This window comes from Daphnia magna, linkage group LG7 (assembly GCF_020631705.1).
Source record: "Daphnia magna isolate NIES linkage group LG7, ASM2063170v1.1, whole genome shotgun sequence".
NCBI classification, from domain to species: Eukaryota; Metazoa; Arthropoda; class Branchiopoda; order Diplostraca; family Daphniidae; genus Daphnia; species Daphnia magna.
Window position 1 is genome coordinate 10,183,101 of NC_059188.1, and position 243,793 is coordinate 10,426,893.

General features: G+C 39.9%; 36 protein-coding genes and 10 long non-coding RNA genes across 121 annotated transcripts; 21 read left to right on the forward strand and 25 right to left on the reverse strand.

The window, feature by feature from the left end:
- The first annotated feature begins 1,080 nt into the window (after positions 1 to 1,080).
- Positions 1,081 to 4,584, forward strand: LOC116926210 (activating transcription factor 7-interacting protein 1). 3 transcript variants are annotated; one of them, XM_032933024.2, is made up of 9 exons: positions 1,081 to 2,022; positions 2,099 to 2,460; positions 2,547 to 2,687; positions 2,761 to 2,901; positions 2,966 to 3,121; positions 3,185 to 3,660; positions 3,729 to 3,988; positions 4,053 to 4,228; positions 4,294 to 4,584. In XM_032933024.2, the coding sequence occupies exons 1-9, from the start codon at positions 1,689 to 1,691 to the stop codon at positions 4,390 to 4,392; spliced, it is 2,145 nt and encodes a 714-aa protein (XP_032788915.1). In that variant the 5' UTR covers positions 1,081 to 1,688; the 3' UTR covers positions 4,393 to 4,584. The 3 variants fall into 3 exon arrangements, with proteins under 3 accessions (XP_032788915.1, XP_032788913.1, XP_032788914.1); XM_032933022.2 differs by having other exon boundaries at positions 1,083 to 2,022; positions 2,966 to 3,660; XM_032933023.2 differs by having other exon boundaries at positions 1,083 to 2,022; positions 2,102 to 2,460; positions 2,966 to 3,660.
- A 434-nt stretch (positions 4,585 to 5,018) lies between these two features.
- Positions 5,019 to 5,926, forward strand: LOC116926220 (probable signal peptidase complex subunit 2). Its single transcript, XM_032933050.2, has 3 exons — positions 5,019 to 5,173; positions 5,261 to 5,475; positions 5,542 to 5,926. The coding sequence occupies exons 1-3, from the start codon at positions 5,153 to 5,155 to the stop codon at positions 5,888 to 5,890; spliced, it is 585 nt and encodes a 194-aa protein (XP_032788941.1). The 5' UTR covers positions 5,019 to 5,152; the 3' UTR covers positions 5,891 to 5,926.
- A 538-nt stretch (positions 5,927 to 6,464) lies between these two features.
- Positions 6,465 to 9,627, reverse strand: LOC116926218 (glycogenin-1). Of its 2 annotated transcripts, XM_032933039.1 has the most exons (8): positions 9,452 to 9,627; positions 8,872 to 9,013; positions 8,626 to 8,800; positions 8,402 to 8,564; positions 8,206 to 8,332; positions 7,986 to 8,145; positions 7,458 to 7,862; positions 6,465 to 7,086 (listed from the first exon to the last, which is right to left on the reverse strand). In XM_032933039.1, coding segments are annotated over exons 1-8 (1,425 nt in total). In that variant the 5' UTR covers positions 9,453 to 9,627; the 3' UTR covers positions 6,465 to 6,834. The 2 variants fall into 2 exon arrangements, with proteins under 2 accessions (XP_032788930.1, XP_032788931.1); XM_032933040.1 differs by lacking the exon at positions 7,458 to 7,862.
- A 1,538-nt stretch (positions 9,628 to 11,165) lies between these two features.
- LOC116926219 (calmodulin-A) lies at positions 11,166 to 17,461 on the forward strand. Of its 7 annotated transcripts, XM_032933048.2 has the most exons (8): positions 11,265 to 11,385; positions 11,448 to 11,482; positions 12,684 to 12,861; positions 13,891 to 14,109; positions 14,607 to 14,742; positions 16,117 to 16,255; positions 16,446 to 16,594; positions 16,679 to 17,461. In XM_032933048.2, the coding sequence occupies exons 3-8, from the start codon at positions 12,775 to 12,777 to the stop codon at positions 16,702 to 16,704; spliced, it is 756 nt and encodes a 251-aa protein (XP_032788939.1). In that variant the 5' UTR covers positions 11,265 to 11,385; positions 11,448 to 11,482; positions 12,684 to 12,774; the 3' UTR covers positions 16,705 to 17,461. The 7 variants fall into 7 exon arrangements, with proteins under 7 accessions (XP_032788933.1, XP_032788937.1, XP_032788939.1 ...); XM_032933042.2 differs by lacking the exon at positions 11,448 to 11,482 and having other exon boundaries at positions 11,166 to 11,305; XM_032933046.2 differs by lacking the exon at positions 11,448 to 11,482 and having other exon boundaries at positions 11,234 to 11,385.
- Positions 17,462 to 20,138: 2,677 nt separating this feature from the next.
- LOC116928166 lies at positions 20,139 to 25,776 on the forward strand. 2 transcript variants are annotated; one of them, XM_032935274.2, is made up of 7 exons: positions 20,139 to 21,057; positions 21,649 to 21,830; positions 21,930 to 22,401; positions 22,538 to 22,594; positions 24,839 to 24,888; positions 25,150 to 25,247; positions 25,332 to 25,776. In XM_032935274.2, the coding sequence occupies exons 1-7, from the start codon at positions 20,490 to 20,492 to the stop codon at positions 25,453 to 25,455; spliced, it is 1,551 nt and encodes a 516-aa protein (XP_032791165.2). In that variant the 5' UTR covers positions 20,139 to 20,489; the 3' UTR covers positions 25,456 to 25,776. The 2 variants fall into 2 exon arrangements, with proteins under 2 accessions (XP_032791165.2, XP_045031834.1); XM_045175899.1 differs by lacking the exons at positions 24,839 to 24,888; positions 25,332 to 25,776.
- On the reverse strand, positions 25,662 to 28,145 carry LOC116928165 (F-box/LRR-repeat protein 5). The gene is made up of 5 exons (XM_032935273.2): positions 27,824 to 28,145; positions 27,545 to 27,742; positions 26,759 to 27,480; positions 26,512 to 26,679; positions 25,662 to 26,449 (listed from the first exon to the last, which is right to left on the reverse strand). Exons 1-5 carry the CDS (start codon positions 27,908 to 27,910, stop codon positions 25,909 to 25,911), a joined length of 1,716 nt encoding a protein of 571 aa, XP_032791164.1. The 5' UTR covers positions 27,911 to 28,145; the 3' UTR covers positions 25,662 to 25,908.
- Positions 28,146 to 30,694: 2,549 nt separating this feature from the next.
- On the reverse strand, positions 30,695 to 31,975 carry LOC123474432. The gene is made up of 2 exons (XR_006649309.1): positions 31,369 to 31,975; positions 30,695 to 31,291 (listed from the first exon to the last, which is right to left on the reverse strand). It is a non-coding gene; the product is annotated as an uncharacterized LOC123474432 (long non-coding RNA).
- A 1,323-nt stretch (positions 31,976 to 33,298) lies between these two features.
- Positions 33,299 to 58,258, forward strand: LOC116926892 (dendritic arbor reduction protein 1). The gene is made up of 4 exons (XM_045176623.1): positions 33,299 to 38,025; positions 54,679 to 54,729; positions 55,169 to 55,287; positions 55,356 to 58,258. The coding sequence occupies exons 1-4, from the start codon at positions 34,740 to 34,742 to the stop codon at positions 55,680 to 55,682; spliced, it is 3,783 nt and encodes a 1,260-aa protein (XP_045032558.1). The 5' UTR covers positions 33,299 to 34,739; the 3' UTR covers positions 55,683 to 58,258.
- On the reverse strand, positions 53,685 to 55,302 carry LOC123474431. The gene is made up of 3 exons (XR_006649308.1): positions 55,162 to 55,302; positions 54,260 to 55,078; positions 53,685 to 54,206 (listed from the first exon to the last, which is right to left on the reverse strand). It is a non-coding gene; the product is annotated as an uncharacterized LOC123474431 (long non-coding RNA).
- A 1,829-nt stretch (positions 58,259 to 60,087) lies between the features above and the next one.
- Positions 60,088 to 62,900, reverse strand: LOC116926893 (catalase). 2 transcript variants are annotated; one of them, XM_045176624.1, is made up of 10 exons: positions 62,828 to 62,900; positions 62,422 to 62,487; positions 62,205 to 62,309; positions 62,072 to 62,144; positions 61,612 to 61,904; positions 61,353 to 61,532; positions 61,097 to 61,288; positions 60,878 to 61,030; positions 60,435 to 60,803; positions 60,088 to 60,367 (listed from the first exon to the last, which is right to left on the reverse strand). In XM_045176624.1, the coding sequence occupies exons 2-10, from the start codon at positions 62,476 to 62,478 to the stop codon at positions 60,275 to 60,277; spliced, it is 1,515 nt and encodes a 504-aa protein (XP_045032559.1). In that variant the 5' UTR covers positions 62,479 to 62,487; positions 62,828 to 62,900; the 3' UTR covers positions 60,088 to 60,274. The 2 variants fall into 2 exon arrangements, with proteins under 2 accessions (XP_045032559.1, XP_032789701.2); XM_032933810.2 differs by lacking the exon at positions 62,828 to 62,900 and having other exon boundaries at positions 62,422 to 62,583.
- Positions 62,729 to 67,889, forward strand: LOC116926894. 21 transcript variants are annotated; one of them, XR_006649301.1, is made up of 9 exons: positions 62,729 to 63,429; positions 64,364 to 64,653; positions 64,744 to 65,205; positions 65,407 to 65,566; positions 65,766 to 65,858; positions 65,928 to 66,245; positions 66,315 to 67,491; positions 67,565 to 67,635; positions 67,704 to 67,889. It is a non-coding gene; the product is annotated as an uncharacterized LOC116926894 (long non-coding RNA). The 21 variants fall into 21 exon arrangements; XR_006649290.1 differs by having other exon boundaries at positions 64,744 to 65,027; positions 65,086 to 65,205; positions 65,928 to 67,491; positions 67,704 to 67,887; XR_006649291.1 differs by having other exon boundaries at positions 64,744 to 65,027; positions 65,098 to 65,205; positions 65,928 to 67,491; positions 67,704 to 67,887.
- A 147-nt stretch (positions 67,890 to 68,036) lies between these two features.
- Positions 68,037 to 70,476, forward strand: LOC123474430. Of its 5 annotated transcripts, none has more exons than XR_006649304.1 (7): positions 68,037 to 68,671; positions 68,798 to 68,927; positions 69,243 to 69,349; positions 69,447 to 69,720; positions 69,797 to 69,950; positions 70,022 to 70,119; positions 70,206 to 70,476. It is a non-coding gene; the product is annotated as an uncharacterized LOC123474430 (long non-coding RNA). The 5 variants fall into 5 exon arrangements; XR_006649307.1 differs by having other exon boundaries at positions 68,798 to 68,921; XR_006649306.1 differs by lacking the exon at positions 68,037 to 68,671 and having other exon boundaries at positions 68,678 to 68,927; positions 69,243 to 69,375.
- A 1,847-nt stretch (positions 70,477 to 72,323) lies between these two features.
- LOC116926895 lies at positions 72,324 to 72,823 on the forward strand. Its single transcript, XR_004396385.2, has 3 exons — positions 72,324 to 72,477; positions 72,541 to 72,646; positions 72,707 to 72,823. It is a non-coding gene; the product is annotated as an uncharacterized LOC116926895 (long non-coding RNA).
- Positions 72,824 to 73,119: 296 nt separating this feature from the next.
- LOC116926906 lies at positions 73,120 to 74,965 on the reverse strand. Of its 4 annotated transcripts, none has more exons than XR_004396390.2 (6): positions 74,682 to 74,947; positions 74,421 to 74,591; positions 74,217 to 74,341; positions 74,080 to 74,159; positions 73,765 to 73,980; positions 73,120 to 73,702 (listed from the first exon to the last, which is right to left on the reverse strand). XR_004396390.2 is itself a non-coding variant. In XM_032933830.2 (6 exons), exons 2-6 carry the CDS (start codon positions 74,463 to 74,465, stop codon positions 73,668 to 73,670), a joined length of 462 nt encoding a protein of 153 aa, XP_032789721.2. In that variant the 5' UTR covers positions 74,466 to 74,591; positions 74,663 to 74,965; the 3' UTR covers positions 73,120 to 73,667. The 4 variants fall into 4 exon arrangements, 3 of the variants coding, with proteins under 3 accessions (XP_032789721.2, XP_032789720.2, XP_032789722.2); XM_032933830.2 differs by having other exon boundaries at positions 74,080 to 74,151; positions 74,217 to 74,310; positions 74,663 to 74,965; XM_032933829.2 differs by having other exon boundaries at positions 74,080 to 74,151; positions 74,217 to 74,310; positions 74,682 to 74,964.
- Positions 74,966 to 75,448: 483 nt separating this feature from the next.
- Positions 75,449 to 81,125, reverse strand: LOC116926908. Of its 9 annotated transcripts, none has more exons than XR_006649313.1 (13): positions 80,908 to 81,125; positions 80,022 to 80,094; positions 79,657 to 79,806; positions 79,484 to 79,591; positions 79,240 to 79,412; positions 79,150 to 79,177; positions 78,828 to 79,057; positions 78,668 to 78,751; positions 77,935 to 78,347; positions 77,705 to 77,841; positions 77,305 to 77,627; positions 75,773 to 77,236; positions 75,449 to 75,628 (listed from the first exon to the last, which is right to left on the reverse strand). It is a non-coding gene; the product is annotated as an uncharacterized LOC116926908 (long non-coding RNA). The 9 variants fall into 9 exon arrangements; XR_006649311.1 differs by adding an exon at positions 80,722 to 80,839 and having other exon boundaries at positions 75,449 to 77,236; XR_006649317.1 differs by having other exon boundaries at positions 75,449 to 76,772; positions 76,837 to 77,236; positions 80,908 to 81,124.
- A 1,614-nt stretch (positions 81,126 to 82,739) lies between these two features.
- On the reverse strand, positions 82,740 to 90,522 carry LOC116926905 (ITG-like peptide). 2 transcript variants are annotated; one of them, XM_032933827.2, is made up of 6 exons: positions 90,497 to 90,522; positions 90,293 to 90,384; positions 86,479 to 86,647; positions 85,685 to 85,831; positions 85,525 to 85,613; positions 82,740 to 83,548 (listed from the first exon to the last, which is right to left on the reverse strand). In XM_032933827.2, exons 2-6 carry the CDS (start codon positions 90,353 to 90,355, stop codon positions 83,417 to 83,419), a joined length of 600 nt encoding a protein of 199 aa, XP_032789718.2. In that variant the 5' UTR covers positions 90,356 to 90,384; positions 90,497 to 90,522; the 3' UTR covers positions 82,740 to 83,416. The 2 variants fall into 2 exon arrangements, with proteins under 2 accessions (XP_032789718.2, XP_032789717.1); XM_032933826.2 differs by lacking the exons at positions 90,293 to 90,384; positions 90,497 to 90,522 and adding an exon at positions 89,076 to 89,402.
- Positions 90,523 to 91,089: 567 nt separating this feature from the next.
- Positions 91,090 to 93,589, forward strand: LOC116926903 (UDP-N-acetylglucosamine transporter). Of its 2 annotated transcripts, XM_032933824.2 has the most exons (8): positions 91,090 to 91,398; positions 91,453 to 91,749; positions 91,847 to 91,969; positions 92,045 to 92,225; positions 92,290 to 92,408; positions 92,473 to 92,515; positions 92,594 to 92,838; positions 93,407 to 93,589. In XM_032933824.2, the coding sequence occupies exons 1-8, from the start codon at positions 91,330 to 91,332 to the stop codon at positions 93,428 to 93,430; spliced, it is 1,101 nt and encodes a 366-aa protein (XP_032789715.2). In that variant the 5' UTR covers positions 91,090 to 91,329; the 3' UTR covers positions 93,431 to 93,589. The 2 variants fall into 2 exon arrangements, with proteins under 2 accessions (XP_032789715.2, XP_032789714.2); XM_032933823.2 differs by having other exon boundaries at positions 91,092 to 91,398; positions 92,594 to 93,589.
- A 339-nt stretch (positions 93,590 to 93,928) lies between these two features.
- LOC116926896 (rho guanine nucleotide exchange factor 3) lies at positions 93,929 to 96,310 on the reverse strand. The gene is given in 7 exon segments (XM_032933811.2): positions 93,929 to 94,912; positions 94,979 to 95,138; positions 95,203 to 95,439; positions 95,494 to 95,523; positions 95,525 to 95,629; positions 95,689 to 96,009; positions 96,081 to 96,310. Coding segments are annotated over 7 exon segments (1,791 nt in total). The 5' UTR covers positions 96,156 to 96,310; the 3' UTR covers positions 93,929 to 94,049.
- A 2,803-nt stretch (positions 96,311 to 99,113) lies between these two features.
- Positions 99,114 to 105,841, reverse strand: LOC116926899. The gene is made up of 7 exons (XM_032933813.2): positions 104,813 to 105,841; positions 103,154 to 103,335; positions 101,226 to 101,730; positions 101,049 to 101,105; positions 100,367 to 100,416; positions 100,024 to 100,121; positions 99,114 to 99,936 (listed from the first exon to the last, which is right to left on the reverse strand). The coding sequence occupies exons 1-7, from the start codon at positions 105,426 to 105,428 to the stop codon at positions 99,813 to 99,815; spliced, it is 1,632 nt and encodes a 543-aa protein (XP_032789704.2). The 5' UTR covers positions 105,429 to 105,841; the 3' UTR covers positions 99,114 to 99,812.
- Positions 105,842 to 109,116: 3,275 nt separating this feature from the next.
- Positions 109,117 to 112,845, reverse strand: LOC116927565. Its single transcript, XM_045176778.1, has 3 exons — positions 111,680 to 112,845; positions 110,318 to 110,372; positions 109,117 to 110,217 (listed from the first exon to the last, which is right to left on the reverse strand). Exons 1-3 carry the CDS (start codon positions 112,758 to 112,760, stop codon positions 109,188 to 109,190), a joined length of 2,166 nt encoding a protein of 721 aa, XP_045032713.1. The 5' UTR covers positions 112,761 to 112,845; the 3' UTR covers positions 109,117 to 109,187.
- Positions 112,846 to 115,343: 2,498 nt separating this feature from the next.
- Positions 115,344 to 118,318, reverse strand: LOC116926900. Of its 5 annotated transcripts, none has more exons than XM_045176630.1 (5): positions 117,493 to 118,318; positions 117,132 to 117,273; positions 116,861 to 117,069; positions 116,604 to 116,806; positions 115,344 to 116,533 (listed from the first exon to the last, which is right to left on the reverse strand). In XM_045176630.1, the coding sequence occupies exons 2-5, from the start codon at positions 117,152 to 117,154 to the stop codon at positions 115,445 to 115,447; spliced, it is 1,524 nt and encodes a 507-aa protein (XP_045032565.1). In that variant the 5' UTR covers positions 117,155 to 117,273; positions 117,493 to 118,318; the 3' UTR covers positions 115,344 to 115,444. The 5 variants fall into 5 exon arrangements, with proteins under 5 accessions (XP_045032565.1, XP_045032564.1, XP_045032567.1 ...); XM_045176629.1 differs by having other exon boundaries at positions 117,443 to 118,318; XM_045176632.1 differs by having other exon boundaries at positions 116,604 to 116,788; positions 117,357 to 118,318.
- A 136-nt stretch (positions 118,319 to 118,454) lies between these two features.
- Positions 118,455 to 120,917, reverse strand: LOC116926897. Its single transcript, XM_032933812.2, has 7 exons — positions 120,820 to 120,917; positions 120,518 to 120,585; positions 120,322 to 120,393; positions 120,016 to 120,263; positions 119,716 to 119,945; positions 118,543 to 119,642; positions 118,455 to 118,482 (listed from the first exon to the last, which is right to left on the reverse strand). Exons 2-7 carry the CDS (start codon positions 120,523 to 120,525, stop codon positions 118,464 to 118,466), a joined length of 1,677 nt encoding a protein of 558 aa, XP_032789703.2. The 5' UTR covers positions 120,526 to 120,585; positions 120,820 to 120,917; the 3' UTR covers positions 118,455 to 118,463.
- An 839-nt stretch (positions 120,918 to 121,756) lies between these two features.
- On the reverse strand, positions 121,757 to 123,888 carry LOC116926902. The gene is made up of 4 exons (XM_032933822.2): positions 123,671 to 123,888; positions 123,354 to 123,428; positions 122,947 to 123,295; positions 121,757 to 122,863 (listed from the first exon to the last, which is right to left on the reverse strand). The coding sequence occupies exons 1-4, from the start codon at positions 123,676 to 123,678 to the stop codon at positions 121,850 to 121,852; spliced, it is 1,446 nt and encodes a 481-aa protein (XP_032789713.2). The 5' UTR covers positions 123,679 to 123,888; the 3' UTR covers positions 121,757 to 121,849.
- Positions 123,889 to 124,216: 328 nt separating this feature from the next.
- Positions 124,217 to 125,904, reverse strand: LOC116926904. Its single transcript, XM_032933825.2, has 2 exons — positions 125,136 to 125,904; positions 124,217 to 125,071 (listed from the first exon to the last, which is right to left on the reverse strand). The coding sequence occupies exons 1-2, from the start codon at positions 125,479 to 125,481 to the stop codon at positions 124,320 to 124,322; spliced, it is 1,098 nt and encodes a 365-aa protein (XP_032789716.2). The 5' UTR covers positions 125,482 to 125,904; the 3' UTR covers positions 124,217 to 124,319.
- Positions 125,905 to 135,223: 9,319 nt separating this feature from the next.
- On the reverse strand, positions 135,224 to 151,414 carry LOC116926138 (prothoracicostatic peptides). 2 transcript variants are annotated; one of them, XM_045177031.1, is made up of 6 exons: positions 151,273 to 151,414; positions 138,075 to 138,265; positions 137,694 to 137,861; positions 137,113 to 137,481; positions 136,334 to 136,496; positions 135,224 to 136,215 (listed from the first exon to the last, which is right to left on the reverse strand). In XM_045177031.1, exons 2-6 carry the CDS (start codon positions 138,252 to 138,254, stop codon positions 136,154 to 136,156), a joined length of 942 nt encoding a protein of 313 aa, XP_045032966.1. In that variant the 5' UTR covers positions 138,255 to 138,265; positions 151,273 to 151,414; the 3' UTR covers positions 135,224 to 136,153. The 2 variants fall into 2 exon arrangements, with proteins under 2 accessions (XP_045032966.1, XP_032788834.1); XM_032932943.2 differs by lacking the exon at positions 151,273 to 151,414 and adding an exon at positions 138,876 to 139,098.
- Positions 145,662 to 148,624, forward strand: LOC116926787. The gene is given in 3 exon segments (XM_045176779.1): positions 145,662 to 146,197; positions 146,199 to 146,709; positions 147,194 to 148,624. Coding segments are annotated over 3 exon segments (1,761 nt in total). The 5' UTR covers positions 145,662 to 146,107; the 3' UTR covers positions 148,354 to 148,624.
- Positions 149,392 to 150,666, forward strand: LOC116920122 (speckle-type POZ protein). Its single transcript, XM_032926182.2, has one exon. The coding sequence runs from the start codon at positions 149,737 to 149,739 to the stop codon at positions 150,427 to 150,429; it is 693 nt and encodes a 230-aa protein (XP_032782073.2). The 5' UTR covers positions 149,392 to 149,736; the 3' UTR covers positions 150,430 to 150,666.
- A 4,360-nt stretch (positions 151,415 to 155,774) lies between the features above and the next one.
- LOC116927361 (neuronal membrane glycoprotein M6-a) lies at positions 155,775 to 157,311 on the forward strand. The gene is made up of 5 exons (XM_032934372.2): positions 155,775 to 156,085; positions 156,159 to 156,315; positions 156,389 to 156,548; positions 156,610 to 156,760; positions 156,834 to 157,311. Exons 1-5 carry the CDS (start codon positions 156,082 to 156,084, stop codon positions 157,088 to 157,090), a joined length of 729 nt encoding a protein of 242 aa, XP_032790263.2. The 5' UTR covers positions 155,775 to 156,081; the 3' UTR covers positions 157,091 to 157,311.
- A 119-nt stretch (positions 157,312 to 157,430) lies between these two features.
- Positions 157,431 to 158,868, reverse strand: LOC116927359 (GPI mannosyltransferase 1). The gene has a single exon (XM_032934370.2). The coding sequence runs from the start codon at positions 158,731 to 158,733 to the stop codon at positions 157,483 to 157,485; it is 1,251 nt and encodes a 416-aa protein (XP_032790261.2). The 5' UTR covers positions 158,734 to 158,868; the 3' UTR covers positions 157,431 to 157,482.
- A 94-nt stretch (positions 158,869 to 158,962) lies between these two features.
- On the reverse strand, positions 158,963 to 159,694 carry LOC116927362. Of its 3 annotated transcripts, none has more exons than XR_004396616.2 (3): positions 159,575 to 159,694; positions 159,258 to 159,473; positions 158,963 to 159,140 (listed from the first exon to the last, which is right to left on the reverse strand). It is a non-coding gene; the product is annotated as an uncharacterized LOC116927362 (long non-coding RNA). The 3 variants fall into 3 exon arrangements; XR_004396618.2 differs by having other exon boundaries at positions 159,258 to 159,404; positions 159,575 to 159,589; XR_004396617.2 differs by having other exon boundaries at positions 159,258 to 159,446; positions 159,575 to 159,589.
- Positions 159,695 to 159,926: 232 nt separating this feature from the next.
- LOC116927358 (cryptochrome-1) lies at positions 159,927 to 162,511 on the forward strand. Its single transcript, XM_045177037.1, has 8 exons — positions 159,927 to 160,230; positions 160,311 to 160,526; positions 160,608 to 160,726; positions 160,788 to 160,894; positions 160,985 to 161,224; positions 161,293 to 161,555; positions 161,639 to 161,980; positions 162,060 to 162,511. The coding sequence occupies exons 1-8, from the start codon at positions 160,113 to 160,115 to the stop codon at positions 162,230 to 162,232; spliced, it is 1,578 nt and encodes a 525-aa protein (XP_045032972.1). The 5' UTR covers positions 159,927 to 160,112; the 3' UTR covers positions 162,233 to 162,511.
- A 142-nt stretch (positions 162,512 to 162,653) lies between these two features.
- LOC123474659 (vegetative cell wall protein gp1-like) lies at positions 162,654 to 164,969 on the forward strand. 3 transcript variants are annotated; one of them, XM_045177034.1, is made up of 3 exons: positions 162,654 to 163,070; positions 163,144 to 163,364; positions 163,473 to 164,969. In XM_045177034.1, exon 3 carries the CDS (start codon positions 164,050 to 164,052, stop codon positions 164,875 to 164,877), a length of 828 nt encoding a protein of 275 aa, XP_045032969.1. In that variant the 5' UTR covers positions 162,654 to 163,070; positions 163,144 to 163,364; positions 163,473 to 164,049; the 3' UTR covers positions 164,878 to 164,969. The 3 variants fall into 3 exon arrangements, with proteins under 3 accessions (XP_045032969.1, XP_045032967.1, XP_045032968.1); XM_045177032.1 differs by having other exon boundaries at positions 163,147 to 163,364; XM_045177033.1 differs by having other exon boundaries at positions 163,147 to 163,364; positions 163,476 to 164,969.
- LOC116927566 (cell wall protein DAN4) lies at positions 163,540 to 164,040 on the forward strand. The gene has a single exon (XM_032934601.2). The coding sequence runs from the start codon at positions 163,540 to 163,542 to the stop codon at positions 164,038 to 164,040; it is 501 nt and encodes a 166-aa protein (XP_032790492.2).
- A 14-nt stretch (positions 164,970 to 164,983) lies between the features above and the next one.
- LOC123474660 lies at positions 164,984 to 167,008 on the reverse strand. Of its 2 annotated transcripts, XR_006649585.1 has the most exons (3): positions 166,986 to 167,008; positions 165,238 to 165,328; positions 164,984 to 165,168 (listed from the first exon to the last, which is right to left on the reverse strand). It is a non-coding gene; the product is annotated as an uncharacterized LOC123474660 (long non-coding RNA). The 2 variants fall into 2 exon arrangements; XR_006649586.1 differs by having other exon boundaries at positions 164,984 to 165,323; positions 166,986 to 167,007.
- Positions 165,772 to 166,941, forward strand: LOC116927360 (speckle-type POZ protein B). The gene has a single exon (XM_032934371.2). It carries the CDS (start codon positions 165,922 to 165,924, stop codon positions 166,588 to 166,590), a length of 669 nt encoding a protein of 222 aa, XP_032790262.2. The 5' UTR covers positions 165,772 to 165,921; the 3' UTR covers positions 166,591 to 166,941.
- A 151-nt stretch (positions 167,009 to 167,159) lies between the features above and the next one.
- Positions 167,160 to 170,008, forward strand: LOC116927357 (oxysterol-binding protein-related protein 11). Its single transcript, XM_045177035.1, has 10 exons — positions 167,160 to 167,281; positions 167,352 to 167,483; positions 167,542 to 167,751; positions 167,809 to 168,153; positions 168,246 to 168,340; positions 168,398 to 168,438; positions 168,527 to 168,809; positions 168,869 to 169,026; positions 169,105 to 169,745; positions 169,807 to 170,008. Exons 1-10 carry the CDS (start codon positions 167,267 to 167,269, stop codon positions 169,912 to 169,914), a joined length of 2,028 nt encoding a protein of 675 aa, XP_045032970.1. The 5' UTR covers positions 167,160 to 167,266; the 3' UTR covers positions 169,915 to 170,008.
- A 2,594-nt stretch (positions 170,009 to 172,602) lies between these two features.
- On the forward strand, positions 172,603 to 174,049 carry LOC116927364. The gene is made up of 6 exons (XR_004396620.2): positions 172,603 to 172,990; positions 173,049 to 173,140; positions 173,234 to 173,299; positions 173,419 to 173,549; positions 173,621 to 173,718; positions 173,793 to 174,049. It is a non-coding gene; the product is annotated as an uncharacterized LOC116927364 (long non-coding RNA).
- A 1,880-nt stretch (positions 174,050 to 175,929) lies between these two features.
- LOC116926102 lies at positions 175,930 to 176,466 on the forward strand. The gene is made up of 3 exons (XR_004395864.2): positions 175,930 to 176,089; positions 176,153 to 176,225; positions 176,352 to 176,466. It is a non-coding gene; the product is annotated as an uncharacterized LOC116926102 (long non-coding RNA).
- A 2,393-nt stretch (positions 176,467 to 178,859) lies between these two features.
- Positions 178,860 to 185,467, reverse strand: LOC116926103 (rho GTPase-activating protein 26). 2 transcript variants are annotated; one of them, XM_032932882.2, is made up of 19 exons: positions 184,967 to 185,467; positions 184,201 to 184,358; positions 184,047 to 184,118; positions 183,870 to 183,971; positions 183,664 to 183,774; positions 183,472 to 183,576; positions 183,323 to 183,385; positions 182,216 to 182,285; positions 181,962 to 182,059; positions 181,712 to 181,888; positions 181,458 to 181,560; positions 181,158 to 181,379; positions 180,937 to 181,042; positions 180,699 to 180,858; positions 180,234 to 180,640; positions 179,853 to 180,154; positions 179,677 to 179,767; positions 179,527 to 179,606; positions 178,860 to 179,463 (listed from the first exon to the last, which is right to left on the reverse strand). In XM_032932882.2, the coding sequence occupies exons 1-19, from the start codon at positions 185,118 to 185,120 to the stop codon at positions 179,372 to 179,374; spliced, it is 2,673 nt and encodes an 890-aa protein (XP_032788773.1). In that variant the 5' UTR covers positions 185,121 to 185,467; the 3' UTR covers positions 178,860 to 179,371. The 2 variants fall into 2 exon arrangements, with proteins under 2 accessions (XP_032788773.1, XP_032788774.1); XM_032932883.2 differs by having other exon boundaries at positions 181,673 to 181,888; positions 183,311 to 183,385; positions 184,967 to 185,136.
- An 84-nt stretch (positions 185,468 to 185,551) lies between these two features.
- Positions 185,552 to 186,921, forward strand: LOC116926111 (zinc finger protein 330 homolog). The gene is made up of 4 exons (XM_032932897.2): positions 185,552 to 185,827; positions 185,885 to 186,055; positions 186,125 to 186,521; positions 186,596 to 186,921. The coding sequence occupies exons 1-4, from the start codon at positions 185,708 to 185,710 to the stop codon at positions 186,871 to 186,873; spliced, it is 966 nt and encodes a 321-aa protein (XP_032788788.2). The 5' UTR covers positions 185,552 to 185,707; the 3' UTR covers positions 186,874 to 186,921.
- A 26-nt stretch (positions 186,922 to 186,947) lies between these two features.
- On the reverse strand, positions 186,948 to 225,363 carry LOC116926109 (synaptotagmin-7). Of its 10 annotated transcripts, XR_006649346.1 has the most exons (14): positions 225,065 to 225,363; positions 224,871 to 224,979; positions 224,521 to 224,772; positions 215,624 to 215,937; positions 205,004 to 205,015; positions 203,716 to 203,835; positions 202,293 to 202,533; positions 201,198 to 201,338; positions 197,709 to 197,856; positions 193,941 to 194,050; positions 193,682 to 193,850; positions 193,376 to 193,588; positions 188,019 to 188,186; positions 186,948 to 187,955 (listed from the first exon to the last, which is right to left on the reverse strand). XR_006649346.1 is itself a non-coding variant. In XM_045176789.1 (13 exons), exons 4-13 carry the CDS (start codon positions 215,911 to 215,913, stop codon positions 188,086 to 188,088), a joined length of 1,545 nt encoding a protein of 514 aa, XP_045032724.1. In that variant the 5' UTR covers positions 215,914 to 215,937; positions 224,521 to 224,772; positions 224,871 to 224,979; positions 225,065 to 225,362; the 3' UTR covers positions 186,948 to 188,085. The 10 variants fall into 10 exon arrangements, 9 of the variants coding, with proteins under 9 accessions (XP_045032724.1, XP_045032728.1, XP_045032727.1 ...); XM_045176789.1 differs by having other exon boundaries at positions 186,948 to 188,186; positions 225,065 to 225,362; XM_045176793.1 differs by lacking the exon at positions 203,716 to 203,835 and having other exon boundaries at positions 186,948 to 188,186; positions 225,065 to 225,357.
- A 663-nt stretch (positions 225,364 to 226,026) lies between these two features.
- On the reverse strand, positions 226,027 to 228,816 carry LOC116926107. Of its 4 annotated transcripts, none has more exons than XM_032932891.2 (3): positions 228,765 to 228,816; positions 228,644 to 228,704; positions 226,027 to 228,216 (listed from the first exon to the last, which is right to left on the reverse strand). In XM_032932891.2, exon 3 carries the CDS (start codon positions 228,205 to 228,207, stop codon positions 226,516 to 226,518), a length of 1,692 nt encoding a protein of 563 aa, XP_032788782.2. In that variant the 5' UTR covers positions 228,208 to 228,216; positions 228,644 to 228,704; positions 228,765 to 228,816; the 3' UTR covers positions 226,027 to 226,515. The 4 variants fall into 4 exon arrangements, with proteins under 4 accessions (XP_032788782.2, XP_045032734.1, XP_045032733.1 ...); XM_045176799.1 differs by having other exon boundaries at positions 226,027 to 226,431; positions 226,520 to 228,216; positions 228,644 to 228,798; XM_045176798.1 differs by having other exon boundaries at positions 228,644 to 228,797.
- A 96-nt stretch (positions 228,817 to 228,912) lies between these two features.
- LOC116926104 (serine/threonine-protein kinase DCLK1) lies at positions 228,913 to 234,419 on the reverse strand. 2 transcript variants are annotated; one of them, XM_032932885.2, is made up of 16 exons: positions 234,277 to 234,419; positions 233,829 to 234,055; positions 233,294 to 233,767; positions 232,857 to 233,225; positions 232,688 to 232,765; positions 232,321 to 232,417; positions 232,067 to 232,144; positions 231,831 to 232,006; positions 231,667 to 231,764; positions 231,543 to 231,594; positions 231,361 to 231,486; positions 231,156 to 231,302; positions 230,697 to 231,086; positions 230,503 to 230,631; positions 229,829 to 230,289; positions 229,586 to 229,696 (listed from the first exon to the last, which is right to left on the reverse strand). In XM_032932885.2, the coding sequence occupies exons 1-15, from the start codon at positions 234,359 to 234,361 to the stop codon at positions 230,248 to 230,250; spliced, it is 2,568 nt and encodes an 855-aa protein (XP_032788776.1). In that variant the 5' UTR covers positions 234,362 to 234,419; the 3' UTR covers positions 229,586 to 229,696; positions 229,829 to 230,247. The 2 variants fall into 2 exon arrangements, with proteins under 2 accessions (XP_032788775.1, XP_032788776.1); XM_032932884.2 differs by lacking the exon at positions 229,829 to 230,289 and having other exon boundaries at positions 228,913 to 229,696.
- A 767-nt stretch (positions 234,420 to 235,186) lies between these two features.
- On the reverse strand, positions 235,187 to 237,936 carry LOC116926106 (T-complex protein 1 subunit beta). The gene is made up of 9 exons (XM_032932888.2): positions 237,777 to 237,936; positions 237,359 to 237,532; positions 237,011 to 237,276; positions 236,624 to 236,927; positions 236,444 to 236,571; positions 236,101 to 236,275; positions 235,867 to 236,044; positions 235,596 to 235,799; positions 235,187 to 235,529 (listed from the first exon to the last, which is right to left on the reverse strand). Exons 1-9 carry the CDS (start codon positions 237,777 to 237,779, stop codon positions 235,357 to 235,359), a joined length of 1,605 nt encoding a protein of 534 aa, XP_032788779.2. The 5' UTR covers positions 237,780 to 237,936; the 3' UTR covers positions 235,187 to 235,356.
- An 8-nt stretch (positions 237,937 to 237,944) lies between these two features.
- On the forward strand, positions 237,945 to 239,438 carry LOC116926112 (CCR4-NOT transcription complex subunit 7). 4 transcript variants are annotated; one of them, XM_032932901.2, is made up of 5 exons: positions 237,945 to 237,979; positions 238,080 to 238,198; positions 238,270 to 238,579; positions 238,641 to 239,058; positions 239,129 to 239,438. In XM_032932901.2, exons 2-5 carry the CDS (start codon positions 238,183 to 238,185, stop codon positions 239,249 to 239,251), a joined length of 867 nt encoding a protein of 288 aa, XP_032788792.1. In that variant the 5' UTR covers positions 237,945 to 237,979; positions 238,080 to 238,182; the 3' UTR covers positions 239,252 to 239,438. The 4 variants fall into 4 exon arrangements, with proteins under 4 accessions (XP_032788792.1, XP_032788791.1, XP_032788790.1 ...); XM_032932899.2 differs by having other exon boundaries at positions 237,961 to 237,979; positions 238,080 to 238,207; XM_032932900.2 differs by having other exon boundaries at positions 237,960 to 238,198.
- LOC116926105 lies at positions 239,363 to 242,763 on the reverse strand. The gene is made up of 10 exons (XM_032932886.2): positions 242,541 to 242,763; positions 241,942 to 242,460; positions 241,294 to 241,849; positions 240,842 to 241,211; positions 240,600 to 240,774; positions 240,393 to 240,539; positions 240,194 to 240,328; positions 239,967 to 240,135; positions 239,743 to 239,900; positions 239,363 to 239,648 (listed from the first exon to the last, which is right to left on the reverse strand). Exons 1-10 carry the CDS (start codon positions 242,643 to 242,645, stop codon positions 239,484 to 239,486), a joined length of 2,499 nt encoding a protein of 832 aa, XP_032788777.2. The 5' UTR covers positions 242,646 to 242,763; the 3' UTR covers positions 239,363 to 239,483.
- Positions 242,764 to 243,793: the final 1,030 nt, after the last annotated feature.

Consider the following 243,793-nt stretch of genomic DNA (forward strand, 5'->3'; position numbering starts at 1 on the left):
CTTTTCCGCTTGTACAGTTTCGTCCCGCTATGCACACACACACTCACACAGACGTACACACTCACACAGCTTGGGGTTGGGGAGCCCGTATGGAATAAACTTTTGGAAAACAATGCTAAAAAAAAAAAACAAAATGGAAAAAAAAAAAAAAAATCTAAGATGACGAGGAAAAGGCTTCGTTAACGGATTTTCCGGTTTTCGTTCCGACAGCTGCTGAGATATTTTACCTTTTCTTGTAATTGAGGAAATACCATTGTGACATACTTATTTTACAATTCAAGAATCGACTGGATATTACGGTTCAGATCAATTGGCTCGTCAGCCATTTCGTGACGTCAATGCCCTGGGACACTTTAGGACCTGCGCATTTGGTTAACCCATTTTCGGTGTTCGCTGAATTGAGTTTGCCAGTACAACTGAGCATATTTTGTGCATACGTTTTTAGATTCGTCAAACTATTTTCTACTTCAGATTTGTGTTATGCAATCAGTATGAAAGAAAAGCTTTTTTTGTTTCAAAAAAGCTTCGAAATGCTATTACTAGGAGCACGAAGAAGCAGAAGGATTTACTGTTTTTCGGCTTAAAAATAAAGAATAGTTCTGTCTTTAGACGTTAGCGGCAGGCCAATCGGTCCCATTACGTAATCAGCTGATAACAAGCACACACATCTATGTACGAATGTACGATCAAACCAGACTTTCGATGACATCAAAACTATGTATCATCAACCATAGCTTTATTTTGTACTAGGTCATGGTGTAAGAATGATTCGTTGACCTCCATCTCACTCATTCACGTTTAAGTTTTTGGCTTCTTGATTCCAAATTCGCTCTGTCCTGCTATTCGACACCAATTGCTGAAATGTAAGAAATGTATCAACGACCCCGGTCTTTATAAAAGCGAGACGCAAAAGTTTTGTTTCGACAATCATGGCAAACGAAGATTACAACATACCTGGCGCGCGCAAACGATCGTCGCTCCTGAAACCTTGGATAGGGAATATGAGAGAGGGAGGAGAGGGAAGAGAGATAGATAGAGAGGGAGAGAGAGAGAGACAGTGAGTGAGCGCCCTGAGGGGTTTTTTGCTGGAGACGAGTTGTGTTATACTACCAACCGTTATACTGCTATTCACAGCCTGGCACCAAGGAACCCAAGACCCCCATTTCGAACCGCTCTGAACGCATTGTACCTCTGTTCTTTTTGTAGGCTTGTTCATTTTTCTTTCTGGGCCTAGTAATCGTAAAGCCAGACATTGACTATTCGGGTTAATTGGCGAAAGTCTTGCTTGCATTTCAATTCACTTTTCGTGGTTGATGCAAGTTTTTGCTAGGAGGCGTTGGTAAAAGATTTTTTTACCTTCGGGTTGGCAGGAGAGGTCGTCAGGATAGTGGGAGCGCCTGAGGGTGATCTTAGCTATCGATTTAAAACTAGAGAAATTTGGTATCGATTGCAAAAATAGGGAAAGAGCGCGCCCCTCCAGGTTGTTTGTTCCTCCGGCCAACTGTCTGAGTGGTAGAATTGTTGTATCGGTTGTACCAAGAGGATCGCTGGACGTAGCGCTCCTGCGTGTAGAGTCGTTCTAATCCTTTAGCTGGAGGTCTTGCACTAGTGATTGACGTCACTACCTTCACTAGTGATTGACAACAGGAATTGCCTCTTTACGTCTTGGCTTAGATTTTGTTTTCAACATGGTGGACGATGGAAGAAAAGTGGATCACGCGGATCAAGTGATTACCGAGACGACAACAACAGTCAACCCGAGTTTAAAGTTGAAGATAAATTTACGCGATCGTCAAACCATTTATGGCAAACGCCATCGCAGTTCTTCACCGGCCAACAGCAGCGATTCATCGTCTACTTATGGATCAACTCGATCATCAAGCCGCCATCATACAGTCAGTGCCGGTGGCATTCAGGCTTCCTCGCTCAAGCGAAACCGCAAAGAACTGAACCAGCGGCGTCGTGCGGATGAGGTTGACGAACCCTCACCTCAGACAGAGACTCCGCCCTCTTCCTCTAATGGTAAACATTCTTTCTGGCATTCCAACAAACAACGCTTTTAATTAATTAATTATGTAAACTCAATATGTTTTTCTAGTAGGATCTCCAACGAAGAGAAATGCAACGGAAACGGATAGTCGTCATATGGAAATGAGAAAAGTACGAATAGGTTCCGGGGGAGGATTATCGGAAGCATCAGTGACTACCAAGGAAAGAAAGACAAAATCACTCGGGTCACCTGATGGAGCCTTACTGAGTAGCAATATCCTGTTGGTTGACATGAATGGCGATGAAACGCCAAGCCCGATAATCGAGAGCCAAATTGTCGACCATTCTAGTTCTCCTCCCGCATCCCCGGTGGAAAAAGAAGCTAAATGCGAAATTGAAATGAAAAGTCCCGAACTCGAAGCTAAAGTTGGTGATGCTACTAGCAAACTGGTTAAACGACTGACTCGAGAAGTAAATATTATTATAATTTTTTTTTTTTTTCACTTTTTTTATAACGGGAACATCCAACAAAAAATTCAACTGTGATATTGGTGTAGGAATTGGAACGTTTGGTGATGGAGCAGATGTGCTTGGCCATCCGTGAACGTGGTATTACAGGTGAATTGGAGCGCAAACTGGATGTCGCTGATGCCCAGATCGAACGATATCGTCGTCGCTCCGAAGCTCTTCATAAGCAGGTATTGAAATATTTGCCTGATCAAGTGGTAATGACAATTCTTCATCACGTTTTTTTTCTTCTTTTTTGCATAGGTATCTGATTTAGAGCTTGTAGTTCGAAGATTCGTGCAGCAGTCTAAGAATCGCAACCAGACAATCACTCCTCCCATGAAAATGACGCGTTCCGTTGGGTTACAAATCAATCTAACTACTCATCCTAGTATTACACAACAAGTAAGATTTACATCTTTTGAAATTTCGTCATCTATCTTGCTGATGTTTTTTTATTTATGTTTAGATGGTGGTCCTTAAAAAGCCAGCTGAAGCTAAACCAGCCGTTTCAATTGTTCCTGCTGTTACCATCAGGCCTGCTAGTAATCCTACGCAATCAGTAGCCACGTCTGTTGCATCGTCAACGACATCACCAAATTCTTCCGCCAACAACTTGGCTCGAGTACCTATACCACCCAGCTTCACGATGCAATCACCTGATATTGCTTCTTATGTGCCACAACAGGCCGTGCCCCGCTACAGAACGATTCCTCAGAGACGGATAGATGAAGCTCCAAATTCAGCCAAAATTGCAACCTATGTCAACATTGGCGGTATCAAATCGATTCCTGGAGGTGCCAGTGTTGCAAACAAGTTACTAAAGAACTCGGTTAACATCACGCCTGTGATACCACTATCGGTGAAACAGCAATCTAATCAAAGCCAACCCAATCCTGGCACTGTGGCTGCCATGCTCGCTCGGGCTCGATCGGCAACTACGGGAGATCTGAGTTCTACTTCTGCCCAACAGTCCATGCCAGCATCTGTTCCGATGGCTCGCTGGTCCAAAGTGCCAGCCTCTCGTGCAACAACAGTTAACAAAGTGACGCTCCCTGGTAGACTGCCAAACGTTATTGACCTCACTGACGAAGATTTGGAAAAAGAAAGGGCAGCTGCGGCTGCTGGCCGACTTGTGCTTCCTAGACCAATGCTCAAATCCTCGTAAGCATGAAATAGTGCTATCTTTTCATTTGGATTGTCGTGTAATTATATTTTCTTTTAAATTGTAGGTCGACTAATGGTTTAAGCACAGCTCCTAATGCAACGTCCAATGGACTGCCCCGTGGAGTCGCATTAAAGTCTACTACGTTGAACGGTCGCTCCCCGTTGTCAGCGAATAAAGCCCCCAATTCGCCGTCTCCCAATACAAATACCAAACCCGCGTTGACACATCCTGCTCCTCTTCCGCCTGCGCCAGTTGGGCCTGTTAACCCATCGTGGAAGACTGTCGCTCCCCGGCCAACCCTAGACATTAAACGCGTTGCTAATGGTGATTAAAATTTTCTTTTTCAGCTCAAGTATGCCTGTTAAATTGACGTTTTTTCCTTTTTCAGGCATAGTTCTGTCATGGAATATGCATGGTAATTTGTCTAACCATGCAGACATTGCCTCGTATCAATTGTTCGCTTATCAAGAAGGTACGGATCCGCCAACAGTTAACGGTAGCGTTTGGAAAAGAGTGGGTGACGTCAAGGCCCTGCCTTTACCAATGGCCTGTACTCTAACGCAGGTAAATGTTAGGTGAAAGTTATCCGAAAGAATTTAATCTAATCAATTTAGTTTTCATTATTCTAGTTCCTCGAGGGTCATCGTTACCATTTTGCAGTACGGGCCATGGACGTTCACGGTCGTGCAGGGCCGTACAGCGAACCAGGAACCATTATTTTGTCTTGAATGAAATTGACTTGCATCAAGACAAAAAACTATACGCGTTTATCTCAATTTGTGGAGGATTTCCTAAGGCTGTTGACTTTTGTCTTTGTAAATCCGACAAATTACTACCTAACCTGCCCCTTTCAATTGTTGGTTTCTTATTCATGTGTTTCAATCGTATATTTGTTTAAAATAAATGAATTGACCAATTCACATCTCATGTGTCTTGCACATAGATTTATATTCATATTTTAAAAGTGAGAAGTAGAAAAAATTAATGTCGCGTTTTGAAAGTTTAATCTAGGCATGGTCAACGAAGGATGCGACTTCGTCAGAGGGATGAAATTCTCGTTTAACGCTCGATAAAACTAAGAATGTAGAAGAGAAAGGCAAATGGAATAAAATATGAAACTTCACACGGTTGGGCAGAGTCATAGATTACATGACTACACATTGTAATCTATGACTCTCGGTTGGGCTTGCTTGCAGCAGCAAACTACCTTTTTTTAAATCCCATTTTGTATCCATCACTTGATTTTAAATACGAAGCATACGCATCCAACCTACTTTTGTTGTTTTCACGCCAGAATTCCGGGCCACGAAATCCGGCATGATTCCAAATTCCAATAATCCAAAATTCCAAACCAGTGTCCAAACCAATTCCACTTTCAGCGAAATATTCTTAGCCATTACTGAAATGTGGCACCACTGGAATTCTGAAACGTCAGCCTAGACGTCAGCAGCAATTTTTACGGAGAAATAAGTACTGCCACAAACAGAAATGGCCGGTCAAAGCGAACAGGTTTGTACTTTCCCTACAAATTGTATATTGTACACTATCTTTAAATCTTAACGATCGGAAATTGAAATGTCGATAATTTTTTTTCAGAAAGAACCGGCGAAAGTACTTAAAGTGAACAAGTGGGATGGAGCTGCTGTTAAAAATGCACTCGATGATGCTGTCAAAGAAGTGTTGGTGGACAAGTTTAATTACACCGAAAATTTCGCTCTTGTCGATGGGCGACTAGCTATTTGCACTCTGGCTGTCGGTATTGCTGGCTTTGCCTTACTATGGGACTATCTACACCCATTTCCACAATCTAAGTAACAAGTGTAAAGATTATAGTTTGAGATTAATTTTCAACAATGAAATACCTTTTGTTTGTACAGGATTGTTTTACTAGTTTGTGTGCTTGGTTACTTTCTTTTAATGGGAGTCCTTACCCTGTACACAACACACAAGGAGAAGGGAATTTTTGTTTCGGCCTACCAAAAAGATTCTGCTGGAGGAGATGCAGTGAATTCTTGGGAAGCTAGCTCTTCTCTAAACAAGTATGATGATTTGTATGAACTAGTATTGTCATACAAGGATGGAAAAACCAAGAAAATCAGGGAGGCAAAATCAAAGAGATCTGTAGCACAGTATTTTGATGACAATGGTGTATTATTGATGGAACTTGTGGAACCTGAAGTGACAAAGCTTCACAACAGTTTGTTGTCTGGTCGTAAAAGTAAATAAATTTGACTTGGTAAAACCAAGTTTGATTTTCCATAATCATACTTTGGTATAATCATACCTGATTTGTGTATAAAGTGATTCAACTTTCTTTCCATATTATATAATTGATTATTTATATATTTAATATATTTATTAGAGAAAATGAATATATTGTTAAGAAATGAGGGGTAGGGAACAACTTAGATGGGTGTCTTTTGAGAACCGCTCGGTCTATTTCCTGACTTTAGCAGACACACACACAGGTTACTCACGCATTACCGCGTTTACACCGGTACCTGCCTTACCGCAGCGCACCAAGAACACACCGGTGCCTGCATTACCGCAGCGCACCACGAATGGTCGTATTACCACGACCGTCCGGACCTGGCAATGCTTGTTGGCATTCCAGCACCAGCAATTACACAACACGACACAATCGATCACACTTGGCCATGCTTATTGGCATTCCAGCACCAGCAAAGTAGACACAAATACTACGAAGATGGGGGAGAACAAATGGAGTAAAAAGTCGTCACGTCGACGAAGAGGGAAAGTCGGCCAAAGGGCGAAGACGCTCACATAACGTTACAATATATACATTATAAGGCTATATTTTATTTACCAACTAGTAACACATTTCCAGATAATAGTTTTTTTAACTACAGCCGACGGAAATTTGTTTTTACCATACTACATTATTTTCATTTAGTTTTCACAGTTTGAACATGTTAACATTTGATATTTATATTTGGAAAGAAATACCCATGTATATCATATAGAGTCTCCACCAGAAAAAATCAACAAATATTCCCCAGTTGACCCTACATTTAAGCTCAACAAACAAGATCAGACTGAGAAGAACTGCCAAAATACAAGTTAGTAAAAGCAATAAAAGTGTTGGCGGCAAGTATGGCTTTTCCAGCGTTCTTACAATAGATGAACTTCTGCATCAAGTATTGTTCGATTCAAGGTTTCTTGTTACTTTCGAGTGTCTTTTTGATTTTTTGCATGATGTTATCAAACGAATCCTTTCCAGTATAGTCAATAAACCCTTGTTCCCATGCCTCCCGGCTACTCGGACCGGAGTCCACTGACGCCGTGGCTTCTACCGTGACTTCCGGTGGGCTGCTGAACAACGGTTTCTCGTCTTGGTTATCAGTTATTGGCTCTGGTACTTCCTTGACAGCCAGTTGCGAAAACTGCGCAGCCACTCCAGTCTGTCAGATTTTGATACCAAGGGAGAAAAGAAAAAAGGTATAAGACAATGCGAAAACAATTAAAAGCGGAATGACAGGTAATTTCCACAAGTTTCCACAATGCATACTTACACTAGCTTCCCCTGATAATGTGGGCGAGCTTAACTTGGAAGAAAAAGCAGAAGCCAATTAAGTGTCATGTTAGTTCTAACACAAAGTTTTTAGTTATTTTAGCAAAGGGCAGTGAATTTACTGACTGTTAAGGTGACCAACGCTATGTCCAATGATTTCCAGTTCCTAGAACTACTGGCTAATGCTATATTCCCTTGGGGGTGACTAATCGAGGTGAAACCAAACTGAATCCGAAAAAAGCTCAGGTCCACGTGACTTACGTGTTCTGGTTGACCACTGTCGGTATCAGAAGCGAATGAGTCGGATTCGATAAAAGAAGGTCTAGGTACGGTAGTACTAGGTAAAGGAAGGTCTGATGTCAATTGAACTGGGGCGAATGAATAGTGGTTTAAAGTTGAAGTGGAGATGGAGACAAATTCTAGGTCTGAAGTTGATACTGAGGGAGATTCTAGGTTTGAAGTCAAAGTGTCCGACTGATTCAGGAGTGCAGCTTCAGTCACCCCCTCCTTCACGTCCACGGCGTTCCAAGGTTGCTCCAGGGCAACGTTAACAAGTGTCAAATTTTCAGTGTTAATACTGGTCGAACAAATATTTTCTTTAGAAGAGGGCGAGGGAGGAACGTTAAGCTGCTCAATCGATCGGTTATGAGGGCGTAGAATTGGGAACTATTTCAAAGATTCATTTGGCAAGTCGTAAAATAATCACGAAATTAAAGTTTTGAAATGATGGCAAAAATTTCGAGAAAGGCGTTAGAAAACACGGCAAACAGGAATAATTGAAGAACGTACCATATCAGAAGACAGGCGAGGCAAGACATTGCAGATGAAAATGCGCCACCAATGGGCGATATGATCTCCAGGAACTGGGTTTTGGAACGCCGACGCCTCTGACGCCTGCCATGGTTTGGGTGAACCAATAAAATGGACAATTCGCACATTCTTCCCAAACCTGTAAATGACGAAATAAAATGTTATGCAATGAGAACATCTCAGGTCCCGTATTGCTTACTGTTTATATGCCGGCCGGTAAGAATAGGACGCGGAAGCAGTCATATTATAAATGAAAGGCAATCGTCGACTTATATCCTTAGTAGCCCAGTCTGCGAAATAGGAATTGAGCAAACCCTGGTCTCCACCTGATGTACAAACATACATTTCAAATTACTGTACTAAAACCAGAATTTTCAATTAAACTTTTGAAGTACCGTCAAAGCTCCCTTCAGCGACAGCGAACTCTACTAGTTTGCCATATGTCTCCATCGAGGGTCTAAAAACGAAGACACCCGAGTTGAAGCAATCTGGCCAGCCAGCGTCAGCAGCCGCCGAAAATTCTTCTCTATCGAAAAGCTCGTCACAATTTTGGATAACCTAAAAATACACGTGCTATTCTTTTAAAAGAATCCTGACATGTTGATGCTTGTTCTTTTACCAGGGTATCTGCATCCAAAAACACACATTTGCTGAAGTCAGTCAATGTCCAGCAGTGTAACTTAGTGAAGGTGATTCCAAGCTCAGGTCTTGCAAGTAGAGCTAGATGGGCACTATCTTTGGAGTCCATGACATTTACTTCTTGAACACGACAAGAGATTTCACCAAGTCTATTCCTGTTAACAGGGAAAAATAAATAAAACATGAATAAGATCTTAAACTATCAGAATATGCCACAGAAAGTTACCTCATTGCAGAGCTGACTTGGTCAGTTATCATGACAACTAACGGCCTTGTAGAATTAACAGACTTCAAAGAATGTGCGAGCACCAAGGCTCCAACAGCATATGAGTCATTTGTTGCTAATGTAACCCATGCTTCAGCTGCCACTATAGTAAGACATGAAAACCATTTCCAGATAAGTATTTAAAAATTAATTAATATGATAACAAGGTCAATCAAATTTGGCTTGATAATCAGGACATCTATTTATAGCTGATTTCTTGGCACACTACATGGAAATTTCAAAGAAAAACAAATAGTGCATATCATAACTATGTAATGGTAATGCCTACTTATACTATACTATCAGCATTAGACATGATTCTTTTTACTTTTTAGAGACACACAATACCAGATACTACGATTCTACGGAGCGGCGTATACACGGCCATGGTTAAAATTAGACGGTCTGTCATTCAGGTTGCTCAAAACACATTCAAGCGCAACACGAAGGTCGCCAGTTCAAATTTCTACAACAACCTATATTACTTTATATATAATCTGGAAAAAAAGCATATAAAAACTAAATAAAATGCTATACTTACTTATTGTAATATGTGCGACTGCAAATGCTTGTGACACGAAACGAAGAACTAGACAAATAAGGAGCTGATTTGACGGCTCGGTTACTACGTCTGAAGAAAACTGGGAATTTGAGAACACTCGACTCCCGCTCGAGGAGTTTCCGCCGGTCTCAGCTGAGAAGGTGCTGCAGAACTGCCTAAAAAGTATTTTACGGGCGACGAGGTAAAACAAAAAAGAAGCATCTAGCGTTAGCAGATAGAACTGTATCTTAGAGATGGCTGTTGCCATTGGGCAAGGGATGGCACGTGTTAGCACAATTTTGAATAATGGTTACTAGGGGCTTGCAGGGCGCGTTTACCAGAAAAAAGGCTGGGTATGTCTCGTTGGCAATTCAAGGTTATTATCTATTCAACATAACAGTGTCTGGTTACGTGTACAGACAAGTATCAAACCAGTTTGCAGCGACGTTCAAAAGCCAGTAATAGAGTTCTCCTTATATAGTCTTGTCTATTATGTTTTCACAAATCGCAAAACCTTGAAAATGTGGCTGAACAAGAACTCAGCAACAAGGTCATGGAAAGATAAAATTTAATCTCGAAAAGTTATTCGACTGAGTATTACGTAATTACCGCCCCTTCCTCCTGCAAAAAAATGGCCAACATTTAAAGGAATGGGTCCAAATAAATCCCTGTTGATCTTCAATGGAAAAATAGCCACAAAATCGCCGTAGGCCGGTGTTTACAGTAGGACTGCATTTGTGAAAAGCAGCGTTGCCAACTACTTTTGGCCGTTTTCCCGGTTTTGTCGTTAAAAAAATCCCGGAACGATCCCGGTTTCTGATTTTTCTAAAAAATCCCGGAAATTGATGGAAAAAATCCCGGTTTTCAGTTTAAATGAATTTAAATGCTGTTTTTGCTGTTTTTTGAACGACGGAAACACTTGCTTGTTTATTGGAAGACAAATACTGCATTGAACGAACGAGATCTCTCTGGATTATATCACATTAAATGAATCGCAAAAAAATTGTTGCAATTAATTACTGAAATGACAAGGACAAAATTAAAAAACATTTTGATTAGAATGTGGGAATTGAAAATTATTCAATTGACATTGTGTCACAATGATTGTGTGAGGGATATGACTAGGATAAGGGATATGTTAAATTGTTAATAACATAGGTATGCAACCAACGACACCTATCGAGTATTGATAAGGTCTTCAAAAAACTATACGAAAAATGGGATTTAAAGTGTAAAAAAACATCGATTTTACGATTTATATAGTATCACACACAAAAAATATTTTATTAGGCAAAATTCCCGGAAAAAACCCGGGTTTGGTCAAATCCCGGCGTTTCTCCCGGGTGCCACTCCAAAATCCCGGAAACCGGGATAAATCCCGGCTAGTTGGCAACACTGGTGAAAAGTCAAATGGTTTCCTTGTCATTTTTTGTATCTAAGTGGGCAAATTCTTCACAGCAACTTTTTGTGTCCAAAACGTCATAATCTAAAATTTTTTTTATTGAAACCAGAGTCATAGTTTCATAGACTCATAGTTCCTCCACTATGGCTATTTTCCCTCTCAGAAAAGGGGTACCCTCTTGCGGGGATTACTATTTAAAAAAAAAACGAGGGTTTTGGGTCGGGGCATGGTCGGGGCGTATGGGCGTATGAGTGATTTTCCGCTCGGTGGGACTGCCATCTGTAGACGAATGCATTTTATAAGTGGAGAGAAACAACACACCCGCAAGAGGCGCTCGCTCCGGCCGGAAAATCACTCTTTCGCCCCGACCATCTGAGAGGGAAAATAGCCATAGTGGAGGAACCAGGGGTCTATGACTCTGTTGAAACATACAAATATATGACAAAAACGTGGTAGGTCGTGTTCAATGTCAATCACAGTAGCCATGTCGTGAACAACAAATCGTGCCTCTGCGTCCGTCACCCGCTACTAAGTATTTCACAACTTATATTGCATAAAACCACTAAATCGACTCATATAATCTATCCTCCACAGTAATATCATCATAGCTAGCACGATGCACTTTGACGGTGAATATTGGATGGAAATTCAATTTTTTTACTGTGTGGGAAAAACAAGTATGGAGTCGCCGATGTGTGCTTAACTTTTTGCCCGACACAGCACGTGTCGTTCCGTACAGATTCTATTGTCGTAAAATGATTGTATGGGATAGCATTGCGCATGTCACATCGGCAAAAGGGTACCACAAAAACTGCCATGATTACCGAATGAAGCTTCAGCCTCTGAGTTTCAAGCAAACAGACTTGGTGTCGTGTTTATCTCCTCTTGCTGTTTCAATTGAACTATATTACTTAGTGCCTTTGGACGTAAACAAACATTGACCTTCAGTGGTTCGATAAACAACCGACGTTAAAAGACTTTACTCACACCTTGGCCAACGGGTAAAGAGAAATTTTAGGGAAAGTTTTGGTGTTAACTAACATTGAACTCGAGGCGACTCTGTTGTGTTACGGTTGAAACTAGGTGACTTCATCGGTTACATGCATGCCACTGATAGTTGTTTTATAATTCATACATTTCCCATCATGCACAGTTAAGCAGTCGGTAACAGTCACGCTATTCCGGGCCGGGGCCAATAGGCCCCGGAACTACATAGTTAAATTATTTTTGGCCGTGGAAAGCTAGTGACATTACGAAATACTATCCCTCGGTGTCTGCCATGGTTGCTTCTCGTATTTTCACTGGAATTGTTTATTGAGACATGGATAGATTTTTCTTTTATGAAATATTTTAACTTATTTTGACTTCTTTTTACAAAATACGTTAGCTCGTGTTGAAAGATTTGTCTTTCTGGTTCACACGTTATGTGTGTGGTAACTCGATTTCAGGTCTGAAAATCGACTACCAAAATAGAACACATTTAAATCAGGAGCGTTTGCTTTCGATTCTGGGGTTTTGTTGAAAAATTTAATGATAAAATTTATTGATGTAGAGAAATTTTTGGATGATGTATTTCTTATTCATGTAACAATAACTAACAAAAAAAAATAATCTGACAAAATATTTGGCAAGCTGCTACAACGGGGCTGTCATTCAGTCGTTGTGCAAAAACCATTGTGCAAAAGAACCAACTTTTAGACAATAAATTCTCTGTCAACAATAGTTGTCATAGAAAGTCTTTATCTAACCGTTTTACAAAACCAAATAATGTGATATGCGTGTATGCCCTAAGGCTTTGAAATTCAATAACAACGTTACTTTCAATGGCAGGAAAAACATTGCAATCCTAGACGACGGCAGCTTCCCAAAGAAGATTTCCACAAAATACTTTACTTCAGGGAAATATTGCTCAGAGGACATCATGGCGTTCGCAGCAGCTCGTATGATTCTCAAAGACAAACGAAGAAAACCTTCACGCGAAGAATATTCGCCTAGAAACCGAAGCAAGGTATATTCAGTTCCCTTTTTTTTCTGTAAACGTTTATAAACATAGTTGTTTAGAGATGTGTTGATGGATATCATTTCGTCTAAATTATCAGAAAAAAAAAGCTATTAGTGAGGCTTACTTCCCCATCGCCCCTTAATCGTTATCTGGTGATTACGTATCATGCAGAATCTGAGTAGCGTGTAGGGAAGCAATTAATAACCTGGGCGTGAGGATGATACGTGATACGATGCTATAATCACAATCTTAATGGTTTCTCATGGCCAGTAATGAATCTTCCCAGGAATCGAGAAAGATAAACTATGATTATTACTTTCCGTACAAATGTGAATCGAACTCTGACGGATGTGTAGTATATATTTGAATATTCTGCCTTCAAGGGAACGGGTGTCACCTGATGGTCACTGGCTTGTAAGGCCAGTACGAACCGTTTATCGATCGAGCCATTGCCTTGCCTCTTATTTCGTGAGCTTTTACAGAATGAGAATGGCAGTGGAGAACGTACGCGCCCTTCCTCAGGGACTTAATGTTTTCATTGCTTACCCAAGTGCAATGCCTTCTAATGACTGTATACATACAAGAATGTCTACCACCACGAATGAGTGAATCGTCATCGCAATTCAATTTAGTAAACGGTAATCAGGTTTTCGCCAGCTTCGAGAAATCGTTTTGTTTTTTTGGTTTTTTTTGTTATTTATTCGTGTTTTTCTTAACAATATCGATCCTGCTTTTACGTTAGACGAGTATTACAGACAACAGTAAGGCGCCACTATCTGTACATTTTCCATCTCTGTGCCGTCACGGCCCTCGATCGCGTTGTTCTCCCTAAACAACGAACCCTACGCACAGGAAAAATGACAAACGCTATGGAATTCACGTGACTATATAAAGATATACGTTTATACAACACTACTAAGATAACAGTTATATAAAATCGTCTTTAATTATATTTGGGGGAAATGCTATTGTACATAAAATACGAGAACCAGTATTCGATGACGTTTATATGAATTATGATATCTTGGCATGTAGGCTCGGAGCAAACAGTCAGAGGGATCGATACACCTGTCAACAATTAACCAGCCCGTTGGATCCCCCAAACCTCCCGTTACAAAGAGCAATGATCCTGGCTCGAAGAGCAACTGTCAATCAGCAAAGCCCACAGGCAAGAACTCTGGCAATAACCGAAACAATCGAAAAGTCAAGAAAGCCTGCAACACTCAGCACGAATTAACAGTCACAATCGACCTGGTAAGTATTTAGTTTTTTTTTTTTCACGTATTTGTTTTATGTTAGCCATTGTCTGTTGGTGACGGGGAAGAAACTAACTGGCGTGTATCCTAATTCTGAGACCCCATAGGTATTTTTTTAAACATTTGCATATAACCACATTAGGATGTGTACGTCTACTGCGTAGGGTATTCTTGGGCTATATTAGATACATAACAGAATTTTCCAATTAACTGCCCGAATTCTTCTGAATGAAATAACCAAATTTAGATATATAGTTATTTTTTTCTTCTTTAATTTGCAACGTAGCTGAGTGTTTTCTAGTGTGCCGATATAGAGGCACGTGAGTGCTACTTTTAATAATTACAAATCCCTTTATTAACTCACATCTGTGTAGAAGCATGCACGTGGAAGTCACCCTATAAAGAAAGAAATTGTTTTTCCAGTGGAGTAGAAGCTTTTGTCTGTCTCTTGTTTATAGTGACAAAAGTTATTATAGCATCTCTTGTTCCCGGCAGTCGGAGCACGGACTAACAGAGGATCAGGTTGCCGATTTCAAAGAAGCCTTTATTGCAATAGATAAAGACGAAGATGGGCTAATCACCGTGACAGAGCTGGGCAAAGTAATGAAATCTCTTGGCCAACGATCGACAGGTAATATGGAGTCTGTATTCCCCATTGTGTTTAACTTTTTGGATTTTCAGACCTCATCCTTCGTGATTGGGTGTTTGTTTGACTGGCACACGTTTGCGAATCGCTGTCTTTTTCAATCAAGTTTTCCTCCGCCGGAAGACATAAAACTAAGCATGACCTATTTAACAAGAGAACATGATCAATCTTTCGCGTTATTGAGTGCAGAAGGAAGGTTTCAAAGAGGTTTTTTCCCTATCGATTAGAAAAGAGAACGAATGTATTGATCGTTTGGCTAGTTTTAACTATCGATCGTGTGTAAATAGTCGAAGATGATGTTAAACTTGGCCACGGATAGAACACAAAAATTATTATTTAGCTTGCTTATGAAGTTATCCTACAGACAAAGTTCATTCCCATTCAAAGTTTGAAGTCACATACACAGTAGTTTGCTCTTCGTTTTCTTATAGGTTGCATATATCGTAATCTAGTTGGCACTTTCTTGCAATAGATCTTAGCTTAGACAATCTCAGAAGAGGCCTGCATGTTTTTCTTTTTTCCCCCTTCCATCGCATGAAGTAGAGAATACAAATCGATACTATCTTGTCTGAATGAAAATCCGCACCAATAGGAAAATCTCAACATCCAACGCGCCACTATGTTACTTCAAAATAATCCTGACAAGAATCTGGAACTCGTTACAAGCGCGTAGTGAATTAAATACTTCATTTAGCGTGGGTTTACAACTTGGAGGCCTCGGCAAAGGAAAAATTAATATCCGAATGGTGGAGGATCTTGGCGTCATTGGCAGGCAGACTTTCCTTATTAAATTTACCTTCTCATTACACATTATAATTGGGTTCTCGTACGAACCTGTATAATTTGCTAGCTATTTGAACTAGCCTACTAAAGCTAATATTTAGATCCCCCCCCCCCACCCGACCTGTTTTAAGATTTGCACATTAAGCGTTTGGCAAAGCATTTTAATCAAAACTAAGCTAATGGGCTCTGAGACTGTCAAAATGGGCTTTGTTGGCGGATCTCGCTCGTACACGTTCTCAATCGGATGGCGTGGGACGTGAACCGAAAAGACACTATAGGGGATTCCGTGATTGCAAGTTTAAGTGAACAACAACTCCCCGTGTAGCCTACGTTCAGCCTTTTGGGGATTAAAAGCTTCAGCGTAGATGGGATGACAAAGAGCAAGAACAACTACAAAATTTCGCTTGTATACCCGGGCACGTGAATCGCATACCAAAGTACCGGATGAAAGAGTGTTTTGATTTCATACTTGCTGTGTTCTGTATATCTACTATAGGATGTCTATTTCGTAATTTAAGACAAAGGCGAAAGTACGAGGAACTAAAAAACGGGTAAAACCATTTGTTTACTAATAAGACAAAGAACTGAAGACGCTCGTGCGTGAAGTATCGAACAGCAACCTGCGCAACACGGTCGAGTTCAATGAATTTCTGCAATTAATGTCGAAGAAAATGAAGAACGATGGATGCGAAGAAGAACTACTGGAGGCATTCAGGTGAGATCTAACATTTTAATTCTTTAACGAAGCCATCTACTCAAAGAAACTTTTTCATTAATTGCTGTAGTATTTGGGCGTAAGACTATAACGATAAATCGTAAAGCCGTCTTTACTGGTCGTTTGTCTCATTCATTGCGATAGCATCGACTTTGTATCTATTTATTAGGAATGTTATTTTTTTCTACAGGGTGTTTGACAAACTAGGAGAGGGTTGGATCATGTCAGCAGATCTGCGTGACGTTATGCAACATTTGGGCGAACGATTGTCTGATCTTGAAGTGGACGATATGCTTAAGGAAGCTGATCGTGGTAATAACGGCCGCGTTTTCTATCAAGGTATTTATACACATTTTTAGTTCATCTGCCTATTTGAAGGGTAATTAGGAAAAAGTTCTAATTCCAATTTGATTTTCTTGACAGAGTTTGTCGAATTGTTGACAAAATAAATCGCCTGATAAATGAAATATCCACAGAAGTTACAGCAGTTATTTTTGAAGAAGAAGAGGCTAAAGTGGATGGCTACGGGTTGGGCTTTTAAAAAAAAAACATTTACCAAGAAATCATCAAAACTGAAGAAAAGCTGGTGAACATTGCGGCTGCTGACGGCTGTAAACTACACAGATTAGGATCGTGTTGAAAGTGCATCAACATTAGCTTTTGTGTTCTATAATGCTGTGCCAAATTGTGGGTAACGGTGTAACGTCCTTCGAATGGCAATATTAGATGTTTACATGTTTTGTTATTGCGGTTAAATGTCTGAATTCGATGTTAGTTTTGGCACAGGAGCTAGTCACTTCGTCGTGTTCCATCACACACACACACACACAAAAAGAATATTATCATGTTGCTGTCTTCGTTTTCGTGTTCATGTGTGCGTGTTTGTCTGATTGTGCGGGCTTGTAGGAAACGATAGAGAATGAGAGTTTCCTTAATTAGGTTGTTAAAGTTCATCAAGTCAATAGTTTTCTTTGGGAAGAAAGAAAATCCCATCTTAGCAATGGCTTCAGTTAGAACCCAAAGAACTATTTGTTGATTTTTCATTTGATATTTGGTTAGACTATATTGTTAACTGGAAAATGCTGGGTTATAGGCCCGCTATTGTTCAAATATTTGCCAAAGTTTAGTTTCTGATTGTCTTTGCATTTTATGTGGGAATCGTTGAGCGAGCTACTGGAACTTTCAAATAAACAATTTGAAAAAAGAGTTTTACGATTTCAATTTTCTGATCTAAGCTTTTGGTGTACTGCATCAGTATAGGATTGTCTCGTCGCAATTTATTTCGTTCAGAAATTTCCAAGAACAGAAAAGAATGTGTGAAATCCTCATCATTACCAAGAAGAGTCACGTTCATACGCAGTCGCCTGCAACTGCGACAAAGCTTTTGTTTCGTCATTCTCTAGTGGCTCAATGAAAACGCCTCGTCTCTTCCCACGCCAAAATAGAAGTAGCCTATATAGAAGCTTAAGTGCAAACTGAAAGCAGAGCAAAGCTGATAAAGCAAGTTAGCTGACTAGCAAAAAAAAGAATTACAGTAGCGTTACCGTAACCGTAAATATGGATTATAGTCCTGGAATTGCGATTTGTGACAATGTGACCCGTAATAGCAATTTTTATTTGTTTTTTAAATGCCCGCCTGTCATTAAAACTTCCAGCCAATTGTTTCTAAAGACTCGCCTTAAAGTTCTAAATCAAAAATGGTTGTCCGGTATTCTTTTACGCAGCGGTAGGTTTTCACGCACAGCGCTTTTCACGCAGGACGTGACTTGCGCGCTTAATTTGATGACATTTAAAGCTGTAGCCTGCGGCTTAATTATAAAGCTCTGAGAAGTGTAAGGCACTCGGTTTTAATTTTTAAAAAGAGAAGAGAAATACACGAAGAATTTTCTCTAAAGTGCTGTCAAACGGTGAAGAATACAACCACATGTTTAAAAATGGGACATGAAGTGCTTGTTTGTGGCATACGTAAAATCCTTCGTTCCTGAATGAATTCTCAAAATAGCTTTCAGAAAACGACAATAAAAAAACTATGGAGGTGCTAGCATGAGGCTAACGATCGTTGGCGTGTCGGTCTGCAAATAGAAAGCAAACGCTTAGTAAATATTTGATCCATATATCTTTTATAAGAAAGCTCCCATAAAAGCGGAAAAAGAATTCGTATCATTCCTTATTGATCCTGTGAACGAAAAGCATTCACTGCACAGGCGACATCTTTGCTTTCATCGTGTTTTATATACTACACTAAATCTGAAATGAATCACGTAGAAATGTACTTCTAATCAAGAAGAATGCAATTTACAAGTGACTCTTAGTTAGGCAATTTATTCTTCTAGCACATTAGTAGGCTAGCTTACGTATTGGTGCAAAAGTGTTAGCCTGTTTTTCATTTCGTGATGAAGCCGCCTCATACTTAGGTACTTCCTAGAAAATGTTCTTCAATAAGCCAATCAAATGTACGATCATTTCTGATTTTCCATCGAACGTATAAGCCGTATTAAATAAAGGAATACAAGAGTGTGCTGTGCCTATCCCTATATTAGATTTATCTTAACAGAGACGATAATGAGTTGCTGTATTTCGTAAATTATTGAGCCTATATAGATAGAGCATATCATATAGTAGGCTATAGAGAAAGGGAAATGGAGCCAACAGGAATTCATTATAGCCTGTGACGTTTTTACTTTAGGCAACCTACACCAGAGGCAGCTCAAATTGCGTTGAGTAAACCTAGACCCCATACCGCGCGGCAACTGTGGATTAATTATCTCGCGAAAACAGAGTCGACAGTTGGTAATTGCTGAGATGCATTCATTTCCGTTCAAACTTAACGTTTTCGTTACTAAATAAGGTTGGGCAGAAAATCATGCAAAATTTTGGGGTATTATTTGAAAAAGAAAAGAATGTCGGAAGAAACAGAAGAAGTGATGCTACCCAGAAAATACGTAAGGGATATTGAGAGGCTATCGTCTACAATTTTAGGAAATCGCTACAAAACGTGGATGAAATATAAAATCATAGTTCTTGGGAATACATTTACAATTCTAATAGATTACATGCAACCCATCGATCGCGAAAATGTAGACCATTTCTATACATTTCTATGCAGCGTAGTCTATTCCTCTTTCCCCCTATAGTACAAGTATAATAATCGTAGGCCATCGCAATGGCTACCCAAGGCAAACAGGAATAAAGTCCATAGTTACTTCCATGTTGGAGATTTTTTTTTTTATAGAAGAAACGATTCTTTACATGGTTGAGGTATACGAACACATTTCTTGCAGCAACATACCTGTTCGGTAGACTACTTTCTTTTTCCAAAGTAGATGTCATTGAACTGCTGCTTCAGGTGTTCTGTCTGGGTATACAGCGTAGCTATAGCCAGAGCAAATACGTTGCTGTATACAAAACGCTTTTTGCATTCGATTGAATTTAGTACGTACATCTTCTCTATATGTATAAAAACAAACCGAATTATCAATTTTACCAAATTTACTACTAGACATATGACCAACTGCAGCAATATAAGACAGTATAGAATCGGTTTTTTAATCCTAGCACAGCGTGACAACATTTTCTGAAGATGTTGGACATCACGGAGCAGCAGCTATAATATTTACTTTAACAAAACTATGATGCAAAGCACGCTGTATAGCATGAAAAGAACGAAGTTTGTGTCACGGCTGAAATATTATTATGTCCGTTTGGTCCGGTTCCGCTTGTAGACTCTTCGCTGACACTTCAAGAAGCAATTTGTCTACGTATATAGGATTTAATTATATCTTTTGGGTGACCACCTGTCCCACACGCCGCTTCGTTTGCCGCTGTTATACGAAAGCCGCAAAAAGATGAACAATTTCTAATACAAGTCAGTCGCAAGCTTAAACTCCTAGCAGCCGGAGTGGAAAACTTTTGAGTTTGTTCTAGCTATACAGCAACAGGCCTTTAGTGCTGGAATTGCTATAACACCTTTACCGACCAGAATTTGAGGAGTATCAATTTACCTGTGATTATTTCCATTAGACTATTTCATACGCCACTTGTGTCGAGTGTTGTAAGCGGTATAGCAAAGTGACTTCATTCAAATTGGGACTGAAAGCTTTCAAGTGACTTATTATTTTTTATCGCAACAACAATAACGTGTTATACTGTGGGGAAATCGTAAAAATGTTCGTTTAGTAATTTCTATGCAGTTTCGGAAACGATCGTGTAGAAAAATCCGCCTATTAAGACTGTGATGAAAAACTTTGCAGTCATGAGTATGACTGGACGTTGTATTCACAAAGGTGGCTGGAAAGGTTTTCTATACCTAATGATATTCATATTGATATCGGGAAACTTACTTGTCAGTCAAAATTTCTTGCTCATTTTGACTAGCGATGGTGGCCAGAACAGCATTTATTCCCGCCATTATGGAATGAAATTAGCTGCTGGGTCAAGTGCTTGGTCAAATAATTTTGTGGAACGTAGTGATAAACGTCAGGAAGATAAACCGCTCAATCTATCATATTCTTCATTCGTAATCTCTGAAAAGCACAAGATTTCAAAAAGTCAAAATCCGACAGGTTTTTTATTAAACGATCACACTGTTACAGTTGGACATGTTGTTAGAAATTATGACACTAGAAGAAAAGAAGAAGTAATTGAAAAGAGTCGAATAAAAGAAAATAATCGCAGATACCTCCTGCGGTCTGAGCACATCCGGAACGTTTGTAAAAGTAGAGTCGTTGTCTCTAACCCACCTGTCTTCACAATTAGCAAGAAGAGGCGTCTCGTTCATTCACCTTTAGCGGCCAATGCTCCAGGTATGTCATCATAAATTTAAATCACAATGTTTCATGTTAGCCGATACAAAAACACTTTGTTCAAGACAGCGTGCTGTGCAACGCGTTGTCATGATCTGCTAATTATTGAACGGAGTTTGAAAAAGTGAACCTCAAACTGCAACCATTCGTTCGTTTAAGGGTGCATGACTATACAAATACAGTAATATCGAGTTATGGACAATTGACTACGGAAAAATCTAAAGTCGATCATCGTTCGCCTCATAATTTATTTCAGACGTCAATACGTAAAGAGAAAATTACTCTAAACCAACAAAGCGTCAATAATACCACCTGTATGCAGCTTCGTACTAAATACCACAAAGTTTATAACCAACTTGTCATCAGCAGAGCGTGCAAGTTTGAAGAAACTTGGACCAAAACAAAAGTTGCCATTTGCGGCGTGAATTTGCTCTTAGTTTACCGTTATGACTTTCAGTAGCTGACGTGTTGAGAGGCCCAAAAAAACAGACTCTTTAAATGATAGATTTCTCAGTGTAACGACCTTGATTCACGCTCAACTTTGGTTCTTTTCGTTGACATGTTTTGTTTACGAGTTTTCATTTTCTTTAGTTCCGGTTCAAGTGGAGAACCCAGTCACATCCCATTTTTCATTAGCACCATCATTTCGTACAATGGGCTGCTTTCTCAACAAAGTAGCCTCATCATCTTTAGTTTCGGCCTTCCTTTTAGTACGTGGACTTGCTCCTTCCTTGTCCAGTCCACATCGCTTCTCAGGTCATCTTCTTCCCAAGGTAATCTATTTTCCTGCAACAAAAGAAAGCAAACGATAATATAAGAAAGAAAATGTAAAACATAAAGTTACTCTCACACGAATTTTGACATTTTGACAGTCTCTCGAGGAATTCAAGTTTGCCAACGAAACCTACTTTAAATTCATGTTCGTTCGCCATCCAATGGATAGAATGCTCTCCTGCTATCTTGATAAAATGATTAACAGCCAACATCACAGTCTCCCTGCTTTCCGCGCATTCGTTAAAAACAGGGCAAATGAAATCATAAGAAATCAGCATGGCAGAAACAATAAACCTCAGCGTCGAAGTCTTTTGTGGGCGTCAAAAGGCCCTTCTTTGATTTGGAACCAACTAAAATCCAAAGTTGTTTATCGATTCCAAGAAGAGACAGGATTTCTCGGGATAACTTCTGACGCGCAAGACACGGCAATAAATAAAAAGCAATTGCACCCAATCACCACATTCAGCCAACGTACGAAAACAAGTGCATCAATGAATATGATCAACACAACAGAAAGCAAACCTACGTTTGAAGAATTCCTTGAATTTGTTTTAGACACTGATTTACAAGGTAAGCACGCAGACTACAGGCAATGGTTTGTGGGTCTTGACAGTTACAGGTGAAATCTTGTCAGTATTGTATGTTTTAGAAGTACAGAATATTAGCTTACTGTCTGTGCTTGATATCTTGTCTGATTATTTGACAGGCATTGGATATGACTCGCATTGGGTCCCGTTCCATCGATATTGCAGCCCGTGCAGCGGTGAGTTTCTCAAGTTTTTAAACCTTAAATAACATGCTCAGATCTAAAACAATCGATAACGACATGATTGCGCTGTATTAAAAAACTATGCTATTAACAGGAAAATTACTTTAATGTCCGGAATCAGCGTTCAATTTGGATTAAAACTAGGTGATTTTCATCGAATTTCAAAACTTTAATCTCATACATTATAAAATCCAGATAAAAAGAAAGTTGATATTCGTCATCTTAGTTCAATTTCAAATGTAAATCATGCATAGTTTGACATATTTAGGCTAATAAAAGAAAAACAAAAACAAAAAAGTGGCAAAATTGGCCATGGGATTTCCCAGGGAATTCCCCCAAATTTTTGTTAAAAAACGTCAAATTTTGACATCTCTTAGAATTCAATAAAACCTAAACGGTTTCAACCCAAATTTAACGCAAATTAGGAATCAAATATTAGTTTTTTCATTAGTTAAACGGTTATTGAATGAAACGCAATAAAAAAGCATTGTTTAGTGCAAACTAAACTTTAATTGCCAGGTCAAAACCAAGTATATTTTCATGATCCTCGTTCAATTTTCAACCTAAATCATGCTTAGTTTTACTAATTATAAAATTTAGCCAAAAATGAAAAAGTGGGGAGGGCATAGCCTTCCATTAGCAGTTTTAGAAATAAATAAGATTAACCTATTGCTGGCACGCCAGCACTGCCGCTTCGTTTTCTACGTTTATTAAAAAAATTATAAGCCTAACGTTAAAAAGAATTTGCGTATCATGATTGTGGTTTACTTACCAATCGAAATCATGTATTTTTTACCAATTCTAAAATTTAGCCAAAAATGAAAAAGTGGGAAGGGTATAGCCTTCTCATTTTTGTCAAAATCTGCAAAAATCCAAATCTCTTAGAATTCAATAAAAACACACAAGTTATACTCAAAATTAAACGCTGATTCCGGCTGGAATATAAGTTTTGACTTCAAGTCAGTTGTTTTTTAATAAAATGGGACTAACGTGTTGCAGGCGCGCCAGCACTGCCGCTCAGTTTTCTACGTTTATTTTAAAAACTATAAACCTCACGTTAAAAAGAACTTAAGTATCGTAATTGTGGTTTCATTAGGAATCGAAATCATGTATTTTTTTACTAAATCTAAAATTTTGAAAAAAATGAAAAAGTGGGAAGGGTATAGCCTTCTCGATTTCGTCAAAATCTGCAAAAATCGACATCTCTTAGAATTCAATAAAAAAACACACGTTATACTCCAAATTAAACGCTGATTTCTGCTGAAAGATTATTTTTCTCTTTAATTACGCCATTTTTAAATAAAACGCAAGTGAAGTAGTTATAGCTCAAATTCCTTTTTAATTGTAATTACTCAAAAAGTAGAAGTCACACATGAAAACAAAGTGTATTTTTGTGATGCTAGCTAAGTTTGAGTCAAATCATATATAGTTTTGTATATTCTAGAGTATTTTAAAAGGAAATGAAAAAAGTCGGGCTTATTTTGTCGGGCCTAATTTTAAGTGTGGTGCGCCAGCACTGCCGCTTCGTTTTCTATGTTTATTTAAAAAATTATAAGCCTAACGTTAAAATGAACTTGCGTATCGTGATTGTGGTTTAATTACGAATCGAATTCATGTATTTTTCACCAATTCTCAAATTTAGTCAAAAATGAAAAAGTGGGAAGGGTATAGCCTTCTCATTTTCGTCAAAATCTGCAAAAATCGACATCTCTTAGAATTCAATAAAACCACACACGTTATACTCAAAATTAAACACTGATTTCGGCTGGAAGATTAGTTTTCTCGTTAATTACGCCATTTTTTTACAAAACGCAAGCGAAGTACCGGTAGTTATAGCTCAAATTCCTTTTTAATTGTAATTACTCAAAAATTAGCAGAAGTCGCACATGAAAACAAAGTGTATTTTTGTGATGCTAGCTGAATTTGAGTCTAATTATGTATAGTTTTGTACATTTTAGAGTATTTTAAAAGAAAATGAAAAAAGTCGTGCTCAATTTTAAAGTCTCAAAATTCTCCAAAAATTGACATCTTGGAATTCGCCAAAAATTGCAATTGCAATTTGCAATTTTCAAATATAGAAAACTATATCTGATTTGATTCAAAATTCCACTAGCATCTCAAAAATACACTTTGTTTTCATGTGTGACTTTTACTCTTACAGCGCAAATACAATTTTAATTGTAATTTCTCGAAAAGTAGAAGAAAGTGGATTTATTGTTTTATTTATTTATTTTCCAGTTTCCTATGACGTTATTGGTAAATTAGAAACGGCTTTCGACGATTTTCAGGTACAACATATTTAAAATTATTTAACGCAATTACTAGAACCCTTAATTTTTGTAAAGTATCGCAAATTCAGTCTTCAAAATATACAAAAAAATTCGAGTAATCTGTTAATTACATTATTTCATATTAAAACTATGCGCTTTTCCTTTGGTTCACAAGCTCTATCCTGAATAAACATGGTTACCTAGAGCCATTGAGTTATTCAATATTTTCTCAGTACGGCTCCATAAAGCAATTAGATTTTTTTGGTTTCTATTTTGTAGTATATCTGGGAGACGACTGGATTGGGGGCAAAAGTTCCTGTTCCATGGATAAATCGTAAGACCTTCCCGTCAAAGTCTAAGATTGCGCTGGAGAAAAAGTATATGTTTAATTATCCTACCACGCAAAGTATCAGCTAGTGATCACTAAAATATTCCTATTCGTTTGATAACAATTTCTCAAGATATTACGCATCGCTGCCAAGAAAACTAATTCTCCGTTTTTATGACGCCTTCCGAATGGATTTCGAGCTTTTTGATTACAGCATTAACGAAGTTCTCATCAAAGCCGGATATGAGACTGTGTAACAAAGAGTAAGAACTTTACGAGCCATCAGTGTTATTAAATTTTAAATTGTTTAAATTTTAATACCAACTATTTCGTTTTCTTTTTTCTGAGCTACCAATGTAGCTAATCTATTGATGTCCTTTGTTATCACACAGAAATCAGTGCATAAATAATTTGATAGATTACCTTTCGCCAAACAATTCTAAAATTCATCACAATTGAGACGTCCGATAAATTATTGTATTTCATCCACGTAGTAGATTGCGTGTTTACCCATGTTTGACCAGAGAAAGAATGGAAATCATAGAATCGTAACTTTCAATACAACAAGCATGCACATAGCCAATGCGCATTTTTAGAAACTTTAATCAAGAAAATGGAATTCCCCAACAAACGTATTTTAGGAATAGTATCCACAACCGAACAAAAGAAAATTAGGATGAACTTGCGGAAGCATTTCAAAATCCACCGATTTACTGATCAAAGCAGCAACAGCCTCTGAGTGGACATTCCAAATTTTGGCAGCCATTTGCTTCCTCTGGATATGGGCCTTCTTGAATTCTGTTGCAATAGTAAAGATCTTCCGGTTGTAGACGAGACGAATGTTTTGCAATAGTTTTAAGGCCACGTCCCGACAGCAATGAGCAGCCACTGAGGTCCAAGAAAAGTAGACTTTCTTTCTGTACTGTTACCTCCAACAAGGATCCTAACCCAAAATCAGTAACGGAGGTGCAACCTGATAAGCTCAGGTATACCAGACCAGGAGACGAAACGTCGTTTTCAAACAAACTGTCGTTGCTACCATAGCGAATATTGTCCATTGGCATTTGGTCAGTATACTTCGGGCAATTCTTACATGACTGACAACATGACCCGCATTTAGAACTGGGAAAACTACGAGCCAATGGCGATTTGAAACAGTTTCCGAGGCGTTCCAGACCAACGTCGGTGATGAAGCGACAACCAGTGAGGTCTAAATGTTCCAAATAGATGCAGGCTTTCTTCAAGGCCAATCTGACGACAAAAAAAGGTAGTGTTTAGATGATGTGTAAGGCAACATGGTTTCTGTCAATTACCCTTTAAAAGATAAGTCGGTAATGTTCGTGTAACTGGCATCCAGATGTTGGATATTAGGACACAGTACGAGCATGGAGTGCAAGATGGTGCTGCTTAAATGCAGACCACCCGCAACTACCAGACACTGTACACCTTCTCCAATACGAACTAATGCATTCAAAACGAACCTGGGCGAAGGCGAAAAAGGGCAACACTATTAGAATTCTGCGTTGCTGTTTTAAATTTATTTCCAAATTATTCTCTTACTTTTCGTAGCACTGTATTTCCTTTTCCGCCTGAGATGATAAAATCTCTTCAGCGGTAGATATATCATCATCGTCGTCGAGAAAAGATTTGGTTTTCCATTCGGATTCTACCAAGGTGTATGGATCACGGTACTGAAAATCGTAAAAGCCTTTGGCCCAGTTGGTGGGGTATATAGTCTTCCACAATTGGGGTGAGTATATCAGCATGTTCCAGTGCTTGTTTACTTGAGCGCAGCGCGTTCGATCAGCTAGGTTCAAATAGGAAAAGATGTGTAGAATCATTTCCTCAGGAAGGTCATCGAAACTAGCTTCTAGAATCGTTTCATGTACAATCTTATTCTTGGAAATATTTTCACAGGTCAATTCTACGAGGGTTTGCAGAGTCTCTTGGTAATCTTCGTCGTCACCGGAACGATAATCGGTGACTTCGAAAGCCACTGTGTTGAGAAGGGCAAGCATATTCTCGGCCGTTTCCTTTTGAACCAGAAGTTTTTCTTTCCAGAACTCATGCTGCTGGATGACTTGCTGCTTGAGTAACAGCAGCTCTTCATAGGCAAAGTACTTCATCAACATCGGTTGAAAAATTTCTTCTTCCTCCTCCATGTGTGGTATGAATTGTTTAGTGAATTCTGAGACAGCTTTTTGAAGCTGAGAGCCAAAATTGATTCTCTCAGAAATCGATTTACTGGTGCAGGTGTACCCATCACGCAATAAATTGAGTATCTAAAGCATGCAAATGAAACATCGTCAAGACAAACAACATTGGGGCATTCTGTCAAGAAAGCACCTCAACTAGTTGACTGTCCCCATGGCAGTTGCAAACAGACTGGCTGGTGACGTCGACCAGTTTAAGCCTTTGCTTTAGTCGTTCCATGATGTATTGGTTCTCAATGTGCTCATGGCTTTTGAATTCGGTAAAAGTATTCTCCAGAAGAGGAAGCAGATGCTCCAGAGCTCCATTACTACGAAAATCTGTAGTGGAAAGCTGAAAATAGGAAAAATGATTAAGAAAATATGAGGCAAAAAAAAAAAAAAAAAAAAAAAAACTTATGCAGAATATACACACCTGGTCCATGTAGGTTCCCACTAGATCCTTCATTCTGGAATGGGGTACTAAGAAGACATTAACTTCATCAGGGAATTTGGGAGCCATTTTGACGAATTTTTGCGGTTACTTTATGCGATAAAACTTAAAATCAGCAGTTCTATGACACAGTACGTACGCTGGCACTTTTTGCAGTGACAGGATAAATGGCGAGGTAAATAAAGCAGCATTGCAAGATATCCGCATACGTAAACAGCCCCATTTTCTTGTAATTCTCTTTCAAAATTGGAGTTTAAATTATTTTTAAATTTGTCTACATTCGCTAACAAGTCATCCTTCCGAAATATTTCCTCATGTTTCACAAGTTCGAGAGACAAAAGAGCGATTCTCATTTTTATTACTTTTGTTATCGTGTAGTCAATGGCAGTTTTGAGTTCTATGACGATAAGGTAATAACTAATAAGCCACAAAACGAACAGAAAGCCCATCTACTAGAGGGGGAACGCTAATGTGCGTAAAGTACAACAGTCAGTTTGATAGCAAAAACAAGTATAACGATGTCGGCGAGAGATCCTGGGAAAGCGAAACCTAATACGCGATAGCAAGCCCAGGAATGACGCAATGCATAGCAGACAATATTTCACAAATGGATGCGATGGGAGAGGTGGTCGGCTCGTAGATTACTATCCAGCAGGCACTCCACCCTGAAGCTATGCTTGATTGTTTATTTGACAGAAAGCATCAAAAGTGGCGTCTAGGTATACCGTACCAGACGTTTTTACGGCGTCCATTCACGGTGCTAGTCTTATATACAGTATAGTTCACGCTGCTCTATATGGCTATGCTGGCACTGCCGAAAACAAATCGATTTCAATATCAACGAAATTTCGTGACTCGAGCAAAACCCCATTATTTGGCATCTACGCTCTTCTATAGCCGTGCTCCAATCATCATTTGAAGGGCGGACGTCATATCGTAAACAACTCAAACAAATATGGACGAGCAAAACAGAAAACAAACACAACAAAACAAAAACAAAACTGGCAGAAAGACACGTAAAAAGTGATGTCGTGAAACTATAAGAGAGAAAGAATTAAGGACATACACAAATGATAAACAGACAACAGCAAACGTAGTCCCCATCATCAAGACGGAGTATAAGCCTATCGTGGTATAAAAGGCGCCATATAATTCATTTGATGTGTTCGATATATAGGGTCTTTTTTTTTTAGAGTGGTGGAGGCCAAATAGATGGATGGCTTTTTTGTTATTTTTGTGTTTTCTTTCACCCGAACCTACGGACACAGGGTCTTCTTCTATTGAAATGCGTTTACTTTATACTTGTTTTGTTGTTTCTATTCTTACCCCTTTTTTCTTCTTCTTCTTCTTCTTCTTTGTCTTTTGACAAGTCAAGAGACAGGGAGTGGGCAGACAAACGCGTAATATTTTCAAGAGGCGTGGTCGCCGTTGCTCATGGCAACCAGGTGTAATGGAAAACAACAGACACAGAACCGTTGGAACAACAACGCACACGCTCCGGGAGAAAGCTAGAATAAAGCAAACGGATGGGAAAAGAAAAGGAGAGAAAAACAAAACAAATAAAATAAAAAATGGGGTGTCCAGGGTCGAGCGGCCTCATCATTTATACGACGCAACTTCGTCATCGACGTCGTCTCCTACGCTTGGCGGGCCACACAAACACACAGCAGGGGACGACAGTTATATACCAACTATTTTTCTCCCCTTTCCCCTTTTTTTCTGTTCCTGCCTTTTTGCTCCTTGGCCTTTCACTTTAAAGGACCCCTCTTATTTTGCATATTATATAAAGCACCTATGCATATACATATACACTCGCATAATCTCATTCTGAATTTTATTCCCGAAAACCACAATGAACAGATGCCCGACTTGGAATGAGGATGGAAGCCACACATATAACTCCACTTTTCATGTGAATTCAAGTAAATAGTTAAGTCGGGTTAAAGTTTCATCATTTACCAATGACGTACGCACATAAATAAATATTTAAAAAATTTATATTAATCGAAACTATTTGAATCTCAACTTCATTTGTTTGGAAAGTTACAACAAAAAAACAACAAAATTCAATTGCAAAAAAGAATGAAATTCTATTTATGTATGTTTTGAAAATGTTGTTGAAAGATAAAGCTAGAAGATATACAGAAGGCGTTGTAAGGTCTCTGCAGTAAATTTAGGTCTATTTCCTGTTGGGGGGGTCCAAGTTGAGCTTCGTGGTCCGGAAGAGGAGACGAACGGGCGATGCGTGATTGCAGCTGCTACATGCACGTTGCGATTTGGACGCACTGTTTGAGAGACGTATATATACCGGACTGCGAGTGAACCTGTTCCCCTTATTCTATAAAGCGCAGCCCGTTCAACAGCAGGAAGGATTTGATTTTGGCGACACAAAATTATCTCTCTCTCTGTCTCTCTCTTTCCTTCTTCTCGAACATCCATTCTGACTCCCTCTTCTGTATAGCCAACGATGATTACCGTTCCATTTTCCCGCTCTTGATACACTTTTTTCGATGGTGTGCAGTTGAGTTCACCGGCTTGATGCTCCCGGCTTGCCCCACACGGTAGACAAGTCCGTTCCTGCATCACGTACGTGCATAGGGGAGAGAAAGAGAGAGAGAAGGAGCGAGTAGTATACTACACTCCGGATCGATATAGTGAACGCACGCGTCATCCTTTTGACTAGAGAATATTGTGCAAGCCAGAGAACGAACTTGTAATGGAAGGCGGTCGTAAAATAGGAAGAAATTAGGTAATATGTATAACGCTGATGGAGGGCGGCATTTTTGGCAGAATCGCATAGCGATAGTCGTTGTTTTATCAAGCTATAAGTTAATAGTCATCATTTTGAAGAAGTAAAAAAGAAATGTGCAATTTATTTAGAGCCAATGAAAATGGACATTCGCGATTTGAGGAGCTTTGAATGAATGAAAACAAAAAAAAGAGGGGCAAACTGGAGAGCCACACGTCGATATCGAACCGGATTGGAGATCGATGATGCTAAAAACAATCGACGTCGTTGTTGTGTACATAACAACAAGGACGGGCATTATATGGAGTCGACTTATTGTCTGTATATAAGAAGCGCATTAGAGCGTCTGTTATCCACTGGGCGTGTACAACTCACATTGAAAAACATGGCTGATAAAAGCGCCACGGTGTGTATGTTGTCGTGATCGATGATGAAATCGACGCGGCGTCACCTTGACCTTCGAAAAATAATCGAAACTCTGATGCTTCTCTTCGTATAAGTCTCTCGTGCGTAGACTCACTCATACAGCATAAGAGAACGAAGAGTATGTGTGTGTGAGAGAGAGAGCAGAGCATCGATCTCCCGACTATCGAACGGCTTTCCAAGTTCCCGCCATGCTCCGGCACGACGTCAACCACGTGCTTGCCTCCATCCTCATGTTCAGTTGATCAAATCAAAACACTACAGGCACGAACGCAAATCTATATATCGTATATATATACAAGACGCTCGTCATCATTGCAAATCTTTCGAAATCGTAACATATTTCGGTGATTACCTGCATTGCTTTTTCAGTTGTTGTCATGTCCAAAGAGTGGCCATTTCATTTGATGATTTGAGGTACAAACATTTTCAGAAGATGATTGGATAATGGCCCAGTTATTATCGATTGTTGAAGACTGTATACAATTGTTGATGCGAAAGCTCTTGCTTGCCTTGTTTATACACACCGCTATACATTGTGTGTGCAAGTGCGCTATTACACCAAAGTCGCAAGGCATTTGCATATTTCTCTAATCTACTGATACGCGAATTTGTGAGAATTTCGTTTCGTTAGGTATAGCCATCCAATGAGCGTCTAGTCCTCCTCTGCCGTTCTGAAACGCCACGAGATCCGTAGGGCGGGTATTACATGTAATTTGGGTGGAGTGTATGTACTGTGTGTCTACGTTGCACATGTTAAGCTTCCACTATACCTTTTTTTTTAATATAGTATATAGTAAAAGGTGCATGTAGACAGAAAATAAGGGAACATTAAAAAAAAAAAAAGGCGCAAACACACACGAAAAGAAACAAAAAAAAACTCGACAACGGTGCAGCAGCGGGCACCGGTCCGTTAAAATACACACAAGAGTTACGGTATACTGGTAACATACTGGCAAACTGGGGGGACGATGGGTGAGAGTGGGTGAGTTATAAAGGTGTGTCTATGTAAGGTATATGAAGCCTACACACACATACATATATATCCACCGGTATATACGTACAGAAGCAGACATTTTGTATTTCGTTTTTTTTTTTTTTAATACATTTTTTTTTTTTTTAGTTGTGCGTCTTTTATTCTTCTTCCTTCTTCCTTTCTTTCTCCCTTCTTCCTCGCTTCCCCCCTTTTTTTTATATTCACGGTTGAAGGGGGCAGGAGTGGGTGGAGAACTTGGGATCTTGATGCTCTAATATGAAACATTGCTGACGTTTTACATCAAAACGAGTTCCCTTAAAAAAAAACAAAAATGGCTGACAAAAAATCAAAAACTCAATTTTCAAAAAATAGATGAGCAAATATTCAAATCCACACTTGCTAGAAAGAAAGAAAAGAAAAAACGAACGATAATAAGAGAAGCCAGTGAGAGTCCGTCCAGGTTTGTTGTGCACACATTCACAAGACATTGTCGCTCCATTTTTTTCAAATTCGGATCCGAATTATGATATTCATACAAACATATCGTTATACAATGCATACACTTATCTTTGCTTGAAATGTGCAGTACAGCGTTGCACAGAAACGGGCGTACGGTTTTGTAGAATGTCGGCCCTGCTCTGTGTATGTACATTGGCAGGGCCGCTCATATCTGACTGTTCGCTCTTTTGATGGCAAGTTGAAATGCATTGAAGTGAACGCGTGTTATCGTGTCATGGGTTCAGCTGGGTTGTGCAGCGATGGATGGGGGGAGGGAGAGAGTAGAAATGGAAGGAGGAAAAGCACGGGAGGGGAGAGAAATGCGGATGAAAAACAGGGGGAAAGGAGTGGTGGGGGTTGGAATAAGAGAGAGAACAAGGAACACAATATAAAGCAAACGGGCGAAAGCGAGCAGGGGAGCCCGATTTCTTTTTTATTTCTTCTTCTCCCTCTGCTCCGCCATTGGCGTGTTTCATCCAGCCGGCGCGCCCGCCGACGCGCTTTGACTCTGTCGGCCATTTTGGAAAATGCACCGACAGCTGTGTGTGTATGTGCCGCCGCCGTCACCACCGACGGGTCGCCGCTCCGGGTGTGTGTGTGTGTGTGTGTTGTATACGCGAATGAGAAAAGAAAAGGAGATGTGAGAGAAAAGCAGGGAGAGAGAGAGGGAGAAAATGAGGAGCAGTGCGCGAGCAATGGGAGGCCCCTCTTTCGCCCCTCCTTATATAAATTCAGCTCTTCCCCTTGCTCTCCTTGCGACGCTCTTCGTGCGATTGTGGAAGAGAAAGAGAGGGGGTTGAGAGAGAGAGAAGGCCGTCAACAGCATCGGAGGGGGGAAAACGGAGTAGAAAGAGAGAGACAAGCAGTTTGTGTGTGTGTGCGTGTGCGCGCCGGACCGAGTTGCAATCAGCTGCAGGATTTTGGCCCCAGCAATCCGTGCCATTTCTATTCTTCTTCTTCTTCTTCTTCTTCTGGAAATTTATTAGCGAAAATTGTGAACGGTTACATCTGTGCTGGACTTTCTTCTTTCGTGCTCGTGTCATCGGCCAGTGCTCCAAAAACAACAGCCGGACACACACACACACACGTACATCGAAAGGAAAAGGGAGGAAATCAAAAAAATTCCCTTTTTCCATACAAGCCAAAGAAATAAAGAAGAAGAAGAAGAAGAAGTCTTTGGTGAAATAACAAAACGGAAACCGCGAGCTGTCTCTTCTTCTTCTTCTTTTTGTGTGTGTGTTTTTCGCGGGGGGCACGCGCGCGCGCACACCCAAAGAAGTTGCAGCTCACCAACAGGAGCGCCAGCAGTGGCAGGATCTTAGCTGGGCCCAAGTGTGTCGGCGGTATTAGAAACACGGAGAGAAGAAAAAAGATCGTCGTCGATGTATAGGCCCACGCATCTACATCGTCAACAACAACAAGAAGAATTCGGTCTTATTGTGTGTGTGTGTGCGTGTCGTGTATTGTGGACCCTTTCCATGGATTGATGGTCGCATTATTTGCATACGAGTGTAGACGTGTGTGTGTGTGTGTCTACGAAACTGGAAAGGCACAGTTGTGCGTATAACGTCTGTCCCACCTGTGTTGGTAAACGCAAGTGTCATCAAAGTTTGGTGCTGCCTCTTTGACAGTCGTGACAAGGACATCGTTTGAGTAACGAACGATCGGCGCAAAGTTGAACGTTGTTTTCATTGTTTTCCAGGGAAATTAAAGGGCTGGGGGGGGTGATGGGAAGGAGGCAAGTGCTAGCTGCAATTTGCGGATGCTTGTTGGTGAATTCTGAATATTTTGATAGTCTCGTACGATCAGTGCTGTGAGTGATGGCCATTCTAGAAGCTCTGGCCGGTAAGGTGGGTGCTGGTAGCGGTGGCGTCGTCAGCGGCTGCGCTCTGCGATGCGCCGTCGAAGGTGGCGGCACCAACGAATTTCGCCTTTGATAAACTGTGCTGAAATCCCCCTTCACAATTGAATGATTTGAAAACTGAAAGAAAACAAAACAAAGTGAGTGAAGGACTTTCCTATAGAGGACGACACGTAACATTCCATCAGGACATCCCAAAACGAAACATTCCAATTGATCTCTCTCTCTCTCTAGTCTTATACAATAAACACAATTGTCTAGTCATTCATTGCCAAAATTATAGGACGTTCAACGAGCGTATCTTCTAGTCCATTTGCCTTGTTCAAAAAAAAGAAGCAAAGCAAAGGTGGTAGAAGACGATCGAAACAATCAACGCCGATGATCGAGTGTCATGGAGCGAGACGTGTCCGACCGTGAACTGTTGGAGAACCGCAATCTAATAGGTCACCTATCGTTTTCGTGGCGCGAACTGCAGGCCGATGTGGCCGACTGCGTCGCCGACGATCAAGACGGCCCATCCAACGACATCCACCAGCACGTGCACAACAACCGGCGTCTGGTGTCACCTGCGTCTTTGCTGGCCGACGAACGAAGCGGCTCGGATCTTCGTTTGAATTCGAACGAACGGGGCACGTTGGTGCCGCACAACAGGGCGACCATCATGCGCTCGAGGCGACTCCGTCACGAGCTGGGCACGGAGCGGCCGAGCGGCGAAGCGACGACGCGAAGGAGGGACGACGACGAGATGGCAAACGTGGGAGACGAAGAAACGGCAACGTCGCCTGGACAGCAACCGACGACGCCGCAGGCAGCGCCAGCTTCACCACCGTCGCCTCCGGCGACGGCCTTTGGTTTGCGGGGCCGTTTACGCCGGCCCGTCATCCAACATTCGCCTGCGTCACCTGCGCATTTCTACGACGAAGACGACGTCGATGCGACGCTTCGAAGCGATCGCCAACGAGCCATCGACGACCAAGATGAGGAGGACGACATTGTTAGTTACCGAAACAGACACCAGGAGGCGTCGGGATTGGGCGGCGCTATGACGTCGCCAGCTCCTCCCGCCGCCTCGCCGACTGGCGGTAACAATCCGCAGCGCCACCCGTCGCACCACCCCCACCACCAGCCGCACCACCACCTTCAGCAGCAGGAGGTGCAGCAGCAGCAGCACCATCACCACCAGCAGCAGCACCATCATCCGTTGCTGGTCTCAGCTGTGGAGGCAGGTGCGCTGGCCGGCGCCAGTGTTTGTTCGGAGCTGGGCGACGACGGAGAGGCTCAGCTGATCGCTCGCCATCACCACCACCACCACCACCACCTCCACCATTCGCACTTGACTCATCATCTAAGTGCCGCCAGCGCCGCCAGCCAACTGCATTTGCATGCGTCGCAATTGCATCGGGCCCCGATTTTGCCCAGTTTCCATTCGCCCGCCAATCAAGTGCTGCACTCGCCTCCAGCGCCAGCCCCTCCCCAGACGGAGGAGGAGGATGACCAGGACGAGCGCTCCTCTTATTTGTTGTCTCACCGCCAACAGCAGCAACAACATCTTCAACAGCAGCACCTGCACGCCGGACTGGCCGACGGCGCCGAAGCCAACGGAGTTCACAGCAGCGAGTCGCCGTTCGATCCGGCCGAGGCCGTCCACGAGGACAACAACAGCGACCCGCAAGACTTGCGGCTGGTCGTCCGTCATCCGGCCAACTTGAGGGTGGGCCGGCCGTCGCTGGACAACGACGAAGAGGACGACATCGTCGACGAGGAGGAGAGTGAATTGATTCAGCATCGCGACAGTGACGGAGAGGACGACGTCCATCCGCACCACCATCGCGCCCATCATTTGCAACAACAACAACAACATCATCATCATCATCAGCAGCAGCAACAACATCACCATCACCACCACCACAACAACAACCAACAGCATCAGCATCAGCAGCACCAACAGCATCAGCAGCACCAACACTCGGCGGCCGGTGGCGGCGGAGTCGATTCGCCGCTCGGTTCGGCCGATTCGGGGCTGCTCAGCCCCGGCGAGTTGAGTCCGTCGCGCGGTTTGACGATGCTGGACGCGGCCGACTATCGGGCGCTGCACGCGTCGGCAGAGTCCAGCTACCAGACGTTGCAGTCGCTGGGCTCGAGCAACAACGGCGGGTCGACGTCGTCCAGGATGTCGCCGCATCCGTCGGCCTTCGTCGGCGGAGGGAACGGCCCCAATTCCGGCTCCTACGCCACGCTGACGCCGCTCCAACCGCTGCCGCCCATTTCGACCGTTTCGGACAAGTTCGTTTACAGCCACCATCCGCAGCAGCAGCAGCAGCAGAACATGCAACAACAACAACAGCAACAACAACAGATCAATCAGCACCACCACCACCAGCAGCAACAACAGCAACAGCAGCAGCAGCAACAACAACAACAACTTCAGATGCATCACCACCATCACCATTTGCAGCACCAGCAACAACAACATCAGCACCACCACCACGGAGGGGGCAACAACAACGTGTCCGGCTCGTTCACCGTCATGCAGAACAGCTCCGGATTCGTTGGTCAAATGGGCGGAATGGGAGCCGGACACGGGGCTGGTGGAGGATACACGGGCGGATACGCCGTTGATAAACTGCCGCCGATGGCCCTGTCCCCTCCGCCCGCTGTCCAGCACGGCCATTACGTCCAGCATCATTCGGTAGTGTCCGGCCTTCACCAGACGTCGCCCCTGTCGCCATCGTACGGCAGTGGCCATCAGAACAACGGGCTCCATTCGCCCAGCAAATCGCTGGACTCGCCGACCGGATTCGATTACACCATCCGCGGTGGAGGTGGAGGAAGTAGTAACGGATGTTTGGGTCAGGCTCAGCACAGCCCGGCCGGTGCGTTGAGTCCGCAGTCTCACAGTTCGCTGCATTCACCTCCGCACAGCGGATACAGCGTTTTGAGTCAGGTGGGCATGAACGGATTGGCCGGCCCGGGGCCGCTCAGTCCACCTCCGCCTCAGCAATTGTCACCCGGCGGCCAGCAGCAACACCAACAGCACGGCCAGATGAGTCCTACGCCGCCGCCCGGTTTGAGTCTGATGGAACGGATGGAGCGGATGGAACGGATGGAGCGGATGGAGCGGATGAGAGACGCCATGCCACAATCGCCTTCGCCTCCGCTGGGCGTCTCGTTGTCACGCGACGCCATGATCGGTTCAATGGGTGGAGGTGGCACCACCATCCACCTGGCCAGCTCCAGCCAAATCCACTTGACTGGCCATGGCCAGCAACAGCAACAATTCGGTCCGGGATCTGTCGGTGCGACGGGCTCCAAACATTCGCCGCCGTCGTCCGTCTCGACCAGCAGTCCCAGCAACGGTGGAGGCGGTGGAGGCGGCGGAGGGGGAGGGGTAGCCAGCGGAGCGGGCAGCAATAACAGCAGCAACAACGGCGCCGAACTGGAGGAAATTAACACCAAAGAACTGGCGGCCCGCATTTCGGCCGAACTGAAACGCTACAGCATTCCGCAGGCCATCTTTGCCCAGCGGGTCCTCTGCCGTTCTCAGGGCACTCTGTCCGACCTCCTGCGCAATCCGAAACCCTGGTCGAAGCTCAAGTCGGGCCGCGAGACCTTCCGTCGCATGTGGAAGTGGCTACAAGAACCGGAATTTCAACGGATGTCGGCGCTCCGCTTGGCCGGTAAGTTTTTTTTTTTATTTTTATTTTTTTTTGGGGGCCGTCCACTTTCATTATCGGGTCATTATACGTTGTACCTTTTGTTAGGGTGTGTGTGTGTGTGTGTGACAGTCTTTCCTTTTGTGTGTGTGTCCCTCTTCTTGATAAGAAAGACGGGTAGGGGCGTTTTACGTGCAAAACCTGAAACAAACTGGTTGCCATAGCAACGGCCGAGTTTCCCCTTCCTTGTCCCATCGTTTGTTTTTTTCTTCTTCTTTTACCTAGTGGACGGTTGTGTTAGCGTTCGCACACACAAAAAGTTGGACGAAATGCGTCCAGCCCAAGGTATCCATGTGAATTCTTCACACACACACACACACACACACACACACAGAATAAAAGAAGACGAAAACACGACAACAAAATGGGCAGGTATTCGTTGCGATGTTGTTTTCGAAACGAAAAAAAACAAAACAAAACAAAACACACACGCAGAAAAGTATGGACGTCTAGTGACAATTCTAGTAGACTACACACGCGGGCAAAGTCGGGCGTTCGCTTTCGCATGAATAGTAGATGATCCGATATACAAGAAGTGCATCTCTCTCTGTGTGTGTGTGCTTATGAAGTCTATATACAGAATTGACCAGCAAACTGTGTATAGCCATCGTATTATTGTTTTTGTTTGTTTTCTTTTAGATCTTATTCTTCTTCTTTTTGTGCGTGGCTCACGCAGTTGGACTTGTGTGAGACACTTGACAAGAGCCAACTACGGGGGTAGGGGAGGGGGGACGTGAAAAGAGACTTGCGTGATGTCTATAAGAAATTCCGCACCAAATGAATTGATAATCAAAAGAGCCAAACTGGAACGGCATTGAACGAAGCTGTGCTTAAATTATCTTTATATGCTAATTATCGAGTCTTGTACATTTTATTTGGTTTTTTTGGGGGGGAGTTTTGCGATCTGTATTTCTACTCTGTTTGGCGTTGTGATTTGACGATGGGCTTTTAAATGATTATACTGTTTTACTATCCAAATGTTAAGCCGGAGAAACATCAGCTTGACTTTGAATGATGATTCCCTTTCTTTTCTATTACGCCCTGGCCTTTTCATCGTTGAGGCATCACTCGATTTCTTTCTTTTTTTTCGCGATTCGACAACTCCCACCCCTCCAAAAAACCCCACCCTTGTCCTCTTCTAGAATTCCATCAATCCGCAAGAGGGGTGGATATATCTAAACGACAGTTCCCGGTGGTTTCATTTTTGTATTTGGTTTTTTGATCCGCTGTTACGGTGAATGTTTATAGTAAAAGAGGATAGATTTCGATACCGAAACTCACTAGGGTCGTCTTGTTGTTTTTTTATTAAAAGGTTCGTAGAAAATTACATCAAATGTGTGTGTACTGTATATCTATATATATACCTTTAAAAAAAGGGCTCGGGTTACGTAACTTACCTGTCTTCATCATTAGGCATCGTGGGGTTATTATATATAGACAGCCAGTACCCGTTGTTCATACAGCAACTGGAAGGACGCAAGATGGTCGACATAGCATCATTTGTTTCTGGGTCGGGGCGGGGATTCTTCCACTAAAAGTATAGATGTTTAATCAAATAATATGCCGATTATAAATGTTTCCTTTGTTGGCGGACATTGATGAACATCATTCGATCTACATCTACACGTAGATACATAAGCTATACTATAGATTAAAGGTGCAAGATTTAAGGTTGAAAATTACATTGTAGTTATATATAAACTAAATTGGGAGATCAACAAACTTACCCTTAGAAAAACAAAAATGGATGGATCGATATGCCATAGAATTTGTTTTGACACCGTCCATTTTGTTTTCTTCTTTTCTCCGTGTAGGCCTTTATGTAGAGCTATGGATGTGTGCTGGTATATAGCTAACCGATCGATATCCCACTATTTATCGGCACAAAGTGAGGGCGGTTACATAAATAACCATTGATAGTCAGTGTGTAACATATAGAGAGCAGAAACAAGCCATTTAAGATGGCCATTGATTTATAGATGCCAAACATGGGACCGTTAAACTGAGCAGCCCACAATAACCCATCGTTACACGAGGCTACTGCTGTGTATAGGCTCAATCGAATACAAATAACTAATACAAGATTTTGGAGCCATCTTTCTCCAGTTGGATTGTATATGTAAATCACAACTGTCTACAGCTGTGATGATGATCTGTACCCTCAATTCTTCTTTGTTTTTGTTTGGAATTCTATGCGTTTTGTCAGAGCCACATATCGTCCCTCTTGGTCTATTTCTTATTGTTTCACTCATTTTGTTTTTTGGTTTTAAGGCGGGTCTCTCAGTTTAGTAGTGTGTTGCGTATGTATCCAACAGCTGATGATGTGTGCAGAGAGAGAAAGGAACAAAAAAGAGAGAATGATTGCAAAAGTTGGCTTCCGTTTTTCTTCCGTGCTGATTTGAAAAGGGAGTCGCCTTTTGTTCTTTTTTTTCACTCGTCTGCTTGAAGCCTCTCGTGAATAGAGAAGAACCAAGGGTATATACATATACCACACGTATGATCGAAAAAAGATTCGGGGGGGCTGCGTTTCAATTTTTCTTTTGTTTGACTCTACAACACAAAACGACAAAGTCTTTCCTCTTTTTTTATTTTCAAATAATTATTTTTTTTATTTCTATCCCCTTCTTTTCTCTGAAGGGGTTCTATACGAGACTCTTGTACACGTATCATTTGGTCATGCCAAGCATTAGCATATGCACGCGGTACACGCATCAGCCTATATGCGTAGACCTTGTTCCCCCCCATTCATCGATTGACTTTGACGACCTTAAATTTGAGTTTTTTCTTACATCTCAACACTTCAACGGCTGTGTGTTGATTAATTTTTTGTTTCAATTGAATTCAAGGCTTGTATACTATAGCCTATGAAGGGATGGAATCAGTCCATCTTAATATTTTAGACTCTTTTCTTTTTTTTTGAAAATATAGAATTCAGGTGTGTACATGTTACTGTGTGTGTGTAGCCAGAGGATGGGCAGTGATGGCGTGCGTGTTTGCAGGCTATACATATAAGGGCTCTTTGCTGTGCCTCACTTGTAATGTCCTTTATTTATCGGTTGGCATGGCAACCGAGCGCGTAGCCACTACACACAAAACCATCACTATAAATATATACCGTCATCGCCGTTCCCTTTTTCTCTTCTCTTTTTTTTTATTTTTGTTTTCCTATTCTTTTCGATGTACACAGTGTCGTTCATGTCCGCCGTAGTGTCTTCCATATTTTGTCAGCCGCGCGCGGCTCGTTTTTCTTTTTTTCAGACAGAAAAAACGTTTCCGACGCTTTCAAATTATTACGAGGCGAAGAGAAGTCAAGTTCCTTCAACAAATTCACACACACACACACACACACACAAAAATGATGTTTCTGTTTGTTCTTTAGCCGATAGAATAATATAGCGAGTCGTGTTGAACAACTCCACCTTTCGTCTATTATGCAGAGGCCCACAAATGGGAGGTAGAAGACAGTGGCCATTTTTTTGTTGTTGTTAGCTTATAGTTATGTTTTCTCACTTAAAAAACAGTGGGTTAGGATAGGCGAGCGCAGGGTAAACTTTTTATCGATTCGTTTCATGATGCCCTGCGAGGGACAGACGTCCCCTCCCCATTGTCGTTGGTGGGACCCAGTTCCAACTGTGTGTATGTCCAAACAAAAACAAAAGTGACAATGAACAAATGTGAAATGGCTTCTTCTTTTATTTTTATTTTTTGCTAAAAACAATGGGCCAGCATTAAAAAAAAAGAAATAAGAACCCTTTCATTCAAATGTTGTTCTCACACATTTTAGATGAAGAGAGCTAAAGGTCGTCCGCGGTTAGAATATTGCGGTTGATATCAAAAAGTCCATCGACACCGAGGAGCCCTAACCCGTGCAACATAGACATGTGTGGTATATAATATATCCTGTGCAAACGTAAATATTGCCATCAACCGCAAACTAAACAGACGTCTCTATACACGCTTATATAAATACCCTCCGGCTATAAGTCTCTATATATGTATGTAGAGGAAACTTGACGATTCATCACAGCATGTCGTTATATACAGTATATATATATATATAGAGTCAAACCGATATAATATTACGTGTATTGAATTTCAGTTGGGTTGTGGTTTCATTTTTATTTCCTTTTCCCTTTTTTTGTTTTGCCTTCAATGTTTACCGGTAGGCTAAACTTCCGCGTATCATTGGCAAACGGAAGAAGTTCTACATACGTGTGTGTGTGTGTATACACATGCGGATGTCGCCTAAAATATTAGAAAAACCCTTGAAAAAAAAGCCAACGGTCGCATAATATCCCCCTGGTGTGCAGTATACGTAATTTTCTTTTTCCTCTTCCCTGGGCTGCGGTGTAACACGCTGCGCTTATGTGTCTATACGCACACACATGGATTAGCGTATTGCCAACAGCTTTTTTTAAAAAAAAAGGTCCAGTTTGTTGTTGTTGGCCCAGGGTCTATAACTACATAGACTTGCAAGACAGCAGCTTGTGCAGTGTCCATAAATATGTTGAGTTAATGGCGGGTTCCGGTGGTAAATGTGCTATATATGCGTTCGTATTATATATGATGCACATCTGTATAAATGCGTCCTATAAAACATTTAAATAATAAAATTTTAAAAGGTAGAAAAGGTTTTTTTTTTTTTTTTGTCCTTTGCTTTTCTTTTTATTGGCATATAGAAAGTAGAAAATGCGTTCGTGTTTTTTTTCACGTTCATAAAAAAAGGGAGAAGAAAGCCCTTGTGCGTATAAATATGCGTTGCTGATGTCATAAACTGGTTGCGGATGATGCAAAAATGGTTGCTGGACACGAGGGGGCTATTGTCATATTTCTTTTGAAAAAGCGGAATGAGCTGTGTGCGCATGGCCAAGCGACGTATCCGAGAGATGCGCATAATTAAATGAGTCTATAGATAAATATAGCGTACAAGCTGAGACGAGCGTGATAATGTACCGGACGACGCATGCTTGGAGAAATTCGTTTCGTTCTTATTTGATTTGCCAACTTGCACCTGAATTGCATTTTTATAAACTGCGAAATTGAACGGCTTCGATTTGAAACGGGGACGTCTGACCATTTTCTATACACCAACTTTCAAAATCCTAATTGGTAGGAAAGATGGCGTTCAAAAGCGGACCGCATTTCACGAAACACAACAGAGATTGAGAAATATGCAGAAAAATGGGGTGGCAAAAGAAATGTAGAGAACGTGCGAGACGACCTACGATGGATATCTTTTTTCTACCCCCCTTTTATTTCCCCCATCTTATTTAGAAGCCGATTTTCTATTATTTAAACAAGGCAGAGAAAGAGAAAGAAGAATAGCGTGTTGGCGGGATAAGAGTCGTGAAAAGAGACTATAGAAAAGAAAGGGGGGGGGGAGCAAAAGGGGGCTGGAGAAAGGATAGAAAAGAAAGTGTCAAGTGGCGTTGGAGATCCGGGGGAATACAAAAAAAAGGAAAAAAGCACGCGGGTTCTTTCTGAAAAGAACTCGACTGCCGTTGAAGCTGTGGCGCTTGGTCCTCCGGACGCTAACGGATGGCAAGAGAGAGTACATAACGCGCACATATGTGTGGTGGCAGTTTATAGGGAAGAACGGGAGGGAAACATAGTAGACAGATAGAGCGTCGAGTCAGCAACTACAGACTCAGCACTTTTCCTTTTTTTTTATATAAATATATATATATACATATCTCTCTGGTATAGACCCCATTGACGTCCTCTCGGAAACGCAACCCGTATATGTCTCATAAAGATATACGTCTATATATTTTTATTTTTACATTATGCAATTCTTTATTTTTTAAATGGCCGGGCCAGTTTTATTTCGTGTGTAAATGTTAAATGCATGTGTATACGTTTATTTAATATCATAAGATGTGGTTTTTCTGCGTTAGAGATAATCGAAAGAAATATATCGCAACATGATTTAAAGCAATTATTATTTTTTTTTAATTAAACAGTGTGGGAGTTCACCTGCGTTCTGATAAAATATGATTGTTCAAGGGGATTTTGGCTTTGCACGTTTCAATGGCAAACACAAATGATGGGTGTCCATTCGTCAAGCTGACACAAGCACAAAAACTGCTGCCTATTTGATTTTTTTTTTTTTTGTCCCTTGTATTTCTTCATCATCAGGATATCCCCCATCGTGCAACAAAGCGAGAGAAAGAAAACAGCGTACAAAATGAAAGGGGGGAAAAAGAGTATATATCATAGCACAGGGGGGGGTTTCTCAGTATTTTTATTAGTATGCATGAAAACAATAGAAAGACCTATTCCAGCAAATCATCAAAAATGGCGCCTCTCCTCCCCCTGTATGTGTTTTTTTGTATTCTTATAAATATACCCAAAAGAGAGTGAACACACATCGTCGAACTTTTTTTTCTTTTTCTGCTGATTATTATTCATCTTTGATTATCGCCCCTCTCACAGTCAGAGGCGATAGCGAACGCCAGCAGCGTCTATGTATGCGCAGCAGGGAGTCTGCATGGCGTTATCATCATTTCTGCGGGCAATCATTGTTGCTTGATTGTCGTGTTCTATACTCAGATAGCGCATATACAGCTCATTAAAAATATATATAGGGTAGCCTACATACACCAGGGACGGGCAAGAAAAATCATGAAACACGAATCTAACAATGGGGGTGATGAGAAATTGTGTTGTTGTTGTTCAAATGGCTAAAGAAGAAATTAAACCGAGTGAATTGAATTGCGATGAAAATTTCCAAAATGTATTCGCATCAAAGTCGTATCTAAATGAATATGGGAAAGAGCTGCTGTTGCGAGACGTATAACATTTTGAGTCACGCCATTTGCTATACTGGAAATGATTGCAACAAAAACAGGGCTAGACCCGTTGAATAATTAAAATCTAACGACTACAATATAATGCGGAGCCCCCGCTTTATTACCTTTTTCTATACAGACCAGCCGTGTATGTATTGCGTAATCCAACCAGCTGTTGTTGGATGCCTACCTTTAGCTCTTTTATTCTTTCTTTCTCTCACCTATATCTATTTAGAAAAAGATAAAGAGAGGCAGTGTATTCAACCTGGAGTTTAGCAACCCGATGGAGGGGGGAAAAAAACAAACGCAGCAGGAGGGTGTCGCCCGTGTGTTTCATTTGTTTTCGCTGTTCCGACGCGTCACGAAAACAAACATGTGACAATCGAAATCAAGGAGCACCTGCCTTCATAGTTGCACAAGGCCAGGTGCGATTCACTCGTTTCTCTTCGCCGGGATTTTGTCGATCACGTTTGGTCAATTCAAAAGATGAAACGCAACGATCGGATTATATAGTTAACAAACACCGCATTAGTCGACCTATATTGAGTGCGTTAGCTGTGCTGTGCAATATGTATATATCGCATCTTAATGCGACATAAATACGTTAGCGCCCTCGAGAAGTGGAAAGTACGTCAATATGTCCACCTTTTCTTACTAATTAATGTTTTAATTCACTGTGCATTGCAAGCCATCATTCACACTAAAGAGCCGTATAAAGTGTTTAACGTCCCGATCGCAAACGACAGTTGATTTGTTAATTATTCAGAGAGACCTTTACATTTTCTATAGTATATTATAGTGAGTAGACTATTCTCATTTACAAAAATTAAAAAATAACAAAACAAACACTATATTAAAATGGGCTGTAAAGCAATTGTGCTCATAGATGACGCTCATTGAACCATTTTTAGTAAGTGAAGCGTCTTAATAGCGTCATTATGAACCATTTCAAAAGCTAAATCTATATATACATGAGCTGTACACTGTATAGACCCTATATCAATTGTTGGATGAGTAAAACTGTGCTCATTAGCTGGTGGTGTATCAATAGATGTCTTTGAATCCAATGGAGTGCCCATTCTTTGTGCCCATCTTTACATTCAATGACACACAAAAAAGGTGCGCTTGAACAGCCACGTCAAGTTAAAATAGAGAAATATGCCATACAGAATCGAGCATCGAACAAATTTATTCAATCACGGATGAGATGCTCTCTTTTTTCTTTTTTTTTTTTAAATAATAATAATAGACGTATTGTATAATAGGGCAACATGGCCAGCACACACACACGCTCAATCAAGCATTCGTCGGCAATTTTTGATTTTTGCATTTTTATATTTTCTTACTTCTTATATGGGGGAGAAACGCAGAGGGGAGAGGTTCAACCCAATTTTCTTGGCGGTTCAATCGATTCGCGCTGGGGGCCAATTAGGTAAACGAGCGCTCGTACCTCTACATATACCCTCATCCTGTAACATCTGCCTTTTACTCCCTACCCCCTTCTATTTTGTTGCTGCTTTTGACTGCTGGAACTTGTTCAATCATTTTTTTTTCACTGCGCACGTCAACAATTCAAAACGAGATGACTACATACTATACATATACACGTATATATTTATAAAAGAAATATTGAAGAATAGACTTGCAGTGAAACTGATCACATCTGCTTGTGCATCACGTTATATCGGCGCATCATTTTGGATGCGTTCAATCTTACATTTCTCCAGAACTTACATCTATTTTTTTTTTTCAATTAGCTTGATTTATGTAAAGAAAGTAGTTTGTTCAGCGTCACAATCAAAATTTGAGAGGGGAATTTCAGGTATAGATTTCTTGTTTCTTTGTCAGCCAATCTATTATATATATAAGGTATACATGCCAATCTATAATGTGTGTATGTTTATATACCGTTGTAGAGTGTTTGAATGGTGTAAAAAAAAAAGTGAATAGGGACGAGATATCAGAATATTAAAAATAAAAATAATCATAAAAATAAAAATGTCAGGTGTGTAGCACGTTTTTGTGTGTGTCTATGTGAAAAGAAGACATTTCCAAATCGATGATTGGAAAATATCGGCAGAAAAATCCAAATGGTGGACGGGAAAACGCAGATAATATCGTGCTGATAAAGAAAGAAGTAAAGAAAAATGATGGGGGAGAGTGGATTGTGAAATGCACGATGTCAAATGAAGCGCGAAACTCTGCGAAAGAAGGTCTGATTATTAGCGGGGCTATACAGCAGCAGCATGTGTATACAGCTTCTCTCTCTATATAGTATATAGGCTCCACATATAGATATATTGGCTAACTCTTTTCTCTCTTTCTCTCTCGTTTCGTTCAGTTTCCATTGTGTCGTCCAAGAGAGATGAAAAGTGCTCTCTTCCTCTCATCTCATTGGAGGGAGGAGAAAAATAAAAAAATACCTCAAATGTCAGGGACGATGATGACAGTCGCTGACTCTCTCCTTCCATTTTTTATTATTATTTTTTTTTTTTACGATCGACAAGATGGCGCCCAATTAAGACTTATACACAGCCGGATTGTCAATTCAACAGCGTTTCACAGCAGTGACTGGCTGCTGCTGAGAAAAATGAAAGCAAATCTAGCCCATCAGAGTCCACTGTTGGGGGTACCTATTCAAACGCATGCAATCCTGCACAGAACTGAATGTCGACAATGGAACCCGGATAAAGAATTGAAAAGAGGATGAAATATAAGGGCGAAAAGAAAAGAAAAAAAATATAACAGAGATGGAATGAGGGATATGGTGGGGTCGTTCTCCTATTTATTTAAAACACGTTCGATGGCTTTTTTTTCTATATTCACAACAGGGGTAGAGATTGGACAGATGCTGTACCACATGCATACATTGTCAGTGTTAAATAGACGTATAGACACACATCTTTTCATTTTGAAAAGAAACAAGTCTAATCTCTTCATCAGAGACGTGAGAGTGGACCACTGGCCCAGTGCTAAATAGCTGCAGAAAATGAAAAAACACAAAACAAGGTTGGGGTCATGCAAATGAAGTGGTTTCATTGTAACACACAAGTGGTGACCGAAGAACGTGTCGCACGCAACGACTCGAGTCAGAAGCCGTAGCTGAATAAAGAGAAAGAGTAAACAAAAACTATGACCATTGGCGAGTGGACTGCGATAGCGCAATATGTATTTATATGTATACAGTATATATAAGAGCACATCTACACACACACAATACGAAAATGCCATATCAACCAATGATAACAGCCAAGAAGCCGTTACAAGGAAACAGACTTTTCGGCTTTTTGACTGTGTCCCTTTGCGTCTGAGTTGCTCTCCTTTGTAGCTACATCAGCTGTAGAAAAGGAAAAAGAAGAGGGGGAAAGCAGCCTTTCTGGAACGTAATACGAACAACAACATTTCCTTTATAGTTGTTTACTTGTGGGCGACTCCCCTGCGACAGCGCGGCCCACTCTGTTTGCCCCTCTTTTTTTCTTTTACCATAACGATTCACCGTTATACGAACACCTCCCTCCCCCAAAAGAAGGTATATACTGTATGTATCGATGTATGCACCTGTTCGATCGAACTGATATGCATTTGATTTGTTTAAACAAAAATGCAGGCTTTTTTGTTTTATTAGTCTGCCCTTTTATTTTGTGCATTTGCATAATGCGTAAAGAGATTAGACAGTCGCAAGGACATGTGTATAGTGTTTACAGACAAGTATAGCCTATATATAAAGTATTTGTACATGCACATATAACTATAACTGTTAACAATAATCTGCGCGTAACGCTATGTTTATACGTATAACAAGTTGTGATTGACGCACCGGTGCAATGCTGATGACTGTTATATTGCGCGGATGTCAAACGAAATGGCTGAGACGCCCCAACATGCGAAAGTCGCATCATCAGTTTCATCAGTCCCGCCGTCTATTGTCTTGTCAGCCTCGTTCATTTCAAAATCAAAGTTTCAACCCCCTTTTTTTTCTTTTCAATGGGGGGGTTCAAATTGAAATTATTTTTTTGAAACAGCAAAATGATTGTCTGTGGATATTAAAGTACACATACCCTAGATATACGTATTGATGTATAATTCCATCGTAAATGGATAAAGTCTTATAGAGTTCAAAATGAACGGAATGTTCTAAATTTTAATAGAAAGAAAAAGAACGAAATGGCTTTTTATATAGAGGACTCTATTCACTTTGCAGCATCAAGATGGCCGTACAGCCATTTCGTTTGTATTTCTTCTCTTAATAATATTATATAGCAGAGAAGGGTATAAAGGTACATTAGAACATGGGGAACAGATAAAAAGGGAGTGGATCTAACCCATATACGAAAGAGGAATGGGCCCGGCTTGTGATCGAAGGTATATTTGAAAAAGAAGTGATGCTCTCTTTCTTGACATATTCAGATACTTTGGTATGGTATGTATTATATAGAAAATTATACAAAAGCAATCAACACCCCGCTGTTTGAATATATCCACTTTTCATTTACATTAGACTGTGATAGTTGCGTTGGAAATATGATCCATTTCGCGTATATGATGGCAACTTTGAAATTTGACCTCATTTTCTAATCAAATGGCCCGCTGGCGTTCGTTCTGCACGATTTGATTGTCTTTATAGCAACGGCTGAAACACAAAACTACACACATTTCATCAAACACAGCTCTGTTACGCAATTACTGATAGGTAGCCTACAACAGTGACGTGGTAATGTCCGTTAACCTATACTGCCATATGAGTATACATCATTTAGTGTAATCAACTAATGTTTCTCTAGCACGAAAGTATCATTAACAAAGAAATGGTTTTCGTGATTCCCCGAAACTAATAATATCAGTGCGCATAGACATACAACTATAATACATACCGCCCAATTTGTTTTTGTTTTGTTTTTTTTTCTGCCCTTCTCACATGTTTAAACTTCACGTGAAACTAATGCTTTGAAATGGTTGGTCTAAATAAATGTATAGGTTAAAGCTCATTATGCACACGTATATACAGCGCGCACAGCTCTTTATAACACACATTTCTAGAGACAACAGGAGGTTGCCATTTCACCTGTACAAAGTGTGTGATTGCAACTAATGTGTTACTCAGTATATACGTATACGTAGTGAGAATCTCCCAACCAAACAGTTGAAATGAAATGAATGCCAGAGGGGATGAAGAGCAAAAGTTTGCGGCTGCCGAGAGTGGAGGGGGGAGACGGGATTGAAGGAGGACCAGCGTGCAGAATAATAAGCGAAGCGAACGCAACAACACGGTTTATTGTGTGCGCTTATACTATGTGTGTCTTGAGCTTTAGGTATATATATACTATAGCCAAGGGCTTAAGCAGACAGTGTGTCATGGACGTAAACGTTTATGTTTTTTTTGGGGGTGGTGAGCTAAAAAATGTTGGACCGTAAGGCTCTCTTTCTTTTAGAGCTCAAAAGAAATGGTCAGTCATGCAAAACCATATTTTCTTTTGGCGTTTCTTGTCCTACACGTTATGTTGAATGACACTTGAAAGCTATATATACGTAAGACAAATGGAAAGAAATATGGAGCAGAGTATACGGCCCCGACATAATACTTTTTTTTTCCAGCAGAGGTTTTTAAACACGCCACTGCACGGGATTCTTGTTTTCTTTCTTAGCTTGCGCCATTGCACGTTAAATTGACATCAGAGTTAAATCTATTTCATTATAGCCACGCTATGAACATGTACAAATAGATCAATCTTGATTCAAAATTGATGGTAGGGACGCAATAAATCATTCGTACACATCAGTATATACATTTTTTAAGGGTAAAATAGTTTGCGGCTAAAGATGCGTGCACGAAAAAAACAAACAAAATCGTACGGTCTTACGATAGCTTTATTCAAATTAGGAAAAAAAATTATTTTAAAGAAATCCGAAAAACATGTATAGATTTGCCTACAGCATTTATGGTGAATATTCTTTTGAAAAAAAAAACATGAAAAAAACATGTTTAGACTTGTCTATACTTGATGCGTAAAAAACATGTTTAGACTTGTCCATATGCGCAGTGAATATTATTTTCTGATTGTTCGGGCGACTCCATTTTTTTTTTGAACCGGCCACTCAAGTGGCTCAATAAAATTTTTCAAAAAAAATTCAAATCTTTTTATCCGAGATTTGCATAGAATTCCACTTGAATCCTTTTCTTCCAACAGACGAATGAGAGGGGGAGGACCAGTTTTTCGAATAGGACTGCACACACACACACACAGGTTCGCATACATCTGTATAGGAAAAGAAGAACTGGACATTTAGAACAGCGTCAGTGTGCCCAGTTCTTGCATTTTCTTTCGCCTGCTTGCATAACTAGATGCTAACGACCTAGTCGACCATCCACAGCCCCCCGGAAAAAAAATATATTTCCTACCCCCTGTTTCGTTTCTCTTTTTTTTTATTATTCACTAACCACACCCCATCTAGCTCTTCCATCTATATATATATGTAAGCGTCCGCATTCCCCCCTCACTCTCAACTCGTTGTTATAAAGAACCCAACTTCGGCGTATATAGCCCCCATTTGTAATGATTCTCAGCGCAACCCTATTACGTAGTGGGTGTGTAGGAACCAACTGAAGCAAAGCTTGAATTGCTGGCCTTATTTTGGCGTCCTCAATAGAAGAGACTCCCGCTGGTCCTAGTCCCGAAAAAAAAAAAAAATTAAAGCGTCGTAGTCGAAATAAATGACACCCCTCCACATACGAGGGGGACACACCCTTTGGCGTTTGCCTATAGTTTCACTGGAAAGAGCCAAACCGTTAGACTCATTCTATACGTATAAGTATATATATATTTTTTTTTGGGGGAAGGGGGATGTAATAGACTCGCTGTCCACTTGCTTGAAAATCTTATGCTGACACTTTCTGTATGGTGTTGAAGGTATATAACATGAGGGGGAAGAAGAGGGGGGGGAGTGGAAGCTATTTTTCTTTGGTTTTCTGAACATTTGGCACGGAGCGTCTACAGCTGGACGATTGCGGGAATAAATGGGCTAACCCAACGTCGATATGTTGGAAGAGATGGCAAAAGAATAAGGCACTAGATGGGGCTGTGTGTGTGTGTGTGTGAGAGTTTCTCCCTTCATAGTAGAAATGGCGTGCCGAATACTACTCTAATACATTGGACAAGGAACACGGCCTTCGCCGCTGTTACCACTTCTTCTTTCGACACGATGGTTCCATCGCAGGACGAAAAGAAATAAACAAGTTTTCCCCCTTTTTATTTTCGTGAGTTGGACTTTTTGACATTATCGATCGATTTTTGTTTTTTCAATCGACTCTTTGCAGAGACTCGATCATCACATTTTAAATAGATCCTAATGACGGTCGTTCGCCATATGAGATCTTTTAAAAGATGAAAGAACAAAAATTATGTAAAAATAAGTTTGGAATTCTGTTTTTTTCTTAACAAACAAAAAATGGTGCTAAAACGTGGGTCGCTGGATACGTGTCCAAGTGGCATAAACGCGTGGGCGTCAAGAGGGGCCTCTCGTTTGAAATTTTTTTCTGTCCTCCATTTTCTTTTATCACATTTTTTTTTAATCAAAAAGGTTTGGAAAGAAAAACTGGCATCAGTGGGACTCTTGAAATCCAGACTAGAGAAACGAAGTTTTTCTATTCTTTGATTTCTCCCCTTCTTTTTTCTCGCGCTAAACAGAGGGACACAGTCAAGGGTGTGGTGAGTGTAGAAGGTCCCCCCCCCCCTCCCCAAAAAAAAAGAAAAAAACATGGACACGCCCGGCAGCACGAACGAAATCGCGTTGCTTTTTAAACGAATGTCGTCAGTGGTGTACAATTTCTTTTCTCATGTATAGACTCTGTCGCACATCATCCCTTACGTTCGCTTTGCATTTTTTAGTTCTTCATTATCGTCAGAAGTTAATGACTTTAAGACCGTCCTCTTTGCCAACATCCCTCGTACAACAATCAAGGCCTTGCCCTCTTGCCTTCTTTTTCGCTAGAATACCTTGCGATCCGCTGAACAGCAGAATCATTTTCCGCAACACTTGACGTTGTAGTCAAACTTCGACAGACAGCAGTCCCACCGGAATGAGGACGAAATACAATCAGCGTATAATATATACTGGCCTCCCCACAACTTGCCTTGCTTCGTCAATAATCTCATTTCTTTTTCGGCTGATTGACTATACTCTCCATTTGCCTGCCACGTTTTGATTTTTCACGGAGATGATGTAAACGCGCTTGCTGCTCAAACCTCTCATCAGACTAATTTTTTCTGCAAAGTCTTTCTCTTTTTGTTGCTTTTTTTTTTAAAGGGCCACGGGCATGTTAGAAAATTATAAATGGGATATGCGAAAAAGGAACGAAACATTTTTAGTGGCGACTTTCCGATTCACTAATTATTCATTACAGCTCAAAGTTTAAAGGGCGCAGACGGTGACTAATCGACACGCTCATCATCCTAAATCAAATAAATCTACTATATAGATATATCCGACACACCCCTCTCGCTGCTTGTATCGCCTTGTTATAATGATGACCCTCCGACATTTTCCGGTAAGGTGAGGAAATGTGGCAAAGCGAAATTTAAAAAATAAAAAACACGTTGACTAATTAATGATCGTTAGCGAAATGAAAAAAGAAAAACACTTGGTCGTGTTGGGTTGGTCCCATCGTCTCAGCAGTTGGCGATGAACTTTATAAATAGATCTATGGGGTGGGTTGGGGTGGAATAGGCAAATGAAGAGTGTCTGGTATATAAGGGGTTTACCTGCCCGAGCAATTACCAAACAGCATAGATATGCATAATTTTTTTTGAATAACTGGAGAGCCCTCTAGACGGAACATTAAGCATATCCAATCATTACGTAACGACGGAAGATCAAGTAAGCGTACAGAATATAGTATTATACGGGTACGCATAAAAATAAACAATTGTTTTTTAGTTTGAAATAAAATGAAATGATATCCTCAATCATTTCTGGTCGTGTCAGCTTGGGGTGTTGTAACACACATGTTTTTCAATCGGAAATTGCACACAAACAACTGCCCGACTGCAGTTGACGTGACTGTTTTTATATTTTGTTCCGTTCGGCACAGATAATGCGCATATGTGTTTTAACATACGGAAAATTCCGATCGTAATCAAGTGAGAAACTATGCGACGAATATAAGTGAGAAATGATTTCTATGAGCGCCGTCTTTCGACTCGACACGCGTCAGTTGATTTATAATCTACATCTACTTGTGATTGACATCATAGTCGAGGTTTTCATTCCAAAACTTCGTGTTCTGCGGGGAAGTACATCTAATCAACACGTTCGTATATGCGCATTTCGGGGCCTTGGTAACGGCGAAACATCGAATACCTATGTATAGAAAGATGGGCTATATATGTATATACATGCGTGTATATATTTACCTTGAATTCGGCTGTATTACAATGTTCACTTGTTATACACACTTGCACTTCAGTTGTTGTAGCAGCTCCAAACAATGGCGCGAAATTCAATTTCGTCGCAGACAAATCCCCGGCACCGATTCGTCTTGCCGATTTTCTTTGTTAATATAAAACGTGCGATGGTAGAGGATTGCCCAACTAAGCCACTATCTCCACGATAGCCATCGATTTACGCTGGAAAGCACAAAAAAAAAAAAAAGAGGGTGGGGGGGAGAAATCTATCGATTTCGTTGACACCTTTCTGCTTATACCCACCGTCACTACGATGCTGTTGCAAGCGGTGCAAACGTTAAATTTCGCCAATCCTTTTTCTTGGAAGAGATTTTTATTAAAATCTAACCTTTTTATTTATTTATTTATTTTTTTCTTCGTTGATTCAGTTGGAGGCCACGCTCAGCAGCAGCACACACCGCCGTTTGGAGAGCCACCAAGTAAGTTTGTTGTTTTTGTTTTTTCTTTCTTTTCAGTTTCGTGACTTATTTGTTTCTGCGACGTTTCTCACGCATCAGACGAATCCCTGTTTAAAAATACGAAAGGGAAATAAATACATTTAAAAAGAAGGGAGCGTTGGTTTCTTGATAAGAGTCGAGTTTCCATGGCAGACAAAGGGATGGGGGTGCATGACTTGTGTTGGAACTGTCTATTCCCGTGACGTTTACTGTCGAATGTGTCGCTGAATATCGTCAATTATTTGAGCAGCCGCTGGTTGGATTTGCATCTCAGGGGAGATCAAGCGTTTCAGTTGAAAATTTCACGAAAAAAAAGAGCTGGCAGTGCCATCTAGCGGACACAAACAAAACAATACTCACCACAATATATTATATAACATATTAATTTTTTTTTTCAAATTTCTTTTCACCTACATCATAGTCGCAGTTGTTTGTAAGCGCAAAGAAGAGCAACCTCCGCCACCGGAACAACCGTCACCGAAGAAGCCTCGCTTAGTTTTTACCGATTTGCAACGACGTACACTCCAGGCCATTTTCAAGGTACAAATTCGAAATTCGTAATCATCCTGCCGATAAATGAACCTCAAAAACGAATGTTTCTGATTTAGGAAACGAAACGACCATCGAAAGAGATGCAAGTGACGATAGCCAAACAGCTGGGCCTGGAACCGACGACGGTCGGCAATTTCTTCATGAACGCTCGACGTCGTTCCATGGATAAATGGAAAGACGAAGACGGTGGCGCCAAATCACCCGGTACGAGTAGTATGGGAGATGTGGACGGATGTGACGTCGATGGCGCCGGCTCGGTCAGTATGTGCGGCAGTCCTTCACCGGTGTCGTCACCTACTGGCGCAGGTGGCGGCGATCCGCACGGCGGTCACGTCATCAGTCACGGATCCCTGCACCATTCACTGGCCACCGACGCCTTATGACAGCAACAGAACCATCACCTGATTGCATACGGCCAGTGATTGTTTTATGAACACATCAAACAGATCGACACCGACGGCTACCTCCGACGTTCAAATGATATATCCAAAATATTTATCGAGAATATGACGGACGAAAGCAAATGAACGAAAAACAAAAGGAATGACGAACAAGCAATTCAATCTAGTCCTTTTCGAAGTGCTAAACGTGGACGAACTAAAAAACGAAACGAACTCCGCCAAAAAAGAGGAAGTGTGCGGGAGAAAAACAAAACAATTGACATGTCAAATGATCTCTTCTTTTTTTTTTTTTTTTTTTGTTCAATTTGTGCTACGTATATCAACTGAGTGCTAGTCAATGATGATGCAATGAGTCACATTTTTGTGTGTGTGTATAAGTGTAACCCACATTCCGAATTTTTGCTATTTTGCATTCCAAACCGATGAAAATGTTGAGCTTATTTTATGTATAGTCAAATAGCTCCCCCCTCTACATAAAAGCAGGCAGGAAGAGAAATACGAGACATCAGGCAAAGGCAAACCAGTGATCTCAATGGTAACTCTCACACAGTCATTCCATAAAATGGCCGTTTGGGGAGGAGGGAGTTGTTTTTAATTGAAAATCGCGAGCGTGAATTGCGCCCCTCCATCCGATAAAGTCGCATGTTTCATTTCTTCCCACATTAAAAATTTGGTTTTTTAATGTTTGGTTCTATGTCACAATCGCTCAAGGATCGTGTGCGTTTACAAAAGTTGGAGGGGGCAGTATTCTAAGTTCGAAAAACAAGAAGAAAAGCGTTGCAATCGTTTGCGCATATTCAAAGTATCCCGGCAAAGGACATCTCAATTTACATTTCATATCTGATAGGAGGGGAGTGAGGCTATTTTAATAATTGAGCATCTACACAGAGGGATGAGGTTGTGAGCGACCAATTGAAACAAAAGAAAGGAAATTTTTTTAGTCTCTCTAGTCAAAAGTCCTTATAATTATTTTTTTGTTTTAATGATGCGCCCAGCTGAATGAATTCCCTCTTGTTGTGTTTGTAATAACACACACATCCGAGTAGGACTCTCTACTTTGTCGACACACACGTTTGTAACCGAGATTATTATCACCATTTCGCTCCTCTCCCTCCGCCCAAAGCAAACACCACCTTTATCCATATAAACATTTTAAAGTCACGTATAATCATCCACTCGTTTTCTACGTATCAAATTCAATTTCTACCCCGGCGTGTGTAATAATGGAGGATATAGTTTAAACGCTCTAGAGAGAACAAAAAAAACAAACAACAATAACAAAAACCTAAATATAAAAGGCCCCCTACAGTCAAATTTTCAGAATAATACGGATGTAGCCTTTCCTTTCAAATCAAACACGCTCTTCTTTTTTTTTTTTTTTCTTTCGCCATTTACACCCCGTTATACATAGCTTCGATGCCATTGGTGCGTGTCCGTGGCTATTTCTCGTTTCTCTGTTGCATTCCATGATGTACATTTTCTTTTACACAAAACAAAAACAGAAATTTAATAAAAAAAAAAAATCTATATAAAATAAAATAAAAAAAAAAAAAAAAAGAAAACGAGCAACCCCATCCCCAAAGAAAATAATTTGTCGATTGGTGTCTCACGAATATCTCGTTTGAAACAAATTATGTGCTATCTTCTCGATCGTTTTCGCGTCGAAATAACTGACATACTTAAAAAGAAAAGAAATGGGGAGAGCAAGAAATAATTTTTGCTTTCCGGTAGGAAACACGTGGCCATCGTCCTCTTCAAAGTACTTACTGATAGTCATGAATCTTTTTTTGTTTCTGTATTTCTTTTTTGTTTTTTTAATCTTATGGGTATTCGTTTTGAAACATTTAAATTTCACGACCTGATCACACAGTGAAACCCTCCTCCTTAAACACGAGTTTTTTTTCGTTTTAATGGAAAAAAACAAACAAATATTCCCGAATGGAAGTTTCACCAGATTAAAAGAAAATTAATAATAATTTTATAATAGTTTCGTGAAGTTCGTATGTGCAGCACGCCCGTTTTCCCTTTTTTTACCTAGTCGTGTTACATCGTTTTAAAATCTTTTCGATTTTTTTTGTTTTGTTCTAAATGATTGACGTACAGTTTGTGTGTGTGTGTGCGCGTGAGCATGCAAAAAAAAAAAAAATGTGCGCATTATCCGCGCATGAATCGAGGATTTCTTTGTTTTGTTTTCGGTTCGATGAAGTCATTTATGCAAAAGTTGTTTTGATATAACATATGCGCTGGTACTTACATAACTTCATTTTTCTTGTCCTGTACGTGTGTTTCCCACCTCTCATTATATACTTAAAACATCAACAAACCCAAAGCATCACGATATTGTACTTTGTATCTCTCTGCTCGTCTCTCCCTTCGTTCATTTGTTCTGATTCGCCCTCCTATAAATCCTGCCCCCCCCCCCATTTCCCTAACCCCTCTGTTGGATGATTTAACCTACTTAATAAAGCTCTCTCCACGCATTATCACATTTAATAATTCCCTCGCAGCTCACACTCTTCTCCGTATTTATATACATACACATACACGAAAGAAAAACATTCCCGTCCTCTCTCTCATTCAAATTTTAGCTCTCTCGTCCCGATACACTTCACGAAATGAATAAGCGAATGTGAAATATAAAAACCGGTTTCTTCGTCCTTTAATTTCTAAATATTCGAGGAGCGCGTAACTTTTAAATGGAGCAATAACTTAAATATAGCTCGTAAAACTTCGGTCTAACATTTAAGATGCGAGGCATTCAATACAGCAACTCCCTCTTCCATCAAGAAAAACGAGATGATTGACTCGCTTTCCCTAACTTTCATAATAGAAAGCTGGTGGGGGTTGGCCGCAGTATAGTTTTCTCTCGTTCCATTCCAGGTGATGGTGAACGAAACGGCCTCTTGCGGTGCAAACTCTTGCAGATGGCTGCAGCGTAGCCTAATGAGGTGTTAAACAATCACGCGTTTTCTTGATGACTTTATTATGACTCTATATCTTAGTTTTTCTAATCAAGTGCACCAGATCAAAATATTAAGGAGGGAGAAATGAATAAAACAATTCACGATTTGCGACGAATTGATTTTGAAACAATATTGTTAGGCGATACCAAATGGAAATAATGAAATAGTCGGTCAACGTTTACCAATGTCGTGAGGCAGATGACAGGAATATCAAATCTGAAATATGAAAAGTCACTTGCTATAACGAGGGCAAACTGACCTGTCGACTAAATATTGTTAAACTCGACACGAGATCCCCTAATTGATCTCTAACTTTCTTTTTCACAGTGGAAAACAAATAGAAGAAAAAACTAGTTAGAGCCTGTGCTAAAATGATTGAAGGCAATTTCCTGCCACGTGGAAATGCTTATTCATTCAAAAGACAAAGTTGCAAGTCATTCAGTTATTTGTATTTGATTTGGGAATGTTTTTCTATGTCACCGTTCACGAGTTTGAAAATGTCGTGGTCATGATCATTGGTCAACCAGCGACCACACAATACTGGCAATTGCGTAATAAAGAATGAAGACCGAAAGGCGGGAAAAGTGCCCACAAAAGCACGCGGTTATCGTGTTTCCGTTTGTTGTTTTCTAAAGTATAGTTCAAACCATTTTCAGAGTTTGCCTTTACCGCAAAACGTTGACGCTTTTTATGAACTATCCACCTTATGATAATTTTGATTCATTTACCTCCGGGATTCATAGAAAATGAAGTTGGCTTTCGTCATTGTGTTACCGGTCCCATTGAATTCATTTTTTTTTTCAGTTGCCAAGAAATGCATGTAACATAAGCCGAAATATCAATAACTTGTTGTTTGCAAAAGAGATGGATCGTAGAAAGGTGTGGCAGTTGGAATTGAAAGTTTTTCATTAGCAAAACAGAAAGTTTGTTTTCTCCGCTGCACAACAGAACAAAAAAATAATAATTGAAATCGTTCTAATCGAAATTAGAGGCTCTTTCCTCCCACGCAGTGACCGCAACGCTCGTGAACACCAGAGGTAAGCCTCTGCGGTATGATTTCACTATTTTGAAAAACATAAAAAATAGGCCCGAACGGATTCCAAATGTGTCCACAGCGTAGATAATAGTGTAAAATGCTCACGTAACGGCTCAGCTCCTCCGTTGGCCAATTCTTATGTTAAAAATAGTTTCATCGCGTCTGTTGTGATCAAAGTTAGAATTCATTTCCAATCGAATGGCATACGTGCACACCTTCTCGATTGGCTTAGGTTATCGTGCATATGTATCGATCTTATCGGTCAACCCTTGTTTTCATCTCTTACATTTAGAAAAACAAACAGTTTAGGTAAGCAATGACGCGTATAGATTATTTGTTCGTATACACTCTCATGAGTTACATTGTGTAAAAATAAAAAATCAGTAAATTTTCACCATAAAAGTATATCATGTATTGCACCAAATGTGTAATCCCCTATCTTTGTAACAATGGCTGGCATCATTGCGAATAGCTACCACTAGAAAATGTAATGCTGAATTTCTACGAATGCTAATATTCCAGCATGAAAATTTCAGAAGTCAGCCAATACCTTTTCATCTCACGCAAAAATCTCATTACAAACTGGAAGAAATGTGCTTGTCGAGAGCTGCACGTAGGCGTCGTCCAAAATCATTGTTGACTTGAGTAAAATTCTTCACTGCGCGATCCTACAGATTTCGAAATTTCGCAGCATTAGAAATATTTCACAAAAATCTTCTGGAAATCAGTCATTACTTGAATAAAAGGCTGTGCGTTCTTTAGATGGCCTGCGATGTTTTGAACCAGGCGAGTGCGAGCTCCCTCGTCAAGCACTTTAGTCCAATAAGTGTTGACTTGAGTGAAGTTATCGTCATCGGCAGTGTTGTAACGGGCAACATCGCCCGAAACCTCGAATTTCGATTCCATAGCTGCTGGAGCATTGTCCGGTCCGGAGAAGCTGTTCGGGAAGTAATTTGGATAACCGGCATAGTCCGTGTTGAACGTCATGGGTCCATCACGTTGGTAGTGTAAAGCTTTGGCACGGTATGGGCAGTTAACAGGTAAATGAAGGTAGTTTGTTCCAAGGCGATGGCGATGGGTATCGGTGTAGGAGAAAAGACGCCCCTAAAATAACAACAATTTTTTTTTATTTTTTAAAATAAGGAGGTGACATTCTGGGTAAAATAGGGTTCGTCTACCTGAAGCATTTTATCAGGGCTTGCCTCAATACCCGGAACCATATGCGCTGGGCTGAATGCAATCTGTTCGACTTCGGCGAAATAGTCTTTGGGGTTGCGATCCAGAACCATACGGCCAACTGGGATCAGTGGGAACTCACTTTGTGGCCAGATCTAGAAATTCCATTGAAATATTTGATCTCCTTTCAGTTGCTAGATGAAACTTGTCAATCAACTTACTTTGGTCAAGTCGAAAGGATTCCATTTGAACTTCTCGGCTTGTTCAAAAGTCATCACCTGAATTTTAAGGGACCACGATGGAAGTTCCTTCTTGGCAATGGCGTTATACAAATCGCGGGTTGCGTAATCAGGATCATCGGCAGTTAGTTGATGCGCTTTGTCAGCACTAAGGTTGCGTATTCCTTGGTCAGTCTAAATAAAAAATTAAATTAACTATCGTCAAAAGCATGGAGCAATTTTGCATAACGTGCCATACCTTGAAGTGGAATTTACAGTAGACAGGTTTGCCTTCAGAATTAACCAACTTAAAAGTGTGCGATCCGTAACCGTTCATGAAACGAAAACCATCTGGTGTTCCACGGTCGGAGAACAGAAAACACACCTGGTGCGTGGTCTCTGGGCGAAGAGAAATGAAATCCCAGAACATGTCAGGATCCTACCGTTCACGTTAAACACATAAAATAAATGTTAAGCTTTTTTTCCCCCCTTTAGCTGTCAACATCAAGCCGACATACTTTCAAGTGGGTGACCGGATTGCGTTTTTGGGTATGGATGAAGCTTGGAAAGAGGATGGGATCACGAATGAAGAAAATTGGTGTGTTGTTTCCAACGAGATCCCAGTTGCCTTCTTCAGTATAGAATTTGACAGCGAATCCGCGAGGATCACGCGCAGTGTCAGCTGAACCGCTTTCTCCGCCAACAGTAGAAAATCGGACGGCGACTGGAGTCTTTTTCCCGACTTGGGAGAAAATAGCCGCTTTGCAGTACTTGCTGATGTCGTGAGTAACCTCAAAGTATCCAAAGGCACCTAAAGTACATTTTGCACGTTTTTGTCATCCAAAAAAAGAAAAACAATGTTATAAAAAAAAAAAAAAAAGACTGGAATGAAAATGGGAATGCATCAAGTGCGTAAGTAACGAGGCATTCAATATCTTAAAGCATTTCAAGCTATTCAATTAAAACATCAAGTCAGACCTGAGCCTTTCGCGTGAACAACGCGTTCTGGAATTCGTTCTCGGTCGAAGTGAGCTGTTTCATCAATGTATACCTGATCATAACAGATATTCATGTGTATAAGGGATATCAGAGACTAATTGTGGAATTTTACATGATCCTGAAGAAGCATGGGTCCTCGAGGTCCAGCAGTAAGGCTAGCAGTTTTGAATCCAATTGGAGCTCCTGCACTAGTTGTTACACTAGCTTTAGCTTCATTCTTTTAGATTGATTTGAAAAGTAAAGATGATAAGAAATGATGACAATTATATAACACCTTGATAAGATCTGTTTGAACAAAAATATAAAACATGTTTGAATAAACATCTTACCTTCTTAGATTCCCCAAAATTCTTGAGCTGGTTGGTGGCAGCATCACGTTCAGCCATTTTAATCAACTATAAAGTAAATGAGAGTAATTCACTTGACAGAAGAAGGAGCGCGTATTTATACGTCTTTCTCGGTCTCCGACGCAAAAGAAAGTCTGGCAGCCCAAGGGCAAAGAGAGAGTATATAACTACGCTGCGTATTCTCCTTTGGACCCAAGTCTTGCTATCAATACAAACTTCTATCGGAAACCTTTACCCCGATAGTACATTAATTTTTCATTACGTTAGTCAAGTGTCATATAGTAGCCCAAAATAACATGTGAGGCGAGAAACCTTATATCTTATTTATTTTTTTACATTTCACAGTAATAACAGATTTTAAAGTAATGACAGAACTCAGTAAACATACCTGTTGTGTTGGTTTCCTGATTGGAATATTTGACAGTTACCTAAAATTTCTTCTGGTTAAAATTTTACTCGCTAGATGGCGAGAAGGATATTAGTTCTCTAGCTTTTGCTGGCGCGCCAGTGAGATTCGTTTTTTAATGTCAAGCGCGCCATCACTTGTACTGTAACTAATTTCAATCTTTTCCCCATTGCTAAAGTATAAGTAAATAAAGTAGTTGCCATCATTGCGTATTTCATTTCAGCAATTGTTTATTGTGTTTTACTTTTAACTTGTTTAATATGATGCCTTTTGTTTTTCTCAAATATTGTTTGTTTGTCTGATTTACTTTGTTCCACTAAGCAATGCATGTTTTCGCGTTGTGGTGCCTAATACTAGTCGCCAGATGTCTCTGCTATCACATACCCTTCTCGTTTATCTCTGGTTGGGCATTACAGTTTGTCTGCTACATGATCAAGGTCGAGTGGATGTGGACGTCGTGGACGTTAATGAAGAGTTTTGAAAGGAGAAAGTTTTTAATTTAAATTTTCTATTAGACAAGAAAACAAATCTTTCTTTTGAAAGTGCACATCTTCGTGAATTCTTTCAGTATTTTTGTCATGAAAGTAAGTATTCAAAATTTCCAATTGAACATGTTTTGTGAAAAATTCCACTTGATAGAGGAGTGATCGGACATTTACTGTTATATGTTTTTAGTTGGAAAATTCCAAGTAAGTTGCATCCAACTATTTTAAAGGTGAATTTACTTTCAGTGAACATTTTTGTAATTATTTGAATGTTGAGAGTACCTATAGTAGTGACTTACCTACCAACTTACAATTTCTAAAGGATTTTAGCCCAGTTGTTTAAATTCATTAATTCTTAAGATTTTTTAATTCAATATGTTTAACATATGTGCTGTTCATTTATTGAAAGTAATCTTTACCATGTGACAAAATGTGCTTTGGGATATGCAAATCCAAATTTTCTTACTGCTATATAGTCACAGCACTCTTCTACTTTTTTTAAAATTTTTTTTTATTTTAAAAAATTTTTTTTTTTTTTTTTTTTTTTTTTTTTTTTTTTTTTTTAAAAAATTAAAAATTTTATAAAAAATCCCCCTCTACTCACTGATAGAAGAACCCTTCACTTTGTTATTAGACTTGCATTTTCTTTTTCTAGTGACTGCAATGAAGGAACAAAACTAATTGACCAAGGAGGAATTAGCCTTCCCAATTTTATAAAAAATTTTATTTTTGGGTGTAGCTTAGCCATTATACTTCTTAATTGGGAATGTTTGCATTGTCTCTATTAAAGGGTTACCTGATCAGGCTCAGGTATAATATTTGGAAGTGTCAAGTTATTTTTAGATTTTTTAGATTATGTTGGTATAACTATTTTTCTACCATTAGACCATTTGGCATTTGCAAGTGGTAACCTTGCGCATGTAGTCGCCATTATATATTGTTCGTCATCATTTCGAATATAATTAGCTTTTCGCCTTATGGTATTTAGCCATCGTCATCCAGATCTTTGAACATTTTCTGTTCACACAAACAGGTAATCATGCAGCTTGTTTAACTGTGTTGCTGATTTCTCCGGTTAACCACGGTAAATGGCAATTTTTTTTCCCCTTCTTGAATGGTTAAACCAGTGAGATAATTGCCACTTATTAACCGGTTAACCTATGGTTACACGAACACCTCTGACCTCTGGTGGGTGTTTCGATTTCACCGATACGCAGAAGGCAGAACGGTTTGCACGCACGCTTTGTGGCAGTGACGATGTGGGGATGTGGCCGCTATGGCAGACATTTTGCATAAAACTTCTACCTAATTGCTGAAATCCAGGTAGATCTTAAACATCGTTTGTTGGATAATAGAATTTATGTTGTTAGACATGTTGAAAAAGTTTAAGCAACAGTTTACTTATATCATTAGGGTGAAATTTTGATACCTTACAGGTGCTGATAGCACTTTACACTTCTTGGTCAATGATAGTGATTTGACTTATCCTGTGGCCCGATTGAAGCTTAAAATGTAAAACACCTCTTTTAATGATCAGGTAAACTACATTTTTAATTCATTAAAAAATCTCATAAGTTGGTTGATACAGTGCTATCATGGATCGGTACAAATCCATTCTTGAGAAAGATTAGGTTACAACAATGCTGTTGAAGACAATTCTACCTTAGAAACTCTGATGAACTCACTGTGTGCACAAGGTACTTTTTAGATGATTCAGTGTGATGCTTTAAGAACAATATCATCCAGCTGCTATAGTGATATTGTCAGATGTTGGTGAAAGAGTTAAAAACAGTCGGAGCCCCATTTATCAAAATAGAGGAATTAGTTCATGGAATACTGGGTGTCACTGTCAATAGTTGGTGACTATATGCTGGGGTATCTGCTCTTTTTTTGTACTTTGAATGTTTTATTAATTGTTAACAACTTTTTCAAATTTGGGAAGGACTTGGGGATTACTCTGAAAAAGTTGTTGCAATTATGATTTTAGCTCTTATACTACAACTATTCTGAGGAATTTTTTCTTTGTCATCCTTATCTAGCCCTACTTTCAAGTTTTTTTTTTGTTTTTTGTTTCAGGTTGGCTTAAGTAGGTATAACATTTTTTAGTGGCCCATCTAACCTGCAATTTTTTTCTCTCCTCCATAAAGGACCTCCTATAACAACTTGAATACGCTTACAAGTTATAACAAATTTACGACTCCTTAGTGTATAGTCTGAAAGCAACTTTAAAAAAAGTGTAAGTATGTTGTGAGTAATACGTTATAGCTGTACCCTATATAAGTGTACCACAAACCGACAAAGTTCATGGGGCATAGCCCTAAAGTAAGAACTTTGGCGGGGGGGGGGGAGGACATTCAAGACATGGGAAATTGTAAACAGCAAAATTTTTTTTATTTATCTTTTTTTTTTTTTTTTTTTCAAAAATTGTTGTTCAGGAAAATGATTTGGTATTCGTCAACCCAATGCAAAAAAGTCCAAAGCAGCGGTGTGCGAAGAAAGTAGTATGGTGTGCGAAGTAAACATTAAAAGTATTTATAGTACACAATTGATTAATGTTACTAGAAAACAACCGTATATAACGTCATTGTTTACAATAGGTAAGAAATGGAGGATAGCTTGTGTCGTCAATCAGCATGACACGAAGTCATAAAATGGCAGGACAGGTGTCGGAATAGCCGCACGAGACCAAAACATGGAAGCAACAGCGTAGCATTTGCTATCAGTTTGAGTTTACATGTCCATCAGCTTACAGTTTTTGGTAACTATCAGTCTACTTCACAATTTGGTCTGTATGTTTTAATTTCAGTTGATTGCAAGTTTGTGCCGAACTAATTATTTTTTCTACAAACATGTTGAACTAGCCTCAATAGCTAGCTATTGAGTTATTAGTAGCGTGTTCTTGGTTGTTGGCAGCGGTAAAGAAATCGATCAAAATATTTATGATCTTGTATCTCCCTAACAACGGCGTAGCAATGCTGTTGTAGGCTGTTATCTCTTGGATGGCTGGAACGACCCCGAGTGTACCTATGGGCTCCTTTTCTTCCAAGTACAATATTACATTTGCGCCCTACTACACCATGATGTACATTGTTCCCGCATACTACTACACCAATGCGCCACAGTAGTACTCAACGAAAAGCACAAGTATAACGTGACCAAATCGATGGAGTATTACACAACCACGTGTGTAGCTCCAAAATACTACACCACAAGAATAGCGTTTACATTATGCTGAAGCTCTTGAGTACTATTTGGCCCAAATTACTATGTTTGCCTCTCAAAGCTACACTCGCCCAGGCATCGAGTACTATACAACTAAACCTGAGTATTGCATAACGACTTGTATTACATTGAAATATTATAGTACGAAGCTTCAAAGTACTATTCTGTTTCAAGATGCTACACCGTCGCTGTCCCATCTTACTAGGTCGTGCGTAACATAAGCGACAGCTTATGCCTCATCAACTTGCTAATCTAAAGCTCTGAAATGCCATTCAGTCACAAGATACAATATTGAGGCAATATTTTTTTAAATTATTATAGATTAATCCGAAGTCTTTAAAATAATTACATAATCAAAAAGTAATGTTAAATCATTAAACATGCTATCGTGTATGCCGCGCCTAGCTGAATACTGAAGCTCCGAAATACTACACAACATATTCTGCTGAATACTATACTACCCCTCCGCGGAGTGTGGAATACTGCATTACCATCAGACAACTACAACTTGAGGGCACGAGCTTCTATCAAATTTATTAAGATGTGGTTATTTGCACAAATTTTGATTCCCTACGGTTAGTTGCCATTTGGCTTTATGACTTACCCGCACGTCTAAAGCTCAAATAATTGTAGATGTCTCTCTCACCACAAAATATTAATTCGTTGTGGTGAACGGAAAAACTTACTGATCACTTCATTCTTCAATTGCATGATATCATGTCCTTATTTGAATCTAATATCGCTCGTATTTTTTTTTTTTTGTGTATCTTTTTTTGTTTCTATCTTGGAGTTCATACAGTTGTTATAGGTAACAGGTGCATTTAATGAGAAAGTTCTCGTGGCCGCCACATCCTTGAGAAATCTATAGACGTTACGAACTGTTAAAGCAATCCACGACAATAGCAGATGTTTCATTTTGCCAGCCGTCGACCGAACATGGTAGCTATAATGAAAGTTCCCCTTATTAAAATTTCTATGCCAATTTCGGGTAATTTAAGGTGTTATAATGTAGATTTTCCCTTTCCCGCTATGCCACTACAGATAAGTTTTCAATGTGAAGAAAATCAACGCAAAGCTCCTAAGGTATTATGTCAGAAGTTTCATATGAAAGAAGCATTATACAATAGTTTGTAAATTATGTTATGGAGAAGCGGTTAGCTTTTGCCAAAAAATCACGTTAATAAAATTGAATGCCGAATCCGAGAAAGTTATTCATTTTCTCCGTTTTGGAAAATAATAACGAATAGTTGTGCTATACCACGCTATCGCTGTAGCATGCTGGAACACAACTTTGTTAACATGTTTTTTACGTTTAATTTGAAAAATTCAAGTTCTACGTAAAAACTAAGTATATTATCGTGATTACCGTTTAATTCCAAGTCTAAATCGTGTTCTTTACGTTACATCTAGATTTTTGCGAAAAATGAGAAAGTGGAAAGGGACCCTTCTCATTTTTCTCAAAATCTACAAAAAACGAGATCTCTTGGAATTGTTTTAAAATCACACATTATACTCTAAATTGAATGCTGATTTCGATGTAGTGATTTGTTTTCTCGTCAAATAAGTTGTTCGGGAAATGTTTTGAAAAATTTTGTTGTATCACGCTAGAGCTGTAGCGTGCTTGCGTGGTAACTATGTAAACACTTTCTTGAGATTATTAAAAAAACTTTTTGATTGGGATTTGTTACTCGAGTGTAAACAATAATTAACAAAAAACGTTCTGATCACTTCTCTTTCATCAACTGGATGATGTATCTTAATTTAAATTCGGTATCGTCCGTATTCTGCGTATTTCATTTTTATATTTTGTACGTTTGAATTCCTACAGTTGCATACTTGCATTGCATGAAAAAACCATGAAGCATACCACGATTAGTCACGGGTGGTTCCCTTTGCACGGGAGAGTTTGAGTCGCGCGTGTGTTGCACTTAAGATGGCGTTGTTGCTGTCCTGTACTCAAACGCCAGTACATTCCGGTATTTAGCATGTTTTGGAGCGCCAGTGTGCTTAAACATATAGAGCATTCTGAGAGCCAGAGCTTCAACCTTCCAGTAAGGAAGGTTGATTGTCACTAGATGGCTGTGCAGGATCTGTTGTTGTCATTGTCACTGCTCACTATGTAAGTGTCAAATGGCGTTCCGTAACAATGAAGTGGATAATGAAAAGTTTTTTTCTAGAATTGAGATGATAATTAGATCTAGTGATGTCTTTTCAATTAATTTCATAATAATTGAATGCATTACAGATGTTTATTATTCAAGAAAAGTGATAAAATCCACTATCTGATGACATGGTGTGAATGGGACTGTCATCAGAAGTCGAACTACAAGCAGAATACAAGGAAGACCATCAATTCCGTAGATCAAGGGGTAAAGGTAGTTACAGATTCATTACTATGATGGTCATATTAGTTTTCCTTGATATCTTTGTATTAAAAATCTTTTCCCCTTGTCGTTTGCATTTTTCTTGAATGACAATCGTTTTGGAATGAGGGTTTGGAAAAATGTTCACCTTGATGACTCTGTATGACCATAGAAATAGAAAAAAATGATAGTTTTGATTGCACCAAAACTTACCACAACAGCAATCCCAATTATTTACATGATTATCTTTTAACAGCTCTTCCATTTAGCTAATAATATGTTCAGTAAACTACATTATTCTCATCATGTGTTGTCTTTGTATTTTAGGTCTAGTCTGAGGCGAAAAAAACCTGATCATGTACTTAAAAATGATCTGCTTTCACAGCTACTGTGTTTAGTTTTTTTCATTTGTCTGCAGTTCTGAATTGAGGCAGGTACATGTATTATGCTACATTGCAAAGTACTAGACAGAAGAAAATAACTCAAGTTGGGAGTGTTCAATTCTAATTCTCCTGATTTCTGTGTTGACAGGTTTTTATTTGCCTTTCAGTGTCTGATTCTAAGCAATGGTCTTTTGGGAAACTTAAAATTGTGTGGGCCTTATGGAAAATAAGGATTTATCTGGTACACAGCTTAACTTGTGTCAAGCTGTACAAATTTTACCTGTTTCAAATTTATTTTAAAACTGGTGTTACATGTATTGTATACCTATATCCATTCTTTTTTAGGAAAAGATTTTAGCCATGCAGATCCAGAAATAGCTCTATTGAACATGCAAAGTTCATTCAGGATCATCTATCTCATGGTATGTTTGGATACTATTTGATTAGACTAACTGTAACTTATTCCTCTTTTTTATGGGTTGTTCTTTTCTTTATCAGAAAATGCCGCAAAGATTCTTGATTTTAGATCCATGACTGCTATTCTGCCATAAGCGTCTTAATTTTTGAAAATCAGCAACTGATTGGTGAGGGCTATGCCTTTATAAACTAAAATGTCAATTATGGATGGAAGATTCCAGAAAACAAGACCATGGTTTGGTAGATGTTTTATTGATCGCAAAGTAGAAAATATTTTAAATTGTATATTATCTGTATCATTCTAAGGAAATGGAAATTTCGGTCCAGCCCTCTCCCATTATATTCAGAGGGAAATGTATAGATGGGTTCCTACTGGATATTAATACCAATTCTCCCATCTTACGGTATTTATTGTATTCAAAGAGAAGCGGGTTCGCATCTTTTTTGTTACCCCATTTCCCGTTGTTTTGAATTTTTCTTTTCATTCCAGGTCTCACGAGGAAGTTTTGCAGCTGACCGTTAAGATGTCTTGTCTTATATTTGACGGTGTCAGAAATAGAAGACGAAAAAAGATGCTGCACTTTCGAAGAAAGTTACCTGCACTTAACCGCTAGCCACTGATTCGAACCGAAGATAAAATATTATAATTTTTATAAATTGAAGTGCATATCTGGGCTCCCTTCTTTTCTGTGGCCCCGTTTCCCCTTGACTTGTGATAAGCCCGTAGGGGGTCATGCCCCTACTGTGATCAGCAGTAAAGGTTGTGAGTGCGCTGTCCGGAAAGGGGACGTGGGGGTCCTCAAGTTCTATGAGATCATTGGAGGGCGAAGAGGCTACCCACAAATCCGAATTAACGGTTAATCGCTCACGTAAAAACTTGTCCGAAACCTTCCATCCTTTTCCGGCTTCTCTTAGCCACTCCCCGGGTAATCTCCCCGGGGGTTCGGTTCAATTGACGTAGGGGTTTATCCCCTACCTTGTTTACTTTAAAAGTTGTATTTCAATACAAAATTGTTAAAATAAATTATTCAAAATTGTCTTTTTTCTGGAAAGATTGATAGTATTTCTTCTTGGGAGATATAATTGACGTATTTGAATTATTCTTCTTGATTCTTCCTTCGAGTAGTTGGATTTACAAGTTTACCCATACAGACCAGGTTATTTTACTTTAATTTCTCTAACGAGTTTCTGTTGCCTTGGTTTATTTATTAATACACTGTTTGAAAGTGCCATTTTAACATACGATATAGTATTAGAATAATTCTCATATATTTTTTCAAGACTCGGTAAGGAATCGAACCTTTACTTTCCAGCATGCCTGGCCGATGCTCAACCACAGAGCCATGAGTCACATTCATGAGCTTACTGTTTCGCTTTGTCATTTGAGGTATGTGTGCATTTAGGTGGAAATATACATAGGCTATATACACTTAAAATTATATTGTTAAATGGAAATTTACAAGGTAACTGGATGACATATTATTCCATTTGTAGACTGTTCAAGTGGCATATGTGAAGAGCTGCCATTTTACTTAACTAAACTACACATGAAAATGGTATATATCAACCAAAAGCAAGAATAAACAAAGGAATAAAATTTATCCAGTGCGATTCAACTACTAATCTAACTATTTTCAATTTATCACCCCTAATCTTAAATTCAAGGATACACTGGTTTGCTATGTGTTGTTTCATAATGCTTGTATTAATTTGCTTTTCACAGACTACAAATAAAACAAGCTGCAGTCAAACAAGGTAGTGCCGCCATTGGTAGCCACAAGACAACTTTGATATAACTACAAGTGCCTAATGAAGAATTTGCAAGGAAAAGGTTCGAAAAATTTTACGAGTGCAATCTCATTCAATTCCCTACAATTATTAATCTACCTCTGGGTAACATGTAGTAAGATTAAAAATAAACTATAATCAATTGCATAATAACACAATGTGTTTAGTATAGAAAAAAGTTTGTGTACAGTCAAGTCTCTCTCTTTCCATTTGAGAAAGGGATCTTGGATTCTCATAAAGCCACAACTAAGTTGTGTTTCACTACCAACATTGTTAGACATAAGACAATAAAAGCAAGGCCTTTAGAATTATGAATCAGAAGTTCAGAATGGTCAAACAGTCGACTTGTCCCTTGTCAAATCGATAGAAGAAACATTTTGCTTCCTTACTGCCCTAAACACCAATTTCCTTTTAATAATTCTCACTAACGTGCTCACGTCAACGCGACTTCTGGACCAGATTAACTATTTCCAAAGCAGACGAAATGCTCCGCACAATCTCGCCCATTGTTTAGAAAAAAGTACTGTCACTGGCTCGCCATCTAGTAGAAAATTCGGTGAGATAAAAAAAAATAAGCCCGACTTTTCCTTTTTTTTTCAATAACAGGCATGTTGCAGGTACCATAACAGGTATGTTCATCGAATTCCAAGTCAAAATTCTAGGCCCAACTCTTTTTAAATAAAAAAATCGGTCTTACTTCGATTATGGAGAGGTGGGTGGGTTTCAAATATGGTCTCAAAGTGGGTGGTGCCTTCATCACTACTGCATATTTTCAAGACATCTAGGGGAGAAATTACCAACTCCGAATCATTTTCTTGGCTATATCAGCTGTTCTGTCAGCTGTTCCATTTCGCGTGGCGTCGGACCTGAGGATGGTAGCTCGAAATTGACGTCTCCTTTTTTGAAATTCCACAACCAATTTCGTGTGCTTGGACATGGATTTTTTGAATAAAATCCATGTGAAGTTGTGAAAGGTATTATGTCAAAAATTCTTGTCAAAGAATCATTTTACCACACATATTCTTAATTATTTAAAGGAGAAGTATGGCTTGGTTTCACCAGCACGTTTTCATCTCCGTTAGGCAAATACACCCATTTTGGTAGCAAAGGTGCTACATAAAGAAAGTATTTAAATTCATGCAGGTGCCATTAGGTGATGTTGAAATTTATCATTGACTTTAAGTTTTGTAATTGTACTTTCAGGTCTTTCATCTCTGGGATGTACCTTTTATGCTGTGGTAGATGCAGAATCATTCTGTGATGAAAAGGAATGCCATCAATGCTCTGTTGTCAGTGTAATAAAAGATTATTAATATCATATTTGCATTGGTAAATTATTAGCTCACACGCAAGAAACCAAGAGTAGTCAAAGATGATTTTGATTAAGTCATTGTTCCTTACCAAGTAATTGATTTTGTCACATTGTAAAGGTCACTGAACAATCAAGATTTAAACAATTAAGACAAAAAAAGTAATGTCTGTTAGTTTCTGAAAAGGAAAGTTAACTTTCCTTCTTTTTCTATGGCTTAAAATTTAGAAAAATTTTGGTATAGTCATCAAAATTGTAAAATGAGAAAACACTTTATAATATAAAATGAAATACAAATCAAGAAAAATTATACAGGAATTTTTTTATTGTCCCTCCTCCACCCATCAATTCCACCACTATTTTACATAATACTTCACATACACAAAATTACATACACAAATAAACAAACATTTACACTAAGTTAACCCGTTGGCTGCCAGGCCACGCAACCCGTAGGTTGCTGTAACTACAGTTGCTACGCATCACGTCAGAAGGATCGCGAACAAGGTGGGACTTGTCCTAAGACAAGTCCGGGTTGGTACGATGATAGAAACCATTCCGGGAATGCACACCCCAGGAATCTTATCACCGCACCGACAAAGAGAGTCCCTACTGGTGCATTGCCTATGGCGCCTAAAGGCTCAGAGCCTTTAGGCGCGGCGACTGTTCCCCCCATGCATGGGGCAGAACAGCGCCCGGTCCCTATAAGCTACAAAAAAAATGGGACGCAAACGGGGTGGCAGCCAACGGGTTAACTTATACACTAAAATGCAAAACAAAACAATACCAGGGCGACGAACCACGGTGAACTTCCTCCATCACCGCGGGCTGTCTGCTGAACTGTCTGCTTTTTGGCTATCTTTTCTGTGTTGCTAATCCCTGGCGTTCTTCTAATAAAAAACAAAGATATTAGCATTTTAAATGTCATGAAGCAATACTGAATGGAACTTACTAATTGCTGGATCGAGGACGGCGGACGATACGAGGACGGTGGACGATACGAAGACAACGATGACGCAAAGGAGAAGGCGTAGACGAAGACAGCGATGACCCAAAGGCGAAAGCGTAGTGGAAGACAGCGATGAGGTGAAGGCGAAGGAAGAAGACAGCAAGGCCGTAGTTCTGATGGTGGATTTTGTACCGGTGTGAAGAGGAAAATAGGGTAGTTCTAAATGAATGAAATAAGGCGAAGGCGAAAAAAAGCCTTTTTAGATGAGGAGCGAAATGTATCTGATATAACCAAAGCTTAAAAAACAATTCAACTTACGCTTGTGATCCAATTGGGTTGAAACTGAATAATTTGTTGAGATGGCAATTTTGCAGAGAAGGAAGATGAGAGCTGTAGTTCTATCACAGAAAATCACATCACAATAGAGCACTACACAACAGAGAAACTTAAAATACCAAATGGGATAATGGTGTTAAAGCCAATGCATGCTAGCTTGCTTAGTGGGATGAGAGGCACAAGGTGATGATCAAACCAACAGAGATGAATATTCTGCACATGTCAGATAACACACATCACCATACTGTAACCCATGAACCAATAGATAGTAATATAATTAGGTGATGGCATTCTAGTCTACACAATTTGTGTTGTAGATCTACCTCTGTTGTCAGCATCTCCTGTGCTGTATAGTAAAAAAGAATCATGGTAATAGGACAGCGGTGGGTAGAATGTGAATTCTCTCAGTGTGCAATAGCATGATGGAAAGTGAAGCAAGAGGGTGGCTCACAATTATGTGGTTCAGTAGCTTGCTTAGCTGTTAACAGAACTAACTGTTACGAAAAAATCAAACAATCATTTTAGTAAGTGTTCCCCTTCCAACACACATATCACAATGGATTACCTAATGGTAAATAACCTACCATAAAATTATAGTTGAATTATCCTTTGGAACGCAAAAAAGTAATAGAAATGACATACACTGATCACGTTTTATACGGAATCACACACTTCTATGGTATCGCAATGATGGGTGACAAAAATATAGGGTAATTGAAAATTAGTCCACTAGATGTCTTTAGCCATTTTTTAAAGAACCTGCACTGCCATCTAGTAACAATTTACTTCAATCCTTGAGGCACCACCTAGGCACCTACTTAGAAGCTGAACTTGAATGCCTCCCTTTAAGCGAATTAAGCCCGACTTTTAAGAAATTGAAACTCAACGGCTCTCGGTGTTCGCAAACTCAACGTTCGCGTCACGGTAGTTACGACGTTTAGCCGATCATCTCACAAAATACGTAACGCGAAAGGGGAGGGGTCGTTGGTTTGTTACGCTTTGTTACAAGGGGAGAGGGGGTTTCATAAAATGTTACGTACCAGAACAATTATTTCGTGGAACTTTTAATTTCTGCAGAAAAAAAAAAAATGTTGTTTAGCTTTTTTTTGTTGTTTTCATGACAACTGTTGTCTGCTAAATTATTTTCTCCATTGCAGTCATTTTCTCTCAATTATTTGATTCTGGTTTTGGAGGGGGGGTTTGTAAACTTTGTTACGGACCGTTACAAGGGGGAAGGGGGGAGTCAAAAATTGACCAAAAATGCGTTACGTATTTTGTGAACGGCCCCTTAGTTAGCGGCGTAGTGGTTCAGTAGCTGACAAGGTGAAACCTTACCACACACACAAAAATATATATTTTAAGAATTTTATTTTCAATACATACCCAACGATAACAATACTGAACAACACTGTTAATATTTGAATAAAAATCCTTTGAAACACTAAACAGGGTAGAAACTTAACTAACACCGATTTAACTTGCCACTCGTAATACTTATCAAAACGCACATCAACGCCATCTAGTTTTCCTCCTGAAACCCAAAGAAAATAGATTTTACTTTGAAATCAGTACAATTCTTGCTTTTAAGTACTTGAATTTTACTAATTCCAAATAATAATAATTGATTGATTAAACTTCCAATAATTCAAATTTTAAACTTAAAAACCTAGAATACCAACTACTGGTTGCAAGACGAGGCGCTAAAACATTTGTAGATTAAAACTGTAGTTGCTCGAAGGGTCAGCCTGTACTGTTGATAGTGAAAAAACCACAGAATAAGAGCTGCACACCCTAACGCATGCAAAAAAAGTATTTGAAATTTTTAGAATAATACAGCTCATTTTTTACTTTTTACAGCTTGTCAGGAAAATTTTCCGGAAGTAGCCGGAAGTAACCAATATCTCCGGAAATAGTAATCCCATAACAAAACGAGTAGAATTTTCTTGATCCTTATCAAATTTGGGTTAAGACTTAATGACGTATTTTTAGCCAAAAGTCGGATTTGACCAAAATCGCGATTTTTCATGAACTTAACGTGAATGAAATTGCATGAAGTACGTCTTAGCATATTTTCTGGCTTGACGTAGTAGAAATAATTTTCAAGAACAAAAAATATATTATAAAATTTAATGAATAGTTCAGGAAAATTTGCGATTTTTGATGATTTTCGGATATTTTGATCTGATACACGGAGTCGACCCCAAATTTGACGAGGATCACAAAAATGTAATTTTTTTTTCTGAGAGACCAATAAATAAGGAGTTATTTGGCATTTTAAAACTGGAAGTAAAACCAGAAGTTGAAATTTATGAAATCTACAAAATGAGCTTTGTTCTCCTTTAAATGGTTAACAAGATTTTGATAGTTTTGAAGTAGTTTTGAGTGATTTTGAAAGTAAACCATTGTTAATAAAAGCTAGGCGGTGTTTTAAAAGATCTAAAATTACAATTTCAGTTCTAACACCTAAATAGAGTTGAATCGAAAAATCATACATTTAACACGATTAAACACATTACTTACTTCGTATTCAGTGAAAACCTGCAACCGAAATATGACAGTACTTAAATCGAAAATCATCCCCACTCCGTTGTCCCGGGTGGTTTTGCCGTCAGGTCATACAAGACCCTGGAAATTCCTGGAACAGTTAAGACGGCTTCAAACATCTTGTCTTCAACCTAATAAGCAGTATCAATGTTTACACCAAGATCAGTTTTTAAAATGTACCACTTTTTACGTAACTCTTGGGGCAGATGAGTATCAGGAATTGCAGGAGTTCCGAAAAATGACTCATCGCTGGTATGATGGAATGCGTTGACTCGAATCGTGATCAAAGGGAAGAGGGATCAAGACGATTGGCATCTGGGCTAGCTTCTTTTACTTTCTTCTTATTCCGAATCCCGTAATATTTTATTTGCCAAATAATCCGCTTCCCTCAAAGTCGCCAAAATGTTACTCATTAAGTAGGTAGGTGGAACGTCTGTCACCGATTCACGCACACCCTTTCCGAATATGTAGCAAACACGGTTGACATTATGGCACACACGTGGTACTAAGCAGGCCTAGGTAGCTAGATAATTCCAGTTTGATTGTCTTATCAGAATTCAGTACTACGCAATAGCTATAAGTTTTGGCAATCTCCCTGCAAGGAAGAGAACAATCTTTATAAAATTCCGCCAACAAAACGTCTAAATTTCGAATCTCTTGGACCTGAACACCGACAGGTTGAATAGGCAGTAGCGTGGCAACATACTGGTTGTGACTGGACAGTTCTTCCAGAAGAAGACGCTCTTCTTCCGACGTCGCGATTTCAATCCGATTGAGCAAGGCATTTTCCTTGGTTGCCATGTTGGCATAATCGACCATCAAACGAATCAGCACTTGCGTCTCACCGAAATCAGCTTCCATGAACGGTTCTTCGGCGCAAATGATTCAAATGGACAAACCAGGACCAGGAAACGGATGACGTTCCAGTAATTCTGCAAGCAGACCCAGCTCGAGACCTAAGGATCTTACTTCATCTTTATGGAAGTCTGTTAGGAAAAATTGCGAAAAGAGCAAAGATCTTACTGAAATACCATAACACAAGAAAACACCTCAATGCAATTACCTTTAAAAGGTTCTACTACACGACCGTGAGGGCGCAACTGACGAACCATTTCGGAATCGTTATGATGAGTCTTTTTTTTAATGATCAGCGCGAAAAGCCCTATGCGAAGCGGACAATTAAATCCGGTCTCAAAGTACCTGTAATATTTTCATATATGATGACATTGAATATCAGGCAATATAACACACGGGAAAAAAAAAAATAAAATAAAAAAACCAGAAGGTTGATACCTTGTCCGAGAAATAGATTATCCCAAGTGAGATTTAAATCGTTAGCCGTTCTATCTGTAACTTTGACAAACATATCGCCAAATAATTCGACGTTTTTCTCCCAGATTAACAGTCCGACACAACAACAAAGTTTGGCGACCATGCACGTTGGTGGAAGCATCGTAGAAAGTCAAACTTGCTTTAACAACCTAAAACAATTCGAAACATCAAATCTGATTACTGGAATGAAGATGAAATGAGAAGCCACTGTCTGTAAAAGAACTGGGTCATAGAACAGGAATTATAAACCATAGAATTTGAGATGTGACAGGATGACGAAAACTAGTATTTTTCTGGTTTAGTTGAAAGGCGAAAGAATTGAAAGGCAGCAGGTATGTGATGGTTGTTTTCCAAACAGTCACATCGTTGAGGCACTTTCAAAACAGGAAAATAAAAAAAAATTTAAAAAAAAAAAAAAATTTAATTTAAAACTTCTTTTTGGGGGGGTTTTTTTTTTAGGGGTGGGGGAAAAAGCGGTTTTTTTTTTTTTTTTTGTTTTAGTGGGTTAAAAATTTATATTTTATGGGGGGGAAAAAATGGTAAATTTACCATGCCATGTGATCGGCAAGCCAAATAAAAGCGGCGTACGGCACCGAAAGGGGTAGGCTGACCCATACCTGGATCTTAATAAGGTCTATACAGTAGGCAAGACAAAAAAATCAGAAATTGGGATAATAGCGTTGAGGTTAACTACCTGATTGAACCGCATTTTGGACGCCATGGTCGGAAAATTCCTTTCTCCTCCCCGCAACAGCACCGATGGCAGAAATGATTTTGCCTATTTGGGCAATTTAATAAACAAGCGTTAAGTACGGTACTCAACCAAATACAACGTGCTGTCCTCGATAGCAGACCGGTTTCAACACGATTCCTCGGCAGTATCCGATTCATAGTTCACGATTTTTCTGTCGTTGTCCTGGAGGTTCACGTACTGTAATTGATCAACCGGTAGTGAAAAACGTCCTCAAACGTCTAGCAATACGAGGAGGCGCGTACGTCGCTTTGTTGGAGCAAGTTTCGCCACTGATGTAAACGTAGAGGTGGTTGCGAGCCAGTTTAACATGTCGGGTCGGGCGCTGTTTATCTTTGACAAATGCAATAAACTTGATTTAAAACAAGAATACTATACGCCGGGAAAACTCGACGACGAATAAAATGCTAATGAAGACTGCTTACTTTTTTGTCTTTGTCAGTCCATATGTAACTAATTCTATGAAATTGAGTCACTTTAATCTTTACAATGTTTTTGTCGGCAATGGCTTCTACCTTTAAATTCAGGCGCTTGCACGGATCTTCAAACAGAAAGGAAATAATTGAGCTGACTAATTCCATGCAACGGCTGCCATATTAAAGGCAGTGGTCAACAAACATTTTCGGCTTTTTATGACTCGGCGATGAGCTAAGTTTACAGCTCTAGTTTCTAAACTACAACTGTTTGTCTATAAACAATGTAATATATGCTAGAACATAACACTTGTTTGAAAATAATAAGATATTATAAGAATAAAACCTTAATGGAAGTAGTGGGCATCTCTAGCATGTATATCATATTCTTCTAGCAGTGTTGTAATTGGATCTCCCAAAAAATCCATTTTGATGTAGTCAGCAGCACAAACATCTAATGAAAAGAATGAAAAATCTTTGAGTTGAAAGACATTTAATACTGTAAGAGTGTACAGATACCTTGAGGCATACTGCCAAGTTAAAATGGAAGTGCACACCACCATCATTATAAGAAATATCATTTTAGCACTATCACCAGTGCAAATCATATGGACTATTTCTTGGTCAGCCAAAATACCATAATTTTGAGCACAATGACAGAAAGACCTCCTAGAAGTGTTACAAGAAATATCATTAAATCTACACTTCAAAGAATGGCATGTGACACAGATTTGAGCTGCTTTGCAGCTTGGATTGACACACTTCCTTTTGTATCCTGCTTTAAAAACATATATATCTATGGCATTTAGGCCTTCAATTCATATCGCCTAATACCAGTTCAACTTTAAAAATCAACGGAGAAAAATTCATTAAAATTTATTTACCCTTTCAATCCACTAGCAATGAACGAAAATCTTTGCTGATACTCCGGGAAACTCCAGTCAAACATTTCCCATTCTGAAATATAATTAAATAAAAAAAAAACAATACAGTTCTTTAGAAATGGCTCCTTGTTAAAGCAAATTGTATGCAGCTCGAAAGCGAAAATCGTAATAAATCGCCAAACTAACACCTAGATATTTAAAGTTTGAACGTTGACACCCGTTAGGTATTTGACAGTTACAGGTCTGATTACTGTCACGATTTCCTACCCGATTCCCTACCCCAATAAATACCCGATATCCGTTGATAACCACTTTTCGGGGAGGTGCAGAAGGCTTCTTCACAGTTTCTGGGAAAAGGGACAAAGAATAACTGCCTTCTTCTTTTCATGTTACATGTTACCATGATAGCTTGCATTTTTGAAAACCTAAAAATGTGATCTTCACATATTTAGTTTCAATAACACAACCTAATGACAATATGGGTACAACTATTTGGAAGTCACTAGGCATCAACCCATGTTTAATTTTTACAGCAGTTTTAACAGTTTCAATGCATGTCACCAGTTTGCAATGCACACTATTATGCATGTCCCTGAAAGGTTCTAGACCATTATGCATGTCCCAATAAACCATCTGATTAACCATGAAGTAAGAAATCCAACCAGTGTAGGCTTAAAGCTAAACCAGGAAATTCATTTACCTTTTAGTAGGCTAAGAACATTCAATGTGCACTTCTGAAAAGCACATAACTCTGGGTATTCCAAATTAGATTGCAGATTTAATATATATATATATATCCCAGATTGCATTCTCAAAACCTACATTAGAATCTCAATCATATTTAAAAACTAATCTGTTGAAAATTGACCTGTTGATAAATATTTACCATTCTCGGATTTTCAATGGGATGCGTTTTGGGAAGGCTAAGTCGGTGAATAATGTCACAAACAACGTGACGAACCTGACATCACTTCTTAGTCGGATTTGACATCATCCAGAGATGAGTATACAGTTCATAAATACTTTAAGAAAAGACTTCACACGTTACCAGTAACAACGATACGTTGTTATGCATGACAGTGTCGATTTAGGTATATCTAAATGTAAAACAACTCAACATACGTATAAAACATCGATGAACTCCATCAAAATGAATTTCGATTCACGACCTGATCGCACGTAACTCCATCTGTTGACAAAAATATCACGATGACATATGTACCGGCGGCTGTCATATCAGTCATCTAGGCAGAATCTGGGGTGCGTCAAGTGGCAAATCAGACCATAGCCCACTGAATGTAATAGTTCAAGCCTGAAGGTTCCCTATCTCGCCCGTTCAATCGTTTTGACGCACTCCCCACCTCCTTTTTTTCAACTTGGAATGGACTTCAGCGCGTTCTACTGGTGTCGAAAAACAACATTTTTCAAAATATAAACATGCCGTTTTTTCAAATACTTTGCTAAATATATGACAATTGTCTTTTAAGTTTATTTTCAAATTTTTCTTTGTTGTATGAATACAAATGCCATGTAATTATTTTTAAAATTTTTTGTTTATTTAATGTAAATATTGTATAAAATGGTGCTATCACTGGAAAAAAAGGCAAGAATCAGATTGGGTCTGAACCTAATACCAATTCTCATTTAATGCACTTATCAGACGCCTTAACCACTCAGCTATGCTATACTTGAAATATATAATATAACTAATAAGATAACTATACTACTAATAAGAATAATAATTATTCTTTTTGGATTGAAATTTTTTTATTCTTGATAATACAGGGCCTTTTCGTAACTTGACGTTTAGCAATAATAAATACATGATAAAATTCATGCTTAAAAATTTTTGTTTACTTACATCCTTGTTATTCAATTAAACAGGAGAAGACTTGCAATGAAAAATATTCCAAACCCGTAACTTTAGTCGTCAATTTCAACACTTTCAAAATGTAAAAAGAACTCTTAACATCAAAACGCTAAAACGACAACTAACTGTTTTGTTTGTTTTTTGTTTTGTTAGCGATTACTCCAAGAAGTTCCAAGAATCTTTGGTGGTGGTGCTAGTGTCCATTCGAGAATAAGCTCCTCCCATCGCCGGAGGGGTGAGTCACTTTTACAGTTCTATGCTTCAGGCTTGAACTATTACATCCAGTGGGCTATGATCAGACGAATCCTGATTTTCCATAAGGCCCTGTACAAAGTGTAGTACAAGCTGATTACCGCCAGGAGGCTGCTGAGATCAGGTATATAGCGTTTCTAGTGTATTGTTGTTAATCAGACGAATCAGGATTCGTCTGATTTGCCACTTGACGCGCCCCTGTATTAGGAAATTTTTTTCTATAATACAATATCTAAGTTACTTGGAATCAGAGAATTATCTTGCTAATATATAATTATTTTCCAATTTGATTCAGTAGTTTACTAGGGAAAACTGTCACATTTTTCTATAATAAATGTGACAGTCTGATAGGCGTATTTAATGTACATGAAATACGACTATCAGCTATCACCTTACACGTAGGATTGCCATACACAAACAGACAACTTTATTCCAGTGACGACGCCGTTTCCCTCTGGTTCTCTACCCTGTCCTTCTAACCCACCCCTATAGGGCTACGGTTACATGCCAAGAGGATATGATTAATGATGAATGTTTGCCCAGTATTCACGCAAGTAACTCATATCATACTAGTAAAATTGAGGAAAGGTAACCTGAACAGTTATGTAGTATATATTTCCCAATCGTGACGTACACGTCCTGAAAACAATTAGTAAAGAAATACAATTTTAACAAAGAAATGACAATTAATTTACACTGAAAGCTGCTGATAAATATCGGTAACCTACGCTTGTAGTTTATGAAACACACTTAACACCATGGATATAGTATAGTGAGTGTAGCGTAGGAAAACCTTAGTACATTCACTGAGAGTGTCGGAAATCGCAAAAAAAAAAGAAAGAAAAAAAGAAAATGGTATTGCCATTAACAATGAAAACATGACCAATAGTCAAAGGACATGTTTTGATGTCGAATAAAACTGGAGATGAACAATTTTGAAAATTGTTGACACCTATTGTTCTTTTCTTATAGTTCTCTTTTTGATGGACGCTATGGTTGCAATTTGACAACTAGATGAAATAAATAAGTGATTCAAAAGTGTAGTGTTGAAAAGCACTACTAGAAGAAGAACGTCAAAAATACATAAGTTGACGTGGCCATTGAAAAAACAAATAAAATAAAATAAATATTTCAAAAAGTATTCCGTGGAAAAACATGCAAGTATTCGCAGACAGATCCCAATGATCAAAGGTCTGCGTTAAGTCTGTTACGTAGACGTTTTCAGTGTAAATGAATGAAATCCATTCTTCATTTTGATGATCCAATACGCAATCTACTTGCGGGAATAATTGGCGGCGCGGTCAGTTAAGCGTTTCTCATTCGCCGTGTGTTGAATTTGTTCCTTGACCGAATCAACGGAAACAGCTCCGATGCAAACTAGTGGATCACGAAAGTAACTGCATGCCTGAGAGTTTTTGAAAAGATAGTGCAAAACATTAAATATCAACAAATTAATTAGTAATACCGCATTACACTTTGTATATTCACTTTAACATCCAAGTTTAGGGTTTTACTTTTATTATGACTCTTCTATTGATAATTAAAAGCCCATCTCAGGACCTTTTAATGTATTTGCATGCAATAATCTAATTTAGGGATGTTTGTGGTAACGTGGAGTTTTGGGAACAGGTCCAGTGACGGTTGGCATTTCAACTTTTGTTTATAGCAGCTAAAAGTTCTTTCAGACAGTCTTAGTCAGACAAGTGGTGACATATTCTATCAACAGCTCTCTACCCCACCCCCAGGTGGATGTACGCACGAGTTCGGGAAATTTCAGAGATATAAGTTGAATTCATTGTTTAACAAAGCTACGGATCGTAAAATTCTCAGAAATGGTGGGTCACGGACCACTCGTCGAATAGTCGGGCCAATATTTAATCGCATAAAAACCAGGTAAGCAGATCAAAGAGAATTGTATGCTCCATTTGGGACGGAAGCTGGAGACTTGGAGTGCTTCTGCAATTACAAAACAGGCTTACTTGTGCGTTGGTATCATATAGACTGACGTCATGAAACCACTCTGCCAAAAAGCACAAATCGAAGGAAGACGTTCCAAATGATAATCATAACGTAGAAAATTGATATGCAAATTGGAATCCATCGCCTTTTGACGTCACGACGTGCAATTGGTTTTTGAAAGTGGAATTTAATTTGTACCCGCCTCCGTTTGAACTAACTAAAACCACCCGACGGAAGGAAGAGGCCTACATCTGGATGTCACCCTCGCCTTTACTACCCCCACGTAGGTTTAGTTTAGGTACTATACGCCCTTTTTCCCACAGGGGCAGGCTTTCCGTGAAATCCATTTTTTTGTTCCCCACTGATCTTCCCCTATCTAAGTTGCTATGGTAGCTGACCTTTCTCGCTCAACATCTCATACCCCGGATAGCCAAGCAAACTTGCAACTGCATCTGACTGCCAATTAAATTGCTAATGACTATACTTAGGAAAACCTTCGCGTCACACTTCAAAGGACTAGGGGATTCGGACGTGCAGTCGACTGTTGCCGAAAATTCCCTCCGTAACCCTGATCTTTGCTAAAAAGGATAACAATAGGCGATGTGTGGCATAAAAGGGACAAAGCCCCAGACTTCTGGGAAGATGAAAAATGCAAATGATACATAATAGAATAGTTGAGGAAACTGAGAATGGCAGAGGAGGTAGAAGACGTAAGTTGCATGATCGAATAGGGAGGTAATACCTCGATGTTAGATATGGCCTCGTATGAAAATAGTTCTAGATTGGTCGATAACCTTTACGTTTGTTGGTCACCTAGGCAACGGTTCTCGCACGGGCATTCGAGCGGTAATAACAAACACGTATAGTAAAGCCCACAGGGAGTCGAATAAACTAAGACTATCGTTGATTAGGTTATTACTCGAAAGAATTATAGTCTAAAAAAGCTGGCTTCTAAGCACTTGCATCTACCCAAATTAGCATCTCTCGTTCTTAATTCAGGCTATAATGACGACGTGTGTCGTTTTAGTAACAACAAACCAATGAAACACGTCTTCTTTTCTTTCTTTTTTTCCCCCTTTTGTAAACGCAATTTCTACGTGTAGCTTTTCCGGGCATGTTTACGCTTGGTTAGGCATAGCGTAACAACTCGGCAACCATCTCTTAGGTAGCCCCAAAGTACCGAAATAAAATCCAGAGCGCTTTTTCATTTTTGCTCGACACCTTTGCTTCAACACTTTTACAAACGTAAATAGAAAAGCCCAATTAGTTTAAAGAAAATTGTAATTTTTTTTTTTTTCGTTTTAACATCTGTCATCATTATCCGATGTAAAGTAGCTAGACCCAGGCACCGGAAAAAAAAGGAAACATCGTAGCCAAGTCTGTACATTCCGGATGTTGAAGAAACGTTTGATCAAAACTTACTTTACGTGGAGATTGCCGGTGGCGTCGAAGTAATTGGCAGCACAAACCTTTCGACACGTCACACTCGCTGCTTTGGGCACAATCTTCGTCTGCAAATTAGAATCAAGAGTTACGCCACCCTTTAAGAAAAAATGAAATCGTTGAAATGTTAACGGCTTACTATACTGTTTGACGTTTTCTGATGGTTGTTGGCAAGTTTTTCCAGCGCCTGACACGACACACAGCAACCCGAAATCGCAATCTGAGGTGTGATGGCATGTCGATCCCTCACGCCTACCGTGGTGTGGAAGGCAAGTGCCGACCGATGCTAAACATTCAAGTTTTTTTGTTTTTTATTTCATTTTATATCGATCCAATATTTCTTTAGAAGAAAAAAAAACGTGATAGCCAGTGGGTATATTTATTCAAGATCTACACATTTGTGACGGGTCATAGATGTTACTTTTCAAAAATAATCAAGTTTTGGTATAACGCGTCAGGGAAATCTGTCAGCGCCACAGTTTCCATCTACTCATAGGATGGTAACCTTTTCCTTTTTTTCCGGCATTACTTAGAATCGTGGGAAGCTCCATCTGTTCACATCCGTTTAAAAAAAACGACCTATTTACGAGCTCCTTTCCCCATGTTTTTCTGTAGGAGAATAACTCGTTGTAGGCTACAGCGCTCGGTATAGAGTAAATACACAATTTACTCTATACATTTTTTATTTTATGTCTGCTACGTAATTGAGAGCACGTCCAAATTGACGTCACGACAGCGACTTGGTTAAATAAAAGGACGGCCGAGCGGCATTTGCTGGTCAAGTACTACGCATGTCAAGAGTCAGCGTTCCAGTTGGCAATTGACGTCGATTGTAGCTACATAGCTTATTCAACAATGCACTTACACCTACATATATAGCTTACGTAAACATACAACTTGCTACATAGCGAAATGTATTTTTCTTAGACTTACGGCCATCCAGATCAACGCAAACGGTTCCTGGGCAGCAGTGTTCATTGGCGGAGCAGCGACGTCCGGAGCAGCTGGACACAGCTTTATTGCTGGCCTCTGTCATTTCTTCATCCTCTTCACTCTGCAGCATCGATTCCAAAAGATCCATTGAAGATGCCGGAAGAAAACGCTGCGTTGACAGAAAAAATACATTGGAATATTCGTAAATCGAATCATGTTTCTTTTTCATCAAAGGCTTCGCATTACAAGGGGAAAGAAAACACAATAGACGCTTGTCGTACAACACTGGCGACAACCCGTCCCATACAATTTCTTAAACCTTATGTTGATCACCAGAAATGGCGGACATAAAGTCTACGAAATTTCGTTTTACGCAGTTGGTGGCATTTCATTTGAGTCGCTAGAGACGTATTTGAATATTCCATTTAGAAACGCGTTTGGTCATTACAAATTTAGAACTAAAAGTGAGCCATCAAATTCTAATAGCTTTTTGAAAAAGAAAAACGGGCCAGCAGAAGAAACAATTTGTTTTTATTTGGAGCTTTTATTTCAGTCATTGTTCTTATAGAACGACATACGTATAGGCCCTATGTGCATTTATTGACGTTTATGAACATCGAGCGAAACTATGGTACACGATATCTATGTTGCTTTCGCCTTGTTATATAGGCAAAACGGGGGTGTTTCAACAAACCGCATAAATTATTTTGTGAGAAACATCTAGCCATATAGCCGGCAGTGCTCGGGTTTAATAGCAAATCGATAGTGGAGATCTGTTGAGGGCACGGCCGGAAGGCAACCAACGTTATAGCCACTTGCTGTACGTTTTCACTGCGCCACCGGTTTTCTTCTCCACACTATTGACCTGTGCCTTTGCACGGACCAAAGTTTCAGATCATCAGCTTGTTATTTATAGGATACATACTTTTTCCCTCTCTATCGATCAGTCGGCGATTTAGAAAGGGCGAGACCAAAGAGTGGCATTATGGACGCAGGCCTCCGCAAGCCTCAGTATTAAATGTGTTTACCAGACCGTATACAGGACTTATTCTGTATACATGTCGAGAAAATGTAATGAGATGGAATATATAAGCAAAGTTATTCTCTAACACAGCACATGTGCTGCAAATCTCAAGCTCCAGCCCGTATCATGCGGAACAGGTGCAATGGGTGTAGTAACTTCTTACTGACTTACTTTTCCCAAGAAGTTTTCAATGTGTATACAAACTTGCTGGTGAACTCCTAACAAGTCTACGGTTACCTTGAATTCACCCGCCCGTTCCGGAGGTAGGAGTGCGGATCAATAGAGTGCCGATATAACGGAAGGCTACGCGTTCTTCATGTTAGCTACTCTTTTTAGCGACGTCAATATTTACTCAATAAGAAATTACTAGCTAAAAATTAAGTTTTGCATCCATTTCAAGCGCAATAGTTACTTTCAAAAGATACCTTACGAGTATCGTTCAAATTTGGGCAAATGGTTGCATGCAACTGATCCGGGGGCAATTTCTAGGTAACTTCAAATTGGTTTGATGAAGGGTCGTATAGATAACAAGATTATAAAGCATCCGCTAACAGATTATGACTATACCTAATTAACCATCCGCCAATACTCCCTTGTAATACGGCCATACATGCAGGTGAATACCTGCATGTATGTCGGCTTAACTTAAGAGGCAAATTTTAGTTAACAGTTAAATTAAAGAACAAATTAGCAGATTGCACAACAATCTGTAAATACGACTAACGCGAATTAAATTTAATGTGTGTATGCTAAATGAGGTCGATCTTTCCATCTTACTTATGCTAGTCGTCTTTATCGCTTGCTCGGAGATGCGATCGAAATTGTATAGCAACGCAGCTAAATCAGTTCGGTTGTGTAGTCCCGCGTCGTGTGTTCAACAAAATGCCGTTATTGACGTCGCAACGTACATTTCTCTGATGTTTCATTCGGTTACCTCGCATTTGCAGACAACTAAGGAAAAAAAAGAAACTGCAGGTTTGGACGGCAGCACTCGGTTGTGCGTGCGTAGCGTACACAATCGTGAGTCTCTCCATCGATCTACTCGCTTTACGCTTCGTTACAACTCTTTGTTCTGAGGCCATGCCCTTTCCCCTTTTTCTAACACACTAAGGTTGTTGTTTTTTTCTATAGCTATACATTTAACTCGGCTACATCTAAAAAAAAAAACTACCTTTGTGTAAAGAACAAGACGCTTTATGACGATAAAAATAATAAAGGTTTTCCGGAGTAAACTACCGGAGTTAACCGCTCGAGGAAAAGGTGTCACGTAAGAAAGACATATAGTGTGATTTATTACACACTCCATATTTATTTATATCGTTATCATGCTCTCTATGAGATTAGTGTAGTATACAGTAATGTGTTTCACCGGCCGTCTAATGCGAACAAATGTTAGCGAATTAACTTAACCTTATAACCTTTTTCTTCATCCTGGAAATAAGCGATAAATACATCATTCTTAACGCGTTACCAAGCCGATAAAGACACAACAATGTGAGGAGCTCTATCAGCTGCCATTGGAACTTATTTGAATTAAAACCTACATTCCGAAAAGTATGGGGAAAAAAATTACCTGAGGGGCATGACGATTGTTTCCATAGCCACCGTAGCCCATGTTGGAAAGCATCTCCGGGCTGAAACGATTAAATCTTCCGCCCCATGAGTATGCCCGTCCGAAAAGAACGATGATTGCAAAGAAAAGTAAAGTGAGTTTCAGCATGATGAACGACGGAGTTGGCTGGATTACGGTGACTTGGCTAGAACAGAAGCGTACGGTTCCGCGTTCACTAGTTGAATGGCAAAGGCCCAGGTCGATGTAGTCGACATCATGGCTAACTGTTCTCGTCTTTCCCCGGCGTCCTAGTCCACCTTCTCCCCCCCACATTTGCGCAACCGATCGAATCTAAGTGCAAAAATCCAACCGCTTCGTGCTCAAAGCAATAATGTTGTCCGCATAGAATATACTATCTTTTTCGTTTTTGTTTTATTATTCGAGATTTACCGATACTGTTCGACAATGTCGCTTTTACGCAAACATTTTTCTGATCGCTTTATCCATGTCTATAGCAATATGTAAAGAAATAAAAAGACTGCACGCAAGAATATCAAAATATTAGTCCATTGTCTTTTATTGGATTTAACATGGGCTTTTGTATATAGCGACCGAATGGGTGTGACCCTTATGGAGTCGGGAACGACAGGGCAAGTTCATGAGCACTAGTCATAATGGTTGGGCACCATTAGCAAATGAACAAGCTTATTACACTTGTGTATCGTATTCGACTTATTACTAACACCACATGCGTTGTCTAGGCTACTAAGCTCGATATCCTGTTATCCTTCCTCGACAACGTTCCACTCACCAGTCGTTTAATCTAACAAGAAATCTGAATAGTTGTCGCACGTTTTTTTTAAATCGTTGTTGTCACTAAGGGCCAATTATGAAGAGAGAAAAAAACGTTCCAAGTGCCACCATAAGAACATTCCAAATTCATGCTGATTCAGCTCTTTTTGACTGCACGAAGAGCCAACAAAAAAAAACGAGTGTTTTTATACGACATCTCAATGCAAATTTCGGGATGCTCGTATTTGTAGCTTGAAACTTCCCTCCGTGTAAGACGAGTAGCTTGCCAAGTCAAATAAAATTACTTCGACATTCGTGGGTAAGTGGACATATGTCGCTATATCCGCAAGTATGGTCCTGTTATTAGTTTAGGACTGTTGCACACAACCTGTCTATTTGTGCTTTTGACGTTCAAGTAGGGAATATGAAAAGTATCAGTAGCCTACCTCAATTTCAAACGTTATTTTGGAATGAATATCGGCAGAAAATGTTACTTCTGTAAAGCGCATCTGGCGGTGTCTCTTACTACGTGGCAAACCTATGTGAAAATATGGAGAATTTAGAAGCCCACTACGACTGTCGGACACATATAATATTGTACGGCACAAAGATATTGAAAAAAATAAGAAAATCTAGCGTGCAGAGCTTACAGATGTTTGATGATTGGAACTAAAATTTACCAGCACTTGTCAATCACATTTTTGAACACATGTAATTTGTGTCGTCTGCACAATATTTAACGAAAATTTTTTTTTTTTTTTTTTTTTTTTTTTTTTTTTTTTTTTTTTTTTTTTTTTTTCCCCAAAAATTATCCGTCCGTAGTCTTGAGCAAAAGTTCACTTTATTTACTAATAGATGGCGTAAAATGTTGTGAGCGCTCGCTCAACGGGTCTCTTCTTAAGCTAACGCTCACGCTCACGTTTATCAAAATTGAGCGGCTTTCGTGAGCGCGCTCTCCCACCTTTGATTGTGCCTGCATATTCTTAGGAATTTAGGATTGAACTGCATGAAGGTGACTTTACAAATAGACTTTAAATAGTTTATCGTCCAATCACTGTAATAGTACATTTGTGTTTCGTTTGAAAAGGAGAAGGAATTTTTAATTCAAACGATAAATTCAAGTCACATAATTAAATTTTTCCCTATTTCCGCAAAGAAGAATAGTAAAAAAAATAGCTAAATCTTTTCCAAATTTCCGCAAAGTAGAATGATATTCCAATATCCATATCCCTTTTTTACTGACTGTGTCACCAGACATTTTGCTTCTGCTACTATTTGTGTTCGCTGTCAAACAGCGATGCAAAGCTTGCAACCGTGGTTTGAAAATAACGCTAGTACAGCTTACATATAAACTCACATAGTCACATTGTTTCTGTGATACATCCCCCAGGCTAGTAAACATTAAAGAAACAAAGAGCCTTCTCAGTGCAACTGCCAGCTCATCATATTTTACAAAATTATGTGAAGAGCATTCCATTGAGTCATGGAAAAACACACTATGTTGGGCCAAAACACCTTGAGATATTTTAGCTTATTCATCTTGACTTTACAGGTAAACTTTATTGATTCAATTTGGAAAATTAAATGCAATTTTCTCCCATTTCAGACAACTCTGACAGTTTTGGCAATGCGATATTCACGAAAACAAACAGAAGGAGGAAAAGATTTATATATTGCCACCACATTGGTTCTTGTTTCAGAACTCATCAAATTTATGTTCTGCCTGATTCTTCTGCTCATTCAGAAATCTGGCTCTATAGAACAGCTTTTAAAGGCTTTGGGATCTGAAGTTATTTTCAAGCCATCGGAGACTGCCAAACTTGCCATTCCCAGCTCATTATACACTATTCAGAATAACCTGATTCTATTAGCTCTGTCATCCCTGGATGCAGCAACTTTTCAAGTAGGCATTTCATTCAAACATTTGTTTATACTGTTGATCAGTTTTGTGCAATCTATAAACATTTTTAGTTAACTTATAAAATGGTTTGCCCATACAGGTCACTTATCAGTTGAAAATTTTGACAACAGCCTTCTTTTCGGTTTTACTTTTGAGGAAAGACATCAAGGCATTTCAGTGGTTAGCCCTAATTGTCTTGATGAGTGGTGTGATACTTGTCCAGGTCTGCATTTTTATGATGAAATTGCTGCAATTTATTTGTGTGTTCATGGTTCTTTAATTACTCTTTATACTTTAGTTTTCTTCAGATGGGAAGCAAAAAGAAGCTAACATAGTTCCAAGCAACCCACATAAACATTTAATTGGTATGTTAGCAGTAGTTGCTTCATCCTTATCAAGTGGGTTTGCTGGCGTGTACTATGAAAAACTCTTAAAGGAAAGTGCGCAACCGTCTGTAATCATTCGAAACATTCAGCTCGGTAAGGAAAGAAAAATAATTTAAATTCATCGAGTTTCTCCTAAAATTTTGTTTGCGCATTTTAGGTATTTTTTCAATAATATTTGGAACCGCTGGAGTCGTTATAAATGATTGGGACAAAGTGTCCCAACGTGGATTTTTCGACGGATATACTTCCGTTGTCTGGCTAGTTATAATGCTCCAAGTATTAACTAAATGCAAATCCATTGATTCCATTTTAAGCCTTATTTTCTTATAATACTTAACAGGCAATGGGAGGTCTAGTTGTAGCAGCTGTGATCAAATATGCTGGTAAGAAATTGCGCTTGTGGTCGATCAATTAACGTTTTATGCTGTGTTCTTAAAAACTTTTTCTTTCTTTTTTTTCAGACAATATTTTAAAGGGATTTGCAACATCAGTCTCCATAATTTTATCTTGCCTTTGTTCTTACGTTGTCCTCCATGACTTGAACTTGGATCTGACCTTCGTTCTTGGGACTGGACTAGTCATCTTGGCGACTTTTATGTATGGAATTCAGTCACACAACACACCGTTTATTGGCAGCAACAGTTCCAACAATTTAATAGTCGATAAAGACGAAAATGAAGATATTAGCCGTGCGTCTTACACAAAGGTAAATAATGATCGAACTTACCAAAAACTTTCCAGCACAATTTAAACCTTGTTCTACACCACTTGGTTGTCCATATATTGTTGTTGCTGAATAATTAAGTTATTGTATTTGTTATTTAATTGAAGTCCTTGTGACGTACAGCTCAAAATCAACGCTATGAAGATCTTATATACCCCCTTATTGTTTGTTATCTTATATCCTTTATGTTTAATTTAAGATTCCTTACCTGTAAAACCTTTTCCCTACAAAAAAAAGCGAATTTGCAAAGCAATTTTGTTTATCTCTAATTTGTCTTATTTTAGTAGCAAAATGAATTGCAATAAAGTACAGCAGTTTCTATTTGAAGCCGGCTAAAGGTAAAGTCCTCGTTTTCTATCCGGGTCCCAAAGAACAAGTTTTGTTAATACTTATCGCAGAATATCTGAAGGAATCTATTGAGGGCTAGCACATTGGTGTATAGTGTTTAACTGTCTGTTTTCAAAATGGGTGTCCCTTCTCGTTGTCTCCATTTATCATTATCGTTGCTATTTTTCTCCCCAGAAATCATTCTAGTATTATTTTTCACTAGGCTGAAAAACCCAAAATTCTATGACGATAAAAACAGAAGCGTCAACGCGATCCACGATCGAATGTTTTTTGCAACTGCCTCATCGCCAAATGTTTTTGCAGCAATCTTTCACTAGTTGTAAATCTTATTGACAACACCTAGAGTAACTGGAAATTTTAAACAATAAAATAATTAGACATTGAATTTTGAATTGTCTGATATTTACTTTATGGATGCGACGAAGAATGCTATAGAAACCAGCATTATCCGTCATCTCCACTAACACAAGAGCGTCCTTCTTTTCGCTAATGCCGTTCAAATACCAACGACGATAAGGATCCGATAGCGGAAATCCATTCCATTTCCGTGAGTTCTTAAGGAAGAAGAGAAGCAGGCCAGTTTCCGGTGCGGAGTTCATTTAACATCTCCATTTCTGAAAGAAAAAAGGCGTCTTTCGACGTATGGTCAATGATACATTACAAAGGACACAAGATAATGGACAGGTAGCTTAAAGGGACACAAACAATGCGGTGGAAGGACATGTTTGACTGACAGACAAAAGATGTATTCATTTCATTTGAAAATGAGAAAGTGTACAAAACGGATTCTTGTGATACACCGCTGTTGAAAAAGATTGTTGGGAGGCAAATGCAAAAAGAAAAATTTAAGATTGGGCTGAGTTTCTCAAACTGGTGCAAGAACGGGTGCAAATTCGATGTGTTTCTGGGCTTAAGGTTTGATTGAGACAGATAGAACCTTTGGATCGGAGGAAACGGACGGGTTGAGAAGGCATTGCTTGTCCTCCAGCAGGCTGACTGGGAAGGTGTGGTGCACTCACCACCTGTAACTTTCCGCGTGGCAATAGATTACGTCGATTTGCTCCGCGGATGTTTAAGCTGGCCTTAATTTTCGGAGCCTTACGAGGACTGTCAATATCGCTGGTCTCTTTGTTGTGTATGTGAGATGACTGCCATTCTTCAACGATTCTGTGAAGACCGAGCATCCATTGCTTCTTGTTATGCTCGTTGAACGTTACCAATGTGGCACTTTCAGACGATGTCTCCACTTTAAAGACGTGCTTCGTTCCAAGACCACTTCCTGATGAGCCGGGCAGGAACGAATTATTGCGGCCTACTTTCGTGCCCAAATCGACAACTTTGAACTGCCCTACTTCAAAGGGCGTCTTGTACAAACTCAGCCGATTGTTAGAGAGCGCTCTCGTCAGGACTAATCCACTGTCGAAAAGGAAACACTGCAACTTCAAACCTTGACTTGTTTTCAGGGGTCCATCGCAAATGAGCGTCGTAGCTCTTCTTAAAACAGAACACATTTCATCAGACAAATCAATTTGTCCAATGACATGTTTGCAACGTCCAAGTCCTGTTGATTTGTCAACCCGGTCTAATATGTTTGTAAGTATTCGAAGAACTTGTTCCAGCACTTTATGATCAACGTGGTTTTCAGGTGTGAATTTGAGAATCTGTTTGATCAGCAAAGGGTATTTCACTAGACGTGACCTTGGAACATCTAGAAATGAGAGAAATAGTTTGACATGAACAAACAGAACAACAGTTGAAACTAGAAGATTATCACCAAGGTAACTCCACACATCGAGACGACGTGAAAAGGGGGACTCCAAACAACGTGTGAGGAAATCCTCGACGCGAGCATCAGACGATCTTTTTTCATCTAAAACGCTTTTAGCTCGGATTTGGTTAGCACAGTGGATCACATAGATTTCTAGTTTTGGGACCTAGAGTGGAAAAAAAAATCATGGTTATGTTTAGGGAATACGAACGTGCAAGGACAGTGCATACCCATTTGAGGAGTATATTTCCTAAAGACTCAATAGAGCCATCTGGTCCTTTTGCTTTGGTCAGTTCGTCTCGAAGTTCAGAATGAATTGGCAACAGCGAACGAATCCCACCAAATATTTGTTCAGCTTCGCTTTCGGTAATGAGGCCCAGTCGCAAGAGTGAATCATGATAGTTGCGTTGCAGCATAGATATGTCCTCAATCAGATCACACTCTCCATGCCATAGTTCATACATTGTCTACAACACAAAAAGTTTACATGTGTGCCACCAGAGAAAAATAAATTACAATACCTCTTGTCTCTTTAATTCTTGATTGTTTAGGTGATAATGCTGTTGTTTTGCCCCAGGTTTCACTCCATAAGTGAATGATTCTGTGCTTGGTAGGTGTCAACGCTGGTGGGCGGTAAGGTGTGAGATTGGAGGAACCCTAGAATTCATATACATCTTTGTAAATCAATCCCTAAAATGAATAATAAAGTTCTATACTGATAGTCTGCTTAGAGAAGCAATGCTTCCCCTTGTTCTTAACAATGCTGGTGAAGAAGGAATGGAAATGACGGAAGGAGTAGGTGACTGTTGGCTTTCTTGGGGAGGCGCAGACTCTTTGGCAGAAGGATGGAGCATTCCACTAATTGATTTTTTGAGGGCTTGCTTTGCATTCTGCAGGGGTTTTCCAGAAGAAGTGAAAATGTTGGCCAATGAAGCTACTCTGCCTAGCCGCTTTTTCCGCTTGCTAGGACCTTCATCATCCCCCAAATTAAGAGAATGTGTGCTTGCGCTGTCTTCCTGATCTTTTTTTCGTTTTCTCTTTTGAAAGAAAAGGAGAAAGCAAAATATCAATAAAATTCATTTAGGTGTTGGAATGTGGATAGACTTACCAGGCTGAAACTTTTGTGTTGCTTTGGTGGTTCAACAAACAGGCTGTTGACAGACAAAGAATCTTCATCAGGCATTTCAACAAATTAATTAGAATAATGGTCACTACATATACTCAAACTTTTTAAATGTCAGATATTTTACTTTAATCTAATTTGAAAATGCTAGCAGCCGTTGGGATTCCTTTGATCCCCGCGCTAGCCATTATTCAGAATGATGAATGCTTTCAAATTGAGAGTTGCCATACTTACGAAATGACAACATACAGACGCACGAAAATGAAAGTCCTCCAAGGACCAAGTCCAACGCCGAGCGCCCTCCCTCAACGCCGAACAGCGAACACAATTTACTACTTCGCATTTCTTTTCATATCAATGAACAGTGTATAAATCGATTCAGTTTATTATCGCCTATTTGCTGTGTTGGGTCATAATAAAAGATTCCAGTTTCAGGTTTTACGCATGATGGAACATGGAAGTCTTTCCCTAATTATTAAACGCCAGGTTTCACACACATAAAAATAAAATCAGATACAATAAACAAACGACTTTACGATCAACTAATTGGAAAAGTAGTACTTCAAGAAGACTGGATTTGAAGCCATTGTTAAAATACAAATTAGTTTAGAATCCTGGGGTGAAAAACCAAAAGAGAAACCAGCAGGCTGGATTGTGCAAAAGTTGAAGTCCATCTTTACTGGAAAGTTGTTTCATCAGAAGCCCACCTGTGTTTGTATTGGTCACGAGTAAGCCTTTAATAGTCATTTTTCGCCAAAGGAATTAGAGAAAAAGTTTTGGTTTACGCGACAATGACTTTAGATATAAGATTCCCTCTTGACACTCTGCTTTGATTCAAGGTTTACGCCCTTCCGGCAGATTTCCGGAATGTTTCACGCAACGATTTCTCCCTATAATTTTTCTCAGAAATATATGACGGAGGTGAATTATATAAAAAAATGACTGAAAAGGAGAGATGTGTTAAGAAAATGTGCATCCGTGTTGTGTTGATCTTTGTGTCGAATCTTTCAAAAGAGGAATTGACATCGACTTCCCTCCACGACTAAGTTCATAAGATGGTGCTCCAAGTTTCTGGAATTGTGGATTCAACTGAATGATGAATTTCGTGGGATTAGTGCTTCTTTTCTATATATGTTTCTTTTTTTTTTCAATTCTATATCTTCTTAAGAGTAAGATAAACAGAAAAATGTTTCAAATGAAGGGCTAAAAAGCAGTTGTTGATAACGCAACACACAACGCGGGAATATGTATAAAAAACAAAAAAAAAAAAAAACATCTTCGGGAAGACATTGTCCCGTGAGCTAAATTTTATCAGCCCTGTGATAAGGGATTGACATTGTGGTGAATAACGTGCATGCACTTTAGTTTCATTTGCCGATGGCTAGCAATAATATTTCGATTCCATGCCGCCTTGAAATGATTTCATCTACTGCCAACAATAACAACGTAGACAAGGAATATAATAGCTGGAATTCGGGTCGTTCGTTATGCAATTCCATAGCTATACATCTAATACTTCTGGAAATTTGATAAAGGAAAAAGCACTTTTTGGCCATAATTTAGTCGGTCTTTTTCTGTCCCCAGCAATTCGAACGGGAACGTTGTACCGAAGTCATTCGTATAACAAAGGGCCCCGCAAAGAGCAACATCCGCTGCATATCCTGCTTATAGCAGTTACCTGCTATCTAATGTTTATGCAACTGTTTACATTTATTATTACTCCATCGTAAAGGCTGATATTTCTTTTCTCCATTTTTCGCTTGGATATAATATTGAATCGATATATTAGTCTATTCGGCTCTGGAGGCTGTAGATTGAGTATTCCAAGATGTTCTACTGCCAAGAAACTTCAGCACATAGGTCATGAAAATTGATAATGCAAAATAATTTACAATAAAAAACGTTGATCCCTTTGTGCTTCAGCCAGTCTCTGCTAATACATTATTCGCACATTACTGATTTCAAACTTTAAAGCGCCATTCCTTCCATATTCAAAGCGCCCTTAACACGTTAGAGAGGAAACGTTATAAGTCAACGACCGTTACCCGTTTACTTTTCAATTTCGAGTCAACACCGGATGACCAACAGTAATTTCTTAAATGTCGGTCACATGCAGTTGTCTAAACTACCGGAAATTCTACGTTTGCTCTGGCTGTTTATTTGTTAAGATCCGTGAACTAGTAATTTCTCCAGCCACAGGTTTTGAATTTTCCACTATGAGTTGGCAGGTTATACTTGTTAGCCTTATTAAGAAAGTTTAAAAAAAAATGAATAGTGATGACGTGAATACTTCAAAAAGTTTGGTGACAACGTCAAAACGAGCTCTTAGTCAACCTTTTAAGTATCGTGTTTTGATTCGTCATTCTTGCTGAATCCGGTACATTTTTTGAAATAAGAATGGAGATTCTTAGAAAGTTACATTAGAAGCAAAATGTGCAACGTTTTCTGTATATCTACACTCAAACGGATTCCATTCTAAATGTCTAATATTAGCACTGTATGTGTTTGTCGATAATTAAGTGGAAGGGCAGCTGGTAAATTGCACATCCTTGAAAGTGGAGTATGAAGCAATTCACAACAATGGATTCACGTTTAACATTCACTAATTTAAAAAAACGTACCTAGCTTAGTTGTATATTTAGCTGCACCGGATGTTTTCAGACACACATATAGATACAATCCCACTAATTCCTGTGCGTGTTGACAAACTGTACACAAAACCACTACAAAGATCCATACAGTCTAGCCGTCAGGGGGCGAACTTTCGTTAAGAGGTAAAGTAAGAAAAATGAAAAACCACCAAGGTCGGCGGGAAACCACCACGAAGAGAAAAAAAAACATAATTTCTGTATATTATTCATTAATTAAGGGAACGAGTGTCTATAGCTTTATATACCCTATGCAAAGAAAGGATCGAGGATAAGGATTTTTTAGGGAAATTCAAGGAAAGAGGCAAGGGAAGGAAATCCAAACCTAAAGATATACTTGATTGATTTAATTAAGTTTAAATACAATAAGTGCATATATAATTTGGTGTATTTCTATGGCAGCGCTGCAATAGTCCAAATGGCAACATTCATCTCACAATTACAGGTTATTGTTTCAATCGTCAAGGATATATAGACGTTGCTGGTCTCTTTGTTTTGGAAAGACAAAATAAACAAAACAAAAAATAAAACACACTTAAAGAAGGTCACTGGAACATGGAGACACGAACAATCGTTATTTTTGAATGGAAAGCTTTGGTGGGTTGGTATATGAAAGCACCAATGCGTTCAAGCAACTCTATCATTTCTACACGCTCCCTTTGAGTTTCATTTAACGGTTTGACGACGTTTCAGGAAGCGAAACTGTAACCTAAATAATTTCATTTCAATTCATTTTTTTTTTTAGGCGAAGAGCAAAGCGAAAACTTTCCTATTAGGCGTAGATACAGTATTGCTTGTTTGTTTTGTTTTTCTCTCTTGTTTATAAAGAAAGTTGACGTTTTACAGTACCGCAATTTACAAAGAAAGTGCCCAGCCATGCTATCAGCGGAAATGCTCATGATTTATGAGGTGAAACAACGTTATGTGCCAGCACGACCGAACGAAATAACTAGAATTTCATTTCACCTTTCACACTTTATGCCAAACAACCGGAATCCCTCAACCAAAAAAGGTTTAAAAATGCCACCTTCTATCACGTCAATGGCTCGTCGAGTTCTCGTTATTTCCATCATACAGTTTCGTATCCAGCTTTCAGAAGGATGTCGTTAATGCTGTAATCAAAGAGCTCGAAATCCATCCGAAAGGCATGGTAGAAACGCATGATTAATTCCCTGGGCAGCGATGAATAATGCCTGCAAACATATTGCACAAATACATTAGATGTATATATCAATGAATGGAAGACCACTTTGTGCCCTTAATTAGGAGAGAAGACATACTTTTTTTCCAGCGCAATCTTGGACTTTGACGGGGCCGTGTTACGGTTGATCCACGGAACTGGCACTTGAGTTCCCAATCCAGTCTTGTCCCAAATATACTGCCAAACAAAAATAAAGGGGGTTCATGAAATGTATGACAGTTATGTGAGGTCTGATGGCATGCTTCTTTTTATGGTTGAATTTTTTGTTAAAATGCACTCTGGTGGGCTTTAGACGTTTGTTAATAAAAGCGGAATTGAAGCGTGAAAAGAAGAAGACATTTAGATTGCGTAACCATGGAAACCGGGTACTACCATTGAGAAAAGCGGTTGGGGATGAAAGAGGCTGAGTCATTGAACTATACCTGGAAATCTTCGGCTCCCGTCTCCAGTTTACCTATAACATGATAGGGTACTGAAAAGGGGGAAAGAAAAACGAACAAAAATAAAGAAAACGGAATCACTGGGTTTTGCTCTGAATGGAATTCAGTTATTATTTAACACATAGTTTATAAATTCATTTTCCGGAGAAAGATTTGAATGAAAATTACGCAATGCATGATTCCAGGAGGTAAGCAAAAGGCAGCAAAAAAAAAAAAACGGGGCTCAAAAGAAAGAGATCGTGTCACGAATGCACGACCGCTCGCACGGCCAACTGGAGCATTAGATTTTCTCATTGAACCATTACGGAATTTTTCAAAAAAAATTGTCATTAGTAGAGCGTAAATTTATGCCTCTTCCGAAATTCGCACGAATGACTGTACTTTTTCAAACCGCGAAGAAAAAAAAGGGGCAGGTGTGATTTGCACATTTTTACATTGGAATCCCGTTATACCCTTTGCTTTAGAAACCCAACGTTCCATGAAACCCTAACAATTCATAGCTTCTGATAATATTTTTTTTTTTTGCGAAAGAACCGCGTAGAGAAATATGAAAAGTATTCCGCTTCAATGAACAATTTAGTCAAATGGTAACAACTTGGTTCAAAGCCATTTGCGTAAATTCTTTCAACTATTTCCGTAAATAATTCAAAAAAAGAAAACTCACCGCTGCACGGGCTGCAATAACGATTGAACGGGACCCAATGCGAATCGTATCCAATACCTAAAGAAAGCAAAAGAAAGCATCATCATTATATGTACTAAAAAGAAATCTATAAATTCTTTTGCATAAATTCGGATGTCGGATGGATGAGGCACGTTCCACATCCGCTTATATCTTTACCTTGCAAATCAGTATCCAGGACGAATTCGAGAAACTCTTCAAACGTTGGTTTAACTGCAGTTGTGTTTTTAGCCAACGGAGTGGCTGCTTTCGCAATTTGGTTGGATAGGTCGACGGGGTCGTGATGCCGACGTTGGCCGACATAACGGTGTAATTTCTGCGTTTCTGTTTCATCCGCTACGAATGTTGCCTTGTCATTTCCCACTTGATGGCCGTAAATTATTTGCGAATCGGGTCGATTCCAAGACAGAGCGCCATCGTGCACTGACAACAGCTTCCGAATTTGAGGCTTATTATCAAGGGACGTTTCATGCTGTTGAGCTCTGCGTCGTTTTTCCATGATGTGACGTGCTTTATGCTTGACGTAATTGCGGAACGCAGGTAGACTGTAATGCGGACTGTCCACCATTTTGTCCAGGTAGCAGGAGAGCATACGATCCATTGGATGGCGAACGAACATGAATTTGAAGTAAGTTTGATTGGCAAATTGGAAATCAGCAAGCGACTGCAAAGGATCAACGAACATTAGTCTCAGTTTAGTAATAAGTCGTGCATAATGACGTCATCCTCGTACGTTCTTGGCCTAAGGTTTTGGACAGTCAATCAAGCATTTTCGTCTTCCCACTCTTCGCCCATTGAATATGAACACATAACTTTGAATAAATAAGAAGTTCCGATAATCGGAAATATTAACAAAATGTTACAATTCTATAAAAATAGAATTAATCACGTACATATAGCCAAAGATTATGGTTCGTCACAGTTCGGAGAAATTTCCTGCTTCGCCAATAGAGGATTGCCGTTACATACATGACTCAGCCTAGTTGGTTTCGATTGTTTGATTTACGACTATCCTACTTGTCGGTTTTAGCATCTGCCTTTAGAAATTAATGCATGTGTTTATTTATTTTTAAAAAGTATATATTTACTCTGACAGCCGCAAAGCTCGACTCAATACCTGTTTACTAGTAACGTACCCTGCCCACCTTTTATTCACCGAACGTTCAACTGCAACCGCAGGATCTGTTCCAGGTACTTAAAAGGGTGTGTGACGTACACATGCCAATGTTAGACTACAGCTTTCTTAATGTAATAAACGCAGCAGTATATTTATCTGCGGTCAGAAGAAGGTGCTCCGTAAACTCTTTGACCATCTTTCGCAACGAAAATGGGAAAGTGCAAAGAATATTAAATTAGTATCTCATACGTTTTAACCTACAATTGTTACCAAAAATGATAAGAACCAATATTTTCCATGGATTTGGGTAATACTACAGGAAATGTGCAATGTAATAACTGTAACTAAATTGTTCATTAGTAATAGCTCTTAATGTCTTGCGCTTGCCTCTTGCAAATGTTCAACACCATTATAGCTATACACGCAATACTGTTGCAGTGCATTAGCAGACTTCGTTACATAGACGAAGGCGTGAATAAAGTATTCGATGGACTATATTATTAATACGTTCCGGTACGTTCAGACGGCCATGCAGAAGCAAAGAGGAATCAAAAAGTTAAAACATCTTGTCCGGCAAAGGAATCGTTACATTGTTAACAGCTAAGATTGGTTTAAATCGTAATCAGCAGTATGACCTCAATCTACACGGTAAATGGCAAAAGGTTGAACCTTCTACAGTTTTCTGTTTTAATTGCAAAAGTAAACATATTTTATCTTTATTTCATTTTTGTGAGTCTGTTTCAATTTGTTGATGTACTATTCATTTAATTGTCCGTTAATTTTCGAATCTCTGATCTGTTTGCTTACCATATTATAATCACCCCACTCTATAGTTTGGCACGATTACTCAATGATCTTTAAATAGCCTACCAGTGAAGCTATTCTCTTGAAACGAAGAATGACTAAAGTTATATAGCTTCTTCACTATGCTAGCTTATGTTTTAGTTGCGTATAAAATTGTATAAATTACCCTGGGAAGAAGGTGAGACGTCAAACTGTGTGGACTAGAAAATGTTGGTCCAAGTCCGTGCACTAAAAGGAAAGCCGAAACCAAAGATGAGGAGGCGACTTTGTTGAGAAAGCAGCCCATGGTTTGAAACGACGGTGCCATGGAGAAATGAGATGTGACGGGGTACTCCTCGTACATGGAAACTAAAGAAAGTTTTGAAAAATAAATAAAACCATATCGTAAAATTAAGCTCTTCAACACAATTAAGGTGAGGATTAGTTTTTGCGGCAAACCAAGATGTTTGAAAGAAACTCTGTTCGCATCATTCGTCAAACCAATTACTTAAACCACCACTTGTTTTGATTATTCATCTGTTTCTTTTTCTTTCTTTTGAAATGGACCAAACAGTTGAAATCCACTGCCCTTTTATTGCGCGCTTTCACTGAAATAGTTTGTGAATCAACGTTATGTTTGTTGTCCTACAACAGAAAGCGATGAAAAAAAAAAGTATATATTTCACAATCCTGACGAGATTACATAATAAATTAGTCGGTCACGCACTTCATCCGTAATATCAGATTTTTTTTTCAGTTACGGTTTCACCTCACGATTCAGCTTCTTGGCTTTTTTCTTTTTTAATATCGAAAAGTGTATAGCTGTGTAGTCATGAGACTAGGGTTGTTTATGGTCGTGCAAATCAATCACTGTGACAGATTCTTTTCTACACTTTCACCGAGGATTAAAATTATTTTGAAATCATGTCAGTTTTCATTCAACATGTTGTCAACGCATAGCTGAAATTTATTCTAATTTCTTTTTTTTTGTTTGAATAAATAATAGAGAGCGGAAATGACGAGTCATCTTCTTGAATGACCCAACCCAGAACACACGAGTTCAAATATGTGTTAAGGGAGCGAGTCGGTGTTAAGAGCAATTTGTGGTTAAAAGGCGGTACTGGTAAGGAAAAGTGGTTGTAATAATAGACCTGTCTTTCTATTGAAAAAGGCAAACATGTCGAACAAGATGAACTATAATAAATTGCACGAAAACGTGCATACGCTCAAGTAGCCTCACGCGCGGTATCTGCCGAACAATAAAAACTGGACTTTGCTAAACGTGAAGAACAATTCGAAGAGAAAGTTGTGTGCATTACGCAAATTGATGAATCTCATTCCTCTAAGACCTAGTTGCATCACAATCAAAAGGACCAAACGTGCAAAACAGGACAATTTTCCACGCTTTAAATTCAATGAGACTTTAAAATATGAATACAATTTTGTTTGAATTGTTCGATTCACGCGCTCACGTCAGTAGAAACATGATGTAGCCAAATATGCAAAACTCGCTATATAGATGCGGGTCTATATGACAAAGCAATAAACCTCCTGCGCATAAAGAAAAATAAAAATCAGCCGGTCTATTCACGATGTGTCTATCTACCACTATTATTTTTATCTGAATTGAACAACGACAGAAATTTATAGCATAAACATTTTTCAAAACAACACTAGCCCGTCTTCAGCAGTTATCTGTGTGAGTGGCAGCAGGCCATAACCGGTAAATGGATAAACACCAAATTATAAACCAACTGTTGACAAGTTAGTTTTTTTCTTTTCAAAATGCGCTTGCCAATTGTATGCTGAAGACGTAGATAGGAAATAGATTGCGTGAATTTCTTACTTGGCAGGTTTACAGAATTGGGTGAACGAACTGGCCGGGTCTCGTTTTTGCTCGTTGCGAAGACGGTTGGGTTAGAGACAACGCCTCTACTACGACAAACTCGTTTAATGCGTTCAGATCGCAGCCAGTATCTTTGCTCTCTTTCTGACTCCAGACTGGCATCGTTAACTTCTTCCTGTTTCGATTGATTAGTCTCATTATTTTCGTCATTAGTATTGATCTTCTTCGACGTGTCCGCCGCTGCGATCCCTGAATTTTCATTTTCTTCCAAGACTAGAAGCGGCGAAATATTGCTAATGTGCAACTGGTTGCTGATAAGATCTTCTTGACTTTTTGGGCCGTTCCCAGCCAGTGGACTACTCGACCAGGTGCTAGCGGTGACAGCCATTTTCAAGCCACGGTCACCGTGCTGCGTCTTTGGTGCAATGCTGTTTACATTACCGTCAATTATCGAATCTGTTTTGTCTAAAGTTGGAGTCAAGGTTATAGTGAACCCTTGACTGACGAAGAGACGACCCGAAACGAACACAAATATGGTCAGATAGAGCCATCCCTTCCAGCTATTCCAATGCATCCATCGTCCTCTCAGACTCACGGCTCTGAGAGAAATTCTCATTGCGATTGTAAAACGACAGTGTTTTTATATTCTGTTTGTTATTTGAAATAATTCTGTGGAGTGGATAGGAATCGTCTAGCGATGAAGTTCGATTGGCTTACTACACAACGATGGCACCTGTTTTTCTTATCCAATTAAAAAATGAAGACCATAAATGCATATGTACTGTCATCATCGCAAAGGACGAAGACAACAAGCGCAATCAGTTATAAGCAAAAAGAATGCAACACTTAATTTTTTTCCCCGACTGACACTATTTTTTATCCGGAACGCGCTGGAATTGGAAAAGCTGCGACTTTAAGCAGGTGAGCACTGCCAGAATCCCCGCTGGCAACTAACTGTACACTGTCGCAGAGAGCCACAGAAAATCCCGTCCGTCAGGTAGGAGCCTGGGCGCGTGACTGTGTTAGCGATTTCCCAAGTCGGCTTTTTATATTGTATTGAGATTTGGATCATCGTCGCCGGGGCTGTGTGTATACATGTAACAGAAGAGCTCGTACTAAGGCGGTTCTTTTTTTGAAAGAAATACAGGAGGCGGAGACGAGTAAACCAATTCTCTTGTCAAACAGGTATAGAAGAACAGGATTTGTTGGGTTTTTTTAAGACAGGGAAATAAAAACGGAAGTTAATGATTGTTTTTTTTGTAAATCCTGTGTGTAGATTAAAGTTTTTAATACGTTTCGGTTCTGTTACATTTTTAAATGGACGTAACGTAGTGATTAAAAATGTATTAGACAGCCATAGCTTTGTCGCGAGGCAGTGCCTTTCATTAGTAAAGTACTTAATGGGCGAACTATACGAAAATTGGAGGCTAGCTTTTTTAGGAGATGAACATTGAACAGAATAAGAAATTGACTTCTAACCTTCTCGTTCCAAATCACGTGTTTTATGAAGAATAAAAAAGTTTTGCTCTGGAGAGAATGTCATTGAATAACGTCTAGGACATTCTATTTCTCTTTAACTTGTAGTTAATTGTATTGATTGATGACATACCTTTTACACAGAAGAAATGATCAACAGAAGACGTTGACAGGCAGGTGGCAGAGAGTCGAAAGAGAGAGAGAATAACTCGTCACGTCATAAGAAAGGTTAAGAGGTTCAGACATCATTAAGGCTAAACAGTAAGGAAGGATTCAGGTAGTACTAAACAGTACTATCGATTTTGCCTGTTCCAACAAATGTGACTCAGTAAACAGAGTAATGTGAAAGTAGATTTGGTGCTTTGGACGAGGATGGTTCCAAAATAAACACTTTTATGTTTCTTTTCTTGAACAACGCTCTTCAATGATGTCAAGCAATCCAATTTGGTTGTTTACGGTTGACGAGAAAATGGCCCCTTATTTATCACAATGGCCCATTTTCAACCATTTTTTGGTCAGAGAGAGTACATAGCTATAAGTTGTAAGTATACCAGTTGTTTCAGTTTTCAGAGAAAGTGTATACATTTTCCGGTATTGCTGCAAACTGCAGACCTTTTTGGTTTTTGCTACAGAGCATTTCTATAGAAATAAAGAATGGATTGGCACGCCAGAACGTCACAATGTGTGCTACAGCTGTTTGACGCATGCTTGTCACTACTTTTCAAAAGCCTAACGCAATGACACCTGAAAGTTGTCATTTGCCTGGTTGTTGTGTTGGCTTATAGTCGTCAACGTACTTAGAAACACGTTCCGAACAGGTAAATGACAGTTCAGTATCATTTCACTTGTTAGTATTACGAAAGCAATTCTCGGGAATGTTCCAACCCTACTCTAAAAAGGAACTAGAGTATTGCGATGTCTCATTAACATACCGCAAAAAGGTAGTACGTACTGTACCATCAAGCCAAAATATTTGCATAGAGAAAACGAGTAACGGTATATAGTGACACGAGAATAGATGCAGTGCAATAAAAACACTGAAAAATTATCACAAAACCTCGGAATTTGTGCAACAATTTGCATTCCACATTTTCGCTACATTGTAACCATCCCATTAACTAATCGAATTTTTTAAAACGCCTTGCTCAAACATTACGAGAAAAAAAAAGGAATTTGCTGTGAGTAAGTCACGTGACTATTTTTGTATGCGGAAAAAGGGATTTGAAGAGCATCGTTCAAACGTGAATAATTTAAACGGGACTATCAATATTATGGTTTAAACGCACGTAAATTAATCGGGGATTTTACGAGAAGAGAATTACTATACGAGAATTTTATTGCAGCCTACAAGGTCGTTTACCGTATATATATACTGAAGCGTATCAATTTGTAGAGTTTACGCTATCTCATCATTTACATTGCGTGATTCCCTCAAAATGCGTACATGCCCATGCGACGTTCATCTGGGAATGCCTGCTCGAAATTGTTTTCTATTCTAAGACTCTTTGGTTACTTGATCTTTTAGAGGAGATTCAATTTTGCGGAATACGAGGCATTTACTGTGTCGTACAAGCGCAGATATGTACAGTATCTTATTCGATGACATCTTATTGAGTAAAGTGTTGTTTTCAAGCACGTTTTTCGTAAGCATCAGGATGCTATAAAACAGGACTGTTGCGGAAGACTTTTGTGTAAATTGAGCTGGTAAAACTTGTAAAACCTGAGGTCCCAAAAATAGAGGGCTAGAGGATAGCCGTAACGGAACATCACAATCACATTAGAAAACATCAGGATAAAAGTTTAGTAGGTTATCAAAAGGAACTTTTTTTTTTTTCTAGGATAACCTGTTTGGAAATTATTTCCGTTATCTACAGCTATGAGTTTTCGCAAATTTCGAATTTTGACTCGTTTGGCCAATATTTCATTTGATCGAATTTTCCTTTAAAAAAAACATATCTAGGTTATAACTATCTGTCCTTGTTTTACAGGTGACCTGTTTGATTCGGTCGTTTTGAAGTCATCTACATTTTATACCTTTACGAAATGCACAGGCATGACCAGACCCACGTTTTCATTAGTCAGACTTGTTTATATCGTACGTCAACCTTTCTAATCCTAATCTCACCATAATCCTGAGCCTCATTTGCCACCTATATATCGATCAGAGCCTTTCGAGGATTCTCATCCGAGGCATCGTTGACGGTGCTCTCAGAAACTTGGGCCATCAGCCCTGAAAGTTATTGACGGACCTTTGATTTGCCTGGGACTTCTAATACCTCACTCAATGCGATGTTTTTGCTTTATTAATGAACTATTAATCGCTTTCCTCAAACCTCTGTTGTATAAAGACATTAAAACAATCGGAAATACGAAGGTGGCAGAAACCTGTTTTCTATTAGAGTGGAGGGACGTTTCCGACAAGTCGACTGGCACGAGTATTGTGGTCACATGAATAACGCATTCATTGCGACACTAAACGAACGAATTTTTTAAAACTTTCTTTTTCCAACTTTTTTATTTTTAAATACTGCAAATCGTATAGTCGTTTCATTTGTTCTGCTTTGTTTTGCCATCGCTTCAATGTATTGCTAATTGAAGTCATAGTAATTGCCAGACGAATAATAAAAATTTTAATTCACATCTAACCAGAAAGACAGTTCCTGTTATCGGGAGTCCTTTGTTTGGTCTTTGTCGTGCCGGGACGAAGGCGGGTTCGTTCAACTTTGTAAACTGAAGGCTATCGATAAGAATCCCGATACGATTCCTTATGCTGCCGCCTTCGCACAGTTCTTTGTTTTTAAGAAATTGCAATAATCTGGACAAACAAGTTTTCATTTAATCACATTTGTTTTTCTTTTCTCGCAATGTACATATACAAGGTAAAAATGCAACATCATCATTAGGTGCCTCTAGTTTCTTTAGCTAAAGTGTTAGACACCAAGGGATCCATCAATTGCGACACTCGCAAACAGATCTGCGGATGATTGTCAATCAAATTTTGCCAATCAGGTTGCGAGCTCACACGAGCGTAGTTTTGGACAGCAAAGTTGAGTGCACTATCGTAGAGGCTGAACAGCGAGTTTTTGTATGACCAGATAAGAGTGTCGACGACGTTGTGCTCGTCGAGGTCAGCAAACACGAACCTCGTGCATTCCTCTTTCAAAGATTCCAAGCCGTACGTATCTGCTGCTTTGAATAATCGTTCCGCCATGCCATCCTCTTCGATTAGCGGGATTCTACCCGTGTATATATAATGAAGAACTTGTTGGAACACTTGCGGTTCAACGTCACCAATGTGAACGACTTTGACCGATTTTTTGTTGCCTTTCGTCGGACGGCCGCGAACTAACGAGGCCAACACGGAGCTGCTGGCCGTGATGATCGGTGAGTGAGCGCCCATCAGTTCCCCTTGAACGTTGAATTCGACATCGGTAAAGTCCTGCTGGATGAGTAAGTTTGCCCATTCGTTTAAGACGGTCTTCTCACCAAGAGTCTGCGTTCCAAAATCCAGCCACAGGTCGAACGTCTTGTCGAGTGGACATTTGACAGGCCCCCACGTTCTTTTCGTGTTGGCTACGTCATCGTTGTTACATTGCAGTTTAAGATGCGTTGGTTTTTGTTCTTTATTGTGTAAGATCCAGACAAATTCTGGTTGGTCATCCTCGTATTTGCTACCTTGGTTAGCTCTGGCCAAATCTGAATATTTGCTGCCCACTGGCAAGGTTTTCATCTTGTTGGACTGGCATTTGATTAATGAAAGCATGACAGGTTCTTGTGAGCCTTCAAGGCATTCAAAAATCAATGTGTAAGGATAGAAATCACATTTCCTGAGGTAAACATTCTGTTCCCCCTTTTTAATGTCATTTTCAGTCAAGTGAATGAGAAACAATCCAGGACGAACTTCGTGACTTGTGGGAATCGGCATTTCTCACTTGTGTTCTGTAAAATGCCATCACAAAATTTCAATATTCACTACAATTAATTTGCATTACGATAATAAAAGTTATGAGCTATCGTGGATTTACTTACTGCATCAAGATCTTGGTTTGATTGTAGCGTTCGTCGGTGAAATCAACTTGTTCGTCTGGGCGTCAACAACCTCACAACACGTGCAAAATGCCAATTATATTCGTCAGTAATACTACGGTCAACCTTTTAAACTACAGGTGAGAAGCCTCGTCCCGCCTTCCGTATAAATGCCCTAGAGCGAGATGCGTTTTCCCCCGTAAACAATCGATGGCAATGCCGTTGGTGTCAATCGCCAGTCCGGTATGCGACAGAACGTAAAAACTGGAAATAAGAGGAAAAAGCTGCAGGACTTTTACAGCGTATCGTTGAGATTACAGAACGTTTTGGTATAAACAAATAATCAAGCAGGTTGTCGCCGCAGGTGTTTTTCTTTAAAACGCACCCCCAAAATGGTACGAATGCGTCGTGAAAGAGCGTGAATACGTGATTTTTTCTACGCGAGCAGATTTTCTTCAAAACATTCACTAGAACAGGCGCTGTACTTCGTCAACTTCTCCTTGTGTTTTGTATGCCGATTGTTTCGTTTGGGCGTTGCTCTCAGTCCGTGAACAAGTAAACGGAAGTTTTTGTTATGTTTGTTTTGTTTTTCTTACTGTAGCCTTGGAAATAAATTTCCTTTTTTGTTATGTAAGTCCTTTGAATTTTTATTATGTAACTTTTATTTCCCGATAGTCTCTATTTTTTCTAGTTTTTAAACCTCTTTTGGAACAGAGGTAACAACTTTCTAGGACTTTGACTTTTCGGTTTTTGAACTTTGAAAAAAGTTGAGTCTGTAATTGAACATTCAACAAGTTTATAAATATGCAATCAGGGTCAGTGAACGCAATTGACACACAATGTCGCTGATTTTCCTATTTGATTCTCAGCGTGCGAGAAAGAAAATTTGATTCCCGCAGAAGATAACGTATCTAGGCTACTCCAATCTACTTGTATGAAAACCTACGCTATTGCAGCAAGTTACCAACGTAGATCGAAAGCAATGCAATTTGCATCGGTGTAGAGGCGTGTTTAAAAAAACAATAACGAAAAAAGCGAAATGAAACGTAACGATTATTTAATGTGACCGTTTGCATATGTAAGGCGAACGTCAGTTAGACTATACATGTTCAACAATTGATACATTACATGGTAGGCCTATACTATTAGCATAATGAATAATTGAACCGATGACGTTGGTGATGCCTCTAGAAAGCAAAGGCAAATTCAAAAATGATGACACATTTCTTCAGTGTATACAACATAAAGTAAACAATGGCAAAGGATTCACAGTTTTATAAGAGAAGCGATGCCTCGAATTTGTTCGGGAAATTCAAGCCATTCGGCATCATTTTCGCAATTACTTTGACGGCTGGTTTTAAAGACATTGTCCGGTTCGGTCGACCAGAGGATCCTGCTCGCATTCAGTTTCGCAATCGCTTCCGAAAACGCTACCGTGAATCTTGTTCTTCATCATTTGCTGTGTAGCCATCAGACATAAATCGGGATAATCGTGAGTCAAATCCTTCCATTCAGGCAAGAAGCAAATGGTGGACCCGTGCGTAGCAATGCACTTGATCGAAGCGTCAAAGAGGGTCGTGATCGAATGCAAATGAGACCAAATTAGCATGCCAATCGAATTCTTGATTTCCAGCTGTGCCAACAGAATATCGACGCATTCATCTTTCAGCGTATCGATGTCGTATTTATCAGCGGCCACGAACAGATCTTGAGTAATTGATTTCATCTTCAATAGTGGACACGTGCCCGTGTAAAGGTAATGAAGGAGTTGTCGAAATACTTCTGGTTCGATGTCCTCGATGACGACCTTCTTCGTTCTAGACTCTTGCATGTCACACTGGAACATGGCGGCAAAAACGGAGCTGCGAGCTGAGAGAATCACGACGTGAGCACCGATAGTTATCCCTTGAATACGAAACTGCACGTCGCAATTCGTTTGATTGACGAACAATTCAGCAAAGTCTTTAATCATTCTCGTTTGACCTAAGCTGTTTGACCCGAAATCCATGTATAACGTGACTGTTGGTTCATTGTAGTTGGTGATGGGCACAAAGATTTGCCACGCATCTTCTAGATGCATCATGGCATTCTTGACGAGCACTTCGTTCTCTACCCAGACGAATAGCGGAGTTTCGTAATGATCCATGAACGACATCGTCCGGCCATTTTTACACACGGGCGTTTTCATATCGGCCGGAGCAGCCGACATCTGCTGTTGATTGTCTTCTTCTAACTGGTTCGCCTTTTTTTTCAGCATTATGCACACGTCAGCGTAATCAATTAGCGATGGCTTTCGGGATCGTGAGTAAACAATGTAAGTAGAGCGTGCAGAGTTGTTGATTTGGAAGACACCCTTTTGTATTGTCACATCGTCGTGTCCTAAACCTTCCATCGTCCACGATATTTTAAAGAGTCCTCTACGCATTTCGTCCACTTTGATCGACATCTTTTGTTTTTTGTTTTTGTTTAATTATTTTAACTTCCAGCGGAGACACTAGTGCACACTCAAAATGTACACACGTTCTGAATTGACTGTGAATGCAAAAACGAAATATACGCCCCTTTTTTCATATTCATATTTATCCTTTAGCTAGTTCTCGGTATTTTTGTGTCATTTAAATAAATGTTCAAGGTCGTTGCTTATCCCCCCAACATAATGGAAAAGGTTTTTTTTTTTACATCACCCTTCCCCCCACCCACGTGCAGGTAGGTTCAGTAGGTTTCAATTTTCTGGAAAAAGAAAACGTTCCTTTGTTGTTTGCGGATGGGTGAATAATAATCGAAATGATTTATTCGTTGTTTATTTGAATAAAAGAGGAAAAAAAAAAGTAGAAGGTAGTGCTTACATCGTCAATTATTCTTATTGCTTTAAACCGTAGTTTTCACGCCTCTGCGTGTTTTAAAAACAAATAATCTTTCGTAGTGCCATTGGTTCGAGTTGGCAAAAAGTAGGTCGAATATTAAATTCTTTCACGGTGCGTCTTGAAGCGTGAGCTCAGCTGTGTGTAGCACCTGTGCAGTTTAGAACGCACATGGAATAATTTTATCAGTTTTTTTTTAAATACAACGTCTTCTAACTGGTTGTTAAAAGTAGTTTGTATTACTGCCTCTTGTGGGTTCTGCAACCAGGACGTCAATGACAGGGCACAGCAAAACAATACTTGACGATTATTAATACTTTTGTTTACTCTGGCAATGCAAAAAAAATAATGTCTTGTGGAAATGGAGAATGGCTGAAGCTTGGATCTCCGCCCCACAGCCAATGGATGTGGCTTCTTTACTTGCTGGATCTCATAGTCATCGTCATTATGAAACAAGTTCCATGTCTCTGTATAATTTCAACGAGTTAAGAAGGAAATATAGGAACTTTGGATGTTTTGAATCGAACCGACCGAATCACAGCTGCATTCAGTCTTCTTTCTATTCAGCAATATTTATCGATCGATACCCTATAAGATGAAGTAACAGCTTACTCCTACCTTGGCGGAAGACTCCACGGCTTCTCTTGGATATATTAGGCGAGAGACAGAACGTGATTCATCCAATGCCAGTTAATTTTAGAATGAAGCCATTAATAGAGATGCTTTCTTCTAATATTCTTCTTTATGAAAGTTTCCGTGTAAAATATTCTTTCAGTTGTTTGCTGAAAAACAACAAACATTCAAGCTTTTTCTCTCGAATTTGTTGATGTGGAGATCAAGAGGGATCAGAGGCCAAAGTCCTTTGCAATGAGCAGGATATAAAAGTAAAAAGGACGAATGTAGCTGGATTTTGATTCCGGCAAAAACCTCGTACGTACTTGTCATTACTATCAATAATTGAATACGAAGTTTCGCTACGTTAAGTCTTTGCTGCTCTTCCTGATAGACTTTTGCGACTTTCCTTTGGCCGAAATCGCATACGAACAAAATTAGACCATAAATAAAGAAAATGACTTTGTTTCTTTTGTAACGAAATATTTTTCTTTCTTTGGGAATGCCTCGAGCATATTCCAGAACTAGAATAAAGTACTATACCTGAAGAAATCAAGTAAGAAATCGAATCATTCATTTAGTGGGTAGGAAAAAAAAAAATGTCTTACCTGGTCAGCAGATGGATGGGGTTGGCGGTAGATTCAAACTAATCATCCATGTTTTTACAAGTATTGTACTGTTTGTTTTTGAATCACCATTGGATGTCACATGATTCAAATTCATTTTTTTTTTCCGGTGTATGTTTTCCCAGGAAAATCTATATACATTGTGATACTTTTTCCTGGACCTCTCCATAGAGCAAAGAACTTGAATTAACGCGGCCTTTTCATTTGTATAAAACCAGCAATCACGATTGGCATAAACATGGGAATCAAACAAGCTTTTTTTTATAGAAATAGATAGAAAACTTTGGCGATCAAAATGTAGTCAGACCTGCGAGCGCTTTACAAGATGAAGGTGGTTTTTAGCTCACTAGTCAAAATTAGATCAACAAGGCGATGCCCTACAGGTTTACCAACGAAAAATAAAAATGGGGTTTTCTCACGATCACGAAACACCGCAAGAACGACTCGAAATTGTCAATCTTACTAGGTCAGTAGTCAAATTCAAGTAAGTAGTTCCGTCGGACAATGACCGTCCCTTTTGTCGAAATTTGATGGCTCTTATGTAAGGCACATTTTGCAAACATTGAGTTCAGTGTATCGCTACAAAAGAGGTAAGCTAAATCGATGTTTACATAATTCAGCATGTCTGTTTTGGCGAATGCAAATACTGAGAGACAACCCAACTTGCTTTAATTGTTAACCGATTCATTTCCGTGAGCTGCCAAAACCCACCGATAAACGGAAACATAACAAAACTAGATTTCTGAGCTTCTACTTAAAAAGACAAGTTAGGAAACAACTTGTGTTTTCCTTCGTGCTGTGTTTTCGCATTTTCTTTACCCTAAAAAAACTGAACGTGAAGTATTGCTAATTCTTATAAACAACAACTTGTGCCAGGGCAGTTCCATTTCTTAATCGATCAGCCCTGGACGAAGGTAAATGCCTCGTACATTTATTCATTATCCTGTGTATTTTTCAAATTTTCACGAAACATAACGTTCGATACATGTATAAAGTTTAGTTACCAAGCCACTTTTTTATTTTTCCTCCCGTTAGACCTTGCAATCCATCATACGTCGAGTTGCCAAGACGGAGAGTTCTGGATAGTTCTTGGCTAGCTCCTCCCAATCTTTTAAAAGACAAATTTCTTTGCCATGATGGGCCATGAAGGTGAGCGTAACTTCTTTTAACTCTTCAACCGAGTAAAGATACGACCAGACCAATAGACCGACAACATTGTCCATCCTGAGGCAGGTCAGCAGAAAAATGACACACTCTTCTTTCAGGTCTTGAATTTCGTATTTGTCAGCCACCACGAACAAAGATTGAGCCATCGCATCAGTTAACGGCGTCGAAATCCTGCCCGAGTAGATGTAGTGAAGGAGCTGCTTGAAAACGTCTGGTTCGCTATCTTCCATATGAACTTGTCCAGTGGTTGCCTCTTTCATGTCGTGCTGAAACATTGCGGCAAACACTGGACTTCTGGCCGCCAGTATATTTCGGTGGCTTCCAATTTGCTGCTCTCCTCTAAGAGAGAATTGCACGTCGCAGTAAATCTGTTCGACATACAAGTCGGTGACTTGCTTAAGGGCCTTTTTTTCTCCCATATTGGAAGTTACAAACTCGATCCATAGCGACCCAGCCAGCGGTTTCCAATCAGTAGGGCCGGTATTGTAGCATGCGGAATGGACGAAGCTGCCGTCAAAATCATCCAACACCCAGGACTGATCTGAATTCGAAAACTTAAGCTTTCGATGTTTTTTTTCGATTCCACTGAGGTTCACCCAAACAGCCGATGGTGACTGGATGTTATCGTTCTCAATTTTGCCCTCAAAGCGGCTCGGTTCGCCGCTTACCTCGTCTACTATTGCCTTTTCGGTGGCTGGGCAGGGTTTGGTTGTCACTTGCTTTAGGGTTAATGAACCCAAGGTGATGCCCGTAGACGTGGTGAATGATGCCTTCAAAATGTATACCTGCTTGTTTATTAAGAATTTAGCAGTATACTTAATCGCATCGTCTTTGGCTGTAGGTTGACCGGAGGTATTGATAGAGGATTCTAATGGAGTATTTACTTCGGGAAGTTCAATTGGTATACCATGAACACTTGAAGATTCTCTGGCGGTAGATTCAAATGGAGTTTCCTGTAATAAATAACACGTAAAACAGTTGCAATTCGTGACAAAATTTTGCCAGAAATAAAGCTAATATTACTGGAGGAACAAACGTAAAGTTTCGTTGACGAGGCACATTGCGTTTTACAAGTCCAGCAAGGGGTACATAACCAATTGTATGTCTTAAGGATCTGTGGTGGGTCTGTGGATGGTTTCTGTTGGCTGTTGATGTCCCGTACAGGAAATGCTGGACTTCTTGCTGCTGAAGTTCATCGAACAGCGATCCTGATACCATACCTTCTACTAAAACAGACGTGCATCTATTGATTAGGTTGTAATGTTTCTATAGTTACTCACCGACGGCTCGTGTTCCAGCACCTGAGGAGGGGATGGCCGGATTTAAAATTGCTGCCTTATCAGTGTTTAAATTCCCGTCATTGTTTCCTAATTGTAATGGGTTTTTCACGTCCTTATTTTTTTTTTTTACCGTCATGCTCGGATAATTCCATTGGAAATGTACGCAAAAGAGTCCCGGACGTACGTGTTCGACGATTATCTCTAACTCCCTGAATATATACGTGATGTACATTTCTTCAAAAGGAAATTTCATTAAACTAATAACGTTTACCTTTTAGTATTGATTCCAAGCATGGTTTGGGTAAAGCTGAACCGTTTCCAAACTTGTGCGGACAATGATTATCCTACTTTACCGATTCCCTTCAAACGAAGGATTCTGGACTTATTTATCGGGATTGCTGGCGATTTTGTTTCTAGATGCACAGAAATACTGATTAGCGGCCTTGCACATAGATAGGCATAAAGGTATTGGGACACCGTTCAATTCCATACGTACACTAGATAAGAATGGCTACTATGACAACAGTCCCTTTTCCAGAGATAAACATTTTCTATCAAAAAACGTTATAACGTTTATTCTACCCTTTTGTGTTCGGTATTCTCAGATTCCTCACAAATACTACGGCCTTTACCTCTCCGTCAGTTGTAGAACGTAAGTTACGTGGTTAGGGGGAGGGTTGGAGGGCTACAGTTGTTATCGTCTCACTTGATGCGACAAAAGTCTCCAGTCGAACGTAAACGTAAACACAAGAAGCAGTTGCAGTGAACTGAAGCAAATGGATTGTGCAATAAGAGTGACAGCATTTGCTTCAGGGTTTGGCTAAACAAGAAAAAAAAATGGGGGGTGAGGTCAACATTTAAGGGTAAAGATAGATGAGATTGTCATGGTAGTCTTTTCTTGTTTTCCTTTTTTTTTTAAGATTGAATTTGCTCAGGGTCTACCGGGAAACTGTTTTTGGCAATGTACATCCCGTATCCGAGGAATAAATCATATTTGAAATTCAAGAATCCATTTATCCATGTTTCAAAGAAAACAGATGTCGATTAAAATTGACGTAATCATAGGTCTTGATAAGCTTTTGTCGCCAGCAGAAAGCTCCGTACTGCAAGTGAATTAAAAACTAATTTGGCCTAATCCTTAACCCAGTGTGCCTAAGGATAATGACGGTAACAAACAAGAGAACGTGAAGCAAGAAGAAAAGAAAGAAAGAATTCAAGCTAAAGTTGAAGACCAAAAACAAGATTCAAGGACAACGCTGAAGAATCATCTTAATTCCTATGAGAATCGCTTTTCGTCGATGCTGCGTTTTCAACGCACAAAAACGAGGGCGTCAAATCAAAATCAGACTCTCAAAACGATAACAATCGATGCTCGAAGTGATGAGAACGACCAAAAATACCTTTTCCCACGGCATACTCGATCAACCACCATTCATCTTACCGAAACACGATGGCGTGTTTATAAAGACTATTTTGCTATCTTCCAGCTTAACTCTGCGAGAGAAGATTAGCTGAGTCGATGTTTAGGAAATTCCGTACATCTTTGATCCTTCCAAACCACAAGGAACAAGGACGAACAGCTGAAGGTGCCTTGTACAGTTGGTTATTCTTCTTTGTATTTCCTATTTCCATTAAACATAAAATTAAAGACATGAAAGGTTTGATCATTACGTCATACCGACTCTTGTACTCGGTGGACTGTGCACCTCATCATACATCGAAATGCCAAAACGCAGAGGTCTGGATAGTTTTTGGCCAGTTCCTCCCAATCCTTTAAAAGACAAATTCGTTTGCCATTACGTGCCATGTAGGTGAGCGCGACTTTTTTTAATCTTTCAACAAAGTGAAGATGCGACCAAACCAATAGACTGACGACATTATCCATCGTGAGGCAGGTCAGCAGAAAAGTGACACACTTCTGTTTCAGATCTTGAATGTCGTATTTGTCAGCCACCACAAACAACGATTGAACCATCGTATCAGTTAACGGCGTTGAAGTCTTTCCCGAATAGATGTAGTGAAGAAGCTGCTTGAAAACGTCTGGTTCGCAATCTTCAATCTTAACTTGGCCAGTGGTTTCCTCTTTCATGCCGTTCCGAAACATTGCGGCAAACACCGGACTTCTGGCCGCCAACATACTTCGGTGGCCCCCAATCTTCTGTTCTCCTCTAAGAGAAAATTGCACATCGCAGTAAATTTGCTCAACATACAAGTTGGTGAACTGCTTCAGAGCCTTTGTTTCTCCTGCATTGATAATTTCAAACTGGACGTAGATTGAGCAAGCCAGCGATTTCCAAAGGCCAATACCGGATTCAGAGCTTCTGAAACCTTCAAAGATTCCAATAAAATCTTCTGACACCCAACGACGATCCGAATTCGAAAACCTCAGATTGTGATGTTTCTTTTTGCTTCGATTGAGGTGTACCCAAACGGCGGACGGCAATTGAACGCTACCCTTTTCAAGTATTCTATTGCCGGGAATCGACTTGCCGTCGCTTTCCACGTCGAATTCGGTGGCTAGCCTAGACTTCATTTTTACTTGCTTCAGCTCGATTGAACCAGTAGTGATGCGGGTAGACTTGGCGAAAGATGCTTTCAACGTGTATGCCTGCTGGTTTATCGTGAAATCAGCTACGTATTCGGTTTCTTTGGCGTCTGGTTTATCGGAGATATTGTTTGAGGATGCCAATGAAGTGTTTAATTGGGGAACTGGAATTTGGAAACCGCGAATATTGGAAGGTTCGCTGGTGGCAGATGCAAATGTAGTCCCGAAGCTTTTCGTCTGCGACAAGTGTCAGCAAACGAAAGTGATTAATGGTTCATCATTCACTACGAAATACAAAAGCTAACAATACTTGAGGCTTTTCATCAAGATGGGCAGTCTGCTGTTGTTGAGGCAATTTGCATTCTGAAGCCCCAAAGTTAATGACTGCTGGTGTTGAGGTTGGTGTTTGGATCGGCATTCCAGAACTGAGAGAAGACTTAATAGTTTGTGCTAGTCCCGCGGTCATCGTGTCAACGTTCATGCTCGAACTTGGTGTCCCGAAAACAGACAAAGGTTGGGGCTGTTGCTGCTGAGGCTTAACTAGGAATGCAGACGTGCGGTCAATTGGTTGTTGTTTTTTCAACTAGTTAACGTAAGTATAGTTGCTTACCAAACGATGATGTTCCAAAACCTGAAGAGGTGATGGTCTGATTCGAAAGCGTCGCTTTAATAGTGCCAGAATTCCCGTCATTGTTTCCTAGTTGCGATGGGTTTTTCAAGTTGGCATTTTTGTCACCGAAAATTGCATCGTTTGTCAAAGGTTTTTCAGGTGGCGTTGCTTGATATTTCGGTACATTCCATTCACAATAAACGCAGAACAGACTTGGTTGTACCTGATCAATGCGTATTTCGACCTGCCTGTACATGCATGGAATATATTCATTAACAGGTCGTGCATTGGACTTAAAGCGTTCACCTTATAACGTTCTTGACAGGCGTGGTACTGGACGTTAAACCAGATCCGAACTTGAAAGATCTGTTGGAATCACTAGACGAAGGAAAGATGAACAGAATCAACATTTTAAGATTAGTGGATAAGTTTATTGAAAATAGTGTTTCTAGAAATCATGCAAAACAAATGCTGGTAAAGATCTATAGATGTATCGGCATACCTTGTCATGTTTGTCAAACTTCGACGTTCTCGAATTTTACGTAGACGCTTCAGGTTCTTTTTCTTCGTCTATCACACACGGAGTAAAAACACAAATTAGGAGATCAGTTGGCGTATACAGGCGTAGTCGTTCGGCTGGCGGTCAAAATGGTTAGTATAAGTACACTCGCCTCCATAAATATGTGCCCCCTCCTCCGAATTGCGGGAAAACTTTTCTCTTTCTCTCTCAATACATTGGCAGCGGTACTAAAGTTTTCCCGCCATTCGGAGGGGGCACATATTTATGGAGGCGAGTGTACCTACTCGAACATGAAGAGAAAATAAGAACCCCGGATTACAGTGAACCACAGCAAATGAATCGCACAATGGGAATGGCAGTTTTGGTTGTTGAAATACAAAGAAGGAAGGGTCACCTATTTAGCCAAAATATGGGAGGATGGGTACGAAAGCTATGCATTTTTGTTTTGTTTTCTTTTTAATGAAATGGCCTATTCAGTGAAAAGGTGGGTTGGGTACAAAAGCTAAGCCTTTTTGTTTTGTTTTCATCTTTTCAAAATGAATTTGCATAAGATTTTCTAGAAAAATAACCTTGGCGATAATGACACGTCATCTATCCGATGACCTTTCTATAATGGGAATCCAAGAACCCATTTTGCTGTGTTTCCATCAAAGTTTATGTAAATTAATATTTACGAAACCAAAGGTCTTGATAAGCTTTGGTAGCCAACAGCAAGCTCCGTATTGCAAGTGCATTAAAAACTAATTTTGTCTAACCGTTAACCCAGTATGACTAAGGCGAAGGACGGGTAAGAAACAAGGAAACGCCGCGTAAAAGCAAAAAAAAACTAATTCAAACTAAAGTTGAACACCAAGAATGAGATTAAAGGATAACGCTGAAGACCATCTCAATTCCCATGAGAAATGCTTTACGTCGAGGCTGCGTTTTGGTACGCGATAAAACAGAGCGTCAAATCAAAATCAGACCCATAAAGCGAAAACGACCGATGCTCGAAGTGATGGGAACGACCAAAAATGTCTTTTCCCACGGCTTGCTCGATCGATGACCGTTCATCTTACCGAAGCACGATGGCTTGTATGTAAGGAACATTTTGCAATCTTCCAGCTTAGTGTAACTCTGCAAGATTAGCTAAGCCGAAACTTAACACCATTCAGCATATCTTCGATCCTTCTAAAAAACAAGGAACAAGAACGAACAAATGAAGGTATAAGCCTGGTACAGTTGGTTATATTCTTCTATGTATTTCCCATTTCCATTAAACGTAAAATTAAAGACATGAAAGCTTTGATCCATGCGTCATTTTGACTCTTGAACTCAATGGACTGTGCAACCCATCATACGTCGAAAAGCCAAGACGGAGAGTTCTGGATAGTTCTTGGCTAATTCCTCCAAATCTTTTAGAAGATAAATTTCTTTGCCATTACGGGCCATGTAGGTGAGCGTGACTTCTTTTAACTCTTCAATTGAGTGAAGATGTGACCAGACCAATAAACCGACCACATTATCCATCCTAAGGCAGGACAGCAGAAAAGTGACACACTCTTTCTTCAGGTCTTGGATATCGTATTTGTCGGCTAACACGAACAACGATTGAGCGATCGCATCAGTTAACGGCGTCGAAGTCCTTCCCGAGTAGATGTAGTGAAGAAGCTGCTTGAAAATATCTGGTTCGCAATCTTCAATCTTAACTTCGCCAGTGGTTGTCTCTTCCATGTCGTTTTTAAACATTGCGGCAAATACTGGACTCCTAGCCATCAATATATATCGGTGGCCCCCAATGTGCTCATCGTCTTTGAGCAAGAATTGCACGTCGCAGTACGTCTGTTTGACGTACAAGTCAGTGATTTGCTTAAGAGCTTGTTTTTCTCTCATATTGGACGTTTCAAACTGTACCCATACTGAACAGGCCAGCGATTTCCAATTGGTAGGACCGGCATTGAAACTAGTAAAACGGGCAAAGCTCCCATCAAAATCATCCGACACCCAGGAATGATCCAAACTCGCTAACGTAAGATTGTGATATTTCTTTTCGGTTCCACTGAGGTTCGCCCAAACAGCCGATGGTAACTGAATATCATCTTTTTCGTCAAAGTCACCCGTTACTTTGTCGGTGTCCAGCCAGGATTTCGTTCTGACTTCCTTCAGGGCTAATGAACCCACGATGTTGCACGAAGACGTGGTGAACGATGCTTTCAAAATGTATGCCTGCTGGTTTACTGTGAATTCAGCAACATATTTGACCGTCTCGTTTTTGGTTTCAGGTTGTCCAGAGGTATTGGTGGAAAATCCCAATGGAGTATGTACTAATGACGTCTCGGAGCTTTTCGCCTGCGATAAGTGTTGGAAAACGACAGTGATAAATGAATAATAATCATTCGCTATAAAATAAAATAAAAAAATGTTAACAATACTTCAGCTTCTTCATCAAGAGTGGAAGTTTGCTGTTGTTGAGGCGCCTTGCTTTCTGGAGACCCAAAACTAAATAATGTCGATGGTACGCTGGCCGTAAAATTGAAAGCCGCCGGCTTTAATACTAGTCCCGTAGCAGTACTCTTCGTGTTACCATTGAAGCTCTTTGTCCCGAAAAGAGGCGAAGGCTGGGTTCGATCTTGTTCAGGCACTTTGATCGACAAGCCGGAGAACGGATTAGCTAGGAAGTTGGCATTCTTGTTTCCGGCAACTGAGTCGTTCGGTTTGTCCCATTGACAATGAACGCAAAACAGTCCTGGTCGTACCTGGTCAATGCTGATTTCAACTGGCCTGTATATACGTGATGTACGTTTATCAACAGTTAATTTAATAAACTTTAATCATTTACTTTTTATCATTCTTCCCGTGTGTGGAAGATGAAACGAAAGCGATTCCAGTCTTGTCCGATTTAAAAGGACTTCTGCTGTGAAAAAAAAAAAATTAAAACTACAGAATCGATATTTAAGTACCCCTGTCACACGAATGGGCTTCCAAAAAAACATGCAAACAAAATACTGGCTAGGACTTGCAGATAAATCGACGTAATGATGTTGCGGCAACGTTAAATTCCCCACACATTAAGATTAAAATGGTTACTATGACAACGACCCTTTTTTCCCAGAGATAAAGGTTTTCTGTTTCGTAAAACAATAAGGTTTACTTTACCTTTTCATGTTTGTCACACTTCAATATTCCTAAACTGCTCGCGAATACTTCGACTTTTACCTCTGCGTCGGTTGTATGACGTAAGTTGTGCGGCGGCCGTAATCGTCCTGCAGACGACAAAATCGGTCAGTCTCTAGTCAAACGTGAAGGTAAAGCAAGACTGTGAGAGCAATTGCAGTGAACTGATGCAAATAGATAGTTGGCTAGGAATGACGATATCTGCTTCTAACTACTATATAGTAACACAAAAGTAGGAGGAGTCAACGTTTAAAGAAAAGGATAGGTGAGATAATCAAAATTTTCCTTTTTTCTTTATCTTCAGAATGAATTTTCACAGAAACTTCCAGGAAAACGACCTTGACGGTGAGGGAACACGTGACATATCCTAGAATCCTGATACATTCAGAATATAGGAAGAGAATAAAAAAAAAAAAAAAGGTGGACACGTAACCAAAATGAATCAAATCAGCATGCGAAAGATCGGTTTACGGAGAGTAATGCTAAACCCGGTCTTGTTACGAATTGATTTTGTACACATCATCGATATGTTCATAAAAAACATATATTATCCAGATACAATCGAAAACAACCTATTCGACGGCCAAAATACAAAACGGCACACAATTTTCCCAGTAAATCTATACAAATATCAACAGAGGCACAAGGACGGGTTGTTCATCAACGTGCGTTTATTGGCGATGAGATTACAGAGTTCTGGACACACTTTGTTCATTTCTTCCAGATCGGATTGAGCGGCGCACGTTTCTTCGTCACACTCGGCCACGAATGTCAAAGCAGCTTCTGTTAATCGAGTCACAGAATGATAATGAGCCCACACGAGAATATCGAATGCGTTGTCAACAGTCAGTCGCGATCTCATCAACGCTTGGCATTCGTCTTTCAGGTCCTGGACGTCGTATTTATCAGCGGCCAACAGCAACGGCTGGGCCATTTCATCGGCTAGAAGTTGCAGATCAGGTGCTTTACCTGCGTACATGTAATGCAGCAGTTGTTTGAAAACGGGTGGCTCAATATCCGAAATAACTACGCGTCGCGTATTAGACTCTTGCATGTCATTGTGGAACATGGCGGAGAAAACGGAACTTCGAGCTGAAAGTACAGCGACGTGGGCTCCTATCGTCTCTGATCCGAGCTCAAATTGGACATCACAATAGCTCTGATTATTGAAGGCATCGCTGAAATGTCTCAATGCCGTCCTTTCTCCTCGACTGGTCGTCTGGAAGTCCATCCACAAACGAAACGTCAATCCACATCCCGCCCATGGCCTCCCGGTCATTACCCTGTAAGGTAATGAGCGTTGGCCCAGTGAAGTGTTGAACTGGAAATCGTTCGTTCTCCAAACACCAGGTGCTAATTCAGGTAAAATTTGATTCTGCCCGCCTGAAAAAAGAATCAGGGGGAAAGGTAAATGAATTTCTTAAAGTTTTTGTTCGTTATGTCTTACCTCCGTAACTGATCCAGACGGATTGCGGCAAATCTCTTCTTTTCTCTTCTCGTGCAGAAAGTGTGGCATCGGTGTCCAACTCATCTTCTCCGATGCTGAATAATTTAGCCGTTTCGGGCTGACTAGATTTCTGAACAGATTCTCGTGACGCTTCCACAATAACGGTGTACTTCTTCTCGATCCAGGTGGCCGTGATGCTGTACGAGTTGGGCCGACGGCCACGTAGTTTGAACGCGTTCGCGTAACAACGGAAATCGCGAACGCTCTCTGCCATCCGCCATCGGCAACAGTAGAGTCCCGGCCGCACTTGTTCAACTATCACCGGCTGCGAGACTTGCGATCCCATTTGAATGGTGGCGATAATTGTCCAAGTGGAATTTCGACTTCAATTGATTTTGCTTAGGTGGTTTCTTCGATTCGTAACGTGGCGACATGAAGGCGCGATTCGAACTGATACGTTTCCACTGTGTTGGAGCGGATCTACTGCAACACTGCGTCTATCGAACGCTCGAGACGGTCGATGATAAACTAAGAATGGCAGGACGCTATGGCAACGTTATACTATTTTTCCTCCTGTTTTCGGTGATTGCTGCGAAAACGCAAATTTATTAATGCCAACGATCGTACTTCAAACGTTGATTATAACGTTGCAACTATGAAACTGTTGGCTATAGAACACTGTCAAAAACGACATCACAACTCGAGTTTGTGGGAAATCGACCGCTGTCCGAATAACGTTAGACCGGACGCTCCCAACCCCCTAAGCAGTCAGCACTGCTATGGTTTCCATGCCAGTCTCTCTCTCTTTTCTATTGTAACGACGGTTGACGCATGTCTTGAAAAAACTGTCTGGGGCTTCCGAATATTTTTGTTGTGCCTTATTGTAATAATAATAATAAAAAAAAAAAAAAACTCTTTCCGGATGAAATATGCCAAGGGCGTCAAGAGTAAATCGATAGACAATGAGGAAGTTAGTGAAGCATGCCGTCTTGTGATGAAGACAGTGCGTCCGCTATGTCAGGAATCAAATGAGCTTTGATCAATGGATAAGAATCGTGCTGAGTGGACGGCGAGTTTTTTTTTTATTCTTTTCAATGGCAAGGTTAAAAAAGGGCGAACGCTCACGTAACGACAAATTGTCACGTTTCTTACGAAACGCGCTTAGTGTGTACATTTTCTTTTTGCAGGGCGTGGGCAGAAAAGAATTTCATTCGTAAGCGTTTCGAACCAACGTTAACGTTTCTTTGTGTAAATACGTATAGACCGACAATTGAATTCAAAGCGACATTGGATTTCGTTTTGTTGAATCTCACGTTTAAAATAAAAATTGTGTGTGGAATGGACACCACCAGAGAGAAAAAAATACCATTAATTAAGACAATATTGCAATGAAGATGCGTGGAAGCGAGAGTCCATGGACAAAAGCTCTAATGCCATCAATATTAAAACCTTTTTTTACGGATTATAAAAAGCACTTAAAAGATCGGTTAAGTGATGAATACGTTAAATTATCAAGATCAAAGGATAGCCCACTGATATCATTAGATAAAATGTATGATAATTCATTCATGAGTATACGAAAACATAGAGGTGACCCAGCATTTCAAGCATTAAATGACGCTTATGACGAGATGGAAGACGTAAAAAAATGGTGGAACTCACAATCAACCAAACATCCAGAAATTCGGGCACTTGCATTTAAAACATTCCACGAATTTGAAAATTTGGATCACGTAGAAAGATGGGGACACGGAATGGTTATGTTTCAATATATACCAGATTCGGATACTATAATCATGAATTATAATTCTCCAGATGGAAAAATTTACCCTATTAATTTTGTGCGAGATGGTAGAGTACCTACAATTTTATGGTCATGGAGTCAGAATCCCTCAGCATTAATTGACTCACCTTATTCAAAACAAAAAATACCTTATGCTATACATAAATGGCATGAATCTAAAGATGTAAAAATAAAAGGTGTCAATTGGGAACCAATTTATGCAACATGGTCTACATTGCAAGATCCATCTAGACAGTTTGCTGAATCACCTGGACATCGTAAAATTTATGAAACTTATCAAACCATGGAAGAAGCAGAAGCAGCGGCTAAAGAATTAACTAAAAAATCCCAATTAAAGGAAGGCCAAGGGGAAAAGAGAGGTAGAGAGGATGATATTGAAGAAGACGGTGAAAATAAACAACCAAAATTAGAAATACCACGAACAGAACAGGAACAAGTTATTCGGCCTGCAAGTCCCGACACAGCTAGACGTGTTGGTGAAGAAGCTCTAGCTGGCGCAAGAGATACTCCTAGATCAAGTGATGCATAGTAAATAACTTGTTTAGATAAAATTTTGATACAAAGACCGGGCAAGATTTAGTGCGGGATTTGTATTTATTCAAGTTTACAATTTCAATTGGGCACGGAGCAGCACTTACCGGTAATTAAAGACAAGGACGCTTTGGGACAAGACGTTTTGGGACATGTGGAGAGGAAGTTGTATACTGAGAAATGCGCTGAATGAAGAAGAAAATCCCATGGAGATTGATCCGCTTCTCACCGCTTTTTGTTGATTTGACTTGCTAACACACACGATTCTTGTTCTGCTACTTTGCGGCCAGCTCACGTATTGTCACTGTTCTGCTTTTTGCTGATAGTACAGGATTTTTAAAATTGCTGATAACAATTCAGCCAAAGAGTGGCTGAATTGATCATTTTAATAAATAGCAGGATTGTACCATCGTAAAAGCTATCCGTTATCTAAAAATAGTTAAAAAGAGTTGACGTGGAATTTAATGTAAATGCACAAACCAATTCAGGCCGGGGAAAACTAGATAGACGTTGATTTATTCCGCGTCCTTGCGGGAATAAAAAAAGGTTACGCGAACTTCTAATGACATGCTAATAGTATCCTCCAGAACTGTCACGATGTTGGCCCGGATCATATTGCTGTACTATATGACCCACATCGTGACATCAGCTGATAGCTATTACCTCTCTATTCAGTCTTGCATTAGAATGGAGGGCCAATCACATTCCAACGCTTGACGTTTCGAGTGGTAATTGCTTACAGACTCTCGGTTACAAGCAATCCCGTCATCGGGAGGGTGCCATACCCAGTCATTAGAAGTGCCGCTACTATTAGATGGCGCACGCAACTCTTATATACCGTGAATTTGGTACCGAAACACCGTTTGCAACGCCGTGATGCAGTTTCCACGTGAAATTTATTTTCAAATAAATTTTGATTTAAAAAATGACCCGATATTATAAATGAACATTACGGGGAATTCAATAACGGATATAGTGGATTATTAATGTACCAATAAAAATGTTATGACATTTAAGAAAAACACGAAAAATTGTCTGGACATGTTCTGGTATATGCAGTTATGCAAGCATATGCATACCGTTAACTGGCATACCACTATTATTTTAAAAAAATGCTTGTGTGTCGTGTTGTTTACCTTCAACCCAAAAGGCACTAATAATGCCACTATGTAGTACACACACGGCTATCCTTGTCTCTTTGCACGATGATTAAACGCAATGATCACGACATAGGTGGCACGCAAATCGGGGATGAGCGGGAATCGAACAAGGTCTGACGATTTGAAAGTTTGATAGATTCAAATTTACAATTATTATTGTTATGTTTACCCCTCCATTTCCAGCGTCTCCGTCAAACGATCTTCCCATTCAACACAGCAAGACGTATTTAATTTAACCAACAAACACGCCGCATGTTTCTTCCTCTAACATGAAATTGCCTAGAACTTTTGGTCTTCCGCCTCTGGATTTCAATAAGATCCTCATCTATAGAAGTATTTTGGTACTTCAATTTTAGCCGGATGAATAAAAAGCAAAATAATTATTCAGATTTTGCGAAGAGATCGTAACAAATAGTTCATCGAGTCCTGGTATATAAATATGAAAGCTGAAGTGCCAATTTCCAGTCGCAGCTTAACACTTTCGAGGCCGGGTGTAAAACCAGAAAGGGAAATGAGTTCATATACCATTGCGGGAATAAACGCTCGCAAAGATTGTCGGTCAAAATATTTAATGTCATTCACATTTCCCGTTAACGACATCAAATGAAAGCCAAAGCACACTACTATTAAATTTGTCGAGTACATATAGGTCCCTTTGATTCATTCAGCAGGCAGAGGCAGAGGTAGAGCGTGCCTCACTGTCACGGTGAATCATTTCCAGGAAACGCCTAACTTGCACGCGCGTGCAGAGCACCAAAGATGCTCATTCAGTCCCGAAAGGTCGCCTGGATTTTGTCGTCTCTTTGGAAACCGAAAACTCTGAATAGTTCTACGTGACTTGGAAAGATGTCACTAGGAACATCAATATCAGCGGGAAATCCAAACTGCCAAGTGGCCATTCTGTCAATAGAAAAATTCCCGATTCTCAGACGAGTGTAAATAGTGAGTTCCAAATGAGGAAAGATTCTTACACGTTGTGCCGAACAAAGTAAGCAACAAGTAAAAACGCAGATTCCATGGCACGTTCCGTCACACATGTCAAGTCATACGATGGACGACGGGACTGGAGTTTGATTGATATCATGTATCGTCACAGGCACTGTCCATTTCTTTCAGACGTGTCCTCGACTATGAAAACATTTTGAAAGGTTTGTATCTTTGCTATCAGCTGACAATAAACATCTTTTAAAACCTAATTTTAACGCAAGTCTCCTGAAATTTGTCATCAATGTCACGATGACCGGCTGCTTGCAGATCGTGTCGGAATCATACCCTTGCCTAATTACCGACAGCACACCAACTTGCATCACGTATATCCTTGACGTGACAGTTGAGATTTGAATCTGGTCTAATCCTTGATAACACTTACGTTTTTGCCCCTATTGGCTGGTATACGCGGCTATAGTTGTCAGCATTGATGGACTGATAATGATGTTTCTTTCACAGTGCGCCAGACGTCATCTTCGGATTCGTGCAGCTGAAAATCGCCTCGAATATAACAACAGTGAATGACATGTAAGTTTCAACAAGTTTGTGTACGTTTGACGCTGTTACGATTTCAAACAAATGTCGAGTTATACACGAATCACCTTTGACTGGACGCCATGCAATACGGTTTAATCCGGCCTTAAATTGAGTTTTGCTTTAGACCCTACGCAAAATTTCAAATTGCCGGATCCATCTTACTGGGTATACGTCCATGAAATATCTCACGGGAGTTCCCTTGGATTTCGGTATCAGTAAGCCGAATGGGTGTCGAAGGTATTCGATTTCTACGTCATCACACTGATAATGCGCGATAATCCCGTGATCCCGTGAGCTCAGTAACAGGGCACGTTATTTAAACGAGGATCCATATTTCACAGCAAAAAACCAGTGTCTCCATAATCGGCTTGCATCAACTGGGCGAGCGAGAGCTCAGTGTCAAAAGGTGGTTCTTGGACATCGGGATTTGCCCGATGGAATAGAGAAAAACCATGCAGCTTTAGGCTACCATTTTTTGTGTGCACCGATTCCACAATCCTTTATTAATGAGCCAGAAGTCGTATCGGTATATAGCGTAAACTGTTACAGTTGCTTTGACTATATTATATTGAACCAAGTTCTTGCTGAATTAATCCGTTCCTTGAATATTCAATATAACGATGGCAGGTCTAATTGCTATCCAGGTCATGGTGAGGATTTAAATGAAGGAAGAGCATGAAGGAAGGAGACGGTACGGACTGTCGCAATTTTTTGGAAGGGTTTTTTCTGTTTATTGGAACGTTTTCCCTTCCGTAATTTTCCACGGCTTGTGCATCTATAAAAAATGCACAAGTCGAAAGGTTTTCCGGGGCGGAGAGGAAATATACTGTTGCACTCCTACGCGAGTTTTCACGAGCAGTTTCACTCCGGCAAATTGAACGAAAACCCCTTAAATTATTTTATTAGGCTTTCTTCCAAACTTTTGAGAACTAATAATAAGATTATTTGAACTCGACTAATTAAAAATGTTAGTATACTTTCGGTGGATTCAAATAAGTATAGTTTTTGTCAATAAGCAAAGCGGATGAAGTCTACAGGGATCAGCGTGTGATGGATGTAAAGATTATTAAGGTTAGGACCTTTTACGATGGGGTCCATTGCATTTGCCTGTCACGATCAATCTGCTCTTAGATCTAACTTCTACCGAGTGTTTTTTACTCTCGCTGACGCATTTTTTATGGCGCAGGTGCAACCTAAAGATCGCAACGTTTAGGCCAAGTGCTATATAGTCGAATCAACATTTAAAATCGGGAGAAAAAAGCTTCAATTGGTCTTGCATTGTTAAAGTCCATAGTACTACGTGCTCGCTGATAAAGTCACCAACATTTATTATTAAATTAACTTTACGAAAATACATGATTAAGGGCTTATCGTAGAAATAGTTGTTAAATATGTATGTGTATACGTGAACTTTTGCTTCCCCTCCTGCGTACCATATAGCTCTCTCTACATGTTAGAGCTCCTTTTTGTGGAACTAGTTGGAAAACGCGATTTAAATTCACTGCCGATATTATTCAAATGATCCTAGTCTTTGTAGGCCTATAAAAAGTAAACCTTTCCTATAAATATCCACGTGAAGCCTATACCATTACGATTGCAGAAAGAAAGAAAACAAATTAAAATCAAAATCGAATACAAAGAAGGATTCTTCAGATATAAGATAAGACTTCACGCAATCCCAATGGATTTTAATTCGTTTAATTTCAAGTTGGGATTTTTTTCCTGCTGTTCGCCATTCACCTTTGCTGATGGGGATTAACAACTGCACCAAGTTAAAGCTGACAAACCTTTTCATCAGCATGCGCTATAATCGCGCCATAACATTTGCATTTTCATAGCTGCATACATAAAGATCATAATGAATGTCCCATCAATCGTGATCGTGACTACATTACACGGGTGCAACTTGTGGGGAACGAATCAGTACACATTTAAATGCAAATAGCAGAGATTTGGAAGAGAAAGAGCTTTCAACGATAATTATTTCGCATCTACGCATAACTGTGTAATTAAAAGCAAATAACATCGATTCAATATTTGCATTGATTGTTCAGTGATTTGGGAATAAGAGGCCAATTGTGATGCAGTGTCACGCCAACTGATTCCGAACGCACTCTGTATAAATCACGCAAAGAGGGCAGATCTGCCCAGGCATGACAACAAACCTAATAAAACAGGCCTCGACATGTCTGGCAGTGAAAAGTTTGACGAATTCAAAATCTGGGGACTGATATTTGTTTTCTGGAATATTGTGAGAGTTCCAGCGTAAAAACAGGTATAGATAACGCAAGCGAACGATCAATTAGACTATTGTCCTTTTTATTTCTTTCTTTTTCTTTGTTCTCATTTAAATAATTTAAAAAGAATAAGGCAGCGTTTTTCCATCAAGAAAGAAGTTTTGCAATGAACTTGAGAATGAAGACTCTAATTAAGTGGAATGCTCAGCCTTTTGAAATTGGAAGCTCATTAGACTGGCCTAACAAGTTGTCGTCGGTATGGTCCATCGTTCAACTTTCATGACCGTTGCGGCACACAGCGCATCTATTTCAATTTGAGCATAGACGCTCATTTTTTTGTTACATCTATCGCTACAGGCCTGGCTTTTTTAAGTATACAGTACTTCTTTTCTGTGTGATCAGGTAGATGTATCAGTTTGGAACCCATTTCGATCTATCCCGAATACCATATATATAGTGCCTTCGAAGCTTAAGAGAATGAAAACCTTTTCACTTTGTACAGAATTACTTCGTGTTAAATTACCATCCTGAAATCCGTAAGAGTTACTCAAATATAGAGCGCAAATCCAGGTCTTACCGTTTGGAAATGTGTCATTGTATCGAAGAAGAACAAAGAGTCGTTGATGAACTATTCAGCAATAACGATGACTCTGCCAGGCAATCATTGGATCGTTAAAATTAAACTGAAGTTAATGACCCCCCCAAAAAAAATATGTTAGGGATGAAAGAAATTAAGATTCAATGAAAAAGGCATCCGCAATGGATGTTAGCCAAGACTCATCTTTTGTCGCGGAGTGATTATTTCTTTTGAATGGCGAATAGCACCGTCATGTCGCCTGCACAGTTTCGCGTGGCCTTCAGCAATCAAATCAAAGCGGAGAAAAAGAAAAAAAATGGCCGGAACTCATCATCGTATTACAATGAAATAGAACATGACGTAAAACTTTCTATATAGTATAGACTATATGTGGAGAATGATCTCGTAAATCTTTTTTTCTATGCCATATCGATCGCATTTTTATCGCTGATTGGACTGCAATGCAATTAAACACTGCGGAATCCAATACATCAAAGCGAGAGAAACCAACAAGGACAGGATTTTTCTATTGGCAATATTCCGATTTGCGAAATAATGCCAACAACGTCCGTCATGTATACGGGCGGTTGTCGGCCTAAGCCATCACTTGAGCTGGCAACGGGGCATTCTTTCAAGATTTCTTTCCTGTTACATATCCCCTATAATTACGACGTTTTTTACAGTTCGATAAACCGTAGGCGGCGATTCTTATTTTACTTGTTCAGCTAAGAAACGCAATGAAACTTTAATTCCTTTTGTACATCACCACATTCCATTTCAGCCAGTGAAGTGCTTTTAGATGCAATCGAATTAAATGGGATGCACGTCTAAAGGTATCAAGAAAAGTAGCATCTTTCAAATTTACATTCGCAAACGTTTGAGATTGCTTTTATATAAAGCATATAGTCTATAGCTAATTGATCGAATCAAACCTTTTTGATCGATCAAGGCAACAAAATTAGATGCAAAATCGAATAGGCCAATATTTCGTTCTATAGTTCGTCGCGTTTTTACTTAAACAAGGCTTCTCTCTCTTGACATTGGCAACGAGTGTGTGTACAGAAACTTTGGCGGAGTGAAAGAGATCGATCGCACATCTTCCCCACTATATACGTCTGCATACAACGATGAGCCGGGAATGAAACGTTGCTTGCGCTGCGCGGTCAGTCAAATATATAAACTATCGATCTCGTCCTATTCGGCTATGCACAGGGATGCTAACGTGCATCGAAGGAAGTGGGAGTATAAAAAAAAAAAAAAACTTTTTGTGCCCGCATGTGTTAAAAAGCATCGACGTGTGGAACAAACACAGGGCAAAATGAGCTGGATACAGAAAGATATACACCACGTGTATAGTGGCAGCGAAAATGTTTGTCTTGGTACGCGATTGTTGGGGCGTATAAACAAGCCAACTTGTCTTAGCGCATATGAGGGCGCACTTTTGATTTATGAAGTGCGACTCCAATCCGCCACGCTTCAACTGTAGCGAACCAAACATTTTAAATGGAAGAACCAAGACCAAAAAAAAAAAATGTGTGCTCTCTTGATTTCACGCTTGTCCTAACAATCTTTAATAAGCCATTAATAACTTTGAGAGATTTCTAAAACGAATGTGAGCTTAAATCCTTTTTATTAATTTCTCTTTTCTGTTTATTCAAATGACACATACCATTGTAGGCCTATATACCAAGTATATAGACACTCTGTTTACATCTCCGATAACCTTTATTTAGCCGTGATCACGTCTACTCAAGATTCATCGTGTTCCAGCATATTCGCACTGCCAAATCCGGTGGGAGCTAGGATTTGTGACGTCCCAATACAATTTTCCTACTATGGTTAAGACTGTAGACATATACTCGTCGTGCATCGCACACAGAGAACGTGGGATGTAACATTGCAAAGCCGACTGGGATCATCATTATTTCCATTTTAACGTTTTCAATGCAAATTTAAACCAAACGAAGCACTGGCATATTGTCTGGCCCACGTATCTATATATACACAACCTACTGCTACTCTGCGAAATGTAGAAGATCATTGCAATTTTCTTGGCTGCATGGCTACGGAAACATATAGTCTGGCTGAACACAATAGAACAGGCGATGTTAAAGATATGGCGAAAGTCACGAGTCAGCGTCGCCTATTGTTGACGTTGGACCTCATTGTTTGAATGTTTCGAAATAATGCAAACTTTTGTTGCAGCCTATACTCTTATTTGCATAAAGGCTGTATTATAATGAACCAAAAATAGATACGATCCTTATTTTGTATTTGATCTTGGACATATCGTCTTCTATATAGATTCTCTCACACAAATATTGTTCGCTACTCCTCGCTGACGTCGTGTTTTTGCAAAGCCCCGTTTATGCTGTTTCGTAAGGGACACATGATGAACAAAAAGGTCATAGACAACTATACTAGAGCCAAGCAATTTTATCCGTGTGCTTCTCAAAAATAGCCAAAGCGAGACAAAAGAAAAGAGTCAAAATACATAACAAACAATTAAATTGGAAAAAAAAAACAACCGATTGAAAATAAAAATTGATACAATTGTCCTCAATGCTCGTGATGTACTGTCAGTAATAAATATAATAATGTATACATTCATATTTCTTTTGTTTCTCTGTAATAGGAGTCGTCGTTTGCAACACTACATCAGTATAACTGGCAATCATTGTATGGCAAAATCGCGACTATGTTGATATCGTTTTTCATCTGTTCTCAAATATTATGTTTGTTAAATACATCAAAACAAATTCGAGGATAGATTTGCCACTATAACAATAACCAATATGTAACATGCACCTGCTGTTTAAACAGGTACATCATGTCTTTTTACTTTTTTGTGTATCGTTTGTATAAATATTTCTGAGTTTGTTGGATTTTGGATAGGAATTGGAATTTAATAGTCCGCGTTTAAGGATGCGTTTTTGTTTTGATGTCTTGTATATAATTGTATCGTTAAACAAAAAAAAAACGATCAATGGGATAGAATGAACCATAGAAATCAAAAGAGCTAAAATCATATAAATATATCGAATGCGCTATTTTTCAGTCTGTCGAACGATGCTGCGGCGTTTGGAATTTTCTAAAAATGTGGACACGGCCGGCACAAGGGAGAAAATTAGCGATTCAAACGGAAAAGCGGGGGAGAAGTCGCGATCTTCTTTTTTTTTCCGTTTTCACCCCCAGAGACCTTTCAGATTATTCCAGCCAGATTCACGTTTTCGTGACCATTCCATACCTGCATAATAATCCCCCCACACACAGAAAAAAAAATAGTGGAGTTACGCACAAATGTCAATCGATTTTCAGATTTCAAAAAAATATATCTATTTTATAAAACATGAAACGGACGAAACCTTTTGCGACGGCGGCAGGTATTTCACGCTTGCCCCAAGCTCCGCGCAGATTATTCCAGTTCCGCTTATATCCGGCAGCCATGGCTGAAAGTGCTCGTTTACCCCAGACACCCTGCATCTGATTCCAGGCTCTTTTGTTCGTTGATTCTCCATTTTCATCATCCTGAATCAAGAATTTATGAAAACAAACAAACAAAAACTAGTTGAGTTATACTTTCATTCACGATTTAATAACGTGAGTATAGGGGCAACAAAAATTATCGTGACACGTCAGGCAACCAATCGTCCTAAGGGTCCCATCGACTCAATGGGCGCTTGTTAGTTTCCGGCGTCAAACAACAAATAGATCAAGATAAAAACTTCGTCAAAACGCCAATCGAACAAAGGTGCAATCGAAGGTTGCGTCGTCGTAACATCTGCTCGTTTGTTTGGCTCGTGAGAAAGTAGGAACACTGGAACACGTGGGAAGTAGTGGGCGGGTTGAGTGCGACTGCAAAATGGAGAAATCTCATTTTGTTGCTTGCAGTGACACAAACTTTTGAATAGAACCTTTTCGTTTGAATAAAAAAGAGACAGACGCTGTACGTGTATGCGTTGAATTGCGCTGTAAACTGACGTAACACAACAGTCTGAACTGATGAAACCCCCAACGTGCTGCTCGTTTCTTTCCCCCTTCAGTTGCACGATATCCCTTTTGGTTTTGTTATCATCATTTTTGAGTAAGTTTTCTACGTGAAAAAAGACGTTCCATGCGAGGGACTCGTTAATGAAAAACTGACCTCGACGAGTTTGGCCGTCGGTTGATCGTCATCTTTCAGGTAGAGTTGGTCTCCGGAGAGCATGAGAAGTAAGTCGTTGTTGCCAATGCCATCCAGATTTGGAGTATCGCTTCGTTTGCCCCAAACACCTTGCATTTTATTCCAACCGGAGCGTTTGCTGGTCTCCAACTCGTCCGAATCGCTCACGTCCTCGCGTTCCGTCTCCGCTGATTGATCCTCTTGGCTGTCGACTTGTCCGTCAACGGTCCGCTTACCCCAGGCGCCGTGCAGTTGGTCCCATCGGCGTTTGCCCCACACGCCGTGCAATTGGGTCCAGCTCCTTTTGCCCCATCCTTGTTGCGATAAATCCGACCAAGCCCGTTTCACCATCTGCGTTTTTTGTTGTTGTTTTGTTTTTTTTGTTTTTTTCAAGGAAAAGAAAATCAGTTACAGCGGGAATCACCGAGGAAAAACGTGTGGCAAATGGCAAACGAAGTTTGCAAGTCCTTTTTTACAGGATGGAAAAGTTGGAGAGAAGAACTAATTGTAATCAAAGACGCGACACACAAAATTAAGAGTTGGATGATAGCAAAGGGAACTACCCGTTGCGGAGTCATGTCGTGTAAGGTAGCCGATTCGTCTGACTGTTGCTGGCTCCGTTTGCCCCACATTCCCTGCATCCGGTTCCAGTTTCTTTTGTCCTCAGAGCTCCGCCAATCGCTTGGTGTCAGCTGCAGCAAAGCGGCTGGCGACGCTGCCAGTTGATGGTCCTGCAACGTGATTGCACTTCTTTATAAGTTTGTTTCCGTTAGGAAACTTTTATTGATAAAGTCTATATCTTCTTTCTATCCAGTGTTATTTCATCAGTTTGGCTATCTTCGACTTTGCTATCTTCGGTATAGAAGGCTTATAGATTTCAATATAACGGCAAGTTTGGACGTGTGACATCTTAATATAAAGAACGAAGGTGAATGTTACAGAACCTTATTATCAGCTTGAGCCGGCTGTTCCTGCTGTTCCCGAGACGGTCCCAATTGCTGATGGAGCTCCACAAGCTCGGCCACTTGATTGGGTTCGAACCGTTGCTGTGACGGCGTCTGTTGTGTGTTGATGGCTGCGATCAGCGAAACCATCAGCAATAACGGGCACTGCCACAACTGCATGATGATCCGATCTGATGTCCGCACGTGTTTTGGAAATTGCACGTCATCCAGCACGTAAATGAGATGGTTGTTATTTTATATTGAAGAATTACATGGGGGAGAAAAATAAAAGGACAATGTATCGATTTAAATATTAGCAAACTAAGAGATTTGATCACGTTGTTATCTCATAGATGTAAACCCATTGGTTGGCTAATCATATGCCTCCTTATTTTCCTTTTTCTATAGTCATAATTTAACACAAGTCCTTAACCGAAAGAGAAAAAGCCAATTCATCCATTGCGATGCCTTGCATGCGATACGTTTCAGATTTTTATGGGCCCTTGTTCCCCTCCTCAGCGCTGTTAATGGTGATCCAAGTGACGCCAGGACGCTGCGGGATCAAATGGAAATCTCCTGTTACGACGTCGTGCTGCGCTTCAACGACGGGACTTCGCAATCAAAAGTGGGACCTTTTTTTTTGTTTTTTTGTTTTTTACTAAGCATCACCATCTCTCCAGGAAGCTTTTTACCCCCTACCACCGACATTTCATTTAAAGAAGTTAACTCATTTCCCGCAAAACAAAACAAAAATTGGGAAATCGAGTAGTAATGAATCTGCCAATGCTACGTCAGACTTACCTAAAGTTTGCGTGGGAAAAAAAGACGGATCTTCTGTTGATGCTGATAAAAACGGGGCGAATAACTTTGATGACTGAGGATTAATTGACTTGAGAATGAACGTTGAACCGAAACAATCCACAAGTAAAAAATCGTGAATGAAACTGTAGCCTACGACCGTTTTGGGGGGAAACTCGTTGGGACCGTTGCTGTCGGTCCGACGCAATTCTGTTCTCTGGAGCTGGTGGAGGAGCTACAGCCGCGTTATATACTGCATCGAGTGGAGGAAAAAGCTTCTCGTGATGTCACCAGTGACGTTGTGTTGTCCTTTCCGCTCATTGGTTCCTGTATCTCCTCCCCTATACCGACGATCCCCAACTTCTTCGGACATCCCCCCCCTACAGACGTGTGACAAGTATCGCACCTGTTGGTGCTGCCATCCGCTTAGCCATTCATCCTCCCACTCTTTTGCTTTGTTATATTTGTGACCAAATCAGACGAGCAAGGATTATACAAAAAACGGAAAAAAGCCGGAACAGATTGCATCAACGATGGATTTGATTTTCTTATCAATCTTTGTGTTACGACACATGGCTTTTCGACTCGCAATCAGACAAAAGACTATCACATGTAATTGTACAATAAAACCGTCGGGATAAGGGACGGTAGTAAAACGTCCACGGTTGCGCGTAATTAGAACGATCTATTTTGTTCTCGTTCGTTTGCTGCGCGGTTTCTGCTTATTAGAAAATGACTGGGGCCATCTCTTCGATCTCGCCGCCGTGTTAAAGAGCGGCCGACTACACACGAACATTTAATTAGACTAGAAAGGTTGGTGTACGCACCAGCGTCACCGGCGAAGATTGATCTGTTGTATAGGTATATACAACAGGTAGGAGGAGTGTATGCCGCCCCAATTGTGTGCCCATATGTGCCTTTGTGATGTCGTAATAAGCGGTGTAGATGGAGGCACTAACTTTCTGTTGAAGATAAAAGCAAAAGAGTCTCGTCTTCTGTGAAACTCTCGACTATGACGGTATGGGCTATACAACTTTTGTTTGATCAATTTGAATTAACCGAGGCCCTTGAAGCGACTACTCGGTTTTGGTCTGCTTCGTTGAACTGATCTTGACCACTTTGACATTGTCAAGGCGACATCAAAAAACCCAGCATGTCCCAAAAAATATAAAAAGAAAGGTTTCCCCCTTTACCAGATTTCATTGTTTCTTGCCTCCAAAATTCCATAACCACTTTTGTCTCCAAATTCCAGCTTCTCCCAAAAGTAAAAAACTTATTCTCCATTTACTTTTTCCTTTCCCCTATTTTCACTTTTCTAATTTTTGTTTTAAAATAAGAGACCAGCTGAAGTGTAGTGAGTCGGAATAGTTTATTTAGTCCCTTGATAATGTCAGTCCTTGAGAAAATGAAGTTGGTTAACTGTGCATTGGTAAAAACAATGTTGAACCTGGGCATCAAACGAAATGTGAGAAGGACAACTACAAATATACAAACACAAGGGGAAAACCAGATGGACATGACTGATTAATTTCCCGAAAATAAGATTATTTAATCAGTTTAACCATAGCAAGTACCCCAACCTCAGGTCTTTTATCAACTATCCATTCAAACAGGAAATAGATTTTTAGTGCGTAAAGTATGCAAAGAGAACTCGCCCCAAAAAAACCATTCCCTCAAATTCCGAAAAACACCAGTCCAATTGTACAACTTTCGAGTTGAAACAGAAGTTATTTTACTTTCTTCTTTCGGAAAAATGCCAACGCATACTCGTAAAGTGCGATCATTGCAATCGCCGAACTGAATTTCACAAAACACAGACCGCGCTTTTTTAACGACAATTTGCGATCCATTATACAAAGATACTACAAAAGCGCTAGACTCAAGCTGGCGAGAAACAAATGAAAAAATCAGCTGGGCCATTCCAAGAGACTTCAGTACATCTATGTCATATTCATCACCCGCGTCAGGACAGGCTGGACGTTTCCCGACCGCTGTTTCTTCTGCACCGGAGTCATCCAACCCAACAGCAAGTTGCTATCAATCAATGCTGCAGGGTGTCCTATCTTTGAGACACATTGATTCGTTGAACTAGTTCTGATTGAACATAAATTTCTTTTTCCTCTCATTTCACACCTAAAAATCCAATCATATAAGAATATTACAAAATGTTTTATTGTCTCGAGAATTTTTACCTAATAATGAAACTGATGGTCAACATCTACCAGGCCTGCGAATTATACGTTCGATTTCCTCATCGGAGGGTAAAGAGAAGGAAGATTGAAAAAATATTTTTGCCATCGTCTGGCCGGTCTTCAAAACAGATAAACTCGGAAATAAACTCCATCGTTTCCCTCCCCAGAAGTTGGTTTGCGGCACCGCTCTGCTACGACTGAAAAACTTCCACTTAAATTACTTGGGTCGATTCTGTTGAAGTCAACGACCGGACAAGTCGAAAAAATCAGCCACCAAAATGCCACGGCCGAAACAATGAGGAGTTCCATTCTCTCTTAGTCTCCTGATAGAGGACAAGGGGGGCATTATCTCAACACACATGTAGCGTTGAGGGTGAGAAATTAATATCTAGTTTGTATCCGTTTTCTGAAGCCAATGTCGCCAATACCGTAAAGCGAGACAAGAATACCATATTCCATATATTCTGTCTAGTGGTGATAAGCTTATCCAAATAACTTGCTGTTATTAGTCTCATTAGCTAAGAAGAAGCACGTTACTGAACCGAGAAATAATAACATACAACAAGATAAATTACGTCAGACCACACAATTTCTATTTTCTAACTATGATTTTATAAAAAGTTAACCGCACTTGTGCACAGAATATCAGTGACACAAGGGTCACAAGTCTTCTACAGCATGAATTCATTTTGTCGGCAAATTTAGATCACCATTTTTAAGTGGGCGCCCTTGAACTTTAAGAGTTGTTCAAGGTCAGACACCGAAGCAATCCCTTACCTATTGGAGAAATGTAGCTCGGCTCTTTTCAGTAACCGCGTTCGAAATTTGCGCCTGTATGCGAACAATGAAAAAAGCTCCGTGCATTATAAATACTAAGAAAATGTTCGGCGTTCGGATGACCTATGGAACTGTGTCTTGTACTGGCACTGCACTGTTTATTACATCGGCGGCGAAAAATCCCAGTCGTTCAGTAGCCAACCCGTTTCGTCAGCTATTTGTTGTCCATAAAAAAAATACGCCATCACATTATTTTACTTTTCTTAAAATAACTACTTATATACCGTACCGCTTCGCCTTTTTTGTCGGAGAGACGGGGGAAGCGCACCTAAATTCAAAACTTGGCGCATCATTTTCATTTCTCTACTGTCTCCGTCTGCGGAATATGTAAGCATTCGGATCCCAACTTGTTTAGTTCGGCTTCAATATAATTAGCCCGCTAACATCGTCTGCCGTAAATCTGTTGTTTGAACAGAAAGAAGCAATCCGGAAGCCGGGATTTGCTCATCCATGGTTTGCGCCATAACAGTGATAACCACAGCTGCAGTTCATATTTTCGAATAAATTAACAATATCCTCGGCGGTCTGACAGAAGAAGCTAGCGAATCGGAAATCCGCGAATATTTAGTTTTAATGAAAACATTCATAATACATAGAAAAGAACAGAAAATTAAACCATTGCAGCAGCGGAAGACTAAATCAAACTCTTGTCCTTTTATCGTATTCTCTCGTCCGAGATGGCTGTTCCGTCTTCCGCAAGGAAACGACTGTGGCAGTCTATGTTTATCCAAAATTTCTTAAGTAACGCAACATTACTTCTCCTTGGGTACTGATTTGGAAACGAGGATAATTTTCCAATAGTTCGCAACAGGAAATATCCTTCAAAATTAGCACTAACACTTCAAAAATTAGACCACCCTGAATATAACTGTACATGGCAAAATGTAATAGTCCAATATCCTTGCGTAACGATATCCACCAGGTTTTTTAATTGAACGCAGCTGAATGTCAAGCGTGAAGCAATGTTCTTCTTGAGCTGAGTCTTTATTGCGTTTTCGACAGAGTACGACTCACTACTCTGTCCGTTACGAAAACCGGCTCTCATTAGAAGGCAAGTTAGAAGGTTCCGACCGACAGTTTCTGAGAAATGCTCGGCAAAGTCTATTAGGTGATTGGAAATTGGGCTGATTACTTACCACGGTCCTGGGGTTGCCCCATGACTAGCATCATGACCGTGCTCCTTTGTGGAAATTATTGATGTGATTCACATAAGCAGAAAATTTCAGCCGACATGTTTGTCACCATTTACGTTAAACGGCGCTATTTACACGTAGAACAAGTAATTTTAGGCTGTTCGCTTTCAGATTGTCAATCGTCCATTTAATAGACGGTAAATCCCACGTATCACGAAGTTTGCTTTGAAATCAATGAATAAGTATTCCTGTAACGATTTCCCTTTCGTCTTATCACGCGTGTAGTATTTTGTGTTTCTTCAAGTGTTCCTTCTAACGTAACGTTTGTCATATCACTTGGCCTGAAACATTTGCACAGACACGACTCGCATCACAGAATCTATGGGAAGAACATTAGTAGGGCTAACTTGTAATCCTCCATTCACAGGCATATCAGCCAAGCCACAGCACTGTTATTTTTTTTCCTGACTCTGATGAACTGAAGGTAGACACTCTCTTCTTTGCGTCCTGATGACGGTAAAATGTCATAGGAAAAGTTTTCGACTCGCCTGTTATTTTGAGCAGTGTCAACAACATCAGCAATTAAAGCTTTCTCTGGCATAAAACTAAACTGAAGGAATTTTCAAACATTTCTCCAAAATCTGACTTTCTCAGCTTCGGAAGTCAGCAACGTAATCTACATCAGCAAGGATTGTCTTACAAAATTCTAATTCAGCAAATCGGGATTTATTCGAGCCAAAGTACGAAAAGAACAAACGAGCTTTAATAATATGCATTATTTTGGGGTAACATTTATGTCAAATTCTGTATGCAGAATAGAAAAAACACAGTTTTCCCCATTTTCGTCACTCTTGGCACTAGATCGCAGATACAGGTGTTCAGAACCGCACGACAAAGTAGTCTACATTCAACTGAAACAAACCAAATATGCGAAAATTCTACTTTTTCCGAAAAGATTCATTTTTCACTTTTTCAATTTTTTCACTTTTTACCTCTTACTTCTCAAAGTGACGAAAAATAAATTTTTAGTCGCCACTTCCCCTTTTTTCTCATTTGGACTATATCATATTGGGGCGTTTCAAGCATCTTTTTCTTCTCTTTTATTTGTAGAACTGATTCCCGCGCATCAAATTTTTTCATTTTCTAGTCCTTTTTTGAGTGTCGAACCCCTTGGACATTGTTTATAGCATAAACGTTTGTAACAGTATATATAGTGGAACTAAAGAAAGTCTTATAGCTATCAGATGTTGGCTGCTAATTGAAACTGACAAACAACGTTTAAATGGGGGTCTTAAAAAATGTACGGAACATTCTCTTTTGCTTCCGGGTTCTGGCACCGTAAGCTGTGAAGTTACAAGACAAACTTTTCAAGAAAACAGAGGGATATATAGAAGTCGTTGGGAGGCAAAACATCTTCGCCAAAGACTTTGACGTATATACAGAATGCAAAGATGCAAAAACATCCGGATTGCCACTGGCAAGTGGGTGTCATCCATTTGTTATAGGAATGAAGATTGCGATGTCACATCTGTCATGGAAAAATCAGTTGAAAACAACTAGGAAGAAACTTTCTGCTCCCCGGATGAAAGACTTTGTGCCCTTTATACAGCAGCCGAAGTCGCTTGCTCGAGAAGAGATTGGATGGACATTCAAGATCAGTTTCACAACGCTCAGTGTATAATGGACGAGCAGTGTTCATAGTATCTGATGGCTCTTAATATACGTAGTGCATATACCTTTCCAGTTAAACGAAATTAGCCGAGATCTTTAGAGCAAACTCCGTAAGCGTAGAATGTTAAATGTTTTAAGAAGTGATAACGGTTCAATAAAAGAAAAACAAAAAAATCAAGTGATCCAAGAAGGTAACTCTTTTTCTTAGTTCGTACGTTCATTCGTACCGTCATTGTAATTGAGATACTAGACCTTTTTTAGCGCTTGGAATTATCTGTTAAGGCTGGGTCATTCTAAGGTATTTGCAATTTGAAGAAATGGCATCAGCAACAAAATTAGACCATAGTCTGTTCTCCATCTCGTGGAGCCCATCTGTTGGATCTCATATAAGAAACGAAGAAGTACTAGTTACAGATCTATATACCCAATGTTTTCACGTCCTGTAAACTAGATTGCAAAAGTGATGGAAAAACAGTTGTTCTGATACTCAATTTTGTGCTTTCCAATGTCTTAAAATCAACCAAGCGTGAAAGTTCTTTCGTCTTGGCTGCCAAAGATGGTGTCCAACGAAAGATGACTTTGAAGAAAACGAAATGGATTGCTTCGTGGACGTCACCAGTAGGAAAGGTTTCATTCGGAAATTGTCTTAATCAATTTTAACATTTTAATACATTTAAATACGGAGTTGACGTTGACTGTGGCAAAAGGAGGAATGCACGATTGCACGTCCTGGATCACATTTTGAATTTGTGGGAAACTAAAACGTTGTCCGACGTCACATTCTTGATGCAAGGGCATAGATATTGAAGCTCATTGAAGCTCATATCATGTTGGCCAGTAAACGTTTGGTTTTTATTTCCAATTGTTTGCAAGACTGAGTTCAGACTCCTCCTTCCTGGCAGCTGCAGGCAAAAACGTGCTGCTGACGACTTAGTCCCCCTTGCGTTGCGTTATTACCTCATTTAGCCTGTCGTCGTCGGTGAGAGAACCAGCTCTTTGTACTCTTTTAATTGTTGTGTTCATTTGATTTTCATTTTCTGATTTGTGGAGTTTAATGAAATGGCATCAGCCGAAAATATGAGAGAGGGTTTATACTTCATTTCGTGGTGCGGAGGTACTGCAGCCAACGGCCAAGTAGCAGTTACGAATCTGGCCGACGTTTTTGAGACCTGATCAACTAAATTACAATATACCAAGGACAGCAACTCGTCTTGGCACTGAATTTTATGCTATCGAAAACCTTAGAACCAAAGAAGCTCAACAAAATATCAGTTTTGGCTACCAATGATGGTATCAAACAGAAGATGCTCTTCAGCAAAAATAAATGGACAACTTCATGGACGAAACAGCAACAAACGGTCAATTATGATGATTATTATGGTTATGGATATGCAACTCCTTCATGGTCATTTCATTTGACCTATTGATAGATTTAACTCCTAATTTGACGTTGGCTGTGGCAAAAGGAGCAAAGCATGTCCTTGATCACATTTTTAAATCTGTGGAAAACAAAGACATTGTCTGATGTCACTTTCAGATGCAAGGGCAAAGACATTAAAGCTCATGTCATGATTGTGGCCTCTTGCAGCCCTGTATTGGCTGCCATGTTCGCCAACGATTTCAAGGAAAAATCCGAGAAAGTTGTTGAAGTCAAAGATGTCACTCACAACACTTTCTCGCGTCTCCTTCGCTTCATGTACGTGGGCGATGCGTCCCTGGAAACCGTTCAAGAAGAAGAAATCACCGAATTGCTGGTTGCGGCCGATAAGTATCGTGTTGATACTTTGAAAGAAGATTGCGGACTGCATTTGTCCCAGAATTTGAAGGTTGAAAACGCTGCATGTTTTCTCGTCTTGGCGCATCTTCACAATTCGTCTGTTCTTCATGAAATGACGTTGGATTTTATGTCGAAGAATGCAAAAGCTGTTTGTTCACGTAAGGACTGGATGGATATTATCAAGAAATATCCAGAGCTTTGTTTTCAAGCTACGCAGTTTATGTTTGGTCTCTAAAATTCCAACGTCATTTGGAGTCTGTTTTGCTGATCCCGTTCAATTACAGTTCAGCAAATAATCAAGATATTTTTTAATTGCTACTACTTTTTTCTGAAAACCTCAAGTTTATTGCCTCCCCCCAGTTGTTTGACGTTGTGCACTGTTTGCGTAATTTGACTTGGTTAATCACAGGTATACAGAAGTGGAATACCCCATTGCATGAAGCATTTTTTTAATCTGAAATAATACAGACATCAATAGTTTAATTTTAAAAAAAAACCTTAATGCTAAACTATCAATATGCGTTGTCAGTGATCTTGAACAATGTTTTCGAAAGTAGAATGTTTAATAATGTCTTAAAAGAGTTAGTTACGCGGTCTGGTACCGGAACACAGCTCTTAATAAAAGAAAATCAAAAACAATGGAGCAAAACAAAGGTCGCTCTTTACTTTGTTGGTTACGTTTTCCTACTTAAAACCATCAGATGGCTCTCTAATACAAGATGGTTTTGTGCACAATTGTTTCCAAGATAAAGATTTTAAACTCCTCCCTCCTGACCGAAGGCAAAATTTACCCAACCCTGCCCATAAACTTTGCAACTTCATTTGTTTTGTTGTTGTCGGTGAGATATCAGCTCTTTCCAAACTCATTCCACACATTTAAACGTGTTTTTTTTTGCGTTCGTTATCTGATTTCTACAGTTTGCCTTTATAGGATGGCATCAGCTCAAAAATTGAGAGAGAATTTGTTGTCCATTTCTTGGGGTGCAGTAAATTGTGTTGCAGCCAACGGCCAAGTATTAATTACAGATTTCCCCGACGTTTTTGAATCCTGTCAATTAAGCTACAACATAAATGGACAACAAATCGTCCTGGAACTGAATTTTGTGCTGTCAAAGACCTCAAAGCCAACTAAACTCGAAACGATATCGATATTGGCTGCTAAAGATGGTGTCAAGCAGAAGATGAATTTGAGCCAAACAAAATGGACCACCTCGTGGGTGGCACCGGCAAGAAGGAATAATTGTCAATATTGTGGCTTGTATCCGACTGCATCGTTTGATATTCTAATAGATTTAAATCCGGATTTGGATTTTACGATGACTAAAGGAGCAAAGCACGTCCTAGATCACATTTTGAATCTGTGGAAAACGAACACATTGTCTGACGTCACTTTCAGATGCAAAGGCAAAGAAATCAAAGCTCACGTCATGATTGTGGCTTCCTGCAGCCCTGTACTGGCAGCAATGTTCGACAATGATTTCAAAGAAAAGCACGAAAAAGTAGTTAATATCAAAGACATCACACCTGAAACTTTTTCGCGACTTCTTCGCTTCATGTATGTCGGAGATGCGTCTTTGGAAACCGTTGCAGAAGATGATCTATCCGAACTGCTAACGGCAGCCGACAAGTATGGTGTCGAGACTTTGAAAGAAGATTGTGCATTGCATATGTCTCGGAATTTGAAGATAGATAACGCCGCACGTTTTCTTGTGCTGGCTCATCTTCACAATTCTTCTGTTCTTCACGAAACGACGTTGGAGTTTATGTCGAAGAACGCCAAAGCTGTCTGCTCGCGTAAAGATTGGATGGATGTTATCAAGAATTATCCTGAGCTTTGTTTTCAAGCCATGCAGCTTATGGTTGGACTTTAAAATTTCAACGTCCTTTGGAGTCAATTATGCTAATCTGGTTATAGAACTACGCGTACAAGCAACAGAAACCAAGAAATGTTTTTTTAAACCGTGATTTCTGTGTCCAAACCTTGACAATTGCTTCCCATTTGTTTTACCCGCGAAGCTTGGTGAATAATCATATAACCTGTTATGCCATGGATGTGCCTTTTATCAGTTTTATGTCCAGTCAACACAGTTGGCAGATATGATAATCACGAGAAATAAAATACTACATGTATGACAAACACAACATGTGATCATTCTTCAATCCATTTCAATTTTCAACCAATTGCTGATAAATGTTAAAAAAAAAAACAATGAAAGAATACTTTCATCACAAACAATCTGATCATGGGTAACATTTCACGAAATGTCTCAAACAATCCTATTTTCAACAACTGGCCAAGAAACAAGTTACGTATTTACCACACACTTTCCATTTGTGCCACATGGAAAGCGGATGTCGAATGGAAACAATATGCGTTCACGTGACGTGAAATGGTTTCCCACAGGAAGTGACGTTTGGCTAACGGAACAAACATGAAATTAAGCCCGTCGATTTTTTATGTTCCGCAGTTCACTAACTCTACTTGCATGGCGCTTTATAGAACGAGGGATTTTTTAATTGCAATTCTGGTTTATTTAACGGAGTGCTTAATCCTTTTTTCCAAATAATGCGCATTGCAACTAAATGAAAAAGCAAATGTTGTAATTAGCGTATTAAATAAGATCAAACGTTTCGTGATTTTCTGCGTCTCTGAATTTTTTACCAAATTTTGCTTTTTATTTTACTATGCTGCTAAATGTCTAGATAGTGATTAGCAAATTACGCGTGCTGGTAGCTGGGCTGTGAAGTTTCAACTCAACTTTCAGTTAAAGGAAAGCAAAAAATTGGGGAAACACAAGTTAAAATTTTTTCTTCGGTTTATAACGTTTTTTCTGTACTCAATTTTGTCAAATAGTGATGGGTTTGGTTTGGATTTCTGGGGAATTTTTCATTATGTGTCCCTTAAGCCTAAACTGGCAATGTTCTGGAATCCCATGTTTTCCAAAATAGGCAGTTCTGACTCATAACTTTGTTTTTGTTTCTCTGATTTGTACAGTTTGCAGAAATGGCGTCAGCAGAAAAACTGAGAGAGAATTTATTTTCCATTACGTGGAGTGGAGTTAATTGTGGTTTAGCGAACAACCAAGTGACAGTTATGGATCTGCCCGACGTCTTTGAGTCCTGCCAGTTAAGTTGGAACCGGATAAATGGACAACAAATTCTGGATCTGAATTTTGTGGTGTCAAAGACATTAAAACCAACTAATCTTCAAACGATGTCGATATTGGGGCACTAATAATGGTGTCAAACAGAAAATGATATTGGAAAATACTAAATGGACAACAACATGGATGTTAACAGCTGGAAGGAATACTTGTCAATATTGTGGTAATTTCTCAACTGCGTCATTCAATATCCTGATAGATTTTACTCCAGATATGGAGTTAACTGTGAAAAAAGGAGCAACACATGTCCTCGATCATATTTTGAATCTGTGGAAAACAAAGACATTGTCTGATGTCACTTTCAGATGCAATGACAAAGAAATCAAAGCTCATGTCATGATTGTGGCCTCGTGCAGCCCTGTGTTGGCTGCCATGTTCACCAATGATTACAAAGAAAGTCACGAAAGAATAGTTGACATAAAAGATTTCACACCTGATACTTTCTCGCGCCTTCTTCGCTTCATGTATACCGGAGATGCATCCCTAGAAACTGATGTAACAGAGGAAGGTATAACTGAATTGCTGATTGCAGCCGATAAGTATGCAGTTGAAACTTTGAAAAAAGAATGCGCACAGTATTTGTCCCGGAATTTGAAAGTCGAAAACGCTGCCCGTTTTCTTGTATTGGCTCATCTTCACAATTCATGTGTTCTTCACGAATCGACGTTAGAGTTTATGTCGAAGAATGCCAAAGCTGTTTGTTCACGTAAGGATTGGATGGACCTTATAAAAAATTATCCAGAGCTTTGCTTTCAAGCTACACAGCTTATGGTTGGCCTATAAAAATTTCATCTTCCTTTGGGGGTGTGTTATGCTGATCCGGTTTTAGTACGAATTATATGTTCATGATTTAATTAAGATTTGCTTAAAAAGCTTCTATTTTCGCCTTAAAATCTCTGATGCATTGTTTCCCCCACTTGTTTATCTCGTGTAACTTGGTAAATTAACACATTACTTCTTACGCGTTGTGCATGTAATCCGCTTCTGTGAATTGTATACAATACATATGTACCATTAGTATCTAGACGTGAGTTGTCCCTAAATGCCACTATAATTGCATTTTCGCTCTTTCGCCATTTTCGGTTGTTGTCGTTAAAGCGACAAAATTCATCTATTCCGTAAAATAACAAATAATTTTTTATTTATTTTATTCTTTTTTTTTTTTAAGTTTGCGTTTACTCTGGAGAAATTGACGGGGAAAATCCAGAGATGTAGCAAACTAAAAGCTTTGGTGAAAAAGAAGAGCAGTTTGGCTTGTTTTCCTGCCACAGAACTTAAAATCACGTTCCCGTGGTTACAACACTCTCATTGTAAAGGTAACGTGTCGAATACGGATCGCAGTCCTTTAATCGGATCGACATTTCCCAAGTAGCATTGCCTCAATTCTTTATTTCATAGGACAAAGTCTCTCCCGCTGCTTTGATTAAGAACCAGACAACATAAAGCAACTTTGTAAAACGAATTTATCAAGCAAAAAGTACAGAAACACGGTGATCCTAGCTTGAACAACAACGAAGTCTGGATACTCGTATGCCGGTATCAAATTTGTAATTTATAGAAACCCTTATCTATACAGGCGATATCTTACAAGACAAGAGTTTAAACAAAACAAATAAGAAAACTCACTTTTTCAAACGAGACTTCTAGTGATGATTGATACAAGAAAAGTCCACGTAGTCCTGCACAATTGCTGCTGCCCTTTAACCAGGTTGAGATAATTACCAGTAAAACAGTTTTTAAAAATCCATGGCTTGAATTTAAACCATCTCTTCTTTGCGACTGCGAAGTCGTTGGTGAACGCAGAGGATATACCGGAACTAAAATCAGCTGCTGCCAACCAAGCCATCGATTTGTTGAAACAAATTTTAAAAAAAGCTGATTGCATTATCACTCAGTTTAAAGGTTTGGAAAATCGCCGCCTATTATCTTATCTCACGTCCGATCACTTGCATTTTGTGGACAATCGGAAAAGATCCACATAATAGTCCCTTGTAATTATGGAAAATCAGGGTTGGTTGTCTTCTTATTTCTTTTTCTATTCGTATAATATCATTGTAACTCTTCATTGTTAAAAGATCCGCGTTTGTTTTGCAAAATTCTAATAGATTTTCTGTAAATAGTGCGTGCTCACCGACCCTTGTCTGTATAAAAGAACGACAGCGTCCCTATCAAGAGACAACACTTTTATTATGGGCGGCTACGTGACGCACGCTTATCTTGTAAAATCGATGACTAACGTCGGATTGGGTAAACAGATCTTTATCCATGATATAGTTTCAGCAATGCTTTCTTTATACTTCTCTGAATATGGTCACCAATTCACGCGTGCGAATCCTGCAAAGCCTTACGCTGAAACCCGAAGACAGTCTGATGCATGGGCGGGAAAAATCCCCTTGAATCTATTTTCAATGCCCTCCAAATTAAAGAGTAAAAAAAAGGATGTATTAGCGACAACGATGCGGAAATGTTAGTGAACACAACGAATTATTATTTTTACTAAAAGGACATTCTTTGTTATGAGCTCTGAATCATCCAACACTTACTTTCCTAATTTTAGGTATTTTCAGCCTATGGTTGCTCATAGCAACCAAACTATTTCCTCCAGAATATTCTTCATTCCATCTTAACGTAAAATTCAATCGGCTATTCAGACTCGTTCCATCTTCTGCCGCCCCAGCAACTTTATTGAGGATCCGACGACTTCATCAATGAAAGCCAACAGAAGTAACGAAACAAACACAAAAGAAAAGGTACAAAAAAAAAAGGGGGAAATCAAGGGTATTACGTCCCATTGAACGGACATATCTGAGGATATTCCCGAAAAATATGCTTTCGATCGATTCATGTCTTTATCCGTAGATTCTTCGGCTCATCGCACGCCCACCATTTTGTGTTCCTTTTCGTTGCTTTATTGGTTTGTAATGAAAAGCGAGAAACGCATCACGCTGGTCACATATAGTCTGGAACTCAATCCCCTCGCTACTGTAAAGAACATGGGTCTTCGATTCGGTGTGGGATCCCGAAGCTGCCCCTAGTATCGAGATGTGATGAAGAAAAAAAAAATGAGGTAAAAGGCCCATCTATTGCCGAGCCTTTCAATATAGAATTTGGTGTCGACAGACGAGAGGACAAACATATCAACAAAGTAATTACAAGGGCTTAGCTTTTATGTCATCAGTGGTGTATGTATCTTTAAAGAAAAATGTGATAGTCTATAGCGTGTAAACTGGAACTGAATTTCTGAGAAAAGTTAGTGTGGGAAATTCTTTAAAAGAATAGACAAAAGCGATAGAATTTCATATTTAATAAAGGTAACCATATAATTTAGGGCTGAGCAGCTAAACAAGAGGGAGGGTTCGAAATACAGTGGCAAATGTATGAATAATTGATGTTGGACAAGGCCAAGAAGAAAACAACCTGCGGCTTAAAAAAACAAAACAAATGCCAGTGCTACCTTTAACAAAGGTAAATGATGGAAGACGAAAAAAACTGAAAGGCGGAATCGTATAGAGAAGAAAAGTTACATAGCAGACCAAACTGGCCAGTTCTCACGCTGAAGGGCGGGATGCTGGAAGGAATTCTGAGCTCACCCAACAAGACATTAACAACTGACGCTATTTACATCTTTCTCGTCTTTCGTTATACTCCACAATGGTGTACGTTTTGCATAAACAGTGCGTCAGTCCTTAACTGAACTACATTGTGGAAGCAACGTGTTTTTCAACAGCAGCTAATTCTGAAAAAAGCCGATCGATAATTCATCATCACTTATTCATTGGGAGCCTTTTAAAGGTAGGGTGTGTCTGAGCCAGATAGAGAAAAAAAAAGAGCATCACGTTGCGGCTAGACGGGCTGTTGTCACAGCTCAATAACCTTTCGTTATTGATCAATACGTTCGGTCATCATCCCTTGAAAACATCAAATTTTTCCCCCTACTACCTTCTTCAATGCCTTGGTATAATCTCGTGTGTGAGGCAGAAGCTGAATGAGAATTCTATGGCAAGGTGCTTAACGTTAACCATAATCGAATTGAACACGTGAGCAATATTGAGAGGCGATCTTATTTTGCGAGTGCTAAGCAGACTAAATGGAAAAAAAAGTCCTTTTATGGATGAAACTCTTAGAAAATGGGTTCCGCATTGACGTTTGTAGTAAGAAGGAAGACATGGTTGTTCGTCATACTTGTATAGGAATGGGTCTATATAAAAGACTTCCTATTCCGAGGCGTCTCTATTGTGTTATAGTGGAATAGACGACTGGCGCTGACGCTCACACGTCTTCAAGATGGTATACCATTTAGGATGAAGAAAAAAGAAGAGAGAGCATCAAGCAAACCAATTTTCTGTCGATTTGGTTATAGCTAACGGGCGACCCATTATATATATCGTCTTTCAATTGCGAATGATACTTAATCTACTTCATGTTGAAAAGGCTTTATAATTTTTAACCTGGGAGTGTTTATGCGTTAAATAACTATGAAAAGATGTGCATTTGGAACTTTTGATACCATCCTATTGAGTAAATAGAATCTTTATTAGCAAAGTTCTTTGCGAAATGACGTCGGTAAGGGTAGCGCAATTTGCTTAGCATAGCCTACTGGTGGAAATGTCGCCTACTGTGAAATCTGTGTGTCTATAGCCCGAAGAAATTTGTCTACCAATCCATTGAGTGCTAAACATCGTCAAGGGCGACAAACATCATTAAGGATTTTTTTTTTCTGTACGTTTTAGCTTGTTTAATACTTCATCGTCCCGCAAAGACTCGAACGTCAAACTTTGAGCAACTAACGCTCTTTGCAATCAGAAACTGCTTGACGGCCGCCTATGACTGTTTGATTTACTACGCCCAGGAGAGTTTAGAGAATAGGTGTGGACGGGAGTGGAAAAAATAGGCGTTAGCCGAGAAAGCCCCCGGAGTCTAAACTTTTGCGGTTTGTCACTTGTGCTGGGCAAAACATATTGTGAAAAGTTGCGGCCACCACTCGGTGAGTTACGCCGTCGTTTTCAATCAGTCGGCCCCAGTTGATCACGGCCCCTCGTCCCAGCTCGAATTCAACAAACCCATTCAGCCACTTTAAGTTCCAGTAATAGTTACTGGTTAAAACCCTTAAAACTACCAAAGGAATTGAAACAGCAAATAGTACTTATTTATTCTTGCTTTTAACCAGTGCGTTAATTGTACTTTCTCAATTCTGTTTTTGACGTTTCCCTTCAGCACATTTTGATAGAAAGCGAATTACGATTGCGCTCCCGTCGTGGCAGCATTCTAATTATTAAAAATTAAATTTTTGTGTTATGTTTTTTTGAGGATTCATTGCACAGACAAGTGCAGAAATGTACGAAAGATTAACTACTATAAGTTGTCTAATTATGCCAGAATTTAAAAAATGCTTACAATGTTAAGCGGAATTCATTTTGTTTGAGTTTTGTGGTAAGAAGACGTGAATGGACTTCTCGCATGGCGGAAGATGATTGCCTATTTCCGGTAAAACACATATTATGGAAACGCAGTATTTTCTTTTTAGATCTTTTGTTTAACCATGACGAGTTTTAATAGTACTACATTTCTTTCTTTATAGTCTAACCGGGAATACAATTTATTGGTTGCATGTTTTTTGTTTTGTTTTTTTGCAGGAAAAAAAGAATGTGTAATAGCAAGACTTCTTCGCGTGTGCCACCGCACCGTGGAGTAGGAACGTATTCCTCCAAGTCATTTGCTGACTAATTTGATTTTATTTCAATTGCTAAGTCGTAGACATGCTGATAAATGCTGTAAAACTTCTATCTATGTCGTGGAGCTGGGGCCGTAAATCCATAAAGAGAGTAGGAGCGCAACGGGTTTTATCAGTTGCAACTTTCAAGTTAATGCTATTTTATTCGGATATCGATAAGTAAAGCGTCTAAAAAAAATTGAAATTTGAACACCCAATACTGATGGACGTAAAGAATTTAGGAAGTATGAATGTTTTTAAACAGCCCTATAGAATTAAGGAGAATACTTGATGGTTGCAGAAAGGAGAATTTTGAAAGCAAATTCGTCAGAGATAACAAAGTTGCCATCTTGAGTTTAAATCTTGAGTTGACACTTCGTTTCCCTTATAGCGTCTGCTCTATTGTTGTGCGTTCCAGGGTTCCAGTCGGCTGCATTAAATCCCTTCCCCCTCGATGCCCTAACTTTGATTTCAACTTCCGGACGCATCTTTTTTTTCCTCTACGCGCTCGTGACCGCAGAGCATTAATTAGAAAAGGTACCTGAAACCAAAAGAGTAGTCGAAAGTTTTTCTTTGTCCCCTGAGGGACTCACGACGTACATGCACTTGTGCTTTTGTTGAGAGTCATCGTGTTTGACAGGAGGTATTGCCCGCATCGCTCCTGCTTGGGTGTGTTCTTACAGCTGCTCTTGTTTCAGTCGAGTTAAGCTACACGTCTGAGTAAGATGGGTAAGTCATAAGATTGTATTTTAGAGTGCTGTTCAAATGTTTTAATTTACTGTTCACCACATGAATTTGACAGGTTCTTGTAGAGATTGCCTGACACGCATCCCATATGCAACATTTATTGCTACCGTTCTGTGTTTTATTGGCATTGGAGTATTCTGTGGCACTGTTTACAGAGGAGCAACACTAGCTAATTTGATTCTGCTAGACGTTTTTCATGTACAAGTTGAATGGTGAGTTGCACAGAAAGTTTTCTTCAGTTCAACAGGTTGTTAACCTCTCACTAATACTGAATATTTTGGATAGGATTGGTATTATGAGGCTCTTACTCATTATTTTGGGTGGAATTATGGCTTGTTTAGCACTTATCATGCTAGTTGTGGGGTGCCTGGCCACAGGCAGTACTCGTCACACTGTTTACAGAGCCTGGAAGGCACGAGTAGGTGGAAGACTGTCCTGCGCAATAGTAATATTTAAAAAATTACATTATTCATATTACAGTATGCTTAATTTCATTTTTCTTGCAGTTCCTTGGAATGTCCTATATTTTGTTTTATGTCTGGGTTGGTATCTTAGTGTGTCTAACTATGGTCACTTTGATATTCACCTTGTTCTGGGGGCTCTGCGTTGACAACCAACGCCGCCATGATCGTCCATGCATTTCTTTTGTCCAGTTCGGTAAGTTTTATAACAATGAAGTTATTTAACTCAGATACCTTTAAAATCTATTTCGTGCGACTTACTTTTGAAGACTGGCTTTTCCCGAACGGTACGACCGTCGACGATTTGCAAGTTTGCGGGCCGGAGGAACTAAAACTATTTTGTAAGGACTACGTTGAGGTTGCCGAAGTATCTTTCATTCTGTCCACGGTCGCCTCTTTCGTGGTTGCCCTTGCTCTTGTCCATTATTTGATGTGTCTTGCATCCAACTATGCATACATACGCGACCAGGAGAAGATATCTGATCTACAGGAAATGCAGTACCTCCACGAATCAATTATGAAGTAGATAAACGTCAAAGTAGATTTTTAGTCGTTTACAGTAGACTAGAGAGGAATCGTGCCTCTACGTTCATTCCAACGGACAATTGAATTTTTTTAGATTTCCGACTCCTTTCAGAAATTCTTTTTGCCGTCCAAGGTTGACTCGATTCTATTTACAATTTCAATGACACAAACGAATTGCCTTTTTGCCTGCTCTTACAAAACAATATACTTCTTTTTATTACATTTTCATCCGCCTGCTATTTGAACACTTGCCATCCCGATAGCAACGTCGGACAGCTGTTAAAACCAGAATGCCATATATCTTTTACACCTACAAGAATAGTAAAACAAAAGTTTCATGGTAATTTTGATATAGATGTGTATTTCTTAACATGCTACTAACTGAATGTGTCTTTACAATAGTTTTTTTACGCCCCGACTTTTCTTTACTTGGAGGACTTGGGTCATAATATAGATGTTGACGGCAAAGAAGAGAAGGCTGGCCATCCAGACGTGTAGCATGACATTATGACCCAGGAATTCGAGTCTATACGCGGACAGAAGCCACAATCCTTGACTCAACAACCATGCCGAAGCCATGGCTATACGTTTAGTGTTACTGAAGTTTAACTCGGGCAGACAGAGAGGCAGAAGACTTAGGTACCACAAAAAGTATTGTGACGTGACCACTTTGTTAAAGGTGACAAAGCCAAAGGTGAGCACGAAGAGGCCTACACCAATGTCGGCTCTGGAACGATAACGCCACGATATGACAAGCACAATAAGCACCTGTGGTAGAAATGAAGCCAATGCGACCAGTGTGGCAGTGTCAAGCTCACCATGTAGGTAGAGTAGGTAAAAATATGGGGAGAAGTTGTGTCGGACGTCTTGTCTCGTCAAGTGGTACAGATAAGTTTCGTGCAAGAATGGCCATCCGTAAAAATAATAGCTGACGGAGCTGGCCATGACGAGAGAGAGACAAAAGCCGACAACTAATTTCACTCGACCAAGGTTAGGTTTCAGACTTTGGAATAGTGTAACAGAAGGGGAAATGCTTGTGTAGAAAACCAAAGAGTAGATGACGGGATATAGTTTCAAATGCACTGCTAGGCCAAGTGAAAAGCCACTCGCCAGGTAAGAGCACCGATGGTGAAAGTAGAGAGTCATGAGTACAGTAAGAACAATCAGCGACTCAGCACTCCCTCGTGTAGAAACTACCAGTGTGATGGGATTGAACAACCAAAGACAAAGACTTTTAAACGCAATTGGTGAACTGAATCGTGACCTCACGTTCCCGTAGATGATAAGTCCGTTTATCAAATCGACGATTGAGAACAAAAGTTTGCCGAAATCCGAATGAAGGAAGATGTTAGGTGTGAGGATCCATGCCAGCAATGGTGTATAGCGGTAGGTAGGGCGAAGGTAAGGAGACTGACCTTGCGTGACGTACCGAGAGGCATCCGAAAAAACTACGTAGTCCACGTCGGTATACTTAACCGATAGAAACTTGTCTTGATAATGTCCCCACAGGATGAGGAAGAGGCGGACAGCTATACCAGCAGCACAAGCTTTATATTTCCTTCTTTCACTATCACTATTTTCTACAGCTTCATTATGAGCTACTAGACGCGTGTTCCAATTTTTCTTGCTGCTTTGTGTATACATTTTCTTAATTCATTAAATTCTTGAAGACATGCGTTCTGCTTCAAATTTTCTTGAACTACAACACACTTGGCATATGATATAGCTGGGCCACCACAATCTGCCAGAAGCTGAGGAAAGACTTTCAGACGTGTTTGAGCCTTCCTTACAGAATCCATAATGAGCCTGGGTTAATTGTTGACATAAAACTTGTTTTTTTTTTATACTTTAAAATAAACTTACTTTCACTCAGTTGGTTTTTCTAAGGCTTTGTATGAAGGTGTGACTATGGTGTCATACAGAGGTTTACTGAAAAAAATTAATAAACCAGTAGTTAATGCCAAAGCACTAAACACACGGGGATTCCGGGCAATCCAGGAATTTCGCGGTTGCTGATATCTGGACCACACAGCTTTACGAGCTTCCTTTTCCTATAAATGTAATCGAAAATCATAGGCTGAGATAGGGTTGCAATTTACAAAGATAATTTTACCATGAAATTTGAAAGCAGCTATCTTTTGGTTTTAGAATATTATTTTCTTGCTTACTTTCCGTATTCCAGTGAAAAAGGATGGAAGATGTTGACTGCGTTATCTCAGTCGCCAATCGGTTAAATGTTGTACGTAACACCGAAGTTGGAATTATACGCAACGAGAATAGAAAACTGTCGTCGGCTTTAGTTGATTGTTTGTATACTGCAGTGCCAGACATTTTAAATGTTGTTGAAAATGAAGAAGCTGAGATTACAAATTTACAATTTACAACTAGAATTTTTTACAATTGGTAGAAAGAGAAAAGAGGAAGAGGGAAATAAATAATCAATTCAGAATTTTAAAAAATATTCGTAACTTTTGATTTCATTTACCAGTGTTCAGCTTATCAGCTGTTCAAGTGTTCATTCCGGTCTTAGGTTGTTGGTCAGTCGCCAATCTCGTCACTCCATTACTTCACTCTTCAGCGTGCAGTCTGCAGTGTCGGATAGAGATGGGAAGCTCGGCTGTGCAGACCCGGCTTATTACCGGAAGGTTCTGGTGCGACACAAGTAATATTTTATTTCATTTGTTTTTTTGTTTCTTTCAACTGTCGCGCCAGTACCTTCTGATATATTAAGCCTGTCTCGGATAACTCGGGGCCGAGCCCTACTGTTAGACTGTCTTCTTAGTGTCGGCTGTCGGGCCTTCAAAATCAAGCCAGAGCATGTTAGCGGCAAATGTCACAATTTGTCGCCATGTATTGATGTTTCAATCACTGTTTCGATCCCTAAACTCCAATCAATCGATGTTTCGATAGCCGTACTTCTCGTGTCTGATACGATATTCTGTTGATAGTTTGGAAAACAAGCGTGACGTTAGGTCATTAGCGCATCACATAGTTTCTGATTGCGCTTAAATCTCTTCCAAATTATGAATATTCTTTGGTTCCGCCGTGGGCTGAGACTTCACGATAATCCTGCTCTACTATCAGCAATAGAGAATTCAAAAGAGTTTCTAGCTTTGTACATCTTTGATACAACATTCCAAGGTATTATACAATAATAATTTATTTGTTATGTATAATACACAACAAATTAGTGCCTTGCTAATTTATTTATGTGAACCTAGATGCTGGATACAAACCCTATCACATGTACGGGTTCTTGTTGGAATGTTTGAATGATCTAAATGAAAGCTTTCAAAGTGTTGGAACAAAGCTTCACATTTTCCAGGGTTGTCCTCTGGAAGTGTTCCGTCATTTACGTCAGTCACACTGCATCAACAAGCTTTGCTTTATTCAAGACTGTGAACCTATCTGGCATGAGAGGGATAATGCTGTCAAAAGTGAGTTCTGCGTAGTTTTTGGTTTTGTTTTTTATTTGTTACTATTGCTATTTCCAAAACTTTAAGAATATCTTCTTTTAGATTTGTGCTTGGAGTTGGACATTGAAGTTTATGAACATGTTGCTCACACTCTTTGGGATCCCATGGACATAATTGCATCTAATGGTGGAACTCCACCTTTAACTTATGAGATGTTTGTGGTATAACTCTATACAAACCATGCACCATTACATCTATGTACACAGCTAATTTTACTTGCAGCATGTTGCCATGTCAGTTGGTGACCCACCAAAACCTGCTGCTGATCCAGAATGGAAAGGTGTGAAGTTTGTTTCTATTGAACCCTTTGAAACTAACAGATTCACTGTAAGTTCCTGCGGGAATGTATAAAATTCGTTTGTTTGTTTTTTTTTTTATTTATTTTGTTTCTTAAAAACTCCTTGTTTTCACAATAGCTCTTTTGACGGAGTACCCACTCTTGGCGCAGTTGGAGTGCCCGAAAATCCCGTAGGTTGCCGAAATCGGAAAATAATCGGCGGGGAAACTAATGCGCTTAAACACTTTGAGATTCGATTACGGGCCGAAGAAACTGCTTTCCGAAGTGGTTTTTACCAGCCAAATCAAGCCCGTCCTGATTTGCTTGGCCCTCCTCTATCCTTGAGCGCAGCGATCTCAGTGGGAGCTATGTCAGTCAGACTGTCAGTATTATTTCTTTATGCATTAATTCATATCCCAAATAGTGCTAATTTTCTGCTGTGCTCTGCAGATTCTACTGGAAAATTCACGAGCTTTTTGACAAAGTAAATAAGGGTAGCCCTCCTGCTTGGCTAGGCATTACTGGCCAAATTATCTGGCGCGATTACTTCTACGCCATGAGCCGAATGAATCCCAAGTTCGATAAGGAAGTAGATAACCCAATCTGTTTACAAATTCCTTGGAATGAAAATGAAGAGCTTTTTGAGAAGTGGAAAAACGGGCAAACAGGATACCCATTTATTGACGCTGGAATGAGACAGCTGAATCAAGAAGGTTAGTATAGTTCTTCCTTTTATGTCCTTCCACAAGCTTTTAAAATTCATATGCTTACGTACAATTTGATGTGGCCCTAACAGGATGGATGCACCATTCTGTCCGCAATGCTGTAGCTATGTTTCTAACACGTGGTGATTTGTGGCTTAACTGGGATATTGGAGCCGAATATATGGCATATCAGTTGGTAGATTCTGACTGGTCTGTTAACTCGGGTAATTGGATGTGGGTATCAAGTTCTGCTTTTGAGCGGTTACTCGATTGCTCAGTTTGCATCAATTCGGTACTCTATGGCAAGCGATTAGAACCATCAGGAGATTATATTCGTCGATATGTACCAGAATTGGCCAATTTTGAATTCGAATACATTCACGAACCGTGGAAGGCTCCGATCGATATTCAGCGGGCGGCCAATTGCATTATAGGTTTGCAAAATTTTTACTGCTGATGGATGTTTCATTTTTCCGTCTCATTTTTGTTGTTTTTCCTTTGCATGTCATCCAGGCAAAGACTATCCCACCCGAATAGTCATACACGAGGAAGTCTTAACCCGAAACCAAACATGGATGAAGGATTTTCGTAGAAAGTTCAAAGAAACTCCAGCCCATTGTCAGCCGTCGTCCAATAGCGAAGTATATAAATTTTTCTGTCTTCCAGACGACAGTCTCCCGTTCTAACCAATTCGGAAAGTTGAATCATGGATCCGTCTTTTGGAATCACTATTTTTTTAAAGGTTTGGAAAAGGGTATCAAGGGCTTCATAAAACTATTGCGCTGTAAAACGTGCTAAGTTAAAATTTTTGGTGTTGATTAATTAATTGTATAGCATTAATCTAAGAATGTGAACGATCGAGCATGTTGGGAACCTAAGGAGCTGTATTAAGAATCTCTTGCTTGTCTGACGCTATTCTTATACTGGTATATGTTTTAAACATTCATAAATGTTGTGTACGCGTATGCCGTCTGCTTTTTCTCCGCGACGATGTCGTTGGTACGTAATGAGAAAGGTATTCCAGGGACCAAACGATCTTGCTTTTTCTCCAACAATACCGAATTCCGTTAAAGTTTGGTTGACATAGTTTTCTATGGTATTCATAGTTTCAGCTGAAAAAGTTACACGCAAATAACCTCAACTAAGAAGATTCAGCGACCATATCGTCACTCAATGCAGTGCAATAATATCATTTTTATCTAGGCCATGAGAATAATAATTAAAATTTTATGAACTGTTGGGAACTGCTGGAAACTATATCCCTCGCTCTATTTAATTAGCAACGTACGAGCGATCCATCCGAAGAATTGCTTCCTGAGCTAAGCAAGTGATTTTCTAGAACAAGTTTAGCCACCTTTCTTTCTAATTGCTTGAAGACAATTATTGCAACCTTAGCAGTGCTTGTACCATTTGCTTTGGAAGTTGTATAAAAACCTTGTAGTATTTAATTGTTTTGCCATCATTCGCCGAGTGAAACTCAGCAATAGCGGAACAACAAGTCGATTCCTTCTCCAAGATGAAACTGTACGCGTAATTTAACTTTATTATTTAAAGAAAATTTGTAATGTATTTATCAATAATTGCATTTTCTCTTCAGCAGGTTCGCTGTCTTTTTGGTGGAAGTGTCGTATTCAGTTCGAGCTTAGTTTAAAGAAACTGGTGATGATAGTTTTGCTCATCTAACGAAAACATCAGAAGAAGAAAACTCGCCTGTGTCCCGCCTTAACATTGCTGAAGACGCAGCGGGTAGACAGTCTTTGCCAATGCTTCCTCAACCAAACCAGCTATACGCCGTTCTCAGCAATTGCAATCTTCAAGGTATCATTTTCCACCGTTTACAGAAGTGGCTCACCTAGCCATCCCTTCCCAAACTTAGTGATTTTTACAAACGTTTTATTTTGGGATTCGCACTTTGAATTCCAAAAGCAGTTCCACTTCAGCCATTTGCTACTGTAAAGAATTCTGCCGCCGCTCTAATGGGTTCCCCTGCACCATGTTCGCTGTCGATGAACTACCCCGCAACAGCAACAATGACTTATCCCGCTCCTTTGGCTGTTTGGCACCTACTCCTGCAACGCCTATGTATTCCGTCACTACCACATCTACCTCTGTGCCAGTGAGTTATTCGACTTCCGGCACGCCAACAAGCTACAACGCTGCTGGTACGATGAGCTATACCACTCGAACACCACCTGCCCCGGTAACAACCAGCTATGTCACTACTGTAGTGATGAACTACTCCATGACTCAACTCCTTACTCTGGCACCTATGACCTATTCACAACCTTCGTTACCCTCACCTGCTTTAGTGGGCTATCCTGCTCCCCCGGCAGCCATGTCTTTGCCAATTTGCTATCCTACACTTTCAGCATCTACATCAGCACCTAATGTATATCCTGTGACTACGGTACCTTCACCCGTAACTATGGACAATCCCGCACCAATGGCATCTCCAACTGCACCAATGAGCTATTCCGCACCTATGGTACTTTAATCCTTATCCATGAGATCCTCTGCTCCACCGGTACCTACACATGGATCAACAGGCTATGTCGCCCCTTTGGCACCTTCAGCAGTTGGCTATCCTGCATCATTGGCACCTACACCGATGGGGTATGCCGCAATTACGTCAACACCGTCAGCACCAACCAGGCTATCCTACACCTTCAGTATCTGCTTCTACACCAATGGGTTATCCTGCAACTTCGACCGCTACATCCGCTCAGACAGGCAACCCTGCTTTCATAATTCCTACACCAACAATGATAAGCTCTCTTGCATCTCCAGCAACTTTACCAGCTTCACCCAGCATACTAAATCTCCAGCAGCAATGTCTAATCCTTCAACTCCAGCAACCATGCAAATGCCAATAGGTTATACAGCAGCTCCAGCTCCTGTGCCTACCCCGATGATTATTCTTACACCTTTGGCAGCTCCATTGGCTTCTATGGCCTATCCTGCACTCCCGATGCCTCCATCTTCCCAGATGGGCTATTCTGCACCTTCTGCACCTTCTGCACCTTCTGCACCTTCTGCACCTTCTGTATCTACATCAATATTAACCTCTGCACCTCAACCAGGATCAGTGGGCTATGCTCCCTCTCCGGCAACTATGCCTGCAGCAGTGAGCAATTCTGTACCACTTGCCCCAATAGCACCCGCAGCAATGGGCTATCCTGCATCTGCAGTACCCATACCTGCACTAGTGAGATATCCTGCGTTTCCATCCATGCATGTTTCAGCGACATTGCCTCCTCCCAGTCCGACGAGTTCCCCTATTCCTGTAACCACTCCTCGTCCATATCCGATCAATGTCTCTTCAGTTTATTAATGAAACATGGCCTTCCTTAAGTTGACATGTATGGTAAATGAAAAACGTCGCAACATTAAAAAAAAAGTAAAATTACACATGATGACATGATACCGACTATTGTAAGATTGGCGCCCGACGAGAACATACAAGTTGATGCACACAGTTCATAAGCTTGAACCTTGTCCACAGGATTTCATTAAGATTCAACGATGTCTCTTAAAAATTTACGAAATCCTTGCAACAATCGTCTATCTACTGAAGATATGAACATTCGGAAAAGGTTTAGCGGATGAGTCCCCTTCCTTCACACTATTATTTTATCGACGAATTTGTCAAGTTAGTTGTGTTTGTGAAGTAAGAAAAGTGAAAAGATTGTACCATGATTTTTCAAAGTTCGGGCAGGAAAGCTTTTCCATCGTGTCACGTGTCATATAGAGATTTCGTTCAGCCCTGTGTTTGTTCATCTGTTCTGTACAATTACATCGAAACAAAACAGGTAAAAACTATAAGGCGTAGAAAACAAAAATGTTAGATAAAAGACATATCTTGGGTGAGAAACGATAAACTAGAGATTGCCTCATTTTTTAGTAAGCTCTGTTTTGTTGTTGTATGAATGTAGTCCTAGTCGCTTATTGCTACTGGAGAAAACAAGCTGTTGAAAAGTATTCGCTGTGCTAAAGAAATGTTGTCGGCTATAAAAATCAAAGAGGGATTCTTCTGCATTTCGTGGGATGTCCAAAATATAACTGGACAGGGACAACAATGGGGGCAGACGAATATGCAAAGCATTTTTACTAACCAAGTAAATGTTACAAATCTTACAGAAATTTTTCAATCTTGCAAGCTCTCTTACAAAATAGAACAAGACTTACAGGGAGTTCTTGAAATGGAAACTGTGATATCAAATGGAATGGGACCAGGTAAATTGGAAAACATACTTGTTCAGGTGACGAAAAATGGTATCCATCAACAATTTGATGACCTTAAGTCGATCAACATGGACAATTAAATGGAAGAAATGCGAATGGGAGCCTTCTTGTAAATGCAATAAGTCTGGTACTTATGGCTCTCATCGTGCCACCAATATCGCGAAGATCTGCAGTTACTGTAGGGAGACAGTTTACAACGGAGAGTCCTCTCATAATTCTAATTCAGTCAGATCCTGATTCGTCGATTTCTCTAAAAAAAGGAGCTCAGCATGTCATTGACCATTTATCGAACCTATGGAAAACTAAGACTCTGTCGAATGTCACTTTCAAGTGCAAGACAAAATCCATCGAAGCTCACACTTTGATCCTTGCTTCTGGCAGCCCGGTACTGGCTGCCATGTTTCAACATGATTTTACGGAAAACCAGAAAAAAGTCGTACTAATCAAAGACATCGAGGCAAATGTTTTTGAAGAGTTGCTTTGTTTCATCTATACCGGAAATTTTAGTGTCACCAATGTGGATGTAGCTAAACTTCTGGTTGCAGCCGACAAGTATGCTGTGGAAACATTAAAAGAAGAGTGTGCAATGTATTTGGCCAATAGTTTGACTGTAGAAAACGCCTTGCCATATCTAGTGAAGTCTCATCTCCATAATTCACCATTGCTTTACCAAAGTGCACTGGGTTTCATTACGAAGAAGGAAAATGCAAAAGCCATCTGCCTGCGCAAGGATTGGATGGAAATAATAAAACACTATCCAGAACTTTGCTTCCAGGTAACACAACTTATGATCGGTGATTAACCTACTTCATATAATGGACGTTAAACTGAAAAAAAAAGAACAAATTGCTGAATTCACACGCTCGACTCTGTTCAAACGGCCTTTGAAGTTGATTTTTTGCTGCGCCATTTTCTGTCCTAAACATTTCCACGTAGCCTAAGCATAGTATTTTATGAATTTAAGGTATTTTTCCTTAAATGAAAGTCTTTGTATCATGTCGTCAAAACCGACACCCTGAAAACTGCTAGCCTAGTGTGGTAACCTGATAACGTGAGATACCATGCGTCATCTGTTCTGTTGTTTATCCAGCAAATAGGTATGTCGAAAGATATGGACAATAGAAAATAAACAAAAATAAAAAAAAAAAAAAAACTGTTTTGACCTGTTTTTTTGCAAAAAAATGAATGATACCTTACCGGAAATGAAGGGGGCTGTTCTAACACTCTGTTAATTTGTGCCGTATTTTTCACTAGAGAGCGTACAAAACTAATCAAATCCTGTGATCGAGCCGGAAAAATGCTTTTATTATTCCTAGGAATGAGCCATGGTTTGTTCTACGTATTGACTAATTTTCTAATTTGCACGTTACAAAAACTTATAATCAGTCCCGTATAGCTATTGCGCGAGTTCTAGGGCGGTGTGTCACACTGTCACCCATGAGTTTTCATGTTGTTTTGGAAAGTAGAAGATTGAAAGAATGTCGAAGTCTAAAGTAAGTGTTGAATATAAAAATTTTCTTTGAGGGGGTGTAAAATATTTTTAATTTTTGGTGTTCGGAACAGGAAAATCACGTCGGAATGTCGTTAAGACAAATTTCAGAGGGACAACTTTTGAAGTACACCAACATGATGAAAGGCTGGCAAAACCGCTGGTTTGTTTTGGATCCACGTACCGGAATGCTAGAATATTTCATGGTAATTTGTTTTTAAAGAATCCTGTCAGGAACTTAACAATCAATAATGTACTGTATAGTCGGAAGCTGAAAGAAAGCAGCGACCAAGGGCTTCACTTCACTTAGCAGGGGCAATTGTAGTTCCCAGTGAAGAGGATTCTTATACTTTCTCTGTCAATGCTGCGAATGAAAACTCATTTAAACTACGAGCTACAGATGCAAAAGAAAGGCAGCATTGGATAAATCGACTCCGCGTAGTTGCTCAGGCACACACACAAGTTTTAGCTGAGGTAATGGACTCCTATTGCAAAAAATCCTCTTTAAACATGAACATGTCTATCTTCTAGAGTAATCCACCATTGTTTCGCGATCATTCTCAACTCAGCAGCAGTAATCTTTCAACATCCTCAGCAATATCAGCAAGCCCTCACAACACTGGACCTTCTCAGAAGATGCTTTCTTGCAACCTTACAGTACTGGATGCATTCAGTGGTGTCCGAGACTATTTGCGCCGTGTAGAGTGTGAACACCAAAGATTGGTCCATGACATTGAAAGTTTGCCATCCTCAGGATCAACAACCACATGCACTGATACAGAAATTCTTATATTGAAAGCAACTTCCCAAGCAACATTACTGTGTCTAGAACAGTGTTTGGCAATCCTTCATTACCAACAGCAGCAGCCCACTAAGGTTGTTAGATGAAATTATTATTATTATATATATATGTATATAGTATTTATTTTTTTCATTCTTCACCCTTTGAACTTAAAAATTTATTGCAGCCAGTCAAAGTCAACTCAGCTGGCAGCTCACCACTTCTTGGGTACTCAAACTCTAAAAAGTCCATGGAATTTAAACAAATCTCAGATTCTCCCAGGTAAATTACTTATTTTGTACACCGAACTACATTGATTAACTTTAACCTCCGTGTTAGACTGAGAAGCGAAAGTGCGGTTTCGGTCCTAAGTGATAAAATCTTTCAGGTAAGATCTGAAATGGTAGCTTAAATTGATGTGGTAGCTGTAAATTGATATTATTTATTAATCGGGATCTGTTTTTCATCATTTGGCAAATGTAGGCGCCTACTCTTCCGATACCAACGAATCGTCATCAGTTCCCGTTTTAGATGACGAATCACAGTATGTTCCCATTGCTGAGGAGTCGCTCTCACCGATTGCCCAAGAAATGGGAAACGAAGAGTATAAGGGACGTACCCTGAAGCTTCTCTCCCAGCTAAAACTGGGCACAGAACTTACGAAAGTTAATCTTCCCGTCTTCTGTTGTGAGCCTCGTTCGCTGCTACAAGTTATTGCAGATGCATTTCGCCAACCCCATTTGCTGCTTAAGTAACTTTTGTTTCACATAAGGGACTGTGTCGAATGTCATTCACGTTTAATTAATTTAGGATGGCTAAAGAATCTGATGCGGACCATAGAATGGCTATGGTGGTGCAATGGTATTTGGGTTGCATTCGTGCGTGTCACCTTGAAATGACAGCTGCCCGCAAACCGTTTAATCCCGTGCTTGGGGAGATCTTCAAATGCATCTGGAATATGAAAGATGGTACATACAGTTTTTATTTAGACTTCTACTTCTATGAATTTATTGTTTGTTTTTTTCTTTTACGACCTGTCCCTTTAGAGGATAGTGGTGAAATGCTGGTATTTAGATTTTTGGCAGAACAAGTCTCACACAATCCTCCTGTTAGCGCGTTTCACTTCGAGTGTCCACAGCGAGGCTTATCTGTTCATGGAAATTTATCGATTAAAGCCAAATTTATGGGAATGTACGTCGGAGTAGCACTTGGTGGGGACTTAGTCCTGGAACTCCCCCCTCATAAGCAGTCACAAGAGGGAGATACCGAGAAGTATGAAATGACATTTCCGATGCTTTATTTGCGATCTTTCCTTTCCGAACCCTGGTTGGAGTTTGGGGGCAAAATCAACGTCAACTGTTCGGAATCGAGATCATCTGCAGGCATTGTATTCCAAACTAAGCCTTTTTATGGTGGTAAACCACACCAAGCTACTGCTGAGATTAAGACGCACAGTGGTAATACTGCAGCCCGTATATCTGGTGATTGGATGAGTGGCGTGATGGAAATGTCCTGGGTGAACGGGCAATCAGAATCTATTGACCTAGAAACGGTTGGCGAGTGGCTAGAGAAGAAAATTCGCCGTATTTGTGATCAGGCTGATGACGAGTCGTACAAGTTGTGGCATCCTGTGAGACAAAATTTGGTTTCAGGAGATTTCCAAATGGCAACTGAACATAAAAGAATGGTAAAACCACTAATTGTTTCGAAAATTTTTATACTAAATAAAGCCCTGCTTGTATTAACAGATCGAAGAACGTTCTCGGGAAAAAGAGCGGAAGCGCCATAATCAAGGTATGTCCTTTTGCGCCACCTACTTTGAACCGAACAACGACCTTTGGGTACGAAAAAAGTGAAAACGTTAGTATCCGTTCTTTCTTTCCCTTGTTTACTGCTGTCCAACTGTTGACGTTCATCTAAGCTGCGCTTTAATAGAACCTTTATTCGGAACGCATCCTCGCCGATTATGACCTTTGCCACGATTAATGACTGAAAACATTTCTACAACGGCGCCTAAAGTAGCTGTAAGGTTATCCAGCAACGGCATCGGATTTATTGGATGGAATTGAAGGCATCTGAAAAATAATATTTTTTTAGATTAGGTGAAAATGTCACAGTTAGTGATGGTTTATTGAACGACTCACGGTGTTCCCGATAGCAATTGCTTGTTTTAATTATTAACTGTGCAACGTAAAAGTTGCGGATGACGATACCTGATACCGTGGATCGTTGGGTTTGTTTGACTATCATGGTTGCATGGAAGAAGTGAGTGGTGTTGACGCAAAAGAACGAACTTGCGTTGGAATGAGGTGGCGATGTAAAAAAGTTTTGTACGTTCTTTTTTTTCTTTTTGGATATTTTGTGAATTATTAGGTAGGTTTGATTGTATGTGACTATCACACCATTCACACGCCGTACAATATTAGAAAATTATCTTTTTTTTTTTTCGGAGCGACCAAATACTTCGGATGCTGTTTCGATTTGGATTTCAGTGTGGTCATCAGGTAGTTTAGCAAGCATTTGAATGTGAAACGTGTACATAAAGCCTGGCTTAAACCGTCGTTTGCACATTTCTTTGTGCTACATCCATATCTAAAGCCGAAGAAGTGCATGTATCTTGGCTGCTAGACGTAAAGTCCGTTTTCAGGTTATCTGAAATTAGGTGAAATCAATGACTACTTGCTGCAATTTTACGGCAGGTGGGCATCGAACCCTTTTCCTTCATTTCACAATGACAATGGCTTAACTGTTGAGCCATGGGTACACTCACAAATTTTCCTTTTTATTCTTAGGACGGCCTGTATATTTAGATATAGATGTTCTGCCATAGTCTGTTAATGTAGTGAACTTAAATTGCTTTGGTGATTAGTTTTTGCGCTACTTATATAGATTTTTTTTATAAAACGGAATTAAATGGTTTTAGCGCAATAGTTTTTAATTCGAATAAGTCAACACCTAAAAGTCACACGTGAAAATGAAATCGAATAATTTCGCAATGCGCATTTCATTTTTAATCGAACGAGGATGTTGGAAATCAAACTCTTCTTGACTTGGGATTTATAGTTGGTGAGTTATTGAAATACAAACTGGTTGCGATAATAGCCACTTTAACTTCCGTTTTATTCAAAAAAACCCTTAATTTGGGGCGTCCCTAAAACACGAAAGCGATGCGCGAAACGGGACAGAGACTAAAACTAAAACGCGAAACTCAATGCGGAACCAAGATCCTTGTTTCACGGTTTAGACGCTTTAGACCTTTTCGCAACATTTACTAAACTGCAAAACATCGTTGCAGAGAAGTTCCTGGAAACCAGGCGAAACTTTGAATGCCAATTCAGATTCAGACGTCAGAGTCATAGCATAGAATAGTTATTACTCTGGTCATAGGCGCGGTAGCGGTCATAGAATTAAAAAATGTAACGTATACAGTATAAATAGAAAATCTAATTCTATGACTGGCCATTTGTGTTAAATTTACAAATTCTTCATTATTCAAAGATTATTTATTTTCTACAATATAACGTAAAAGTCGTGATTTCTGAGTTAATTCAAACAGATAGAAATATAGATTTAAAAAAATTTTATTAAAGAAATAACGAACCATATTTTTTTTTCGTTTTCGAATTTTTGTCAATCGGAATGTATTTTTTACATGTTCATAAGGAAATGGAAAGCACGGGACCCTTTTCTTTTTCACAATTTGATTTTCGTCGCCTAGACATACGTTTTTTTATATGGAAATAAACTGAATATAAGTATCTTGGCATGTACTTCATTACTTCTATGATTTGATTCAATAAAATGCAAAATTCAATAGCATTTTCAATAAGGGTTTTTGCAAAGACGTTTCGTAGTTTGGGCTGCCCTTGTGCAAAATTAATCGGTTTCGCTGCTCATTGCGTGGGGGCTGTTCCGCATTGAGTTTCGCGTTTTAGTCACTACTGTACGTTTCGCGTTTCGCTTTCGCGTTTGAGAGACGCCCCTTAATTTGCGAAAAAACTATATTTTTATTCGGCATCAGAGTTTACTTTTGGTTACAGCAGGCTAGGTTTCATGAATTCCAGTTTAAAATTTTTAAGCCTTATTTTTTGTACAAAAGTCGGGCTTAAAATCGGGCCTTATGTCGCGTTGGGCAGGGTAGGTATCAAGTTCGGTTTCGAAGTGGTTGGTGTGTTAATTACTGGACTGTAGATTGTCATTAGATGGCAGTGCTGTTTAGTGTTGGTGTCTGCTACTGTCGAGTGTGTCGGTAGTAAAAAAGTGTCTGATGGCATTCTGTAGTTCACAATGAAATGGATAATGAAGACATTCAAATGGTAACTAGATTTAGTGAGTATTTTAAAAAAAGGAAACTGAATTTATTTTTAAATTGAAAATATTTTTCTAAAAATCGAATGTATGTTAGATGTCTTTTGTTCAAGATAAGTGTTAAAATCCACATGATCTGGTGACAGCATTTAAATGGGACTTGTGTTATCACAACGCCCTGAGTACAATGAATACCAACAGTTCCCCAGATCAAGAGGTAAAGATAATTCAAAATAAATCACTATTATTGTCATAATGGTTTCCCTCATAACCCTATTAATCAAAAGTTCTTTCCCTTCTCATTTTCAATTTTGATAAATGACAATGTTTGGGATGCAAGTTTGTAAAAATGTCTCACTTTCATGACTTGTGTGATTGGAAGAAGAAACCTAGTCTGGATTGCATCAACCATAGCATTTACATGATTTACTTTTACAGTTCTTCCATTTCACTACTATATGTTCAGTAAACTACAATTATTCTCATCATGTGTTTTCTTTGTATTTTAGGTCTAGTCTGAGGTGATCCATTTTTTTTTCATTCGTCCGCAGTTCTGAATTAAGGCTGGTATGTGTATTATGCATCGCCATGCTGAGTACTAGAGGGAAGGAATAACTCAAATTGGTATGATGATTTCAGATTCTCATGGTTTCCGCGTTAACAGATTTTTATTTGCTTTCAGTGTTTGATTCTGAACAATGGTCATTTGGGAATCTAAAAATTATTTAAAATAAAGATTCATCTCCTGGTACATAGCTTGACTTGTCCTGAGCTGTACAAAATTTTTCCTATATCAAATTTATTTTAAAAACTTGGTTTTAAACAACTTAATTGCATGCTTACATCCATAATCGTTTTTTTTTTTAGAGCAAGGATTCTAGCCATGGAGATCAGAATTGAGTGCAAATATCATTCAGGACTTTCTATCTCATGGTATGTGTGGATACTAGTTCATGTGATGCTATTTGATTGCACTAAAAAGAAATTATTCCTCTTTTTTATGGGGTGTTCATTTCGTTTTCGAAAAATGCCACAAAAATTCTTGAATTTAGATCCATGACTGTTATTCTGCCATAGGCGTCTTCATTTTAAAAAATCGATAACTGATTGGTGATTGGGAGGCCATGCCTTTATAAACTAAAATGTCAATTACGGAATGAAGGCTCCAGAAAACAAGACCATGGTTTGGTAGATGTTGTATTGATGGCAAAGTAGAAAATATTTTAAATTGTATATCATCTGTATTATTCTAAGGAAATGGAAATTTTGGTCCAGCCCTCTACCATTATATTCAGAGTGAAATGTATAGATGGGTTTCTACTGGATATTAATTCCAACTCTCCCATCTTGAGGTGAGAAGCACTAGATGGGTTCACATGTTTTCTGTTGCCTCATTTCCCGTTGTTTGTTTTTCTTTTCATTCCAGGTTTCACGAGGAAGTTTTGCAGCTGACTATAAAAGATGTCTTGTCTTATATTTGACGGTGTCAGAAATAGAAGACGAAAAAAGATGCTGCACTTTCGAAGAAAGTTACCTGCACTTAACCGCTAGCCACTAATTCGAACCGAAGATAAAATATTATAATTTTTATAAATTGAAGTGCATATCTGGGCTCCCTTCTTTTCTGTGGCCCCGTTTCCCCTTGACTTGTGATAAGCCCGTAGGGGGTCATGCCCCTACTGTGATCAGCAGTAAAGGTTGTGAGTGCGCTGTCCGGAAAGGGGACGTGGGGGTCCTCAAGTTCTATGACATCATTGGAGGGCGAAGAGGCTACCCACAAATCCGAATTAACGGTTAATCGCTCACGTAAAAACTTGTCCGAAACCTTCCATCCTTTTCCGGCTTCTCTTAGCCACTCCCCGGGTAATCTCCCCGGGGGTTCGGTTCAATTGAGGTAGGGGTTTACCCCCTACCTTGTTTACTTTAAAAGTTGTATTTCAATACAAAATTGTTCAAATAAATTATTCAAAAATGTCTTTTTTCTGGAATGATGGATAGTATTTTTTCTTGGGAGATATATTTGATCTATTATGAATTACATTCTTCTTGAATCTTCCTTCGAGTAGGTGGATTTACAAGTTTACCCATACAGACTAAGTTATTTTATTTTAATTTCTCTAACGACTTTCTGTCGCCTTGGTTTAGTTTATCTTATACACTGTTTGAAAGTGCCATTTAAACATACGATTAATATTAGAATAATTCACATATATTTTTTCACGACTCGGTAAGGAATCGAACCTTTACTTTCCAGCATGCCTGGCCGATGCTTAACCACAGAGCCATGAGTCACATTCATGAGCTTACTGTTTCGCTTTGTCATTTCAGGTATGTGTGCATTTAGGTGGAAAAATACATAGGCTATATTATACACTTAAAATTATATTGTTAAATGGAAATTTACAAGGTAACTGGATGACATATTATTCCCTTTGCAGACTGTTTAAGTGGCATATGTGAAGAGCTGCCATTTTACTTAACTAAACTACACATGAAAATGGTATATATCAACCAAAAGCAAGAATAAACAAAGGAATAAAATTTATCCAGTGCGATTCAACTACTAATCTAACTATTTTCAATTAATCACCCCTAATCTTAAATTCAAGGATACACAGGTTTGCTATGTGTTGTTTCATAATGCTTGTATTAATTTTCTTTTCACAGACTACAAATAAAACAAGCTGCAGTCAAACAAGGTAGTGCCACCATTGGTAGCCACAAGACAACTTTGATATAACTACAAGAGCCTAATGAAGAATTTTGGCAAAGAAAAGGTTTGAAAAATTTTACGAGTGCAATCTTTTTCAATTCCCTACAATTATTAATCTACCTCTGGGAAACATGTAGTAAGATTAAAAATTAAACTATAATCAATTGCATGATAACACAATGTGTTTAGTATAAATGTTTGTGTACAGTCAAGTCTCTCTCTTTCCATTTGAGAAAGGGATCTTGGATTCTCATAAAGCCACAACAAAGTTGTGTTTCACTACCAACATTGTTAGACATTAGACAGTAAAAGCAAGGCCTTTAGAATTATGAATCAGAAGATCAGAATGGTCAAACAGTCGACTTGTCCCTTGTCAAATCGATAGAAGAAACATTTTGCTTCCTTACTGCCCTAAACACCAATTTCCTTTTAATAATTCTCACTAACGTGCTAACGTCAACGCGACTTCTGGACCAGATTAACTATTTCTAAAGCAGACGAACTGCTCCGCAAAATCTCGCCCATTGTTTAGAAAATTTGTACTGTCTCTGGCTCGCCATCTAGTAGAAAATTCGGTGAGATAAAGTTAAAAAATAAGCCCGACTTTTCCTTTTTTTTAAATAACAGGTATGTTGCAGGTACAATAGCAGGTATTTTCATCGAATTCCAAATCAAAATTCTAGGCCCAACTCTATTTAAATAAAAAAGTCGGTCTTCGCTTATGGAGAGGTGGGTGGGTTTCAATTTTCAAATATGGTCTCAAAGTGAGTTGGGCCTTCATCACTACTGCATATTTTCAAGACATCTAGGGGAGAAATAACCAACTCAGAATCATTTTCTTGCCTATATCAGCTGTTCTGTGCTGTCTGCTATTCCATTTCGCGTGGCGTCGGACTTGAGGGTGGTTGCTCGAAATTGACGTTCCCTTTCTTGAAATTTCACTACCAATTTCGTGTGCTTAGAGCTTGGACATGAATTTTTTGAATAAAATTCATGCGAAGTTGTGAAAGGTATTATGTCAAAAACTCTTGTCAAAGAATCATTATACCACACATATTCTTAATTATTTAAAGGAGGAGTATGGCTTGGCTTCTCCTGCATGTTTTTCATCTCCGTTAGGCAAATACACCCATTTTGGTAACAAAGGTGCTACATTAAGAAAGTAGTTCTTTAAAATCTTTTACACAATATAAATCTGTTAAATTCGTGCGGGTGCAATTAGGTGATGTTATAATTTATCATTGACCTTAAGTTTTGTAATTGTACTTTCAGGTCTTTCATCTTTGGGACATACCTGATATGCTGTGGTAGATGCAGAATCATTCTGTAATAAAAAGAAAGGCCATCAATGCTCTGTTGTCAGTATAATAAAAGATTATCAATATCATTTTCGCATTGGTGAATTATTAGCTCACATGCAAGAAACCAAGAGTAGTTCAAGAGGATTTTGATCTAGTCATTGTTCCTTACCGAGTAGCTGATTTTGTCATATTGTAAAGGTCACTGAATAATCAGAATTTATAAAAATTCTTTGTTAACTACTGTTTATAGATTCTTTGGGTTTATTTTTAAGACAAAAAATTAAATGTTTTTATTGGATTGCGAAAAGGGAAGTTAACTTTCCTCCTTTTTCGACAGTTCGAAATTTAGAAAAAGTTTGGTGTTAGTCATCAAATATGATTGTATAATGAGAAAACACTTTATAATATAAAATGAAATATAAAACGAAAAATTATATAGGAATTTTTTTTATTGTCCCTCCTCCACCCATCAATTCCACCACTATTTTACATAATACTTTACATACATATAATTACATACACAAATGAACATACATTTACACTAAGTTAACCCGTTGGCTGCCAGGCCACGCAACCCATAGGTTGCTGTAACTACAGTTGCTACGCATCACGTCAGAAGGATCGCGAACAAGGTGGGACTTGTCCGAAGACAAGTCCGGGTTGGTAGGATGATAGAAACCATTGCGGGAATGCACACCCCAGGAATCTATCACCGCACCGACAAAGAGAGTCCCTACTGGTGCATTGCCTACGGCGCCTAAAGGCACAAAGCCTTTAGGCGCGGCGACTGTTCCCCCCATGCATGGGGCAGAACAGCGCCCGGTCCCTACAAGCTACAAAAAAAATGGGACGCAAACGGGGTGGCAGCCAACGGGTTAACTTATACAATACAATGCAAAACAAAACAATACCAGAGCGTGGATCCACGGTGAACTCCCTCCATTGCCGGGGGCTGACAGCTAAGCTTCATGTGTTTTTCGTCAATTTTTCCGTTAAGGACGAAGGCAGAGCCAAAGGCAGTGACGAGGCGAAGGCGATGGCAAAGGCGATGGTGATGGCAAAGGCGATGGCAAAGGCGATGGCGAAGACGGCGACGAGGCGAAGGCGATGGAGAAGACGGCGACGAGGCGAAGGCGATGGCGAAGACGGCGACGAGGCGAAGGAGATGGCGAAGACGGCGACGAGGCGAAGGAGATGGCAAAGACGGCGACGAGGCGAAGGCGAAGGCCAAGCGGAAAACGAGGCGATGGCGAAGGCCAAGCGGGCCACGAGGTGATGGCGAAGGCCAAGCGGGCGATGAGACGATGGCGGAGACCAAGCGGGAGATGAGGCGATGGCGAAGACGGGAGATGAGGCGAAAATTATTTACCCTGTTTAACAGATATAAAGAATTCAGACCAAAGGACAACATTAAATTTGATTTTATAAAAGAGATCAAAATATGATTATGGTTTATGGGATTTAAAAAAAATTATAAGTTCGAAACCTAGTTCGGACGATTTCCTGGGATTATTGGGACTATAATAATTAAATTGACCAATAAACCCAACCCAATTTACCAATTGGGTGCTACTTCTGTAAAATAGCATTTCATTCTAGAAAAATCTTACAGATTTTCTAAAAATCTCCTACAGGGCAATCAAATGTTTGCTAACTTCAACCTCCATTCAACAAGATCTTGTCACAATCAAAGTATTGTACAGCTTTGCTAGTTGAACGAAGGTTCAAGGAGTTCATTAAATCATGATGTGGAGTACAAAGGTGAAAAGGATAATTAAACCATTTAGTCTATAGATGGAAAGAGAACAGTTAAGCTAATCCTTTTGTGTTTTACGATTCTATGTGAGAGACTGATTGCAAAGTAATACACTAGCATTAAACTTACCATTTATGTTTCTGCTTTGCTGTGGAGGAAAATTGGGAGACATTTCCCCCGGAAAATCAAAGAATTGCATTTTCCAAAGCACAATTTGAGCATTCATTTGCTTGCTATCTGCATTCAACTCACACTTCATCACTTGTTGACATGATAGGCTTCCTAGTTTAACATTAACTAAATAAAATATGCCTTGATAAGAATAATGGCCATGTACTCATGTGTTACTTACTTGTTAGTTTAGATGCACAAAACAATGGGAAAACTTTCAAATAAAACAACAGAGCAAAAATGTTTCCATGTTACCATAGTTAATGGCAGACATGGCAGACGACGGTAGCGTTAGCGTTCAGTCTTATGGACTTTTAAGGTAAAATCTAAAATTTATGGTACTGGCTACTGGTACTGGTTTCGAATCAAAGAAAATATTGTTCGTTTTCATTCTATTGAAGTGATGAAAAGTATTTGTTCTCACGTTACAATAGTGGCTGTATTACAATTTCCAATTCTATTCCAAAATGCAATATCTAAAATTCTAAAGTTGTTTAAATAGTATTCTGATTGTTTTCATTAAAATTCTTACCCATCAGTTGCATCATAATGTTTTAATTCTCATCAATGGGGCGTTTATTGCTATTTAACAAGCCTGTACATATTTGTCCTTAAAATAGTCTCTTCACACGGCTTCAGTACCTGTACACCGAGTTTTGATCTTTCCTGCAGATTTTAACAGAACGAGCACTTCACTTCAGCTGGCACACAGACTGGCGCAGGTGAGATAACATAAGGGAAACCTGTAAATCCAGACATGTCCCATCTTTGGTCAACAAACGCTAAAGTGTTGTAAAACAACAAAACGACAACGGAAAAATGTACGGTATCACGAAGAATAATGACATTTCTGAGAGCAAAGAACAAAATACAATGTTAGAATACAAGTGATCGGTTGACGGAGTGCTACAATTACGTCGTCGCTTGGAATGAAAAGTTTCTGACAAAATACGGGGCAAAACAGATGGAACACAAACAATTCTACTGAGCCCGTCGGATGATACGGGCTGACGGATATACTTTTACAACAAAATTATAAGATTTCTCTCGATTGAAACTATCTTTCACGGCAGAAACTCCACGTAATTTTCTGGGATAAGACCTGCACGCCCATTTAACACCCCCTCTAGCCAGCCAGGTTCTCTGGATGGCCGTACTATCAGCGCAAAATCATCACATTAATCAAACGTGTTAAGTATGCAAGTACCAAATTACTTACCATTGACGATGATCTGATTGGGTTCGAAAGTTAACTCCGTTTCATTCTCTCCTACACAGGCGTATAGAGTTCTTACTCTTCTACATTGAAGACAACCATATATCAGGTTACGCAAGAACTCAAAAATTTTTTAATTTCTCTCTGTTTTACCTTAACTGGTTGGTACTTATTTTGGTAGTGTCCGATGCATCTACATTTGCAACAGATGCCGGCACCAGCTGCAGTTGCGTCGAATTTAAACCTGTAAAACGGTAATAGAAGAAGAAAACATTAGTTTTTGTGTGCGACTTTATCCTGTTTTCTAACGCTATTCTTTTGAAACATACCATATGGCGGCTTCGATGCTGGAGGCTGACCATTGAATGAAACTGTCGAAGAATTTCCTAATACTATTGGAGGTGTTGGTGCTATCGAAGGGAAAGAAGCAAGAGGAGGCAAAGGGTCTCTGGACGAGGAGCGTGACGAAGATACAGTTGAGCCAGGTGCAGAGTCACTTGAACTTAGACTGGTGTTGCTATGAGGTCGTTCTGGTGCTGAATTGGCAGAACTCAATGGTGGAATGACTCCTAGCGGACGACCCGCCGGCACATTAGATAACGGTCCAGCTGAACCTGGCCGTAAATTTGACCTAACAAAACGCAATAACGTTAAGTCAAAATAAAAACAAACAAACAGGAGAACAAAAGAAAAGAATAAACCAGACTCACCTTGATGTTCCAGATGCATGAGGTTGCGTTTGAACTGCAGGAGGCATCTTGTTACCGGACCACAGTTCAGCCGTGGTAGGACTTGATGGATAAGTTACCCGTTGCTGAGGCTGTGAAGGATTACGGACTCCAGCACTATTCGAAGTGATCATTTGCCGGGACGGGCCGTCGACATAGGGAGATGAAGGTGGTGGACTGAGATGAGCTTGAGCAATAGGGGGTATAAGACTGTAACTAGTAGCAGGCTGACGGTGAATCAAAGATGTGGGCGTTGGCCCTCCAATGCCTCCGCCACCAGTATACACCTGGGGTGGCGGTTGATAGGCTGGCGGTGACGGTGGACGCATGTTGACCGTTGCTGGATTTTTTATTGGTAATTCTGACGGATCCGGCTTCGTCTTGAAAATCTATGATAATCCATTCAAGACATATAAACTTTGTTCAACACGATAACTGTCGTCATACCTTATCCGAGTTTTCTATCATAATTTCGACTACGACGTTGCAAAATTTGATATCCATAATAGCTGCCATAGTCTCTTCTTCCGGTCGTAGCAGCGTTGGTCCAAAACACACGCCGAGGTTAGAAACGGTCATAAGATTTTTGTCTGCCTTAGCAGCGACACTGTTTCGGAAAAGACGTACAAGGACATTAGTTTTTAGCCCAAGGGCTGCTACCAATAAAAAGAATGCAATTACACACTTTTTGAGATGAGTTATCATGATATCCAACATTTTAAAGTGGTTTTCAGGCAGTCGATGAACTAGGGCGTGCACGTCGGCAGTTCGGTGAAGTCGTGATTCTTGCTCTGTAAAATGAAAACACAGCAACGTAAAATAAAGCAACAAACTCTAATGATAAATAAACATGTTCTGCGGATTACAAAAAAAAAAAATTTTTTTTTAAAGATTTCAAGCACTTACTTGCAGCCGCAATAAAGGCAGTGTGATAGCGGAAGGACATGAGCGGTTCGGGTAATTGACGCAAGTAGGTTTTAATGGCGCTAGTAATGGTTTTGTTTTCCCATTCTAAACGGTCCTCCAAGTTGAGTTTTTCTACTTTTCGCCGATCGAGTCCCATAGAAAGCAGCTTGCTGACTTTGGAAGAAACGCCAACCAGCCGATACAATCCTTGATCTTCCAGACCTTTTAAGAAAAAAAAAAAAAAACATTTTATATGTTTTAGTGAATGGAAAACGTAAGATTCGCGAAAGCTATAATTACCTCGGTTTTCAATTTCTTTAATGCACGTGCGAATAAAAAGAAAGCCAACCTCATCTAAACAGGTTTCTTCATGTTTGGATGATTTTCCAGGTTGGGCGTAGGTCTGCAATTTTTATAGATCGTTTAGTAAAGGAAAAGTTTGTTGTTTTTTTGTTTTGTTTTTCACAGAAAATAATAACACTGTGCAGCTGTTAATAGAAGGAATTGTTATTTACGGTAGGAAACGGGTTTCTGGCTGTGGGTTGGAGTGTTACCGGCTCTTTGCCATCCATCGCATCAAGCCACAGCCGGCGATCGTCCTCCGATAACGCCTGTAATGTGATCACCATCACCAGCCGATCCTTCGGCGTAATGTCGAAGCAGAATCTTTTCTCAATCGATTCTGACATACGGCGAGTACACGACTTTATTTCCATAGTGTCCGTTGTGGTCTTATGGGTTCAGAAAACCCAAAACGGAATTATTACATGGTCGATGGCCGTGAAGAATAGAAAACAAACTCACAATTTTTCCAATCGTTTGCGTGTACGGTATCATGGTGAAAATGCGGTTTTCCTTGGTGTACTGGCAATAATGTTTCGACCAAGTCGTCCCAAATGCCTCTGAAGGGAATAAAAGAAAACCCACGATTAAAAACAGTCACACCAAACATGCGACGATAAAATCTACTATTTGATGTTTACATTATTCAACGAACTAGCGCGTCAAAAATGGTTAAAGAAAGCGTTAAAAAAGCAATGGCTCCGTGACCCACTTACTTTTCTCCATGACGTAGAGATAGCCTTGCCTTGTGTACATTTTGTTCAAACTGCCCGGGTCACACGGCTTCTAAAGATGCGGGCGTCAAAATTAGAAAGTCAGTCGCTTCTCAACAAATAGAAAGAACGTGCACGACAGTTTAAACGCACATATACTCACAAACCCACCACCACCATCACAGCCGTAACAAAAGCCACCCATTTCTCCTTCTTTTTTTAAACACTGACCGATAAATTCTTCAACAAACAACCGATGCTTACAGATGACTGAAAGCAACCCCTCCCTCCCCCGAAATACGTGTTATGTTCAGTATCTAAAACACGAAGGTCAAGAAACTCTAGCAACGATTGAACACACAAAAACAAATTTTAAAAAATCGAACGCAAAGCCTTGCATACATTGAGGGGAAAAAACCAAGCTATTGCACAGAAGCGTGTATCGCTTAATCAATCAAGATTTCGAAATGGCCCAGACCGAAAAGTCTATATGTAAATAACGAACGCGCATAATGGAATACTGAATAACCATTAAAGCTTTTTTTTTTTACATCCCATGACTCGACCAATTTTATGGGTTTACCCTATTTGCTTTCCCGAATGGATATGTAAATAACCGGCAGTTTTCTTTAACGTTTACAACTGTTTTTTCAAGAAACAAACGAAGTCTTTTAAGCAAGTACATTATTTGTTTAGCCCTTTTTTTTTAAAAAGGGGTTGGGGGTCAACGAGTATGGAATCTAAGTCCCCAAATATAACCAATAGCGCCATTAACAAAAATTTTGAAAGTAAACTTTAGGGACATCGAACAGTAACATGTTGCGCACGGCTACGGCCAGTAGAAGCACAAGAATATGAAACGCCCATCACTGACAGTGGGTTGATCACTTTGACAAAGGATGAGATTATTAATTTCTAGACGGCAATGCTCCATCATTGTCATCATCAAAGGTATTACGTTTTTCCTGACCATTCCGTCTCAATCTGAGTTGCCAACTGTCTGCAGTTATCCTTGTAGTGAAGCGGTGGATGTAAAACGAGATTTCTTAACACGCCAGCATGCACACAAAATAAAAAAGCTGTGCGAGAAGCTATTACCGTCTTACGCACCTCCAGCATCTTGCGCATCAACGACTCGGCCTCCTCCCTTGTTGTGTTGAAATTTTCCCGGGTCTAGATCGCCAAAACGGATGTACAGATAATCGATAAGATAAACCAGTTTGCTTTAGTCTATTCAAGTCCTATTCAATTAGTTTTACCTTTTGGAGGCGCACTTGTAAATCAGTCATATAGGGTCGAAACTCTTTGGCCACCTCGTAGCCCTGATGATAGAAAGTTAGCCAGCCATACATAAAGCCCAATAGCTGTTGCACACAAAATAAAAAATAAATTATTCACAACCCATTTCAAGGAAAAACGTACTATATAAAATGTTTTCAGTTATGACGTACCGTTTCCACGAACTCGAATTTTTTACGTTCGTGAACTTCTTGCAAACGGAAGACGTATTCCAGGCTGGCCTGGCAAAAGTGGCGCTGCTCCATCTCCAAAATCGCATCCGCCTAACCAGATCCGATATCAAACACCTCTTATACTCTCGCCAGGAACACGTAATAATAGATGAAAAGAGAGGGAGAAGAGAGAACAAATAAGAGACCTCCTGTAGGACGGAATCCTGTTTCTTAGTCGATAGGTTCAAGTGGCGCTCTTGACTCTGAACGAATTTGGCCGTCTGCTTCTCAAATTTCTTCTTCTCCTCCTGCCACATTGAACCGAGAAGGATAACATTTAATTAATCATCACGTACAGCACACGTCATTTTCTATTCCCTCACCTTGGCGCCGCCGATGTGTTCTTTACGAAAGTTCTCCAATGGCCCGATAAATTGATCCTTTGCTCGTTCCAACTGGGAGATAAAGAAAGAAAAAAAAATTTGTTTTTAAAATTCAAATTCGTAAGGAAATGCCGGAAAGGCGACGAGTCATTACCATCCGATCCCGTTCATCTTCGATGGCGTTGATGAGTCGACCAAATTCTTTCAACGATCCGGCAATGACGATCTCGTCATCCGTCTGGCTGTTGCCAATGCATTCGAACTGAAAGCTCATCAAACTTGTGGCAAGACTTCGCTGCGCCCGAGACAAAGCTGTTTATCGTGAGATTAAGAATAAACAGTTGAAAGCTAGATCATTATAACTCCCGTGTAGAAAAAACAATATTTAGATCGCCACGTATATTTCTTTCCCGAAAAATCTACACCTGCAAGAGCTTCACGTCCGGCCGTGCGTGCCCGACCGCATCAGTTGCGTCAGAAATACCCCCGACTAAGGCGTTTTGCGGTCAGCACTCACCGTTACAGGTCCCGAACGGACAGACGGTAACGAGAATAACGACAGGAAATTTCGGAAATAGCCTAGAGGAATCAAACAACCCGCGGTGTGTCTCATATCAGCCCGATTCTTGAAAAAAAAAAAAACCTATCCTGTCCTCTTGTAGACAATTATTAACCATATTTACAGAAGCTTTCACAAAACAAAAAGGAGAAAGTTACATATCAAGTTTTGGCCCACGTTCTGCTCAAGTCCAATTGAAACACTGCCTTCCAATACCACAGGTTCTTATATGAACCACAGCTGATTAAAAATAATATCTTATCTGTGAAACATACTACAAAGGGCCAAACTGATACAATAATACAGATAAGTAAAGAAAAGGTACTAAGATTGTAGAGTCAGACGGGATGGGCCATCTTACCTCTTGCAGCATTGACGAGGTCCTTAACTTCCTTAATTAGCACTTTAATAGCAAGACTGGTTTTCTCCAACTCTTTTTCGTGGCCTTGGAGATTTTCCCTGAAGTATGGACTGTCTGTTAGGCACTCTGTAAACTCCAACGGAAGGAGCCCCATTTTGAGGCTGATTGAATTTCAGGATTGTAAGCCACAAGAAAAATAAGCACTGTCAAATTAAATGACAACAATATTTGACGGGACACCTGTTGCCCCAGTTAGCAACGGATCTCTCTACACATCGTCTAGAACTCCACGTAAATAGTTGTTTTCTTTCACTGGATCACCTCAAAAACCCAAAACTCTGCAAAAGCCGTTAATCTCAAACAAACGATATTATTTAAAAACTAAAAATGTGAGCAAATAAAAGGCACATCACTGACTGTCAAGGGAACGAAAGACGTGTTTGGCAGATGAAAACACGACTGTCTGTGTGTTTCGGGTGGGGCCTATTCACTAACGAGCATATACGCGGCGATCCCAACCTCTTTTTTCCCTCTCTCTCGTCTACGTCTACTACCACCAACTTAGTTAGCCTTAGAATTTCCCTAAACACAGTCTTGCGTTTTCGTCTGCTATTCCTAGGACTTGAATTCTCATGTCAACAGTCTCTCTGGTCTAGAGTTCCTAAAAGTTTTTTTACTACATTTAGGCTACTTCATAAATCTAATTTTTTGCGAGTCTTAAACGCATAAATTTTTAACAAGATGCCCAAAAAGAAGACGGGACAACGGAAAAAGGCCGAAAAACAAAAATTACGCCAAAAGGAAATTCGTTCTGGCAGGGAAATGAAACCGTTAGCTGATTGGGCATGCAACTCGAACATGGTGCGATTCATTTTTCAGTTATACACACAATTTTCTAATACTACTTATGGTCAACAGGAATGTGACAGATGTCAACGGAAGCAAAAATTACGAGCTTTTTGCTACTTTTGCCAGTCACTCCAGCGCCTTCCTATGTGTGGCCATTGCGCCAAAGTAAAATGCATGTTGAAAACAGGGGATTGTGTCATCAAGCACGGAAGTGTTTTTACAACTGGATTGGCCATGGTGGTGAGTAGTTTCTTTAATGGCATTCTCAACTGTTGACATTTACCATGTTGTGTATTCATCTCTTTTTAGGGTGCAATTTGTGATCACTGTGAGGCTTGGATCTGCCATGGGAAAAAGTGCTTAAGTGTACATGGCTGTTTGTGTCCCCTACAAGAAGCTGTTTGTGCAGAGTGTGACAGGAATGTATGGGGTCATGGAGGAAGGATCTTTCAATGCTCGTTTTGCTCAAGCCACCTCTGTGAAGACGACCAGTTTGAGCACCAGGCATCTTGCCAAATTTTGGAAGCTGAAACTTATAAATGCCAGTCTTGTAATCGGCATGGCCAGTATTCTTGCCTAAAATGCAAGATATGCTATTGTGAAGATCACGTAAGGCGCAAAGGCTTCAAGTACGAGCGCGGCCAGCCCGTCCCTTGTCCGAAATGCGGTTTCGAGACCAACGAAACCAAAGACATGAGCATGTCAAGTAATGTGATCGTTTTATTTCTTCCATTCCAATCCATAAATTATTGACCGGTTTATTTTCGATTTTATTCGTAGCTCGTACCCACAAATATGGCCGACAGAAACCTGCCGGAGATTACGGCGACGAAGACGATGATGGAGATGATTACGGAGATGCAGATTATTCTGGAGGTGCTAGCGGTGGAGCAGGATCCTATTCCTACAGTTACGATGACGACGACGATGATGATGATGACGATGACGAAGAATCATCTGATGAAGAGGATAGCGACGAATCTGCTGAAGAGGAAGAAGAAGAAGTAAAAAAAGGGGATGTGGAAAAGCCCTTAGATGTTAAAACTAATAACACCTAATAGATCAGGACGTACCATTTATGAGGTCAATAAACAATGGACGCTTGATTTTATTCGTCTTTAAGTCTCATCGATTTACATGGTATAATTTTTGTGTATTTCTTCATCTCTTTTCTTCAATTTCTGGTATGAAAGGTTATGGATGGGTTTTCTCTATACATTGAACAGGGGATACAAACACAGAGGATCAATTTTGTCATCGCATCGTTCAGACACGACAGACGTAGGAAAGCGAAAGATGAGACGAGAGACTAAGGGCAACGAGGGCGCGGGTGGGATTTCGTGTGGTAGAAACTACTTCACGACAGAAGATCCAACGAGCAATAATAATATTTAATAAAAATGAACAGAAGAATTGAACCGAAAATTAAAGATGGGCCCAAGGATTTCTAGAGTGGAAAAGGGGTTCTGGTAGCATTTTTGTAGTGTTTTGCTAGTAACTTGATTATTTTTTTTTCGGTATATAAAAAAAAAAATTATAATAATAATCCACAGTCAATAATACATAAAAGACGAAAATCAAATCTACAGTCGACGTTGGCAACAAGTCACACACACGCACACACACTAAATGTATAAATTTGTCACCGTGCATATATGGGATGATTTGATAAATATACTTTTGTCACTATTATGTCTTCTTTTTCTTCTTTCTGTCGACAAATACATTTTTCATATCAATAGTTCTTTTTTTTCTCTTGGTTAAATCAGATCATCTTTTTTTGTGTGTGTTTTTAATTGATCATAGTGAAGGGATGTCATCTCGACAAAGTCTTGCTCTAACGTAGCAAAAATAAAAAGAATAATACGACCGTAAAAGGACAGAAATGTCGTCAATATTTCCTCCCCCCCACCCCCGTTTTTGGTTTGTAAAAGAAAAACCATTTCAAACGAAGAAAAAGCTCAAAGTGAACAAAAAGAAAGACGGGCAACCATACTAGAAAGAAACAAAATTTGCCAATCTTCTCTTTTAATATCCGTTGCACGGCGAATTTCAGTCTTGAGTCGTGAACGAAGCCATTTCGATCAACAAAATAGATCGTAAGACGCTTTTTATGAGGTCGTTTGAAATAAAGAATAAACTAGAAAACAAAAAAACTGAAAGTGTATAGAAGATTTGTGTCATGATTTGTGTGTGTTCATGCCTTTTGTTTCTTTTCTTCCGTTTCATTCGTCAATTGGCTTGCGCACGTCCACCGCCCCACAATTGCTTCATTCTGGTTTCAAACGGTGCCACTGGACCACGGCCTGACGTGGCTTCGTGATCATATCTTGCCAATGTTTGGTCTCCGAGGCACCCGTACTGTTCTTACCTATCAAAACAAAAACAAAGTGACATTAATCCGTGAGCTTATGTTTAATGCAGACCAGGCCATCTCTACATAATCACTAGAACTAGGCAGTCATTAACGGATCAATTCCAAGTGCGTGACGAAATGAGATCCGGCTCGCAATTTCCCCCTATTTCGGCTGAAATTTCTCGAGTCAAAGTCCAAAGCACGGTTCCATTACCATCCAAAAGTGGAAGAGGTCACGAGGGTGTAGCAAAAGAGAAAAAAAAAAAGATGGACCCACATCGATCCTCTCTAAGCCTTGAGAGATGAAGTTGATTGATTCACGATCAAGCAAGCACGTACGTAACGTTTTCCCTTACATTTCGGTGCTCTCTCTCTCTCTCTCTCCTGAAATACCTACACAGCGAAAACGGATGGATCGATATTCCCTTGGCGGTTTGATCCATTTACAATGTAGTATGCGAGAAGCTCTTTCACTTCTTTTCGAGATCAAAAAAACCATTCGCGGCCCATGTTCCAGGTGCTCCTTGCTCTTTGGGGAGGACGAACGTGGGGGGTACGAGTAGTGTTGAATTGATCTCGTTTTTTCCATCGGGATCGATTTGTCTGACGAGGACAGATGAAAGACGAACAAAAAAGGACGACAAAAAAGAAAATACAGATTGAAATATAAAAAAAAAAAAAGAAAACAAAAAACAACTTATCTAAATTTGAAAGAGAAAAAGGATGCAAACAGATTGCAAGAATAATCGGATCAAAGCGACGATTCATCAGTCCTTTTTTTCCCTACCAAAGATATTTTAAAAAATAAAATAAATAAATAAAAAAAAGGAGAAAATGAAACTTTGGGTTCGCCATTTGGAATGACAATAGGGAACGCAGTGGAATGGCATCTAATGCGCATGGACAAAATGTTTCATTGGTATGGATGTATCGGAGAATTCGTTAGACACTCCACGAATCTATTGAGCATCATCTGTTGATTCGAAAAATGTTTTCGACTTTCACGCAATAAGAACTCGTTTCTTTGGCGACTTCAATTCCTGTAGGATTACAACTAACAATTTCGGAGAAATCGCAGTGCGCATTTATTGTGATTCAAACTTGTGTCGCTTTGCTGCAAACTGGTTTTTGCAATCGGGAAAGTGCATCGCTAGTCGCCCTAAAGCAGCCGGCCCTGGATGCAAATCTGATTGAAAATGGTGTCGTTGCAAGTTCAAAAAAAAAAACTCGTTGCTATTTGAATACAATCGACTGAAGGCGCTCAGCTGCCCTTTTCTTTAAATTATCAGTGCCCACATCAACGACGCAAGTTATGGAGTGAAAGTCGGTTACAAAGATCAGGTTTCCATCGTTTAAGAAACTGACTTTGGAAATTCGATTAATTCAGTTCACAAAGTTTTCCGATGGCCAACGAAATCGAATTTGTTTACGATTATAGAGGCGCGTTTCATTCTTGACGGGATTTCTTTACATCCTAAACTGCGTGGAGGTCATCCAGCTCAACCATTGACGACGCACACATTCAATTAACTCAAAAGAGTCGGAAAATGAAACTTTGAAGTTTATACTAAAAATAAAAGAAGAGACACTCGTCTTTTGATGTCGATAAAAAACACTTTTGGTTTTGCCTTAACCTGGGGAGCCCTTTCTAACTGTAACGTCAGCACGTTTTTTTCCCTATCCGACAACGTTCATTAGATCTTTCGCTTGACAAGATAACCATCTGCTTAACTTTTAAGAGAAACAACTCGAATCGAAAAAAATAAATAAAATAAAATAAACTCGACATCAAACGAAAATGTGTGTTTTGGTATTGGCTGGACGATCAAAGATCCCGACACTAATTTCGTTTTGAAAATTCGCGCGCCCATGTCCTACGGAAACAGAATAACAAAATCGACAGTTTGAAAAAGACCAAACAGCTTTGAAATACAAGAGCCATTTGTTTTTTTAATACAATCCCCCTGATGACGTCCGTCCCACCAAATAATTAAAAATTAAAAAAAAAAAAACGAAGGACAAATGATGCAAATGGATACTTATCGGGACTCTGTTTTATGGACATGTGAAAACAGTTGGGGGAGGTGATCGACACCCCAACGATGTTTTGAGTGCTTTGCATCATCAGGCGTGCAATCAACTGCTATTCTCCATATAAAGGGGCGAAACGAGTTGGGTTTGTTTGCTCTCCAACAGTCACGGAATGACGCACACGCCGACATTTTTATTTATTGCAACGAAAAACAATTATTTAATTTCTATCCATTTCCCTATTGGCTATCGGTGAAAAGGATCGTTACCGGACTATGTCGATGATCGTTAACTCAACTGAATCGAATGATGAAGCAAAAAAAAAAACGCAATCAGGAACGAGCCCTTGGAATATCGTCAGGTTTTGTTAACGAAGCGTGTGCCCCCCTCCCTCAAAAATCGCTTGATGACATTGGGTGGGGCCGATTTGGAACCTTTCCCTTTTCCCTCTCTCATCACAAGTCGACACGAATCTTCTTCTGCATAGCCTTTAATCGCCCCCTATTCTATTTTATTTTATTTTTTTCATCCGTCATTGTCTTATCGCACGAATAGCGGACAGTACACGCAGCTCCAAATTGCACGATCGACGTGACTCCCGCACGATATCAATTGCCGATGGAAATCTGTACGTTTACATGATCCATTTTATTTTTATTTATTTTTCTAAGCCGTCGGCCTAGCTGGCGGTGACGGATGAGAAATCATAGGAAAAAAATAAATAATAAAGAAAGACCGGCGGGATTGCGTAATGATGTATCCAGAAATCCCGTTTTCGGCCTATTGTGTACATCTCCGATGTGTTCCATCACCGTCAGCGCCATCTTGAAACGATGGAGTCAGTGTTGACAAGACGCGTAGTCCACGCTTCCGATTCCTTTTTCTATATGGAAGGGGTTCATCCATCTCGTCCGGCGCTTTAACATCGGATGATGTTCACAGTAAATACAGATCACATTTACATAATGCGATCTTCTCTTTCGACTCGAGTCAGCTTCTTTTCAGCCCCCCCCTCTCTAGTTCCGAATTGAAATAGGTACGCAAGAAAAAAAAAAAAACGGAACTCGGAAGCGAGAACTTTCGTCCGTCTCGGATGACACACGTGAGCTACTTTACACAAATGGGAAGAAGGAGAGAAACTTTCCTTTCTCAACGGATAATTACAGTTGTCAATATTTGCATTTTTGCGAGCGAAATTTCAAGTGAAATTAACGGATCTCTTCCCTTTGATTCTATTTGACATCAACATCGATGACGTGACACGTGTACGAACAACGTTCATTCTACTTCTGTTTCCGGACTCTTCAACATTTGAAAAAGCCCAACAGAAAATAATAGCAGCCCATCTTATGCAATTATTTCGTGTAGAAATATTTTCGCTGCACGATATCTGACCTATTCATCCCTTACACACACACACTCTAAATATTATGTACCCACCCCTAAAAAAGCAATGACCTCCGGTTCCCCAATATTGACGTATCGCATTTTTTGTGTGCGTGTGTGTGTGTGCACCAGACACGAAAAAAAAAAAAAGAACCAAAATAAAAAGCATATTTGGACGGGATTGTACGGTTGTTTGTAGGGCATTCGTGGCTCTTTCCGCCCGCGCGTTTCTGCAGCCGGACACGGCAATCTTTTCCTTGTCATGCCTTCCCATTATCTTGCGAGCTGTGCACAACAACGTCAACGATGTCATCCTTACATAGAACGAAAAAAAAAATAAAAAAATAAATAAGGAGGATGATGATGATGATGATGATACGACCAACGGTGATTCATCATTGCACCCGCCGCTGGCCAGAAAATAAGATTGGATTCCTTCCAACGCGGGGTGTAAAAAGCCCATGGCGTGTAGAGGTTTACAAACTTTTATTTTTTTTTTTTAAATAAGCGTACCGACGCCGTTAAGGACCGTACATCATCCAATAAAAAAATAAAAAGGGACGTTAGGTCTTATTATTGCCGTGTCAACCTGTCGAAACAAACACACTAATTAGGCCTAGCCGCAATTGCTAATTGAGTTGCGCGTCGGCCTCGTGAAAATCGGGCCATGCATCAAATTGCATAAGCCTCACATACAAAAAAAAAATGAAATAAATAATAATAACAAAAGGGAACGTTAGTGGTATTGTTTGATATGAAATGTCCATTCGTTTTGTACACGCTGTTGGCTATTTCACGCGTTCCTTGTGTTCCCAGGAGGATGGAGCGCGCACACGGTGCCCGTCGGAAATGATGAACAAAAAGAAACAAAAAAAAGAAACGTAATGTTCCATGCGCTGTACGTTTTCCTTTCAACACAATGCAATAATCTAGATGTATCTCGCAACGCCGCTGAATGCTGTAAATATATTCCTTGGGCTCACACAGTCAATCTACGTGTCGAGCGCAGTGGCCTCCTGGCGCAACAAAGAGGCCACGATAACATTAAAACAGAAAGAGCCGTGCGGCCAAAGGCAAATCCAAGTGTTTGATTCCATCACGTCGTCGGCCCAACTGTATATCGTTTTCTTCTTTACTCCTTCCCCTCCCCCCACTACCCCCAAAAGACTTACCGAATCCCGCAGGAAATATGACCCACGGATTGAACGACCTTCTCTCTCTCTTTCTCTGTTCCAAATGTTATGCGACTTTTATCAACAGCCCTGGCCTCCATATCTTTTCATATCGATAAACTGTTGTATTATGATTGGCGCCGGGGAAGAAATGGCCACGCAGTCATCATCAGCCGCTATTTTTGCGGATCATTTTATTAGATTTAGTCGGCAGAGAAATTCCTTGCAAGTCCGTTCTTGGTCGTACAACGTAATGGGACGGGCACAAGAAGGCGACGACACAAAATGGGGGCACAATAAAAGTCAATAAAACAAGACAAAAGAGGGCGAATGGAAGAAAAGCCGAGAGAGTCACAATCGATCGACCCCCTCCCCCTCCCCCCCTGCCCCTACACAAAAGTGTGAGGGTTCTTTAGCGTCGATCATCAAGTTCTACGTGTCGCTACGAACATTTTTCTTCGCTTTTGGTTCATTGCAATTCGAGACTCTCGTCAGACATGTGGATAATTCAACGATTTGGCAACGTTGGACAATCAACTTAGTCCGGCAACTACGCGGCTGGAGTTGGTAGCAAAAGACGAGTAGGCTACAAAACAAATAAAGAGGATGACTTACCAGTTAGGGAAATGCGGCCAATGAGTTCGTTGCGGCCGATGTTGTCGAAATCCATGACGCGCACGTCTAAGGAACATTCGCGGATCTTTTCCCACGGCACGTTGAAGGTGAACGTCTCGTTAAACACCGGCTCCAGGGTGCACTTGTAGACGGGCGTCTTACGTTTCTCGACCCGCTTTTCGCCAAAGTAGAGCCACACCTTGACGTAAGGATCTGTTTAAAAAAAAGATGGCCAAGGCCGACCTGTTAAACATGTCGGAATGGATGGTAGGGACATGCGGGCAGAAATAGGCAGACGACACGAACCCGATTTGCCGTTAATGTCCTTCGCTTTGAGATTGCGGGCTTTAAGGGCGATCAAAGTCAGCGTCGAATTAGTGGGATGGTAACAAAGGGAGACGAGCAATTCACCGCATTTGTCTTTTAGCGGCGGTTTGAGTGCCTTCCAGAAGACGGGCTTCTCCGAAAAATCCACCTGAACCACACACACACACACAAAGAACGAAAGAGAAAAGTTAAAATGCATTTTGCGTTTTTTCAAAGAAATCAATCAATCAACAAGTACCTGACAAAGAGGCAGAAAGACTTCACCAATCGAATCGTCACGTGAGAATCGGTCGTAATCGAAGACGTGCAGGTGCAGTACTCGGCTTTGCAATTTCTGGATGGGGAATCCTGTCGGTATAAATCAGACCAATAACAATAAATTCACAAGTCATTCAAAAACACAAAACCAGACGACAAAATTGTGTGCGCACAACAATTGCGATAACACATCGGCGGATGGCCACATAACATCAGAACCTGTTGACCCTAATCGAATTAGAAAAAACGAGATACCCACGTAGTACAATAAAATAAAAGTATCAAACCGTCAGGGATAAAAAAGCGCATACCGGATATCCGCCTTCATTCCGAGTTGAATTTATTTATTTAAATTTGATTTCCGTAGTATTTTTCTATTTGCTTTTTGACGGTGCACATGGGAAATCATAAGAAACCCTTTAGACATACAAAGTCAGAGAAATTGGGTTTTTTGGGGCTGAGGAATCTAAACAGTCATGCAACGGTGCGTACACCCAAACACAGTCTAAGTTCACGATTACAAATAAAGAAAAAGAAAATATGATGGATAGGATGACGTTCATCAATTCATCTAAAAAAAAAAAAAAATAAAAAACATCAGATGAATACTAATCAGCCGAGTCTATGAAAATGTCCGGAAGGCTTTTTTTGTGTGTGTGGATGCGTAGGCATTCCATCCGGATGACTTGCATTTTTTTTTTCTCCCCTTTCGAGGGGAGGGGGATGGCGTTTCCTACAAGTCGATTTGTTTGATCCTGGAGCTGTGCACGATCAAAGACTTTACACATCGACGACGTAGAACATGGAAACTCTCTTGTGAACATCAACGACGTGTGGCGAGTTGACGAACAACGGAACAAGGGGGGAGAGAGCCAAACTAAAATTGACTTGGTCTAGCCGCTCTGATGATGAGACTCCGCATTATGCAAATGTGGCCGTCCTTGTGGGCCAGCAGATTGTGCCATCTTTTGTGGCTCGACGTCTCTCAAACGGCTCAAGTTGATCACTCGCCTTTTTGTTTTGTTCAGTTCTCAAACAATTTGTTCGTCAACCGATCCACGACTGTTGATCGTCAGCAACAAGAGTTTAATTATCGCTCGTTTTCACGACTATAATTAAGAGAAAAACAAGAAAGGAAAGGAAGGCTCTCGTGCGCGAGGTTATGCGGTACGAACATGAATCATCGAGTCGAAATTCTATACTCGCAAACTGCGGCCGTCAGAGATGAGATCAATCAAATCGCAAACGTCTACACACGTGAAATATTGTCGATCGTCTGCGCCAAGCCTAAATCATCAATCTCTCAGAATGCCACCTCCATTAAGTTAACATTTCCCCGACTAACGACTAGACGTTATTTCAATTAAATTTCCTTACATTCAATAGGCACAGCGGGCCGTGTATCAAACGTGAATTCTTCCCTCTTTCTCATCATCATCATCTTCATCGGCGTACACGGATGATCCCAATTATATATTTAAAAATAATAATAATAATGCCGCAAAGAGGAATAGTTTTTTGCTTCGTATATGAAAACTCAGCGGAGGATATGTAAGACCTAAGGGCTCATTTTCCGCTCGTCGCCTTAAGTCTTTCCATCTTTGCCTCTGGTCCGGCTGTGTGCGACGAGCTATAATATTTCTCCCTTCTCATTTTATTTTAGATTATTATTATTTTTGTTTTATTAACAGATCGTTAATGACGATGGCCGCCCAATCGATTGCTGGTACGCCCTTGGGCTGTCACGAAGACCAAGCAGCGACACCCGGCGCAATAGTAAATAGGAAGGAGACGGGCCAATGCAAAAACAAGCCGAAGCCGAACTGTCTTGAAGAGACAATCAAAACGGCATATGCGAGCAGAAGAATCAAGTGAGAAATCCATCAAATCGAGTGGACAGGAAATGAATCATTTCGCACGCGTCTGCCTACTTTCCCCCCACCAATCGACAAAGAGAAATAACAAAACGTTTATGATTCATCTAATAATGATAGGAAGCCACTAGCCCACAAAGAAGGAAAGAAACAACACCAACAGCAAATACATAACAATGTAACCCGTTCGCTATTCGCTTCTTCTTTTTCATTTGCAATGTGCCTACGTTTCGCACTAAGCGACCGCGTGTGTCAGCTGGATCAATAACAATAGACTCGGCGGGAGTAGGGAACCTGCTGCTCCCGTCTGTATCCAACATTTCGTGTGTGTGTGTGTGTGTGCCGTGTAGTTGTGGCAATATCAGAGCGGGGTGGTTAACTGACTGCCAACAAACGTAATCGCTGTTGGGTGGTGTAGGAAACAATAAGAAAGAAAACTAGGTGGGACCAGCGACAGCCAAACAACAAGGAACAACGTAATTGAATGATTTTGTCTTGCCGGACGTGTCCATCCACTGCGATGGACCCGGTCTGTCTCAACTCCCAGAAATAAATTCATCAACAAAAGCCATTAAGAATCCAATATATGTACATCCTTAGTTTTCCCTGGACACACACACACATACACACGCAGTCGGCAATGGAAAGAGAGGACCATTGTGGGCGTTCGGGGGAGGGCCTGAACGCGGGTATTGAACTCGTCTCTGTTGGCTCCGCCCCTCATTTGGAGGGGGGGTAGTATAAGTTCGGTGTCAACCTCCGCGTGAGCCCAGGACAACTAACGTCTTGTCTTTTTAATGTCTCTTTCAAAATGGAAAAGATTCAGCAAGAAACAATCGAAAAATGGGCGGCGAAGTATAGACAGGAGGCTACTCTACCCCCCCCCGACTGTCGTAATTGCCACTAATTAAAATTGATAACGAGACGCATCACGAATGTCTTCAACAACAACAACGAAAAATAAGCTTCTTTTGGCAAAGAACAGATGCGACTTCAATCGTCCCTCCCAGTTGAGAATGTTGAGAAATTATTGATTTTAATTAAGACATTCACGCGCGCGCATTCATCTAATGTTATCGTGTCAGCATTTGTTAAATTTTAAAAAAAGGGAAGTTCATCCTGAACGTTTGGAAATAACAGCTAAATAGAACGACGATTGTTCCTTTTTGTGTCCCCCCTCCCCCACTATTTTATTGCGACATAATTGCCACAATCCTGAAACTAACTCGGCTGGGCATGACGAGCGAAAACGATGACGAAGAAAATGAGAGCGAGCAAAGTGACGTTTTTAGTTGTGCAGGATGGAACAAGCCGACCGGAAATCATTTTTCTCCATCATTCTCCACGCTGATATATTTTTGGCGAGTCGTGCACAAATAAAAAAATAAATAAATAAAAAAACCGAGCCTTCGCATTTGTCACGGTCAGTGAATCTAAGGCAACGACAACTGGCCAAGTTAAAAATATTTAGAAGCTTTTCGAAAAAATTGGCAATCGAATTGCACTGGACGTTAAAGATAACGAACGTTTTGATTCAAAACAACAATCAAAAATCGCAATAGAAAATAAAAAAAAGAGTTTCCTCAGAATCGGCGGACACCGGATGTTACGTAATGCGGTTAGCCAACCCCCCCCCTCCCCAATAAAAGAAAAACACAACCTCTACATTCATTTAGTGCATCAATTCCACTTGGTTTTGTTGCCATGGTCCGACGTGCCTCTAACGTGACTTACGAATGTCCTCCGAGACTCCAAAACTCAGAAGCTTTTCATTTAAAAAATAAATAAAAAGGATCTTTTTTTCCCCCCTTTCTTTCGCTACTAGTGTTGCTTATAACCCAATACACGAAATGCAATCCCAACAACCAAAGTACCTTCAAAGTAGAATGTCTCGTTCCAGCGTGGGTTGAGCGTCCTTCTCTTGATCTTGGTCTCTAGCCGGTGCTTCTTGTCCGGCAACAGGGTGACACGTACGTAAGGGTCTGACGTGCCGCCCATGTCCATTGGCGGCAGATCCTTGCCCTGTTCCCAAACGCAAAAATAAAATTCAAAAAAAAGGAAAAAAAGGTTCGTTAGTTTTCTAGATTGACAGATGACTCACGTCAGGCAAAAAGAAAAAAAAAAAACAACAACATTTTTCCTTTTTGAAACGTAAATGACGTGCTAGACGCCCAATGGCCGTGTAACTTCTTCAAACGGGAATAATCGTGTCCGCCGTTGCCATAGCAACCGGATGCTTTTTTCTCAAATAAAAAGGTACCAATACGAAAAAAACAACCTTACATTACTAAACAGGGAGAGGACGACAAAGAGAAGTCGACAGACGTCCCATCAATTGGATTGGCACCACTCACGTTCCTTGTCTCTCTCTCTTTTTCAAACGAACATATTCCATTCAAACTTGTTTTGTTTGGTTTTTGTCTTGGCCCAGAGTTGGCTGACGGGCAGGTCGGGAGCAGGGTGACCTATGCCAACTTTCTTTTTTGTTTTTTGAGGTAGAGGGGGATAGATATTCAACTATTACTGATGAATGGTTAATAATGTTGACGATCGTGCCGCGAGGTGGATGTGGTGCGTGTACGGAATAATTCAAAAGAGTCGTCGGCTGTCGAGAGCAAGTTGCGATGACAAGAGCTGATCATTTCACGCAGTTCGATCGATGTCGTGAACCGATAATACACTGCGGCTTTTTGCACCATCATCGCCAAGTCTATCCGGCATCAGCCGGTGGATTTAAAAAAAGGAGAAAATGGGAGTTTGACAACAACGCAACAGCGGCCTCTCCTCCTCCCCGCCAATCGATTCGAATTTCATCAGGAACTTGTCGGAGGGGATCGGCTAAAAAACGATGCACACAACTCTCGCCCTACTACGATGGATATTTCACGGCACAGCAATCAATCCGACTGATTAAAGTGTCCTTCATCATCACGGCATCTTTGTTTATTTCGTGAGAAACAAAGAAGCCACGATCGATTCTTTTCCCTCGTTCAATTTTGAAGTTCATTCGAAAATAAATCAGGATTAAAAAAAAAAACGCATATTGTATAAAAAAAAAAAAAATGTAAACATCTGGCGAGATGTTTTGGAATTTGCATATCGAAAGAAAAAAAAAATTATTTTGTTTTATAATGTCGTTGTAAATTTGAAATTCCAAATTTTGCTGCGAGTCTATTGGTATGCGTTGGCTGTTGCCATGGTGAGCGAGCGTCATCATTTCGCTCCAGCAGCTTGATATACTTTTCAATCGAATTTTTTTGTTCTTTTTTCTTTTTCAAAATTGATTTTTTTCCCCCAAATATTGTCATCATGTTCTTGCTGTCGCCGATCTACTTTATATTGTCTTTCTCCTACCGAGTGGGGGTAAGGGGGCTGGACGATTGTCTTCCACTTATCCCGCGATTTTCAATTACTTATGCAAAGTTTATGATGCGATAACAGTTGCTGTTCCATGACCACGGCCGCGTGATTATCGATTGACACGAAAGCGCCCCCCCTCCCCATAGACGTCGGGCACGCGTTAACAAAGTTTCTACTCCAAAAACTGATTAATGAGCGCATGCAAAGTCTATGCCTAAAGACTCAGCGCCGCCATCGCGAGTTGCACTTGCTCCGAATCTCGTGCGCCACAGCAGCCAAGCCAACCGAAAGCCATGCAGATTGCAAGCCAACACACTCTGAGAAAATGGACCGACATTCTTTTCTCCTCCATTTCCGTCCTTTTCACGACGTTCAAACACAATAATCGACTTTTTGTTATTTCTCTTTCGAAAACTCGCCCATTCTAAAGACGGAGAAGGAACCCCCCCCCCTTCCTCCAGCTCCTCTTCTTACAATCAATATGAAATCCCCGCCAATACACACACGCAGAGCGCAGAGAAGAAGGAAATATCTTTCTTCCTTTTTTATTTGGTTATTTTTGGCCTTCTGCACGTATTCGGGCATCGATCCGTTCGCAACGTCAGCCGTCCTATTTCCTTGTCACTTATATTTTCCCTTCGTAACGTACGAAAAGCTAATGTTTACGCACCAACGTGGACGGCTGTCATTTAAAAATAAAGAAAGAAGCGGCGCGAGGAGATGAACGCCAATGGTCGAATGAGGTTCAATTACGAGTTCGATGTTGAATTTTTCTTTTATAAAGCGGGAAGCCCAAATTTTTTGAAAAAAAACAAAACAAATGCATTTTGATGGCAAACATGTGGCTCGTGACACGAGAATAATTGAACGACTCGCAAAAATACATAACCAAGTAGGTCTTCTATTATGCACTGCCCCCCCCCACCACTCCACGTCTCTCTCAAATGGAAATATCAAATCGTAAACGTCGAGAAAGTGTAGTGGCCTGACATCTTCATCATCGGTTTGGTTAGCAGAGAGCGCAGCCGAGCCTTGACAATTGTTGGCTAGCTTATTATTATAAAGAATAAACAAGTGGAATGCTAAAACAGGGGGCCGAATAGACAGTTCCCTATCCAAGTTGGGCGTACATACTGGAACACTTTCTTAATTTGATTTTTATTTTTTTTTTTCGTCGTCCTTGTGCGTGTGTTGCTTCTTCACGCTAACGTGATGGACGAGGCAGATGTCGTCCACGCAATTGGAAAGAAACGCTGGAATCAGACAAAGCAGAGGCCAAATGTGGGCTACGAAAAGATGAGACGCACACATTTGCAAAAGCAGCTGACGCTTCAACTGGTGCAGCTTTCGACGTTCATCATCATCATCATCACGGCAGGGAACCCTGTCACTGGGCGAAAACTATGTTTAATGAGCGATTGATCGTCGTAGAAGCGAATCTCTTTCACAGGTCCCAATCATCCGATCGGGCCACGTGATCGCACGGCTTTGCTACTTGCACAGTTTTCTCTTCCATCCATTCGCATTTAATTTCTTAATTAGACGTGCATAAATCCTCTATTCCAGCCTTTCTCGGACGGGCCCAAGTCTATCATCCTCTCTTTTCTTTTTTTATGTGTGTTTCCCCCCTTCAAACTCGTTTACCTAAGCGATTTATCCCCTTTGGTTTAGTTTTAAAGACGTTTCGTTAGAGCATTCGAGGCAATGCTCATTCAAAAAAATATATACGATAAAATAAAAAGGGACGCGAAAACGTTGCCGTCTGCTGTTATTGATGTGGCAAAATAAAACTCTTGGAAGAATGGCATTCATTTATAATCTGCCTATTGGCAAATAGATGAATGAGAAAACGAGCAGCTTGCGCGCCATTGATGGCATGCCAGTCACGAATTCCATCATCTTGATGAAATTTTTTTTTGAAAATGGGCAATAAAAAAAAAAGACCAGCCAGGAAATAGGAAGACATAAAAAAAACAAAAAACAAAAACGGAGATTGGACTAACCTGCATGATTTTGAGAATGAGAGTCGTGTTCTGGAAATCGTATTCGAGGCTGAAGTGGATCTGGCCAACGTTCTCCGTCGGCTCCGAATTGTCGATGTACATGTCCACCAGGGATATGGAACGATTCTGCCAAAAGGCCATCTGCACGTTCCAGGAGCGCCGAAATGGATCCCAGTCACAATGGAACAAGCCAACGACATGAAATAAAAGGAAGAAAACAAAAACAAAAACAAAATAGAGAACAATATGATTACAATCGAAAACTGTCGGGATCACTTCACGTCACACGACCCCCCCCTCAAAAAAAAAAACCCCCAATCCAGGGCATTTAAAATGTATGGAACATGGGTGTGTGTTATTTCTCAACTTCTCTGCAGACGAACGTCATTTGTGGAACTTTTGTTTTGATTTTATGCAAATGCGATTTTTTTTCTTTTGAATGATTTGATCATTAACACGATTAAGATTTTCTTTTGTTTTTTTCGAGAAAAGCTAAAATCGCAAAGCCGTTTCCGCTTTCGTCCCCGGAAATGCGATTGGCACACGTGCCCTGTGTGTGAAATTGACTAAGACAAAGACAGGAGAGCTCGGATTTTTGGGCCAGGAAAAAAAAAATAAATAAAAAAAAAATGTTTACAGACGCCCCCATCCGCAATAATGGCGCAAAAGGAAATGGCGACGTTGAAAATGAGCCATGAACAAAAGGGCGAAATAATTGACTTGATGGCAGAAAAGAAAAAAAAGGAAGAGAGGGATGTGCGCTATCGAATGTCAACTGATGGGGTCGCTCCTCTCTTGCTCCATAATCAAAGTGTCGTTAACAAGATTGGGTCGACGGCCTGAAGAGCACTAGCCAACAGAGTCTTGGCCAACTTTCTCAAATGACAGTAAAGACAATTGAAAAAAGGATAGAAAAATCAAATAAATAAATCAAAGAGTTTGAGTTCACTTGAACGCCTTCGATTTCATCGCTATTGGCGGGCCCACTTGACGAAGAGGGCTAGCAAAAATTCGAGTGGCATCGAACAGATGTGGCCGTTGAGACGGTGCAACAATCAAAACAAAGAATTTGATTTCAATAAAAATGTGACATACCGATGGATGCTCCTGTTTCTGGCCGGCAATGCTCTTATTCATTGCAGAGGACGGCGCTGGGGACGAGGTGGGCGACAGGGACGAGACAGGTCCACCTACGGCGCCCAGGACCGAACCTCCAGGCGAGTGGCTGTTGGCTGCCCCATTTCCGACTGCGTTTCCATTGCCCGACGGTCCGCCGTTAGTCGAACTGTTGGATGTAGACACCGCCCTCGCTCCGATGTTCAAATTTCCCGCCGTCCTGCCCGGCGTTTACATTTTCAAGCCGACACAATTGGAGCCACGGTAGAAGACGAATTTAAAAAAAACAAAACAAAACAAAAGGCAATTAGTTCTGTACACACACACACACACAATCAATTTGGTTAGTCATCCAGGCGTAACGGTGGCGTTTTGATTCGGAATTAATACGAAATATTTGGCATGAAAATGGAGGCTGATGATCAACGAGCCGATTGTCATGGGCTCTTAATACATTCGCAATCGACGAGAAAAAGATTGGAAACACTTTGTTGGCCGTCTTCCCATTGCCCTTGTTTCCCGGTTCTACAAACCCAGAAGATAGGGAGGGGATCTCTTTGGCTCGTTTGATTTGCTGTTTGAATTGCATCTCCATCTACTTAAGTTTGGCAAGCCGATAATATTTCGTGCATAACAAGAGCCGATTTTCCAGCCAAGTATTTCGCACAAAACCTTTCAAAATAACACGGGTAATGATCAGCGGATCATCATTCAACTTTTGTTTTCTGGACGTTATGACATTAAGAAATTAAAACAAAAAATAAATAAGATCAGTGGTCGGGAAAGGCTTCCGTTTAAAGAATGAGGAGAGGATCATCTATGAAGCGTTTAATCTGAAAAAAATATGTATATAATATAATAATGTTTAGAGATTATGTTGATTTTCAATGGGGGTTGTTTTCTGAACGCCTAAAATGGCGCCTTAGAGAGAGAGGGCTTCTAAGTGAGATGGGATGTAATCCTTACTTTGTGGCAAAGACTAACAAATACTAAGACGAAATAGAGAAAAAAAACAAAGATACAAAGGGGGGTTTTTTAAAAGAAAGAAAATACTCTTTCAAAACTAACTGCAATCAAGCATGCTACTGTCCAATATTAGAGAGGGGGGGGGCGACCATTGTTTGTTTTTGTTTTTAAATCTACCAATATTTATTAAATATCCACAACACACATTCTATTGGAAATAGTTAGAAAAAGAAGATTTGAAGATAAAGGTTGGAAAATGTGTGTGAGTGAATTGTGGGTATGTTCAAACAAAAGCATGCTAATAGAAATAGTTGAGCATCACCTGACTCAACATTAGATTTTTTTTTGATTTTTTTTTTAATGTTGTCCTCGTTTCAGATTTTACTTTGCGTTTTTTTTTGTGTGTTCTGAAATGTTTTGCGTGACTGTTCATTACCTGAGACGATCGGAGCCTCGCCGGCCGTTAACGGGCGTCGATGTGGTCGAGGCGGAGGCCGTCGCGGTGGCCGTAGCCGGCCGCGACGTCAACAGCGGCAGAGTCGCACTGACTCCCGCACTTTTTTTTTTTTTTTACATTTACAAATTAAGAATTTGTGTTTCGTTCGACCATTTTTTTTTTTAAAGAGAAAAATGGCCAATAACCAACACAATTACGTAAACAGCGAGCGAGAAGGTTGAAGGTTTAAACGACGAGCAGATCGTGGTAGCGGTAGAAGTAGTAGAATGGTAGCGGTGGTTGGTAGAAGTAGAAGAAGAAGAGCCAACAAAGAACAAGGGTTTGTTTGTTTTTTAGATAAATCGCTAGACAAATCATTACGATAATCACGAAACAACTCAATAAATTTTTAAAAACAAAACAAAACAAAAAAAGGCGGGACATTCAAATGAACGTGATTTCTTTGAAACATTCCGACAACTGTCGATCATCCTCATCAATTCGTTTTGAGCTTTTTCTTTTTTTTTTTTAAACTAAGTATCTTCTTTAAATCGATTTGGAAGGCGCTCTACTATTGAAACCAAAACAAATCGATTATGTTAAGCGTGTGACAAAATATCAACTACCAAAAATGAACAAACTGCAAAAGTCTTTTGCTGCCACTATATAAAGATACTTCAAAAAAAAAAAAAAGAGTATACAGTACAATTCTACACAAAAATCGCATTCAAAAAAACCCCATTTCCTTCCTCTCTCTTTCTCTTCTTTAAACTTACTAACAACAAATAAAAATGAATACCGGGCCCGGGGAAATACAAAAGAAAAAGATGAAAACGACGGAAGAAGAGAAGAAGAAAGTGCGGTATATAGAAAGTAAGAACGATGAGATTACACGAAATAAAAAGTGATAGAATGGCAATATATACTCTTATACTTGCGCGACTCTCTCTTTCTCTTGTTTGATCACGCTAGACGACGACCATTCCTTTTTTTTTTATTTCTCCCTCCCATCTCTCTCTTTCTCAAATCTCATGGACGCGCGTCTTTAGTCCAACAGTCAGCCGTTATCAAATAAAAGGCGCGAATATAAATAAACATCTAGACTTTTGGATAGTGTGTACGCATACATCCGAGAAAGAGCTCAGTGAGTCACGGTCAAAACAAAAGAGAACTACGGTGTTGAAAAAACAAAACAAAACAAAACAAACAACTGTCGACAAATCAATAAAAAGAAATAGACAACAACAAAAGAAGATTGACAAAAAAAAAAAGTGCGTGATATACTTACTCGAGTTGGGCTCTGCACGCGCCCAGATAAATCAAGTAGTGGACGATCGACGTGCGCGCGTAGTTGGTGGATAGTCGATACACAAGTCCCATAAATCGATAGAAATACAAACGAAATCAATAGAATTGACAAATCAAAGGCAAGGCGACTTGCAGCAAATACGAAATAAGAGTTTGAAAATGTTTGGATACGCTGGCCGTGGCAGTGGGAAAAGAAAAGGGGGGAGCCCTTTGAAGTTGTTATTTTTTGTCACCGCCCGTCCAATTAGCACAGAGTACATCAATTGACGTGACCCTGTGTGCGTTTAGCCCTCGTGTTTTTTTTTGTGTGTGGCATTGATTAATGAAAGCTTAGACTATGCACTGTGCGCATCGCTTCGTCTTCCTTTCAAACCGTTTCAAAGATCTTCTTCTATCTTTGGTCCTCCATTTTGTTTTATTTCAAAATTGCGCGGGAAAATTTAAACGATTTGACATACACACGAGAGCAAACCAAAGACAACGAGTAGACGCTGTCGGAGGAGCCATCCCGTGTTAATTTTATGAAGAGCCGTTCGATTGGGAAAGATGCGCACGTAAAAGAAAATGACACTCTACTCGGCTGTAGGCCGTTTAGTTACTTTATCTGCAACTGTTGCGACATCAAAGTCATGGCGTCTTCATCGAACCAAAAAAATAAAAAATAAAAAGACGGGGAGTTGCTCCGGGTAATAAACTTAAGAGAACCCGGCAAGAAGCAATCGAACCGGATAACAAAATGCAATAATCAATTCACCGGAAATACCCACGCCGCGTTGCTATCTCTTATTTTATCCCAAAGAAAAAAGGTTCAAGACTCTTCTGTCCCGCTTTTGTGCGTGCGCAGAAATGAAAGAATCCCTTCGTGATTTTCCAGGGATCTCGTTCGTACGGGACGCATAACAAGATGCAAAGCAAAAGGTTTAGCCGTTACGTACGAGGACGGCAAAATGAAACATGTTCATGTCCACAAAATTAGAATATGCAAGCGCTTTGCTCGGCAATTTTGGCCGCAGATTAAAACCAACAGGTTGACCTTTTTGCAAGGCGAGTCAATTGGTTCGTACCTTTACCACATCTTTCTTCTTGTTTATACCAAACGATTTGTGACGACCGCCTTGCGACTCGTGAGCTGACGCAAGAGATTTGCGCGCGTGTTCCACGTGCGCAGCGGTCGCCATTGGCAGGTTGTTTTGGAGGCAGCAAACGGACATTTGAAAAAAAGACGGCGGAGCAAAGAGGGGAAAGGAGCCAAAACTAAATAACACACGAAGGTAAAGGATAAGAAATAAAGAGACTGAAAGGAGGTCGTAAAATATTCAAATGTGGGTGTCAACCCAATCGGACTGTCAATTTTTTTTTTCAAACTGTTCCAGCCGTATAAGACGCTAGTTTGTGGGGGTCATCGTGTGGGCTCGATTGGATTGCTTCCATCGAGTCCTCCCCCTTTTCTTTTGCCATTTGGATGGCAAGCCTCAGCGCAGGCGATCCATCGGGTGGGGTCAAACGAATAACAACATCCAAGGAGAACCTTTGATTTGATTTTATCCCCCCCACCACCTATTTCCTATTCTTGTGGCGCTTGTTTTTTTGTTTTGTTGAGCCAGTCGAATCGATCACCACGGCCAAACATTTCGTTCTTCTTTCTCGAATGTCCTTTCCCTTCTCAGAATCGAGGCGTTGGTACACAATTCAATTTGTCCATGATTGCCTCTGGGCCTGTATATATGCAGTCTACTGATCTGACTTCCTTTTCTTTTAACATGTCCTCCTTTTCCGCTTGCACGGTACGGAAATCCGGATCGGCTTTCTCAGTCGGCGCGTTTCAATTCAAGCGGCCTGGCCGATACACTTGGCAGTCCAGTGTAAGAAAAAAGAAAGGCAAATCATAAGGTTTCAAGACCCCGTTCTACACCCCGAATATAAAAATACATGCGGCCACATTGTAAACGAAATTCAAAGACAAATTGTCCGCAGCTGATCTTTCCCAACCTGATTTTGAACAAACACAACAAAAAAAAACGAGGATATTGAAATTCTGGAATCAATGGCGTTAGCCCCTCACAGGGTTTACTGCCGCATTTCATTTCTTTGAGTATTGGAGTTTAACAAGTGTTGTCTATTGTTTGAATACAAAAGTTTTACTATCGCAATAATAATAATATAAACAAAACTATCGGCTTTGTCTGTTGCAAAACGGCGATAACAAAACAAAACCAAAAACCAAAAATAATCGAATCGATAAAAGAAAAATTGCAGAAACAGACAAAGTTTGAACGACGAAGGTCGTAAAAGCTGCAGAGTTGAAATGCTCGTCAAACGCATCTATACAACTTGCGTTCGTATCGGGTCCCAACTTTCCTTCTTTATGGTATTCTCCAACGCCAAGGTGATGAACTTCTTTTGATTTTTATTTTTGAAATAAATAAATTCTACGTCCCAATTTGATTTCCCTTCTTGTCAACATGTTCGATAAGATTTAAAAATAAAAAGACGTGCACCCGAAAATAGTTTTTAAATCAACGTCGACGACATAGCGCACGCGATATGGCACTCCAACACGAAGATCCTCTCTCCGATTCGTTTATCCCCCCCCCATCTTTTTTGTTTTTCTTTTGAACGCTTTTTCGCTGAAATGCAACGAGTTGAAACGTTGCGCCCCCAACAAAAAACAAATGGCCTTTCCTAACCCCCCCGTTTCACTTGCTGCATTCGTTCAAACCGTTACGCAAAAAAAAAATAATGAATAAAAAAGAAAACAATTGATAGAATTAATGTCGGCGCACGACAAGAGCTCAACGCAAAGAGACGCACGAGAAGGTAGTGACAAACGTATTCCACAATGTACGAGATCGATAAATCCCGATGGTGGAGAGAACGGGGCCCGTGTTGCCAAAAGAAAATGGAGAATCGATCATGTTGGCCATCGAAGCTGATGCGTTTCCCGCATATTCGGATGGGCGGGATGAGCCAACGGGCCCGCTACTTTCCTTGGCTTTTTGGATGTGAAAGAAAATTGTTCCAAGTGGCCTGGCCGGTTCTCAACTCGATGGGGGGAGAAACAAAACAAGGGAAATGAGATCGCCTCTAACTTGCTTACGATGGAACGCATCACGGCATCCTCGTCTTTTTCTTTGCGAATTATTCGGCTCTCGCACAAATCGATTGGCTATCGGCTTCGCTCAAATCCACCGACATTTCCCCCCCGCTCCACCCACTTCTCTTTTGTTTTAAACAACAATTTCGTGCCGCGACTCTTTTGTTTCGTTCACATTTCAGCAGTCGGTCTGTTGTTCGATTCGCCAATTGGAAATTCGTTCAACAGTTTTTCAACGGTCGTTGTCTGCACGTGGACAACAAACCGACGGCCCACGTCCATCATCTGCCATTTCCTTCACATTCAATTATTTCTTTTTTGAAACTGCCTTTGTTCGAACGGCCATATGTTTTCCCCTGTTTGTAAATAACACACTAGAGAGCAACAAGAAAGACGAAAATAATAGAAAAAAACATGAAGACAAACGATCCTATTTGCTTGTTCCTCCTAGTTTGGCAATCTGTTTCCGCTCGGCAATTGTCTCTTTTTTTTTTTTCCACATCGTTTCATATATACATCCTCTTTTACGATTCCACCTCACCCACCCACCGAAACAAAAGGGAGGGAAATAAGTGCGAGAGATAGCAGCTCGAAAAAAAGGGTTGCCATGGTGATGACAGTCGATTGTGTACACACAAAAGAAAATAAAAGTTCAAAAAAAAAAAAAGAAAAGAGTAAAAGAGACACGCGCGTTAGCCCGGCAAGTAGGAACGAAATACACACACACACACACATACGCGCACGCTGGCAAATATTCCGTTGATAATAGACTTTGTGTGTGCGTCTGGATGATATTGATGTGGCACAATACATCACACAAGAAAAATAAAAAAACACACCCCCCTCCCATCCTATCCCAATGAATAAATTTCTATATCATTTCAAAATGTGCCAGAAGAAAAAGAAATAAGGACCGCACAAAAAAAAAAAATCCATAAGGGAAAGACTTTTCTTTTCATTTTCAATCCTTACAAATTCTTTTCTCCGCCAAGAAAAGAAAAAAAAAGACGTACGATGATTGAACTAGGAATATTCTTATTCCTCCACATCCCCCCCTTACCCTCCTTTGTTGCTGGAATTTGATTGGACACGGAATCCCTCCCCAAAAAAGGAAAAGTATGAACGACATTTTGTCCCGTAACAACAAGGCGAGCGCCGTCCAAAGTCGTGTAAAAAAGGATACAAGTCGGGACAAAGTCCGCTACTGGCGCAAACGATTGCGACTTATAGACAGCAATCTAACCCCCCTGATGGCCTATGGCCTTGTCTGTCGACCAGTTAGCACTGACAACTGAAGAAAAATCTTTAAAAAAAAATGCGAGGAAAGCAAAAAAAAAAAAAAGAAAAACGTAGTTACTTACTTCCGAAATCGGCCTACCCATAAAGAATGTTTTCCTAGCACTCCCCCCAAAAAAAATGGGAGTTCGCTAAGAAACGAGGAGCTACAAAGAATGGTAAGAGCGAAAGAGGAGGAGGTATATCATTACACTCTAGTCTACAATATAGTCCATAAAAAAAAAAAAAAAAAGGAAAAAGGCAAACACAAAAAACGCGCATATACACCCGGAGGCTATAGAGAGCTCAAGAAGAAGAGGAAAAAAAAACAAAACAAACAAAACAAACTCGGCAGAAAGAAGAGATGAAGTTTGAACATCTTTTGTGTGTAGACGAAGCTTTTCGCAACATCCGGAAAAAAATCAAAAATAAGATAAAATAAAAACTACCGAGACGCGTAAAAGAAATTGATCTGCCCGTTCTAAGTTTGAAAAAAAAAAAAGAAGAAAAAACTCATTTTCAAATACATGTACGCACGCAGATACAGACACACCTCCGTCATTTCCATATCCCTTTCTTTCTGCCCCCCCGTACGCGCGTCGTGGATGTGTGTCTCTTTCCCTTTAGCTATTTGGCGATGCAATCTTTCATCGATCCGGCTGTTTGGCAGACGGTGTAAAAGAGAGACACACAACTTTGACAATTCATCCCCACAGTTTTGTTTTGTTTTTTTAAGGGGAAGGGAGTGCCCTCTCGCATAGCGCCTTACTCGCCTTTTCAAGTGGACCGTTCCAACTTCGTGACTGTTGACCTTTGCCGCACGCCGCGTTACGCATCTAACCAGATAGGCAAGCGAAAAGAAAGTTTTTTGTGTTTTGTTTTTTTTGTGTTCCATCTTCCATCAACAGAGAAAGAAAAAAAGAAAAAGCCTCGCAGCGTTTTGCTTCTATAGAGGCAAACACATCATTTCGTTTGTGACGTCACACATTTGTTGAAGACATTCACAACAACCTTGTAGCACCAGAATAAGCGCAAAGACAATCGAAAAAACCAAAAAAAACAAACCCCCCCTAAAAAAACAAGCAGAATTCAAAAGATAAAAATCACAAAGAAATCAAAAGTAGAGCAAACACAAATCGCCCAAAAAATTAGTTTTTTGCTGCTTCCGGTGACATGAGCCAATTTCCAAAGCTGATCTCTCATACTCTACTGTAGCATATAGGTAATTTAAAAAAACCGACAAAGATACGAGTGTGCGCTACACCACTTGTACATTACTTGTGCTGCTAGAGGGGGACATTGGTCGAATTAAAAAAAAATTAAATAAAAAATGAGCAAAACTCTTTTGCGGGAATGGGTGGGTAGGGGGGGAATGCCACCGTTCGAAATGTACGAAGCAAGAAGGGATGGCGGAGAAGACAAGAGAATGATTCAATTGTGAGACGATGCGGAAGATGTGCATAGGAATGGCGATTTAAAAAAGAAATATACATAATAATAATAATAACTAAGCAATCAAAATATATGATTAAAAAATTGAAAAAATAAATAAAAATGGACTTACATGCTCTGCGAAATGAATTTGCTCAGAGCGACTTTGCTTATCCCGTTGCTCTTGAAACTTTCAAACATGTTGGATTCGAAGAAGAACACGTCGATTTATATTTGAATGCCAAAGGAGACAGAAAGAGAGACGGTGAGTCGTCTCGTTACGTGACTCTTGTGCTGCTCGAAAAAGCCAAACAAAAAACAAAAAAATCTCGCCTTTCTTTCACCAGAGTTCGTTAAAAGTGATACTATGAACGAAGCGAGCGGGTGACATGGGAGAGTAGTATCAATTCCGCCACTAGTGCGTCTGCTGTATACCAACTCGCCTTCCTTTTCTTTCTTTCTTTGCTGAGCTACAAAATATCGCACTCCGTTACTCGTGTCGTTCGTCCCTCCCACCGTTTGTTAGTCGCCCAAAAGTCCCAAAGTTGCTCGACTTTCTTTGCGGGCCGCTCTGTCCGAGCTTGGGTGTTGACGAAGACAACACACACACACACACACACACACCACGCACTCGGTTGTGTGGCCCTCCCTCCCCTCCGCTTCAATCAGTTTGTTTCACCATTCCAGACACGTTCGACAACGTGTGTTGAGAAAACACACACACACAAGACACACACACACACATTAACACACACACACACAAACACCCAAGACTTGAGGCGTTTTTGTTAACAAAATTTTTTACGTCCGACCGCTGGTGTTGCGCAACAATCAATAATTTAAAAAAAAAAAAATAAAATAAATGTAACTAAGAGAAAAAGAGAAATCAATCAATCAAACAGTTTCGATTATTTTGCGTATAGTTTTGTTGTCAAAATAAAAAAAAATAAAAATGACGTGATTTTGTTTTTGTTTTTTTTATTTGCCCCTTTTCTTTCCCGCGAAAAATAGAAACTTTTGACCGCGTTGCACGAGAACCAGTTGGCTACTGAGTCGCATGGCCAATATACACATCTTTGCTAGCTATAGCGAGAGGGGCTAGCGCGAGTTCCGACTACCGTCAGACGGGGGTGGCCCGCGCGCGCCAACGCCAAAAGAAAATTGCGCGCGCATTCCCTCGGCAAAAAAAAAAAAAAATGTTCGATGCGAACATCTCGAGCGTCGCGAAAAATAAAATAAATGCATCACTCTACAAGAAATTCTTCTGCATTATTCAAACTAATTTTATTTTATTTTTAGCTTCTCAGGCCTTACCGGTGTATAGGAGCACTGTCCTCTTTATTCTGCGGCTTCTCTTCTTGCTCTTCAACCCTAATCTTTTGTCAAAATAAATAAAGCACGACACCCTCCCCCCCCTCCCCTCGTCCGGCCACACACACACACACATATATAGTAAACAAGACTAAAAAGCCATGGAGAAATGGCTTTTGTGATCTCCCATTTGCGAGCTACTGAGGAAGATGCCAATCCCAATCATCAGAGGAGCTGGCCATCTTCATATCCATTCTTACTTACTATTATTATGATTTTTCTCTTGTTCTTCTTCTTCTTCAGCCCTCCCCCCCATTTTCATAACCATTTGTTTTTGTTAGGCAAAGACAAGAAAGCAGAGTGAGAATGGCGGGGAAGGTTGGAGAGAGCAAAAGAGAAAAACGGAAATCACGTGACGGTAGGCAACCAAAAGCAAAAGCTTTTCACGGCGCTGAACGCCCCTATACTTGGAGGCAGCATAGCAATTATCGATCGACGTCAATTACACCGCGTGCCGCAAGGTGCGTAGTAGGGAGAATGTCGGCGTAGACGGGGAAATCAACGGCTTGAAAAAACACGAATGAAAAAATGAAAAAACAAATAAAAATCTTCTGAATAAATTTAAGGCCGTGTGTCACAAAGGGGGGGGGGGAAGAAACAAAAACGAGGCAAGCTTAAAGAGTTGGTAATAATAATAAGCGCTTGATCAATAATAATAAGATTTGCAATTCATCAGACAGAGAGAGAGAGAAGCTTATGCCAAAAGAGTTTCTTACTTTCGTGCTGGTCGATCTTTATCCGTCGATTTGCATAAGAGATTTTTTTCTTTTTCTTTTTTACAACAACAACAAGAGCGACAAAAGGCAGCACATTACAAAAGACCAAACAACTTCTTTTTTTCTTTTTCTCTTTTTCTCTCTCTCTCTCCCCGGAATTATGAATATGAATGACGAGGTCTATATCAAACTTCTTTGGGCTTTTTGGCTTCCCCAATTTTTTTTTAATCTTTAACTTACCATACAAGTAGGATACGAAAAAAAAACTCTCCTTTAAGCGATTTTCTTGGTAAACCAACAATGAGGAGGGGGGGGGGCCGACGTTTTATCGGAACAAACAACGAGAAAGCAAAAAGACAATGTTAAAAAGAAAAATAATAAAAAAAAACTCACAAAAAAGAAAAGGAAAAAATAAATATTTCTGCGAAAGTTACGGATTGAAGCTGTTTAATCGAGCATAGATAACGAGCGGGAAATTCAAAAAAAAAAATGAATAACTTGCCAAATTCAATACAACAAGATGATGATGTTTCATCAGCTATTTTAAACGAATCTATTGCTCGATCGAAACTCGAAACCGTAACATGAAACTTTAGACTATTAAAAAAAAAAAAAAAAAAAAACTTAAATGTTTTTTTGTTTTTTGTTTTTTTCAAAGGCGCGATATTCAAATTTAACGCAAAGTATCTAGATTATTTGCTGCTTTAAACTCTCTTTTAGACTTATCGTTCGTTCGTTTTTTTTCTTCTTTTTCCTGGTGTGTATTAGGAGTCTGGTTACACGTCTGCTGCATAACAATCCCCCCCACCTCTCTCCGACAGCTTTGGATAGAGAAAAATAAAAAAGAAAAAGAAGAAGGGAGAGCTCTACTACCGCTATTCGCCATGAATCATTACGAGGCCTTTTCCCTCCTGTTGCCCTAAACTCCCTCCCTTTTTCTTCGGGACGTTCAGTTCGCTTTAGATAAACAACAACGAAACCACACACACACAAAAATAAAATAAAATAAAATAAAAAAAGGAAAAAGAATATTATGGGAAAATTTCAGCTATCGATCTAAATACAATTTCCGGGCCGTAGCTAAGGCAATACGTTCTTCTGGTTTGGTAGGAAAGAAAAACAAAACAAAACAAAACAAAAAGAAAAACAATATGGCAGAGGCCAGCGACAGCAAGATCAGTCGATTAGCTTCGCCTATTCTACAGACACGCACAAGACAATCAAAATTGAAAAAAAGATTGAAAAAGAACTTGGCCTAGTAAACCAGTCACAAAAGTGTCGGGCCATCAATTGAGAGAAGTTTCTTTTATTTCCAAAAAGACCGTCAAACGGCCACAAGCCATAAGTTTCATACGATTTAATCAAATGGCAAACCCATTCCAAAAAAAGACGGTAATGGAACAACCGTTAAATCCATACCGTCAGCTCACACACACACACACACAAAAATAATAATAAAAAAAAATAAAAAATCCTGAATTATTGAAATCTAAAATCGACAATAAACAGGCCCCACCACGGTTAAGTTATTACCTCCCTATTAAAGCTAAAGATATCAACCAGTACGTAAAAGACGGCTGCCGGGCACAGACACTTGTCCACGACAGGCGGAAATGTTCAGTCAATGAAGTTGGCCGATCGTCGGACACCCATTACCCATGATACAGTGTTTTGATCAAAAGCAGAAAACAAAACAAAACAAAAGAACATCAAAAACAAAAGAAAGAAAAAATGGGGACACGGAATCAAGCAAGAATCAGGACTCTAATGCCAAGTTAGCACGCGAGTCACAGTCCTTCCTCTATATCCGGGCTATACATTTAGGTCGTGTTATCTTAACGTGTTCCTCCCTAACGGGCCCGCTATACCATTCGCCATTGGCGAGTCACGTTGATCCTTCAATTCAATTGACGTCACAGTCGCTTCCAGTCTTTTCGTGTAAATGTCACTACAAGAATGTTGGATGGTAAGTGATAACTCGCAAGGCTATGTAGACGGATTGGGGGGGAGAGAGAGAGAGCAGAGGAGGTAGTGCTACCCAAAGTAAATCTTCTTTCAAAAAATAATAATAATAAAACGGAATCAGTTTGGGTGTTAAGTTAACTACCAAAGCCGATCCGACCGAGAGTTGGTGCCAAGTTAAGATAAGTACGTATCACAAGGATGGACAGTGGAGACATCTTCATTAGGCGAAGTGCCTCAATAGGAATTACAACGTTGCATTCCAAGAAAATCGTCCAATTTTTTTCTTTTTCAGAGATATCAATTGAATTTTTTTTTGTGTTACCCTCCCCCTTTTTTTTCAACTTAAGAAATAAATTGTTGCAATTGAGCAATAAACTGTACGTCCGTCGATCGATATGACCCATATCCCGACATGAGCTTTCGCCATTAAAAGATAATAAATAATATTTCTTTCCTACACCCCCCCCCTCACATTTTCACACTATCAAAAAAAAAAAAAAATTGATGATGGGGGCGGTTAAATCTCGTAAATAAACCAACTACACAAGACGAAAAACAGCCCCAAACGCCGCCTATCAACGGCTCTCGTACAGCCAAACATATTTTTTCTAATGTGCAAGATTCGGATGATAGATGGCGCAACGTGTCGGACAAAAATCGCATTTGTGTCACACACTCAAAGAAAATGGATAGGGATAGGGATAGAAGAAGGAAAAGAAAGATAAATGGCAGTAGATAAGCGACTTACCCGACGGAACGTGTGCGGATGAGGGGCGAGCGGAATCCAATACCACCGAGATTTCTGAGTTTGCGGGTGAATCCGGAAGATGACGACGCATGGCTGGCCATGGCATAATATTGCTGCTGGCTCTTGGGAACGGGCAAAATAATCTCCTCCTCCTCGAGATTGGCGCGATGCGAGCGGAGCCGCTTGCGACGTAGGTGGAGGCAGTAACAGCCGACCGCCATTAGGCCGACCCAAAAGAGGGTACCCAGGCCGATCAAAAAGATAGTCAGCATAATATCCGAGCCTTCCATTTGTTCCAGCCTGGAGACCTGATCCTGTTGTACACACAACAACAAAATTCAAAAGAACGAAAAAAAGGAAAAATCAATAGACGAAAAACAAAAACAAAAATCAATAAAAATTCCGCCAATTCCGGGCGGAATAAACTACGACGCCTCGAGAAAAGAAGAAAATCCAATTGTGCGATAGAACTTGAAACAAATTGATCTGGCCTTTTGACTGCAGAATCGATACTAAACAAGCGTTACATTTTGAAAAAGAAGAATTCACCGGATGTGTGGTGCACGTAATTGCGACACGGTCAACGAATTTCTCCTGGCAACAAGCAAAAGCGTCTCCCTTCTGCAACCAGTTGGATTCAAAAAGAAGAAGAAGAAATAAACAACTTTCAGTTTTCTTTTTTTTTTTTTTAGAGTCAACGTGTTCAACCCCACCCCACTTCCGGAGGATTCACTGGGCTCCAATTCGACGTGAAAACGCTCGTCCGTTCACTCGAATGGAGCCGGACGACAAGTTGATTCCATCCAAACGATTAAAAAAAAAGACGAAGGGAAATAAAAAAAAAATAATAATAATAAATACAAACGCGTGAATGATTTGGAATTTGTCGTTTCCATATGAATACAAACGCCCCCCAAACGTACGAAATAGTTTGGGGTATATCTCTCGAAGAACCAGCGACGTGACAACGAAATGACGTTCCATGCAAGTAAACGACAATGACACACGAACGTGCTCTGCACAATGAAAACGCATCTGAAGCGGGACACGACTCTTTACTTAAAAAGTAGATCGCAATAAACTTCAATGGCATCGTCATCATCCCGGATGTCGATAGAAAAACAAAAGGCGGGAAAACGAGACGATTTGAAACTTCAAAAAAATAAAAACAAATCGACTATTAACAGCGATAAAATGACGCAATCGAATGTTAGTAAAAATTTAACTGCACATGATTTAGATATCGAGGAAGACCCACAACGAATCGATCGGTCCGTTTCGATAGAAAAACAAAAGGCGGGAAAACGAGACGAGTTCAAACTTCAGAAAAATAAAATAAAATAAAACAAATCGACTATTAACAGCGATAAAATGACGCGATCGAATGATAGTAAAAATTAAACTGCACAAGATTTAGATATCGAGGAAGACCCACAACGAATCGATCGGTCCGTTTTCACAGTTAAAAGTCACCGGCCGACTAACGAACGCTCTTCATTTGACACCCTTTCGACTGCAATGTAAAGAGCTTTTTGCCCAGCGCAAACGGGGCAAGCTTTTTTTTTTTTTTTACATATACAAAATAAAGTTTCAATTTGAGTATGTAAAATGTTCATTAGTGCCAGCGGGAATACGACAGACGAGAGCAAAGTTTCCCACCCAAAAAAAGAAAATGCAACTCGAATTAGAGCCAACTCGGCTCGGACTAATTCGGCGGCTGGTTAATTGTCAAACTTTGTCACGAGTTGGCAACGCGGCGCACACGAAAAAAGCGATCCCGCTTTAAAAAAAAAATAAATATTGTACCATCAAGTCATGTGGTAGAGAGACAAGAGAAGGATAACAAACAACTAGTGTGGTAGCGATGGTAGCAGCATGGCACGTCAAACGTATCCTCTAATAAATTTAGAGACTCGATTTACGGCCAAACCAAATCTACACCACGAATATGTTTCTTTAATGCGCATAAATATCAAAGCCATTCGTTTTGCGGCAGCAGCCACTAGGCCGATGAAAGGCGAAAATGTCAGACAAAAGTAATCAGAGAAACCATCAAAAACAGACGAAACAAAGGCCGAGTTCATCAGAAAAGCGCTCAATAAGCTGCTCAAAGGACATTGTTACAAAACAAGCCAACAATAACAATGAACCGACGGGTTCAAAGAACCATCCACGTCATTCTTAAAATGCTTTAAAAGAAGTCAAAGAACAACACACACAACATGTCGTAATCGTGTGGGGGTTAGGATGTCGAAACTTTGGCTCCAACTTACGCAATTCCAAGCGAAGTTTCGTCTATCAATTAAACTAAAATGACAAACGGAGGATGCGCAATTCATCTTCTAGTAGTAAAAACAACTCCCCCTTTAAAAAGAAATGGTCTACTTTTGCATAGACGCACAGTTTCTTTCATCTTTTAGGGAGGAAATAAGGAAATAAGAAAACCCATGAAACTACTCAATGCCGGAATTGATACGTGGACAATGGATCGTCATAGACTTCATTCCGTCAGGCGGAATATATCCTCGCAATAGGAAAGTCAAAATAGATAAATAAATAAATAATCAGTAGATCCAATCACTTCCGACACAACCCTCGACAGTTGTGTAATGGATGTTTTCTCTGAGGAAACGGACGACGTACAATAAAGGCATTTTCGGCCATCCCCGCAGGAGAACGGTTCCATATCCTTTTCTTTTCGACGAATAATTGCATAGCATTCGCTTCCCATCCATACAATACCCCCTACTGCAAGTACCGTTCAAGTGGCGCAACACGGTCAATTTAAATAATGTATGCAATATCGCTGTGCACAAGAGAAAAGGTGGCACAGCCGATCGAAACTCTTGAATACAAATTTCACAGCGCAACAAGACTAAATGGCTTAGTTTCAGTTGATCCATTTTTGAAAAGCATCGCTGTGTACTGAATTTTGCATTCGTTTTTCAAACGCGTGCCGCTTTGCTTAACCTTTCCCTTTGCCTCCCGCACCAAAGACAAAAGAGAAATGAAAACAAAACATGACTCATTCCGACAATTGGGCTCATTTCAAACGAAAACCGCCCAAAATGGATGGGACAACGAACAACAACGCCCGTTGATCAAGACGCAAGTTTTATCAATTCCGCATCGTTTGTTATGTTTTGTTTAATAAACAAAGATATTCATTGCAACAAACGGTTCAAACTGTGCGCAGTCTACTAATGATTTGAATGCGAAGAAAATGCAACGGCCGCGAGCGCAAACGGACTATTGATTGGCTCCGCCAGAGCACAGAGCATATGTGCGTGTATGCACCTACCGTGTGTTCCAGTAAAAAGAGCTAGCGGGCAGGAGGAGGCAAACTACGTATACAAAAAGCTGCAGGCTAGGGTTGCTGAAGCACCAAGAAAAGAAAAGAGATCGATGCGTATACTTAATTGTTGTAACTGACAACATTTCGTCGTCGATTGTTGGGCACGCGTCCAACTCTATACGAAACAACACGCGTTTCAAGTTTGCCCCGTCTTTCCACCTAGTCATTAACTGGTGGCTACAAACAGAAGCTTTAACATCTTAAGCTCGGCAAATCATGCACCAAATAAAAACTAAGTCTGGGGCTGCTGGCGTGTTGTTACGCCATCGTTGAAAACAAAAACAAGTAAAACACACGAAACCGTTGGGATGGGATTTTCTTTTCTCAACGGCTGGATTAAGTAGAGCGACTCGCGTGATGGATATAAACTTGTTTGATCATCAACTAAACAAACGAGCGTTTAGTCTTTAGAGAACAGACGACATCCATCAACTCATTGCAGAACTTAAAAGGGGGGGAAGAAAGAAATGGCGAAAACCGGAACAAAAGCCAACGTCAATTGAACCCGTTAAAGGTACACTCTTGGGTAATAAGAAACCAAGAGGATAGTTCATCAATATTCACGTCAAGTAATAAAAAAAAAACACGATTGAACCGAGTACTTCTATCCATCCGCATTAATTAGAAACGAAAGAAAAGTTAGAAAGCCAATGCCAAAAACCTACACCAACGTACATTTCGAGTTGACATTTAGTTGACACGACTCTCTTCTCTTATTCCTAATTAATTCGTACCATTAGTTCATTTAAAAACAACAACACACACACACACACACACACAAAAACGAGATCCTCTTTGTCACCAAAGGGATGGAGCAAAGAGAATCGAATTACGAAACGCTGGGGCGCAAACTGCAAAGCAACAAAAGTTGCCTCCTGAAATTAGAGCCTCTCTCTTTACTTTTTTGAAGTTAAACAATTGAAATTCAAAAAGGCGAAAATAATACTCTTTCGCAATGAAATATGCAAATAGCTATCGCACGCAAACGAGAATGATTTTTTTACATGTTTAACGGTTGATTAAGTTTAAGCAAAAAAAAAAATTTAAATGGCGGAAGGGGAAACAAAATTTATGAGAAATTACGCCTCATATCAGTCGAGTTCATTCTCATTTGGGTTCTCTCTCTCTTTACCAGAGGCGGAATTTATAACGAACACAAGGTGACTGACGTCAAACTGGCGAACAAAAGAAAAAAGAAAAGATGCAACACGAGTAACAATTTTCAACGCTTTCATCCTTTTCGCCCGTCCTTCAATATCAACATGAAAGAAAATCAATTATTTCTCGCAAATCCAACTCACGTTCGCATTTCTTCCATGCCACATCTGAGGCAGGTGACAATCAAGGCTTGTCGGTACCCCAAAGAATAAGCTTCGCCTTCTTCCCTTCTTTTTTTTTTTAAAATACTATTGATCTTCTTTGCTAGTCTCTCCTGTCTGCAGAAGCCCCCCCCCCCCAGTTATTACCCATCGAACACGACGATAACATGCGGTGGTGGATCTTCCTTTACAACTTAAAGAAAAGAAGAAAAAAAAAGAAAAATCTTTGCCTATTATCGTGCAGCCATGGATCATCGATACGACACACCTCCGAAGAGACACGACGCCTCTACGCCACATTTTAATATTGAAAAAAAACAAAAATGTATGGTCGAGGCTCGAGCGATAAAGGATATGTGCGTCAACTGTTCGAAGAAGCAAAAAAAAAAAAAAAATATGTAAATAAATAGGGCAATAAACATAAACAGAGTTACCTACGTTTTATCAAATGTCAAATTTTAAATCAAAAGTCATTTTTTATTTTTCAAAACCACAAGTAAAGGGCTGATTACGTGTCACTCTGAAAAAATCTCTCCGGACATGCCCCTTCCGCCAACCCACAATCAGTTAAGAACACGATGCAAAATAGTGAAGCCCCGCCATTTGAATATCTCATAAATGAGGCGCATAAATAAAAATAAAAAAACAGCGCTGTCGTGCGCCGCATTACAACTAAAATGTCGAGTACTGATGCAATCACACTCAGTCTGAAATGTGGACAAAAAAAAAAAATGACTCGATCGATCGGCAAATTATGCACAAAAAAAATAAAAATAAAAATAAAATAAAATGTCCACGACAAATAACCCTAAAGACGCAGGCCAACACAAAACAAAAGAAACGACGCCAACTATTCACCTTAAAGGCAGAATATTCTATCGCATAATAATATCGAAAGTCAGTAGTTGTTCGCAGCCTTCCCAACCACCCCCCCCCCCAACTCCTCTGCCATTGTGTTGTGCGGATGCAACAGAGCGTGCAATGCCCATCCATCCGCGGGGGACTTGGAATAACAAACGCGTAGACTCACGCCATAACCGTATTCTTCTCTTCTTTTTACACCACGGGGGACACGGACGGGGAGAGCACGGATCGATAAAACTAGTGGGCCCGCACACCGTGTGCGTGCCGCATACGCTGGGCGTGAACGTGCCGACATGGCAATCAAAACTGGACCAAAGCCATTAAATGGCAAATAGGTCAGCTTACATTACGATTGATTTAGTGCAACAAAGGGTATGTGAAAATTGGTCACAGCTCACACGAAAGAAAAAAAAACGACCGCAACGTCAAACACGGTTTAACATGTAACCGAAACTTGCGGTGCAAGTTTACCCCGTTTCGGGCAAACGGATCGAACCGGGGTCGCGGAGAACCAAACTTCAAGATGGATTACATCGTTCACTTAGATTGCCAAGTTGTTTCTTCTTTTTTTTTCCCCCCATTTAATTCAATCGATAGGCACCAGGAACGAAAATCGTGACGTTAGAAAAATTCGTTTAGCCCCACTCATGCGAACGCGTCGTACAGACTGACTCTTAACTTTATTTTTAATGATGAAAATGTTAGGTTGAAAATCGAAAAACATGAAACCCTTCCCCCCATAAAATTAAAGAAAAAAAAAAAGAAAAGAGTAAGTCGAAGATGTTAATCTAAAAAAGAGGAGGGAGACGGGAGAAGTTCGTCCTCTATACACTCGACGGTTATCAAAGCGAGTTACGGCCAGCCGGGAAGGTCGTGTTTGGCGAGGTACCTAACGTCTCATCCAACTAATCCACTATCAAAGGGCCTCTGATAGCGATCAATCCCAATCCCAACACACAAAGAAAGAGGAGAGGTTCCAGTATTTCGTTTCGTCTTTCACCTCATTCAGATTATCCCCCCTCCCAAAAAAAACAAAACAAAAACAAACATGGGAATACCGTGAAAAGCTGGGCTTGATCAAAACTCATTTCGGCCGTGACAAACAAAAAGCAGAGTAATAAACATAATAGAAGAAATTCAATTTCAAGTCGTCGACTTCCTCGATAGCCACCGCGTGTAACGACTTCATCTGGTTAGACACTAAAGGCCGCACGATGGAACGATGTGACGACCGACGGCAGGTCGTAAACACTTGGCGGCCGTTCAGCGCATTGTGTGCGCACCAGATGAGCGGCCAAAAAGGAAAAAAATGATGGATTCGATGGTTTCTAATCCACCGACGCACCATTCTTTTCGAAAAACCTAATCAAGAGCAGTGCACCCTCTCTGTGCTGATCAAACAAGATTCGCAGCAGCTTTCCCTCGAGCAACTAAGTCCTCCTGTCAACGTTCCAAGAAATTTTCAATTCCAATTTTTTTTTTAAGTAAATACCCGACAGTGTCTGTCACATCCAAGGGGAGGGCTGACAACATGGACCACCGTTAGCAGCTTGTCAATAACGCCGTTCAAATATTGCAATCTGCCTCATCGCATTTCCATTTTTAAATCTACGCCATTTTTCACCTGCCATGAGAAACGTCGATTTTGTAAAGCGGCAGCACATAATGCACGAAAGAAAACAGACAAACAAACAAAAAACAGGCCCATAACTATCCTATTTATCCGAAGCGCAAACACAGGCGATGATTTATTCAACATGGGACGTTCGAATGCATTCGCATCACGCGCGAATCTACGCAACGGAACTAGAAAACGACCTGTAGATGATTATCAGCAACATGTCGATCTATGACAATCGAATCATTAGAACGGCGTCGAAAGAATCGATCCGGCTCATTGATTTTCTGGTATCACCAGCACGACAGGGCAAACTGGATCGAAAAAAGAAGGGAAAGAAAAAAAAAAAAAAAAACCTGTCATGACACGGGTCGATCGGTCGATGAACGGGTTAAAAATATCCACCTGATGACTCCAGGAAAGAAAAAAAGAAAAATAAATACATCAGGGTATTTACTTGAATTGATAATTGTATCGATTTTTAGGCCGTACCGGAAGAATACAAGTGCTATTTTTTTTTTATTCGATATGTTTTAGTTATTGGGGATTTTTGCTCCTAGCAGAGATTGCGAGATTTTGCTTCTTTCAAAATGAATCGAGTACCAACGATAGAACTTTTTACGCATCGTTGCATTTCTTAGATGTAGGACTGAGTGCAATATCAAAAATAAACTTTGCTTCAAAGCTTTAAAGATTTTTTTTAAAATCACAAAACACAATCCCAATGGAATTTAAAGAGCTCCAACTCTCTTTTGAAAAAATAAATAAAAATAAATTCACTTCGATGGATACGTGATCCGCCATTTCAAACACATCGACTTCGATAAGAGAAAGACACAAATAAACGCAAAACAGCATCGCTTCGATGAGATCGGCAAAGCGTGTCGATAAATATCGACAATAATAACAACAATACGCAAAAACAAAACGAAAAAAAAAAAAAAGGGAATACTTCGAGTGTAAATAAAACAGGTTGACAGGTGCGCCCTTACACGATGGGGGACGAGATAACAGACGTCTAGTCCCTGGGAAAACTTGTTTTTTTCTTTCTTTCTTCACCCGAGCGCCCAACCAATCGAGCATGTGAATGATCACCAACAACAGCCACGTGTAGAGCAGACAAGGGATGGAATAAAAGAAAGAAAAACTTCTTGCCAGGCGTGCAGCAATGGGAGCTGGCCTTTCCCCAAACAACTGATTGTTCCTATTTCCCCCAAATTCATTTGTTTTGCTAACCAAAATAATATCGAATGTCGGTGACGATTAGAAGAGGAATAAAAACAGGCGGACGCTGAAAGAACGCAAGTGCCAATTCATCGCTTGGAGTTGACCTAGATGATTGATTATCATCACCTTGCAATCATCATCTCTCTCTCTAGCCTCTTTTTTTCTCGCTTACAATATTCAGTAAAAGCTTGCTAGCACCAGTAGGCGGCAAACAGGGAAACAACTCGAAAATGTGCACAAGATCGATCGCGGCTCAAGCTAAAGTGCTCTGGTCTCTGCTTCAATGTATGCCAATAGAGAGACTCTGTATTAGTCTGAATCAGCGCGAAGCCCCTGCAACCCCTGACTAAGTAGAAGTGCAAACGGAAATAAACAGAATACAATAATAGAAAGAAGGGGGGGAGAAAGAAACAGAATGGATAATGATCCAGTCGTCCGTCGTTTGTTGATAACGGAAACGAATGGAAAAGCTGGAAAGAAAAAGAAAAAGAACAAAGAGAATGGAAACACTTACCGCTTTTTGTGCAACGGAAACGGAGCGGAAGGTGTTGATTTGGTGGAAATGCGTTGACTAACAAGCAGCAAAAGAGCGGGTGTGGTTCGGAGGTGGTACGCCAATACAACCCTTTAGCTGTGAGGGCTCCCGCGTGAAACTTAATAATCCTGTTTGGGAGTCGTTGCTTGCAGATTGAAACACAATGTCGGAAAGCACTTTTTGTTTTTGTTTTAACGTTCGCTTCACCCAGAACAACAAACTTTAAAAATCCTGCAAAAGTAAATAAATAAGAAAAAGAGGTGATATGATATAATAAATACAATTGATGAAAACAAGTAATCTATTACATCGCTTGACATTTAACTCACCCGCATCCAGTTGTCCATTAGTAGCAGGTGCTCTCTAGGACCACCAGCCCAACGAACGGAGAAACTCATTTGACAGGGTGAAACGGTGTGGCGTGTCCAAAGGTTCAATCTATAAGAAGAAAATAAGAATAACAACTAGTCACGGTGGCGGATCCTCTCATAAAAACGAAACGGATCCATCACAACAGACTGACCGTGCGGAATCGGGAAGTGGCTGACTGCCGGGAATGAGCTTCCGTTCTGTTCTCCGCCTTCAGAACACCTGACGAACCCAAAAGCTGCGTGCGGGAGCGAGAGCTGAGAGAGCGTACAGTCTCACTGGCTCCGCCTGCCATTGGTCTGCGCTTACGCAATGCACCAAGTCGGCCAGCCTCTTTTCGTGCTTCACTCAAAAGACGAGAGCAATCACTAGTCATCAGCGGAAGGAGTCGGACGAGAAGGTCTGTCGGTTTCATTTACCCTCGTTGCATTTTTTAAGAACAAATAAAAGGGAACAAAAGAAAGAATGTTTGATTAAGTTTTTACGGTGGTCTTGCTACAATATACAACTGTGGCTTACTTACATAAGAACCTCGGAGACGGGCATTCATTAACCCTCTGGAACATACGCTCGACAGTTGGCCGGACGACAAACATGTTTGAGTGTACTTTCCTAGATGGAGCATATCCATTATCATTCATCCTTTGTTGCGCTTTGTCTCTTCTTCCTTGGTGTTTGGCACTGCAGAAAAGCAAGTGAATGGCACGCGAAAAGCGACATAAGCGTATTGCCCGCAGATATATCACTATATCTCACGCCCGCTCGAGCCAGCTAAAAAATAAGAGATAAAAAGAAAACTTGTTAGATGCGAATCGCAGACAATTAAAGACACAAAACCCACTCACATTTTGGAATGGTGGAACGCCATAGTGGGGAACCGCGCACATCAGCAAGGCGAATGGGAAGAAGGGCTTTCGTGTAATCTTGCCAGTGACACACGAACTTGAAGTTCCACTATTCAAATCCCAAGGAAGCAACAACGCACTCTTTGTGATAAATTGAAGCTACAGACAAATTGAATTGCAACAGAAATGCCACCTAAAGGTAGAATTTCAAATGGAATTTAACAAAAATTTATGTGGTACCCTCCTAGGAAAGATATGAAAATGGATAGGGTTAATTTGAAGCCCATCGATGTATTGCGAACATCCGTGTGCGAAACTGTGTAAAACCCCAAAACAAAAGATTTAAACCCCACAACTAGTACCCAAAATCAACATATCCTACAAAATCAATAGGAAACATATCAATGAATATACATTTGCCCCAAAAAAAACAGGAAGAAAAGGGAAAGGAAACGCCCCATAAAAAAAAAGAAGAGACAAGAAAACAGAATTATAATGGCAATAAACAAACATGAAATTTTTTGTTCTATCAAAGGAATAATATTTTTTTTTTCCGTTTGACTTGGATGCGCACTACTTGACGAGCCATATCTCTGGGTTAGAAAATGAAGACAACAAAAGGGAGCTCAGGAATCGAGGTGCAATCAAATAAATTTGGGTAGTTTTCAAACATCAGCTGTCCAAAAATAATTTGAAATATTAAAATAAAATCCGTTAGCCAACATATTCCGCCCAAAAGAAATTCCAAGAATCCGGGAACTCACACAGTAGGGTTTGGCATGGAACGCCGGCGATCTTGAAATAAGCGTTTGGAGGTATTTCGTTTCACGTCTTCGAGCTGACGCTGGATAAGGGAAATATGACGAAGGAATGCAGTATTGTGCTTGCGCTGTGCTCGACGGAAGGCATCAAAACGGGCCTGAAGATCGAGCAATTGCTGGCCTTGCGTAGGTTTACGCCCTTTGCCCGTCACCGGTTTACTGTCAGCCAGGTTGCTGTTGATTACTTTGCTCTTTGTCTTAATAGGATTATGAAGCGGCTCTTCGAATCCGTCCGGTGGTATAACAAAGACGGCTGAATCAAACTGAGAAATCTGCTGGTGAGGATTGCTGTCCTTTTGGGTCTTCCATCTTGAATGGGATGCCCTGCGGGTAGCAGGTGCAGTGAAACACCTTACGAGATCCGCCCTCTCAGCAAGAAGAGGAACCAATGCTTTGCGGAATAGTCGGATGACTACACATGGGTTTGTCCAATCTAATTGAATGTCAAACCACAGACAGAGCACCCTGACAAAGTTTTTCCTTGTGTCTTTGTTTTGAAGCCAACGGTTGTGTAATTCGATGATGACGCCATTTTTTAGCTCTTCCGCTTGTAGCTTATTTTGGTTATGCGGAAGGGCAGTCATATAAAAAACAGATGAGAAGATACCGATGGCAGTGCAGAACGGACCAATCTCGGAATTGCCTGGAATGGGGTTCAAAGCGGATTCAGGATTTGAAGGTGATGGACCAACCGCATCAAAAATGATTTCATCGGCAAGCCGGGGTGATTCCGGTAGTTTTCCAGGTTCTAATCCAAGGTCGCTGGTAATTGGATAATGAGTGACTTTGGTTTCGAACTGGACCGGATTTGGTAAACAGGGTGATTCTTCATCTGTCTGTGTGGCTTCAGGTTGAACAATGCTACAATCCTGTTCTGAAATTTTCTTTACAAGAACAGTTAAGTCGGCCGTGACGATGACTTGATCGGTGCTTGAGATATTTCCGGATGGGGGGTCGGACTGGGTATTGTTTCCGGTATCTGATTGTGTTAGGCACGTGGCCTCTGTTGATGATTCAAAATTTGTTTGTTCAATATCTGTTGAATGTTTTGCATCTGAAGACAAGTTGAGCAATCGGTATAGCTGACTTCTGCTACAATCGGGCTGAAGAGGAAGGAGCTGGTGATGAGTATGGTTTTCTTCCAACTTCTCCTTCTGATCATGTGTTTCGATGTTTACGGCAAAACACTGCGTGCTTCCGTAGGTATCAGTATACTGGACATACTGCCATTCACGCGATTCTCGTGAGGCAGAAAGGCTGTCGACATCCATCGAATTTTGTTGAGTATCGACAGCCCCCGGATACTCATCAGCTTCCTTCATTCGTAACACTGCTCCTTCAACATCCTGTACATCAGAATGGATCAAACCATCAGTTAAAATCTGCCGGTATTGTTCAACAGTTTGTTTTATTTCCATGTCAAAGTGACTTATGGGTGTAATTGTTTCAATGTCAATTTCTTCATTTGACTCATTTTCCAGGTAACATTGAACCGAGTCAGTATTCAAGTCCAAACTATAACTGAAATCTGCAGAATGGACAGCTGCAGCCATATAGCTGTTAGGGGTGTCAAACATATATGGAATAAAAAGGGAGGGTTCTTGCTGGTCATAACTCCACTTGAAATCCATTTTGAGATTCTGAAAAGAAAAAACTTGTCAATGGATTATTCAGAACGAATAACTAAGTTTCGACATGTGCCTGTAAATGTTGAAAATAGTATGCAAGACTTATAGGAAAAACTGCAAGATGTAAAACAATTGAAAGGCCCCGAATTAAATGTAACATTTTGCAAACAGATGGTAAAATCATTCATGGTAGGCATAATACCAATTCAATTTGCATTTGATTACAATAAAAAATTTGACAAGAACTAGCTGATCAACTATCTCAACACTTGATATATGATACGATTATCTTGTACGAGAAAATGTTTTTCCAAGTGTTGCTTTAACAAAGAATTATGGCGGGGAACTTCAGAAAGGGCACAACGTCATGCACGTGGAGCCAGATAACGCCAGATAGTATGAAAACGTGCTTCGACAGCAGAGTGATTACGATTTTTACCTGTAGGTTTTACCTAGGAGCTCAATTTTACTTTGGTGTTCGGCACTTTTCTAAATAAAATCTGTTTGACAAAATTTCATATCAAACAAAGGCACCACCTCATCGCATTCAGATGACTTACGTTAACCTTGACTCTTCAACCTTGTTTCATCACTGTACTGTCTCGAGAGGGATTCAAAATCTTTACATCGCATAAGTTGACCGCTAGAGGCGCTAGCATTCCACCTGGCGGCAAATTTATTAAAATTTTCTACGAATTTAAGGCGGGCTTTTCCATTGCAGCATCTGTATATTGTTCATTGCTATTTCACATTAACAGTAAAGGATAACTGTTGCTTACAATAAAGCATGCTAACTCAGCTAATGGAAGAAAACAAGTTTTAGGGACAATGGGCAGAAGAAGTAAATACGAGAACATGCGGAAAATAGAGAAAAACCGATAGCTTTAATGGGACATTAAAATATGCTTTCAATTGTTTCGCAATCACTTCATAAAAAGGGCAACCATCAAGGCAACTGTCGTGCATCATTTACTCATTTGTCTTTCTTTTCTTTTTTTCTTCTTAACGAGAGGGGAAAGGGAGAAATCAGCAAGTTTACTCTAATTGCATCTTTGGTTTAGAACTGCATAATTTCTAAATAGCTCCCCAATTGTTTGTTTTTTTGTGTTTTCCTATTTAAACTTTGACATTTAACTTCTACTGCATCAAAGAACGTTTTAGGTGCATCTCGGATCTGCATTCATGCATCTGCCATATTCTGCACACTACTGGCGTACACAAACTTGTACAAGAAAGTATCATATACGGTTCAAGGATATAACTTGTGCAAGATACATCGATGCCTTTGACAATCGAACCTCAACATAAACAGACAATACGTTGGATATCTCGCTTTCGTTCGTGAAGTACTCTCGTTGCAGGCATCAGTTTATGTTTTTTGGAGATGTCGATTATGCACGTGATACTGTTGTTTTCATTTTACTAGTGGCAATCTTCGTCGAGGAGATCCACATTTCCACATGAACTTCAACGGCATCTCTAGCGCCGTTGTCTGAAAAAAAATCAAAATAAGGGAATTGATTATTTAGTCGAGATCGGTAAGTTTCACTTGAGTAAAAAAAGATATCACGGCAACATTATGGGAGAAAAAAATAAAAAACTGAAAACGAACAAAACAACTTACGACAGAGGTGGTTGGGTAGAACAGGAAACTGAAGAGTGGTATGGGAGGGAAAAAACGCTAGTAAAAACGAATCCAAATGAAGCTGGCAGAAATGAGTGCTGATTGGTGTGGGTAAAAAAAAAAATACACCCAGGAGATAGACGTGAGTTTTGGTACAAATTAAATTGAAATCAAGACTAGAGCGGTGCAAAGAAAGAAGAGCAATCAACAAATTCAAATATCGTCAATTTTTGTGAGATTAAAATAAATGTTTCAAAGGAAATCGTGTGAATTATAAGTGACTCGAATAAGAGTTGGATGCCTAGTATCATTTCGAGGGGAATCAGGTTTGATGTTCGTTCTAAATGGTATGAAATGAAAATAATAAAAAAGAGAAAACGAAATACGAAGGGAATATGGGGGAAGAGGTGTAACCCAACTCAGAGCACTTGCAATGAATGGAGACAGGGTGTCGATTCGGCCTAAAAAATCAAATAGCCTTTCAATTATTGTTAACTGATATTAACAGAAATGAAAATATAAGGAAATGAAAAAATTTTGTGATATGGAGAACAAAAAAAAAAACTGGTAAATAAAAGGAAAAATATAAATAAATATACATATACATGTAGATGTATACATATATTTTTTAATTATTGGGAAATAGGTGGAAGATCACATGGAGGAGGACCTACAGTGATAAGTGACTTGGGTGATTTCTTAGCAGTGGCTTGTGCAGCCGACAGCTCAGTCGCTGAGTGACTTGTGTCAAAATGAAGTCCTAAGCGGCTACATTGTTGGGTGTCGGGCCAATCTTCATCCTCCTATGGATATAAAAAGAGAATAGTAGAAAAATTTAATATAGGGAGAATAGAATAAAACAACTTACCGTTAGCCACGGATGTTGGAGGACCTCCATGGCCGAGAATCTTAGCTCGGGATCGGTTTGTAACATGAGCGTAATCATGTCTTTGGCCATCTGGCTTGCATCATCCCAATATGGAGAGGCGAATTCAAAATGTCCAGCCAAAATAGTTTCGAAAAGCTCTTCTTGGTCATTGGTTGGACTGACAAAGGGTGGGTATCCGCAGAGGAGAATGAAAACGATAACTCCCATGGCCCATACGTCCACCTTTAGCCAGTAACCCGTTTCTAGAAGGATTTCTGGAGCTACGTACGTCGGTGTACCGCACACCGTGTAGAGCAGTTGATGTGTCTCTTCAGCTAAACCAAAGTCACCCAGTTTTAAAGAGCGCATTCCATCCGGTAAGTTTACCACCTGGTGGAAGTATGATGTGTCAAAACGGAAAAAAGCCTAATCGAAATTACGTGACATGGTATATCTTACAAATAGGTTTTCCGGTTTCACGTCACGATGTACTATATTGAGCGAGTGGAGATAAGAAAGTGCCGAAGCTAAGTCAAATGTCATTCGTTTGGCTTCCGGTTCACTAAACTTGCCAGCAGCAGCAATGGCATCGAACAGGTCGCCTCCCTGTTCGGTAATGATATACAATGAAATTAATTTTAGTTATTTTCTTGTTATTTCTCACCTCAACAAGTTCCAAAACCAGACAGAGAATGCTATTGGCATCGATAACGTCATAAAGTTTTACAACATTCGGATGTCTTAATCGACCAAGAACTTGTACTTCACTTTCAAGTACCACTTCTTTGCCCTGCGAAAAGAACCACACATTAGATGCAGAATCATTTTGGGATGATATGGTCTTACTTGGCAACGCTTTTTATCGATTAGCTTCAACGCAAAACGATCTCGCGTTCGTCTAAACAAGGAAAAATATAAAATCCATTATTTGGAGATTCGCTATTCCGAAAACATCTAATGACTTTTTTACCTATCGATGCCCTCACGAACAACGGCAAAATTTCCATCGCCGATAATACGTCCGACCTCGTAACGAATCTCAACCACGATTGGCACATCTACCACCATCTACCCACACATGTTCATAGCTTCGTAAGATAGCTTTTCTTATTGCACATGTTACTTTAAATAAACCTGATTAGATGATGCTAATTCATCTGGATCTTCATAAACACGCGGAAGTGAAGAGTCACGCGGTCGTTGCTCCACGTCAACTCCTGCGACTCCTACAACCATGCTTTTCCCCATGCTTCCGCCAGCCCTTCCGTTTGATGGTGAACGGTGAGTCTGAGAGGTTCCTCCGGTGTATCCTATAAATATATCGTCTAAATTTAGGTCAGGGGAATCTCCACATTTTTAAAATGTATCACCAGTTCTCGAGCTGCCACTTTTTCCTCTTCGTGTATTCATCGGACTGCGGGCGATAAATGGTGGTAGATATTTAATTTCTAAAGAAAAAAAAAAGAGAAAAAGGAAAATACATTCAAAATTTTTCTAAATATGAGTATATCAGAGAAATGGTTATTAGAGGGTATTAAACTCTACATATATTGAATTTTTCACACCCACAAACATGGGTTTTAATATTTTTCTTAGAATGGATTGAAGTTGCATGTTCAACTACCGTTGGAAGTGAGGTCAAAATCATCGTGAGAAAATTTCTCGTTGCCATAGGCGATAAAGATGAAATCCGGACCGAAGAAATCAGCCAAGCATCCCACCTAAGATATACAAGCCACAGAAAGTAAGACCATTGACGACAGACTCTCCCGTAATGGTGCAACCGCAGCTCGGACATATTTGTTGAAAGTACCAGAGGTAATCATCTGAACATGAAGGCCGCGACGGCGGCAACTTTCTCTCAATTTAATTTTTTTCACAAGGTAAGTGTTAAAATTTACGAGAATTCAATACCAGTTTATCTATCCTAAATAGAACACTAAAAGGCTATCGGAAAATAGCAGATAATAACAAATAAAAGGAAAAATTACCTGTCTTCCATCTGCCGTGTACAACTTACGAACGGTTCCTGAATCTGGTCGGATTGCCTCCGTTATATCGCTCAATACCTGTGACCAAACAAAACACGATGGGATCAGAACACGCATGAAGTTTACTCAGCAGATGTGACTCCGTTATTAGACCACAAGTGCTACCAACCTGTTCGTAAGTGAAGGCAGTTTTCTTGTTGAGTAGGAGACGTACAGCTTTGCGAGGCCGACTGCCATTGCGAATAATCGTAATGAGACGTGGCTTCATGTATTCCGCCCAGCGAATGCTACTATCACCGCCATTTCCCATAGACGCGCTGTAGACACTGCTGCTTGCACCATTGCTATTGTTATTTGCGTGATTTTTATTCCTACGCTCCTTCCACTGGTCTAAGCCAGAGATCATGGATGCTTCGCGGCATATAGCTCCTTGCCCATAAGTAATGCGCGACCTACGCATGGCCGTTGTTCCAGCACACTTGGTGTATTCTAGTTTCTTAAATTGATCGCTGGATGCACAAACGTAGCACTCACCATCCTACGAAAAATGAAATGAAGTACATGAAAAACAGAAGAAAAAAAAGACCTTAATAAAACCTGTCTCACCTGTAATTCGTCTATCGTATTAATTTTACTACCATCAGTAGTGAAAATAAATCGGACTCCTTGATGAAGGTTGACTCGATCCCCAACGAGTCTATTCAACTCAGAGAGGAGAGAATCAAAGGTGCGGTATTTCTCAGCTGAAACGGCCAGTGTAACGCCTTTAAAGAAACGATCGCCGTTGCGGTAAAATTTGACCTTGCGAGCCTTTTTTTCGGCTGACTTAAGCGCCAACGGCTTTCGATTCTTTGCAAGTTTGTCATTGTTATTGCTTGCGCCAGTCGTTGTTATGAGCGAATGCGTCATCAGCTCACTGATCTCTTCTCTGCTCTTCTCCGAACAACTTTCTTCGCTTGCCGAATAGCTTGGAGCATAAAGGCTCAACCTGTCCCTACCGTTTGACAGGCTGCTGCTGCGAATGTGACCATTCGTGCCTTTCGAGTTTCTCCTCTTCACTTCCATTGATTCATTAGAAAACTGGGTAGTGTTAAAGTAAGATTAATAAAAAGAACTACAGTATTCGTTGAATAACATTAACCTGATCCTCCTTGACAGGAGCATTTCCAACTGAAGAACTCCGAATCTCTTTAAGTGATACAGGTTTCCCAAGTGAAAGCCTGTGCTTGTTGGCAGGTCTCAGTTGAGCTGTTGAAGGTCTAGGAGGTAGCTGGATTTTGGGGATCATGGATTTTGGACGATTTCGTGGAAGGTGTGCTGGGCTAGTTCCAGGGCTAGTCTTTGCAGAACAATCTGATGGCACAGAACCTAAAAATAAAGAGCAAAATAAAATAGGATGTGTATAAGGCATACTGTCTTGAAAGCATTCAAACAAATAATGTCTGGCAAAAGAATTGTGTGATGGTCCGTGGCCTCAAACAAAGTAAGATCCACACAAAGATTTAGGTTCCCCTAAATTGCCAACTTCTCTGCTGGCATGTGCACATAACATTGTATATTCAGCTAAAAGTGGCTGAACAATTTATTACCTTCTGCAGAGCAAGAACCTGAGGAAGAAAATGAGCTTTCTACTGAAGGTGGGGGTAGCAATGACTTCACTTTTGTTGCAGACATAGTTCACTAAACACGGGTAGGCTTCCCACGCTAATGACTCAAATTTCCCACATACAGTATCGAATGCATCGGCGACATTATTTTACACGGAAGCAATACACACGGTCAACAAAAACAATAGCCTTGGTACATTCGAATAGACGGATTTCACTAAGTATGGTTTAGTCACTTTGCATCGATATCTTATCACGAAGGTTACTTTTACACAATTACATCAAATGTGCACGGTAACTCCAACGGGTGAAATCCAATAGCACAATACGAGGAAGTTCCTTGAGGCAAAACGGCTATTTCAACACGCAGAACACTCTGCACCCTTCCTTCTCTCTGCCATCTTATAGACTGCTGAAGAAAAGCTAAAGAAAAAAACTTGATACCCACACTCAGGCAAAAAGCATAGTTGCCAAACAAACAAAGGGAACGAAAGGGAAAACCATGGGAAAACTTCGCTTGATTTGTCCGGCCTCGCCGAAAGCTCAATGCCGGCTAGTCCAAATGAGTCTTTAGATAATTGAGGTTTATACCTGTTTTGAAGGTAATTTGTATTTCTTTTCCTTACATTTCAAGTAACTAAAAAATCAATGGATGATTCTCTTATATTCAGTTAATTAAAGGGAAAGGTGAAGGAAAAATTACAAAAATGGCTTCACTTGAAAACGGCTTAACATACCAACTATAATGAGATTGCGCCCACGTTTTTCATTTGGTAAGTAAATCGAGCTCCACGGAATCCATCTTCTTTATCTTTTAGTGATATTAAGATAGAATTATTTCCTCAACTTTCAATGCAAATATTAATGAAAATGAAGCAAAAGAAGAAAACACTTTCACTAAGCAATTGTTCAGTGTATCAGCTGTAGTAGATTTAGGATCAGTACAGGACGATGAAGCAAAAAGAGTGGGATCAAGCAAATCAGTGAAAACCACTTTGGGGCAAAAAAAAAATTGGATGCGAATTCAGATTAGAGCGTAAGCTGTGCATCGGCGGAGTAACTTTAACAATGACTCCTGTCTTGTTCACGACGGCGAGGTGCTGCCTTTATGATATCATCAACACGAACAATCATTTCGGCAGCTTCGGCTGCCGATACTAGTACTTGTCGCTTGACAACAAACGATTCGGTTATGCCTAACTGCTGCATACAATCAGCTTTTCCGAGGTCCATATCTATAAAATATAAAAGGCATTTCAGAATTACAACAAAAACGTGCTTTTCTTGCTACACTTCCTTACTTAGCCCGTATGTAGATTTGCCCTCTGCATGTGCAGCTCGGAGCTCGGACACTAGCTGGGCTGAGTCATAACCCGCATTATCAGCAATCACGATGGGCAGCTGAAGAAGAGCGCGGGCAAAAGCCTCCATCGCCATCGATTCTTTACCCGGAGTCTTGGCAGCTAAAGCATACACTGCCATAGCCATAAGTACTTCACTGCAACCTTGGAATGGAAATAACGTATCGAAAATTAATAGTTGCCAGAATAATATCGATTGATGAATTTGTACCTCCACCATAGACAGTGCGTGTCTCTTTGACCGTTGACGAAAGAACACACAAAGCATCATGAATTGAACGTTCTGCTTCATCAAGAATTTGCTGGGTTGCACCGCGTAATACAAGGGTGCAGGCTTCACCCAATGGAACGCCTGAGAAACGCAACAGCTTGTCTTCTCCGATCATGATCTATTATTTAAATGTTCAATAACGTTTACGTTATAAAAAAAACCTGCCTAACTTACCTCTTCAATAAGATCGCAACGTCCAAGTTTAACTAGTTCGGGATGGCCGAATGTAGAAACGATTTCTCCTCCAGTAACCAATGCAAGGCGTTCGATGCCGTCAAAATCGGCGTGTTCCACAGCCATTACTCCAGCATCAGCGAACAACTGTTCAGGGTAGTTATAGATCAACTGCCTACAACGCAGAATAAATTACAAAGCGTTAATTCTTTACATTCAAAGATCTAAAGGATCTCTTATGGAATAAAGCTATTAAATCTACGGGCAACGGCGGCATGACATACGTGAACCTCTTCTTATACCATAGAAGAATTATCAAAATACAGAATTATAAATCAATAACCTGTTAACGAAGACGTTGCAATTATGTTTCAAGATGAGGTCAATTTTTTCCTTCATTTTCTCTTTTTCGGCAAGCTCGAGTTCTGCTACTTTGGCAACGGAATCGACACGGATGCGTGATCCGAAAACCTGATTTTATCGGTTAGGTTCCGTTTCTGCTTGACATTTTACATTTTAATACCTTGATTTTGTCAGTGTCCATAGGCGTATTGGCAATAAGGATGCGGGCGTTTTCAACTCTCTTGGGTTGATTCACTCCCGGTTTCTTGTCCAATAAAAATCCAGTGTCAAGAAACGAATCTGTGAGGGTACCTCCTTGCTTTTTGATGATTTGAATAGCTTGCAGGTTTCCTGATCCTTTCAGACGCAAAACAGCGTCAACAGAGATTTTTGCGAAGAATTCCTTGTGCTGTGAAAGAATTTTTGAGCTCAAAGTAGTCCTTGCTATGTTCATTAAATCCTCGCGAAATTTAACTTCGTCTTTTCTATAAACAAAAGAAAAGTTAGTTTTTCATATCTTTAAATCCAAGTCAATTACAACAAAAACATAACTTGATAATCACTTTACCCATTATCAATAGCTGCATTGGTAAGAGCTTCTTTGGCAGCCTGAGAGGCTTTACGCCACCCAGCAATGATGGTTTGGGGATGAAACTTCATTTCAACAAGTTTATCGGCTTCACGCAACAGTTCTGAAGCCAGGACTGTTACTGATGTTGTGCCATCACCAACTTCAGCATCTTGGGTTTTGGACATGTCCACAAGAACTTTAGCTGCAGGATTATCCACTCCTACTGCTTTCAAAATTGTAGCACCATCATTTGTCACTTCAACCTTAGAAAAAGTTCATATCAGTTATTTTTAAAAATTAATTAATCAATAAAAATGGTAGTCATTCAGCAAAATATGAACATACTTGTCCTTCATTGCGGCCAACACCAATAAGAATTTTGTCCATGCCCTTGGGTCCCAGGGTGCTCTTCACTAGCTCACCAATGGCAATGGCACCAACAAAACAGGACAATCGAGCAATTTCAGCTTTTTCTTCTTCACCCTCATGCTTCAAGATTCTGGTTGGGTTGAGTGAGACCTAAATAAAGCATAATTATATAACCATTACAGATGTGTTTGCTTGCTTTCACTGGGGGAGAAAACGGTAAAGGATGGAACGACAATTTGCATATTAACCATGTGACTCTTCTGTCAAATGACGGCGACGCATTAAAAAAAAACGAAACCGTCACCTTTAAGAAGTTTTAGATTTAAAAGGTTGAAAACAAGTCAAATGCTTCAACATTCAAACGAAAGTAATTGAAAGAAAGTATTTTTAATACCATTTTTGGGATAGCCGGTTGGAGTGATTCGGATACTGACTTGCAAGAAATACGTTTCACCACAAGCACGAGGGGTACTCTCTGATGGCAGAAGAAAGAAGGTGTAGCTGGTTACTGTTTAGACCTTATCCCTGCCGAAATGCATCGCCTATCGTTCGTCAGTTGTTTTTTTCGTCACTGTAGAAAATCAGAAAACATTTCAGGTGAAGTTCAGTCGATGTGTCAAATATCATTTTAAATTAACCTAGTGTTGTTAATATCGAATTAATTGTAGGGTTCTTTTATCAATTTATTGTTTTGAAGGCTTGAGTGATGTGCTACTGGATATGCTAGTTGATACGAACTTTATTCTTGTGTAATCTAGTGTGTTGATCACTGGGTTTCTGAAACTTCACTATCCATAGCCATGCCAACTTCAACTGGTACAAATCGTAATTAAATTTGCCCCCATCATATTATTATTACGCATATTTCACTCTTTCGCATTCCTTAGGAAATATGCATCCTAGTAATGAAGAGTGTGGGATTCGGGAAGTATGGGCTCACAACTTGGAAGATGAATTTCGGCATATTCGCCAGATTGTGCAAGCATATAACTATGTAGCCATGGACACAGAGTTCCCAGGAGTAGTCGCCCGCCCCATTGGTGAATTTCGTAGCCCTGCTGATTACCAGTACCAGCTTTTAAAGTGTAATGTAGACCTTCTGAAAATCATACAACTGGGCTTGAGTTTCCTAAACAAAGATGGCAAAACACCTTCTGGGTACACTACCTGGCAATTCAATTTCAAGTTTAATCTTGGGTATGGTTTTCAATATGTTTGATTTTTATCTTAAGCATTACATTTTCTTATTTCTTCATAGGGAAGATATGTATGCACAGGACAGTATAGAACTGCTCCAGAACTCTGGTCTCCAATTCAAAAAACATGAAGAAGAAGGCATAGACCCCTTAGATTTTGCCGAACTAATGATGACTTCTGGGATTGTTTTGATGGATAATATCAAGTGGTTGTCATTCCACAGTGGATATGACTTTGGCTATATGCTAAAAATGCTGACTAACCACCACCTGCCTCAGGAGGAAAGCGAGTTCTTTGAGCTTCTGAGGATTTATTTTCCAACTATCTACGACGTCAAATATCTCATGAAGAGTTGCAAAAACCTTAAGGGTGGATTGCAGGAAGTAGCAGACCAACTAGAACTTGAAAGAATTGGTCCACAACATCAGGCTGGTTCAGATTCTTTACTTACAGGAGTGGCATTCTTCAAAATGAGAGAGGTACCATCGCGTGAACTTTTTTTCATTTTTGCGACTACCGTGAATTGACATTATCGTTCTGAAACCCTAGTTGTTCTTCGAGGATAACATTGACGATGCCAAATACTGCGGTCACCTTTACGGCTTAGGCAATTCTTTTGTGGTCAACGGTAACAGCTTCCACGACAATGGCGATGCCACTAATTCGTCTTAAGCGATATCTCACAAACACACTTCATTAGTTTTTTTAATTTTTAAACCGAGAAACCATTCTTTGCGCGGAATGATTCTACCATACAAAGCAGAATTATTCGAACACACAAAATTTGTAATGAAGATATCTCTGTATTTCAGACGTTGCAAAAAAGGTTCCACCAATACAGACCTGTGTATTTCTATTATCTCAATTTGTTGATCATTCTTCTCCTCAAAAGTTTTATTACATCTCATTTATCCTCAAAAAGTTTGTTCTTCCCTGATGATAAATCATAGATAAACTCTTGAATTTTCTCGAGTTTGTTTAGTTTCTTTTTGGTTTCTTGACATGATTTCTCAGATTCGATGAGGCGCGCCTCCAAATCTTGGCGCAATATTTCAGATTTCTTCACCGCCTGGGAAGATAAATTATTTTTTAAGGTTTGGCCGTGCAAGTTAAAGAATCTAGTTTTTGGTATTTTATCTAGATCTAAAACATAAATACCCTACCTGGCTTAGTGAAGTGATTTCTCTGTCCTTCTCTTCGCCCTCTTTTTCCCTTTTCCGAAGTGTTTTCGCTAAATTATCACTACAGGATTTAACCTCTTGAAGGTCTTGTGTCTGTTTTTCGAGTTCTTTGTCCTTTTTTTCACACGCCAATCTTAGTCCTAGGAAGTCGCAATAACCACTCAGTTAGATGTAAAGTATAACTAATACGTTGTACTTATAGCTACCTTCACAAGATTTTTGTGATTTTTTCAACTCTTCGTCCAAATCTTCATTTTTCTGAATAAGGTTCCTGATTTGTTTCATAGCCGAATCAAGCTGGGATTGGATCTGGTTCGTCGCTTCAGTTTGCGCAAGTTCAAATTTGTCTTTTTCTCTTTGCATCCGCTCACGTTCCTGAAACAGAAAATATCGTTTACTTTTCTGGCTAAGGCCCATAATTGTGCAGAATAACTTTTCTCCAATCAGACTGGTTCACTCTTTGGGTCTCATGCATTTTTTCCAGACGTCTGGTTAGTCCTCGATTCTCCGCCTCCTTGGATTCGACCAGTTCATTTTTGCTAAGAACCATGGCCATCATTCGTTCGTTCTATAATCAATATGGAATATTTAGTTAGCAAATTACACGAGAATATCCAAAAATATTACAGCACCTCGGCTTTTATTTGCAGTAGATTTATTTTTAACGTATTGAGCTCTTGTTGTGTGGAATCCAATTGCAGCTTCAGTCGATGCTCTTCCCGCTCACGCCGTCCAAGTTGTAATTCCATCAGCTCAAGGATCTCGCATTTTTTCATGTTCTAAATCGACCCAAGTTCCATAAATGACACAAAAACTATTCTACTAGCGTACGCTTTTACCTCCCAAAATTTCTCCTGGTTAAGCATTTGTTTTGTAAGGTTATCAATTTTTTTCATCTGCTCAGGAGACAGGTTCCAATTCAAAAATGCGCGATTTACTGATTGCTCGCGATCTTCCGTGACGCTGCCACGTCGCGTGCATAATTGATCCAAGGCATGTGATAAGCCCATCACACTGTTATCGCGTAAAAAAAAACTTATGTAGCAACTGACAGACATGATTTAAATTTTTCTGTACGCACCTATCACTAGAAAATCCTAAGGTACCGACTAGGGCTAGCGCATCTTGCTTGACATGGCAGTCACCCTGCAAAATTGCGGATGCAAGGCACTGATGCACATTAGGCTGCCCTAGCATATAACTGTACTTCTGCAAGTAGTCAGCGTCACGGCAAGCAATTTGCGCCAGGAGGGTCAGACACTCGACAACGATGATTTTCGTTTCTGATGTATAATGCGCCATAACACCAGGATTGAGAGAAAGGTTCGAATCTGCTTTCTTTTCGTCCACTTCTTCGCTAAGCATCACGAAGTTTGATACTATGTTGACAAAGGAGTCCGGTTTGAGCAGCGATGTAATGCGAGTGTTGGAAGGTGAAACTTTATATAGCTGTGCAAAATAAATGTTAAGTTAAGGAAATAAACTAAATAAATTATCTTTTGTGTTAATGATTAAATAGTTTTAAAAGGATATTTTGTAGAATTTGCAAGGAATGTCCAAGAATTCTGCAGGATGTCTTGCATGTGGGGTTTTTAAAATTGTTGAGTTGATTTACAACTTGACTGAAAAGTTGTTCGAGGATATCTTCCATTAAATGAAGACTGGGCGAGCTTTTAACTAAATCCGCCAGTAGTTCGAGTAGGTTTTCGGTCAATGCAACATTTTGAAAAAGTGGAATAAGGGATGGTATGTAGGCTTCGGTGAACTTTTTGTTAGGGAGTAAATGGGTTCTAAGCAACTTCGTTATGAAGAGCAGAATGCTGTTGGTTGTACTTGTATGTTTGGAAAAAGCAAGTAAAGCGACCATGTCTTTCAAACAGTCTTCCAGTAGCTCTTGAAAATGAGGGGTTTTCATCATTTCAAGGATGAGGCGATCACGCGACATCCAAGAAAATATGGATCCACAGCGCTGGATAAGATTTGTGTTGTTTGTTTTCGCCCCTATTGGAAGTACATCGACAACCGTTTTTAAGTAGTTTGCCAGCATCGCTTCGCTAATAGAGCTAGTCGCCAATATACTAAAGACCACCTAAAGTGAAAACAATGGAAGAATGATTTACTAAGATTTCTATATATTATAAAGAAAAGATGAAGAAAAATACATAATAAATAAATAATTACCTGAGAAGCATGAAGTTGAACTAAGGGATTGTTTGCTTGCAACTGGATAAGATACTGGAGTAATAACTCAGATCGATTTTCTCTCTGAAGTTCATTGATTACAACATAGTTTTCAAAGCACAAATTTGATAGTACTGCGAGTAAATGTGGCAAAGTGTAGTCACACTTTTCCAAGATAGAATTAGTTAAATATTTCAAAATGTTTCCAAGCCAGTAGCCTGTTCTTTCCACAATTATGCCTTCACTCAATGTCTCTATTGCAGACAGCAATAACACTGCTTTGTCAGCCTCCAGTTGCCCATGAAGATATTGTGAGAGAATTGGTACAAATTCTAATTCACAGAGAAGTTGAAAAATTGATGAATCTGAACTCAGATGCTTAACCAGTTCTACAGCCTTCCACCCTAGACAGGATTTGTTGTCACATGTTCTTAAAAGCTCTCTAAGATTGATGAAAAATTCTATAATATCTAGCTGGCTGGTATCAAAAACTGAAAGATTTTCCATGCAGCAAATGACCTACCACAGATAGAAAAGTATAATTAAAGAACCTTTTACTTCTAGTTGATTAGATTTTTTACAAATAATGGCACAATTACCTGAAGACACCTTTGTATTTCCGATTCATAGCGTTCACATTTTGAACGTGTATAGTCGGGAACTAGGCTTACAAAGCTTTGAATTAAACGGTTTTTCGTAGACATCTTCCCTAATTAAAAATAAACCTCTCGTATTTTCAGTTCTTCATCTATCAAAACCAGCACAAGAAACTTTGAAATGTTTGGGGTTTGGGCTATGGGGATGGATCAGGCTCTTGAATTTCAAACAAGCCCTGTTGTCAGATATCAAATAAAGATTCACTGATCCGCGCCAACCCGCCAACCCGCCAAGGCGCCAATTAGGGCTCGGCCCCGATCGTTTTCGATCGGGGCGAACCGCGGTTTGCCGGCCAAAAATCACCAAACCGTCGGTTCGGTTTAGCCGTTTTTGACTTCGGTGCGGTTCTCGGTTTGGAATTCGTCAAACCGGTGCGAACCGCCGCCATTTTGAAATTTTTTGAAAATTTGGCGGAAATTTCAAATCCACCAATCAAATCGCGTTGAGCGTAAAGTGGTGCCAATGGTTGCCAGGTGGGACCTGAGTTGAACTTCGAACTTTGACTGACTGACACTTAATTGAGTCAGGTCAGGCTGTCAGGCATTGCTGTTATGCTGAATGCTGTATACTGTATAGTCACATTCGCACCACAAGCTGTTTGAGTTTGACTGAATGCACAATGGCAAGTAAACGAGGACCATTCTTTCATAGCTGCTATTACATCCACAAAAACTACTGAATCAAAAGCAGATGAATTGAAACAGTATGTAAATGAGGAGACCGAGCCCAGTAACTGTGATCCGACCGATATACTAAGTTACTGGGACCAAAGGTCTAAAAGATGGCCTAAACTATCAAACATGGCTAGAGATATGTTAAGCATTCCAGCCACTAGTGCAGGCAGTGAGAGGGCGTTCAGCACTGGAAAAGATTGTTTTGGAATTGCTAGGATGAGCCTTAATTCCGAGACTGTTGAAGCCCTCATCTGCTTGCGCTCATGGTTTAAAGCCGGTTTGATCAAAGAAATTGATTCACGTTCCCACAATCGACTGAATTCGATATTGAAAACATTGACGAATGATGATTAAGAAAATTGTTGTAATGATGTGGGCAAAAATACAACTGGTTTTTCGCATAATTTACGACTTATACTGTTGTGTAAACTGTGTAAAACTTGTTGTGTAAACTGTCAAAACCGCGGTTCTAACGGGTCACACCGCGGTTCTTGAGTCACACCGCGGTTTTCCTAAAACCG

Coding starts and splice junctions, on each gene's coding strand:
- LOC116926210 (XM_032933022.2), top strand. CDS start 1,689: ATGGTGGACGATGGAAGAAAAGTGGATCACGCGGATCAAGTGATTACC. Junction 2,688..2,760: donor CCGAAGCTCTTCATAAGCAG/GTATTGAAATAT, acceptor TTTTTTGCATAG/GTATCTGATTTAGAGCTTGT. Junction 3,661..3,728: donor AGACCAATGCTCAAATCCTC/GTAAGCATGAAA, acceptor TTTAAATTGTAG/GTCGACTAATGGTTTAAGCA.
- LOC116926220 (XM_032933050.2), top strand. CDS start 5,153: ATGGCCGGTCAAAGCGAACAG. Junction 5,174..5,260: donor TGGCCGGTCAAAGCGAACAG/GTTTGTACTTTC, acceptor ATTTTTTTTCAG/AAAGAACCGGCGAAAGTACT. Junction 5,476..5,541: donor CACCCATTTCCACAATCTAA/GTAACAAGTGTA, acceptor TTGTTTGTACAG/GATTGTTTTACTAGTTTGTG.
- LOC116926218 (XM_032933039.1), bottom strand. Junction 8,565..8,625: donor TTTTGGATGCAGATACCCTG/GTAAAAGAACAA, acceptor GTGTATTTTTAG/GTTATCCAAAATTGTGACGA. Junction 7,087..7,457: donor ACAGTGGTCAACCAGAACAC/GTAAGTCACGTG, acceptor AAAATCTGACAG/ACTGGAGTGGCTGCGCAGTT.
- LOC116926219 (XM_032933042.2), top strand. Junction 14,110..14,606: donor TAACAGTCACAATCGACCTG/GTAAGTATTTAG, acceptor TGTTCCCGGCAG/TCGGAGCACGGACTAACAGA. Junction 16,595..16,678: donor CGGCCGCGTTTTCTATCAAG/GTATTTATACAC, acceptor TTTTCTTGACAG/AGTTTGTCGAATTGTTGACA.
- LOC116928166 (XM_032935274.2), top strand. CDS start 20,490: ATGAAAAACTTTGCAGTCATGAGTATGACTGGACGTTGTATTCACAAA. Junction 21,058..21,648: donor TTTAGCGGCCAATGCTCCAG/GTATGTCATCAT, acceptor CATTTTCTTTAG/TTCCGGTTCAAGTGGAGAAC. Junction 22,595..24,838: donor ATATTGCAGCCCGTGCAGCG/GTGAGTTTCTCA, acceptor TTTATTTTCCAG/TTTCCTATGACGTTATTGGT.
- LOC116928165 (XM_032935273.2), bottom strand. CDS start 27,910: ATGGCTCCCAAATTCCCTGATGAAGTTAATGTCTTCTTAGTACCCCAT. Junction 27,743..27,823: donor TGGGAACCTACATGGACCAG/GTGTGTATATTC, acceptor TCCTATTTTCAG/CTTTCCACTACAGATTTTCG. Junction 26,680..26,758: donor GAAATACAGTGCTACGAAAA/GTAAGAGAATAA, acceptor GCCTTCGCCCAG/GTTCGTTTTGAATGCATTAG.
- LOC116926892 (XM_045176623.1), top strand. CDS start 34,740: ATGGAGCGAGACGTGTCCGACCGTGAACTGTTGGAGAACCGCAATCTA. Junction 38,026..54,678: donor GTCGGCGCTCCGCTTGGCCG/GTAAGTTTTTTT, acceptor TCGTTGATTCAG/TTGGAGGCCACGCTCAGCAG. Junction 54,730..55,168: donor GCCGTTTGGAGAGCCACCAA/GTAAGTTTGTTG, acceptor CCTACATCATAG/TCGCAGTTGTTTGTAAGCGC.
- LOC116926893 (XM_045176624.1), bottom strand. CDS start 62,478: ATGGCTGAACGTGATGCTGCCACCAACCAGCTCAAGAATTTTGGGGAA. Junction 61,533..61,611: donor ATCCGGTCACCCACTTGAAA/GTATGTCGGCTT, acceptor CGTGAACGGTAG/GATCCTGACATGTTCTGGGA. Junction 61,031..61,096: donor ATCCTTTCGACTTGACCAAA/GTAAGTTGATTG, acceptor TGGAATTTCTAG/ATCTGGCCACAAAGTGAGTT.
- LOC116926906 (XM_032933830.2), bottom strand. CDS start 74,465: ATGATTCTTTTTTACTATACAGCACAGGAGATGCTGACAACAGAG. Junction 74,152..74,216: donor TAACACCATTATCCCATTTG/GTATTTTAAGTT, acceptor ATAGAACTACAG/CTCTCATCTTCCTTCTCTGC. Junction 73,703..73,764: donor CGTCCTCGATCCAGCAATTA/GTAAGTTCCATT, acceptor GTTTTTTATTAG/AAGAACGCCAGGGATTAGCA.
- LOC116926905 (XM_032933826.2), bottom strand. CDS start 89,387: ATGTGGGGGGGAGAAGGTGGACTAGGACGCCGGGGAAAGACGAGAACA. Junction 86,648..89,075: donor ACAATCGTCATGCCCCTCAG/GTAATTTTTTTC, acceptor CTGTCAACGCAG/CGTTTTCTTCCGGCATCTTC. Junction 83,549..85,524: donor ACCGGCAATCTCCACGTAAA/GTAAGTTTTGAT, acceptor AAAAACTCTCAG/GCATGCAGTTACTTTCGTGA.
- LOC116926903 (XM_032933823.2), top strand. CDS start 91,330: ATGGAAAAACACACTATGTTGGGCCAAAACACCTTGAGATATTTTAGC. Junction 91,399..91,452: donor TATTCATCTTGACTTTACAG/GTAAACTTTATT, acceptor CTCCCATTTCAG/ACAACTCTGACAGTTTTGGC. Junction 92,226..92,289: donor CATTCGAAACATTCAGCTCG/GTAAGGAAAGAA, acceptor TGCGCATTTTAG/GTATTTTTTCAATAATATTT.
- LOC116926899 (XM_032933813.2), bottom strand. CDS start 105,428: ATGAGAATTTCTCTCAGAGCCGTGAGTCTGAGAGGACGATGGATGCAT. Junction 100,122..100,366: donor CGGGAGCCGAAGATTTCCAG/GTATAGTTCAAT, acceptor TTTGTTTGGCAG/TATATTTGGGACAAGACTGG. Junction 99,937..100,023: donor AAGATTGCGCTGGAAAAAAA/GTATGTCTTCTC, acceptor ATATGTTTGCAG/GCATTATTCATCGCTGCCCA.
- LOC116927565 (XM_045176778.1), bottom strand. CDS start 112,760: ATGTCGATCAAAGTGGACGAAATGCGTAGAGGACTCTTTAAAATATCG. Junction 110,373..111,679: donor GGTCGACCGAACCGGACAAT/GTCTTTAAAACC, acceptor GTTGACGCCCAG/ACGAACAAGTTGATTTCACC. Junction 110,218..110,317: donor CAAACCAAGATCTTGATGCA/GTAAGTAAATCC, acceptor AGAACACAAGTG/AGAAATGCCGATTCCCACAA.
- LOC116926900 (XM_045176630.1), bottom strand. CDS start 117,154: ATGCTTGGAATCAATACTAAAAG. Junction 116,807..116,860: donor TGCTGGAACACGAGCCGTCG/GTGAGTAACTAT, acceptor CGTCTGTTTTAG/TAGAAGGTATGGTATCAGGA. Junction 116,534..116,603: donor ACTTTACGTTTGTTCCTCCA/GTAATATTAGCT, acceptor TATTTATTACAG/GAAACTCCATTTGAATCTAC.
- LOC116926897 (XM_032933812.2), bottom strand. Junction 120,264..120,321: donor CCTGTCAAGAACGTTATAAG/GTGAACGCTTTA, acceptor ATGCATGTACAG/GCAGGTCGAAATACGCATTG. Junction 119,946..120,015: donor TTTTGGAACATCATCGTTTG/GTAAGCAACTAT, acceptor CTGCATTCCTAG/TTAAGCCTCAGCAGCAACAG.
- LOC116926902 (XM_032933822.2), bottom strand. Junction 123,296..123,353: donor CACGGGAAGAATGATAAAAA/GTAAATGATTAA, acceptor ACGTATATACAG/GCCAGTTGAAATCAGCATTG. Junction 122,864..122,946: donor CTCTTGATGAAGAAGCTGAA/GTATTGTTAACA, acceptor CACTTATCGCAG/GCGAAAAGCTCCGAGACGTC.
- LOC116926904 (XM_032933825.2), bottom strand. CDS start 125,481: ATGGGATCGCAAGTCTCGCAGCCGGTGATAGTTGAACAAGTGCGGCCG. Junction 125,072..125,135: donor CGTCTGGATCAGTTACGGAG/GTAAGACATAAC, acceptor TTCTTTTTTCAG/GCGGGCAGAATCAAATTTTA.
- LOC116926138 (XM_045177031.1), bottom strand. CDS start 138,254: ATGCAGTTGTGGCAGTGCCCGTTATTGCTGATGGTTTCGCTGATCGCA. Junction 137,482..137,693: donor ACGACATGACTCCGCAACGG/GTAGTTCCCTTT, acceptor CAAAAAACGCAG/ATGGTGAAACGGGCTTGGTC. Junction 136,216..136,333: donor ACCTGCCGCCGTCGCAAAAG/GTTTCGTCCGTT, acceptor ATTATTATGCAG/GTATGGAATGGTCACGAAAA.
- LOC116920122 (XM_032926182.2), top strand. CDS start 149,737: ATGATATTGGAAAATACTAAATGGACAACAACATGGATGTTAACAGCT.
- LOC116927361 (XM_032934372.2), top strand. Junction 156,316..156,388: donor TTTCATGTACAAGTTGAATG/GTGAGTTGCACA, acceptor TATTTTGGATAG/GATTGGTATTATGAGGCTCT. Junction 156,549..156,609: donor GAAGACTGTCCTGCGCAATA/GTAATATTTAAA, acceptor TTTTTCTTGCAG/TTCCTTGGAATGTCCTATAT.
- LOC116927359 (XM_032934370.2), bottom strand. CDS start 158,733: ATGTATACACAAAGCAGCAAGAAAAATTGGAACACGCGTCTAGTAGCT.
- LOC116927358 (XM_045177037.1), top strand. CDS start 160,113: ATGAATATTCTTTGGTTCCGCCGTGGGCTGAGACTTCACGATAATCCT. Junction 160,527..160,607: donor GAGGGATAATGCTGTCAAAA/GTGAGTTCTGCG, acceptor ATCTTCTTTTAG/ATTTGTGCTTGGAGTTGGAC. Junction 160,727..160,787: donor TAACTTATGAGATGTTTGTG/GTATAACTCTAT, acceptor TTTTACTTGCAG/CATGTTGCCATGTCAGTTGG.
- LOC116927566 (XM_032934601.2), top strand. CDS start 163,540: ATGTTCGCTGTCGATGAACTACCCCGCAACAGCAACAATGACTTATCC.
- LOC123474659 (XM_045177034.1), top strand. CDS start 164,050: ATGAGATCCTCTGCTCCACCGGTACCTACACATGGATCAACAGGCTAT.
- LOC116927360 (XM_032934371.2), top strand. CDS start 165,922: ATGGCTCTCATCGTGCCACCAATATCGCGAAGATCTGCAGTTACTGTA.
- LOC116927357 (XM_045177035.1), top strand. Junction 167,484..167,541: donor GAATGCTAGAATATTTCATG/GTAATTTGTTTT, acceptor TGTACTGTATAG/TCGGAAGCTGAAAGAAAGCA. Junction 167,752..167,808: donor ACACACAAGTTTTAGCTGAG/GTAATGGACTCC, acceptor TCTATCTTCTAG/AGTAATCCACCATTGTTTCG.
- LOC116926103 (XM_032932883.2), bottom strand. CDS start 185,120: ATGGGGCTCCTTCCGTTGGAGTTTACAGAGTGCCTAACAGACAGTCCA. Junction 184,119..184,200: donor AAGATGAACGGGATCGGATG/GTAATGACTCGT, acceptor TTTATCTCCCAG/TTGGAACGAGCAAAGGATCA. Junction 181,889..181,961: donor CGCAAACGATTGGAAAAATT/GTGAGTTTGTTT, acceptor TGAACCCATAAG/ACCACAACGGACACTATGGA.
- LOC116926111 (XM_032932897.2), top strand. CDS start 185,708: ATGCCCAAAAAGAAGACGGGACAACGGAAAAAGGCCGAAAAACAAAAA. Junction 186,056..186,124: donor CAACTGGATTGGCCATGGTG/GTGAGTAGTTTC, acceptor ATCTCTTTTTAG/GGTGCAATTTGTGATCACTG. Junction 186,522..186,595: donor CAAAGACATGAGCATGTCAA/GTAATGTGATCG, acceptor TTTTATTCGTAG/CTCGTACCCACAAATATGGC.
- LOC116926109 (XM_045176789.1), bottom strand. CDS start 215,913: ATGGAAGGCTCGGATATTATGCTGACTATCTTTTTGATCGGCCTGGGT. Junction 202,534..203,715: donor CGAGGCTCCGATCGTCTCAG/GTAATGAACAGT, acceptor AACGCCGGGCAG/GACGGCGGGAAATTTGAACA. Junction 193,589..193,681: donor GGACATTAACGGCAAATCGG/GTTCGTGTCGTC, acceptor TTTTTTAAACAG/ATCCTTACGTCAAGGTGTGG.
- LOC116926107 (XM_032932891.2), bottom strand. CDS start 228,207: ATGGATTTCAAGTGGAGTTATGACCAGCAAGAACCCTCCCTTTTTATT.
- LOC116926104 (XM_032932884.2), bottom strand. CDS start 234,361: ATGTCTGCAACAAAAGTGAAGTCATTGCTACCCCCACCTTCAGTAGAA. Junction 231,487..231,542: donor TCGATAAAAAGCGTTGCCAA/GTAAGACCATAT, acceptor TTCTTTTCGCAG/GGCAAAGAAGTGGTACTTGA. Junction 231,087..231,155: donor TGAAACCGGAAAACCTATTT/GTAAGATATACC, acceptor TACTTCCACCAG/GTGGTAAACTTACCGGATGG.
- LOC116926106 (XM_032932888.2), bottom strand. Junction 236,276..236,443: donor TGCAACGTCTTCGTTAACAG/GTTATTGATTTA, acceptor TCTGCGTTGTAG/GCAGTTGATCTATAACTACC. Junction 235,800..235,866: donor ACGCACTGTCTATGGTGGAG/GTACAAATTCAT, acceptor TTCCATTCCAAG/GTTGCAGTGAAGTACTTATG.
- LOC116926112 (XM_032932899.2), top strand. CDS start 238,183: ATGCCAACTTCAACTGGTACAAATC. Junction 238,208..238,269: donor AACTTCAACTGGTACAAATC/GTAATTAAATTT, acceptor CGCATTCCTTAG/GAAATATGCATCCTAGTAAT. Junction 239,059..239,128: donor CATTCTTCAAAATGAGAGAG/GTACCATCGCGT, acceptor CTGAAACCCTAG/TTGTTCTTCGAGGATAACAT.
- LOC116926105 (XM_032932886.2), bottom strand. CDS start 242,645: ATGTCTACGAAAAACCGTTTAATTCAAAGCTTTGTAAGCCTAGTTCCC. Junction 242,461..242,540: donor AAATACAAAGGTGTCTTCAG/GTAATTGTGCCA, acceptor TATCTGTGGTAG/GTCATTTGCTGCATGGAAAA. Junction 240,136..240,193: donor ACCAGTCTGATTGGAGAAAA/GTTATTCTGCAC, acceptor TTTCTGTTTCAG/GAACGTGAGCGGATGCAAAG.